Source organism: Vicugna pacos, chromosome 16 (genome assembly GCF_048564905.1).
Source record: "Vicugna pacos chromosome 16, VicPac4, whole genome shotgun sequence".
NCBI classification, from domain to species: domain Eukaryota; kingdom Metazoa; phylum Chordata; class Mammalia; order Artiodactyla; family Camelidae; genus Vicugna; species Vicugna pacos.
Genome location: NC_133002.1, coordinates 53,230,258 through 53,518,615, shown reverse-complemented (window position 1 = coordinate 53,518,615; position 288,358 = coordinate 53,230,258). Strand labels below are relative to the sequence as shown.

Here is a 288,358-nt window from a genome sequence, read left to right as displayed (position 1 = left end):
ACAGTCTCCACTCTGGTTAAAGCAGTCTTCCCATCTTTTTCCTCTTGAAGATGCCAAGTAACTCTAGCCCGCAATGTTTTTTCTGTAATACTATATAGTTTGCACCACATAGTGTAACAATGGAACAGGTATTATTGTCCATTAAATGTTCTCTAATTATTATTATTATTTTTTGGCTTCCGAAGAATTGTTGGTTTCTTGACCTTTTTTTGTTCACCTGCAAAGTTGGGGTATACAATGGAATACTACTCAGCCATAAAATAGAATAAAATAATGCCATTTGCAGCAACATGGATGAACCTGGAGATCATCAGACTAAGTGAAGTAAGTCAGAAAGAGAAACAAAAATACCATATGATATCATTATATGTGGAATCTAAGAAAATTGAGACAACTGAACATATTAACAAAACAGATACAGGGTCATAGACATGGAAAACAAACTTATGGTTACCAGGTGGGGGAAGGGGAAGGGGGTGGGGAAGGATAAACTGGGAAATTGCAAATTCAGGATTTGCAGATACTAACTACTATTTACAAAATAGATAAACAACAAAGTCCAATTGTATAGCACAGGGAACTAGATGCAATAGCTTGTAATAACCTATAAGGAAAAAGAATATGAAAAAAATACATACACACATACATATATATATATATATATATATACACACAACTGAATCACTAAGCTGTGCACCAGAAATTAACACAAAATTGCAAATCTACTATACTTCAATAAAAAATGAAAAAAAAAAGCCTTAACAACTTAGCAGTTTTGCTCTTAATTTTGGATAAAATAGCATAAGAAAGCCATTAAGTAAGGCATTGGTCTTTAGCAAGTGAAAAAGCAAACAAATAGAATCCATTGTTCACCAGCAGGAGGTTAGGATGTAGGTTGATGTTTAGAATAGCAAGCAAGCTGAATTCTCTTTCCCTACATTAAATATTGTCAAAATTCTGGTTTGTCCTCATTTATTTTGTTCAACTAGGCGACTTGTTACATCTCAATCTACGACTCCTATGATCTATGTATTCCCATGTGATTCATTTGTCTAGGAATCTGTTAATGAGATATGGGGATTTGGGTTGCCACCATGACAACCAAGCAGTACGGCTTGTTTGCTATTTCCTAGATACAGAAGCTTGGAAAGGAACATCTTCCCTACAGCTGCTTTATTTAGTACTGAGACCTGGTAACTATGGAAATTTAGATTGAGATGCTGTGGCTAAATTGTTTACAAGGTACATGCAGTCTGAGAAGTAGCTGGCTCAAAGAGACAGTCAAATATGGCAGGGCCAATACATTACTTTGCAGCAGTCTTTTTATTTAAAATGATCTTCTTTATTTTAGTATTCTCTCTGTTACATTATTCTACGAACTATATTCTAGCCGTAACTTTGTCATTCATCTATATGAAGAATTTAATATCTTTTTTTCCTTTTATTAGGTAGATTTTGAGGAGTGATTGGTGACGTTTTTGTGGGGATAATAATGACAACAGTGTTTGCATACTGTTGTACATGTGTTTTCTCATCAGCAGTGTTTTCCACAACATTTACTGCACACCATCACGATGCATCACACCTGGAAATTTGAACTGATATAAGTAAAAGCTCTTAATCTCAGACTACTTACATTGAATTGAAGGCGAGACAATCCATAAGCAAAATGATGTGAACAAGATGGTAGCATCTGTGTAGTTGAGAAGAAAGTGAGATCATTTTGTCTGGGTTGATGAGGGTTTTATGCATTTTGGTCATGTTATCTTGAAGCAAGAATAGAAGTAAAAGCAGACTGAATGACCGAGAACATTGCAAAGATAAGAAACTCAGGAAACAAATGCCTAGAATTGTGGTGGAAATGATGCGTATCCTTCTGAAGTTAAAGCAGGTTGAGGCTACCAGTGAAAAGTACAGTTGGAGAATAGGGGCGAATGTATTATTTCAGCAACACATTTTTACAAGCAGATTTATTTTTTACTTCCATTCACTTACTTGCCCACGAATCCTAGGCCATCAAGAATGCAGTCTTATAAATGTGTTAACTAAAAATGTCTTGGGTATTTCAAAACAGAAAAATATATCAGGTACAGTTTTCACCACTTGCCTTCTTCAGTGTTCTGGTGTAGTTACTAGGACATTCCATCTCCCTTTGCCTAGACCCTCACTGCCAATGGATTCTGCTAAAGCTTTTTGATTTTCCTATTTAATCCGTATTCGATAGGAGAAATAAAACTTGTTTCCTTGATTTTTTTATTTGTAGAACTTAGCAGAGTGACTGTTACGGAGATCTGGTTTAAATTTAAGAAGTAGAAAAGCGAAGTAAAATATATACACGGTGTATACTATACAGGGTAGACAGAATTTTTAAAATAGTCTTTTAATAGTTAAAATTCCCCTAAAAGTAAAAAACTGTACAAAGAAATGTGGCCATACAGAAATCTGTTGTGAGCAAAATCAATTGTGAGCTTTTCTTTCCTTTACAGTAACTTTTTACTACCATTTAGGTCGCTTTGGACAATGAAACTCAAAACACCAGTTTACATTATTAGCAGAAATAACTGCGGTATGGAATCTCCCACAGATGCCATATGTCTCAGGCCATTTGTAAGATTCAGGATCCGCCGTGTCCCAGACTCTCATGAGGACACTTCAAAACCTAAAGCATCCTTGATGTCCAGATGTCCTAGATCGGTGTCTGATGGGGGAACCGGGCAGCATTTACGAAAATGAGGACACTGCAGCCCACGTGCTGCGACGGGAAGGAGAGGGGCTACGTAATGTAGTCCTCGGAGAGGACCGTTCAAAAGCCGGGAAACAGGAAAGAAAGGATTCTTAAAAGTAGATGTGACGCGGGAGGCAGACAGGAGAGGGCAGTGGACCAAGGTCACACGCTAGGAGACTGCAGACAAATCCGAGTCCCTGACTTCAAGCCCCTTGTTTTCTCTTTTGCCTCGAGGCTGGAAGCGTGGCGAGGAGGAGGCCCAAGCCGCAGAGCGCCCTGGGTCTGAGCCACAAACCCACGCTCCCAGGGCTCCAGGGCCAAGCACGCCCACGGGACCGCGCCCCGCTCGCCCCGCCCCCTCAGAGCCCCGCCCCCAGGGGCACTCCCCGCGTCCGCGCGGGGCCGAGCGGCGAGAGCGCGCGCGTCCGCGGATTCCGTACCCTGGGAGCCCCGCCCTCAGGTGCGTCCGGCAGGGGGCGGAGCGTCGCTTCCGGCGCCGCGCCCTCCCCTCGCGGGCGCACTGCCGGCCCGCGGCGCCGGGGGCGCGCGCACTCGGCCGCGCTCCCGTACACATTTCCGAGCTCCGTCATGCGCGTGGTCCCCACAGGCTCTGAGCGTCTCGGCCTGACGGCGCTGCGGCTCCGGCCCTGAGGTGGGGAGGGCACCGAGGGCTGCGGCGTTTGAGGCTCGCCGGGGTGCTGCCACCGCTGCGGGAGTGAGGGGTCGAGCAGGGGAGGCCGGCGGGGCCCGCCGAGGGGCCGGCGAAAGAGGGGCAGCAGGAGCGGTCCGGGGTCGGGGTGTGGGGTGCAGCGGGATTCGGAACGGGGCCAAACTGGCGACCAGGTTGGGGCAGGACAAGGTCCCCGAGGTCGGAGGAAGCGCGGTTGGCGGCGTGTCCTGTCGCGGATGCTGTTGGCCCGTCTCAGGGTGTTGGTGTGTGGATGCCCGGGGCGCCGAGGGGCGTCCGGCCGCGGGACCACGGCCGGGCTGCCTTGGGTTGGACGGGGTCGTTTCCCTCATCAGGGCGTCGTTAGAGAGGGAGAAAACGTTGTAGAAGTAAATTTCCCTCTGAACGGCTGGCTCATTAGCACGGGTTATTCCTTGGGGGCTTCGTGCTGGTCATCATTACCCTGCGTGTTAGTTAAAAGGAGTTTGGGAGAGATGAAAATGCGCAGAGCTCGTGACACGATTTGGGGGGAAATGCTCTGATGCCTAAAACGTCAAGAAAAGCTCTAAGCGTGAAAATATTTCAGCAGATGCGAAAGCTAGGTAGGATGGAAGCATCGATCTCTGTTTAAGGCGATAATAGGTGAAGAAGGGTTTCTTCTATGGTTCTATGGCTAAATAGACATTTTTAAATAAGTAAGTCTGAAAAAAATAAAGATAATCACGTTTACTTTCTATCGAGGACGCGCTGAAGGAACAGAAGGGGAGAAAAAGAGCATATATTGGACTCCCAACCATGAGCCAGGCTCAGTTTTATCTCATTTAATCCTGACAGCATCCTGTTGAAGTTGGAGGGGTTTTATTCTAGTTGGGCAGTGAGGTTAAGTCATATATGAAGGTCCCAACTAGGAACAAGGTAGAGCTGAGAGTCCAACCCAGGGATGCCAGACTCTAAATCCTGGTGCTTTATCCACTATATTTTGTTTCTTCCCAGATAGTGAAATTACGCATTTTCAGGGAAGACTCTATACAACAGAACATTATTAGAGCAGTTAGAGCTTCTGGGGTGTATGGGTTAAAAGTAAACTAATAAGGCGTTAATCCTTGAATATGTGCTGTGTGAGTATTTTCCTTCAAACAAGATTTAGTGTAGGGAAATCTTATATTTAGGGTAAAAGCAAATTTATTGATACATTGCAGGTTTCTTCGAGTGTGTTTTGTTTTCCAGATACTAAACTATGTTCCTCGGGTACCAAAATGAATACAATTTATAATCTCTGACCTTGAGTTTGAGAGGATGATTTTATAAAAGAATTTTGTAGTTTTCTCATAAATCGTAATTTTTTCTAGTGTGTGAATTAATTGGGTTAAAATAATTTTAAGCATAAGTGTTTAGGAACCTGTTATATTTGAGAAAAGGTATTGGATAACTTGTCACATGGGTATTATTGCATTATTTTCCCATTCAGTGAGAAATACTGTCATAAAAATTTAGGTTAAATCATATTGATGATTATTATTTTGTTTTATTATTACACTACCTTCAGCAGATTTTTAAACACTAGAGAAGAGAACATTTATAGTTTATCCCCTAGTAAGTTAAAAGTCTTGATTTTAATAGTGCTTTTATTAGTTGTGAAGCCAGTGATGTAGCAGTGGAGGAGTTTCTTTCACATCACTTGCCAAATACGTTCTTAACCTCTTCTTCCAAAAAATAAATCTTTAAGGTGTCGTCAATGCCAGATTCCATTTAAGCTTTTATCGCTTAGAGTTCTGATGGAGAAAGAGTCTTCAGTTTAGGCTGAAATGGCACATTGTTAAAAGGTCTAAATGTTACTGCAGGCTTAGCTGTAGGTAGGTGGATAGAAGGGATGGTGGGGCATTTTGGAAGTGTCTTCTCATGGCTTCAGTTTTCTCAGTGAAGTAGGAATCAAGCTTATATATGATCTGATGGTGATGCTGTGAGTGGAAGCTTTGGAGGTTTGGGATTAGGAGAGTGAATGGATTAGTGAAATATGTGATTGCCAGGCAATTAAAACAGTTATTCTTAGGTATGAAAAGCACAGACAGGGAAATATGAGTACACAAAATACAGGTGTCTAATCTAACTTTGCATAGGTATTTCACACCCACTTTCCAGCCTGTCTTTAGAGTCATCAAGAGCCTCTTTTGCCTCAGTTCGCTTTTCGGTTTCAAGATGCCTTCTCAGTTCATTGGGCACTTTTCATTCTCTCCATCCTCCAAAAGAAACTTAAATAGATGATTATTCCTTTAGTGATATTAGGTGTTTAAAACATATCTCATCATTATTTAAATCTCTATAACAAATGTAACTTATTCCCCAGCATGCTGTGGAGCAATGGACAGTGACTTTAAAAGAGGTTTAAATATAGTTTTGTACCCTTATTTCTGTGTCATAGTTCTTTAGCAGTTAAGAGTTGGCTTGGTTAAAGAGTCATAAAGGTACTGCATTGATAAGACTTTGAGTTGGAACTTTATCAAGTATTACAGGTTTTCCAAAATGTACAATTTGTTAAAAAATATGCCAGTAGGAGTTTTATTGTACTTCAGTTGTTAACTTCTGCTTTCAAGGATCATCTAATATACGTTGCAAAAGAGAAGGTCTTCCATATGTTGTTTACTCAGAAAGCTGCTTTCTTTTCAGTGTTGTATGGTCCTCTGCATTTCCAGCGCCTGTGTGAGCTCTACCACGAGTGAGTGAACTCCTCGATACTGGCACAGCCAATGTTAAATGTGAGACAGGCCGGGCATCCTTTACTGCCTTTTCCTTTTACCCTTTTGGATGCCGCCACATAAGGCTCCAAGGTTTGGGATAATTAAGGGAAGTCTAGTATAGAAAGAGGAAATTTAGAGGTCTGTGCTAAATGTGGGTTTTCTTATGGTTCAGGAAAAGGCACAGGACAAGTTAAACTCTTTACAGATGTCGCCTTGCTGGCCATACCTCATTTCTATCTTTGTGGTCCTGTTTTCAGCTCTACACTTCCGTCAGAAGAACTCCTTTCATGTCACCTCTGCAGAGGGGAGCAGCCCCACCTTTCTTCCAGTAAGCCTCGTTACCCTACCCTTAGGGGTTGGTCTCAGCTCAGACAGTCTCATTATCTTTGTCTTTGGCCGAGTTCTTCAGTGTAGAAAGTGCTGTCTTCTCACATCCATCCTCCATCTGTTTCCCCCTTCCAAACCCTGCAAGACAGCGGTGGGTGGGGGTGAGCGGAGGGGACTTTGTGATCACCTTACCGGTATGAGTTATTCTTTTCTTTTATCTTCTGTCTTCTCGCCAGAGACAGTGTGGTCTCAACACTTGAAGAAGCAGCACAATATTTTCCTAAGCTCCTGCAGTTTGCAAAGAATCTTTTACAGTAGAGTTAGTCCTTCCTATTATTATGCAGAGCGGTCCTCACTTAATTCATTCCCCATAACCCTTTTCAGATTGCACCCGCTTAGACACTGTGGGGTGTGGGTGCAGAGGATTCACAGTGTCAGTTAACGAAAACCTGATTACAGCTTTGAAGTTACTGTTTAGATGAACATTAAACTAAATGTTAATGAAGAATCAGTGTCAAGGGAATGCTTCACTTTATTTGTCAAACAGCCAAATCAGGTGTTTCATGTCTTGAAGAAAACAAGCTGTCAGTTGAGTTTTCTTTAAGATGTTTTGTTTTAATAACTTGATAGATAGAATTTCAAAGTTATTGAAATTTAACAGTTTTCACATGATTAGACTAGAACTTATGAATATTAGAAACAGTTTGTTCAGGTCACTCATAATACTGATTCATCTGCATGTTTCATTACAGATTTCATATTTTCCATTCATCATTTTCTTCTCTTTGTCCTTTTGCCATCCATTCTGGGGAATTTCCTTGACTCAGTCTTCATTCTAACTCAGTAACTTGCCTTCAGATGCCTTTCACCCTCTCTAGTGAGAATTTTATTTCCATTTGTCGGCTTCATTTCCAAGTCCTCCAGCAGTATTCTCTTAATTGCTTTCATGAATATGAAATTCTCTGATGTCCCTTTGAGAATATTCATTATACTGCTTTTATAGACAGTGCTGATCAACAGGTATAATTACCTGTCAGGTACCAGGCTCCATTTTCAGCTTTATATGTGTTTATTCTTTTGGTCATTCTAACAGCCCAAAGATGTGAGTACTGTCATTACTCCATTTACAGATGAGCACAGAAAAGTTAAGTAACTTGCCCAAGGTCTCCAAGCCGGTACGTTGCGAGGCAGGATTCTTGTTTAGTTGATTTGGCTCCAGAGGTCAGCCCCTTAACCACTCTACACTCAGGAGCTCGTGGTTCCCATCTTTGTTGATTTTGGTGCCTCTCCTTCATGATACGGCGTTTCCATAAATGTTGACCGATCCCATTTTCTTTTAACATGTTTGAAGATGCTGATTGGGTTTACTGTAGACCGTTCCCTTTGAGTGTGTGTGTTGGGGGCAGGGAGAATAGTGCCAGGCTGCTGGAAGTCACGAAGGGTTGGCACTGCGTCTTCAAATAAAAGTACACACCCACCACTACTCCAGACTGAAGTAGGTGAAGAGCTAAGATTGGAATTTCACTTGACAGGTCAGCTCCTCTTAATGAGGTGTTATTTTCATTCCAGATAGAAATCTTTTTAAAGTATCAAAATAAAATGCAGATGTGGTTATCTCCTTTTTATGAATACTGAGTAAACTGTTCACTCAGTTTCTGTTTGCATTGATTTTGATTGTTTTTTAAAGGAGGAGAGGGATGACAGGGGTAGATCACCTCAACCTCAGTTTGAGGAGAGTCTCCAGCCAATGTGTAGAAAGTGCTCCCTGAGAGCCCTGGGCGCAAAGTGGCGAAGGACGTTTTTGGCTAAGGTAAAATGATGACAAAGAACAATTTACCTAGAATAGAGAGAGGTCAGGGGCAAGAGGAAAACAGCATGAAAGCACCTTTCGCTCATGAAGGGTCTTTGTGCTTTGGAAGAACGGACAAGTCTGAGGCTGAGTGGACACTGAAGTGACTTCTTTGCTTAGTCATTGTATGTTGTCTTCTGCAGAAACATTTCCCTGTTACTGTTACTTTAAAACTATTTTAGAAACTTTAAAGTGGTTCTCAACTTTTTTTCTGCTCCTACACACTCATTCCCTTTAGTATCAGTGAAATTCTATATTTAGTAGAGAGTGGAGGCAGGTAAGTTGTAAGCATTTCTCTTTGTTCCTGCCATGCTTCACTTTGAAAATTACTGTTGTCCTTATAAGTATTATAAACATGGAGTTAAGAGCACATTATGCTGTTACATTGGTTGAGTGCCTTTGATTGCAAGAAACAGAATCTGATTCCTGCTTGCTGAAGTGGAAATAAAATATATTGGGTGCACAAGGGCATTTCGCATATTCCAAGGAAGAAAAATCAAGCTTTCAGCACGGTAGGTACCAAATCTTACGGGAAAGCTTAGTCCCAAGAATATATGAATTTTCTTAAATGTTTCCATGAATGTAGCTGGTTCCATGACTCCCAGGTTCTGGGTCTCTTAGTTAAAAAATTCCAAACTGCCAGGAGAAAATTGAATTGATAGCAGCTCAGAGGTAGTGGTGGCGACGGTAGGGGTTTGTGTGTCCGTGGGGATGACGGGTGAGTGGCGGTGCAGGGGTGAGTTCTGCCTTAAAAAGCTCTGACTAGGAGTGGGGTTGCTGCAGAGGTTCCTGGACTTCAGCCAAGGCTATTGAGGACTCAACCTTGAGTTCAGGGAGCAGTTCTCAAAAGAAGGAAAATACTGTGAGTTCATCAGCTACTTTATAAGGGGCCTGTTTTCTGAAAATGAGGAATTAAGCATGCAGCATTCAATTTGAATGAATAATTCATTGGCGCCCACTAAATCAATGTGTTCTGGCAGATAGCTTGAGAATGTTCTTGCTGTTGTATTGGTTAGTGTTTCTATGTTTGTTTTGTAGTTAATCTGATCTCCCTCCCTCCCTCCCTCCTTCTTCCTTTCTTCCATCGGCCTAAAGATGATTACCGATTCTGTACAAAATCTGACGTAACGTTAATGAGGCTGTTGGAAGAATTTATTTTTAATGTATCCTCATTTCTTGACAGCTTTACTTTTGCTGTTTTTAATTTACTTGTTTAATATTTTTACAGTATGTCTCATTGTATAATTGCTCCTCCCCCCCCACTATATAAGGAACACATATTGGTGGGAAATTTGAGAATATAGAAAAAAAGCACAAAGAAAATAAAAGTTGTTTATTCTGCCATTGTAAAATTCAAAATACATCTCTCTTGTCTTTCTTCTGTGCATGTGAAGAGGATGTTTATTTGACTCGAACTTTAGTTATCTATGTTTACTTTTTGAGGGTAAGAAAAGCTACATTTAAAAAGTTGCCTGCTTTTTATCTAGGTGGAGACGGTCAGCCGACTTGGAAAGGATGGTTCTTGTTTTGGAGGGGAGCCACACTAGTGGCTCCCATCAAATAGGTTTCTATAAAACAAGACAACACAGATTGCTCTGGAAGAAGGCTTAGCGGGACCTTTTTTGGTGTCTCCTCCAAGCTCTCAATACCTTTTGGTATGCAAGGAGTCTGGGTTATGGGGGTAAGCAAATTGGAATAGGGACCACGGAGAATACAGCTGAGACTGGCTACTTTGATTTCTGCTTTCATATAACCTCTTTGAAGAACTGAGATAGCTCCAACAGAGGTCCACTCTCAGAAGGGGTTCCAGGGACCCCCCGAGAGTAAACTTACCCTGGTGGGACACCGGACCTGTGATGCAGTGATTTAGATCATACAGTTCAAAAGCAAAATATTGAGGTGAAATCTGTTCCCATCACTCCAGAGTAAAAGCCCCTTACTCATTAAGTACTTTCTCCTCTATTTCCTCTCTCCCCAGCCTCTGGCAGTCTCCAGCCTGCATTCCACTTCTGTGGATTTATATATTCTGGAAATTTTATATGGTTGGAAACATAATATTTGACCTGTTGTGTCTGGCTTCTTTCACTGAACATAGTGTTTGGGAGGTTCATCCACTTTGTATCGTTTGTGGGTACTTCATTCCTCTTCATGGCTCAATAGTATTATTACGTGCATATACCACAATTTGTTTATCCACTCGTCTGCTCATAGACATTTGGGCTGTTTTTGTGTCTTGGCAGTTATGAACAATGCTGCTGTGAGCCTGCATGAATGTGCACTTGTTTGAGCCCCTGTTTGCAGTTCTTTTGGGTATATACCCAGAAGTGGGGTAGTTGGATCATATGGTAATTCTATTATTAGCTTTCCAAGGAACTGCCAAACTGTTTTCTCAGCAGCTGAGCCGTTTCGCAGTCCCACCAGCAGGGTGTGAGCATTCCAGCTTAGCCACGCGGTTTCTCATGAGAAATTTGCTCTCAGACAGATCATTATTCCCCTGTAGGTAATGCACAGTTATTCTCTGACTGCTTTCAAGATTTTTCACTGCTTTTAATTTTTAGCAGTTTGATTATGATGTGTGTGAGTGTGGATTTCCTTCGATTTATCCTGTTTGGGTTTCCATCAAGCTTCCTGAAACTCTTAGGTTTTTCATCTCTGGACAAATTTGCAAAGTTTCCAGCCATTAATTCTTTAAATATTTTTCCTCCACTTAACACTTCTCTCTTTCTGGGACTAATAATTTGAACATTAGACCTTTTGTTATTGCCTCAGAGTTCTCTGAGGCACTGTTAGTTGTTAAAAAAAAAACTTTTTTTCTCTCTGTTCAGATTGAATAGCTCCTACTGATCTTTCAAGTTTACTGACTCTTTTCCTATTACCTCCATCCTGCTTTTGAGCCCATTCTATGGGTTTTATTTATTTGTTACTGTGTCTTTCTGTTCTAAAATTACTATTTGGTGCTACTTTATGTCTTGTTTCTTTGCTGACACTTGATCTTTCATTGTTTTCATGAGTGCTTGCCATTGTTTGCTGGAGCACATTTTAAATAGCTTCTTTAAAGTTTTTGTCAGATAATTTCAAAATCTGTGTCACCTAGGCATTGGCATCTGTTGATGTTCTTTTCTTAATAGAATTGAAATTTTCCACGTGCTTCTTTAACGGAGTAATTTTGGATTGTATGAGACCAATTTTTGTTTTACTCCTACAGAGAGGATTGATGTCTTCTTTTAGTGCACTGTTAACCTGGTTAGGTTCAGGTCTTAGGTTTCCACCCACATTCTTTGAGCTGTGGCTCTAATTTCAGTTTAGTTTTCAGAAGCGCTTGCAGTGCAGTTTGGATCTGTCCTTTGTGTGCCACCCAGTGACCAGTCTGGATCTGGGTGGTGGTCTGTCTGTTAGTTCAGTTCCTCAAGTCTTTGGTACATGGAATAGGATTAGATCTATGGATACCCAGCGTGGGGGTTAGTCCGGGAGTTAATAAATGACTTGATTATGTTGCTTTCCTGAGCTCCCCTTTTTATTTGCTCTTCCTGCTACTTTTCGATTCCCTATGATTCCTCTTTTCCATCTTCCTCTAGTCGCCCCATTAGGTCACACACTTCTGCAACTGCACCCACTGCATTCAGGGCCCTGTGTCAGCAAGTAGAGCAGAAAGCAGTGGGATATGTCCCCACCCTCTTGGAACCAGAGATCCACTTAAAAGAGAGAAAGGCTCCTCTGCCTCAGAGTTTGGCAGCATTAAGCTTTCATTGCTATAGTCTGACACTGCTATCACGGGATTGCTTGGGGACAAGAGCACGAAGAAAAGATTGAGTATTTCCCTATTCTCCTTGAGAAGAAGACCAGGCCCGAGCTAGAGTGTCTTCTAGAGCTCTCTCTGTGCCCCAGTGCCTACTTCCAGAGCATTCAGTATAGAGGATACTGGAAAAGAAAAAGCATTAAGCTCACTGTTGGTTGGTGGTGGTATTTGGGATTCTGGTTCCCCCTTGTTTCACATGCTACTATTTACTTTTCAGAATCTTCAAATTGCTGTTCCATGCATTCTGTCCAGGTAGGAGGGACAGCCTGGAGTATGCTTAACTCCATCTAAACTGAGACTGAAACATCTGTCTGTCTGTCTGTCTGTTTTCGACATTAAAAATGTCATGTGCTTGACTGTGTGGTTACATTTTTTTTTTTAACTTCCCTTATGTAATAGACAAATCCGAAAACATGGCTACTACTGCAATTAGGGAAGTTGGAGTTTGGAGACAGACCAGAACACTCCTGCTTAAGAATTACCTAGTTAAATGCAGGACTAAAAAAAGTAGTGTTCAGGTAAGTTAAATGACTGTTTTGCCATATTGCAGTTTATTTTGCATTAATATGTTTCATCTTTAAGAGATGATTTTTTTTCTGAATGCTTTTTTGTTATATTTTTATATTTTTGGATCCCATTAATTTGCTTGTGAAAGTAAAAACTTGTGTAAGCCTCAGAAAAATACCTAAATTACCTGATGTTTTCAAAATGTTAAAAAAATTTAGTAATGATTTCTAAATTTAATTAACTTCTAATATCAGTACTTAATTTTAAACCCTGAGACATGCATTTCCCAAGTTTTATGAAATGAAAAATAAATTCTACAAATAACTTTATGGAACATGATCCCGCATGTCTCCATGACCTTCCAGCTTTTGGACTCTGGATTGAATTGCCCAGGATGACTAAAATTATGTCACGTATTTGTTCCCACAAGCATACGTTACTTTAAAAGGTAAAAGAAAGTAAGAACTCTAGCTAACCAGTTAATGATGATGTTAAGGGATGGAGAGATACCTTTGATCTCCTGAAGCAAGCAAAACGGCAAGGTGAAACAGTAAACAGTTCCTCTCTATTAAAGTTGACTATTGAATTTAACTGAGTATAGTTTTAGTAGTAGAAATTTAGGTATAATTAAAACATGAGTTCTAATTCAGACTTGAATAAAGACATTTTTATGGTGATCCCTATTACAGGTGTTTGGTAGGTTACTTTAAATAAAGTCATATGTGAGTAAATTTATTACTGTATTTTACATGAGCAACCTGAGAGGTTGAAATATTAGCTTTTATATCATTTAAATTTATTACGGTGACTTGAATTTAAAGTATTTCAATAAAACTGAACGTACAGGAAAAGTGATGTGCTGTTGGGTTAGGTGAGATGCTTAACACCGTATTTTTTTAGGATAGAATTGCTTTTATTTTTTGTACTTAAGAAAGGAAACCCAAATTCTTCATGTTTTTTCTTAGTATTAGTTATATTATTGCATAGAACTCTTTATGATTTTTTGCTGCCATTGTTATACTTTATAATCATCTTGTTTGTTTCCCTTATTTATAGGAGATTCTTTTTCCACTATTTTTTTTATTTTGGTTAATATTAATTAGCATGATGCATCCAAATAAGAAATACGAAGAAGTGCCTGATATGGAACTTAACCCTATGGACAAATCTATTCTCTCTAACGTAATTCTTGGATATACTCCAGTGACTAATATTACAAGAAACATCATGGAAAAGGTTTCCACTGACCACCTTCCTGATGGTATTGTGAGCTTATATACGCATTCTCTTTGAAAGCTGAAAGCCTCTTCAGTGTTTTTCTGCTTGCTTTGTTGAATAAATACCATTCTCAGCATTTAGATACATGGCCCTTCACCAAAATACATTTTTATAAAAATATTGAAATCACTTAATTTTGCTGCCTTATGTTTCTTGTGAAGCTTTATATTCTTGGTAATAGGAAGCATATTTTATGTTTTAATATGTTGTATTTGATTCATAGACCATTTATAAAATAAGTCTATTTGTATAAGACGAAAGATATGAAGGAATATTTCATTTTGATTCTGACTCATATAACAATTAAAAAGCTAGAAATACATGGCAAAGATTATAAAGCAGTAATCTTCTCAGATTTATAGAGATATGTAGTGTAGCCTGGAGGAGTACTTAGCTTTGGAGACCATGACTGTGGCTGTGTACCTACGTCCATTTTTCTCAGTTTGTACTTCTCACAGAGAAATGGACTAGAAGACGGTGTAAGCAATGACTGAGGTATGAATGACCCTAAAGTGGCTATGAGAAAATTTAAGGCAAAAACTGGAGTAATGCTTATACAGTGATGATTGATTGAATGAGATGCTCAATTGTAGAAAATAATAGATTAACATTATTTTCTGTCATATAGGATAGTTGTAATCACTCTGGATACTGTGTCACTGAATAAAAGATGTTTATACAATGAGGAGCTAAATAACTCTTTCCCCATTGGTTTCTTTCTGCCTTATTACTATTTAATATTTTGATCTCATTGGTATGTATTTGTTGGCTTACCACATTAAGCACAAGCAGCATGGGTAGCCATAAGAATTTAGCACGTCAGCTGAAACAACTCATCAGAAATGTTGAGTATGAAACTCATTGGTCATTCTGAGCAGGAGAAAAGTATATGCACCAAAGAAATCCAAGTCGGTGTGTATTAACTTAGATGCCAAACAGCAGAAATATATGTAGATTTTTTAAAGTTTTATCTTACTAACAGCAGAACTGTCTGAAAGTGGGATATACATACATACACACGTGGTAACATGACTCCTTCTTCTGATCAATCTTGGAGTTCCATGTACTCCTTAAGGGTCTGGAAAATCCTGATAGTTAAGATTTAAGTAAAGCTTTACAATTTACAGAGCATTTTCCTGTCTGTAACTACACCTGACAGAGTGAGATCATCCAGATATTGTGATGAGGATGCTAACGTTCAGAGAATTAAATTGCTTACTTGTTCTCACACAGCTAATAAATAATAAAGTTAAGTACTAACCCTATGTTTTTTTCCATTTCATCACATCTTCTGAAGCTTCTGCTTGTAAATACTCCTTAAAGAAAATGTTTAAAAATTAAGATGATTGATGTGAGAGGAGCTGAATGATGATGACAGTATTTTCTCCATATATTTTCTAAGAGAGGAGCAAACAATATTGGGTTTAAATGGAAATCTTTATTCAAAGAAGAGTTGTGTCATAGTTACTAAAATACATATTTAGTTTCTGAGGAGGATTATGGAATTTTCTTCATAAGAAGAAATATTTGAAAGTAAAATATCTATTCATTTATCAACGAGTTATTTGTATGATTTTACTTTGAGATAGTTAAGTGAACTACATATATTGCATATGAAGTATATACTCTATTTTATCTTATTAATAACTTATGTGTTGTATTGACACATAATTTATATAATGAAATGATACCTAAGAAATTATGTTTGTAAAATTGCACTATTTTAATATTCATTACTGTTTAGTTTTTTTCAGAAGAGCCGTATTCATTTTCTAAGACGTAACAGCATCAAACAAAAGTGCTTATAAAATATTACATTCATCAAATATAATGGTAAATTTGGTCTATTGATTATAATAAATATTTAAATTTGTGAGTTAACTATATTGTTATGATATTTTATAGTCATACATACTAAAGAATATGCAAATGAAGGAGAATTGGTAGCATCCAGTCTTTCTCAGTCCAGTGAATTTGTTGGTGTGGTTTTTAAAGACTCCATGTCCTATGAACTCCGTTTTTTTCCTGATACAATTCCAGTATCATCTGTTTATATGGATTCAAGAGGTAAATAGTGCTAAATAATCATTGAAAATCAGTTAAATGCATATTTTTGCTGTTCTCTGTTCATATGCAAAATTTTATGGGGTCCAACATTGGCATTTTTAACTACAGTTTTTCAAATAAGAAAACTCAAGTATAACAGAAAAATACTTAGGTATATCTATCTGCATCTATAAATATAAGTATAATTTATTTAATATCCACTTTAATTTTAGTACATTTGTATGCATTGATTACAATAACAAAACAAAAATTTTTCTTGAATTACATGACTTTCTAAGTCTGTTTCTAAGTTTCTTTTCTCCATATAATTGTTTTCATATATATGGGGTGATACCTGTCTTCAAGATCTCAAGGTCTTCCACCAGTAAACTTTATCAGTTTTATGTTTGAAACATGGAAAACAGTCTTCAATGCCTAAACCTCTGAAAAGATAAATACCAACCACAAACATTTACTGAACAATGTTTAAGTTACTGTGTGAAGTATTTGTGACTTGATTCCAGAAAGCTCTTAGAGCATTTTTCTTTTTTTCTGTGCTCTTAACCTGGACTTGTCCTTGTACCTTTAAAGCTGATAAGTTATTGTAGAATGACTTACACCTCGACACAGAAAGGTGATTTGTTTTAAATAACTATGTTTACTGTTAATTTTTTTCTTTCCATTTATGTTTATTTATCATCCAGTATCCTAACACATGTAACTCTTTACTTTAAAAAATTTCAGGAAAACAGTCAGGAATGTTACTGATTTTGTTTGCCTTTGGAGGGCAATTGCTGCTTTTCTTTGATCCTATATATAGAGATTGATTAATTATATTACTTACTAACTCTCCATATACTGTCTTTAAAAGAAAGCACTTGCATATATGCAGAATCTTATGTCTCATATTTCTTTTTTTCCATAGCTAGCTGTTCAAAATCATGTGAGGCCGCTCAGTATTGGTCCTCAGGGTTCACAGTTTTACAAGCGTCCATAGATGCTGCCATTATACAGGTAAATATGATAAAGGAAGAAAAATAAGTCCAAATCATACTTTAGCATTCACACCTTAAGTCTTTACCATAGGATTTCATTTGACTACTGTCAAATGTACAAAGTACAAAACTTAATGCAACTCCTTTAAGAAAAAAGCTAAGGAAGAAGTCATATTTTCTTATTTAATGTTTTGAAATCCACTTTTATCTGATGGTTTCTAATATGTGATTCAGCATTCCATATATTATATTATTTCGTCTGTGTTGACCATAGATAATATTTATGAAAGATCTGTATTTGGAGAGTTTTCCCCTTGAATAACTTAGTTTAAGGAAAGTGAATGTCTTTATTATCTTAATCATAGTGGTAGATTTTATTTTGTTTAACCAACCTTTATCACTTATTTGCCAAACATTGTTACTAACTTACATGCTAATATTAACTCATTTAATCTTTAACTCCCCTGTTAGACTGGTCCTATTGTTGTTACATATGCGGCTGAAGCACAGGGAGATTGTGTCTTTCCAAAACTCAGTTAGTTAGTGGCAAAGCTAATTCAGACCTTGTGTTTGGGCTCCCAGTCCTGTATTTTAATTCTGTGCTACCGCTAAGATTGTGTATTAATGTTGCAGTTCCATTCTAAAGACATGCTTAGACCTGTTCCAGTGTTTCACATTTTCATAGAAACGGGCAGGAGACCTATCTCTATAGTTGTTAGACTGCTGTGTAGTGAAATGACTGCAAAAATAGTACCTTACTTAACAGGGTTGCTGTAAGAACTAAATAAGATGGTATATATAGAATGGTTCTTATAAATCCTCACAACGTGGTGTAAATGTATTGTAGATACAATATTCAGTAACACAGTTTAAAGTAACAACAGTGGAATACAGGGTATATCACACTGATGGTGCTAAGGTACTTGTTCGTGTTTTGTCCAAAGACCTTAGCCATCCACAGCCCAGACCACACTGGATAAACAGGTAGAGCAGGTCTCATGTTAGCTTGACCATGATGTTAGCTAGAAGTGTATCATATGGCAAAAATAGTTTTATTGTTCTGACTCTGCATGCTGCACATATTGATTGTAAAACGATAGAGAGACATACTACCTGAGAGAACATTTTCAAAAGAGAATCCTTCTTTCATGATACGAGTACTCATTCCTTAATTCCTCAATTTTACAAATGCATATTTTTATTAAGATGCATAGACTTGTCAGCTTAAGATGATAATTGTGCAGTTTTATTTTCTCTGACAAACTGTTTCATCAAAATGTATATGTTTCCTAACTTCAGACTTTAAACTTAATGACATGCTTTCAGAATGAATAAAAGCCATATTCTATGCTGTATCATGATAGTGGGGTCATTCACTCTATTTCAGGTGCGTAGTTTTGTGAGGATTATATTTGCACTAGGTTATTGATTAAATTTGGGGGTATAAATTGTCACATTTTATTAGGAGTTACTATCAGCTAAATTAATTGAATGTATTTACATTTTCTAATTACAGTTGAAGACCAATGTTTCTTTTTGGAATGAGCTGGAGTCAACTAAAGCTGTTATTATGGGAGAAACTGCTGTTATAGAAATAGATACCTTTCCCCGAGGAGTAATTTTAATTTACCTGGTTATAGCATTTTCACCTTTTGGATACTTTCTGGCAATTCATATCGTAGCAGAAAAAGAGAAAAAGTTAAAAGAATTTTTAAAGATAATGGGGCTTCATGACACTGCCTTTTGGTACGTTACTAAAACTTTGTTGTTTGGCAGCATTAATAATTGTATTGAATATACAAATCTTCACAGTTGTAATGTGTTACTCACCTGACTCGATGAGTTGCTGATTCTGTTTTCTCACAGTGATGGCCTTTGTCTTGGAGTTTGAGACTTACCCCAAAGCTTCAGCAATTCATTGGCTTGTTTTAACATAAAGGAGGTGCTGGGATTTGGAAAGATCATGTTGATATTATAAGTTTAAATTCTGTTTCATATTTTGTTTGAATTGATGTGGCATGCTGCATGTATTTCAGTGTATAGAAAATAAGAGATCTTGGAAAGTTAGAAATTTATTGCCTGATACAGTCTTCCTCAAGTATCATAGCCTATACATATGATTAAAAATGTAATTGAAATGACTGAAGTTTGTGTATGAAGCATATGGCCTTTTTTCCCCTCCTGGAAAAAGTTATTTATGTGAATTTTTTATGATAAAAATATACAGATAATTCCTAGAGAAACAAATGAAAAAAGTTCTCACAAATGAGCATATTAGCATTTTTATACAAGGATAATTTTATAGAGGCATGCATTTAAAAAAAAAAAAGGTTTTAATTGAAGTACAGTCAGTTACAGTGTATCCATTTCTGGTGCACAAAGCAATGTCCCAGTCATGCATATACATACATAGAGGTATGCATTTTTATGAATAATTCTGCATACATTTTCCTTACTTTTCCACTATATAGCAAGAACATTTATTTTGATCTGGAGGAAAAGTGAATATTGTGCATGTGAGTTGTTGTTATAGTCCATTTTATTCCATTTAGCTCTATGCAGCAATTAAGTATAACACTTTACATAATGGGGTCATTCTGTGTAACATATCTTCTTTGCTCCTTTTTCTCCTCCTGTCATTTTACTAGTGATTGATTTTTAATATATATTGAGTTGTTAAAGTATTTTGTGAGGAAATAATAGCTGGAAGAATTTAGGCAAATCTGTTTCTTAGTGCTTCAGTTTTGCCTCCATAAAGCAATGGGTTTAATTTTGTTTACAAATCTTTTGGCCCTATTTTAGTGATTTTATGATAGCATACATTAAATTATTTGCTAACTTGAAAAATAAAAACAAAATTAAACTAAAGATTGTAGTAGTTTCATTGAGCTCTGATGTGAGGAGAAATTTTGAGTCCCATAGTGAATCCATTATTTATCTTCTTAATCTCACATTGTGTATGTGTAGTAATTATGTTCTTGACTAGCAAGGTAGCCTTTATTGTTTAAAGTAACAAAAACCATCAGAGGCTTAATTGTTGCATATACCATAAAGAAAATTGTCAGTCATTAAACTAGTATTTTAAGACAATCAGAAGTGCTGTGCATTATTGAACTTTTGGGAGTACTAGATTTAAATTAATTTCTATAAATTTGTAAAGTCTTTTTTTTTTTGACTCTTGGAAAGATAATCACCATTTTATCTCTTTATCAGATTATACTTTTACCTACATACAACTTAACCAATGCTGTATTTTTTTTTTTTACTTCTGAGAGCTTTGATTTTCAGAAATGAATAGATTGACTTAATTTTAAAAGTAAAATGGCTGCAATAAAGCTGAAGTTTTGTTTAAAATGTTTTTTTTTAAATTGTTAAAACCGATGTATTTAACCGTACATGTGTTTGTGTTCTCATTTTAGGCTTTCCTGGGTTCTTCTGTATACAAGCTTGCTTTTTCTTATGTCTCTTCTTATGGCAGTCATTGCAACAGCTTCTTCATTATTCCCTCACAGTAGCTGCTTGGTGATATTTCTACTTTTCTTCCTGTATGGGTTATCATCTGTAAGTATTTTAACTTGAAGTGGGAATGATGAACTGTCAAAATACTTGATTAATATAGCAAAGTCGTAATTTTTGGGTTACTTACAGTCTATTTCCTGTGAAGGACAGCCTGTTACTAAGTTACTGATAACTGAGTTGTGTATTTATACATCTTGTACCTCCATGTTGTTAGGAAAGATGCAAAACAAGCTCAAGTTTAAATCTAACTTGTTTTCGTATGATGTATTTCACTTACAGTTCCCTGAGCTTGTCTTTTCTATCTTCATATAATTGTATGTAATTAAGACTGTCCAGTATTGGACATTTTTGTTTGTTTGTTTTTATGAAATCCTGACTGTTTCAAGTTAATTTATGTTGTAGGGTGATATTGTGTAAAGATGTGTCTTTTTAAGTGTAGCTCTTTGACGTTCATTGCGTATTTTGGTTGGATGCTGATTGTTAATGGCCAGCCTATGTTTTCAGTAGTCTCGGTTTCCATTCTAATCGGCTTACGTGCCCGTGCTGTAACTGTTAAGTATTTTGACTACCACCACTGTTCTTTAACAGGATAATTTACAAATAATTGGTATGCTTCTCTATATAATTGTAACCGGCTTTGTTTCTTATCAACACATTAAAGTTTAAGAGATGGGTTCTGTATTTAAAAGCTTATTGATTTATTGCTTTATTCATCTGTACACATCTAACTGCAGAAGCACATGGTTGTTTATGGTTCCTATAGTGCTGAGGTGATCATGTTTGCCTGTTACATAGATGAAATGCAGTTTTTAATATTTGTCAGCTTAGAATTTTAATATATTGCACTATTTGTATGAAAATTAAATATCTTACCATGGCCTTTAGAAATTAATTGTATTCTAATGAATGTAATTTTCTAATGAAAATAACTTACTCCTTCACAAGCAAAACTTAATTTTGTTTTTAAACCAGTGTATATGAACAGTGTATTAACCTTAATATTTATATTTTATAGGTATTTTTTGCTTTAATGCTGACACCTCTTTTTAAAAAATCAAAACATGTGGGAATAGTTGAATTTTTGGTCACTGTGGCTTTTGGATTTGTTGGCCTTTTGATAGTCCTCATGGAAAGTTTTCCCAAATCATTGGTGTGGCTTTTCAGTCCCTTCTGTCAGTGTACTTTTTTGATTGGTATTGCACAGGTAGGTAATACATTCATCTTACTTTCACTAAATATTTTCTCTCCACTTCCATGCAGCGTGTTATATACCATGAATACTGCCTTTGGTTTGCAAAAAAGTTACTTTAAAATTTCAATAGGAGAAAGGAATGGTGTGTGAATGCTACAGTACATTTTATATAAGTTCTCCACTTTTTGCTTTAGTGTATTTCAATAATCTGTTTGACTGCAGTAACTCAGTTTGTTACAAGTTATAGATTTCAGCATCAGGAAATCTAGATTGCTCTTGACCTATTGTGAGTTTATCTCAGATTATGTGAAGCAGAACAAATTTTTCATGAATGTAGGAGTGAAGCAAATAGACTTGGTGGTTTCTATAGGTCCAGGATTCATGGGATTCTCATTTTAAACAGTATTTAGATTTATAAATTTGATTTTTATTAATCTTTACAGGGCAGTCAGGTTCTAAGGGAACAATTCTTATTAAGAAACTGCTTTATATGTTAAAAGATGAATTTGGTTAATGTGTAAAGAAAAAGGTAATTACTTAATAGAAGAGATTATTCGTGTCAGCCAGATAGACTTCTGATTTGTGAGACGTAAGATAGATTGTTTATGAACACTGAGTTAAACCTATTTTAATTATTTGAGATCTAACAGCTGCTGTTACATGTTTTGGTCGACTGATTCTCCCTCCCTTCACTTAGGAAGGTTGAAATTGTAGATTCATAAGTTTTTGCTGAGTGGGAGGGACTTTCAGTGTCATTTAATTCATCTTCATTTCACAGGTAAGGAGATAGAAATCCAGAGCAGTATAATTATGCTTTGTGCACTTAATGGCAGTAAATGAGGACTCAACCTCTATAGTACCTTTCTTTCTGCTCTGTCACATATACATACTATGAATAATTTAATAATTATGTTAACTAATTATAGTACCTTCTCCCTTGTCAGAGTTGAAAAGGTGCTGACCATAATTTTATCCTCTAATACTTAATTTGTTTGAATTCTCTGCGGGCCATAACCCTTCTTTGTTCACGTTCGTCTTGATGTCATTTGATAAGCATAGTGTTAGAATTACATGCCCCAAGAGGAGGTGCATATTAGTTTTATAAGCATAGCATTAAAAACATGACTGGAAGGGATTGTTGTGATAAACTCCTATTTCGGTCAAGTTTTGATTGCTTTCTTTATGAATTCATGTTACTAATTTGGTAGACTGTTTAACCTGTTAAACAGCCCAATTTACTGACTCTGGATCTAGTAAGTAACTCTAAGAAGTGTTAGCTTTTGCTTATTTTTATCATTTTTTTACGTAATAAAGTTGATGTTTCTGTTTTTCAGGTCATGAATTTAGAAGATTTTAATGAAGGTGCTTTATTTTCTAATCTGACTGAAGGCCCGTACCCTCTGATTATTACACTCATCATGCTGGCACTTAACAGCCTGTTCTACCTCCTCTCGGCTGTCTATCTTGATCAGGTCATTCCAGGTATGCAGGTAGTTACTGGATTTTGTTCTAAAGAGTTTTTTAGGTTATTTTGCACACATAAAGTCAACTTAATTTTAATCTTTTTTTCTAACCACAGTACCCTAAATGATACTCACTGTTCGATTTTAGTGTAATTTTATACAAGTATATTTTGCACCATGTGCCTTAACTGCTAGTGAATGTGAAGAGATGGAGTGAAGAGGGATCAGTTTGTTCTGAAAACCTTAAGCCCCTGACTGACCTTCTTAACTCAATCCTCTGTCAGTCTTTTTGACTGACGTGTTTCGTTATTTTACCCTTTATGGTCCAAAACTATGGAGTAATCTTGTTAACTCCTACCATTCCCCTGACTCTTATTCTGCATCTGCAACAAACTTGTGTAGATTCAAAGTATTATTAAATAAGCAGCACCCTCATTACGTTTCCCCTCGAGTTCCTCATTAATTTAGTCTGTGAGGCACATATGGTGAGACACATATGGCTTTTAAAATTTAAATTAGTTAGATTTAAATAAATTAACAATTCATTTCCTCAGCAGCAGAAGCCACGTTCCAAGTGCTCAGTAGCCACACGTGGTGCAGTCACCATGTTGAACAGCACAGATTAGAACATCTCCATTGCTGCAGAAAGTTATATTGGGCAGCACTAGACTGGTCTAGTCTAGACCATTGCTGTAGCCTTCATCTGATTACCTGCCTCAAGTCTCTCTAAGAACTTCACCATTCCCTTTAATTAAGTTAATCACATACGCGGAAACCTTGCTGGGCATATGCTGGTGAATTAAATAGAAACTCGTTGTGAATGTCCTCCACAATACTGTGATGCATTTAATCTCTTCCTACCAATTTCCCCCTCCTTACTGTGTTTTACATTCTTTCATATGGTCCTGTTTATCTATTTAAACACATCTCCAGTGTATCAATCAGATTTTTTTTTAGCTACTTGTAACAGAGGACCTTTTTAATTGTCTTAAACAAGAAGGAAATCAGCTGTTTTAATTAAAAGGAAGTCCGGAGACTAGATGGACTCTGAGTTGATTAACTTGCTCAACTGTGTCATCTGGGACCCACTTTCTCCAGGTTTTTGCCACTTCTGTCTCAGAGTCTGGTAGACTTGCTCTCCTTGTGGCTACACGGTGTTCTGCTTCTTTGTTCACGTCCAGTGGGAGAGGGAGAGTGAACCTTTTTCCCAGCCAAGCCCTTTGCTTCTGTCTGATTGGTTACATACTTATGACTGGAGCAATAGCAATCACCAGAGCATGCTAGGTACTGATGAGATCGACTAGAATCTCTGTGTAGTTGAGATCAGATCCCCCCGAAACATGTGGTCATCTAGAGGAGGGGTAGATATTAAGGAAGATGTGGGGGTGTTGGTTTCTTGGGGAAAATGTATACATGCTGTGTGGGCAGCCGTCACCTTCTATTGGATCTAAGTCTCCTATATGGGTCCTGTTGCTGTGTGATAAAGTCTTCTCTGTGAACTGTATCCACTTTCCTGACTGCTGCCTGTTTTCAAAGACTGTCTGAGATGATACTCATTCAAGCCTTCAGGATACCCAGATATAAACTTCTCTTCTGAACTCTTATTAGCACTGTGCATGACATGACTTGTGCTGTACGCTGTGGTTTAGCCACTGGCTATGTACGTGTACTCATAAAGATGTAAGTTCCTTTAGCGCAGAAAATGTGCTTTACTTACCTGTATGTTCCATATATGCTCAGCAACTCTGAATCTATTTATGGATTAGAGTTATTTGTCAGTAAAACTTTTATTTTTCACACAATATTAAGTACTCTATGTCTAAACTTTAGATCGGAATTGTCATCGGTGTCATATACTGCCTTTATGATTTAAAAACTAATTTTCAGAAATAATTTGTTAAGCTGTCTTAGTATTTTTTTATTTTTCAGGAGAATTTGGCTTACGGAGATCCTCTTTATATTTTCTGAAGCCATCGTATTGGTCAAAAAGCAAAAGAAATTATAAGGAGTTATCAGAGGGCAATGCTAATGGGAATATTAGTTTTAGTGAAATTATCGAGCCTGTTTCTTCAGAGTTTATAGGAAAAGAAGCCATAAGGTATGATTCGATCTTGGCAGTTTAGGTATAAGAACTGCTGATGGAATGGATGCATTTAAATCTTATCTTTATTTTATTTTATTTATTTATATTTTAAAATCCTACCTTTTAAATAATGTGTATAAGTATAGTATCTTAAGAGATTTGGTGACATTTGATGATTTTTAAAAAACAGTATTAAAGGCTAATTCTTTTTTAAGTTTTTATTTTCTTTGTAACCATTTAGAATAAGGTTGCTAGGTTTGAAATTTTATGGTTCAATAGAAATTTTTAAAAGTAATAAAACCTAGTATTTATACAGTTAAGCTATTTTAAAGTTTCTCCATTAAATAAATTGAAACAAAATAAATATTAACTTTATAATTGTATTCAGGCTACGTTGCCCAAGTTGTACAACATATTAAGTTGTCCTCTTAATTTCATAGACCCTTAGAAATTGTCATAATTAACTTATGTCACATCAGCTTAACTTTTTGAACAAAAGAAATTCTTCAGTATTTCTTACTTGTTCAGTCAAAACCAAATTTAAAAAATAATGAGAAAGAGAAAAGAAATAAAAGTAAAAGAAAAAGTGAAGTATAATGTATGTTTTTTAAATTTAAGAGAAATGTATAAAAAGCAAGGGAGAGTTAGATACTTAAGATGCAACCAGTGGGCTGGTTCTCTGCCTTTTTAGGATTAAATTTTAAACTGATGACCAAAATCATTAATTCCTTTAAAGATTATGTAAAACATTTAAAATGGAATGAGAGAATCACTTCACATTTAGAGATAGTTTGAAATGGGTGCTGAGGTAAAATACCATTTGGTTTTTAATCTCCCCTAACTGATGTAACAAGTATCTGATTAATTATAGACAGAAAGGAGTCTAAATGAAAAGAATTCGATAGATTGCTTGAGTCACATGTTTCAGTTTCTTTTTAGAAGTTGGCTTATCATGAAGAATGAATGAATAACACTTAAAATGGAGAGGAATACTATACTTCTTTCTTGTAAATAAATTTATTATTACTGTCAGGTTTCTTTGGTTTATTGTTTTAATAAGAAGATACTTTATTATTATTTATACTAAATATGAAAGCTTTGATAAAAAATGTACATGGAAACACACACTTACTAATTGCTTTAAAATCTTAAAATGGAAAATGGTGTTTTTCAGAATCAGTGGTATTCAAAAGACGTACAGAAAGAAGGGTGAAAATGTGGAGGCTTTGAGAAGTAAGTAGCTTTCCTGGTGTTCAGTCCATAGTATTAAAGTACAAATGGAAAAACAATTTGCATAGGTTGTGGGAAACTTGAACTCCTTTACCACAATTTTCTGTCTTTCCTTTAGGGATACTTTGTATATGTAATTAATAGTCATAATAAAACTAACAACATTGAGGTAGTAAAAGAAAAATGTGGTATCTATTAAGATGAAAATTAGTCAGTTATTTGAACAAATCTGTGTCCTTTCTCATTTTATTATTATGCTCATGTATACATCTTAGTTACTTTCTTTTTTCTTTTATCCTAACAGTTTCTCATTCTTGGCCCTATTGACATTTGGGGCCTGATAATTCTTTGTTGTGGGGAACTGTCCTGAGAACTATGGGGTGTTCAGCAGCGTGTGAGCCAGCGTGCTTCAGAATTGATAGATTATGTATATACACTTACATACAGAGAGTGAGAGGGCTGAAGGGGAGGGGCAGGAGAGAAGAGGGGAGATTATTTTTAAGGAATTGGTTCATCTGATGGTGAGGCTTGACAAGTCTGAAATCTGTAGGGCAGCTTGGCAGCCTGGAAACTCCAGCAAGAATTGAAGTTTCAGTCTTGAGTCCAAAATTCATAGGGCAGGCTGGAAACTCAGACCGGAAATGCAGTAGTCTTGAGGTAGAATTCCTTCTCTGAGAAACCTAAGTTTTTGCTCTCTAGGCTTTCAGTTGCTTGGATGAGTTTCAACCAGTATTATTGAGGGTAATCACCTTTACTTAAAGTCAGCTGATTGTAAGTTTGTTTATTTGTTTAATGGGGGTACTGGGGATTGAACCCAGAAACTGTATTCAATATCTTGTAATAAACTATAATGGAAAAGAATCTGAAAAAGTGTGTGTGTGTGTGTGTGTGTATGTACACATACACACAGATTTTCATCTAAGCATGGCTTTAGCTGCACTGTGCAAGTCTTGACAGATTGTTTTCATTATTATTCAGTTTTAAATATTTATAATTTCTACTATAATTTTTTCTTTGATGCATAGATTATATGTTTTGATTTTTAACTACTTGGTGATTTATCTATCTTTTTGTTTTAGATTTCTATCTTAATTCCTCAACAGTCAGAGAACATAGTCTTATGATTCACTTTAGGCTTTTGACATTTATTGAAATCTGATGACCCAGTATATGGTCAGTTTTGTACGTGTTCTGTGTGCACTTGTACAAGAGATATATTCTACAGTTGTATGTAGTGTTTCCATATCAGGTTAAGTTGGCTAATTGTGTTTTTGAAATCTTCTGTATGTTTACTGATTTGCTTTTGTGGGATCGCTTTTATCATTTATTCAGAGGGAGAAATTAAAGATAATCTTCGATTATGATTGTGAATTTGTCTGTTTTCTCTCTGTGTATTGTTACTGTTTTCCTTTACGCATTTTTGTTTTATCTAGATGACTTCTGACTTTTCGTTTGTCTCTGTATTTTGTCTAGATGGTTTCTTCTGACTTTTCTTGCCATTTACTAATACCCTCTTTAGCTGGCTCTCATCTGCTGATAAACTGTCTATTGAAATCTTTTTCACTTCTCTTTTCCAGTTTTTATCATTCCACTTGGTTCTTTCATATGGTTTTTCATGCTTTGCCAACATTCTCTTGTGAACATGGCAGCTTAGTTATTGTGCAGTCTTGTCATGTGGTGCCAATATCTACATCTCTTCTAGGTCCCTTTCTGTTGCCTGTCTTTTCTGTTGGTTTTTGGTCTTAGCTTTCTTTCTTCTGCTTGGTTGTTTTTGGCTGAGTAATACAAATTGCTTATGAGTAATTATGGAGATTATTTGATGCTCTGGATGAAGTGACCTTCCTCTGGAGAGGATTTGTTTTTGCTTCTGGCCTGTAGCTCTAGGGATACTCACAGCCCAGATCACCTTCATCAGATCAGGGGCTACGGTTATTTGAAGCTGGGTTTTTAGATCCCTGTCTGCTGTCTCCTTTTAGTTGTTGACACATCCATCCAATGATACTTGTTCATTCTACTTTACTTTTATTTAAATTGAACTCTTCAAGCATTTACTTAGCTTTCCCCATGCTACTGGTTAATTTCTAGTTTTCTACCAGGACATTGGACATGCCAATAAATACCCTTGGGAACAAATTTTAATTTGTCCTTTTATTTTGATTCCCTTGGAAGTTCCCCAAAGTGGGTACCCAGAAAACCACCCCCAAGTATTTTGTGCCTTTTCTGCATCTGTTAGTGTAACAAAAAAAGAAAAAGTTTATTTTGTATTATTTTTCTTACTGTTCAGACCATTTGACTGTAACAAAGAATTATTATTGTGTTATAATATTAAATATTATGTTATTAAGTATGCTGGTAATTTTAAATCTATCTTTAAATGTATTGACTTATTTCAAGATTGCTCAAGTATCATGAACTATCTTATATGGCTCTAGAGGAATAAAAATCACATTGGAGTCTTTCTTCCCTTTTTCTCCTGAACTAGATTTATCATTTGACATATACGAGGGTCAGATTACTGCATTACTTGGCCACAGTGGAACAGGGAAGAGTACACTGATGAATATTCTTTGTGGACTATGCCCACCTTCTGATGGTGAGAGTTTTCTGACTTAAAAAAAATTGTCTTACTTTGTTTTATCAGTGTTAGTAACTAAGGTATCATAATGTAATTATTTATCCTTGAAATATGTACTGATTGGTTTTTGTCAATGATTTGGGATCAACTTCTGTGTCTATAAAGATGTTTTTCTTTCTTTTTTGTTGATTATACACATTTATATGTTCTTCAATAGAAAATAAAAATGATTCAGTTATATTTAATAAAGTAAAAAGGATCTAATTGGTAGCTGTCTTATCAGATATTGTGTGTTTGTGTGTTTATTTTTCATTTGCAAAGAAGGATAAATTGGTAATTAATTTGAAATTAAATGAAACCTATAGACATCTCAGTTGAGAAAACAAAGATTGCTAAGCATACAGTAGTTGAAAGAATGATAAATATCAGTACCATCTCCTAAAATAAAATTTTAAGAGCAATACATCAAACATATGTTATATGTGATTGTCCTATAAGTGAAAATTCAATATGGCAGCTCCATTTTTTTTACAATAACCTAATAGAGTGGCAGTACAGTAAATATTTTACTCTAAGTAACAGCTGAATTTCCATGTATTGAATCTATATCTTTTTAAATGTAGTTTAACTTTCAAAATTAGTTTGATTTTGTTGCTTGTCTCTGTGTCACTCTTTGATGGTAGTTATAATCTCTTACATTCATATAAGAATTTATTATTTCTGATACGATTCTCCATACATTGTTACATTGGTTTAACGGTTCTTAAGTAAAGTAGGATATATTAGTATTCAGTTTAGAGAGGAAAAAAGCTGGAATTTAGATTAAGTGATTTTCTCAAGACCACAGGGCTAGTTAGGGGTAAATATTAAGTTCTTATTTCTCTTCACTTTTGCATAATGCCTGTAAATGAAGAAAAATTGTTACTGGAATATAAGTGTAATTAATGCACTGATGAAAACTATGTTTGGTGTTAAGCTTCTGGTTCCTGGCTCTTTCCACTCTTTTGTAATATGATCTGAAAATGAAGAAAAATGAGATTGGAATATAAGTGAAAGCAAATCACCCAGAGTATGGAAGTGAGGATGTGTTGTATCTTCCAAATTTTTATTAACTCTCATTTTATATGTCTATTACATACAAGTGCCTAAATTATCAGTATATCTTAAAGCATATATACTTTTTGACACTTAATATATTTAATATAAGTTTAAATATATATTTTGCTTTTAGGGTTTGCATCTATATATGGACACAGAGTCTCAGAAATAGATGAAATGTTTGAAGCAAGAAAAATGATTGGCATTTGTCCACAGTTAGATATACACTTTGATGTTTTGACAGTAGAAGAAAATTTATCCATTTTGGCTTCAATCAAAGGAATACCAGCCAATAATGTAATACAAGAAGTATGTTATTTATATAGAGATCTTTACTTTTATTCCCTGTAAATTCATAACCTTTTGCAACAACTTGTGTAATAAAAATATGCTTGAAAATCTAAATATAAAACTTGCTCTGAGCTAGCAAACAAAGTTATTACAAAGAATTAGAACTTGGAAGAAAAGTTTTAATACATGTAAAGTAGTCCTTGTTTCATTTGGAAGATACTAGTTTCTTAATATAGATGTTTTCTTTTTCTTTTTCTTTTCACATTTGCCCCCTTCCCCTGCCCGCCCCCTGCCTTCACACTGACCCCTTCCACACTACCCACTGGTCACACAAGTAAAACAGACCTTTCCATCAGGAATCTTTTTATCTGTTATTTCAAAATTATATATAAATAATGTAAAAATTAAATTTTGTACCAAAAGAACGTTTTAAAAGTTGATGTTAAAATTGGAAAACTTCAAAACTAATATTGGTAAGTACATAAATGGTGTGATTTAAAAATAAACATTATTCCCACTTTCCTTTTATAGGTACAGAAGGTTTTACTGGATTTAGACATGCAGGCTATCAAAGATAATCAAGCTAAGAAACTAAGTGGTGGTCAGAAAAGAAAACTGTCTTTGGGAATTGCTGTTCTTGGGAATCCAAAGGTAAGCAAATGTTAATGTCATTGATGAGAGGATCTTAAATTATGTTGAATGAAAAAGCAGGTTGAAGAAATATACACGTACACACATTATATGAATTTTAAACATACATACAATATGTTGTTATGGATGTAATTATAGTGATATGGTTTTAAAACCAAAGTAAGAAAGATAACACAGCATCTTTGAGATAATGGTCATGTCTAGGAAGGGGAGTGGATATGACAGACTTCAGTTATATCCACAGTGTTTTAATTCTTTGAAAAAGATCTGAAATAAAAATAACTTGTTAAATTTCAGTGGTGGCTATCTTATTCTCTTTAGTTTTCTATATATTTGTAATGGTTATAATAAGCATTTTAAAATAAGAACAAAATCAAAAGGATAGTCCAAGTTTTCCCTATTCCGTTGATTTGGTTTTGTCTGTGTGTTTCGTGGTTTTGTCTGTGTCTGTTTCATGCTGTTCTCTGCCCTGTAGAAGCAGCCAGCCAGCTGATGCGGTGCTCTGCACAGTGCTGGGAAGCTGCCAGGTGCATGCCTGCAGCTGGAGCCCCCTGGATTCCCACCATCCTGCCACATTTCCCCTGCTGCTGTAGCTCGGGGAGGACTTTGGGTTCTGGCTCTGTGTTAACTTACCTTTCTCCCAATCCCCACCACCAAATCTTGAAATTAAAAACAGCCTTAAAATAAATTGCTTTCTCTGAACCAATATAGAACACAATTCTCTAACAAGCAGTCAAATTGTTCAGGTAAAAGCAATGTACTTAATGTTTGGTTTTTTTTTAATTTCTCTGATTGTTATTACACTTATGTCTCATATATTACAGACATTAATCTTTTGAAATTAAACCAAGAGAAGTATTCCTATGCCAAACTTAATTTTTAAAATTGATACGGACTCAAATATGAGTGGAAAATTCAGATCTAATTTATTTCTGATTGGATCTAGTAACTCTGAATGGGGAAGCCTTTCAGGGTCCATGTAAATTTTACGTGTTTTAGTTATCCTGAGGATTCCATGTCCTTCCCCCACCCCTTTCCACACAGATACTGTTGCTAGATGAACCGACAGCTGGAATGGACCCCTGTTCTCGTCATATTGTTTGGAATCTTCTGAAATACAGAAAATCCAGCCGGGTGACGGTGTTTAGTACTCACTTCATGGATGAAGCTGACATTCTTGCTGGTGAGATTTTAACTTTACTTTTGAAGGATAAGGTCATGGGGCCAAATGGGAGATTGGACAGACAAATGCTAAATTCTGAGGAATAAATGATCTGTGTGTTCTTCACAAAAAAAGGTATTACAGTTTTTTTTAAATTACATATTTTTGTGTTGGGGAGTCCCTCTGACCACTCCAGGTCAAGAATTTGCCAGAAAACTCACAGTACTCAGCATAGTCATACTCATGGGTGTGGGTTATTCTAGTGAAACAGAAGGGGTTCAAAGCAGAGTCAGCAAAGGGGAAGCCAGACAAGCTTCCAAGAGTCCTCTCCTGACGGAGTCATGCAGGATGCCCCCAGTTTCTCCAGCAGTGAGTTGTCACCAGGACGTGGGAAACTGTCTGCTAGGGAAGCTCTTCAGAGACTACGTGCCAAGGTTTCTCCTGGGTGCTGGTCACGTAGGCACCCTGTGCCCAGCATGTGTCAAATTCCAGACGCAGAGAAGGAAAGCATGTTGCAAATACTATCTGCGCTGTCCGCACAGTGTAGGTACAGTGAGCCACCCTTGCCTGTTCTGGGAATGGTGAGAACCCTCCTCAGATCGAGGTTTCCAGACACCAGTCAAGAGCCAACCTGGTAAGCAGGCCTTTCCGAGATTAGCGGCTTCACGTCTGCTGTTGTGACTGTTTTCCATACAGCATCAAACATATTCACCCATATAAAGAATCCAGTTTTAAGCCAACACATGACTTTTTTTTAGTAACTGACAAGATCCAAGAGTTTGAGATTCTACAGCAGCCTCTTTCTGTTTACAATATAGTCTAATACGTTGGGCATGTCATTCATTTTTTCGGTAGTATCTTTGTTTTTTTTGTTAAAAAGCTAACATTTTGTTTTTGTTGCCTTCTTGTCATTTTTACATTTGATTATTAAGGAAATTGTGAAAGTTCTTCTGTTAATGAGCCTTACAGTAAGAGCCTGAGCTATTTGGAGCAGTGTTAGGAAAGCAGAGTCAGAGTTAGACTGCCTGGGTGTCACTCCTGGCTTTGTCACTTAGCAGCCATGTGAAACGTGGGCAAACTGTGTATTTTCTCATTGCCTCAGTGCTCTTGTCTAAAAAGCAGGTGATGATCATCTAGTACCTTCCTCAGAAGGCTGTGATAATTTAATGAGTTCATTCACTTAATTCATTGATGTCTCATAGGATAATCCATAAAGAATAAATGCCCATTATTAATGCTGTTACTGACTTAAAAATTGACATGCAAATTTCTTTTTGCAGATAGGAAAGCTGTCATATCACAAGGAATGTTAAAATGTGTTGGCTCTTCAATTTTTCTCAAAAGCAAATGGGGGATTGGCTACCGCCTGAGGTATCGTTCATTCTTTATTGACTTGTTCTTTGTCATATGCCTGGTCTATTGTTTCTATATTTAGGGATTGCCGTAATGTGCTTTGGCTGCTTTTAATGGCCCCAACTTTAACTTAAAGCATTCAGCATTTACGTTTGGTTGCTTACTGAGTAATCATAAAAAATTATGGCTTTCGGTTTTCTCTAGCATGTACATAGACAGATACTGTGCCACAGAATCTCTTTCTTCTCTGGTTAAACAACACATACCTGGAGCTACTTCATTACAACAGACTGACCAACAGCTTGTGTACAGCTTGCCTTTCAAGGACATGGACAAATTTTCAGGTATTCTCTCTTCAGTTTCTTGACTGCTGAACAAGGATCTTGCATTGGGATAGAGTTTTCTTAATTTACTTTGTTGTTTACTTTTCTGTGTAATATCTACATGCACCCAGGTAGTCAGAGTTAATATTCCGTTTCTGCTTTGTTTAGCTGTTGAAAGTCAGAAATACTAGAAGCTAGTGCATTTCTTTTTTATATAGACAGCATGTAAGAAACTGCAACTAATACATTAACCTAAGTAAAGAATTGTGTTGTTGTCAAGAAATGAATTGCTCCCTTTATTTGTAGGCCTCCTGGGAATATGATTATAAATAGACGTATACACACATATATACATACACACACATACACAAACACAGTTATTTGTGTATGTCCTCAAGTTCTTATACAGTTTCATGACTTCATAACGAACTGTATTATTATGTGGTAAACTGTTGGAATTATTTTATTCGTGGCATTGGTCTTCTGCTTTTTGATGAAGAACTCAAACTCAGTCTCCTTTGTCCATTTAGAGATCTCTTAATAACCAAAATGATATTACTGTCATAGATATGTTGTACAGAATTCCCATTGCTTCCCTAGGATTAGGTAGAAATTTTCTGTTAGTTTAATTGGCTTCTTTCAAGAAGAAGGAATGATTAGCTGAAGTACATATGTCAACTTAACATACTCTGCCTGTCATTCTGTCTATAAAATATTTCTTGGTTTTAATTTATAATATGATACATATCAAATAGATGTTATCTCCCTAAACAAATATTCCCTGGGGTCCTTAGCAATTTCTAAGAATGTTAAATGGGTCCTGAAACCAAAAAGTTTGAGAACCGCTGTGCTAGCAGAGTAAATTTAGTCATATCCCATTTTTAGAGGATACTTTAGAATAATTCATGATAGGATGCTTAACTGTGCAACATTCTTTTGTTTTTTTCTTTTAGGTTTATTTTCTGCTCTAGACGCTCATTCCAACTTGGGTATTATTTCTTATGGTGTTTCCATGACGACTTTGGAAGATGTATTCTTAAAGCTGGAAGTTGAAGCAGAAATTGACCAAGCAGGTAAAAACAAAACTAGCAAAACATTTTAGGCAATGAATCAGATAGATGGTGAAGAAGAAAAATAATTATATAAGCATGTGAAATTTATATTTGGAGGAAGAAAGGGTAGGGATAAATAGGTAAATAAACCATTCAGATGTTTACTGTTAGTGATAGGAGTTATGGAGGTAATGTTGGGGTGGTCTTAGACTGTATTTTAGGGAGGACTTTGTTGAGGTGATATTTAAACTGAGATCTGGATGGCAAGAAAAATAAGATTTTATTATGGAGCCTTCCAAATAAAGGGAATTGTTGCTGCAGAGGTGGTGCTTGAGGAGTGAGTTGTATGTTTTTGATGACTGAGAAAAACGCCACCAAGGTCAGGGGTGTAGGCAAGGGCCAGATCATGTTTAGTCTTTGAACATCTGGAAAAGAATTTGATTTTTTTTTCTTATTGTAATGTGAAGCTATCAGAATTTTAAAGGAAAGGAGTAACATGATCTGATACGCATTTTTAAAAAATGCATTCTGGCTTTTGATGAGTGGATTGTGAAGACAGTTTGCAAGCAGGAAGATCAGGGAAGTTTACAGTTAATCTTAGTTTGAACTAAGATGGTTGTGAAAAAAGGGAAGCATGAACAGATTTGGGTTATGTTTGTGGTACTAGTGATGACTTGCTGATGGATTTGTATTAGGGGTTGAGGAAAGGGAGGAATCAAGAATAATTTCTAAGCTTTTGGCTTGAGAACTGGAAATGGAATTGCTGTCTCCTGAGAATGGGGGAACAGCAGCTTTGTGGAAAGAAGGAGTCCAGGCATGGATTTCTGTTCTGTTGTTTGAGGAGTTTGTGAGACATACCAGTGGACGTGTACAGGGACAGTTTGATTAACGCATTGGAGCTCAGTGAAGCTGTTGGGGCTGAAGATATAAATTCTGGAGTTGTTCGTATATAGATGGCAGTGTGGGATTGGATGAGGTATAGAGAGTACAGATAAGCGTAGAGGGTAAGCCCTGAGGCTGAGCAACGAAGGGCCAAGAAGGGCTGACGGAGAAAGCACCATCGTGGTCTTTCTTCACGAAAGGAGATGTGGAAGCTGAGACAAAATGGTATTTTAGGAAAGAAGGCATAGGCAGTTATTTGCTGATTGCTGTGAAGAGTAAGATGACAAGAGAAGATAGCAACATAGAATACAGTGGGGGATTCAGTAGCCTGGAAGCCAGCTGTGACCTTGACAAGAATAATTCCAGTGGTGTGGTCAAGATCTGTGTAATTTCAGGTGAGAATGTGGGTGGTGGAAACTTTTCTTATAATTGACTGTTAGCAGGATGGTCATGGTGATAGGTCAGGAAGGTGGAGGAGATGGGGATGTTTCTCTCAAACGTGGAGGAACAAGAAAAGTCAACTTTATGATGAGGATATAATATCAGATTCAGATATCAGATCAGCCCAAGCATGCATTGCATCCCGTTTGTGAAACTGAGTAAAGGTCCAGGAATAGAAAAGCTAAAGGAAGTTAGAGGTCAGGATGTAGAATGTGTTATCAGTGAGTATGCTTGTAATACTTAAGATGGTGGAAGACAGTTAGATGGAAGAAGATGCTCGTATGGGTGGTGCTAAATATTTTGAAGCATACGAGGTAGTTTCTAGAGATGTTTGGGCAGTGGGAAGGGTGCGCTCTGTTTAGGTATATTGGCTTTTTCCCATAGTACCTTTAAGTCCATTATACAAAATAAATTTGCCTCTAACATGGGTTTGCTTTTAGTATGGCCAGTTTTAATTGTTTTGTTTTTTAAAGGTGAATACATATCAAATTCCATAGACGATAAAGTGATGCTTATTGAGTAATGTGATTGTGATACACAGTATTTTTTATTTTGATTAGTCCTCTGTATCTCAGGGGAAGAGGGGAATTGGACTTGTTTATATTACTAAATCATTCATCAAAACTGTTAAGCTGGTAAGATACCAAGAGAGCGAGATTGTATTTTATTTAAAATATTATTTTATGTATTTTTCTGTTCCACTCTTAAAAAGTTTTACATATTTACTCATTTTTTAAAAAATTTAACATAAGTCTAAGAAGTCCTTCTTCATACTGAAGCCAGATTTCATCTCTTTTAAATTGAATCATTGTTTTGAAAATAACGTATCTTGATTTTTATCCCCATCGAGAAGTTTTGTCTGGCTTTGATCTAATGGAATTAATTATAAAGCATATCTCTTGTATTTATACATATTCCAGTTTATTTTACATAATATAATGTTTGTAAGGTCAGACTACTAAAGTTGTACAGTAGTTTGTTCGCTTTTATTCTTTTACAGTATCTGTTACAGGAATATTTCACAGCCTACTTACTCATTCACCTGTTGATAGCCATTGGGGTTCTTTCCAGTGTATGGCTGTTGGATGGGGTACTAGCTAAGAATATTCTTGTGCATGTGTTTCAGTGAACCTCTGTACATATCTCTGTTGGATTTATACTTTACAGAGAGTTTCCTGGGTCATAAGCTATTGCCAAAGTATATGACAGTTCCCTCTGTCCTACAGCAGTGCTAGGTGTCTGCTGCTTTGAAATTTATATGCTTCAGAAAGGTTTTCATCTTTTTAAGGAATATACCATAATTTTCAATCGTTTTGTTTTGGCAAACAGATTATAGCGTATTTACTCAGCAGCCACCAGAGGAAGAATGGGATTCAAAGTCTTTTGATGAAATGGAGCAGAGCTTGCTTATTCTTTCTGAAACCAAGGCATCCCTAGTGAGCACCATGAGCCTGTGGAAACAGCAGATGTATACAACAGCAAAGTTTCATTGCCTTACCTTGAAACGTGAAAGCAAATCAGCGCGGTCAGTGTAAGTATAATCACTCTTACGCCTGATGAATTTTTGTCAAGGATACAAACTGGTCATGCCATCTTAATCTTTAAAATATAGACATATATAAATAATCTATATAGTTTTGAAAGATTAAAATGTAAAATGTAATTTCACAATGTCAGAGAAAAGAAATTATGCCTAGAGTAATTTCATTGAATACCATTAGAGCCTTACTCTTTTTAAAAACCAACATTTTTGGAATCATCAATAAAATGAGGGAGTGACAAATAATATTCTCTAATTGTGTAGTTTTTGAATTACTGTTATTGTGTTTAAATTTTGTTTTCCATTTATATTTTTCACACTTTTTCCCCCTCTATTACTAATATTTATGACCACTTTTTGTAAACAGCAAGAAGAGTAAGTTTTATTCTTATTTATCAGATGAAGAAACAGAAATATAAAGAAAAGTTTATAGCTAGTAGAATTGGGGTCAAAATGACTTCTTTTCCACTTGGCTTTGCCTCTCTCAGTTAGGCTCCCATGGGCTGCTAGACACTGTATTACTTAGAAATAACATTAAGTACTTTCATATACTGCACTGTCTTGTTAGATCCAAAATGGCAGTAGAAAAAAAACTTAATAATCAAAAATTAGAGTTCTGTTATATATTTGAAATATGCTGAATTCATTTCCTTTTTTGCCCAAGTTTATTTAACGGCAAAGAAATGTCAATCAAATATTTGATTTATTCCTGGGTCAGCATTAGTGAAAGAAAAATATTGATTTAAATCGGCATGTTTCAGTTTATTTAATTGAATACTGCTCTCATGAAATTCTCCCTGAAAAACAGTAAAAGTGTCTTAGCTCTGGCTGTCACAACAAAATAACATAGACCGAGTGGCCTGCATCGTGGAAATTTCTCACTGTTCCCGAGGCTGCGGGTCAGTTAGGGTGCAGCATGGTCTGATTCTGATGAGGGCTCTCTTCCTGGCTGGGCCGCTGTCTTGCTGTGTGCTCACGGAACCTCTTGGTGCACACGAAAGAAGAGAGATGGAGAGCAAGCTCTCTGGGGCCTCTTCTTAGAAGGGCGCCATCCCATCATGAGGTCCCTGCCCTCATGACCCCATCTAACCCTGATTACCTCCCGAAGCCCTCATCTTCAAATATCATCCCTTTGGGGATTAGGACCTCAGCATATAAATTTGGGAGGAGGGTGACAGACATTAAGTCCACTACAAAAAGTATCCTATGGTCAAATACATATTTGACCATCTATGCATTTGGAAAATATTGTATCTTATATTGTCTCTCTTAAAGATTTGTTCATTAGCACATAAGAACACATGAGAGGTTCTGTGGTCAAGAAATGATTCAACTCACAGAGGTTCCAATGAATTTTTTTTTAACCTAAAACCCTTACTAACTTATTAGGAAGTTAGAGTCAATGCTGTATGCTTTTGGCAGTGCTGATTTAGGTCTACTTTCAATAATTTAAGAATTACTGAAAATTATAGGGTTTCTGAAAATTATAAAATGCCAAAGTGTGATCATCTAAGCTCTCTCTACCCACTTGTTTTGACACCTATCACGTATAATGCGAGGTGTTTTGCAGGCTAAGACAGAAGGTTATCTGCCTTCCAGATAGAAGGACATTTTGAATGGGTAATAGAATTATGTGCTGGACCAGCTGCCAATGATGATCCTTATAACTGACTGTGTGTATCTTTGTCTCTAGAAGAGAAGTGGAAATTGAAGTGGTTAGGATGAAATTTTAAAGACACCAGTCATTTGAAGTTTCACTGTATTTTTTATTTTCTTCCTTATATCTAAAATATTTTTGTATTATATATTTTCTAAAATATATGGAGAGTAAATAAGAAGTAGGGCAGGAAATAGTTCTTTCAGGAGAACAGAGATGTAAATGGTGACATATGTCTATTTTTTTAAGTTTTTTTTTTAAGTTATAACTGCATGTTTACACGTGCTATAAAAATTTCAAGGTGGCTCTGGTCTAAAATATAATTTTGTAACTTTTGATTTTATCATTGAATAGTGATTTTCTCTCCAATACTGTCATGAGACCATTTTGGAAAGTAGAAATTCTACTCCCAAGTGCTACTTTTTCAGATTTTTTTCCCTTTTTTTTTAAAGTGAGTACTTTTTAACTATCATGTGAAAGATTTTTTTTTTGTAGATTTACATTTTAATGTACCTTGAGCTATATTATTATTTTTTCCTTTCAGGTTGCTTCTGCTTTTAATTTTTTTTACAGTTCAGATTTTTATGTTTCTGGTGCATCACTCTTTTAAGAATGCCGTGGTTCCCATCAAACTTGTTCCAGACTTATACTTCCTAAGACCTGGAGATAAACCTGATAAATACAGAACAAGTCTGCTTCTTCAAAATTCTACTGGTGAGAGTGTGTGAAGGTCTGTGAATGTGTGTTGGTTGGGGCCTGGGGGTGAGGGGTTGATATAGACCAGAGACTTGGATTTTAGAAATATATGTAAGGTAAAGGCATGGTCTGTCTGCACAAATCTAGATAAAAGTCCTTCTTGTTGTTGAATAATACATTGCAGAAATGAAATTTTGGTTTAAGAGTAGATGACAGTTTAAAAAAATTCTGATTTAAGCTGCTTATCACCATAAAATTTCCTTTTTTTTAAGAGTAGCAAGATTGTTCTCAGAGTGTATTTCATCTAAAAGTTTATGATGAACAAAATAAACTTCAGAAGTTGAAGAACCCTCTTTTTAGCAGAGTTATAGGGGAGGGTATAGCTCAGTGGTAGAGTGCTTGCTTAGCATGCACAAGGCCCTGGGTTCAATCCCCAGGACCTCTTCTAAAAATAAATAAACCTAGTTACCTCCCCTCCTGCCAAAATAAATAATATAATAACAAAGAAAGAGGTACAGCATATATTTATGCAGATACATATCTAAATAGTAGTGTTTAAAGAATTCTTAAAGACTATCTGAAAAATTAGAATTAAGGAAAATTGGCTTAGATACAAATATCTGTAATCAGATACATTAAGTCTGTAATGGATATTTTTGGATTTGCTATTGACTCTTCTTATTACATAATTATCAAATATGAAAAGATTTTAAAACATTTTGCTTTGAGCAAAAGTTCAGAATAAAATTTTTAAAACCTGATATTGGATTTTGAGTTTCAAAATATTAACCTAGATCAAAATTTTACATAAATTAGGTATTCCTACAACATCTCCCATCTGCATAGATGGACTGTAGTCCCAAAGTTCTTGAAGGGAAAATTAAAGCTGCTAACTCTGGCAAATTTACAGTAAAAATAAAAGCGGCCTCATTTGCTTATCTCACTGAAATATGTTGGAAATTTGCATTTCATATAACCCTTTCAGTATTCAAAAATTCTTGGCAGTTTAACATTTCCCAGCACTTCACCTATATTCTAGTATCTTTCCTTTTTGATTCACTGTTAACTGAAAATCTATGCCCAGTGTTAAAATAATAGTCATGCTTAGGGACAATTAGAAATAACTGTTAAAAACATCACATCACTCTTAAATTGTAGCTGTAGTTTATGATGTAACCTTTGTTCTTTTGGAGGAAGAATGTATTTTGTGATAGAAAATACTCTTGGATAGAAAATGTCATGGTTTTCAATTTCTTTCTTTCATTAGAATTTTTGTTTTGCTTTAATATACATTTCATGTTGCTGAATGGTAGTACTACAGGGAGCCTTACACTCTGATACTGTGACGTTTTTGCATGTTTGGAGAATCCTACATGTGTCTCAAGTATTTCTGCTTTGAGTTCACTTTCGCTAATCTGCAGAAATGCTAGTATTTTCAAAATTTTGTCCCGTATGTCATTCTTTAGTATTTCTGGAGTTGTTTACACATATATATGTGTATACATATGTGTGTGTGTATATATATATGTGTGTGTGTGTGTATATACGTGTGTGTGTGTATATATGTGTGTGTGTGTGTGTGTGTGTGTGTGTGTGTGTGTATATATATATATATATATATATATAATATATCTATATCTTATCTTTTCCTGGGCCTTTTTGGCCCTGAAGGCACGTTTCCTTTAGGAGTCACTGGCCTTTGTGTGTATATATTGGGTGAGATCTTGCCCTCCTTGCAGAGCTTTTGGTCTCACAGTTGGTTCAGTTCCTTCCGTTATAATAGAGCTCTCTCTCAAGAGCACAGAGCCACGCTGGCATCTGGAGGTGAGCGATCACTAGATTAGGAGTGAAAAGCATATCACTAAAGGCACCGTTCTTTCTGACGCTCACGTTTGGTGCTGACTCGGAGCCACCCTGCCATACAGCCCAGTTACTGACAGTGTCTTCCTCTGTTGGGTTTTGATTTCTCTCAAAGTCACATTTGACCTTCCCTGAATCCTGGCTTTCGTGGTGATGGGCAAGGTACTATTTCCATTCATCAGGCATGTTGGCATAGATTTAAACCCCTGACAGGATTCAAAGTCTCTCCCTTGGCTCCGGGCACTTTACAAGACTATAAGTGGAGACTTGGCTATATGCTTTAATATTGTAAGGCAGATGACATTTATAAAATCTGTCTGTTCAGAGCATACAGAAATCCTCAAAGGAGCAATGTTACCTAACTCCGCACCCTCGCATCTACGTTTCTGAGCCTTGTTATGTAAAATTACCAGATAGATTTTTATTCTCACTATTTAACCAGATTTCATGTGAGTATTATGGGTAAACTTTCAATGTACTATTAGTAGCAGTAGCAGCTAAAATTTGCACAGTTACTGCGTGCCTGCCACGTTCTGTTCTAAGGCCTGTGTATGTATTGACTTGGATTTGAATGCAGACTGTCTGGTTCCAGAGCCGGTGTTCATAATCATGTCTTAGCTAGTGAAGATAACAATATTTCTTTTTAAAAGAGAGCTCTTTCCAATGTTGTTTGAAGACTGTTTCTCATTTAAACTGATTGTTTATTATTTTCTTATTTGCTAATACCAGACTCAGATATCAGTGATCTTATTAGCTTTTTCACAAACCAGAACATAATGGTGACGATGTTTAATGACAGTGACTATGTGTCCGCCGCTCCCCATAGTGCAGCTTTAAATGTGATGCAGGCAGAAAAGGTAAGAGGAACGTATGTGAATGAATGAATACCCGTTTGAAAGTTAAGAAACATTAAGATATTTCCTCTCAAAGTGATCATTTGCAGATATGACCTCAGTAGTTGGAAATTAAAATTTACTTCTGGAAATAGATAGCTGTGTTGACTTATGATGTATTTTATGCCCTAGTGGAGGACCAATGTGTAAACCTATGAGGAATTTAATTATTTTTGTTATTTTTTTTGTTTCAAATATCAAAATATCCAGATCCCAAACCACGTTGTCTTTATCTCTTACTGGGTATTATTTCTGTGATTTGTTGAATCAGATGTCAGTATCATTAGTGAGAATTACCTTGATTGGTGAGAGCAGCTTGGTACATAGCAATCATTTATGTGTTCATTTGTGTTTCTGTATAGTCTGTAACAACTCTCTCTCTTTTTGAATTGTAGGACTATGTTTTTACAGCTGTTTTCAACAGTACTATGGTTTATTCTTTACCTGTATTGATGAATATCATTAGTAACTACTATCTTTATCATTCCAACGTGACTGAAAGCATCCAGATCTGGAATACCCCATTCTTTCAAGTAAGCAAACTTAAAAGTGTGTGTGTGTGTGTGTGTAAAATAACTACTAAAAGCCAAGTGACAGTCACAGATGAACTCTGTAGAAGTTCAACTCGTGATGTCTCCTAGTCTGAAAACTTGAGCTGGGGATGGTTCACATCCTGGTTTTAGGATTCTTTAGTACGAGTTTACTTCAGGGTCAAGGAGATTATCTTGGTACTGATGTTTTCATAAAGTGTGAGCATTTTTTATGTTAATCACAGAAGAAAAATTTAGATAATTAAAAATGAAATATTGTCCACCTAACATCTAGATATTGGGATTTTTGAACCTTGAGAAGTCACACAGTCATTTTTCCTGTAGGTAGGACTGTTGGGTTATAGATATGAAAGTTCACTTAAGTCTCCAGAAAAATACTCAACATTTTTCTCTCAATCCTTATGTTGTTTTTCATATATTGAAAAACAAGTGGACAAATCTCTTTCTGTAATAGCAGCTTCTATTTTCTGTTGCCGTACTGTTTTTTGGGGGGCAGGGCTGGTAATTAGGTCTAGTTATTTATTTATTTTTTTAGAGGAGGTACTGGGGATTGAACCCAGGACCTTGTGCATTGCTAAGCATGCCCTCTGCCACTTGAGCTATACCCTCCCCTCATACTGTTTTTTAATAGCTTTATCGAGATGTACTTCATACACCATATAATTTACCCATAAAAAGTGTACAGTTCAGTGATTTCCATTGTGCTCCAGTTTTGCGACTGTCACCACAGTTTCATATTTCATCGCTCCTCCCAAGAAATGCTTGTACTTATCAGTTAATCACTCCCTGTTTCCCCTGATGCCCACCCCTAGTCAACCACTAATCTACTTTCTGTCTTTATGGCTATGTAATCTACACCTGAATTTTTTTAGTGTATTTTAATCTTTTGCCATTAAAAAAATATTTTTTTGGAGGGGAGATAATTAGATTTAGTTATTTATTTTTTGGAGGAGGGACTGGGGATTGAACCCAGGACCTTGTGTACGCTGAGCATGCGCTCTACCACTTGAGCTATACCTTCTCCCCAACTCTTGCCATTTTTAAATGGGAAATCACGTCGAAGATTAAATAGACATGGGGACAAAGAACATCAAAGTTGCATTTTAAAAAGATCACTGGCACCAGGGAGGCCAGGGAATTTCTGTGGGGGGAACTGTGGTGGAGAAGAGGAAAGAAAGGTGTAAAGATCAGTAAATAGTTCAGATGAGAGGAGAGGAGCGTCGGAGTTAATGCAGTGACACTAACAACAGAGATAGAGGAAAAAGATGTTAAAAAATGTGTGGCGTGCTTTATCACTGCTGTATTTGTGAGGTGGAGAAAAGAAATCCTCGTGTTTCTTACAGTTTTGGGAAAAGTGGTGCATAGTAGTATCTTTCACCAATTTTGAGAGTATAGACAAAAGAGGGATTTTGGCTTCGTTTTGATGGAATGGAGATAACTGACTTCACTTCTGAGCCTACGGAGTTAGTGGCTGTCCTGGTGGCATTTGCCTGATGGACATGTAGTAGGCATTGGGATGTGTGAATCTGGAGAGATTTGTGGACAGGAGGTAAATACTTGTGAGTCACCGGTGCATAAGTGATGTAGAAATCACTGAAGTTGTAGATGATCCCTTGGGATTTTTGTTGTTGTTATTGTGCAGTGTTTTAATCCTACAGAAAATAAACAACCATGTATCTACTACCCAAATATTTCAAATGTTAGTATCTTGTCATACTTCTTCTTAAAGGTGCAGCTGAAACCTCTAGTGTATCCCTCTTGTTTCTTTCTCTCCTCCATGAAGTAACCACAGTTCAAAATGTATAATTCCCGTACATGTTTTTACGATGCTGCTACATTTGTATGTATCCATAACTCTTACAAAAGATCTTGCAGCTTGTATTTTCCATCACTCATTGACATATATACTCGACCATCTTTTAAAACCAGAGGGAAAGAAATGAGACTTTTTAAAGCTCAATTTTCCTAATAAGATACAGTCTTATCAGTGTTCCACATTTCCCCCTTCCTTTATCAGATTCTGTGTAATTGAATTCAGCTGTAATCTCATTAACCTCCATTTCTTACACTGCTCAGCTTACATATTTGTTGATTCTATCTGGATCTTTCACTTTGCCTGAAACACTGTGCCAGAGTTTCAGGCAAAGTGTCCAGAATCGTATGGCATGAATTAAGAAATTTGCTTCATTGCTAAAAACTCAAAACAAGATGCACTCTTTCTCCACATTATCGTGCGGTAGGGGAACGTGTGTGTGTACCAGGGCCAGTGTGCCTGCTGGAGTGCCTTCCCTGTCCCGTGGGCGTATCTGCTCAAGAACAAGGGTGAGGAAATGGCCTTGTTGAGGGTGGTTCTGGGTAGTTTGCATTTGGGGCACCCGATGTTTACCTGGTTGGGAAGGCATGCTGCCTGTACCTGCATCCAGGGCCTGTGGGAGTTATAGTCTCCTCTGCTGGGAATAAGAAGTTCCTAGTTCCATAGGAAGGTGAGCTTGGGGACAACTTTTCCCAATGGAGAAGAAGAGGGTGCCACGATCCCAGCTGGTTCATAGTTCAGTCCAGGCAACCAATGAAGGCATCAAAGGTCATTCTGAGAGAGTCATGTTCATTGCATAGGACCGCAGGTGGACATGTTAACTGCTCTTCATGTACGTTCTTACTTTTCATTAGATGGGGAAGCTCAGTTTACATGCTCTATTATTCTGTATACTCCTATGAGAAAATAATTTGTTCAGGATCATGTAGCTATTTAGTAAGTGTCAGAGTTGGTTCTGTAGCTTGCTGCATCTTAACCCTGCCACCTGTTTTTGCACGGAGACTGCTGTCTGGGATAGATGTCCTGACGTACTTCTTCAGAGGTTTTGATAGTCTTTCCAAAAGTAATAATTTGACGTAAAGTGATTCCCAGCTCTGTTTGTTCTTCTGTGGGTTGTCTTTCAGGAAATTACAGACATCGTTTTTAGAGTTGAGCTGTATTTTCAAGCAGCTTTACTTGGCGTTATTGTTACCGCAATGCCACCTTACTTTGCCATGGAAAATGCAGAGAATCATAAGGTAATGACTCAGTTAAAAAGTTACCGGTACACTTTGCTTATCTTAGAAAATTAACCTACTTTGTGTGGGTGTAAGACTTACATGCAATTATTATTTCAAGAGTAAGTAAATGGAGTATAAATACGCTTTTTATGGTAATAGTAATAGCTATCACTCATTATTTGGGTGCTTGCCATGTACCTTATTATTATTTTTTTATTGAATTATAGTCAGTTTAGAATGTTGTGTCAGTTTCTGGTGTACAGCACAATTCTTCAGTCACACATATATGCATTTTCATATTCTTTTCCACCATGAGCTACTGCAAGATAGTGAATATATTTCCCAGTGCTATACAGTAGCCGTGTGCTTTAAATGTTATGTCCTTCCATCCTTACAGCACTGTGAGGTGAGTTTTCTGTTACCCACTTGTGGGTCAGGAGATGGAGGATGGAGCGTTCATATGATGTGTTGCCGTAGCTTGGTTTAAGTAGTAGATCTAGGAACTGACTGTGATCCTTAAGTTCTTAGTTGGTACAGTGAACTGCCTCTTTTTTTTTTTTTAACCTTTCAAAGAATGTATTGAATGTATAAGGCACTTAGTTTTTGTCAAATGAAAAAAAAAATTAGGTAGAAAATGATTTTGATCACCAGGGCCTCGGAAAACTGCTGTGTGTGCAGATCCCTGGTGTTTTGTTGTCGTTGCTGTTTGTTTGTTTGTTTGTTGCCTTCTTCTCCTTTCTCTTTGGACGTCCACCAGGCAGGTAGTGATCGTGTCCTCTTTTGGCTGTTCAAAGCCTTTCCCCCTTTCACTCTGCTGAGACTGGCTCCGTCTTACTCCTCCAGTCAAAATTCTCATTCTCTCCATGTCTGTTCTTAGTTCAGTGGTAGCAAATTTATGTAAATTAATTTACACAGGGTGATTATTAATGAGGTTAAGCCTCATAGCAGACAGTTACATCTTTTAATAATTTTCTGTAGTGTGAAACTAATACATGAGTCTCAGGAGAGTTTTTTAAAGTATATTTAATTTTTTGTTGTAAATATATATATAGGAATCTAGAAAATATAGGAAAGTATTAGGAAAATTAAAAGTATCCATAACCCCCCACAACTCAGATTTGAAACTTACTAGCCAGTTGCATTTTTTCTTACTTGTTTCAACTTAAATGCTTTTTAATGCAAATTTTTATTTAGAGATAACTGTAGATTCATATTAGGTTGTAAGAAGTAATACAGCAAGATCGTATGTACCCTGACCCCCTGACTGTACCCTAGTAATAGCATCTTGCAAAACTGTAGTCCAGCATCACAAGCAGGATATTGACATCAACACAGTCAGGGTGCAGAGAAGCACTGGCACCACAAAGCTCCCTCTTGCCGTGTTTTCCAGGCCCACACATCCATCCACCTCACTCCCTCCCTGACCTCTGGCAACAACCGACCTGTTCTCCATTTCTATGATTTTGGTATTTCAAAAATGTGTAAAGGGAATCATAGCATATTGGCTTTTTTCACTCAGCATAATTCCCTGGATATTCGTCTAATTTGTGTTTACCAATAGTTTATTCCTTTTTATTGCTGGGTGGTATTCTGTGGTGCGGATCTGGGTTAGTTTCTAGTTTTGACTGTTACGAATTAAGCTGCTGTGAACATTTGCTACAGGTTTTTCTTTGAACGTAACTTTTCATTTCTCTTGGATAAATGCCCAGGAATACAGTTGCTGCGTCGTATGGTGATTGCATATTTAGTTTTATAAGAAGTCATTGAACTATTTTCCAGAGTGGATAAACCACTTTACATTCCCACCAGCAGTGTATGGATGACAGAAGCATGGGTTATCCAAAATAACTGTATTTTACTTGGTTTACGTTTTTAGACTTATGTTGGAATTTATATTTTTCTTCTAATTCATTGAACACGAAAGCTGTCGATTTTTAAAAATCATTTCTCCTCTTCTTAACTGATCTTTATAGTCCATGCCTCTCTCACCTCCTCTACGACAAGCTCTTTCATATAATACCCTTAATTGTTAGGAGTAGAAGTTTTTATAGGTGACAAAAATCAACTGAATAGATTGTTAGGTATTTGAATTTATGGAAGACTTAAACAATTTTAGATTAAATAATGAAAGCATGAGAGCATGAGGAAATCTATGATCATTTAAGTTTACTGCTGGTACAGATGAAAATGCTGTTCACTTGTGTAGTAGTAACAGCTAACATTTGTGCTACACAAGATTGAGTAAAAGGCTTTCCAATGTATCATCAGCACAAAATTTCACACTTAAGCTGAAAGCCTTGTGTAAATCGGGGTTCTTGGCCATGTACTAGTGTTTTCGTGAAAGGTCAATATTTAAAAGTGAGAATCTTTTTTCTTAAACATATTTTTTCTCTGTTTCCACAGAATTTCAGAAGCAGGTGTATTTTGCACAGCAGTAACCCCCATGACACCTTTACCTTTTAGTTTTGTGTTTGTCAGAAGCACTGCTGTATTCTGATGCTGAAAAAATTTTTTGAGATTGTTGTACTTCAGAAATAGTGAGCCAACATTAAAGGCTGAGTGGAATTTACATTTCGCTGTAAGGTGTTGACTGGGAATGTGATTTTTTTGTTGATGTAAAATGAAGAGTTCTATTGTATTTAATTCCTCTCTGATCTTTGTGCTGAACACTGGAATTTGACACAACACTGTAAAATGATTATGAATCAATAAAAAAAAAAGAGTTCTACAGTAATTTGCTAGAGCTTTCTGTTTGGAAGATGTTTAAAGCTGTAATCAATTTTCCCCTTTTATTTTTAGATCAAAGCTTATACTCAACTTAAACTTTCGGGTCTTTTGCCATCTGCATATTGGATTGGACAAGCTATTGTTGATATCCCCTTATTTTTTGTCATTCTTATTTTGATGCTAGGAAGTTTATTTGCATTTCATTATGGATTATATTTTTATCCTGCAAAGTTCCTTTCTGTGGTAAGTTAATATCCATTATACCCGTGCTATTTGTAATTAAAATGTTAATTTTTAAAACTAAATCTTCAGAAATGTGGTAATTGGCTGAGTAATTTTGATGTTATTTTTTAACAAAAAATAGAATCAGAATCTATTTAACTATTGTATATGATACTTAAAATCAATGCTATTTATACCGCTATAAGGAATTTTTGATATATTTAAAAAATTTTTAAATTTATGTACAATCAGTTACAGTGTGTCAGTTTCTGGTGTACAGCACAATGTCCCAGTCATGCATATACATACATATATTCATTTTCATATTCTTTTTCATTAAAGGTTATTGCAAGATACTTAGTATAGTTAAAAAAATTTTTTTAATCTATTTTTGATATAAGCAATTTTTGGAAACATAAATTTACCATTATAAAGTAGTTCCTTGAAACTAAGGTGGTTTTTCATGTAAACTGCCTACTTGTGTGTAATCAGGCGCACTTAAACACTTCTTTGTCTCCATGCCTGAAAATAATTTCACAAAGAAGAAGCCCCTTTATTCCATAGTTTAAAATATGGCTTTAGGTAAGTAAGGAAGAGTAATTTGCATTCATATTCATTTGTCAGCGAATGATACTTGACCCCTTCCTATGAGTTATATTAGAGAAAAGAAAACAGCTAGGTAGGCTGTGGTTGCTAAAAATAAACTTAGCAGTTTTGCCAGAGATCACAGTGACTTTGCATATTAATGTCTACCTTATAAATTAATAAATGTTTTTCTTAATAATTTATAAAATGCATTAAGCACTGTATGTTAAAGGTTAGCTAATACTTGATTGAGATTGATAAAGTTGTAACCAACTCTGGATAGCATTTTACTTGACATAAAAAAGACCTACAAATAGTGTTTAGTCTAAATAACTTATTCAAGGTTGGGTTAACAGTTTTAAAAGCGTGAGTTTTACTAATTTAGGAGAAATGTGGATGGTAGCTCGTTGAGTAACCGCAATTTCAGTTTTTGGAGTGATTTGTTGAGCAATACAATTTGAAGAATAATTTCTTAATGTTTTAATGTGACTAGTATTTTGCATCATGCATATTGCTAGCTATTCATATTTTTTTAATAAAAATACACATTTCTGTTTTACAGGTTTTTTGCCTCATTGGTTATGTTCCATCAGTTATTCTGTTTACCTATGTGACTTCTTTCACTTTTAAAAAAATTTTAAATACCAAGGAATTTTGGTCATTTATCTATTCCGTGGTAAGTCACATTTTGTATTATTTCATCTCAGGTTTTCAAAGCACGTCCTTTGAAAGCAGTGAGCCCTTTTCATGATTATACTCCAAAATGTTGCTGTGTCTTTTCTAAGTGTGCAGAACTTAAGACAGCTAGCTAGCAGCACCTTTTTGTGTGTATATTTGTCTTCCGTACCATCTGTTCTATGAAGGGATGACACTGAATGCATTTCACAGCTGGCACAGCAAGGATGCCAGCTACAAACATCTGGTACCAGGGCTCTGACACTTTCGGGCTGAGTATCTCCTGTGGCTCCGTGTTTTCTTAGAGGATTAAAAGCATAGTTAATGCTGAGGCACACAGTAAGTTGGTATGAAATTTCTAAACGTCTTTTCCCTTGTCTTCTCATTTTTTTCTTTAGACAGCGTTGGCTTGCATTGCAGTCACCGAAATAACTTACTTTATGGGCTACACGGTCACAGCTGTTCTTCATTACACCTTTTGCATAGCCATTCCAATCTACCCCCTTCTAGGTTGCCTGATTTGTTTCATAAAGGTAGGTCTGTCAGGTGTTTTAATATTTTTTAGAAAACTATAAATAAGTATAGCCTAATCTTTGAGATCTTAGTTCTTATATTGAAACAGTAAAAAAAAAAAATCAAGTTGGCTGCTGCTACTTGATTTAAATATTATTAATGCAGCAATTTGAAATTACTGTGGGGTGTTTTCCAGCATGTCTTTAAACTGCCAATTCTCAAAGGAGAAGGACTGTGTCCACATGTTCTTTCATGCCCAAAACAATGTACATAAATTAGGAATATGATCTGACTGCAGTCAGTATTTATTTTGGGGGCGTTTTCAAGGATTAAACAATGTATTGCACTATAAAGGGATGAGAGAAAACAAGAAAAAAAATGAAGGAACAAATTGTTTTCTTCTGCCTTATTAATTGAAAAAAATTTCTGTGTAATTAGAAAAAAATTTAGTTGATGAATTATTGTCTAAAGATGATCACTGATTAATTCTACTCAGAAACCTCCTTACTCCTCTACCCCCCACACTTTTTGGCTTCAGTTGATAAGTTTAATTTATACCCGCTCTGATAGGAATATTTTGGGGTGGGGAAGATTTTAACCTAACTACAAAACATGGCTATTAATATTAATAACTAGCAAGTTTACAGAGAAGACGTGTTTGCTGAACAAAATACATTAAAAAAATTTTAATCCAAATATTTCTACGTATTGCAGCTGAAAGAAAATCATTTCCTTTGCTCACAAGGCTCCTGACACCCAATGTGTAGGTTTTCCCCTCACATTAAGCAATTCTGATACTAACCAGAGTTAGCACAGACCCCACGGGATAAGGATGCAGTCCGCCAGGGTGTCCCCTGACTTCAGATTCCAGTCACAAGCACTGGGTCCCCAGCTTACCCGCACTTCTTTCTGACTTGGCTACAGATCAAGGGTTCCCGTGAACTGCCTTCTCAGAAGGTTCTGTAGTTTGCCATCATGGCTCCCAGAACTCAGGGAAGCCCTTTATTTACTGTCAGTGGTTTATCATCATGGGTATACAAATAAACAGCCAGCAGAGGAGGTTCACAGGGCGAGGTCTGGAAGGGTCCCCAGTGCAGAGGCCCAGGCCTGTGTCCCCATGCAGTTTGGAAGGCCGCCCTCGCAGCATGTGGGTGCGTCCACGTCCTCCAAGCTGGAAGCACTCGGAATGCTGTGTGAGACTCCATGGAGGTTCCATTACTCAGGCGTGATGAGCTAAGCTGTCTCAGCCCTTCTCCCCTCCCAGGCGGTGAATAAACGGGGCTGAAAGTTCCAGCTCTCCAGTCTGTGGCTGGTCCCTCTGGCCATCTGCCTCCATCCTTCGGGAGTATAAACGTCATTAGTATAAACTCGGCTGAGGTTGAGTGGGGCTTGTCCTAAATAATGACACTCCTGTCACCTCTGTCACTCGGGAAATTCCAAGGGCTTTAGAACTTCTGTGCCAGGAACTGTTGTCAGAGGCCAAATATTATATCGCAGTAACCCAACCACATAAATTTTCAAAAATTTTTGTCTTAGGCTTCTTGGAAGAATAATCAGAAAAGTGAGGACACCTACAACCCATGGGATAGGCTTTTGGTGGCTGTTATATCGGTAAGAAGTAACTGTTAGCATATGACCTTAAGAATAGTTTGGTTCTATCATTTCCACTCTATTTTAGTTTTTATCCTGTTGCATAAAAATGAAGGTGCATAAAAAGTCAAGTGTGTTAGTTAATGCTAGCTTAGCTAATGTGCATTTCATTGGTAAAACCTTTCACTTACTGAATGTGTCCACTTTAATATACTTGGCTTTTGCACATGTCATTAATTCTGCTTAATAATAATTCTGACTTCCATAGAAACAAAAGCAAAGCTTTTTTTAAAAAATTATAGTTTATGAAGCTGACAACAAATGAACTTTACAGAGCTAGAAAAATACATGAAGGATCATTTTACTAAAAATCTACCTTGGTTTGTATTAACATTGATTCTTAACTCATTGTATGACATGCAGAAAAAATTGTGGTGAGTTTTTCTGGTGATAGTAAGGAACCTGATGTATGTGGTTTTGGTTCTGTTGGTATAGAGGAAAAAATAAAAAACCCAAATGACTGTCATGAGCTGTTACATGTTTTTCTTTTAGCCTTACCTGCAGTGTGTGCTGTGGATTTTCCTCTTGCAGTACTATGAGAAAAAATATGGGGGCAGATCACTAAGAAAGGATCCCTTTTTCAGGTCAGTTAATTTTTTATTTATAAATTTATTTTTTATTTGTAGAGTTGTGTAGCCATCATCATAGTCTAATTTTAGATCACTTCCATCACCACAAAAACCTTGTACCAATAGTAGTCACTTCCCTTTCCTCCCTCAGCTGCCCGCTAACCCTGTCTGACCACTAGTCTACTTTCTGTCTCTCTAGATTTGCCTATTTCACACATTCACAAAGTGGAATTATGCGAGATACGGTCTCTTTTTGTCTGGCTTCTTCACTTAACATGGTGTTCTGAAAGTCCATCCATGTTGCAGCATGTAGCAGCATTTCATGACCTTTTTTTGTTTTCTGAGTAACACTGCATTGTGTGGATATACCACACTTGATCTCTTCATCAGCTGATGGGCATTTGAGTTGTTTCTGCTTTTTGGCTATTGTGAGTAATGCTGTGATGCACATTTGTGCGCAAGTATTTGTTTGGACATATGTTTCCATTTCTCTTGGGTGGATACCTAGGAACAGAATTAAAGGGTCCTGTGTTTAACCTTTTGAAGAACTGCCAGACTGTTTTTCAAAGTGGCTGCACCATTTTGCATTCCTGCTAGGAACATGTGAGGGTTCTGTTTTCTGCACGTTCTTGCCAATACATGTTATTGTTTGTCTTTTTGATTTTAGCTCTTTTTCAGGGTGTGAATTGGTGTCTCATTGTAGTTTTGATTTGCATTTCCCTAACGATTCATGATGTTGAGCATCTTTTTGTGTGTGCTTATTGTCCATTTTTATATCTACTTGAGAGAAATGTCAGTTTGAATCCTTTGCCCATTTAAGAAATGGGGTTATCTTTATAGTATTGAGTTACGAGTTCTTAATATGTTCTGGATACAAATCTCTTATCAGATACGATTTGAAAATACTTTCTCTAAGTCTCTGCATATTCTTCTCATAGGATATTTTAAATTTGAAGGGGAATTATTTACTGAAATGTGGCTGTTGGAATTAAATTGGTTCTGAATTTCTGTTTTTCTATTTCTCATATATTTGTTTATTTGCTGAGTATTAACATTCTGTACAAAACTGGAAAGTATTGATAAATGTACGATGGTTATTGGTTAACCACCGGATGCTCCCCACATCCACATCCAGGTGCTCGCCCTTTTCATCTTTGCCCTTGTTCCTGCTGTCACTTGGGAGAGAGTTCAGGATCCACACAGATCACCGTTCCAACACCCTAGCTCCCCTTCCCCCATCTGTTGGTATCAGAGCCGTGCCATCACTGCTCTTCACTTCATCTGGAAAACCTTAAACTCCAGTGTCCAGCTCTACCAGTAACTATTTTTCTAGCTTTCACATCTTGTTTGTCCTGTTGGACTCGTCTCCTGTGGCTTCGTACCCTTGAGTTTTCTCTTTTCTCCTGAATGCATTAGCTAATCCATTTTTACTTTTTCCTCTTTCAGCCTTGCTCACATGATTCATCACTGTCACCCTCTCTCAGCACCCTAAACTTCTGTATCTCTTTGACCTGTCCACTAAGAATCATAATTTTTGGTGAATTTAATTATATGCTAGAGAAAAAATAACATAAAAGTACAGTTTAATGATATTGCACTTCTGTCCCACATAGCCCTGCTTTAACGCTGTTGGTAACCCTGCACGTTTACCTCTCAGCACCTTCCTTTTTCTTTTCTGTTGTTATCCCAAGCCTTCTTTGTATAGCTCAGATTCTCAGATTCACCTCACCTCACCTCATTTCTCACCTCTCAGTAGATGATCTTGCCACCCATCTCAGAAAACAGAAGCACCTAATCATAAATTGTAAAATTTTTACACTTATCCACATGTTCCGTCATTTTTTGCTTTTTCCCAGTCCCAGAGGACAGTGTCCCTCCTGTTATCCACGTCTTCATTTGTTCTGTCTGCTTAAGGGTGTTGCTCAGTCTCTCTTCTCTTTCTGTATCTTTCCCTTTAGGATCTTAATAGAGTATTTTCTCCTTTGGGGAGGGGGTTACCTTTCTCCTATAAAACAAAGGAATAGATCTCAGAACTCAAATTTCATTTAAGCCTGAATTCCTCACTAGCTCTTATCCCAGCTCTCTTTCCTTTCATGGCCAGAAAGCTTCCATCTCCAGTTTCTCACCTCCCTGCCCTCTGGTTTCTGCTCTTACTTACTTACCTCTTGCTTGCTGCTGTTTTCAGTAGATAACTAATGACTTCCACTTTGTCTTGTCAAGTAGACAAGACTCAACTTCTTTAATCTGCAGCCTTTAATATGATTGACTTCTTCCTCTTTAAACTTTTCTCCTCTTTCTCCGCCCCCCCCCCCATAATGTCAACTTCCATTTGCCTCTTTAGCTCTCTTAATAGTACTTCAGAATTTCCTCTGGAAGCACTTTTCCCTCTGCCTACCTTTGTGGTGTCCTGTGGATTCTGACCAGCCCTCTGTATCCATGCTGCCTGGGCAATCTCATGTGCACCCAAGATGTAAGATGTGAATTCTTTGAGAGCAGGGTCTGTGTTTTTGTTTCTATCTTTTTGTCTTTCTGTGAGTTAGTGCTTGATGCATGCTAGTCATAAATAATTGTTGCAAAAATGAATGAATTTAGATAATATCCAGCTGGTATCAGTGAATGAAAAATAGCTCTGTAATTTCCACCTTTAAGACCTGATATATTTCTTCAGTCTTTTCTCGATGTCGTGCTTGGATTTCTTACCATTTTAATCATTTGAAAATATATATTAGGAACCTTTCAAAAAAGTCCAAAAGTAGGAAATTTCCAGAACCAGCAAGCAATGAGAATGAAGATGAGGATGTCAAAGCTGAAAGGCTGAAGGTCAAAGAGTTGATGAGCTGCCACTGTTGTGAGGAGGTAATTTGGTCTTTATTGCTGATTCATATGCCGTGTGCAACGATCAGTTCCTCCTGCACAGAAGTTACTTTGAAAAATATTCTCCTTTCCATGTGAATCAACCTGAGAAAAGTCTGTCTTGAAAAAATATTTTTGTCCACTTGCTTTTGAATCAGCCATTATTTCAGTCATAAATGGATATTTAGTTATATAATACCCCTTATTAGCAAATACAGTTCTTGTGATGTGGACCTGAGGTGTAGATAGCCTGTCATTTACTAATAGGTACCTGATTTACTCTTTTAAAATTTTATTTCCTTTATTAGAAACCAGCCATTATGGTCAACAATTTGCATAAAGAATATGACGACAAGAAAGATTTTCTTCTTACAAGAAGAGTAAAGAAAGTGGCAAATAAATATGTCTCCTTCTGTGTGAAAAAAGGCTGGTATTTAATTTTTTTTTCTTAAATAACTTTTCCAGATGAGCAATTTTCACTTTTTTAGTTTGATTTACATATGATGATTTTTCTTTCAATTCCTTTAGGCGAGATCTTGGGACTGCTGGGTCCAAATGGTGCAGGCAAAAGCACAATTATTAATATTCTGGTTGGTGATCTAGAACCAACTTCAGGCCAGGTATGATATAAGGGTTGGGATATGTTGAATATGATTTATATTTTTAATTAAAACACACTTCCTAGTGACAAATAGAATTTTGATGCTCAAATTTTATGATTTTAATATTTAATTTTTAGGGTATCTTAATTCAAATTATGATCTTTTTGGTTGTCTGTGAGAATAATGTACACAGTGAAATTTCCATACCACACATACAAAACACACACATACAGAATTTCTGCTTTTATGATTATTACAAGTATGGGTGATTTGTCCACTCACTTAATGAAGACCATTGTATTAACTTCAGGGAATATAGGAGCTAGTCTTGACCCTGCCATCAGTTAGTCGTTGACTGTAAGCATACTACTCTCTACTTTGTGGAAACCCCACAGAACTGCTCTGCCCCCTCCTCCTGCTTCTCTCCCCCTTGCTTACTTCACACCAACCACACTGACTCATTGCTTTCCTGGAAAATGCCAGGCACACTTTATGCTTTTCTTTTGCCTTCGATGTTCTTTATGTTGGCTGTTCCTTACCCTATAGAAAACCAAATGACCATATTCACTATTCCCTTGGCTCAAAAATCACCTCTCAGTGGGGCCCCCGATCCTCCTAGTAGAAACTGAGCTTGCCTTCCCACACAGCCCTGCCTTCCTAATCACCCTTCCTGGCCATGTCGCTGAACTCCAGCTTAGCTGCGTATGTCCTTTCTTCATCAGAAAGGAGTGAAAATCTGACCTAGTATCACCCTGACTCTAGGACAGAGTTTGAATTAACCCACGTGCCACTTCCTTTACAATGTAAGTTGAGCAAAAAATAGTTATTTAATATCGATTTATATTTCTGTAGGTATTTCTAGGAGATTATTCTTCAGACCCAACTGAAGACAATGATTCCAGTAAGTGTATGGGATACTGTCCTCAGATAAACCCACTGTGGCCAGATATTACATTACAGGAACATTTTGAAATTTATGGAGCAGTGAAAGGAATGAGTGCAGGTGACATGAAAGAGGTCATAAATCGGTAAGATAATTTTCTTTAGAAACCTTTTGTTACCTGGAGAAAGGCTTACACTCTATAGTTTTAAAATTTCATAACAGGCATTTCCGTGGATCAGAATTTTCATGTAAAATAATCATTAGTTTTTCTTACATTCTTTAGCAAATTTTGACAGCTACGAAAATAAAAAGGAAACATTTTTAATTACAGAATAAATGTATCCATAAATGTCATAAAACTTAACTTTACTTTAGAGTGAACCTTTTAATCAAGATACTTATTTAAAATGAACTTTAACTGAATAACTGTCCTAGAAAAAAAACAATGTCAGCGGTCACAAACAATTGTTTCTGTGTTTATGTATATCACTGTACACTCATGTTATCTGATTTGCAGAATAACAAATGCACTTGATTTAAAAGAACATCTTCAGAAAACTGTAAAGAAACTACCTGCAGGAATCAAGCGAAAGGTACTTTTATTAAACAACAAATACGTGTATATTTTAATGATAGCTTAGTACCTGATACTATCTTGATAGGATTTCTTCTAGGGAGGCCTTATGATTCTCCCCTCCCTCTGTTTTCTTTCCGTCTAGTTGTGTTTTGCACTGAGCATGCTGGGGAATCCCCCTATTACTCTGCTAGACGAACCATCTACGGGTATGGACCCTAAAGCCAAACAGCACATGTGGTACGTATGACCTTGAAGACACTGGAGACACATTGTACTATGTACTTTAGAATAAAAGGAAAATTTTATTTCATTGTAGCTCAAGGTTTTATACTGGTTATATATCTGTATTTAAAATCCTATATAAAATTAAAAAATAATAATTAAAAATTATATTTTGATTTCTAGAGATTTCCCCTTAAATTTTTTATAAACTTTATCATTTTTATGGTGTTAATAATATATTATATATTCCAGAAAAAAATGAGAATACTGTTATCTAAATAGTGTTTAAAATGTTTTTTTCTAAAGTAACATATGTAAGTGGACATATATAATTACCTTTTTCATAATAATGTTTTCTTGAATTTATGTTAAACTCTCTAGGAATTCACAGTGCTAATTAGTTGACCAACTCTTTGAGCCTAGATTTCCAAGTGTAAGGTTTGGTTTAGATGCATGTTAAGGTTTCCCTATAGTTCTATGGCTATTTTTGTTAAAACATGAAAAGACAGCAGTTTTTGGTTGGTTCGTGATTTTTTAACCCATAGAAATATTTGAAACCACAAAATTTCTTCCCTTTGGCAAGCTTTCAAAAATAAGGTAAAATGGGTTAGAAGAGAAAAGTCATAGTTGGGCAGAATAAAATAACTCCAGCAATTGATACTTGATAGATTTAACTTAACCAAATAGTTGGATTTTTAAAAACTTAGGTATTTTCATTAGCATTCAGCTTCTTTTTCCTCTTCTTTTTGTTTTACTTACATTTTGTAGGAGAGCAATTCGAACCGCATTTAAAAACAGGAAGCGGGCTGCCATTCTGACCACTCATTACATGGAGGAGGCCGAGGCTGTCTGTGACCGGGTGGCTGTCATGGTGTCTGGGCAGTTAAGGTAGATGTCGGAGCAGCATGCCACGTAGGAGGCGGGGGGTGGGGGTGGGGTGCAGGTGTGGATTTTGAATGCCATCGTTTCAAAAGCTTAGAGTAATACATATTAATTTAAATATTAAAAAAAATGCTTCCTTGTTTGAATTTTCAGTTAGCTTTCTGTAGAATTACTTGGAAATACGTTAATATTTTCCAAGAATTGGCAAGCTACTTTGCATTTGGAATTGGCCTAGTTTTTAGGCATGGTATTTGCTATTTTAAAAAAATTGTTAGGCATTGTGTTGGATTATAACCCAGAGTATAAATCAACATACTCATATAAATAAATGAATGAATAAATAAATGTGGGAGAAGAGGCAAATCTACTTATAGAAAGATGCCAAATTATGTCTCTCCCAGGGGTAGTCTGGACTTAGTCTTCTTCTAAAGTTTGGAAAGGGGAAGATAGTACCTTTACAGTAGAGAAACGTGACAATTACTCCCTCAGCCAAGCAATGCCACTTGGATATCACGAACCCCCAGTACGTGGTGAGAAAGGTGCTTCAGCTCCATGTTATTCACTTCAAAAACCCGTACCCCAGTCTAATCATGAGAAAAACATCAGACTACCCCAAATTGAGGAACATTATATGAAAACACCTGACCAGTTCTCAGAACTGTCAAAGTCATGAGAAAGAAGGAAAGGATAAGAAACTGTCGCAGAGCAGTGGAGACTGAGGACCCGTGACAGCTCAGTGCAATGAGGTTTTCTGGGTAGATCCTGGAACAGAAGAAGGACATTAGTGGAGAAACCAGTGAAGTCCAAGCAAAGTCAGTTTAAGTCAATAATAATATACTGATGTTGGTCTCTTAATTTTGACAAATGTTTCATTGTTAATATAAGACAACAGTATTGTTGAAATTGGGTGAGGGCACATGGAGACTTTCTGTATTATCTTTTATCTGCAACTTTTATATTAATTTATGAGAATTCCAACACAAGAATTTTATTTAACTCATCTTTAAGTGAGAAATCATCTTTGAAACTGTCAAGTTATTTTATATCTGCTCTTTCTTTTAAAAATTACTACAGATGTATTGGGACAGTTCAACATCTGAAGAGCAAATTTGGGAAAGGATACTTCTTGGAAATTAAATTAAAGGACTGGATAGAAAACCTAGAAGTAGATCGTCTTCAAAGAGAAATTCAGTATATTTTCCCAAATGCAAGCCGTCAGGAAAGGTAAAGATTTTAAAATTTTACTTATATTTCTTTGTAGATCAATAATCATTAAAATTGATTATTGTATTAAAGATTAGGGGAAAATGTCTGTATTATCACCAGTATTGGACTAATGTGTGATAACTGGTGTTTAATATCTAACCTAATGTCATATCTTTCACTGTGTGATACTATTTAAAATTTTTAAAGTTCTTATTTAGTAGTAATGAGTTATTTTATTGTGCATGGAAATATTTTAAGATTTTAGATAATTAATTTTTATCTAAATAGTATCAAAATAAGTTACTGGAGTTTAATTTTGAACTTTTAAAATGTTGAACTTTAGCTTCAGAACCCATAGTAGTTATTTTTAAATTTTCCTATATTTTACCTTTATTTTCAGTTTTTCTTCTATTTTGGCTTATAAAATTCCTAAGGAGGATGTTCAGTCCCTTTCACAATCTTTTTCTAAGCTAGAAGAAGGTAAGTAATATTTGAAAAACATTGTAAGGTGGCTTTTAAATTATGAAAGAATTTTATTAAAAAGTTTAGAAGTTGGGACTCAGTTTTTATTGTAGAAACTGTGGTAAGTAAGAAGATGACCCTTTATTAATTTATCTAAGCCAGAGGCAAATACTGATACCCTAGGGGTTTTGTAGTGTAAACCCTTACTGTCTCCAGCGGACATCACCGCGATTTTTCACATTGCGTCTCTGAGAAAGTTCAGCTTAATTAGCCCTCACTGGTTCAGTCCAGAAGTGGGAGCTTTGAATTGCTTGAATCCTTACTATGAACAATCGCTATTTCCTGCTGCTCTCTTTATGATTAAAGAGAACATCTGAAGTCTTTAGGGAGAGTTAAATTAAAGGAATGAATAGAAAACCAGAAATATGATATTGGAATAGATTGCAAAAGGAACTAAAATAAATATTAAAAAGTATATGGACACATGACCAATATCCAGATTCCGGTTCAAGAAGTCAAGAACAGGCTGTGTTGTAACTGGGGAATGGGAGGTAGAGAGCAGGGATCAAAAGAAACATGAAAGAAAGGAAGAATGTGGAAGAAGAAAGAGGAGGGTTAAAGAGGAGATGGCTGGAAAAGGTGGAATAAGGCAAGTACCATTACATAGCGCTTAGGGCTGCAGAGAACTGTAGGGGCGGGGAGAGGAAGGAAGCGAGAGAGAGGAAGGTGACATGCTTTGGCAGCTTCAGACTGAAATGAATTGATTATAGAGTTGTTTTGTTGTTGTTTTTTTCTTTTTTTAAAAAGATTGTTAGCCACTCAGTAGTTATTGCCATTTTATTATTTAAAATATTAACAAGTAAAATACTGTTTATATTTTAATAGCTAAACATACTTTTGCCATTGAAGAATATAGCTTCTCTCAGGCAACGTTGGAACAGGTACTGTAAAGTTAAATTTACAAAGTTCCTTTGCAGAAGAAAGTGTCTAATATCTAATTGTCTGGGTTTATATTTGAGAGGGAAGGAGATTGTGAGTCAGAAACCAGTTGTTATAGAATATTCCTAAACTCTGTACATTATAAACAACCTGAGGTTCTCCATCATCTGTGTATTTTGATTTCAGTTTCATAGAGAAAATGAGTCATGATGGATGGGATTTCATATTAGCATATCTGAAATTACATTGCTTAAATATTTATAAATTATTTTTATGATGGTGCTACATCTATATATTAATCAAAAGATAATCTACTAATCCTCTAAAATAACATTCATCTTTATATGTGATGAATGGAGATTATTCTGTTTAAATAATATTAATGGCATTATATCTCTTGATACTTTTAAGTGGTTACTGAAATTAGATATGGCCTTGTATCATTTTTGATTTAGTTAAATAAAATGTTTTGAGATAATCGAAGTACAGAATACTGTGTTAATTTATTTACCTTCATTTAGGTTTTTGTAGAACTCGCTAAAGAACAAGAGGAAGAAGACAACAGTTGTGGGACTTTAAACAGCGCACTTTGGTGGGAAAGAACGCAGGAGGATAGAGTAGTATTTTGAATCTGTATTGCTCAGTGGGCTTAACTGAATTTCTTTCTTTTTCACTTTATTTTAACTTTGGTTTAAAAAGCTTATTGTTTGGTAATTGAAGAGCTGTGAAAGCATTGGGATTTTCCCCGGCATCATTAATTGAAATGATGTGGTTGTGTGTTTTACTTCTCTTCAAAAAAAACTTACGTATAATTATTTGAAACTGCATGTTTGTATCTGAAGTATATTGAACTGTAGTCTGTATATAAAATTGAATACCTTCTTTTTCACCTTTCAGAAACAGTGCTTCTGGATTTATGATAGGAAGAAATAGCGATAGAATGATTTTATTTTGAGCCGTCATCTTTATGTTTAAGTTTACACCATCTTGTTACATAAGTATGTAATGTCCCAATCTAAATTAAAAAAAATACAAAATTAATACATAGAACAGAGACATAAAGCAAAAGTGTCTTGCTTTTACTTCTTAATTTCTAAAAGAAACTGAATCACAATTGGCATTCTAAATAAAAAGCTGAAGTCTTATTGCAGATAGAGGTTTACAGGGACATCCACTAGGTGGCACTTATCAGTCATAATAACTGAGACGAGACCTTGTTCTAGTAGGTGGTTTTAAACATAAGTAACTTAAGTATATGAAGTCTTTTGCCTACAGTAAAATTCAGAGGTCTTTCAATTATTGTGGAAGGCTGTGTCTAGGATCTTACTATGTAATAGTCTGAATTTTTGACTGTTTGGGGCTGGAATGACAGACATCTATAGAGTTGCAAAAATTAAACCATACCTTCTCCTCCACCCCTCATGGAAGACATAAATATTTTGTCATCTTCTTTCTAAAGAACATATTTTATTTTGTTCTAGAATAAAATAATTTGTTGGGTAATCATTTTTGGTAAACCTTATTATTTGAATCTCTCTCTTTTAGAGAGTTTTAAATATATCAGTGTGTGGATTTATTTATTAACTCACCTCAGTTCACTTTGGAACGTGGTGGGATATAAATAAACTTTTGGGGGTTAAATTAAGGATTAGAAATAAACCATAGGGGCGAGGGTATAGCTCAGTGGTAGAACGCATGCTTAGCACGCATGAGGTCCTGGGCTCAATCCCCAGTACCTCCTCTAAAAATAAAAAAACCTAATTACCTCCCCATGCAAAAACATTTTTAAATTAAAAATTAAAGAAATAAATCATACGTAATTCTCCTTAATAAGAAACCAGAATTTCACTCTGTGAAGAGTTGAAGTAAGAGTATGGTTAATGTAATCTTAGAAATACTTCCTCGTAGAACCCATGTATGGACTATGGGTATAATATAGTATAAATAATATTAGTTGACATATTTCAGCCAGATGACTCAAAGTATTAACTCTGCGGAAACAAACATGGTAGGAGTGTGATTATTGCATTACAAAGAGTCTTAAAGAACAACAGTCACAACGGAAGGATTTGGTACTGAGTTACTTTGAAGAGCCAAACCCTTTAGTGACATTATTAGCGAACGTAGATAAAACTTAATAAACTTTTCGCTCTACTGTGTATAAGACGTCTGTGATCTTAGGCTCCAGCAGCTGGTGTACGATAGCGTACCTTTCTCAGCCCCAGCACGAGGTACGTGACTGGTACTTCCCTCCGTTGCTTTGACCTCACTGCGCGTTCCTGACAGCGGGTTCTCTACCCGCCATCTGGAGGTCCTCTCACTAATCTAACGAGCTGTCTTACAGTCTCTGCTTGGATTTTGCAATCCACAGCGCAGTTACTTCCCCTTGTATGATTTAGTTGGCACTAGTTTTTAATCTTTTATTATCAAGTCACTTGCCTCGTGATACCAAACTTTCAGATCCTTCACCTGAGACACTCGCTTTGACATCTTTACTAAAATAAAAGTTGTAACTTACACTGAACTTCAGTACTGCGTGATGAGTAAGTCAAGAAACATTTGAATGAAAATCTTTACCTTTGTAGATAATAAGTAGTACATTGCATTTTCTAAGCAAGTCACTGCTAACTGGTGTCATCAATTTAAAGAGAGATCTTTTAGTGTGTGACATTCATATAAATACTGGCGGGCTTCTCTTTCAGGATGTGTTTTTGTAGCTATGCTGACCAGGCATAATCACGTTCCTATCTATTAAGTTCTTTCAGTTACTTTACTATTATGGTGCTCTTGCAAGCATTTTTTTAAAGGCATTTTTTTAAGTTTTTACATACTTGGAGTGAATATATTTTGGTCATGAATTAAATTATTTGTCAGAATGTTCTGTTCTCATTTTTTCACACAATAATAAAGTTTTTCCTATTCAGAAGTATAATTTAACTAATCCTTAGGAAAGCAAAGGTAAGCAGGGTGGGAAGAAAAGGTGACAGGTCAAATAAGAGTTTATCTTTACTGACATTGTACACTTTATGTTTTTGAACATATATTACTTCATTTCAAAATGTCTTAAATTGTGATCTCAAAACTTTTCCCTATACCAATACAAATAAATATAAATACACCTATTAGGAAAAAGTTAGAAAAAGCAGTATCTCCTAGCTTACATTTTCCATCCACAATCAAATTTTACAAGCAAAGCCTGGACCTTACTGAGTGACCGTGGTTAGTGACTAACGCAGTGTTAGGTAGGAACAAGGTCATGAAGAACGTGACGATGAGTGTACTTTACGTTTCCCTCTGTGGGCTCTTCGTTTTTTTTTTTTTCCAGTTTGTTTTCAGTAAAAGGCCATAGCTTTTCTTTAAAAAGCATTTTTTCCTCTAAGTTGGCCCAAACTATATCTTAAATCAATATTTTACTTTAGTCATTAAATTGTCTTTAGAGTAATTTAATTCCGCAAACCGTTTAGAGATCATGGTTCAAGCAATGGGTTCTTTGGATAGAACGGTAACTATCCACTTTGCCCCTGGAAGATCTTACGATCTAGTAGGAAAGATAGGTACTTACATAACTAACTCTAATATAATAACAAATGTGTTGCTAGTGGTACTGTTTATTGGAGCACAGTTCTACTTGGGGTTAAGTGTTGTCGTGCTTTTATTCTTGTTCTGTTCGTTATAGCAGCATTTCCTTTGTACTCTGAATTTGATGAAATACCATGCTGTATTTTTATGTAACACATAAATATGCATTAATTTTTTAAAAATAGAAATGCTTATCCTTAATGTATTTTTAATACTGCTAACATTGATTTTTTCATTTTCTTTCTTGAGAGAACATGTTACCTAAAATGAAAAGAACTTATTCTCAGGTGAATAATTTTTATATCTGCTATTCTTATAAGGTAAAAAGTTTTCTTATTTTTTATTCATAATATGTTATATGTAAGTAATTCTCAATGCTGCCCTTTAAGAAAAATAAATATGATTCTATTATTAGTAACAAGCTTTAAGAACTGAAAAATTAAGACAACTCTTCATTTTGTACACTGAAATGGATACTTTGTTATTGAATGTTGATAAATGAATAATGAGTGGCTCATATTAAAAATGAAGAAGAAACCTGGTACTAAAATTTGTTAGTAACTTATTTTTCGTATCTGTTGGGAGTTTTCAAGTACAGAAGGAACACTGACAGTTACTCATGTTTTAATTCACATTCATATTTTAAACTAGGTGTCTTTGTTGATCTTTTAATCTCTAATCTGTTTTGTGAAAACATAAAGCAATCCCTTTTACTTACATTTTATTACATTTAGCAGATTAAATTATTCCCAGATATTTAATATACTTAGATTTTATCCATTTCCTTAGGATGTCTGAATAAATTGGATTCTCCCAACGCTTAGACAAGATTTGAAATTTAATGAACCGATTTTTCTCAAGCACCTAAGCAACTCTTGCAAATCTAATTAATCAAATTAGATTAAGCAAATAAACTTAATAATTTTAAGCATCTTAAAAACAGACAACGTACACAAAACTACATGATTAGAGGGCTTGCTGCCACGCTTACATAAACGCAGGATTCCCTGAAAGTATCAGTACTGTCAGTTAAAGTAATTATTTATCTCATGTGTACACATATACCTTCCCAAGGTCACACATTTACCAATAAAAGGGCCATCTCAGCTCACCAAAATTTCCCTCTTGGTATCTTGAGACCAAGAGATGGATGCTGGTTAGGTTGCTCACTTAACGACTGGAACCGCTCGAGGGCTGGCTGTACAGTGAGTGCTAAAATAAGCATAAAACCCAGATCTGTCCTCACAGAGGAAGCTGGGCATGCACCCTACCACTGAGCTATAGCCGTCCCCCTAAAATAAACGTGTTCTATCAGAATTTGATAGACTGTTATCTGCGGACTTACTCTGAAAGTCTTTGCACATTGGAAGGTTTCTTTTAGTCCTGCTTTGAGTTAATCTTCCATTATCTTTTGGTTATTTTGTGACCTATCTTCATACATGTCATGTTATTTATCTTGCTATCTCTCATGAGGGTCTCAGTTTGGGACTGTTCATCTTTGGGGAGGGGCACCACTATTTTCAGGCCTTCATTAAGAATATTAGAAATGGTTGCCCGGATGATTGTAACTGTCTATGAAGCTAGTGTGGTGAGCCACCCATCTGTATAGCTTGGCTTACATTTTGAAGTTCAAGGCAAGAAATCTAAGAAATATCCTACTGGCACTATTTGACTGACAGCCATTTAAATCATCAAACATATTGTTACTGCAGGATGCAAACCCAGGGTCTTGTCTCAGTCCTCGTGGATGTCCCCAGGCAGTTGAAAATAAAAAGCCCATCCAGAAGACCACTGAGAAAAAAAAACTGAAGACTGAATTGTATACAAGAAAGCCACTGGAAGTTTCTTGGTCCTTTTAGTCTAATGAAATTAGACTAGTCAAAGGGAAAGTAGACTTGTCTTTCAGTCAAAAAAATTTAAGTAACAGTTTGCAATTCAGAGCTGGGGGAGAATGAATCTCACATTGGAAATGTGACAACACCAGGGAGATTTTTATTCAAAAACGGTTTATCTCAGATTAAGGTCCAATCCTACCAGCTAAAAGCAGCAGGTGCCTGGTAGAGACTGGGCAAAAGGTGAAACCACCAGATGGCAGCAGAGGGCTGTGCGGCAGGGGCACCTTCCCAGTTCCAGAAACGGGCGGAGTAAGGCGGGGTGAAGTAAGGCTGAGTCAACAGTTGGAGCCAGCAAGTCAGCTGGGAAGCTGGAGGCTAAACTCTACGAGCCAAAGGGTCATCCTTGTACTAGTTCATTTGGGAAACAGTAAGGATCCAACAGGGTTCAGGCTGTCAGGACAAAGAACAAGAAACGAGGAGTGAGCCAGAAAAAGTCCCAGTCATTCATCAAATAGAAGAAGGCAGAACAGCCAGAGGTTAGAGAGGACTGGAATTGTGTGACAGCATGGACTTGAGGCTGGATTTTAAATCACCAGTTTTAAATCCCTCCTTTGGTTCCTTTAAGGAGCCTCAAAATCTGAAACTTTTCAGGTTCTCTCCAAAAGGCAGGCAGGGAATCCTCTGTAACCTGAAAGCAAACTTTGTTGATAACGAGGATAACTGGGAGGTGGATGGGCAGAGCTGGTGAAACAAAACCTCCAGGAAATAATTTCTTGGGATATCACTGATGATAAAGATACAGTCACAGTCTGACTTTTACTTCTTCCCTTTACTGTCCTTTCAATAGTGAAACTAGTGGTCCTCACATTCTTGGGAAAACTCAGTTATTTTTTTTCCCCATATAAAGGATTACATAAGAATTTCAATGATAATTTTCAGGTGGGGGAAAGCATCAAGATGAGTCAAAACAAAATATCGGAGTATTTAAAAAGCAGGCTTGATATGTAAGAACAGATTTTAAAATTTAATTGTTAACATTTATTGAGGACTCACTCTGTGCAAGGCCCTGTTCCACTGCCTTACGCACGTTCGTACGCTGGTCATTCCCAGAATCAGACATGCAAATTCTCAGGTGGCCCCAGTTCTACCAAATCAGAAACTCCAGGAGTGGGATCTAGCCATCTCTGTTTAAACAAACAGTCTAGGGGATCCTGATGCATGCTCAAGTTTGAGAACCACTGGCGTTGTCGATTATATTCAATCCTTACAACCACCCTGAGAAATAAGGATGTTTATGTCCATGCTCTCCCCTATAGCTGGAGAATCTGAGGCCAGGGACATTAAATGATTTATCCAGTGACACGGAGCTCCTGAATGGCAGAGCTGGGATTTGAACCCAGGCAGGATGACTTCAGAGCTTATATTCTTGATCTCTTCCTCTCATAGTTACACTTAGCCCTTGTGTGGTATCTGGCTTCTGTCTTAATGATACCTGCTGAATATTGAATTCACTAGGTGAAAACCATGTGCATAACACGTTGATCTCTCTGGGGTGTGCACACACCTCCACACACACGTGTGGTGCCTGTTGCCAAAGGCAACTGGGGGTGGCTGAAGGTTCACTATTTGTCCTGTCTTCCTGCCAAATCAACTGAAGATAATCAGTCAGAAGGGGCTGGTTGTGAAATGCACGGTAAAATGAGAATCAGCATTAGCTAAAGCAGTGATTTCCAAGCTTGAATGTATCTGAATTACCTGCTTTGAGAAGATCCTGATATAAGTGGAACCCGAACTGGGAGTCTGAGAATTGCAAATATTAACTACTATATATAAAATAGATTAAAAAAACAAAATTTCTTCTGTATAACACAGGGAACTAGATTCAGTATTTGGTAGTAACTTATAATGAAAAAGAATATGAAAAGGAATATTTGTATGTATATGTATGACTGAAACATTATGCTGAACATCAGAAATTGACACATTGTAACTGACTATACTTCAATTAAAAATAACAACAACAACAACAACAACAACAACAACAACAACAACAACAACAAACTAACCCCGAATGGTTCTTCAGAGACAGACTTTGGAGTATTCAGCAACTTGCCCTCAGGGGGCTCCTGAAAATTTCCCTGACTTCCATGTTATGGAGTCACTTGGATTATAAAAGACCAATCTGTGAGGAGTCCACAATTAGAGGATTATTTTACTGTGGTAAAGAAGTTTCACATCACTCTGAGGGGTGTGAGTGTGTGTTGCGAAAGTGAGTCTGGTGTATCCTGAACTGCCCCCAGGTTGGACTGAGATTGTCACAGTCTTTGTAGTAAGTCAGCCTCGCAGTGATTAAATTCAACATTTCCTTTTGTTCCTAAATTCCTACCTTGGGCCAAACACTAGGTTAGGAGCTGGGGATATAAAGGTTAACCATACAGAATCTTGACTTTAAAGGGCTTAGAATATATTGGGAGTCACACAGAAATACGTAAGTGTATCAGTTACCTGCTTTTAAATAACAAATTATCCCCAAATGTAGCATCTTAACACACATTAATCAACTCATGGTTTGTGTAGGACAGAAATCTGAGCATAGCTTAACTGTGTACTTTTAAAATTAATCACCAAACAGAAAAAAAGAGGCAATTTGGGGGAAAGTTTAAAAAAATATCAACTACAAAAGAAATATAATTAACACAGTATCATGAAAAAAACAAAAACAGGATATTATAAAAAAGAAGAGTCCAAGGGTTGGGCCACATCAGGAACAAGTCGAGTTAATCCCAGGAATTCTACTTCAGAGAACTGTAAGAACTGTTAGAAAAAATAGAAATCATAAAACCGTCAATATATAGATACATTTATTGTTTACGAAACTTTAAAGATTTACACTTAGAATAAACAAGAGAGTGCAGCAAAGTTCAAATCAACATACAAAAGTCATCCTGCTCCTCTATTCAAGCAACAATTAATTAGAAAATGCTAAAAAAAAAAAAAAAGTCCTATTACGTTAGCAATGGAAACTCTAGCTATGCAGCAATCAGTCTTGCAAAAGACATGGAAGAATTTTATTGAAGGACAGAAAAAGTGACCCAAGTCAAATCAACAGTTTCATCACGTTAGGGCTCAGGAAAATTCAATATGATAAGTGAGTTCTCTTAAATTAGAAAAGCAAAACTGAGATATCGCCGGAGGGGGTTCACGCAGAGGATGCGATCTCTGGTCGGTCCTCTGGCAGCATCCGGGCAACATCCGGGCAACGGGGGCTGCGTACCCCTCCCCCGCCCTCGGGTGTCGGCACCGCCGTCCCTACGGCGGCGCCATTTTACAGGGCGCGGCCTTTAGAGAGACCGTCTGGGCGGAATTAGGGGACCCAGCCCCTTAATGTCTCCGTGTTTAAGATTCTGGCGGCAGGTGCGGAGAGCTCCTTGGCTTGCGGCGCCCAAGACAGCCCCGGACGTGTGTAAGTTCCCCACTTCTAGAACCTTCCACTGCCAGTCAGGCGTGGCCGCCTCTGCCTTCGTGCCCCCGAACCTCCGTGTCCACGCGGGGCTCAGGTGTCACCGGGAACTCGAGTTCGGGAACCGGCAGGTCATTCACTTTATGGCGCTCGCAGACCTGGCGCTTTTTGTTTTACAAACTGAAGGTTCCCGGCGACGCTGCGTCGGGCGCGTCTCCCTGCGCCATTGTCCCCACAGCGTCTGCTCCCCGCGTGTCGCTGCCTCAGGTTTTGGTAATTCTTGACATATGTCCAGCCCTCCGCCAGCAAAAGGATTACGAGTCCCTGAAGGCTCTGCTGACGGTTCGCGTTTTTATTTTATTTTTTATTTTTATTTTGTTTTATTTTATTTTGAGCACTGGTGTAACTGTTAGTGCGCTTGGGCGGCGCGGCTGTGTCTGGGGAGGATCTGCCTGCCTGCTGTCCTCCGGCAAGGAAGCGCGGAGGAGAGACGCGTGGCGGGGACCTGCCGCCAAGTGGTCTCTGAGTTTTCAGTGAAAGGGTAAATTCACCTGCTGAAAGCGGAAGTGCAGAGGTGGGGCTAAGAGCCCGTGGAAGATAAGACTACAGGAGGAGATGAAAAAGAGATCTGTGGAAGGGAACCGTCCTACGGTACTGGTGGGGATGTCACCCGGTGCCGCCAATGTGGAGGACAGTATGGAGGTTCCTTAAAAAAAACAAAACTAGACTTACTGTATGATCCAGCAGTCCCACTCCTGGGCATCTATTCAGGAAAGATGAAAACTCTAATTCGAAAAGACACATACCCCTTCCTCCCTGCCAGTGTTCATAGCAGCGTTATTTACAAAAGCCAAGACATGGAAGCAACTTAAATGTCCATCAGGATGACTGGATAAAGAAACTGTGGTATATTTACAGGATGTAATACTACTTGGCCATAAAAAAGAATGAAATAATGCCATTGCAGCAACGTGGACGGATGTGGAGATCATCATTCTAAACGAAGTAAGTCAGACAAAGGCGAATGTATGATTTCACTTATATGTGGAGTCTAAAAAATAATACAAAGGAATCTATATGCAAAACTGAAACAGACAAAGGAAACAAACTTATGGTTACTACAGGAGAAATGGAGGTGAGAGAGGAATAAATTAGGAATATGAGATTAGCAGATACAAACTAGGTAAAATAAACAACAGGGGTTTACTATGTAACACAGGAAACTATGTTTAGTATTGTAATAACCTATAGTTACTATATAGTGGAAAATAATCAGAAATACATATATATGTATGTTTTATATATATATGTATATATATATGTATATATATATATATATCACTTTGCTGTATACCTGAAACTAAGGTGATATTGTTAATCAACTATACTTAAAAGAAAAAAGAAATATATAAAAATAGATCTGTGGAAAGCATGCTGAGGAGGGCTGGGTTGACAGCATGTAGGATGGTCACCCATATATCCAGGTTGGGAGGATTTTAGCATTGTGACCCTATAGAAGAGCTGCACAGGTTTTTTTTTTTTTTGAACAATAATATAACATTTTTATTAATTTATAATCATTTTACAATGTTGTGTCAAATTCCAGTGTAGAACACAATTTTTCAGTTATACATGAAGATGTATATATTCATTGTCACATTTTTTTCTCTGTGAGCTACCATAATATATTGTGTATATTTCCATGTGCTACAGAGTATAATCTTGTTTATCTATTCTACAATTTTGAAATCCTGTCTATCCCTTCCCACCCTCCATCCCTTTGGCAACCACAAGTTTGTATTCTATGTCTATGAGTCTGTTTCTGTTTTGTATTTATGCTTTGTTTTTGTTTTGTTTTGTTTTGTTTTAGATTCCACATATGAGCGATCTCATAGGGTATTTTTCTTTCTCTTTCTGGCTTACTTCACTTAGAATGACATTCTCCAGGAGCATCCATGTTGCTGCAAATGGCGTTAAGTTGTCAGTTTTTATGGCTGAGTAGTATTCCATTGTATACATGTACCACTTCTTTATCCAGTCATCTGTTGATGGACATTTAGGCTGTCTCCATGTCTTGGCTATCGTAAATAGTGCTGCTATGAACATCGGGGTGCAGGTGTCATCCTGAAGTAGGGTTCCTTCTGGATATATGCCCAGGAGCGGGATTCCTGGGTCATATGATAAGTCTATTCCTATTCTTTTGAGGAATCACCATACTGTTTTCCACAGTGGCTGCACCAGACTGCATTCCCACCAGCAGTGTAGGAGGGTTCCCCGTTCTCTACAGCCTCTCCAGCATTTGTCATTTGTGGATTTTTGAATGATGGCCTTTCTGACTGGAGTGAGGTGATACCTCATTGTAGTTTTAATTTGCATTTCTCTGATAATTAGTGATACTGAGCATTTTTTCATGTGCCTAATGATCATTTGTATGTCTTCCTTGGAGAATTGCTTGTTTAGGTCTTTTGCCAATTTTTGGACTGGGTTGTTTGTTTGTTTCTTATAAAGTCATATGAGCTGCTTATAAGTTCTGGAGATCAAGCCTTTGTTGGTTACATTTGCAAAACTTTTCTCCCATTCCGTAGGTTGTCTTTTTGTTTTACTTCTGGTTTCCTTTGCTGTGCAGAAGCTTGTAAGTTTCATTAGGTCCCATTTGCTTATTCTTGCTTTTACTTCTATTGCTTGAGTAGACTGTTCTAGGATAACATTTTTGAGATGTATGTCAGATACTGTTTTGCCTATATTTTCTTCTAGGAGGTTTATTGTGTCTTGTCTTATGTTTAAGTCTTTGATCCATTTTGAGTTGATTTTTGTGGATGGTGTAAAGGAGTGTTCTAGCTTCATTGCTTTACATGCTGCTTTCCAGTTTTCCCAACACCATTTGCTGAAGAGACTGTCTTTATTCCATTGTATATTCATGCCTCCTTTGTCGAAGATGAGTTGACCAAAAGTTTGTGGGTTCATTTCTGGGCTCTCTATTCTGTTCCATTGGTCTATATGTCTTTTTTTGTACCAATACCATGCTGTCTTGATGACTGTAGCTCTGTAGTATTGTCTGATGTCTGAAAGAGTTATTCCTCCAGCCTCTTTCTTTCTCTTCAGTAATGCTTTGGCAATTCTAGGTCTTTGATGGTTTTTTTTACGATTTGTTCTAGTTCTGTGAAATATGTCCTGGGTAATTGGATAGGGATTGCATTAAATCTGTAGATTGCCTTGGGCAGTGTGACCATTTTAACAATATTGATTCTTCCAATCCAAGAGCTTGGGATATCTTTCCATTTTTTAAAGTCTTCTTTAATTTCCTTCATCAGTGGTTTATCGTTTTCTGTGTATAATTGTGTCACCTCCTTGGTTAGATTTATTCCTAGGTATTTTATTACTTTGGGTGCTACTTTAAAAGGGATTGTTTCTTTACTTTCTTTTTGTGTTGATTCATCATTAGTGTAAAGAAATGCAACTGATTTTGAACGTTAATCTTGTAACCTGCTACCTTGCTGAATTCTTCCATCAGCTCTACTAGTTTTTGTGTGGACCTTTTAGGGTTTTCTATATATAGTAACATGTCATCGGCATATAGTGACACTTTTACCTTTTCTTTTCTAATTTGGATCCCTTTTATTTGTCTCGCTTGTCTGATTGCTGTGGCTAGGACTTCCACGACTGTGTTGAATAGGAGTGGTGATAGTGGGCATCCTTGTCTTGTCCCAGATTTTAGTGGGAAGCTTTTGAGTTTTTCACCATTGAGTACTATGCTGGCTGTAGGTTTGTCATATATAGCTTGTATGACATTGAGATATGTTCCCTCTATACCCACTTTGGTGAGAGTTTTTATCATAAACAGGTGTTGAATTTTATCAGATGCTTTTTCTGCATCGATTGAGATGATCATGTGGTTTTTGTCCTTTCTCTTGTAAATGTGATGGATTACGTTGATTGATTTGCATATGTTGAACCACCCTTGTGATCCTGGGATGAACCCCACTTAGTCATGATGCATAATCTTTTTTATGTGTTGTTGGATTCTATTTGCTAATATTTTGGTGAGGATTTTGGTGTCTATGTTCATCAGTGATACTGACCTATAATTCTCTTTTTTGGTAGTGTCTTTACCTGGTTTTGATATCAGGGTGATGGTGGCTTCATAGAATGAGTTTGGGAATATTCCCTCCTTTTCAATCTTCTGGAAGAGTTTGAGAAGGACTGGTATGAGTTCTTCTTTGTATGTTTGGTAGAATTCCCCGGTGAAGCCGTCTGGTCCTGGACTTTTATTCATAGGGAGGTTTTTTATTGCTATTTTGATTTCATTTCTAGTGATCGGCTTGTTCAAGTGGTCAGTTTCTTCTTGATTCAGTCTTGGTGGACTGTATGTTTCCAGAAACTTGTCCATCTCCTCTAGGTTATCCAGTTTGGTTCCATATAGTTTTTCATAATATTCTTGTATGATATTCTGTATTTCTATTTTATTTGTTGTAATTTCTCCATTTTCCTTTCTTATTTTGCTGATTTGTGCTCTCTCTTTTTTCTTCTTTATGAGTTTGGCCAGAGGTTTGTTGATTTTATTTACTTTTTCAAAAAACCAGCTTTTGGTTTGATTGATTTTTTTCTATGGTTTTTTAATCTCTATTTTATTTATTTCTTCCCTGATCTTTATAAGTTCCTTCCTTCTCCTGCTTTTGGGGTTTTTTGTTCTTCTTTTTCTAGTTCTGTCAGCTGGTGGGTTAAATTGTTTATTTGAGATAGTTCTTCTTTTTTGAGGAAGGCCTGTATCGCTATAAACTTCCCTCTTAGCACTGCCTTTGCATTGTCCCATAAATTTTGTGTGGTTGTGCTTTCATTGTCATTTGTCTCAAGGTATTTTTTAATTTCAGCTTTGATTTCCTCATTGACCCATTGGTTTTTTAATAGCATATTGTTTAATCTCCATGCTTTCCTTTCTTTCTCCTTTGTTTCTCTGTTGTTGATTTCTAGTTTCATGGCACTGTGAGCAGTAAAGATGCTTGAGATAATTTCTATCTTCTTAAAATTGTTGAGGTTTCTTTTGTGCGCAAGTACATGATCAATCCTAGGAAATGTTCCATGTGCACTTGAAAAGAATGTATATCCTATTTTTGGGGGGTGTAATGCTCTGAAAATATCCACCAAATCTAATTTTTCTGTTGTATTATTTAATTTCTCTGTTGCCTTGTTTATTTTCTGCCTGGAAGATCTGTCTAGATGTTAATGTGGTGTTAAAATCTCCAACTATGATTGTATTCCCATCAGTATCCCCCTTTTATCTCTGTTAGTAATTGTTTTATGTACTTAGGTGCTCCTGTATTGGGTGCATATATATTAACGAGTGTGATATCCTCATCTTGTATCCTTCCTTTAATCACTATAAAAGGTCCTTCTTTATCTTTCTTTATGGCCTTTGTTTTAAAGTCTATTTTGTCTGAAATCAGTACTGCAACACCTGCTTTTTTGGCTTTTCCATTTGCATGGGATATCCTTTTCCATCCTTTCACTCTCAATCTATATGTGTCCTTCTCCCTAAAGTGGGTCTCTTGTATGCAGCATATTGAAGGTTCTTGCTTTATTATCCAGTCTGCCACTCTGTGTCTTTTGACTGGAGCATTTAGTGCATTAACATTTACAGTAATTAGTGATAGGTGTGTGTTTATTGCCATTTTGAACTTATCTTTGCAGTTGATTTGGTATTTCCTCTTTGTTTCTTTCTTCTTCCTTTTGTGGTTTGGTAATTTTCCTTTGTATTATCATAGATTTTATTTAGTTTTTGTGACTCCCTTGTAAGTTTTTGGCTTGTGGTTACCCTTTTTTGTAAGTCTATTAGCCCAGTACTATAATTGTTTTTATTAAACTGATAGTAACATGATCTCAAACGCATCCTACCGAGAACAAAAAATTAAAAAAAAAAGAAAAAAACATTCTGTATTTTCCTGCCTCCCCCTCCCACTGTCAATGATTTGTATGTCTTCTTTTATAATTTCGTGTTTATTTGTAATTCATGAGTTATCACCTTTTTAGTTGTGAGTTTCTCATTTCTGTATCATCCTGCTGCTTTTCTATTTAAAGTAGACATTTCAATATTTCTTTTAGCATGGGTTTAGTGTTGGGAACCTCTTGTAGCTTTTCCTTGTCTGTGAAATTCTTTATGTCTCCTTCTATCCTAAAGGATAGCCTTGCTGGATAAAGTATCCTAGGCTGCATCTTTTTTTCATTCAGCACTTTGAATATATCTTGCCACTCCCTTCTGGCCTGTAGTGTTTGTGTAAAGAAATCCGCTGAGAGCCTTATGGGGGTTCCCTTGTAACTCACTCTTTGCTTTTCTCTTGCTGTCTTTAGGATCATTTCTTTATCCTTGACTCTGGCCATCTTGATTATGATATGTCTTGGTGTGGGCCTATTTGGGTTCTTCCTGTTTGGGACCCTCTGAGCTTTCTGTACTTGGTTATCTGATTCCTTCTTTAAGTTTCGGAAGTTTTCAGTCATGATTTCTTCAAAAACCTTTTCAATCCCCTTTGATCCTTCTTCCCCTTCTGGGACCCCTATTATGTGAAGATTGGCATGCTTTATATTATCCCATAGGTCCCTTATGCTATTTTCATTTGTTTTTATTTGTTTATCTTGTAGCTGTTCTGATTGGGTGCTTTCTATTGTCCTGTCTTCTAGGTCACTAATTCGTTCCTCTGCATTATCTAGTCAGCTTTGCACAGCGTTTAGATCATTCCTCATCTCAGCCAATGAGTTTACCAGTTCTACTTGGCTCTTCTTTATGGCTTCAATTTCATTTTTGACATATTTTATATCTCTAAAGACTCTCTCTTTTAGTTCCTTCAATACTTTGATCACTCCTTTTTTGAAATCTTGATCTAGTAGGGTATCGATGACTATTTCATTGGGAATTTCTCTGCTTCTTCATCTTGCTCATACCTCTCTGGCACTGTAGTTTATGGAGTATCCGTTATCTATTGTGGTCCTTAAGGAGTTTATCTATCTAATGCTTATGTAGGAATAAAACTTAGAAAAAAGAAGAGAGAGAGAGAAAGAATTTTAAAAGAAGGGGGAAAAAGGTTTGAAAACAGTGTATAATGAATAATAGAAGAGAAAGTTGAAGCAGAATAGCAATTGGTTGAGACGTCCTTTAAAAACCTTTAAAAAAGGAGAAAAGAGGAAAAGATGTATTTGAAACCTGTGCATGTATAATCAATAACAGGAGATCAAAACCAAGAGAAATAAAAATGAAATGCTGTGGATTTTTCAAAAATAATAATAATTAAAATATTTTTTAAAAAACTTAAAAGGGATTAAAACTGGGGTTTATATAATTGTTTAAGAAGTAAAAATTAAAAGGGTAATAGAAAATAGAACAGGTGAAAACAGATTTAAAAAAAAGAAAAAGAAAAAAGGCGGGAGGGGGTTGGTGTTCTCCTGGAGACTGTGTGCTTTTAATGCGAAGTCTTTCTCTTTTCGTCCTGTTTTGGAAGCTCAGCTTGCTGTTTCCAGAGGCCCTCTGTTGGCGCCCTCGTCTGCGCCGTTCCCATTGCCTGTCGGCAAGGCCGTCGCGCCCCCTCCCAGCAGAGTGTTCCTGCCGGAAAGGCGGCGGCCACCCACCGTCTGCCGGCGCCGGTCGCTCTGCGCTGCTGCGCGCTCAGCCCCGGGTCGGCGCTCCGCAGGCGGGCCCCGGGAAGACAGCGGAACAGCCCTGCCCCTGCTCTGTGCCCAAACTCAGCTCTTGTTTGTTCTGGCGGCATGAACTGTGCTAGGCACCAGGGCTGAAGGATGCTATCTGACTTGGGCTGTAAATAAGTCACTATCTGGCCTTTGAGGCTGCAGAGCCCCCAGGCGCGGATTCAGGTTTTGCCCCCGCCCCCACCTGGGTGCCAAGCGCCGGAGGATATGGCGGCGGTGCCAGAACCCCACCTCTCCTCCCCAAAAACCTTCCAGTGTGTTTTCAGAGATGGCGGTATGCACCCTTCCCCCCAGGGCACATCAGCCGTGCTGTTTCATGGAGGGCCCGGGTCGTTCTGCCCTGTGCACCCACTCATCCACGTCGCGCAGCCCCCTGCAGTTCCCTGGGGCTGCCTCAGTGCAGCCATCCCTGTCCTCTGCCCGGCTCGGGCAGCCTGTCCTGGCCCCCGGCTCCTGGCTCGGGTCTCAGGCTGGGTGTCGCAGGGACCCTCTGTGCCCGTTTAACTTAGTTCTGTCAGACAAGGGCTGCTCTGTACAGATCCAAGCCTCGGAGGCTCCCCCTCTGTCCCGCTGGCCTCTCGGTTGGAGAGGGGAGACCCAGAGAATGAGCGCCAGGCCTCCTTTGCGGCTCCCTCCCCGCGGGACTGGTCCTGCACTGTTTTGCCTTTTCGTCTTTTTTTCCTTTCTCCTACCAGATTTTTGGCATCTTTGTCTCTTGAAGAGGGCAGTGTTCTGTCGGAGTTCCGCAGGTGCTCTTTTTGGCTGAGTCGGTCCGTGGATGTGAGTCTTGGTGTATCTGTGGGAGAGGGTGAGCTAGGAGCGTCCTACTACTCCGCCATCTTGGCCTCTTCCGCTCTGTACAGTTTGTATGTACAGAGGCCTGGTCCAACCCTGTTATAAATGTAGAACAGAGGTCTGTGGATTTTATGTCACCTGTCCAAGGTGCATAGCCAGTGAGTGACAGTTTGGAATGTAGGTCTCAGACCCCTTCCCTGTAACCACCTTACTGTGCCATATTGGAAGTTACAATACAATTTCCCTAAAATTATGGAAATAGACAAATTATCCTTTAGATGTAGTTACTAGGAATGTATGTGTGCATTATGATAACGATCTTAGTAGGTTTTTTCCCAGCCATTAAATATTATCATTAATGTCTGGGATTGGAACCAGGTTAAATATTTGGTGGTTTCCACTTCATGGATTTTTACTTCTAGTAATGACCAGGAAACAAGAAGAGAAATGTGACTAACAACAAGGGAGGGAATGCAATTAAAGTCAAAGAAAATGTTTATTTTCATCTTCTTAATGAAAACGGTAATAGCTTGAATAGTCTGAGTGCTTCTCCATCTCTCTGTCCTTCATTTTCATGTGTGGTGATTAATTTGTGTACACATCCCAAGAAGAGTAATGATTACTGAAAAATTCATGGAAGGAGATTTTTCAGAGTTGAGAAACAGGGGTTGTTTACAATTCTGAGGATGTCCAATATTTGTAGCTAAAGAAAAAAAGCGTTCTGCCCATCTAGTTTGAACTATTAAACTATTAAAATGGATATTAGGTATCATTGTTTTTATTAGTGTAATTTTCACAGTGGCAGTTAAGAATGAGGGGGCCTGGAATCCAGACACCATTCTGGACTTAACCTGTTAACTCTGCCTCTTTTTGAGTATCCGCAAATAATTTCACCTTTAAGTCTCACCTTCCAAATCTGTAAAATGTGTACAAATACAGTATCAACTTCATAGGTTTGCTTTGAGTGTCAGTGAAATAATTCATTTAAACCCTTCACATACTTTTCTAGCACACAGGAATCAGTGCAAAGAACCCTTTAACTGAAGTGCATTTAAGTCTTTGGTAAAGTTTTCTCATAAATTGTTCTGATTTTTGAGACCCTCGTTTTCCTTCTCGCTGTTCAACTTCTTTTTTGTCTTTTTTTTTTTTTTTGGCGTGGCTGTTGAATATTGAATCATTCAAAGTTAATATAGACTTATTTAGGACAAGGGTTTTTTTTTTCTTTCTTCCTTTTTTGACTCTGATCACTTTTTGCATATGCCAGAAAGAGAGAGCAATAAACAAATACCACGTGACAAGCTTAGCCAACCATCCATAGCTGCAACCTCCCTGTGAAGCAACTGGACAAGAAGAAAGACATGGGAAAAAAACAACTTATCAAGAAAAGAATGTGTTTGGCAGGCTTTTTACTCAGACATCATGGCCTGTTTTCAGAAACCAACTGAATGAAAACAGATTTACAAGAGGCAAGCATTTGTGGAAAAGTCCTTGAAGGATTGTTAACTGTTCTTCTGGACAGAAAGAGACCGTGAATCAAAAGTGCTTTTGAGTTCTTCACTCTTACTTTCCTGACAGTAAGTCAAATTTGCTTTTACCTTTCACTCTGCATAAGATAATCAAGGCACAAAAGACATAGTACCAAGGATCTTGACTGACATTGTTGAAATTATTGTATTGTTCTGATATTTCTAAATTATTGTTTTATATTATAGACCTAATGAGTGATGTAATGTTTTAAACTCAAACATAGTATTTTGGTGTGATAGTCAAATGGAAGATAGACTCAAGGTATGTATAAATGTTGTTATTTTTGTGTGTCAGATTTACACTTCCCTTGATGGCCTTTTGAGAACTTGCAGAATTTTACTTTTTGGGACTGTGGAGGCATTAGGACAAGTTGCTTCTCCCTGTGGTTTCCTTTTTCTTTTAAAATGTCTCTGTGGGTTGCTTCCTGAGCTCTCCACGTAGACCTCTATAGCCATAACATAAAAATGGGTATTTTCACTTAGAATCTTTCTCAAGTTGGATTTTAGAGATTATTTTGGTATTTGGTAACTTTACCTGTTCCTTTATCCAAAAAGGGAATCCAGCAAGTTCTCCAAACATTGTAATTTGTATATAACATCATTTATTCGAGTGAATTTAGATAATCAGAGCTGTGATACCAAATTATCATCTCAGAATTTTAAATTAAAAACACAGAAGGATCACTGCTGCACATCAGGATGATCTACACACATCAGTGACTCCATCACACTAGCTAACTAATGTTTTTGGCTTTCATCTGTATGTGTCTTACATACTTACTTCCTAGAAGGGAACTCATGAATTTGAAGAGGAGAAATGAGCTCTTTGGGATTCTAGGAATGACTGAAATGTTACTCAACTTTCTTTCACTCAGTGGTTTCCTTAATGTCATCAAATAAGCATGTGAAAGCATGCCATTCAAAGTATAGACTGCTTATGGTCAAATCTCTGAGTGACAGAAAACTGGAGATGGTTTTATTCCTATTACACCTTTTAAAAAAAATTAAGTAAAGGGTATAAAGTGTGATTTGGATTCTGAACATTACTAACATCTTATTCACTGATTTACTTTGGATTGTTTTAATGTCAGGATTTGGCAGAAGAATGTACTTTTGAGACAAAAGGAAGAAGACCTCCCACACCCAAACCCCCATCGTTCACAACCATAGCGCCTGCAGAGAAAGGCCAGCTGGCACTGTGTTCTACCTTCAGGAATATTTTATCCGCAGAAAAACCTTTTGAATCTATGTTTTTATGTCAAATGTTAGGCATTCAGTGAGTTCATCTGGGACTGTTTTCAAAGTGTGTAGAAGCTTTTTTTGTAACTGGATTTTTTTGGTGGGGGGGGTCTTTTTCTCATCTGGTTATTGCTGTCTATTTACTTTGTCTTCTTTCTCAAGGAACAGGACAAAATGATTAAAAAAGAGATGAGTGTGTGTCAACAAACTCAGGCCCTTCTGCACAAGAATTTTCTTAAAAAATGGAGAATGAAAAAAGAGAGCTTATTGGTATGGTTCACAACATGTATTTTTCCATGTTTAGTGAATGAAAATCCATCCCTTCATATTATGCCATTTTTATTGCTTTTTTATGTTCATCAATTCTATAGGCCAGTTGATTTGGGGTTCTCAATATAATATCTTGAAAATATTGCAGAATAGGATATTATTTATGGAAAAAGGTGAAGTTAACTAAATGGCTCATATTTCAGCTTCTGAAAAACAAAGTTAACTAACACTTTTCTGAGGAGAACCTAGCTATTTTCCAAATAATTAATCCATTTGAATCTTGTGGAGTCATTCTGATTTTTACCCTGGGCCAACTTCAGTATTAGGAAAAAAAGAAAAAGCCACGCAAAATGAAATACATTTTAAATGAGTAAATCAAAGTGATCCAGTGAACTCGCGTCCTTTCCTATTCACCCACAATCCAGATTTGACAGCAGTTAATATCTTGTCATTTTTGCTTCATCTCTATCTCCCCTCAACTCCTCTCTTAAAATACATGACACTTGACTGCTAAATATTTCAGCTAGCATCTACAAAAACTAGGGGCATATTCTCCTTTATAACCACTAATACCCTTTACAAAGTTAGCAATAATTGCATATAGTTATCTAATTTCATATTCAAATTCAATTTCCTAAAATTTCCCACACGTCTCAAGGTTGGTTTGTTCAGTCCAGGAACCAGTGAGACCAAAGCTGTTCTCTTGTTGAACATCCATGTTCTGCACTTTTCATTCTGTCATTTAACTCATTCCTTAACTGTCTATGTTTCCTGTAAACAGAAAGTTAGATCTAAAAATGGGATTAACTTCAGGTTAAACACTTTTGACAAGAATATCTCATGTGATGCTGTGTACTTATAAAAAATCAGTATGAGGGCATATAACCCATAGCGGTCCTACTGTTAGGGGTGCTGTGTTACTTAGGTCAAGATCAATGGACATATTTGATACTATGTCAGAGTTGATTTTTTTTTTTTGAAATGGTGGTTTCTTTAAAGGATGGATGGTAACTGGGAAAGAAAAAAAATGGGAGAGTGAAATGAAACTATGCTCAATGACAGTACTTTCTGTCTTAAGAAGCGTTTGAATGTTTCTCACTGTCCTGGATGACATTATAATTTGACTCATTTTTCTTTTGTATCTGGAGGAATGGACAGAAGCGCTGCTTCTAGGGCTGTCTTTGTGCATATTTTCGGAATTCTTCAGAGCTATTCGTTTTCATGAACAGCCTCCTCATGTTCTGGGACGTGTGGATCAATTTAATGACTCTGATCTAGTGGTGGTCTATACCCCAGTCACTAACATGACACAGAGGATAATGGATAAGATGGCTTTGGCTGCTTTTATGAAAGGTGTGTTGTTCAATGGCAGTGTTTCATTGTAATGTAACCTATGCATGTTTAATTTGAAGTTTGTTTTGCAAATTGATTTTTTTTGCCCAGCCTGTGGGTCAGTGGTTCTCAACTGGGGCAAGGATCCTTATTTCATAAGCGGTGGGGGGTTGGTGTGGAGCTACAAGTAAGTGTATCTTTCAAAGTGAAAAAGATTTAATTGGGGCTTTTTAAACAAAACACATCCTTCTTTCCTGTCATCCTTGAAACCCATGGTATTGTGAGTCATTATTGTTGTGAGTATGTTGTTTGCTCCAAAAAGTAAAGTTGGGGTAGGATAAAATGTTGGACCCTATTCTAGATGGTTCCACTTTTTACCCCTGGCCACTTTGCCCTGTTTCGTGATTCTTCACTGCAGCTTCTGAAGCTCTGATTTCTGCCTGCCTCACTTACCCACGTTGGTCACGTGCTCTGCCTGACCAGTGTTGATTCTACCTGGGTCTGGCTCTCCATGCATCATCCATTTGGTTTCTTTCCTCATCTCTTTTTAAATGAAGAAACATTTACAAAATCCTCAGGGACTAGTCCCTGCAGTGCAAGCTGTCCGGTGCTTTCAGCCCTTAGGGCCTCACGACCCTGCCGAGTCTGTCCTTCTCTTACAGAAACACCCAATTCCAGCTCCTGTGCCGGCCTGTCCTGGTCACAGCTCCTCTCTCACTGCCTCATTCCATGTTCATCTAACTCTGCTGTTTGACATGTTCTGGCCTCCACGGTATTTGTGTAACTTTAGGGAGAATCAGTAAAATTAGCCTTGTCCTCATAAAGTTTCACAGCCTTACTCTGTTTGGAAGGACGAGTGTTTTTGAAGGATACAGCTTCACTGTGAACATGAGTATCTTCTTCTTCATGTAGACATCATCCTGCATGAGATTTAAACACTGTGTTAAAATTAGTAAAAATTTTAAAACTTAATATACGTGAAAGTATAAAAAGTATTCAAAAAGGAGGCCATAGGGTGACTTCTGCAAATGTACTCATTCCTAAATACTATGAGTTTAATTCTTAGCATTCTTGACTCCAGAGAATCTGGGTGGACTGTAACATTACTTCAGAGTTTTGTACTCTGATTCTTTGCATGCAGTTTATTTCTATTGGAGTACTATTTTCAGAAAATAGAAATCAGTTTATGATCATGGCAGGGAAAAGCCTCACCAGATTCTCATTTCTATTGATTATTTTAAATATTTTTTATTTTTAATTTTTAAATTATTTTAATTACCAAAGTAAAAGCCAGCTTAAAAAAAAAAAGCTAAGCAATATAACTTGTAGGAAGCAGAAAAGAGAGCTTTTGCTTTTATCCTGGCCATCTTTCCTTCCCTATCATAGCTTCCATTTAAACTTGTATCTTTCTAAGATACTATATACACAAGCATATACATGATTACTTATTTATACATATGTTTCTGTATGAATATAGGCATATAAATTGTTTTTTCTTTACTAAAATGGGAATTACACTGAAAAATATGCTGCAGATTGATTTGCAGGTGACCCTTGATCAATGCGGAGGGCTGGGGAGCCTGTCCTGCACGAAATCGAAAATTTGAGTGTAATTTATTGTGAGCCCTCTGTATCTATGTTCCCTCAGCTCCTGAGGTTTCTCTGTATTTGTGGTTCCACATCCATGGATTCAGCCAATCCCTGGATAGCATAAGTAATGCAATATTTGCTATTGAAAAAAAATCCTCATATAAGTGGACTCCCTGCAGTTCAAACCTCTGTTGTTCAGGGTAAAGAATATATAATACACATCTTTTCATGTGTTTACATTGAACTTAAAACAATAGAAAAGGCTTTCAGCCTTAACTTAGAGGCGCCTATTTGGGATAGTATATAACCAGTAATTTTATGGGAAATCTAGACAGTTGCAACTTGGTTTTCTGTCCTTCAGTAATAAGTTTCTGTGATTGATTACATTTTTCACCCATGGCAGGAAGAACAGTCATTGGGACTGCCGATGAAGAAGCCATGAACAGAGTGCCTCCAGAACACAGCTCTGAAGTGGTGGGAGTTGTGTTCAGTGATACTTTCTCATATCAGCTGAAGTTCAGTCAGAGATACAGATTCCCAATTATAAAAGAGCACTTTGAACACTCAGGTGACTACATGAGAATTGATTCCAGTTGTTTTTTTTTGCTACTTCATCAACCCCCTGTTGGGAGTGACTGATAGGAACATTCATAAAATCCAGAAAAGAAGTAATACACTTTTTATTCCTGAATTCAATGATCAGTCTTTACTACAGTATAAGTCTTGTTATTTTGGCAGTCACTCAGTAATCTTCTTTCTTCCAGCTTTGCAGAGTGCTTAAAAAATTCTCTAGATTGTGTAATCATGGGCTTTGAGCCGACATTTAGGTATTTTAACTTTAGAGCCAAAGTTAATGTTCTTAATGCCGTTAATTGATTCCATTGCATAATGATGGGCATGTCTTCCTTCCTCTTTAAAGAACACTGTCGGGGTCTGCCTGATGAAGTTTATTGTTCCTTGACAAGTTACTGGAAGAAAGGGTTTGTGGCTTTTCAAACCGCAATTAATGCTGCCATTATAGAAGTAAGTGCCTAACTTCAAAGATCTATTTTAAATATTCCATACTTTTGACCTTACTTTCAGTCGCTATCTCCTCCTGCACCTTGGCCCTACACTCTTAGGAGATAATGCTTTTTATTTTTCTCATTCTCAGAGAAAACAGAAGCTGTCAGATGGGAATATCCCTCAACTTCCCAACACAAACCCTAGAGACTACAGACCTGCTCCTCTCTGTACCCACCCTTTTCCCTCGGTGTCGTCCTAATGTTCTTCCTTAGTTCGTAGGCTGGAAACATTATCCCTTTCAACACTATCGGGAGAGTTGCACAGTGGATTTTCCCCTTCCATGTCCTCTTTCTTCAGCTCCTTCCAATTAGATACTTCCTTTCATATTTAAAATTATTAATTTCTTCATTTATTATCAAGACCTTCTCTCATCCATGTTTTCTCCTCAGACAAATCTTCTAGCTCCTTTCCCTTAATTCTCCACTTCTTGAAAGGGTTGCTTTCACTTTGGTTCAACTTAATATAATTTCTATTCCCGCCACACCACCAAGATGAATTTTTCTAAGGTCAGTAACAGTCCTCATGTTAATTAACAAGGGACGTTTTTCTTTCCTTGTCTTACTTGATCTTTTAACTAAATAGCATAGCACTCTCTTGATTTTCCTTCACATTTCTAGCCATTTCTTCTCAGTCTGCTCACAGAGTCATCCAGCTTTACCCTCCCACGTCTTTAAGTCAGTAGTTTTACAAAGGTCTGTCCTAGGCGTCTTTCTCCATCTGGTATACTTTTCCTAAATGATGGCATCCATTTCCATAACTTAATTACAGTTTACATGCCGGTAATCCCAGGAACCCTGCTTCTGCTTTTTGACCAGCAGACTCTTCCTGTGAAGAGTGAGTTAGCAAGTGTTCTGGGCTCTGGGGGTCTAACTTCCTCTGTTGTAGTTACTCAGCTCTGCTGCTTTAATGTGAAAGCAGCGGTAAACCAATGTGCACGACTGTTCCAGTAAAACTCGAGTTACAAAAGCAGGTGGTAGATGAGGTTTGCTCTACTCTAGTCCCAAGTATCTGACTCTTTACTCTTCTTTGATGCCCCATAAGCAGTTCAAACTTGCATGCTTATATTTTTCTTTAACTGTGACTGAGACTTTAAAAATTTCCCGTATCTCAGCGAACGCCAAAGCCACCCACCTAACTGGGGAATTAGTAGAAGTCATTTCCTTTGCTTCGCCCATTACATCCCATCTCTCATCCAGCCTTGTTAATCCTAAGCTCAAATCTATGTACCTCTCTTCAACGCTGCCAGTAGCGCCCGTCCAGGCCATCATCATCTCTTGACTGAACTATGGGAATAGTTCATTTATCCAGCCTTATCTACTGCCTGTCTGCCTGCCTGCCTGTCTGTCTATCTACCTATCTTAGTTCACCGTATTTTAAACTGATAGAAATATGTAAATACTTCTATAGGAAACTGCAAAGAAACAAAAGGTGTATGGTTTTTTATATATTTCTTCTATAGCATAATATATCTGTTTGTTAACATCCCAATTTAGGTCACAACAAATCATTCTGTGATGGAAGAATTGACATCAACTACTGGAATAAATATGAGAACACTGCCTTTCATCTATAGGAGAAAAAATATAGACAAATGGTTTATTTTTATTTGTGTGGTTTATTTCTCTCCTTTTGTATACATTGCATCATTAAACATTACAGAGGAAAGAAAAAAATGTAAGAAGCTGATGACAGTGATGGGTCTCCGAGGGACAGCATTCTGGTAAGTCAAGTTGCTGCTTTACCTATGCATCACACATTAATAAATAGAGAAACTCATTAGGTTATAAATGAAATTAGCTGCAGTCACGAGTTGCTTTTGCATGCATTCACTTTAATTACCTTACTTGTATTAGATTTTAATAGCAGTAGAAAGTAAGTAAGGATTGTGCTTATGCTTCCCTGAGTTGAAGAAAAACAATGCCTGTATCAGTTAGCAATTGCCAGAAAAAATGCTGCATAGAAGACCACCCCAGAATCCAGTGGTCACAACAACCATCATTTATTCTTTCTCAGTTGTCTGTAGTATGGCTGGAGTGGGGATGGATCTGGCTGGGCTTGGATGCAAGTTGCATTTAGATCTGTCCCACATGTCACCCACCCTCCTTGGCTCAGCAGGCTAGCTGGGCATGTTCTCCTCCTTCAGTCACAGAAGCACAAGTGGACCTGTTCGCTGCACAAGCACATTTGAAGCTCCTGCTCATGTCACAGCTGATCAGATCCCACCAGTCACAGCAAGTCATGTGGACAAACCCCAAGTCAAGGGACAGAGAAGTGTAGTCTGCCCACCATGAAGCCAAAACAAGTCAAATAGCCAAGCCCAAGACCAGCAATACAGGGAATTACACTCCCTTCATGGAAGTGAAGTGTGGGAGAAGGGATGAAAAATTTAAACAGTAAACTAAATTACCACATTTTATTGAAGCCAGTTCATATGGTTAGTCAATAAAGATGTCCTTTGGGTGGTGAGGATTAAAAGAGACAATGTGTTTAAATTACTTAGCACAGATGGTCCCCAGTGCTTCTAAGGTGCATAGTTTAAGTATAAATATACACGAATTAAGATCAGCTCCTAGTGGGGCTAATTTTTAAGAAGAGGATGAAATAGGAAAAAATGATTTAAACAATGATTAAAAACAGATTTTTTTGCTCGATTCTCCCCCTTCATTAGTTTTTAAGATAACTGTTTCCCTAAGTTTCTTCAAAGATGACCAGTTTTTCAAATGCCATTATGAATTCATGGATCTAAACATGTCTAATAGATTTCAATCCACTGTAATAATAATAATAATAATAACAACCACCACCAACTTATTATTATTATTATTATTATTATTATTATTATTATTATTATTATTATAACAACTCCAGTTGTTCTGTCTTTGGCCAAAGGGAGCTGCTTCAGGTTGGTTTCTGAGTTTTATTTTTGATAGGTTCCTTTCTATTTTGTATGACAAGGTGCTCCAGTTTCTTTTAGTTAGAAAAAATATTTCAAGACCATTGTGTGCTAGAAATATTTTTTCCATGGGATTGGTCATTGTTTCTAGCCTTTCAGGAGAGAAAGCGAGAGAATAATGTGTATGCTGCATTTTATATGTAGAATAACATACACACATTAAAGATGTCTCATGAGTTCACGCCGATACTTACAATTCAAATGTAGTACTAAAGGGTTTTTAATTAGCCTCTTCAATATTAGAACTGTATCGTTTTCCTTATGCACTGATAATTCTAGTTCTCCAGGAGAGATACAGGGAAAATTAAAATTAGAATATCCCTAATTATTCATTTGTTTTATCCAGAAATATACATATAACAGTCTAATGACACTAATAATATTACTTCAATATAATAACTGAAAACAGTTTAATTACTTTTTTCCATATGTTCTCTCCAATCCTGCCCAATTTTTTTTAATCATTTTTCTGTATCTATAATGATAGGTACATGTTATACTTTTCTTATTTTTAAACATGATTTAGTCTTAGTGCTATAAGTAATGACAATATTTTCTAATTAAACATTTTTATTTTGAGTAGATTCATATTCAATCATAAGAAATAGAGAGATTCTGTGTACCTTTTACCAAATTTCCCCTAAAGATACCATCTTGTAAAACTGTTGTAATCACAGCCACGTTATTGACACATAAGGTACAGAGCAGTTCCATCACCACGAGGGTCTCCCCTGTTGCATTATTACAGCCACTTTCAGCTCTTTCTTCCCTGTCTCCTATCCCTAACCCTTGGTAACCACTGTATTCCTTCATCATTTCTATAATTTCAGTATTTCAAGAATGCTGTGTAGGTGGAATCATGGAGTACCCAACCCTTTGAGGTTGATTTTTTTCACTCAGCACAATTCCCTGGCAATTCCTCCAGGTTGCTGCATTTATCAATGATTTGTTCCTTTTTATTGCTGAGTACTTTTCAGTGATATGGCTAGCTCTCAGTTTGTTTAACCCTTCAACCTTTGAAGGAGACATGGGGTACTTCCAGTTTTGAGGTATTACAAATAAAGCTGCTATTGTCATTTGCGTCCGGGTATTGATATGAACATAAGTTTTCATTTCTCTGGGATAAATGCCCAGCCGTATGATTGTTGGGCTGTATGGTAATTTGGCTTTGTAGGGAACTACTGAAGTGTTTTCCCGAGTGGACGTTCATTTTTATTCCCACCAGCAATGTATAAATGACAAAAGCGTGGATTATAGAAAATAACTGTGTTTGATTTGATTTATGCCTTTATACTTAACATTGAAATATAGTATATGGTGTTCTTATAAATTCATTGAACATGAAAGTTGTCTGTGTTTTTCTCAGTTCTTTTCTTCACAAATCTTTATATTCCATACTCTCCTTATCTCCATCTATGGCCAGCTGTTTCAAAAATACCTTTAATTATTAGGAGTAGATATTTTCATAGATGAAAGATTTACTCTATCTTCAAAAATCAACTGAATAAGATTATTTGGATTTGTAAAAGATTTTTTAAAAATTTCTAGTTAAGTAATGGGAACTTGAGAGAGTAAGGAAAACTATAATCTTTTCAGTTTACTGTAAGTACACAAGAAAATGCTATTTACTTGTGATAGTAATAACAACTTAGATTGATGTACTACTCAAGAGTATATAAAAGGCTTTCAAATGTATTATCTGTACAAAGTTATAACTCAGGCTGAAAACCCTATATAAATCCAGAGGGTACTTGGCAGTTTTATCAGTGTTTTCATAGAAGGTCAGTTTTTTAACATGAGAGGCATTGTCCTGTTTAAAACATAACTTTCTATCTGTTTCCACAGATTTTCAGAAATAACCAGCCTTGATTACTGTGATGTAGGATCACTGTTGTACACCCCTCACCACATGACACCTTTTGATTTATTTTAGCTTTATGCTACTTAACAGCATAGCTGTATTCTGATTCTTAAAAAACAATATCCTGAGTGGCTGACTTAAAAGCCATTTAAGGATGAAAAAAATGAAAACTTTACTTTTTTACTTAAATTGGAGAGATTTCAGTTAAATGCTCAGAACAATTGTATAAGGAAGTTTAGTGTAAGGGAATTTAAAGGTGAGATTATTATTTTTCCATTAACATTTACATAGTCATCTGACTGAAAGAATCATATGCATATAATTATATGAATTTTAAAATTTAGTCTATAATTGAAAGATAATTATTTTTATAATTGCTAAGCTAACGTCTTCATGTGCATTATTCCATAATCCTCAAAACAGCCATATGAGATAGCTATCATGATTGACCCCATTTTACAGATGAGGTGAGAAAAGATAAGAGACTTGACCCTGATCACAGAGCTAGAGTGCACATAGCCACAATTTTATATTTGACTCTAGTATGTTTGTTTCTGGAATGTGTACTGTGAACTGTTTTGCGTACTGCCTCTCCAAACATTTACGTGTTGAATGTAAATTTTGAATTAACCTTTTGTTTCTACCGTAGGCTCTCCTGGGCATTAATGTATGCTGGCTTCATCTTCATTATGTCCATTTTAATGGTTTTGGTCATAAAATTTGTCCAAATTATAGTCATTCCTGGCTTCATGGTGATATTCACACTTTTTTTCCTATATGGCCTGTCTTTGGTGAGTTGGCAAAACATCAATCTCTCAACTTGTTTCAGGTCTCAGATGTATGAGCAAACAGTAGTTTTTCTTCAGGATGTTGGTAGGGTGCAGCTACTCATGTTGTACCCTGGTTTTTATATGTTTTGAGAAAGTTTTTTGACAATGTGAGAAATAGATGAATATTGCTATTTAAGATGCTCAAAAAAAAATATATATATATACACCAATTGGAATTCTTCTTTCTTTCTTCAGATTGCCCTGGCTTTCCTCCTGAGCGTGTTGATAAAGAAACCATTTCTTTCGAGTTTGGTTGGATTTCTCTTCACTGTGTTTTGGGGAGGTCTGGGGTTCTTTGTGCTGTACAGACAGCTTCCTTTATCGTTGGCGTGGGCTTTAGGTCTGTTTAGCCCTTTTGCCTTTACTGCTGGAATGGCTCAGGTAAGAACACAACCATTTCATGATTTCATTTACTAGATTTTTAGAATTATTGAAGAGTTTGGTACTTCGTAAAACTGAATGATCAACTATCCTGTATTTTAAGAAATTCTTCTTTTGAAAATCCAAATAAAATTTTTTCTTATCAGAGTAATAAACAAAACAGATCATTTTACAATCTTAGGGAACTTAAGTAAGAAAAATAATTGCACATTATATGACCACCCAGAAATACCTGGTTTATGTCCCCACTGAAAGAAGCATTAAAATGTGGAGGTTATGAGTAGTGAATAGGCCAGACGGCATGAATTAGGCTCATCTCTGCCACTTAATACCGGATGACCTTGGGCAAGTCATTTGACTTCCAAGGCCTCACTTTCCTCACCTGCAAAATAAGGATGTCAGTAGAATTAACCTTGTGGGGAGTTGTGAGGACTAACTGTGCTATTATTTATGTGTAATGCTAGAACAGTGCCTGACACAAGCTATGTGAATGTTAGCTACTATCTTCATTATCTTTCTGTGTTTAATTATCTTTATTATGCTTAAAGTTAATCTCATCGGGTCTTCCCTACTTACTTAATGTTCTAACATTTCTGCAACATCTTAATACTTAGCATTTTTGAATTTCCTTTAAATGTCCTTCAAGTTCACTGCCCACTCTTTCTCCTCCTAGAATATGTTATTTTTGATAGCTTGCCCCTTCTCTTAATCCCCTTCTTTAAAACTTCGGATCAATTGATTAGTTAAGTTTCTGTTCTTCAACTGTTTTACTTTCTAATCAAGCATTTCTCACCCTTGTGACAATAATTTTATCTGTAAAAAGCAACACTGCTACTAACAACTTCACCGTGCATTTTTCAGGAAAAGGATATTAGAATATGAATTTTATTTGCTTATGCAGCACCATTAAAAACTTTATTTTTATAGGTTCATCTAACTTTTATTTTGTTGTTTCTGATTTCAGATTTCACACCTGGATTACAACCTGAGTGGTGTTGTTTTTCCTGATCCTTCTGGAGAGTCACACATAATGATAGTGATGTACTTCATTTTGGTATTTGACACTCTTCTCTATTTGATACTAACATTATATTTTGAACGAGTTTTGCCTGGTAAGTAATAGTGTGGTTAAAGTTGAACTGAAAGTAATTCTGTTTCTTTTAAGGTAATGCCTTACTCTTTGTTGACTTTTCATTTTAAGAAGCATTTCTGATTGCAGCAGAAAGGAAAAATATTCAAAGCAATAGAATTTTCCTCATTTTCATCTCACTGTTTCATCTCAGGCTATTTAATGGTCTGAATGGAAATTATTTTGTTAAGACATTTTAATTTTTAAAAACCTGCATTTCTGTTGGTTTTTATCTTTTATAAAGGTAAGGGGTGTGTGTGTGTGTGTGTGTGTTTGTGTTTGCGTGTGTGTGTGTGTGTCAGCTGGGGAGAGGGAATGAAGCCACTGAAACAGTTATTGGAAAATGATGCTAATTTTTAGTGCTGAATTGAACTCACTGATAAGAAGGTTCATTAAGAAATTCTTGCTAATATTTGGCTCTAGTAAATTGTTCTTCTGAATCTCAAGATATGAAGAAGAAAACACAATGTAAAGTTAATGAATGACCTCTTCTCTTCCCTTTTTGTGGAAAGATCCGCCTAACAAGAATGCTTTAAATAGTGTTGTATAAGTTAATAAACTCTACAAACAACTTTTAAATAACTATTATAAAATTCCTGTGTAGTCTGCACATATAATCCCAGGAACTAGTATATATATATATTCCCTTTGTCCATATAAAATTCACAAATTTTACTCATACATCATTCTTTCTCACATGTCAGAATCTGAATGTTTCTATCCTTTCAAACCCAATTTATTCTGATATCTTCCCTTATATGTTTTCTAATTCAGATATTTTGCTTAAAAACATTTATAGTTTCCTTCTAGACTTACTTGTTTCATGTTCTTTATTTCCATTACACTTTTATTTTAGGGTTTTTGTCCCCTATGTCTCTTATTCATTCCATTAACATAACTTTATTGTAAAATTTCGTAATATATCATTTTGAAGTAAGTAATTTCTTATGCATGTAGCAAATTGCCTTCAAAATTATTTTACAAAATTAGTCTTGTGAATAAATGATTTCTCAAAATTAAATGAAATTTCTTCTTTGAGCCAGAAATTAGTATATAACATATTAACCATATAAAAACAAGTTAACATGTATCCTTGGCTTGGCACAGGTCACAGTCAAAAATTCAACATTATGGTGTCTGAATAAATGAAAATATTTACTTTATTATTATTTCTCAAACTTGCAAAATGGAAATTATAATCTCTGATCTCATCTCCTTGTGTACACACTCACTTTCTCATTCACTCATCCTATGGCAAAGGCAGTAAAAACTTCCTTTCCTCTAAAACCTTAGAGTGTCCCCCAGCAAAACTGGGGCCAGGCTCTTCTCCCTCTTCTCATTGTCTTTCTCCTTTAGGAATTTCTTCTTTTCTCTTTTACCCCTTGTTCATTACCCTTTTAGCCTCCCAGTTCCAGGAAGCTAGTAGGTAAAATCAGAGTTCTTTCTAATGAGTAGAAGAAGACATAAGAGTTATACTCCAGAGTTAGTTTTTCCCAGTCACAACTCTGTGCCACATTATATATTCGTTCTTTCCTAAATTTTTGGTTTACTACCTTAAAAATGATTTTTCCCCCAATACGTCCGTTCACAATTTGATTCATATTTTAATAGGTAACACTTCCATATTTTCTTAACAAGTCCTCTACTCGTTCATAATTAACTTGCTTTTCTTTTCCAAATGAAATCAAAATCAAAATCAAATGAATTTATTTCTCAATTTTAATGCCCCCCCCCCATCCCTTTGCTTTTTCACAGTGTAATGTCCCTTTCTGGCTAGTTCTGCTCCGGCTCTTTGTAACTTATTTTCACCTTTGAGCATTTCTGCTCTCTCATATTCTATCTCTAAAACCACAGCACACTATTCTTTTTATTTCCCTTTTCAAAGACACTTGTTTTCTAGCTATACTTTTCCCTTGTATTTTTCTACATGTGTCCAACACCTTTTACTTTCTTATCTCTGCAGGTTCTCTGCTGTTGTGTTTCCTCCTCTTCAGCTCTTCTTTGGGGGTAGTATTTGCTCAGATTTATCCTCTTATGTTATATTAGCTTGCAGTGACAGTTTGTAATATAATATTACATGTGGAAACTCTATTTTAATTACCCTATAGTTTCCGAAAAAACCCATTACATTTCCTCTTCTTGTCACTAGTAATTTCATGTTTTGTGGATATATTAAAGTACCATCTCATTTTGCTTTCTTTGATTCTTTAGATCCACAGCTTCTATTAATTGTTGCTCTAGTCTCATTTCTTGCCATTAAAATATAAGTATTTAAATGTCAAAAAATTTTAATTGATTATACATATATAGCTCATTCTGCCTTGCAATAATACAAACTATTGATGAAAAAGCCTTGTATAATTTTATGAAGTTATTAAAAACTTAAAGGACTGTCTGAATATGGTTGGAAAAAATCTACATAAAATAAAACAAATGAAAACATGGCAGAAATAGTTTGATTTATGTTTCTTTCATTTTTCTAATGGATTTTTTAATATTTCCCATGCATCCCACTTCTGATCTTTTAAATTAATTTTCATCCTTTCCATACCCTTTTCCTATATGACAATAGTCATCCAACCTTATGTCTACATTTCTGTTCTTAGTAACTTAATTTTTCTGCTTTTGTTTTAGTCTTAGAGCTTTGAAAAATGTTGACTTTTGATTTATAGTGATATGCTCATTATTTTCAATGTTCATTTTTATATGTTATCAAAATAATATTTCTTCATATACTGTGGCAGGAATCTACTTAACACAACTTCTCTTTTTAAGTATTCAAGTATTTGGAGTATTCAAGTAAGTATTCATTCTTACTGGGGAGTAAGAATGTTCTTGATGCAATTTCCTACAGCTGCAACTTTATCTTCTTTGATAAACTTTTATTTTTATGAACCAGAGCTGAGAATTTATCAAAGGCCAAAACACTATCTTAAATTTAGCATCCCTGTAATACCTTATTTTTAACATTGTAAACAAAAATTCCCAGTATAACTTAAATTCAAAATTGATATCAACAGAGACAAATATGATCTCACTTACATGTGGTATCTGAAAAGCAAAAATAAAACAAAAACTCCACCCAACTTGTAGAAAAAGAGATCGGACTTGTAGTTACCAGAGGTGTACAGGGGCAGGAGGGGAAATTGGAGGAAAGTGATCAAAAGGTATAAAATTCCAGTTATAGTATAAATAAGTACTAGGAATACAATATACAACATGATGACTGTAGTTAATATTGCTGTATGGTATGTAGAAATGTTGTTAAGAGAATAAATCCTAAGGGTCCTCATCACAAGGAGAAAATTTTTGTTGTGTCTATAGAAGATGGTGGATGTAGCTGAACCTGTTGTAGTAAGCATTTCAAAATATATGTAGATCAAACCATCATACTGTATGCCTTAAACTTAATAGTTATGTATGTCAATTACTTCTCAGTAAAACTTGAAAAAATTAATAAAAATTATTAATGTGTAAAAAAATCAGTATCAGGCTACACGAAGACATATGTCATTCTTTATTGATGCAGTATGATTGATTCAGTATGTAATTGCATCTTGATTAACTAGATGAGGATGGCCACCGGCATTCACCGTTGTTTTTCCTAAAGTCTTCATTTTGGTCCCAACATCAAAATACTCATCATGAAGTCTTTGAGAATGAAATGAATCCTGAGGATTCCTCTGAGGGTTCTTTTGAACCCGTGTCTCCAGAGTTTCACGGAAAAGAAGCCATCAGGTAATTAATGCATCATGTGACTATGTACACATTTCACTAAAAACTAAGTTGCAACAGGGACAACCACAGGTCAAATGTTACAGATAAAGTGTTTCTGAAAGTTCTTTTCTTTCAGGTATTTCTGCCATCATCCTAAAAGACTTCTTCATAATTAGTAGCTTTGTGACTTTTTGCTAAACTTGGTGCTCTCTAAGCCTCATTTTCTTCACTTATAAGAAATGTGTAGTGTAATTCCACAGAATAATGTCTTCTTCTTGAGTAATTTAAAGAATCAGTGAGATAATTAAGCAGATATGTCTGTAACAAAATAGGAACTGGATACATGTTAGTCCTTTATTCATATGGGTTTCATATTCATGTGCAAGTATATAGTAGAAGTTGAATAGATAAATCTGAAACTTTGAAGAAAGATCTAGAGACACAAATTTAAGAATGAAAATCTAGGTGAGAGTGGAAGGAATCAAAGTGGGTAATACCATATGGCGAAGATCTGAGAATAAGAAAAAATAGTTGGTCAGTATAGAATCCAGTTTAACCCATAAAGTATGCTGAAAAGGAATATTAAGGGAACAATGTGGAAACCAAAAGGGAACAGAGCCAAGGACATAGAGAGGGCCTTGCAAGAAGAAAAGAGTGAGCAGTTGTCAAATCAGTGATGAGGTTTACAAAACAGAGACTGAAAAGTGTCCACTGGATTTGGTGGTTAGAATGTCACTGGTGACTTGGTTGAGAATAGGTTCAGTGGCATGGTACAGTTACAAGCTATGTGTCTAAAGTTGGAGATAAAGAAATGGAAACAGTAGAGACTCTTATTTTGATAAATTTGTGGAAGGGAAGAACAATTAAATAATTGCTAGGGAGGATGCAGGTCTGATGGAAAGCCCCTCTCCCCTCCCTTGCTTCTTCCTTCCTTTCCTTCTTTTCTTTCCATTGTAGCTCCCCCTTCATTTGTTAACTTAGAGAAATAGCTGGAATATGTGAAATGCCAAGCTTGATGAAAGTCTAAGCAGGTCTGTGCAAAACTCTTTTGTGGGTGGTGTGGGCTTGTGCTGTTGCCCTCCTTGGATCTCATTAAGATGGAGCCTCTTACCAGTCTCCTATAAACCAGTCCCACTTCCATTCTCCATCTCACTTGGTGTTTCCACTGTCCATCCTAGCACTCACACTAAATTTCTCCATTGTGAAGTTTAGGTTCAATCACGAACTGTAGTATTGGCAGTTACCATAATCTGTGTTATTAGAAATTGTATTTACCTCACAGTTGCTTAATCCTTCTTGCAGAATCAGAAATGTTAAAAAAGAATATAATGGAAAGCCTGAAAAAGTAGAAGCATTGCAAGGTAAAGAGAGAAACTTCATAGTTAAGATGTTTTTAATTTAAAAAAATTTTTTTCCTGAAAATACAAATAGTCATAGTGGAAAATCAGAGAATGAATATTGATAAAAAGGAAAAAAATAGGAGTTTCTACTATGAGGGATAGTTACTAATAATGCATATTTTTCTATATATAAAATATTTTAAAATAGTATTATATTACTTACGCTGGTTTATAATCTTTGATACGAATTTGTCAAACTGAGCTTGAAGTGTCACTGGATTGTTTTTACTTTCATAGAACTTTCATCATCTATTTTGGGCTCTGGTTTGCCTTATTTTTGATTCTCTCACAATATAATTCCATATGTTTTATGTCTTCAGAGAATCTCTTAAAATTTCCGGGATGCTAATGAAACTCTTTGTTATTTCCCAATGAAGTTAGATAATTTTTCAGATATTAGAGAAAACCATGTCAAGTTCTAAGGATGTGTGTATAAAAATGCCTGTGACATGTCCTTGTTTCCAACAGACCTATCTCGAGACCATGCCCACACTTCTATGATACAAAACAGAGTAATGACGGGTGCCCAGGGAAACTACACCATCCTCTGCTCTGAACTACCCTCGTTCCTTCCTAACATGGAATAAGCTACCCCTTTGCCTCTCTACCTGACCCTTATGTCCCCAGGTCTAGGCCCCTCAGAGAGAGTATTTCTTAATAGAAATAGAAACTTTCTTTTGTCCAGGAGGCAAATACTCTATTTGGTTTTTATTCCTTGTAGCTTTGGCGTTATTCTTTAATGTTAAACGTATAGATTCTTTGACATTCAAAGGATTTGGGGTAGGGAGGGAAGTAGAAATTTATACTCCAGTCTTGATCCAGTAGCTTCAGAGAAATTGATGGCTTTGTCTTCATAAATAGATACAATTAGATACATACTTTTATAGAGGACATATCAGAATACTAATGAACTGAAATGCTAAGATATATTTCACTCTTTCAGTTTTTTAAAAGCCCATTTCATCTGAACATAATCCGAAGTCTGATTTTCACATTTTATCTGAAACAGGCATATTTCTTGACATATATGAAGGACAGATCACTGCAATACTTGGACACAGTGGAGCTGGTAAATCAACACTGCTAAACATTCTTAGTGGGTTGTCTGTTTGTACAGAAGGTAAGAAAATAATTTTACAAAACAAGTTGGCTGATAAAACAGATTCCTCAATCTGATTATGTAAAAGAAAAATATTTCTCTAAAGCAGACTTCTTACAAAGTTGAGTAATTTAGAATGGGAAATGTTTATTTCATATCTACATAAATTAGAATGCTTGTATTTGTATTCTTGCATTATTTGACATTCCACATATACATTGCATTGCTTTGGACACTGATTTTTGTGTCAAGACTGATCTGAATTTTTCAATATATTAATTATGTAGTTATCAAATGGAAATTTCTTCAGCAAATATCCTGTATTATTACTCTGCATAGTTCATATCCTGATGTTAAATGCTTTAAAATTCTTGTCTACAGGATCAACCACTATTTACAATACCCAACTCTCTGAAATAACTAAGATGGAAGAAATCAGAAAGGACATTGGATTTTGTCCACAATTCAATATTCAATTTGACTTTCTTACTGTGAGAGAAAACCTCAGGCTATTTGCTAAAATAAAAGGAATTCAACCAAAAGAAGTGGAACAAGAGGTATCTGAACATAGTATAATCGATGGCTTTGGAAATAATTTACTTAATTTGCTCATGACCATAGCTTTGTTTAACTATTGTTTTACTCTTTCATTAGTGAAGCTTAATTAATGAAGGTCTAGAATAAATTCTTTCTAATTATTAGACATTTAAGACTGCTTAAAGTTAAAGTAAAATATTTTCTATTAATTTTTTGATAGGTAAAAAGAGTTATAATGGAATTAGACATAGAAAACTTTCAAGATGTTATTGCTAAAAAATTAAGTGGCGGACAGAAGAGAAAACTAACATTTGGGATTGCCCTTTTAGGAGATCCTCAGGTAAGAGAAAAAATATCTTCGAGATTAATTTTCATCAAAGGATATAAAACTATTATTAAGTCCAAACTCTATTTTAATTGCCAAATGTGAGAGAAAATTTATAATAAAGGACCATGCAAGCCTGTTAGGGATGTGGTGGAGGACTGTATTTGAATTTAGAAATCATATTGGTTTCCATGCTACTTTCTGAAGATACTCAGCTTTGAAGTGGAAGGTACTTTCATATATTTTCTCTTCTGTAGATTTTGCTACTGGACGAACCAACTGCTGGATTGGATCCTTTTTCAAGGCACCGAGTTTGGAGCTTCCTGAAGGAGTGCAAAACAAACCACGTGATCCTTTTTAGTACCCAGTTCATGGATGAGGCTGACATCTTAGCCGGTGATTCTTTGTTTCTTTATTCTAACTAGTTATGTAAGGATTCAACATGAGAGGTATTCTCTCTAACTTGTTTTTAAAAGAAGAGAATCATGTTTGCCATCCATCTGAGTGAGTATATCTGAAAGATACATTTTGCCTCCAAGGAATTCTGATTCCCCCAGTGAGTTCTTAGAACCATGCTTTATCTATCTTGTCTGTAACTTTCTTGAATGTCTACATTAATCACAAGTATATTTTTAAAAATTTGAAGCTCCAACATTACCTTTAATATATATAAAATCACTATATATGTATTTGTATATATAGGATGTACATATTTATTGTTGGAAAAAACTTTTAGCCGGGAAAAATTCTTCTTAAATTTACAACCCTTTGTTGCCTTCTTAGGGGGATCCTTTCTTCACTGAGTGAGGTGTTGGGTATGAAGACTGGAGAATTAGAGAGACAACAGATACTTTTGCCTAGGAAATAGTGGCAGGTAGAGAAGACTAGTTTCAATGAGGCAGGAGAGCCTGTGGAGGAAGAGTCTAGAAAAAAATGAAGTCAGAAGTGGTCTCAGTGAAGGAAGAGAAATTTCTGTTGTTTGACGTGTAGTATAAGACTATTCTAAATGTCCAACATGAAATCTAAGGTAAAACATACTTTACTTCTCATGTCAGTTATCTCCTGTCTCAAAAATGCTATGTCTTCTCCAAACTCAGTGCCTTAAATGAATAAGCGTTTATTTAGTCCTTGAGTTGGAGAGTCGGCTGTTTAGCGTGAGCTCCCCTGGAGAGATTTTTGGGTCTTGACTGGGTTCACTCGCATGTCTAGTGGTTGTGTGGCCATTGGCTCAGGTGACATAAGTAACACCAACCACCATGTAGGTGTGTAATGTCTTCTAGCAGGCTAGCCTGGGCACCTTCTGATGGTAGTGCCTGAGCCTCAAGAGAGCAAGACCCAACACGTAAGCCCATTTCAGGCCACTGCTCGCCAAGGTCTGCCAATCTGCCACTGGCCAAAGCAAGTCACAGGGTGGAAGCTGGTGTCACATGGTGGAGCAGGTCACTTTGCCCATAGTGAAAGAACACTACGAAGTTACATAACAAATTATGTGGCTGAAGGGAGAGCTGAGGAATCGGGCATTCCTTGCAGTGTTTGTACCATTGGGTTAGCAGTGAGGGATACAGTGAATTTCTGAGTTGTGCTTCAGGGTAGGCACGGTGGTGAGAGGTGATGCTACACCCAGGAGCGCAGTTGTGTTGTGTTTGGTTTCATGTTGAAAAAGTCCGTCAGAGATTTGGTCTCCATAGTCAGAATATACCCACATAAGGAATTCACACAATTTAGTCTTTCTTTCTTTCTACTCAGATAGGAAGGTGTTTCTGTCTAATGGGAAGCTGAAATGTGCAGGGTCATCTTTGTTTCTGAAGAGAAAATGGGGTATTGGATATCATTTAAGGTAATGTATTCTGGGTGTCATTTCTAATATGAGTGTGTCAATACTGAAGGGTGAGCCTCATATTGTAATTTCATGTAATCCTATACAGATTTAAGAAAGTCAGCTTAATTTTGGGGGGAAATTGATTTATAATAGACACTATAAATATCTCCCTCATTGACCTTTTCTCTGTTGGTTACATCTTGGTCTTAAGCATGCGAATTTCTAAAGTTTATGTGTCTTTCAATATAACATTTTTTGACTAATATTTATATAAGAAAAATCTGTATTTATGTCCCCCCCAAGCAATTAATCATTTTTAATAAAGCATTTTGCCTAAAAGTCTAAAATCATATTCCAAATCTACTTAATAGTTCAGAACTGATTAATGAAGTTAGCAGGATTTGCTTGTAATATATATGTATTATTTCACCAAAATCTGTCTTTTCATGAGCAGCAGTACTGGAAAAGAATTCAAAAGACTTATGCCTTTTTTTGAAACATTAGTTTACACAGGAATGAAATGTGTAATCTGGACAGAATCACATCCCTCATTACACAGCACATCTCTGATGCCAAGTTAACAGCAGAAAGTAAAGAAAAACTTGTGTACAGTTTGCCCTTGGAAAGAACAAACAAATTTCCAGGTAACTTACTGTGTGATCACATAGAATAAATACAACTATGGTCCATGATTATGCTGATTGCATTTTTCGGCTGTTCTGTCAGTTGTGTTCTGAAGCTCACACACATGAAAATACTTATTCATAGGTACTGTGTCTCCCATTTCCAATGTAATGAAGTGTGTTACCAGATACGGTTTTGATGCAAGGGCAACTAAAATTTCCATGAATGTAGTTCACTGAGAAACCCAGATTTGCCTTCTTTGTCAGCATTAAATGAAGCTTTGAAATATATCTTTTTATTTCTGTTAGAGACACAGATTAAATAAGACCTTATTTTGAAAACACTTGTAGCAGTTCCACAGAGTCTTGGTAAATTACAGTTTTTAATTATAAAAGTAGTATACTCAGTGGAAAAAATTTGGAAAATACAAAGAAGAAAATACAATTTACCCCATACAAAATGAGTTTTTAAATAGACATACAGGTACATATTCATATAATGCTCACATAGCTATAGCAGTTCAAGAGATTTTAAAGTTATAAAACTAAACTGATGTGCAAGATAATAAAATAGATTTGAATAATAAGAATAGAAAATAAGAAGACACCTTATGGGAATGTTTTTCTTAAATTAGTGGTAGATCTAATATGAAAATATTTTTAGATTATGTATCCTGAGTAATCTTTAGAATTTAGTTATTATAGTGGACTCATTATCAATATTAATTGCATTGTTTTATTACTTTCTGCTTTTTAGATCTTTTCAGAGACCTTGAAAAGTCTTCTGACCAGGGTATAATGAATTATGGTATTTCCATGACAACTCTGAATGAAGTATATTTGAACCTGAAAGGCAGATCAGCAATTGATGAGCCAGGTATAAAAATGTGTGTCTAGCAGAAAATTAAGAAAAAGGAAAAAAAAGTGACTATGCATTAATTTATATTTGCAGATCTTTATGTGGAATTCTGCCTAGAATGTATATGAGATATAAATACGGCTGTCCACTTTTAAAAGTATCATAATTATTTTATATCTAACTTAATCAGGCTTGGTGCTAAACAAATCTCTTTATGACATTTTTTCCACCTCCTATGTCAGTTACAGTCTCATTCCTTTGCAATGCCCACTTACCCCTTCTCGTCAGTAGCCGTCTGATAATGTCCTGAATTCTGGTTTTGTCTCTTACTTGCTATGTCCTGCAAGAATGTGCTCTTGCTTAGCTAATCAACCAGTTCTAATTAACATATTGACAGATAATTAAATAAGATGTTATCTTCCCTTACTTTGTAATAATAATAATTTAGAAGCCTAGTATGCATCAGCCATTGTGCTCAGCTGTTGGGTTTTATTATTCTTAGTTCCCATAAATAATTGCATGATGCAGGTGAGAAAACAGATTTAGAGAGGATGAGTGACTAGCCACAACCGACAGCTAGCGTGTGGCACAGGTGGGATTTGAACAGGAGTCTTTCATGGACTTTCTGTTACTTAAAACCACGGTGTCTTGAAAGAGTCACTGAATGTCAGTCATCAGTGACGAACTGGTCCTGTGGAGGAGACAGAGGAGACAGGATGGAAGAGAACTTTTTAGAAACTCATCTATGTGAATTTATCCTTGAGTTTTTGTGTAAGACTTGCTCTGCAAAAATCCTTTAGTGAGGAGTAGCTGTTGTTGGTAGGAAAGAATAAATGCTTCCTAGACAGCATAAACCATCCCTTCAGACTAATTTGCTCACTCATTGGAATTGGATCCATTATATTTGTTTGGAGGAAAAATTTTGAATATCAATGTTATGGATATCAATAGCTTCACTTGTTAGATGTGTCATTTCAAGTATTCTAATATAATTTTTCAAAGTTGCTAAAGAGAAAGTACAAGTGACGTAGCCTCTTATAATAGTTTGTCGCATGGTTCTAGATTTGGGCATTCAGAAACAGGGGGAAATCTGCGTGACCAGAGGCACTGAAATTGAGTCTGAAATGGGACAGGCTCTCTGTTCGCTTCCTGAAATGAAAAAGGCCATCAATTCTGGAACTCTCTGGAGACGGCAGATCTGTGCGATGGCAAGGCTTCGCTTCCTAAAGTTAAGGCGTGAGAGGAAAATTCTTTTGTCCTTGTAAGTTTCAGACTGTTTTAAATCTCTTTAGTCCACATATGCAAAAAAAGGTTCAAATGTGAAAAAGAAGTCTACTAATTTCTTCATTCGTTTAATGAGTCTTTTTGAGTGGCTACAGTACTATCCTACAGTAGGGAATACCATTGACAAGGCCTTGAGACGTAACTGTCTCGTGGGGGAGGAAAGTACCAATTAATAATTACCTGATAAATGTTATTTACTCATTATGTCACAGGTCTTTATCAAAGCCTGTTGTGTGCTAGGTATTGTTCTAGGTGATTTGGTTATATTAGATCTACACCCATGTGGTATTTACCTCTAGTTGGTGGGGGTAGATAAAAAAAATAAGTAGAAAAGCTGAATACATTATATACTAAGTTACACAAAATGGAGTAAGGGGAAGGGGAGGACTGGTGGGAATTGGAGCTCATTATAATTCTAAATAGGGTGATCTGTGTTGCCCCCACTGACATGGTCTCATTTGAGCAGAGTAGAAAACATGAATGGGGATTAGCAAATAAGTGGGGATGAATGGCAGTTTAGAACAAACAGCATCTATTGTATTTGGCAAAAGGGAAGTCATTAAAGGTTTCGGAAGAGAAGGCCTGAGAAGTCAACAACTCTTCTGAGGTGCTTGGTGATGGAGGGAATTCCTGCTGTACTCCTTCTATAGACACTAGCTGAAGGGAGACGGGAGTCAGGAGGAAATTGCACTTTTTTATGAAGGGGAGGTAGAACATGCTTCAGTGATGATGGGAAGAGCCAGTAGAATGAAAGTCACTGAGGATGCAGGAGAGATGAGCCAACTGTGCAGGGTCCCAAGGAGGATGGGAAGGAACAGGGTCCAGAGTGATACTGAGGACTTGCCTTTGATACAAGCAAAGGTGTCACCTGTTAAAGCAGAAAGGAAGAGTGAGACAATGAATGTATCTGTGAATGTGTTTTCTTTTCTTTTGGTGATGATAAGACCAGAGGGGATTTCTACCTGGTGCACTTCATTTTTTTTTTCTCCATGAAATGTGAGACTGAAAGTGTAGGAGAAAGAGGTAGAGCCTGAGGTTTAAAAGAAGGTAGTTATTGCGAAGAGTGAATGCACCTACTTATTAGAGAAACAGAAAGATTGCTTGGAAATGTTTTACTCGTGATTGGTGGAATGAGTTCTAGGATCTATAAATGGTATATGAAATATTGTATCTAGTTTCATTAAAGTGAAAATACATGGAAAATAACAGCTGGTGAAAGTTAAAATTTTACTTGAAATTGTGCACAGTGCAAGCTTGAAGCCGCAGTGTGAAATAGGATTTCTTTCCCTTCAAAACTACCTGGGCATACTCTTTGAGGCCCCTGGTGTTCCATCCATAAAACTGGGTGTCCTGGTTAACCAGCACCCACACAGAGAAACCTTCTGGATCTCACCTTCTCTCTTACTGTTCTGTTACCTTAGAACCTTCTAGTGTAGTGGGAATTATGCAGAAATTTGAGCCCATTTTCAAATTGGTCTCACGTTAGCTTTCATTTTATGTAACTAAATGCCATATCTGTATGTAGAATTTCCATAGGTTGGCCTTTAAAGAGCATGTTTGTGACTTAATCAGAGGGAGGAATGTTTTAGACTCACATTCTCACTTTCTCTTACTTAGGTTAGTGGTGTTTGGAATTGTTTTAATCCCCGTCATTTGCGAGAAGATAATGGTTGTGGTACTTCATCATACTCATCGATGGGAGTTCTCATCCAGTATGTACTTCCTTTCTTCGGAACAGCTCCCACAAACTCCTCTTACCAGTCTGTTGATCATTAATAATACAGGTGAGAAATAGGGCTTAAGTTCATTCTTCATTTTTATTATCAAAGGACTTTGGAGAGCACAAACTTAAGAGGCAAAAAGACCTATCTGGCAAACAGCTTGAGGGACAAAGGTGATGTATGTCCAGCTTGCTTCATTTTCAGATTAAGGAAATTGATGGGCTTGTTTTCAAATCAAGAAAAATAAAAGACATAATGGAAAATATCAAGTTCACTTAATTTCATGCAGGTGTTTTGAGTGAGTCACTAGTACTATAAACATTCTTGCTAGGTTAGAGAGATGTAGCAGGTTACATAATGGGTGGGACTCATTTATGTCACTAGAACAAGCCTGGGTCATGGGGTGTGTATTTTGTATGTACTATATGTAATTACAAACATTGCAGAGTTCTGGCAAGTTTCTAAAACTCAAGAATGGCAAGTTCTATTCCTGTGAGAATTACACATCTCTCAGGAATTAACTCTTCCTAAGAATTACTAAGTAAATGAACAATTTCTGAAAAGAGTCTATTACACTCAAGATGGTAGGCTGGATTCCAGTGTCCCAGCATCAGAATAGGTTTCATCATATTCTCAAAGAGTGAGGGTCTCTACCATGTTATGCTGCGTATTCCTTAACATGAGAAGAAGCCATTCTTATTTTAAAGCTTTGGCATTGATTTTCTCACTCTTGTGCTGCCGTTCTTCACTGGCTACATTAGGATCAAATATTGAAGACCTTGTACAGTCACTGAAGCGTCAGGATATAGTTTTGGAAGTAGATGACTTTAGAAATAGAAATGGCTCAGATGATCCGTCCTACAATGGAGCCATCATAGTGTCTGGTGACCACAAGGTATGTTTGCTTCCTTGTACTGTTTTTCATAAATGGCTTTTTGCAACATTCTAATATTTTAGTCTATAGAGAAGCAACTCAGTCATTCCATAATCAGGGTAACTTGAACACTGTTTTGGCACTAATTGAATAAGGTATGAAGTTTTAATCCTATTAAAGGGCACATTTTATCTTCATTAATTTCTTAAAAGGATCATTTTTTAATTAAGGATTTTATTTGTTATAAAAGCAAAACATGTTTTATAACACATGGATGGACCTTGAGGGCATTATGCTAAGTGAAATAAATCAGACAGAGAAAGAAATACTGTATGGTACCACTTATAAGTAGAATCTTAAAAAAAAGTCATACTCAGAAAGTGGTTGCCAGGGGCTGGTGGGGGAAATAAGGAGAGGCTGGTAAAAGGGTACACACTTTTAGCTACAAGATAAGTAAGTTCTGAGGCTCTAATGTGACATGGTTGATAACTGTAGTTGATAACACTGTGTGTGTAACTGAAATTTACTAAGGGTAGAACTTACATGTTTTATATCTATACACACTAAATATATACATGTGACTTTATTAACTACATGAGAGGAATCCTTTCACAAGGTATGTGTATGTCAATCACCATGATATACACTTTAAATATTTTACAGTTTTGCTTGTCAGTTATACCTCAATAAAGCAGAAAAAAGCAATACTGTTTAGTAGAGAAGTTCAAATATTACTAGAGTATATAGGAGGTAAAATTCTCTCCATAATTTCATTCCTTTATTTTTCCATATTACGTTTATCTTAATAAGTTTGGTAAATATCATCTACACTCTCTTCCTTTATGAAAACACAACTCACTGTATAGAATGATCTCATATTTGTAAATGTATTTTCTAAATTGGAATCAAATTAGATGAGTCCTACAACTTTATCACAAAAAATCTAAATCTTGGACATCTTTCCATGTTAGTGAATGTTTATGTATTTCATTTACAGAATAAGTCACTTGAATTACAAAAACAATACATCCTTGTACTAATTCAAATAGGCAGAGGTGTCAAAGAAAATTTAATAGTCTCCTCACCCTAATTCCACCCTGGTAATTTACAAACTGTGCACTAACTATATTTACTCTTACGAATTTAGATCTCTTATATTTGTATGCTTTTTTTTTAGGATTACAGATTTTCAGTTGCATGTCATACCAAGAGACTGAACTGTTTTCCTGTTCTTATGGGAATTATTAGCAATGCCCTTCTTGGAATTTTTAATTTTACAGAGCTTATTAAAACGGAGAGAAGCATATTTCCTTCTGTAAGTATAGCATTGACTTATCTAAGAGGCAGTACAGCCTGTGGCAGAAAGGGCAAGGGTTCTAGAGTCTACCCCCTGAGTTTGAATCCTGTTTCTGCTGCTCATGGGCAAGTTTCTTAGCCACTTCTTGCTTCCCTATCCTCCCCTCTAAAATGGGGGAAATAATCATACCTTTATTTGATTATTTTGAGAATTAAGTGAACTTGCTAAATGCCTAGGACAGAGCCTGACATACACATTTTTCATTCATTTTACAAAAATTTCTTCAGTGTCTGCCATGTCCTGGTAATACAACATAAACAGAACAGACACAAACCTACCCTGGGGAGCCTACATTTTATAAGAGGGGGAGTAAACATTTCATACATGTCTGGTATTATTCTGAAAGATCAAGAACTTTTCAAGTAATTTAATGTTTAGCTTCATTAACATTTAAAAATTTAATGGGAAAAATTTATATATATAATAAAATTCCTTATCTTAGTAAATCAAATGTAAATTATCATTTCTGATCCTTTATGCAGATCGATATTTCCATTACATTTATTACCACTTGATACACTATCAAGTTGTTTCATTGCTGGCCATACCCTTCTAGATCTAAAATCTTGCCTAATCAGAAATTACACCCAGCTCCCTAAGATACGTAACATGAAAAGAGTCAAGATCTGAAAGGACACGGAAACATTTAAAATGACAGAGAAACATCAACTGTTTAAGAATCATAGTTTGGGCTTTGTTTGATTTGCAATCCAGAATAGTTCTTTACATTTATTAGGTACCCTATACGTATTTTCTGAAGTTCATGAATGAATGAATTTGCTTGGAAACCTAGAACCCCAGAGAAGCCCCAAACCCAAGTCCTTAATCTAATGGAGAGTTCCCTGGGGGAATTTGCTGAGTATGTCATATACTCTGATTAAAGCAAGTGAGGAGGATATACATATGTGTGTACCACAGTAAGATTTATGAGAAGGTATGGTCCAGCCCTAAAATTATGATTATTTAGCAGTTCTACACAGTTTTCTCTATAATTTGTATCTTGGCTGTTTTATGTTTTATATCTTGTGGAGTACAGTGCAGTATTTGATTGTACATGATTTTAATCCATTTCTCACCCTTCAGATAATTCCTGACATAAGTCATCATGATAGATAAAAGGGGAAAATCACAGAAATTGGGTGGACGTTTATGAGTAGACACATAGTGGTCGTGGAGAATACATTTTACTGGAAAATTTCACAGTAAGGAAAGAATATAATGCCAATTCCAGTTTGGGTTTTTTTTTTTGCACATGAAATAGGGCAATTTCTGCACTTTTATTTTAGTTTATTGTTTCTTAGTCTGTTGTTATAGCAGTAATAAAGTTACCCTGTCTGGAAAATAACTTAGATTTATAATAAGACTATAAATCTTAATAATGCCTTAACGATTGTTTAATTTAAACATTTCTAGAAGTCAAGAAATTATTTATGAAGAGTTGATTTGCTCTCCTCTGATTATATCTTACATGTAGAAATAAGAACGTAAGAACAGCTTCAAGACAATTACTATTAGAGTTTTAAAGGCTCTTATTTATAATTCATCTACTTGGAAATAGGGAACTGGGATAACTAAGATAACTTAGTTCAGTGCTTCAGAGACTATAAGTGTAGTTCTCAGCTACATACATATCTGTCTCCATTTAATAATGACTAGATGCAAATATGAGAGAGAAACTGTTCATGCCCTCTAAACACATGCTTATAAAATTAAGATTTTGAATTTCTTTTGAAATCATACAGTTCTTGGGAATGATGTCTGCCATTAAGGGTAACAACACATGTTTACTCTGTGCTTTCTCCTTAAACCAGGTATATGCTTCCATTCCAACTTTTTCACTATTTCCCTAAAAGTACTCTGTGTTTGATTGTATGATTGGTAACAATTTCAATAGTTTACAGATGTGTTCTGGATTTTCAGGATGATGTAATACTGATACTTGGCTCTTTGGATCTTCTTTTGCTGTTACTTGTAAACTGCGCTTCTCCTTACATTGGCATGAGTAGCATCAGTGATTACAAAGTAAGAGGAGAGGGAGAGGGTGTTGGGGAGGAAGAGAGAGGGGAGGAGGGGAAAGAGAGAGAGAGGATTGTATCTAACTTTAGTAACTAGAATTTCACTGTTTTATATACACAGGGTAGCCCTTTAAGAAAAATGTTTGACACATAAATTATAGTATTCTGATCTCATTATACGTTCTATTAAATGGTTAGTCATGATATCAAAGAATTCAGAAAGTTCACTATTGAACATAAAAGGTTACCTTGGCTTTAAAGGGAATCATACTAAATGAGATTTTCAGAGATGAAAATGTGCTACTTTTTGACTGTGTGTAGTTATTTCATAATTCCAAAGGGAATTTGTATTTTTAAATGTAGTATGAAATATAAGATATATCACATTTCCAGACTTTTAACTGCGCCGTTGTAAATTGGGCTTCAGAAACTTATGATATGGCTATTTTAATCTGTCTACACCAAAGGATAAATAAATCAGCTTTACAGACGGGTCAGTCTTTTCCTGTTGAGCCAATGGCCATACCTTTCCATACTGGATGTCAGATACTTAGGAAGATGCTGTTTTCCAGTCACAGAGACATTATTTTCTTTGGTATAGTATTAGTGTCTTAGTTGTCCTGTGACCTGCTTCCCGACACTGGGGCTAGAAGATTACTGAAGCTCAAATTTATTATATAAAATAGCATAGACTAAGCGGGGAGGATATAGCTTGGTGATAGAGTGCGTGCTTAGCATGCACAACGTCCTGGGTTCAATCCTCAGTACCTCTGTTAAAAAATAAATAAACTTAATTACTACCCCCCCCAAAAAAAGCCTTAATTGCAAAAAAAAAAAAAAAAGTAGACTAAAAAAAAGCTTCTGCTACAGTATACTACTTCTAAAATTTACTAAAAATTAATGTTTTCACATAAACAAAGTATCTTTTCTGCCTAAGATCTCAGCCTCTCCTGTATCCTTTCTATTTCTTTATCAGCAAAAAGTTCAGTGTCAGTTATGGATTTCAGGCCTCTGGCCTTCAGCATACTGGTGTGGACAGGCTCTGGTGGATATTCCATTATATTTCATGATTGTTCTTCCAATACATTTAATTTACTGCTTCATGTTTTTGGAATTCACATTTCCATTGGGATTCTTGTTTGCTCTGGTAAGTGATAATTTTTTCCCCCAGGCCACATATAATCATAGAATCAAAACCAAAAAAATTATTTTGATTAACACTTTGTCATTAACAAAAGGCATATGCAAGAAAATTGTCTTTGAAGCTTTATGATCTGATTCTGTCCCTGCCCCCTGTCCCATACATGACCCACAGTCTCTAACCTTGCTGATAATCCTGATGTTTTCAGATGGTTTGCATAGCTGTTTGTGCAGCTTCTTCCATGTTCTTCACATACATCATTTCATTCATCTTTCCCACGGGGAGAAAAAATAAGGGCTTTTGGTCTCTTGGCTTCCTTATGGTAAGTAGCTATATACATACACGCACATTTACATTAAGTTTTCTTAAAGTTCATTTCTACAAATGCAAAGTTAAGTGTACATACTTTACTTAGAAAAGAATGAAACTGCTTCTTTTGCACTTCTGTTATTGTTGGACCATGTTCATGGTTTCAGGTTTTTGTGCCTTTTCTTTTTCATACTTTCCATCTCTTCTTTGAGATTTCTCTTGTACTCTTCTGTTTCTTTGGAAAGAAACAAAATATCTGTAGAAATCCTGGCATGTCATAGCTGAAAGACTAGATCATTTTGATCAATCCCTTCATTTTATAGAGTAGGAAAAAATTAAAAGGATTAGAACTTAACCCAAGCTTCTCAACTCAGTGAGGTTTTTCTTCTAAGTAATTCTTTTTATTAAAAAAAATTGTGATAGGTCCCCATACTGACTAATAAGATAACCAAAGAACATGAAAACATTTTATTAAGTAAATTAATAATTTATTACTTAAGGTATACTCTGCTGTATCTCCTTCTCCATGCCTTGTTGACCTCTTGAACAGATTACCATAGCTTTCTATTTCAAATATTAAAATAGTCTCATTTTGTTAATTAAGATTTGCTTTAAGTATTACATAAAGGCCAGTCAAGTCCAAATGGTAACTTTCATTTCATAAATGATGTAAATCTCTCTTCTCAACCCCATTTCAGGCATGCCCTTAGTTTGAGGACCAGTGGTGAGAAAGAGAGCAAGTCCTATTTTACTGTTTCTTTCAGAAAGCTTCTGGACTTACCTTTCTCCTTTATGTTATGGGGACAGGGTGGAGGGATTAGGGTAAAGAGATCAAGGTCTTACTTCTCTAAGACTATTAGAATTACATTGGCTGGTCATTGTGGGTAATATCCAAAGGTTGGATTTAATGTAGATAGGAATGTCACAACCAGTTGAAGAATTCAATATGGCAGTTGAAATCCTAAAGGCTATTAAGTTGCTTCTGAGCTTCTAAGTCACATCCCTGTATACCTAATCATATCATTTTGAGTCAGTTTTTTTGGTGACTGTTAATACGATGGTTAAATGTCATTAATAAGGTAATACCCTCTTTACCAGTGAAATTAGTCCTTGATCTGTTTTTTCCCTCATGCATCCCAATAAAAAGGTAGATTTGTCAGTTTCACTTTTTAATTAATTTTGCTTTATGTGTTTTGAGACTTTTATTGGATGTTTTTAAGTCTGGAATCATTATGTAGTGACCTTATTTATTCTGCCTATGGTTTTTGGTCATAAAGTTCAATGTGTCAGATATTAATATAGGTTCACCAGTTTTCCTTTATTTAGTGTTTGCCTAGTAAGTTTTTTGCCATTTGTTTACTTTTACCCTTTCAGCATCCTTATGCTTTAATGTATATCTTTTGTGAAGCAAATGTAGATGGATTTTGTTGTTTTTAAATTCAGTCTGTCTCTGCTTTTAATTTAATGAATTTATTGTAGTTGTTAATGAAGTTGAACTGGTTTATATCATTTTACTTCGTACTTTATGTCTGTGATATACATCAAGTGATTTTCCCCTCTCTCTTGCCTTTGATTGAATTGGTTTGTTTTCTTTTTATTCTGTATTTTATCCTCTTCTGGCTTGAAAATCGTAAACCATATTTTATTACTTTGGTGGTTACTCTTTGTATTAGTCTGTTAGGGCTCACATAATGAAGTACCATAAATTGAGTGGCTTAAACAACGGAAACTTATTTTCTACAATTCTGGAGATGGAAGTCTGAGAACAGGGTGTTGCAGAGTTGTTTCTTCTGAGGCCTCTTCTGTGGCTTGTAGATGGCCGTCTTCTCCCAATGCCTTCATGTGGTCTTCTCTGGTGTGTGTGTGTGTACGTGGATGTGTGTGTACAAATTTCCTCTTTATCAGAACAATAGTCACTATAATCATTGGAGTGGGCTTCATTTAATCTTAAATTATCTCTTTAAAATCCTCTCTCCAGATACAGTCACATTCCAAGCTACTGGGGTTAGGACTTCAACATATGAATTTAGGGGGACACAACTCAGCCCATAACTCAGCCGGATTTATTTTTACATGCTAAACTTAACAAAGCCTAAAGTTAGTTTATATCCTAATTACTTCCAACACCATGTTTTGGAGACTTTATTAACCAATAATTGCTGATCCTGGATACATACCATTCTCTGATGTTTTGTTTCTCTCTTTTTTAATCCCACAAATAAACATTATTATTATTTTAAGAACTTAAAAAAAATTGTAGACTTTTAAAAAATCAATTTCATTATTTACCAGTTACACTTGGAGCTTAGTCTCCACTCTCTTTTTTCATCCTGAAGTGTGTTATTTATGTATTCTTTTATGAAGGCCAGTCAGCTATAAACTTTTGCAATTTTTATTACCTTTTTTCACTTTCATTCTTAAAGATAATTTTGCTGCATATGCATTTCTTGGTTGATAGCTATTTTCTCTCATCACGTTGAAAATTCATTGTTTTTTCTTATGTTTTTAGGATTGAGATGTCTGTTGTCAATCCAGGTCATTCCTTTGTTGAGGATCTGTCTTTGTTTTTGAGATCTTTGACTTTAGTGTCCTCAATTTCATTATATTGTTTCTAGATGGGGATTTCTTTATACTTATTTTTTTTCATATGAATTGTGTTGCCTGAATCTGTGAATTAACTTCTTTTATCAGTTCAACAATATTCCAAGATAATATACCTCTTCAAATACTACCTCTCTTATTAAAGAATAAAATATTTATTCTTTGTTCCCTGGACTCCACTGAGGTAGTGTTATATTTAGTTATCCTCAATCTATTCTCCATATCTCAACATTTTTGTAGTTTTGATTTGCATTTCTCTGACAATTAGTGATATTGAGCATTTTTTCATGTGCCTTTTGATCATTTGTATGTCTTCCTTGGAGAGCTGCTTGTTTAGGTCTTCTGCCCATTTTTGGATTGGGTTGTTTATTTTTTTCTTACTGAGTTGTATGAGCTGCTTATATATTCTGGAGATCAAGCCTTTGTCAGTTTCATTTGCAAAAATTTTCTCCCATTCCGTAGGTTGTCTTTTTGTTTTACTTCTGGTTTCCTTTGCTGTGCAGAAGCTTATAAGTTTCATTAGGTCCCATTTGTTTATTGTTGCTTTTATTTCTACTAGGAGAAAATTTTTGAAATGTATGTCAGATAATGTTTTGCCTATGTTTTCCTCTAGGAGGTTTATTGTATCTTGTCTTATGTTTAAGTCTTTAATCCATTTTGAGTTGATTTTTGTGGATGGTGTAAGGGAGTGTTCTAGCTTCATTGTTCTACATGCTGCTGTCCAGTTTTCCCAACACCACAGATTCTTGTCCTTGCTGAGTCTGGGAAATGCTTCAAGCTTTTCTTCCAATTCACTTACTTTTTATTCAGCTGTGTCTAAGTTATCTTTAATCTTTGGCTGATTTTTAAAAACTTCAATTTTATTTTCCAAAACTATTTGGTTCTTTTTCAGATATGCCCAGTTGTTCCTCACAGTGTTTTATTACTAGCTTGTGTTTTTTAATTCTACATTTAATTTTTCTTATATCTTTAATTGAAAATAATGTTTGTATTTGTTATTTGACAATTCTATTATCTATGAAGTCTCCAGATATCTTTAATCTATTGTTTTTCTTCCTCCTGATTCACACTTACTGTGGCTTGTTGCCTTACATGTTTTACTTTTTTTTCTTAATTGGGAGCTCATATTTGGTTGACTTTTAAGTATGGAAGTCCCTGATCCTAAATTGGGGATGGTTTCATCCTCTAGGAATTTTCAGTTACTTTTGTGAGAAGTGGAGTGTAGAACCCACCTAGGATTGCATAAACCATTTCAGAGTATCATGTCTTAGTATGTGATTTGCAAGGAACATGTGTGACGAGGGCTTTATTTTATCCCCCTGTAGCTGTTTGCAGAGAAGGATCTTAAGGAGGGCCTGATGCTTAGCCTCTTGATCCCTGAGCTGGAATGCTTATTCGTGCCAGTGCTTTTTAATTGTCCAAGTCAGGTCTCAGGCTTTGTTTTTGCCCTTGAAGAATTCTCTCACTTCTTCTCTAGGACTAGCAGTGCCTTTAAAGGACATGTGTTAATAACCCAAATTTAACTGTATGATGTGGGTGAGGTCTTTCAGGGTATCTGTTCCTGCAGACTTCTGCATATAAAAGTCCACAACTTGTAACACTGCAGTTTTTTTTAAGCAGTGAATGTAACATCTAGTTTATAGCAAATGGAAGAGTAAATCCTAGAATGGGGAAGTATAAACAGGAAGTATTTTACTATTTCTTAACTGAAGTATTGTTGCCATTATTGCTTATCAGAAAGAAGTGTTAAAGGAAAGATTCTTTTCATTTTTCTGATGGATTAGACAATATAGATGGGCTAATTTGTGCAGTGAGATAATAAAAAGAAAGAATTAAAGGAAGGAAGTAAAATGATCAAAGATAAGTTCTTTCACTGCATTGTTAGATTTAGAAAGTTTAGCTTCAGGTTTCTATGAGACTGAAGATACAGTGCCACATATTTTGCTAGAGCAATACCTTTAATAATCATAAATGGTATGGCCAGTAAACATTTGATGAGATTCTGATCAAGGTTATAGAATAAACTGATGAACCCTCAGATTATTTCCATTTATACTGCCTTTTCCTTGAGAAAGTATTTCTTGTGCTTGCAGAGTAAACACTGTTTATATGCTTGTTAAATTCTCTTATCAGTTTCATATATTTAAGTTCTTGGTACCTAACACATTATATGTTAACTGACTGACTTGATGTGTGGACAGTTGACTCATGGAATATCTTCTTACAAAAGTATACAGAGGTTAGGAGTTTAGGCTCTGGAGTCAGACAGCCCCGGGTTTGGCTTCTAGATCTGGCATTGAATAGCTGTAAGACATTGGGCAAGTTATTCAGGTTTTTTAGGTGCAGTTATCTGAACCTCAGAGAATATGTATAGTAACAATAGTACTTTATAGGCTTAGGATTGTATTTTTCAAAGAGCATTAACTACCATAGTGCTGGTAAATTGCTCATCAAAGTACTTGGTAAATACTATATGCTCAATAGAAGTTTCTATTCCCTTCTTTCTTTCTTTATTTCTGTAACTACAGTAATGGTAGCTACAAACCATTTAACAAGGTGTTAATTGTATTCTGGTGCTGAAAGCATACGAGGATTTATATGTTTACAAAGTATATAATGTTTCATTCCCTTTTATTGTTTTGCCTATCCATACTAGGTTGTACAAAATCTTTTAGTTGCATATGTCAGGCCTTAATTGTAATCCTGTGTTTCAGCTGTAATGATAGTCTGATGCTTCCTAAAGATGAAGTCCTCACAACATTATTGTATATAAGGGGAAAATTGGAAATAGGGCTATCTTCCTAGGAAAAGAGATTACTCATAGAAAATGTCTTAAAATACTAAATATGACTTAACAAGTTATATCTCTGGATTTATTTCTTCTAGATCTCAATATTTATAGCCATCATCTTGGAGTCAACTTCTACTGGAAATACCACTTTAATTATATGCATGATTTTAATGCCTTCACATACTTCACTTTTCTTTTTTGTATATTTGATACAGGTAAGCAATATTGCATACTGTATTACTGACCTTGACCGTGTAGCCCATGAATAAAATCTTTGCCCAATGTTGGTACATTTACAAAATTTAGAAATTACTCAATTGCTGGTAAGTTCTGAAAGTAAGACTTAAAAACTGTATAAAGTTGAAAGTTGTCAAATTCACTGAGCCCTGTATTCATAACCAGAGGGAAGCAGGTAAATCCATTTAGAAATGCAGCAGGAAGCCTAACCTTGGTTTCTGAATTCCGAGAGGGGTTTGTGAAAAACAACTAGAAACAACTTTTTTCCACTGTTATAAAACACTCTTTGTGCATGAAGTAGAAGTTTTCCATTTCAATTTTGATAAATATCTGAAATTATTGTGCTTAAAAAAATGAAATGGGAAACTTCTACCTTTTCTAAAAATATAGAACTGCCTGGAAGATATGACATGTTGTGCTCTTTGAACGTGCACCACTAAGTCAGTAAATTGCTTTTGGAATGTATGATTGGTAAAGGAAGGCATGTTGCTGTTAGCACTTTTGAGAGAATGCAAGCACTGCTGAGAATTTTGGTGAAGTGTTGACAAATCTCACCTACTTTACATTTCTATACTTGGTTACACTAAAAAGAAAGTTGTAAATCTCTAATGCATAGAATCAGAAAGCAGAGTGTTGGAGATTATAATCAAGGAAGGGTGTCAGCTCACAACAGACTTTAGTATCAGAGAACAAAGCTTATCCCAATTTATGGACTATGCCCTAGTGTCCCATGGAACATCAAGTACAATGTAGGCATATTTAATGTAAAAAGTTTATACTCGTAAAGCAGAGAAACTTTCATGTAACTCTTGTTTTTCTTCCACAGTTGTCCTTTATGTATAAGAGAAGCTCCGAAAGTCAGAACTTTGGAAATACTGTTGCTGATTATTTTGTCCTCTTAGCAATCTTAATAGTAAGAAAAAATTTCTATATGAATATACAGTGCATAGGATTTATAACCATGTGGTATATTTGATCTTATTCAAAGAATGGGAAATTTAAATATCTCCAAAATAGCTGCTCTTATTGTATATTACTGTCAAATATAATAGTAGTAAAACCTAAAGGTATTTTTCTGTATAGAGTAATTGACAATATAATATATACCAGAAATTTTAAAGACTTGATTGCTATTTTTATTGCTGTTATTATACATTGTTTATATGGTATGTTTCCAAAGACAGTTTGAGATAGTTTATAAGAAACAGCAGGATGCTATATGACTAAAAATCATTTAAATATAGATAAAAATGAGCTAATTTGAATAGTGAGGAAGAAAGGGAAAAATTAAGTGGAATTTTATACTGGAAAAAGATACTGAAACAAAGTATAAATCTTATTTCTCTGCAAGAAGGTAACTGAGGCAGAAGGGGAAAATGCAATGGATTATACATCTTTTGTTTTCTCTTAATGACAGAAAAGTAGTTAATCAAATAAGAAAATTGCCTAAATTTAAAAAAATTCATAAATGTATAAAATCATGTACATTTTCACAGAGGAATGTATGTCCTTCCTGTTTTGTCAACTGCAGAGATGTTCCATATAGTCATTTTTTCTGACCATTAATAAATATTAAAATTATACAGTTGTTTGATTGGGACATATATTCAATAAAATGTAAAACTCTGGCCAACACAGCAAACAAAGCCAGGAACCTCCAAGCCTGGAGACAACAGACATTTATTATTCACTCACATGAAGTGTAGTGTGGGTTGTGGGGCCGTCCTCTATTCTGTAGTTGCACCATCTGAAACTTTTCATCTCCAGTGTTACCTCTGCAGAGGAAGAAAAGGTTAGAGCAGTGCATGGAACATTAACGGTTAGGCACAAAAGTGGCTCGCATGGCTTCCTACCATATATGCTTCATGTGTCTGTATCTACTTGTTTTTTAGTCAATTACATGTGATCGTAAACATAACTGCAGTTATTTTTCAGATACACGTTTTTCTTTCAGCTTTTTCAAATTATAATTAAAAAAAATAACATAAAGCTTACTATCACAACGATTTTTAAATATCTAGTTCAATTGTGTTAAGTATATTCACATTGTTGTGAAATAGATCTCCAAAAATTTTTCATCTTGAAAATCTGAGAGTCAATACCTATTAAACAACTACTCCCCTTTTCCCCTTTCCCCAAGCCCCTTGTAACACCATTCAATTTACCATTTCTATAAATTTGAGTATTTTAAATACACATATAAGTGGAAACATAAAGCATTTGTCTTTTTATGACTGCCTTATTTTACTTAATTTAATATCCTCAAGATTCATCCATGTTGAAGCGTGTGACAAAATTTCATTCCATTTAAAGGCTGAATTATATTCTGTTGTATGTATATTATCACGTTTTGTTTATTGATTCATCTGTCCATGGACATTTGGGTTGCTCCCACCTCTTGGCTATTGTGAATAGTTCTACTATGAACATGGGTGTGCAGATACCTATTTAAGACCCTGCTTTCAATTCTTTTGGATATATATACCTAGAAGCAGGATTGCTGAATCAAATGGCAATTCTGTTTTTAATTTTTTGAGTAACCTCCATATATTTTTTCATAGTGGTAGCACCATTTTACATTTCTACCAACAGTGCAGAAAAATTCCAGTTTCTCCATATCCTTGTCAATGCTTATTATTTTCTAATTTTTTGACAGGAACCATCCTAATAGGTGTGATGTGGTATCTAATGGTGGCTTTGATTTACATTTCTCTAATGATTAGTTTATGTTGAGTATCTTTTCACATGCTCCTTGACCATTTTTATATCATCTTTGAAAAAATGTTTATTTAAGTCCTTTGCTCATTTTTTAGATTGGGTTATTTGGTTTTGCTGTTGTTGAATTGTGGGAGTTCTTTATATATTCTGGGTATTAAGGCCTTATCAGACGTGTAATTTGCAAACATTTCTGCCATTCTGTAGGTTGCTTTTCACTCTGTTGATTGTGTCTTTTAATGCATGAAAATTTTTTAAGTTCAGTGTAGTCTCATTTCTCAATTTCTACTTTTGTTGCACATGCTTTTGCTGTCATAGCCAAGAAATCATTGCCAAGTGCAATATCATGAAGCTTTTCCCTTATTTTTTTCTGGGAGTTTTATATTTTTCAATCTTACATTTAGATCTTTAATCCATTTTAAGTTAATTTTTGCACAGGGTGTAAGATAAGGCTCCAATTTTATTCTTTTGCATGTGGATACCCAGTTTTCCTAACTCCATTAATGTCATTATGACATAGAGTCCATAGTTAATGTTAGAATTCATTTTTGGTGTTGTACATTCTATGGTTGTTTTAATTTTACATTTTTTAAACATTTTTTTATTGAGTTATAGTCATTTTACAATGTTGTGTCAAATTCCAGTGTAGAACACAATTTTTCAGTTACACATGAACATATATATATTCATTATAAAATTTTTCCTCTGTGAGCTACCATAATATCTTGTGTATATTTCCCTGTGCTATACAGTATAATCTTGTTTATCTGTTCTACAATTTTGAAATCCTGTCTATCCCTTCCCACCCTCCATCCCTTTGGCAACCACAAGTTTGTATTTTATGTCTATGAGTCTGTTTCTGTTTTGTATTTATGCTTTGTTTGTTTGTTTTTAGATTCCACATATGAGTGATCTCATATGGTATTTTTCTTTCTCTTTCTGGCTTACTTCACTTAGAATGACATTCTCCAGGAGCATCCATGTTGCTGCAAATGGCGTTATGTTGTCAGTTTTTATGGCTGAGTAGTATTCCATGGTATAAATACACCACCTCTTCTTTATCCAGTCATCTGTTGATGGACATTTAGGCTGTCTCCATGTCTTGGCTATTGTAAATAGTGCTGCTGTGAACATCGGGGTGCAGGTGTCATCCTGAAGTAGGGTTCCTTCTGGATATATGCCCAGGAGCGGGATTCCTGGGTCATATGGTAAGTCTATTCCTATTTTTTGAGGAATCTCCATACTGTTTACCACAGTGGCTGCACCAGACTGCATTCCCACCAGCAGTGTAGAAGAGTTCCCCATTCTCCACAGCCTCTCCAGCATTTGTCATTTGTGGATTTTTGAATGATGGCCTTTCTGACTGGAGTGAGGTGATACCTCATTGTAGTTTTGATTTGCATTTCTCTGATAATTAGTGATACTGAGCATTTTTTCATGTGCCTAATGATCATTTGTATGTCTTCCTTGGAGAATTGCTTGTTTAGGTCTTTTGCCAATTTTTGGACTGGGTTGTTTGGTTGTTTCTTATAAAGTCATATGAGCTGCTTATAAGTTCTGGAGATCAAGCCTTTGTTGGTTTCATTTGCAAAACCTTACTCCCATTCCGTAGGTTGTCTTTTTGTTTTACTTCTGGTTTCCTTTGCTGTGCAGAAGCTTGTAAGTTTCATTAGGTCCCATTTGCTTATTCTTGCTTTTACTTCTATTGCTTGAGTAGACTGTTCTAGGATAACATTTTTGAGATGTATGTCAGATACTGTTTTGCCTATATTTTCTTCTAGGAGGTTTATTGTGTCTTGTCTTATGTTTAAGTCTTTGATCCATTTTGAGTTGATTTTTGTGGATGGTGTAAAGGAGTGTTCTAGCTTCATTGCTTTACATGCTGCTTTCCAGTTTTCCCAACACCATTTGCTGAAGAGACTGTCTTTATTCCATTGTATATTCTTGCCTCCTTTGTCGAAGATGAGTTGACCAAAAGTTTGTGGGTTCATTTCTGGGCTCTCTATTCTGTTCCATTGGTCTATATGTCATTTTTGGACCAATACCATGCTGTCTTGATGACTGTAGCTCTATAGTATTGTCTGATGTCTGGAAGAGTTATTCCTCCAGCCTCTTTCTTTCTCTTCAGTAATGCTTTAGCAATTCTAGGTCTTTGATGGTTTTTATTACGATTTGTTCTAGTTCTGTGAAATATGTCCTGGGTAATTGGATAGGGATTGCATTAAATCTGTAGATTGCCTTGGGCAGTGTGACCATTTTAACAATATTGATTCTTCCAATCCAAGAGCATGGGATATCTTTCCATTTTTTAAAGTCTTCTTTAATTTCCTTCATCAGTGGTTTATCGTTTTCTGTGTATAATTGTGTCACCTCCTTGGTTAGATTTATTCCTAGGTATTTTATTACTTTGGGTGCTATTTTAAAAGGGATTGTTTCTTTACTTTCCTTTTCTGTTGATTCATCGTTAGTGTAAAGAAATGCAACTGATTTTTCAACGTTAATCTTGTAACCTGCTACCTTGCTGAATTCTTCCATCAGCTCTACTAGTTTTTGTGTGGACCTTTTAGGGTTTTCTATATATAGTAACATGTCATCGGCATATAGTGACACTTTTACCTCTTCTTTTCCAATTTGGATCCCTTTTATTTGTCTCTGTTGTCTGATTGCTGTGGCTAGGACTTCCACGACTGTGTTGAATAGGAGTGGTGATAGTGGGCATCCTTGTCTTGTCGCAGATTTTAGTGGGAAGCTTTTGAGTTTTTCACCATTGAGTACTATGCTGGCTGTAGGTTTGTGATATATAGCTTTTATGACATTGAGATATGTTCCGTCTATACCCACTTTGGTGAGAGTTTTTATCATAAACAGGTGTTGAATTTTATCAGATGCTTTTTCTGCATCGATTGAGATGATCATGTGGTTTTTGTCCTTTCTCTTGTTGATGTGATGTATTACATTGATTGATTTGCATATGTTGAACCACCCTTGTGATCCTGGGATGAACCCCACTTAGTCATGATGCATAATCTTTTTTATGTGTTGTTGGATTCTATTTGCTAGTATTTTGGTGAGGATTTTGGTGTCTATGTTCATCAGTGATACTGGCCTATAATTCTCTTTTTTGGTAGTGTCTTTGCCTGGTTTTGATATCAGAGTGATGGTGGCTTCATAGAATGAGTTTGGGAGTATTCCCTCCTTTTCAATCTTCTGGAAGAGTTTGAGAAGGACTGGTATGAGTTCTTCTTTGTATGTTTGGTAGAATTCCCCGGTGAAGCCGTCTGGTCCTGGACTTTTATTCATAGGGAGGTTTTTTATTGCTATTTTGATTTCATTTCTAGTGATCGGTTTGTTCAAGTGGTCAGTTTCTTCTTGATTCAGTCTTGGTGGAGTTATGTTTCCAGAAACTTGTCCATCTCCTCTAGGTTATCCAGTTTGGTTCCATATAGTTTTTCATAATATTCTTGTATGATATTCTGTATTTCTATTTTATTTGTTGTAATTTCTCCATTTTCCTTTCTTATTTTGCTGATTTGAGCTCTCTCTTTTTTCTTCTTTATGAGTTTGGCCAGAGGTTTGTTGATTTTATTTACTTTTTCAAAAAACCAGCTTTTGGTTTGATTGATTTTTTTCTATGGTTTTTTAATCTCTATTTTATTTATTTCTTCCCTTATCTTTATAAGTTCCTTCCTTCTCCTGCTTTTGGGGTTTTTTGTTCTTCTTTTCCTAGTTCTCTCAGCTGGTGGGTTAAATTGTTTATTTGAGATAGTTCTTCTTTTTTGAGGAAGGCCTGTATCGCTATAAACTTCCCTCTTAGCACTGCCTTTGCGGTGTCCCATAAATTTTGTGTGGTTGTGCTTTCGTTGTCATTTGTCTCAAGGTATTTTTTAATTTCAGCTTTGATTTCCTCATTGACCCATTGGTTTTTTAATAGCATATTGTTTAATCTCCATGCTTTCCTTTCTTTCTCCTTTGTTTCTCTGTTGTTGATTTCTAGTTTCATGGCACTGTGAGCAGTAAAGATGCTTGAGATAATTTCTATCTTCTTAAAATTGTTGAGGTTTCTTTTGTGCACAAGTACATGATCAATCCTAGGAAATGTTCCATGTGCACTTGAAAAGAATGTATATCCTATTTTTGGGGGGTGTAATGCTCTGAAAATATCCACCAAATCTAATTTTTCTGTTGTATTATTTAATTTCTCTGTTGCCTTGTTTATTTTCTGTCTGGAAGATCTGTCTAGATGTTAATGTGGTGTTAAAATCTCCAACTATGATTGTATTCCCATCAGTATCCCCCTTTATCTCTGTTAGTAATTGTTTTTTGTACTTAGGTGCTCCTGTATTGGGTGCTATATATATTAACGAGTGTGATATCCTCATCTTGTATCCTTCCTTTAATCACTATAAAAGGTCCTTCTTTATCTTTCTTTATGGCCTTTGTTTTAAAGTCTATTTTGTCTGAAATCAGTACTGCAACACCTGCTTTTTTGGCTTTTCCATTTGCATGGGATATCCTTTTCCATCCTTTCACTCTCAATCTATATGTGTCCTTCTCCCTAAAGTGGGTCTCTTGTATGCAGCATATTGAAGGTTCTTGCTTTATTATCCAGTCTGCCACTCTGTGTCTTTTGACTGGAGCATTTAGTGCATTAACATTTACAGTAATTAATGATAGGTGTGTGTTTATTGCCATTTTGAACTTATCTTTGCAGTTGATTTGGTATTTCCTCTTTGTTTCTTTCTTCTTCCTTTTGTGGTTTGGTAATTTTCCTTTGTATTATCATAGATTTTATTTAGTTTTTGTGACTCCCTTGTAAGTTTTTGGCTTGTGGTTACCCTTTTTTGTAAGTCTATTAGCCCAGTACTATAATTGTTTTTATTAAACTGATAGTAACATGATCTCAAACGCATCCTACCGAGAACAAAAAATTAAAAAAAAAAGAAAAAAACATTCTGTATTTTCCTGCCTCCCCCTCCCACTGTCAATGATTTGTATGTCTTCTTTTATAATTTTGTGTTTATTTGTAATTCATGAGTTATCACCTTTCCAGTTATGAGTTTCTATTTTCTGTAGCATCCTGCTGCTTTTCTATTTAGAGTAGACATTACAGTATTCCTTTTAGCATGGGTTTAGTGTTGGGAACCTCTTTTAGTTTTTGCTCGTCTGTGAAATTCTTTATGTCTCCTTCTATCCTAAAGGATAGCCTTGCTGGATAAAGTATCCTAGGCTGCATCTTTTTTTCATTCAGCACTTTGAATATATCTTGCCACTCCCTTCTGGCCTGTAGTGTTTGTGTAAAGAAATCCTCTGAGAGCCTTATGGGGGTTCCCTTGTAACTCACTCTTTGCTTTTCTCTTGCTATCTTTAGGATCATTTCTTTATCCTTGACTCTGGCCATCTTGATTATAATATGTCTTGGTGTGGGTCCGTTTGAGTTCTTCCTGTTTGGAATCCTTTGAACTTCCTGTACTTGGTTATCTGATTCCTTCTTTAAGTTTCGGAAGTTTTCAGTCATGATTTCTTCAAAAACCTTTTCAATCCCCTTTGATCTTCCTTCCCCTTCTGGGACCCCTATTATGCGAAGATTGGCATGCTTTATATTATCCCATAGGTCCCTTATGCTATTTTCATTTGTTTTTATTTGTTTATCTTGCAGTTGTTGTGATTGGGTGCTTTCTATTGGCCTGTCTTCTAGGTCACTAATTTGTTCCTCTGCATTATCTAGTCTTCTTTGCACAGCCTTTAGATCCATTCTCATCTCAGCCAATGAGTTTACCAGTTCTACTTGGCTCTTCTTTATGGCTTCGATTTCATTTTTGACATATTTTATATCTCTAAAGACTCTCTCTTTTAGTTCCTTCAATACTTTGATCATTCCTTTTTTGAAATCTTGATCTAGTAGGCTATTGATGTCTATTTCATTTATTGTTCTTTCAGGGGATTTCTCTTGTTCTTTTAATTGGGAATAGTTTCTCTGCTTCTTCATCTTGCTCATCTCTCTCTGGCACTGTGACTTAAGTATCAGTTATATGTTGTGGTCCTTAAAGGAGTCTATTTATTTATCTATTTAATGCCTATGTAGAAATAAAATTTAAAAATAAAAAGAGAGAGGGAGAAAGAGAATTTTTAAAAAGGGAGAAAAAAAGGTTTGTAAACTGTATTATCAGTTATAGAGGTGCAATTTGAGTCAGACTAGCATTCGAGTTAACAGGCCTTTTTAAAAAACCCTTTTAAAAAAAGAAAAAAGATAAAAATAATGATATTTGAAACCTATTCATAGTCAATAACAGGAGATCAAACCCCAAAGAAATGATATTGAAATCAGGTGGATTTTTTAAAAAAATAATAATATAACTACTTTAAAACAAAAATTTAAAAGGAATTAGAACTAGAAGCATATACAATTGTTTAGAAAGAAAAATTTAAAAAGGAATTAAAACTAGAAGCATATGCAATTGTTTAGAAAGTAGAAATTAAAAAGAGAATAAAAAATAGGACTGATAAAGATATGATAAAGATAGAATTCTGAAAAAGGGGAGGAGAAAAAGGTTTGAAAACAGTATATAATGAATAATTGAAGAGCAAGTTGAATCAGAATAGCAATCAGGTTGAGACGTCTCTTAAAAACCTTTAAAAAAGGAGAAAAGAGGAAAAAAATATTTAATACCTGTGTATAATGTATAACAGGAGATCAAAACCAAGAGAGAGAAAAATGACATGATGTGGATTTTTTTAAATAATAATAATATTATTTTAAAAGAAAAATTTAAAAGGGATTAAAACTGGGAGGATATATAATTGTTTAAAAACCAAAAATTAAAAAGATAATAGAAAATACGACAGGTAAAAACAGATAAGAAAAAAAAAGGGGAAGGGGTGTTCTCCTGGAGACTGTGTGCTCTTAATGAGAAGTCTTTCTGTCTTTGCCCTGTTTCACGAGCTCAGCTTGCTGTTTCCAGAGGCCCTCCGTTGGCGCGCTCGTCTGTGCTGTTCTCAGTGCCTGTCGACAAGCAAATCGCGCCCCCTCCCAGCACAGCGTTCCTGCTGGAAGGGAGGGGGACCACCAGCTGTCTCCTGGCACCGGTCACTCCGTCTTTCTTTTTTTCCTTTCTCCTACCAGATTTTTGGCGTCTTTGTCTTTTGAAGAGGACGGTGTTCTGTCGGAGTTCCGCAGGTGCTCTGGTTGGCCGAGTGGGTCCGTGGATGTGAGTCTTGGTCTATCTGTGCGAGAGGGTGAGCCACGAGCATCCTACTACTCTGCCATCTTGGCCTCATCCGTTCATTTATTTCTTTCTGTTTTTGTTTCCCTTGCCTGAAGAGACATATCCAAAATGTATTTCTAAGACTGCAGTCAAAGACCATACTATGTTTTCCTCTAGAAATTTATGGTTTCAGGTCTTACATTTAAGTATTTAATCCATTTTGACTTTATTTTTTGCATATGGTGTGAAGTAGTAGTCCAGTTTAATTTTTTTACATGTAGCTGTCCAATTTTCTCAAAACCGTTTATTGAAGTGGCTGTCTTTTCCACAGTGTATATTCTTGCCTCCTTTTTCATAGATTAATTGACCATATAATTGTGGGTTTATTTCTGGGCTATTGATCTTGTGTGCCATTGATCTATGTGTCTGTTTTTGTGCCAGTATCATACTGTTTTGATTACTTTAGCTTTGTATTATAGTCTGAAGTCAGGGAGCATGATGCCTCTAGCTTTGTGTTTTTTTAAAGACTATTTTAGCTATTCAGGGTCTTTTGTATCTCCATACAAACTTTAGAAATTATTTGTTCTAGTTCTGTGAAAAATGTCATGGGCATTTTGATAGGGATTGTATTGAATCTGTAGATTGTTATCATTTTAACAATATTGTTTCTTCCAATCCATAAACGTATTATGTGTTTGTGTCATCTTCAGTTTCTTTCATCAGTGTCTTATAGTTTTCCGACTATAGGTCTGTTACTCTCATAGGTAGGTTTATTCTTAGGTATTTTGTTCTTTTTTATGCAGTGGTAAGTGGAGTTTTTTCTTTAATTTCTCTTTCTGATAGTTTGTTTTTAGTGTATAGAAATGCAACATATATATGTATATTAATTTTGTATCTTGCAGCTTCATTGAATTCATTGATGAGCTCTAGTAGTTTTTTGGGGTTCTTTTGGGTATCTTTAGGATTTTCTATGTAGAGTATCATGCCATCTGCAAAGGCGACAGTTTTATTTCTTCCTGCCAATTTGGACTTCTTTTATTTCTTTTTCTTGTCTGATTTTTGCTGTGGCTAGCACTTTGAATACCATGTTGAATAAAAGTGATGAGAGTGGGCATCTTTGTCTTGTTTCTGAATTTAACAAGAAGGCTTTCAGCTTTTTGCTTGAGCATGATTTTAGCTGTGGATTTGTCATATATGACCTTAATTATGTTGAAGTATGTTCTCTCTATGCCTACTTCCTGGAGAGTTTTTAATCATAAATGGATATTGAATTTTACCACAAGCTTTTTCTGCATCTATTGATTTTATCATTTGGTTTTTATTCTTCAATTTGTTAATGTGGTGTATCACACTGACTGATTTGCAGATATAAAAAAATCCTTGCATCCCTGGGCTAAATCCCACTTGGTCATAGTGTATAATCCTTTTTAATGTATTGTTGGATTCACTTTGCTAATATTTTGTTGAGGATTTTTGCATCCATGTTCATCAGTAATATTGACCTGTTATTTTCTTTTTTTGTAGTATCTTTGTCTGGTTTGGTATCAAGGTAATGGTGGCCTCATAGAATGAATTTGGGAGTGTTCTCTCCTCATCAGTGTTCTGAATAGTTTGAAAAGGGTATGTTTAAGTTCTTTTTTGTTTGTCTGGGGAGGAGGTATTTAGGTTTATTTACTTATTAGTGTTATTTTTTTAATGGAGGTAGTGGGGATTGAACCCAGGACCTCATGCATGCTATGCATGTGCTCTGCCACTGAGCTATAACCTCCCTCCATCCCCCTTATAAGTTCTTCTTTATATGTTTGGTAGAAATCACTTGTGAAGCCATCTGGTCCTGGACATTTTTGTTTGTAGGGAGATTTTTTTGTTCCCTTAATCTACAGATTCTGTTTTGCTTCTAGTTATCAGTTTGTTTATGATCTTGACTCAGAGCTTGGCAGGTATACCTTTCTAGAAATTTGTCCATTTCTTCTAGGGTTTTCAGTTTGCTGGCATATAACTGTAGTAGTCTGTGATTTTTTTATATCTCTGTGGTATCAGTTGTTATTTCTCCTCTTTCATTTTTTATTTTGTTTTTTGGGTCCTCTCTTCTTGGTGAGACTAGCTCAAGGTTTATCAGTTTTGTTTATCTTTTAAAAAAAACCAAGCTCTTGGTTTTTCGTTGATCTTTTCTACTGATTTTTTGGTCTCTATTTTATTTATTTACTCTCTGAGTTTTATTATTTTCTTTCTTCTGCTGACTCTGAGCTTTGTTTGTTCTTTTTATAATTTTAGCTAGTAGATTCAGTTGTTGATTTGAGATTTTTCTTGTTTCTTGAGGAAGGTCTGTATCCCTATGAACTTCCCTCTTAGAACTGCTTTTGCTGCATTCCATATATTTTGTAAGATTTTGTTTGTCTTGAGGTATTTCTTGATTTCTTCTTTGATTTCATCATTGGCCCATTTGTTTTTTAGTAGTATGTTGTTTGGTCTCCAAATGTTTGTTCTTTTCCTGTTTTTCTTTCTGTAGTTGATTTCTAGTTTCATGCCCCTGTGGTTGGAAAAGATGCTTAGTATAATTTTTATCCTGTTAAATTTGCTTAGGCTTGTTCTGTGACAAATTAGGTGGTCTATCCTGGAGAATGTTCCATGTGCACTTGAAAATAATGCATATTCTGCTTTTTTTGGATGTAGTGTCTTGTTGAGTTCAATTAAGTCCAACTGGTCTGTTGTGCCATTTAGGATCTCTACTGCCTTAATGATTTTCTGTCTGGATGATCTGCCCATTGATGTCAGTGGGTATTAAAGTCTTCTGCTATTATTGTATTATTGCCAGTTTCTCTCTTTATGTCTGTTTGTGTTTGTTTTATGTATTTAGGTGCTCCTATATTAGGTATGTGTATGCTAATGAGTATAATACTCTCTTCTTCTGTTGATTGCTTTATCATTATATAATGCCCTTCTTTGTCTTTCTTTATGGCTTTTGTCTTAAAGTTTGTTTTGTCTGATATGAGTACTATTACTACTGCTTTCTTGTCATTTCCATTTACTTGAAATACCTTTTTCTATGCCTTGACTTTCAGGCTGTATGTGTCTTTAATGTGAAGTGAGTCTCCTGTAGGTGGCTTATTGCAAATTCTTGTTTCTTTATCTATCAGCCACTGGATGTCTTTTGATTGTAGCATTTAGTTCACTGACATTTAAAGTAATTATTCATAGGTATGAACCTATTGCCATTTTAAGCCTTATTTTCTAGTTGTTTTTGTGGTTCTTCTATGTTTGAGTTTCTTTCTTGTTTTGGGGGGGGTTTTTTTTTTGGTTTTTGTGAATCTTTTGTATGATTTTAATTTGTGGTTACCACGGGTTCATATATGTTAACCCATAACAGTATCTACTTGGTTTAAACTGATAGTCTTTCAAGTTCAGTCACATTCTGAAAGTTCTGCATTTTTATACTCCGCTCCGTCACATTTTGTGATTTTAATGTCCCAGTTTACATCTTTGTGTTCATCCGTTTATTGTTTATTATAAGCATAATCATTTTTATAATTTTTTTCTTCTTCAATCTATATATGGCTAATTTAAGTGATTTTCAGCCCTTACTATATATTTGCCTTTCCTGTTGTGATTTTCCCTTTCCCTTTTCTTGCTTTTTTCCACTTAGAGAAGACCTTTCAATATTTCTCTTAGGGTAGACTTAGTAGTGCTGAATTCTTTTAGTTTCTGCTTGTCTAATAAATTCTTTATCTCTCCTTCTATTCGAAATGATAACCTTACTGGTAGAGTACCTAGGTTACAGGCTTTTCCCTTTCAGGACTTTGAATATATCTTGCCACTCCCTTCTGGCCTGCAAAGTTTCTTCAGAGAAATCAACTGATAGCCTTATGGTTCCCTTGTAAATGTCTCTTTGTTTTTCTCTTGCTGCTTTTAGACTTCTCTCTTTATCTTTTAACTCTTACCATTTCAATTATGATATGTCTTGGTGTGGGTCTGTTAGGGTTCCTTTTGTTTGGGACCCTCTGTGCTTCCTGTACCTGGATATCTGTTTCCTTCTTCAGGTTGGGGAAGTTTTCAGTCATAATTTCTTCAAATACATTTTTAATTGCCTTCTCTCTCTCTTCTCCTTCTGGAACCCCTATTATGTGTAGGTTGGTAAATTTTATATTATCCGATAGATCTTGTATGTTGTTTCATTTTTTTCATTTGTTTTTCTGTCTGCTGTCTATGATTGTCTTATTTCCATTATCTTGTCTTCCAGATCATTTACTTGCTTTCTGTATCATTTAGATGGCTATTCACTACTTCTAGATTGTTTTTTTTAATCTCAGAAATTGAATTATCTATTTTTGATTGCTTCATCTTTATAGTTTCTAGTTCCTTGTTAACAGAGAACTTTGTTTCTATAGATAATCTTCCTTAATTCAGTTAACATGTTTATTACCGTTTTGAATTCAGGGTCTGAATTCAGACTACACACTGTAATCTGTGTGTGTCCAGTGTCTTTGGTGTTAGAGCTGGTTTTGATATGGACACCAGTCACATCTTTTTCAGGGTGTGCTGACCACTGTCACCTTTGTAGGGGGTGTGGTTGGTGTTGGAGGGTCTAAAGTCTGTTCAGGGTGTGAGCAGGACTTCCTCTTTGTTCTGTGGCTGTTGCCACCCTATCAGGGGTGGGATCTGCTCCCCAATTTTTGGAGTAGAAGCCCTGATGGTCAGGCTCAATCAGACTCTGTTCCTCATGAGTATGTTTCCTGCCCTAAAGAGAATGATTACAGAAACAAGTGAGACTCATACACTCAAATTGGACTGATGTGCTGCTTCTGTATGCATGTACAGCTTCACTGAAATGCAGCCCGAGGTTGTGTCCTTTCCCCTGTTGTGTTTGTCCCCATATCTAGTGCAAGGCAGTAGTTTGGGGTAGGTGGGGCCAGAGCATCCCCTAGGCTGGTGCTGGGAGTTGGGGTGTTGTGGTTGCAGGAGTTGAGGTGGCAGAGATATGGGCTGCCTCTATGGCATTCTTCCAGGACCTGTCTGTCCACATCCAGGACTAAGCTGTGGCATGGAGTGAGTGGGGCCAGAGTGCTTACTGGTATGGGAGATAAAAGCCAGTGTGCTCCTGTGGTGCCGCCCAAGGGAGTGCTGACAGTGGCTGCCACCACCCCACCCAGATCCCACCCCAGGCTTCTCCATGTAGGTAGACTGTTTTCCCAGGGTCCAGCTGGTACAGATCTCGTGCCAAGCTGTGATATGGAGTGATTTGGGCTGAGATTTTTACTCCGTTTGGATTAAGGAGTGTAGCAAGGTGAAAGCTGCAAGTGCAAAGCCCTCTCTGTCCTGATTGTGGGCAAGCCAGCACCCATATACTCTTCATGAGTAGATTCTAGGCTTTGCCAGCCTTTCGGTCTGTCCCACTGGTTCTCCCAACTGCTAAGGGGGCCTGTCTCCTCTGTGTAGGACCCTGGATGCCCAGTCTGCGGCTCAACCCGCTTGCTCCCTAGGGCGAGGAACCATCCATGCTAACCTTCTCTTCATTTCAGATCCCTATTAGGGGTAGAGGTCCTGACCTTATGCCTTTTTCTATCCTACTCAGCTATGTGGAAATCCTTCTTGCAGCTTTTGTTGTATAGGAGTTCTTTTTTCAGTTTCTAGTTAGATTTCCATGAGAATTATTCCACATGTGTATGCATTTTTGATGTATTTGTTGGGGGAGATGAGTTCAACATCCTCCTACTCTGTCATCTTGAACTCTCTCATTTTTTTCTTTATGAGTCTGGCTAAAGATTTATCAATTTTATTTATCTTTTCAAAGAACCAGGTCTTAGTTTCATTGGTCTTTTCTATTTTTTGTTTTGGTCTCTGTTTCATTTATTTCTACTCTGATCTTTATGATTTTTTCCTTCTATTAACTTTGGATTTCATTTGTTTTTCTTTTCCTAGTTCCTTTGGGTGTAAGGTTAGGTTGTTAGCTTGAGACTTCTCTTGTTTTCTTAGGTAAGCTTGTATCACTTGTAACAAAGTTCCCTTTTAGAACTGCTCTTTCTGTGTCCCATAGATTTCAGATTGTTGTGCTTTTAAAAAATTTTTTTATTGAAGTGTAGTTGATTTACAATTTGAGTTTCAGGTTTATAGCAAAATGATTCAGTTGTACATATGCATACCTTTTTTTCTTTTTTTGGATTCTTTTCCATTATGTTATTTCAAAAAATCGAATATAGTTCCCTGTGCTATAGAATAGGTCATTGTTGTTTGTCTATTTTATATGTAGTAATGTGTGTCTGTTAATCCCCTAATTTATCCCTCCTCACCCTTTCCACTTTGGTAACTATAGTTTGTTTTCTATGTCTGTGAGTCTGTTTTTGGTTTGTGAACAGAATTTGTATCATTTTTTTTTTAGATTCCACAAATAAGTGATATTACATGATATTTGTCTTTCTCTGTCTGACTTACTTCACTAAATATGATAATGTCTAGGTCCATCCATGTTGCTTCAAATGGCATAATTTCATTCTTTTTTATGGCTGAGTAACATTCCATTGTGTATGTATATAGATATATAGATATATACATCTCACATCTTTATCCAATCATCTATTGATGGACATTTAAGTTGTTTCCATGAGATCATTGTGCTTTTCTTTTCATTGTCTCCAGATATTATTTTATTTCCTTTTTGATTTCTTCAATGACCCTTCTTCATTGCTTGTTTAGTAGCATTTTGTTTAGCCTCTGCATGTTTGTGTTTTTTGCAGTTTTTTTCTGTTATAGTTGATTTCTAGTCTCATAACGTTGCGTTTGGAAAAGATGCTTGATATGATTTCCATTTTCTTAAATTTACCAAGGCTTGTTTTTTGACCAGGCATGTTCTCTGTTTTGGGGAATGTTCCATGTGCATTTGAAAATAAATATTCTGCTGCTTTGGGATGGAACTGGCTATGTGTATCTGTTAAGCCCATCTGTTTTAATGTGTCATTTAAGACCAGTGTTTCCTTTCTGATTTTATGCCTGGATGATCTGCATTGATGTGTAACATTACAGTCCCTGACTATTATTGTATTACCATTAATTCTCCCTTTTTGTCTGTTAATATTTACTTTATGTATTTAAGTGCTTCTATGTTGGGTGCATGGATATTTGCAATTGATATCTCTTCTTGTTTGATCCCTTTATCATCATGTAATGTCCTTCTTTGTCTCTAACTACAGTCTTTGTTTTAAAGTCTTTTTTGAGTAAGTAGTGCTACCCAAGCTTTCTTTTCATTTCCATTTGTATGGAATACCTTTTTCCAGTCCCTTACTTTCAGTCTGTGTGTGTCCTTAGAGCTGAAGTAAGTCTCTTGTAGGCAACATATATAGAGGTTGGTTTGAGTAAACTTCTCCATGTGAGAAGTATTTCATAAGGTTTTTTTCAATTTTATAGGAAAATTATCAAATGTTCAGTGATAGAAGGCATATATTGCTCACGGAGTTTGAGTCCCATGATGATACTAATTCTAACAATTTTTCTTTGCCTTTAGCCATTTCTTCAGAGCATCATTTTCCTTTTTGTTATAAGGTGTCTGGAAATGAAGTACGGAAAAGAAACAATGAGGAAAGATCCAGTTTTCAGGTTGGGTGAACATTAACATCTGAATATAATCCAAATATTTAATGTTTAAGTCAGGACATTGAACATTAGTTTATTTGAATGCATTTACTATCCAACTCTTAGCTAGGTTCATTAGGCAGTGTTATTCTGGGAAAAAAAAACCACAGAAAGAAAACAAAAAATCAGGATTAAATTGAATGCAGTTTCTAAGTCATGGATCTTAACTGATTTTAGGCAAGTTGAGTATTTATCTTGTGCGTCTGTATATGCAGTGGTTAAGCATCAAAGCTTGTTTTTCTCCAGCTTATTGTAAGTATAGGCTTCTGAGTAGAAAACAGAATGATGAAAAATGGTTTCGCAGGGAAATGTTTTGACAAGGCAAGTGAAGCCAATTATGGTGATCATTTATGATGTAATGTAATGATTATCTGAATGGCAACAGGCTAAGAAGACTGATAAGTCTATATTTGAGAGAACCTGGAGAGCTGGTAGACAGATGAGATAAAAGATTTTAAAGAGAAGAAGTAGTCAGAGTATTTCATCGGATGCGGCTACATGAGCAGATTATTACTATCAAGGGAATGGTGTAGGTAATAAATTAATCATCTGTATTCTTTTAAAGCAGAGAACAGTAGTAATTGAGGATACATTCTCTTGGTATTTGTACAGTTAGATTTCATTTTAATGTTATTTTATTTGCTCTGTAGAATCTCTCCAAGAAGAAAGGAAAGTCATCCAAATCCAGAAGAGCCAGAAGAAGAAGATGAAGATGTTCAAGCTGAAAGAAGAAAAACAGAAAATGCACTCGCTCCTTCAAACTTGGATGAGGTGAAAACAAGCGACCAAACCCCTGATGATTTCTGAAGCTGGGGTAGCCTGTCCTGTAGAGTGAATAAGCTTGGTTTTCAGGGTGGAAATTTGCTTTTGCTTCTGTAGAACTTCCATTTGTAGGTCATATTCAGATCATTCTCTTTTGAAGTATTTGTCCTATCATCACTCTTTTAAGTTTCTCTTCTTCCATTTTTTGTGGGTTTTATTCTTCATTCATCAGTGCAACTCGAGAACTCTTGATATTTTTAGCAACTTTAACAAAATCCCACATCTTTTTCAAGAGTTTCAATTTCATTTTGCAATATATTGAAATTGTAATGTCAAGATCTGTAAATAGCATATGAAAAAGAGCAAGTGAATTTACATTGTATGAAAATCAATAAGAAATGGACTAGAAATGGAATTAATGCAAAAGGCAAGGTTAGCATAACACAAAGGGGATATATTTGATTAGGAATTAGTTTTATAGGGAGTTGATAAAGAAGTCTTTGTTTATAAACATACATTTGAGTATTTTATTTAAAAAGGGGGGCTGAATTATTATTGACAAAAATGTGGTTCAGGTCATACCCTGGGAAATGAAAGGTAGAACATGAGCACACAAAATATCTGACATTTAACAGGAAAATCATGCTTTCTTGTATTTTCCAGAAACCAGTAATAATGGCAAGCTGTTTACACAAGAAATATAAAGAGAAAAAGAAAAGTTGCTTTTCAAAAAGAAAGAAGACAGTAGCCATTCGGAATGTTTCCTTCTGTGTTAACAAAGGTTTGGATAATGTTTCCTCTATTAGAATATTCCTTATTCTCTAGTTTTAGGACTGTGAAAGGAATAATTTTCCATTCTTTGAGTCTGCTCATATCTCTTAATAAATGTGTAATTATAAAAATATCTGATGTCATCAGAGAAACGTTTTTATTTTAAAATCCTGTCTCAAATCAAATGGTAGGAAAACCAATCTTGGATCAGGAAGATCAAATTCTTGTGTAAATCCAAAGTCTTTCCATTAATGCTGTAATATAGAAAATTATGAAGGTGATGTTTGAAAATGTTACTTTGTTTCAAAAAAAATGTGATTTTAGGTTAGTGTACCTTTAAAGTACAAATATTGATAGTGAGCATTTTTCCAGGTGAAGTCTTGGGATTGCTGGGACATAATGGAGCTGGGAAAAGTACTTCTATTAAAATGATAACTGGAGAGACAGAACCAACCGCAGGAGTGGTAAGTGCATGTGAGAGAGCCAAACTCATGGCCAGAGGAAATTCCTTTTAAATATCAGTAGCCTCTTTATATTATTTCTATCAGCAAATCAAATGATTTAAAAAAAAAAGAAAAAATAGACGAAAGAATTTATAAAATGTCTCTTGCATGCTGAAAAAGATTGTAATTTTAAAGGGCCACTTTTATCTCCTTTAGAAGTAGGAGGAGAATGAGGGTGAAACCAGATGTGGATCTGACATTCATTGTTCTGTGCAGGTGATTTTCCATGGCAGCAGTACATCTCTGAAGCAGCAAGATGACATCCTCAAGTTTTTGGGGTACTGTCCACAGGAGAATGCCTTGTGGCCAGATCTTACGGTGAAAGAACACCTGGAGTTATTCGCAGCAGTGAAAGGACTGGGCAAAGAGGATGCGGCTCTTCATATTTCAGGGTACAGAGAGAAGCTTCCTTCACACTGTAGCTGTAGGAGGGAGGAATATAGAACTTACTCATTAAATATGGAAAGAATAGTATAAACAATGTCTTTCAGTTTCATGCAAATAAAATGATTGAAAACCTGAATAAGCCAAATCATAAGCCAGTTAGTATTTGTGACAGTGTTCATGATGCTTAATATACTGTTTACAGATCAGCAGTGCTAGGGTTCTCTAACGTGTTTTAGGTGGGGACATGTTCCTCGTGCATAATCAGAGTTGTTTCCTTCAGGTTGGTGGATGCACTCAAGCTGCAGGAGCAGCTGAAGCTCCCCGTGAAGGCTTTACCCGAGGAAGTAAAGAGAAAGGTAGGGGTGGGGCTGGGTGCTCCTCTGGGCACCCCCAGGTCGGTTTCAGACGCAGTTCCTCTCCTTACAGCTGTGCTTCGCGCTGAGCCTCCTGGGAAACCCATCGGTGGTGCTTCTGGACGAGCCGTCCACGGGGATGGACCCCGAGGGGCAGCTGCAGATGTGGTAAGAAGTCGTATCAAGTGTCAGAGTCAATTGTATAAGTCTAGAGTGATTGCTCATTTATTTTTTACATTTGCCCCATTAACCTTTGAGTCTTATACCCTCTATTATTTAATTCAGTGAAGCTCAATGTGGTGCTCAAAAGTCCTCAAAGAAGGAAAAATAAACGTTTTAAGAATCAATTGGACTTTTGAATGTATTAGGTTGAATTTTCTTTCTCTTACTACTCTTCCTCCTGACTCTTTCTTCTATTTTATTTTTCAGTTATTGAAAATCCTACAGTGTGGTGTTTCTCTATACTTAAACTTTTTTAAACAAGCATTATTTTACTCACTCTTTCCTAATCTTCTACTTTTGATTCTGTGAAACCTATTGATGTGGTAATATAACTACATAGCATACAATTTTTCTTCTTTCTCTCTAGAGCAAAGATTTCTTTTTCTTGTAACCTAATCTAAGGTTTTCTGTTTAGGCTTCATACTCATTCTCATAAATCTATTTTCCCAAATTACTTTCTAAGTGCAAACAATCCCTTATTTTATCTTTAGGCAGGCAATTCGGGCCATTGTTAGAAACACGGAGAGAGGTGCCCTTCTGGCCACCCATTACATGGCAGAGGCCGAGGCCGTGTGTGACCGCGTGGCCATCCTGGTGTCTGGAAGGCTGAGGTGAGTGTCTATCGAGAGCCAGCACTTGACCCCCAAGTTCTTGAAGAGAGAGCTTCTGTTCATTCTGAACAGCTGATGCCTTTCAGCTCCCTGATCTATGATCGAACATCTTCCTCTGCCTCTGTACTTGTGGAAGAAATTAAGAAGATATGTATTTTTTCTTTCATTAGTTCTTTCTCGTCCCTGAACTAGGTGTATTGGCTCTATTCAACATCTGAAAAGCAAGTTTGGTAAAGATTATTTACTAGAAGTAAAAGTGAAGGAACCCACTCAGATGGAGCTTCTTCACACACACATTCTGAAGGTTTTTCCACAGGCTGCCCGGCAGGAAAGGTAAAGGACATTTTTGGCTTGAGTGACAGGTATAAGAACGTTCCAGCATACATCACTTAGTGTTGTTCATGTCTGGACAGGAAGAGAAAGCCTCAGCTGCTTGTTTATTACAAAACAAATTGTTTGGGGGTCACGAGGAAGTACAAAAGAAAGACAGCAATTGAAAAGTTATTTTCAGTGAGTCTTTCATACTGAGAAAATGTGGATAGATTGTGTGTATGTATGTAAATGGTGGAATGACTTAGAAGTTAGGAAAAAAAGTACAGACAAACTTAACCATTGATTTAATGATTTTTTTAAACAGACAGTGGAATTTCTATATGAATTTATAGCATTTTACCAAATATAAAATTACACCAAGAGCTCAAACAGACTCAGATGCTTCAGAAAGATGAACTCTTTCCTAAATAAATTCATTATAAATCATTTGATCCTCCCTATGGTTCTTTTAAAATTATATGAAGTCAGTTATGAGTTAAAAGCAAGGATAACCAAACCCATGTGAATAGCAGAATGAGGTTGAATTTAATTGGAAGATACATAAAGTTTTCTCATATACTTCTTCTACTCAGTAAATAGACAAGGTTCTTATGGTACTTGCGGTCTTTTTGAGGCAAGGATATTAAACAATTGAAGATCCAAATGAATGAAGAAGTGACATTAGGTAGGACTTTAAGACTGAGCAGGATTTGGCCAGTTGAAGAATGGGATGAGTCACTCTTGTGAGAAAACATCATGTGTAAAGAACTTAAGTCAAGAATAAACTCTATACATGCAAAGGATGGAAAGAAAGCTCACAGAGTTGATATAAAGATGCATCCAAGTGAAGATGCCATTATACAAAGATGTGGGCCTATGGCTCAGAAGAAAAGAGACGAGTCATTGAGAGGTATAGTCTGTCAGTAAACAAAGTGGAACATCTTAAACATATAGATACAAGGCCATTAGGCCATTAAGCTAGGAGAATGGATGAGGTCAAAAAGAGGGACGGAAAGGGGAGAGGGTCTAGGATGGACCCCACGAACCCTCAGTACTGAGAGTAGATTGAGGAAGAAAAGCCAGTGGGGGAAACTGCCATCACCACAGCAACAGCCATAACAACAAATACAAAATAGTGAAGCATGTCTGGAACAGCCCTGTCCAAGAGAGTTTCTGTGGTGAGGGAAATGTCCTGTATATGTGCTGTCCAGTATAGCAGCCAATACCTGCATGTAGCTACTGAGCACTTCAAATTTTGAATTTTACTTACTTTAGCTAATTTAAATTTAAATAGCCACGTGTACCTAGTAGCTAACATATAAAACAGAGCAGTTCTAGAAAGTTAAAAGGAAAATCATAAAAGTGTGATTGTCTCAGAAGCTGAGAGAGAGTGTCTTAAGGAGGATGTGTGCATTTTTATTTAATGCTTTTGAGTAGTCTAGAAAATAAGGACTGAAGAATGTTTATTGAATTGTGCAGATGGAGGTCCTGGATGAACTTATTTAGGGGCGGCTAGAGGTCAGGGAATAACTTTTTTTAAACAGGCGACAGTTCAACCAGTTTTAATTTTTATAAGAGAAGTTGAAAGTTAAATGCAGAGAAGAAAATTTGATAAAACACTTCCAGGGAGCATTGAAAGATTGGCTTTCAAGAGTAAGAAATATAACATAAAAGGTATCACAGGCTGATTGTGAAAGAGTATCGGAGCTATTTTTAAGAATTTATCTTTAAATTTATCAGAAAGAATTTATCTTGATCATTAAATTAGGAGCAACTAGATTTTTGTTGGTATCAAATTTTTCTGAATAAAGATAAATTACTTGGCTCATATTCATGCTTTATCAAATTACGCTACCTTTTTATTGAAGAAGACGTCAAAAAGTTCTTCGATTGTTTTAGTTACCACTTCCTTCTCAGTCTTACACTGAAACACAGTAAATCTCACTCTTCACTCACCCTAGGTTTTCCTCCGTGATGGCGTATAAATTGCCTGTGAAAGATGTTCGCCCTTTATCGCAGGCCTTTTCCAAATTAGAGGCAGGTAAGTTTAGATGCTCTTAGGACTTTATGTATTGTGTACGTTTTTTATAACTTCAAGCAGAAAAGTTATATAACTAGTCAAACCTTGGACAGTTTCCTAGAATAGGCTTAAGAATCCTGAAGGGAAGGAATCGGTGGCCTTAGGCTTGGGTTTGCTCCCCCTGATTCTCCCTCTGCTCACAAGGAAGCCCAGATAAATAAAATAAGTCAGAATGTTCTGTCCTGGTTCCAGTGCATATTACTGAAGGACAACTTTCTGCATGATATCCCAAAGAACAGCAAGTTGAGCTTCTAATATCTCCATATTCATCAAAGTCAGAGGCACGAGGAGCAAGAATATGGAGCCAATGATTGAATCTAACTGCGCCGACACTCTCTCTTACCCCACTGATCTGGTTGTTTATACTAGTGACATGACTACATTGGAAAATACACAGGGATGAAATGTGGCAAGTCAGGATTGGAGAGGGGTTTCTGAACTAGTTCCAGAGACACTGACCAGAGCTCACACTGGGTATTTATGAGGCTATGACGTGAAAGAAACATGGGATTCATTGAAAAGGAACCAGCATAGAGTATACTCGTCGCCATGGACTCATAAAGTAATACTCCACAGTTGATTTGGAGTCCAAAATATGCATATGCAAAGAATCAAAAGGCTAAATACTGAAACAGGACACAAGGAACCACTTAAAGAGGTTTACAGGTAATTTGTACATTAATGCATTGCTATTTTTTTTAAGTAATCACAGTTTTTTTACTTTTCCAACATGTGTTTTTCCACATTTTGCAGAAAATAGAATGTATTCAGGCAATTGCTCTGAAACAAATGTCAAAAAAGTAAGAATCATATAAAGCACATTGTTGCAGAATATTCTGTGCCCTCCGTGGAAACATGATATTTTGTTTGAAATGACTAGATTCTGTAGAAAATCCATTTTCTCCAGGGTCCCCAATGCAGAATCCCTCTAGGCGTTGTGCCATCCTTTCCAATATGTTTAGTAAAGAACTTTATGTGGAGAGAAGATGGTGGAGGAAAGACAGCCTCTTCAGCAAGTGATGTTAGGAAAGCTGGACAGCTGCGTGTAAACCATTGAAGTTAGAGCACTCCCTCACACCATACACAAAAATAAACTCAAAATGCCTTAAAGACTTAAACATAAGACACTACAAACCTCCTAGAAGAAAACACTGGCGAAACATCCTCTGACATGAATCTTAGCAATGTTCTCCTAGGCATTCTACCAAGGCAATAGAAATAAAAGCAAAAATAAACAAATGGAACCTAATTAAACTTACAAGCTTTTACACAGCAGAGGAAACTATGAAACAAAGGAAGCACAGCCTACAGAGAAAATGTTTGCAAATGATGGGACTGACAACGGCTTAATTTCCAGAATAAACAAACAGCTATACAACTCAATAACAAACAAAAAACCCTAGTCAAAAAAATGGAACAAGATTACACTGTATAGCACAGGGAAATATACACAAAATGTTATGATAACTCACAGAGAAAAAAATGTGACAATGAGTGTGTGTATGTCCATGAATGACTGAAAAATTGTGCTGAACACTGGAATTTGACACAACATTGTAAAGTGATTATAAATCAATAAAAAATGTTAAAAAATGGACAGAAAACTTAAACATTTCTCCAGTGAAGACATGCAAATGGTCAATAGGCACATGAAAAAATGCTCAGTATCGCTAACTTTAGAGTATCATCTCACACCAGTCAGAATGGCCATCATTCAAAAGTCCACAAACAATAAATGCTGGAGAGGGTGTGGAGAGAAGGGAGCCCTCCTACGCTGGGAGGAGGGAGTGTAGTTCGGTGCAGCCGTTGCTCTCTTTGGATTAGCCATATTGGCCCTCTTCTTTAATTTATCCTTCAAGGAAATGTAATTACTTGGCCTGTATAGTATCTCATGCATTTGAAGTTGCTGCTTATGTTGCATGCTTTGAAAATACTTTCGGTGAAAAATTTGTAAGCCACTGAAGTCAGTCCCTTTAAATGCAGTGAAACAGACCTTTGACGTGGAAGAATACAGTCTCTCTCAGGCTACCTTGGAACAGGTGAGTTTTCTTCAAACCCGTTAGCGTCGTCTGGGTAGCCTTTGTGTGAGCTCTGTGTGCATCTGTCTTTCAGAAGTACCCTGACATTTTCATTTCCTTATTTATTTCCTCCTACTTAGGTGTTCTTAGAACTCTCCAAAGAGCAGGAGCTGGGAAATTTTGATGATGAAGTTGATACAACAGTTAGATGGAAACTCCTCCCGAAGGAAGAGCCTTAAAGCCCTGAACCTCCTAACACTAGATTTTAGGTCTTACTACATTATTAGTTTCCATAATTCTAGAAGACTCTTTCATATTACTGCAGTTAATGAAACAAAACATTCAGTAGTTTAAGCATTCAATAATGATTTAAGGTTTTAAATGTTTTTTAAAATTTTAGAATGGAGGGAAGAGGCAAGGATAGGGAAAGGTAGCAGACAAAATTAACGTAACCAGACATACAGGAATCATTAATATAGGCCTATTTTGTGCTTAATATTAATTCAGAAATCACAGAATGTTAGACTAGTATTTTGTTGCTATCAATAAGGCTGACCTCTGAGCTCATTTTACAAATAAAACATTGTATGCTTTTTAAAACCTAAACTTTAAATATATCAGCTTTTTAAATCATTTTTACATAAATCATTTTTAAATCATTACTAAGTACCAACAATGTGACATGAACTGTCAGAAGATCTAGTAAGTTGATAGATGAAATTATGTGGTATAACATTTAGATATAATTATATATTCTGATTATAAAATAAACATATGCTCATTTTACGGTATAAAAATTATGTGGATGAAGGTAACAGTAATCACCACAGTAAAACACCACAGTAAATATTTGGGCCTACCTGTATGTAACGTGCTTTTAAAGAGTACTTTTCCGAAGTTAATACCCCAGTGAGCATAGGAATTTTTTATATTTTTTCACTTAACATTTCATGAACATTTCTCATGTCATTATAAACCTTTTGTGTTCTGTAATGGCTCCGTCACATTCCTTTGATGTGCTATCATGGGTTTTATTTAACCTTTTACTGTTATCTGACATTTTGGTTACATGCACATATATCTCTTATAAATAAAGCTGCAGTGGACTTCTCTTAAGTCTTCTTTGTTATAGTCTTAGGGCAAGTAGCTCACATATCAACTATTGGCCGTTTGCTGTATGAGATTTTGGTAACTTTGTTGTCTGATCCATAGAAAAATTCAGTGTCCATCATAAGCTTCTGAAACTCCCCCGAGAACTTTTAATCTCAGACTCATTCCTGACCCGGACTTCGCTTATTTGCTGAACTTATTATCTGCTCTGCGGTCAGTTCCTTTATCTCTGCCTTGGCATTGATTTAAGGTAAAGCTTGGCTCCTTACCTTGATTCTTACAAACAACTATTTCCACAGGTAATTTGTAAAAGAAGCAAGTCCTCCTAACTTGTAGGAATGCTTAAAATGTGAATAAAAATTGGACATATATTTCAAGCTGAATATTGTTTCATATACATTACACATTTTCTCACGAATAGAGTATGCCCTTGAAGATACAAAGAACTAAGACATCCTTAGTAGCCCTTGAAATACTGGACAAAGTTATATATAAGAACGTCAATGAACAGAAACAAAAATAAAACATCTAGCATTTGCAATTAACTCCACATTAATACAAATCAATTGATGTAGGTGGGGGCAGAGGTGGCATGGGAGAATATTAGGGGGCGAGTTTGCTTCATATTTGTGATGGATTATCACAATTGGTCAAAAAGAAGAGCTCAGCAGAAAGTAATACCTTCTACTTTCTGCAGATGTTCTCATTCCTGTCAAACAGAGATTGGCCGTGACCAAAAAATATGCAGCAAGGTTCTGTGATTTTTTTCTGATGCAGCTGTTGGCCAGTGGACACTCAGCTATCAGATAAAAGCCCCTTCCTCTAAGAGATTTCTCTAGCTGCTTTGAGTAGGGCATCCTAGACTTTAACTTTGTAAACTTCCTATTGCTATAAATTAAAGTCATTCAACTCTGCCCAGTTTCATTCCTTCTACCCTTAAAACTGCTGCTTTTCAGCTTTTGCCCATAGCCACAAAGAAGTCATAGTATGTCTACCAAGAAAACACAATTTTAGAATAGGTAGAACATTTCCAGTGCTTTCAGCCGTTATGTCGTAACTAATTTCAAAATCTCCACATTCTTGGTGATTTCATATTTCACAAATCTCAATTCCTGGTAGTAATTTCTCTGTTCCTGGAGTTTCTCTGGTTGCAAGAAACAGATTCACACATGCTAACTCAGGTAAGGAGGGTTTGTTGTGATCCAAAGCATATCCAAGGGTAAAAACAGGATTGGAAGAGCCAGCTTGAAAGTCCTTGTGGATTCAAGGCCGCCTCAGGAATGTCCGTGGGCCAGAGGTGGTGAAACGTCACTGGAGTGTTCTCAGCCCACGCCAGAGACGCGGCTCCTCGCTGTGCTCGTTGCCATGTGCGGTCTGTCTTCTTCCCCCAGGTACGTGGCTCCAGCACCCAGTGCTCAGTCGGCCTTTTCTCAACCTCCCCCTTCTGCTTGCTCAGAGTTTTTGTTTACATCAACATTAACTTACCGAATGGCCTCCATTATCCCTTCGGCCTTATTGCCTCTCTCTGTGCATACTTTCAGCTTCCTCTGTATTTCCCAGTTCAATTTCCAGAGAGCCAGAGTTTGTGATTTGCTTTGCCTCTATTGGAACTAAGATTTTTTTTTAACAACCAACAACACGTGGGTTAAATGTGCTGTGGTCTTGGGTCCATGATACAAATTATGGTCAGCCTTATATTAAGAACAGCCCTGGCCTCATCCCTCAGGAGAGCAGTTTCCCATGAGGGAGCTATGAAGCTGGTAAGAACCATCCTTATCATATTCAGTAAAACCCATATAGAGTTTAACTCTCACATACAGTTTATTTCCTTTTACACAGACCCTCCTCCCATGGCAAATACCTGAAATTCTGGGTAAAATATGACAAAAACCACTTTAATACCATCAGAGCAATAAGCTTCAGCTTGTATTACCTGTGGCCTAGCGTCATAATGAACCTGGGTCTCAACCCCTACACGTGAGACTGGGATTTTTGTGGCTACGTGAGGATCTGAAAGCGGTTTATAGTCAATGAGAAGTGAAGACTTAGAACAATGATTGTAGTGTAAAGCCAGCTTCTACAAAAAAAAACTACCCACCCTGGGACAGAGGACTTGATGTACAGTGCCCACCATCTGGAGAAGCTGTTCCAGACAAGAGATGGAAAAAAAAAAAAACGCTGAGCTATGCTTATGTGACAGCGCCACAAGAATTTATACTATCCATGTGGTCCAGGAAACCCAACTGACAAAGTCAGTCTGTACCATCAAATAGACAAGAGATAACAAGTGGTGAGGATGTGGAGAAAGGGAACACATGTGCACTGCTGATGGGAATGTAACCTGGTGTAGCCACTAGGGAAACAGTACGGAGATTCCTCAAAAAGTTAAAAACAGAACAATCATACGATCCCCACCAGTGGGTGTATTCCGAAGGGATTGATAACAGGCTATTGGAAAGATACCTGCCCTCCCATGTTCATTGCAGCATTATTCACAGTAGCCAAGGTGTGGAAACCACCTCTAAGTGTCCTTTCGCAGATGAATGGATAAAGAAGATCACAGTTGCGCGCGTGTGCGTGCACATACATGCACACACACGAATATTATTCAACCACAAGAAAGCAGGGAATTCTGCCATTTGTTACAGTATAAATGGAACTTGAGGATATACTAAGCAAAGTAAGTCAGAGAAAGACAACTGTATGAGCTCACTTATTATATAGAATCTAAAAAATTCAAACTCATAGATAACAGAGCAGTGGTTTCCAGGGGCAAGGGGTGTGGTGGGAGAAATGGGGAGATACTGGTCCAAGGGTATAAACTTTCAGTTATAAGATGAATAGTTCTGGGGATCTAATGTTCAGCACAATGATTATAATGTTGTTAACATTATCGTATTATATACCTGAAAGTTGCTAAGAGTAAATTCTAAATGTTCTCAGCACAGAAAAGAAATGGTAATTATGTGATGTGATGGAGGTGTTAGCTAATCATTTTGCAATATAGAAATGTGTCAAATCAACACTTCACATACCTTAAACTTATACAATGTTGTATGTCAAATACATCTCAATAATGCTGGGTGGGGGGGAAGCCTAACAGTGACCTGTGGAACATCTAGGAGGAACAGTAGGTCAAGCAAACAGCATCTATGCAAGCTGTGGCTTGTCCAGAAGTGGCAGGAGAAGCCACTGACATAGAAGCCACCCTGAAAGGAGAGCCAGAGGCAGCAGGAGCTGATGGGTTGGCTGGAGGCAGAGCTCTCAGGTAGTTACTGACTTCCACATGTTTGCAACGTGCAGCGTTTGAAGCAGAGCAGTGCAAAATGCTCATGGGATGAATATAGAAGCGAGTGCCCTGGGACATCTGGCAGGATGGCTCCGGATTACATTTTTAAAATACCAATAGTTACAAATAAAATGAATGGGCATTTATTACCCAGAAATTCTCATTGTCTCATTCCTTTCGATTTTTTTAATTTGCTGTAAAATATATGTATAACATAAAATTGGCTTGAAATAAACTAGACACAAGTATTGTAGGAATAGAAACACTTAATTAAATGTCTAGAATAGGCAAATTCATGGAAGTGGAAAGAATGTCAGAAGTCAAAAGGGGCTACTGGAGGGCTGAATGGGCAGTTATTGCTTAATAGTTACAGATTTCCTGTTTTGGATAATGAAACAGTTTTGGAACTAGATAGTGATGATGGTTGCACAATACTGGGAATGTAATTAATGTCACTGAATTGTACACTTAAAATGATTAATTACAATGGCAATGTTAATCCACTTTTTAAAAATATATAATTTAAAATAATTATGACATTATACAAGACTGCTGTAAAAAGTCACACAGTGTATATCAGTCTAAAATTTGAAAATGTTTTTGCTTAGCTAATACATTTTTCTGTCATATACACACAGGATAATAGCATATCTACTGTTCTGTAATTGTTTTATTTAACAACATAGTATGAACATCACATCTTCCCAGTTGATTATGTATTTGTGTCATTGTTTGTAATGTCTGTTGTGTTATTTCAGTGTTTGGATGTACCAAAAACTTTTAGTTGAAAATTGATTGAAAGATACATAGGTTCTTTCTAAACTTTCCTGTTATAAACAGTGGCGCAACTAAGAATGTTGCATGCAGATCTTTGGCGATCCTCTATTTAATCACTTGGAGTATATTCCGAGAAAGCCTGGCTCAAAGGTTCTGTGTGTGCGTACGCTTTCAACACAATCTCCTAGGAGTTTCATCTGTACAGTGCAACCAGTTCCCTGACTTCACATGAAAGTCGCCTCCTCTAAAGCAGAGATCTCCCAAGAAAGGACGGAATTAGAAGCTGCAGGCAATTATGACGAGTCAAGTGCCCATTTATATAATACCCTAACTCTGTCTACTAAAGTGAAAAAAAAAAACCCAAACCAAAAAAGATAGCAGAAATACACATCTAGACTGGAACTCAGAAAGGCCCTAGACTCTTACTATACCCCTCAAATAACTTTGTTGCGCCCCAAACAATTGTTTGCTAAACTAAAGGAAAATGCCAGGAGTCAGCAAATAACCACCTTGCCGATGCACGAACAACGTGGTCAGTGGAAAGTGAAGCAGAACTTGAAAACCCCTATTCTGTTCTCCCTCCTCAGTGGGGAGAGTCCTGACAGCATGATCAAACTAGGGGAAAGCCTGTTGTATCACCGAAGAGATGGGAAGATGAGGAAGAAAATGTTTAGCTAAATGTTCATTCTGCCCAGGACCACTGTGTTGTGCTTTTCCTTCATCAGAGCCAACTTGAGGGTCATATGGAGTAAAAAAAATTTTAGGAAGGACTTTGGTTATTCAGCTAAAGCCATCCCCAGGATGAGGTTACAATTTAAGTGAAGAGCGCCTTCATTTTGAGGAATCTTATGTTTACTCATTGTAAGAGAGAAAGGCAGGGGAAGGCAAAGAGAAGGGTTAGCTTACCAACCCCCCAAAAAAGGGAAGAAAAGAAAAATGAAAAGGAAAAAAAATTTTTTTTTTAAGTAGCATTAGCCTTTGCTCCCAGCCTTTATGAGAGGCATAAAGAACAGACTCCTTAGATCTGGAACAATTATGCTCTCATATTAATGACAAGATTGATAGTATTCTTCTTTAAAAAAGTCTGTTAGTAAGAAACTGTGGCCAAGAACTTACCTTGAAGACTATATGAAATAAAATAGGAAATGAGATTGTTTTAGCAAATGAACTGCTAAATAAATTGGAATTGGAAGTTCAGTATTAAAAATTAACAGTTTACTCAAGGAACACTGACTCTGGAAGACAATTATAAAGATATGGAACATCTCAGGGAAAACAATCCTCCCTTTGCCTCAAGTAAGAGTAACCTAAATGTTCATTAAGGGAAGAGAAACTTGACCCAGATGAAGTAAAACTGAGGAATCTGCACTGTCACAAAGAAGTTCCCCAAAGAACAAAGGAATATTGTACTAAAGAAAAGCCACATGTCACTTCTAACAAGTTCAGCGGTATTCCTGCATATATGAAATCTTGCTTAACCTGTTGTCAAATTAATGATGCTGTTAAAGAGAAACAATCCCCTTTAAAATAGCACCCAAAGTAATAAAATATTTGGGAATAAATCTAACCAAGGAGGTGACACAATTATACGCAGAAAACGATAAACCACTGATGAAGGAAATTAAATAAGACTTTACAAAATGGAAAGATATCCCATGATCTTGGATTGGAAGAATCAATATTGTTAAAATGGTCACACTGCCCAAGGCAATCTACAGATTTAATGCAATCCCTCCCTATCCAATTACCCAGGACATATTTCACAGAACTAGAACAAATCATAATAAAATTTATATGGAACCATCAAAGACCTAGAATTGCTAAAGCATTACTGAAGAGAAAGAAAGAGGCTGGAGGAATAACTCACCCAGACATCAGACAATACTATAGAGCTACAGTCATCAAGACAGCATGATATTTATACCAAAACAGACATATAGACCAATGGAACAGAATAGAGAGCCCAGAAATGAACCCACAAACTTTTGGTCAACTCATCTTCAACAAAGGAGGCAAGAATATACAATGGAATAAAGACAGTCTCTTCAGCAAATGGTGTTGGGAAAACTGGACAGCAGCATGTAAAACAATGAAGCTAGAACACACCCTTACACCATATACAAAAATCAACTCAAAATGGATTAAAGACTTAAACATAAGACAAGATACAATAAGCCTCCTAGAGGAAAACATAGGCAAAACATTATCTGACATACATTTCAAAAATTTTCTCCTAGAAGAAATAAAAGCAAGAATAAACAAATGGGACCTAATGAAACTTACAAGCTTCTGCAGAGCAAAGGAAACCAGAAATAAAACAAGAAGAAAACCTATGGAATGGGAGAAAATTTTTGCAAGTGAAACCGACAAAGGCTTGATCTCCAAAATATATAAGCAGCTCATACGAGTCAATAAGAAAAAAATAAACAACCCAATCCAAAAATGGGCAGAAGACCTAAACAAGCAACTCTCCAAGGAAGACATACAAATGATCAAAAGGCACATGAAAAAATGCTCAATATCACTAATTATCAGAGAAATGCAAATCAAAACTACAATGAGGTATCACCTCACACCAGTCAGAATGGCTGTCATTCAAAAATCCAAAAATGACAAATGCTGGAGAGGCTGTGGAGAAAGGGGAACCCTCCTACACTGCTGGTGGGAATGCAGTTTGGTGCAGCCACTATGGAAAACAGTGTGGAGATTCCTCAAAAGACTAGGAATAGACTTACCATATGACCCAGGAATCCCACTCCTGGGCTTGTACCCAGAAGGAAATCTACTTCAGGATGACACCTGCACCCCAATGTTCATAGCAGCACTATTTACAATAGCCAAAACATGGAAACAGCCTAAATGTCCATCAGCAGGTGACTGGACAAAGAAGAGGTGGTATATTTATACAATGGAATACTACTCAGCCATAAAAACCGACAACATAATGCCATTTGCAGCAACATGGATGCTCCTGGAGAATGTCATTCTAAGTGAAGTAAGCCAGAAAGAGAAAGAAAAATACCATATGAGATCGCTCATATGTGGAATCTAAAAAACAAAAACAAACAAACAAACAAAAACAAAGCATAAATACAGGACAGAAATAGACTCATGGACAGAGAATACAGACTTGTGGTTACCGGGGGGGGGGGGGGGCGGGGTAGAGGGTGGGAAGGGATAGACTGGGATTTCAAAATTGTAGAATAGATAAACACTGTATAGCACAGGGAAATATACACAAAATGTTATGATAAATCACAGAGAAAAAAATGTGACAATGATTGTGTTTGTGTCCATGAATGACTGAAAAATTGTGCTGAACACTGGAATTTGACACAACACTGTAAAATGATTATGAATCAATAAAAAATGTAAAAAAAAATAATGCTGTTAAAGAAATCAACAAGGCAGTAGTTGGTAAACATAAGAGCCCGTATTAACCAAAAAAGTCTATGAGTTCTGTGGCCAGAAATCTCTACCATGTATTTATTGATAAAGAAATAAAGGATACCAAAGGTCATTATTTTATAGTGGAAGTTGATGTAAAGGCGTTCACAGCTTTGAAGATTAACAAGAGGGCTCATGTGATACTGAATGTTTTATGACACTGACAGAGGCTATCAGAGATCTGAGAGGGGAACACTTACCAATTATGTTACAACCTAAGGCGCTCGTGAACTTTTGAACTGATCATCAGGTTTAGAGACTGTTCCTATAATCTCCTTATGTGTGTGTGTGTGTATTTTTTTTAGCTTTTTCTTTTTGTCTTATTTCTTATAAAATAAACCATTTTGATGAAGCAGATATATTTTAAAATTTACTTCATTTGATCAAATATTGAACCACCTACCCTATGAGCCTCTGTGCATAATGCAACTAAAAAATGTTTATGTCTACTTTTTTGTGTTTAGTGGACAGCACTGCAGACTTAATAAGATGAGTACCGATATAGTACTGGAAGGAAGGCATCAAGAAGATGAGAAGGATACCCAGGCCCTTTGGAATTAAAAAGGTCATTAGAGTTTAACTTCTATCAATCGCCTTTCAGTCTTCAGGCCAACTTCTTAGAAGTTGGATCTGGAGGCAGCTTGTCCATCTGATTATTCCGTTTTTCCTTATGTCATTAGGGAAGAGCTTGCCTGAAAGGCATTCAGTATAAGACAGACTGCAAACTTCAACCTGAAGTGAAGTTGTAATGAAAGTCCTGAGACAGAAATGATAACGTGTGAGCAGGTTGATAGTAGCCACATGAAATGAGTGGCTGGATTGTTAGAACTTGGCTATGTTTGTCTTCTGGGCCTGGGGAGACTGGTCTGCCTATGCTGCATCATCTGCTTGACAGGTTTATCCCTGTAGCAGAGAAAAAAATGTGTCTCACCAGGCCCTGTGGCCTGGTTAACACCATCACTGTGATAACCACACAGTACATTATGGACACTGTGTACAAGGGGGAAAAAAGTAACATTGACCTGATCAGTTGTCAAGAGCATATGCAACATCTAACCATCATGCTGGGCAATCTAGATCTCTGTAATACGGGCCATTCTTGGGAAAAATCACTGGTCTGTTGAGGAGAAATTGAACCTTAGTAGACCAACCAGCAAAGTTCTCTAAAGAAAGTAACACAATTAATTACAGAAACAGGGACGATCTTAAACATAGTATTTAGATTTCTGTCTTAGTCGCCTTTGGAAGTGCTTGCTGAACTCACAACTGTGTCCCCTTTTCCGGGGACAGCTTTGTCTCCATTTGGTAGGCTCACGGGATGGGCCTGTAGCAGCTGCGTCTGCCTCATGTGACTCCAAACTAAGGATACAACAGATTGGAGCAGGAGTGGTGCCAAATCCAGACAGGATCTTTTGAACTCTGTCCCAGAAGTGTGAGTGAGTACCAACATGCTGGCAGCTGGGGTAGCTCTACAGAGAGATCTACAGACTCTTGGTGTTGAAATTTTGTCCTAGGGTAGTGCTGGTATAATCCTGATATTGGATCCTAGTCACTCTGGCCACAAATGGAGGTCTGTACACGTCCTTTGTAAAGCAGATGGGCAAAATACAGAGGCTGTAAGAGAAAAACATGCAAAAGGAGAAGAAATAGATGGCTAAAATTCCTGCTGCAGCTAAAATTCCAGAAAACTTGTGGTTAGCTCTAATAAGCTGCCAAACTGCTAAGTTCCAGTTGACTTGAAAGTTTCTTTATTTAGACAATGAGTCATGACCACATACTTTGTTTTACTTCAGTAAAACTTAGATATAATCACAGATTAGCCAACCCATCCAAAGTTCACCATCTTTCTGAGCACAGGGATAACACTCTACCATCTACTTGAAAGCATTACCTAGGATCTGGTGGACCAAATCAAGTTGGCCAGAAAGAAGAGGCATCAACTATCTCCACTTAGCAGTCCTCAGCCCATCAGGGGAGAGGCTTATTTCAGCCAGTAGCCACTTCCGCGTATACACATCAGTACTTGACCCACTTAAGCTTCATCATAATTGCCTGACAATATGCCAATCTTGGTTAAACCTGTATGAGGGAGATGAATGTTGATAAAAGATACACATGAACAAAATCACTGGTCTCACTTTAAACGAATGACCATTGCCTTCAAGTGGCACCATAGTTCTGCCTGCCAACTCCACTCCATCCCCCTCTTCACTCTTTCACTGAATTGGATAACTAATTAAATGACTTAGTCCTATATATTGCTTCTGAGACTCTAACATCTCTTACCCCTTCTTTCGCTCTCAGTAGAAGACCTTTCTTTCCACTTGACTGTAAAAATGGAAGCATTTAGAAGAGAATGTCTTCACAAGTTTTCACCACCTCAGCAACCAGCCAGGCTTCACTGTACCCATACACTCTGGCTATCTCCTTGTTAGTGTGAATAAATAGCATTCCTCTCCATGAGGCCAGCATCCACACTGTGTGCCTGATCCCATCATCAGCTCCTCCCCCCTTGGTTAAGAACATACTTTGTCAAATGCTCACCCCCACGAGGGCTCATAAGTGCTGCTGCTTAAGTGAAGTGGGAGAGTCATAGAATAGTAATTCGGATAACTTTGGGCCCCCACAAGAAACAGAGGAAAACAATGGCATAGTACACATGTAAAAACCCTACCATTATCACTCCTATGCCACGTCTGTGTTTTTAACTAGCAATTAAAGCTCCATAAAATCATAGAAATCTCTTAAGTTTCCATCATCAGAGACTGAAGAAATGTGTAGGTTGATGGGAAGTTCTGCTTCCTCTTCCACAAAATTATTTACAGTCAATGAATACTTAGTTTTGGCAACTTATTTGCCAAACCCTTCTGGTACTCGGCCCTGTCTGAGTTCAATTTACTTTTTTAAAACTACTGTTTTATTTATTTATTTTTTTACTGAAGTACATCCTTTAGTGTTCTTTCGGCCTGGCTGTATAAGATAATTCTTTCTGGAGTTATCTCTATTTCATGCACATTTAGCTGGGTATAGAATTTTCTCTCAGCTCTTCGAGGGCATTATATCATGGTTTTCTGACATCTTTTGCCTGTTGATCCTGGATTGACCATCTGGCTTTTCTATTTTATTGTTTTCTTTTAATATTTCCCTTTCTTCTCTCTCTTTCTTTCCCATCTCCTGGCAGGTCACTGTGAAACAGTCGTTGGAACTAAAATAGTTTGTTTTTAACTCTGCACAGGACACACTGATTTTTCTAATCCAAGGAGTTATGTCTTTAATTCTGCAAAAATCTCCTGCATTTTGAATATTCCTCTTACTTATTTCTTTTCTTTTCCTGATTATAATGTACCTGTTAGGTATGTGCTGGACACCCTTATTCTGTCTTTCATGTCTTTAATTCCCTTCATTATTTTTCCAACATGTTCTATCTTTGCACTAAATTTTGTATGATTTCTTCAGAGGTATTTCTGGTTTATTAATTTTCTCTTCAGCTGTGTCTAATCTGCTATAAAACCTATCCATTAAGTTTTTAATCTTAACTGTTATTAATCTCTTTAAATGTCTATAAATTCAAGTGGGTTATTTTCTTTTTAGTCTTCCTTTTCACCATCTATTTTAACTAACATATTCTTTAACATTTTAGTTATATATTTTACAATTTCTGTCATAATTTTTATTATCGTCAATTCTTGAGATTGCTAATCTCATTTTTTGGTCTGCTAATTCTCCTTCATGATAGACTTTTAATTATGAGCTTAGCTTCCAGAAGGTATGTTTATTTTTAACTGTGTTGCCTTGTACACTGAATTCTGGACATATTGCTACAGAATTGTTTATATCTTCTCCACGAGGCTCCGGGATAATAATAGTAGGAAGAAGAGGAGGAGAATGGGTATTAGCAACAACAAGGAACATTCTTTGAGCTTTTATAATTTTCCACACATTGTTTTTTTCATTCATTTGTTCTGTTTTTTAGCTTCCACATGTAAGTGATACCATGTAATATTTGTCTTTCTCTGTCTGACTTATTTCCCTAAGCATAATATCCTCCAGGTCAATCCATGTTGTTGAAAATGGCAAAATTTCATTCTTTTTATGGCTGAGTAGTATTCCATTGTGTGTTATACACAAACACACACACACACACCCCACATCTTCTTTATGCAATCACCTGTTGTTGGACACTTAGGTTGCTTCCATATCTATTGTAAATCATGCTGTTGTGACCATTTGATTGCATGTATCTTTTTGAATTCATGTTTCATTTTCTTCAGTTATATAGCCAGGAGTGGAATTTCTGGATCAGGCATTGTTCTATAAACTTTATTTTATTTTTTAAACATTTTTTATTGATTTATAATCATTTTACAATGTTGTGTCAAATTCCAGTGTTCAGCACAATTTTTCAGTCATTCATGGACATATACACACTCATTGTCACATTTTTTTTTCTGTGAGTTATCATAACATTTTGTGTATATTTCCCTGTGCTATACAGTGTAATCTTGTTCATCTATTCTGCAATTTTGAAATCCCAGTCTATCCTTCCCACCCTCCACCCCCCTGGTAACCACAAGTCTGTATTCTCTGTCTGTGAGTCTATTTCTGTCCTGTATTTATGCTTTGTTTTTGTTTGTTTGTTTGTTTTTGTTTTTGCTTTTTAGATTCCACATATGAGCGATCTCTTTCTGGCTTACTTCACTTAGAATGACATTCTCCAGGAGCATCCATGTTGCTGCAAATGGCATTATGTTGTTGGTTTTTATGGCTGAGTAGTATTCCATTGTATAAATATACCACCTCTTCTTTATCCAGTCACCTGCTGATGGACATTTAGGCTGTTTCCATGTTTTGGCTATTGTAAATAGTGCTGCTATGAACATTGGGTTGCAGGTGTCATCCTGAAGTAGATTTCCTTCTGGATACAAGCCCAGGAGTGGGATTCCTGGGTCATATGGTAAGTCTATTCCTAGTCTTTTGAGCAATCTCCACATCTATAAACTTTATTTTAATGAACCTGATACCCCCAATAACTATATATGTAATATTAGCAGTATAACAGTGTACTATAACACATACATACACACAGACACACCTGTTATCTCCATTTTTACTGATTAAAAAACTGAGGGGCGGGGAGGTTAAATAGATTATGCAAGGTCACAAAACTATAGCAGAGCCAGAATTAGAACCTCAATTTGGTTCCAGAGCGCATAATGCTAAGTGCTATGACATTTCTTAGACACATTGCTGTGTGGGGAGAATAAATTCAGATTCCTCTCCTGTGTCCTGTACCTGCCTTGTGCTATGTATAGTTGGGATTTTCATTTTCTGTGGAGAATTTTTTTTTCAAGCCAGAGGTTGGGCAAAGACCACGTATTCTTAATTTTCCTTGGGGTAGTAGGTAGAGTTTTTCTAGTCTCTATTTCCAGCACTGAATAGTACTGTGGCACTTCTGGATTCATGCACAGATATGAAGTTTGGCTTTATACCTCGCCAAGGATCAAATCCAGGTCACGGGTATTGAAACACCTCTTTGGACTGCTGTATTTCTAACATAGCATTCACAATTTTGACTTTAATTTCCATTTTTATTTTTAACACCTGGGAACGTGCTTTCATTTCTCTTTATCTCTTGTATTGATTGTTTTTTTTTCCTGGTGTACAGCATAATGTTTCAGTCATACATATACATACATACATTCATTTTCATAATTTTTCATTATAGATTACTATTAGGTATTGAATATAGTTTCCTGTGCTGTACAGTGTAAACTTGTTGTTTACCTATTGTATATACAGTAGTTAATATTTGCAAAACTTGAACTCCCAATTTATCCCTTCCCATCTCTTTTCCTATCAGTAACCATAAGTTTGTTTTCTACATCTGTGAGTCTGTTTCTGTTTTGTGACTAAGTTCATTTGTGTGATTCTTTATTGTTTTCATCTTCCTCTTTAAGTTCGGTTTTGCAGCTAAACATCTGTGTTAGATACATTTTACCCACTGTTCTGATGTGCTTCTAGCTGGAGGTTGGCCATTTACTCACCACATTAGGTCATATTTGTGGGGAAATCCTCTTGTTTCCTCATGTTTAAACAAGAAAAATGACCAAATCAGAATAAAGTACGGAAGAGGAATACAAAGAAGATGCAAGGAATAACAGTAAGAAGTAGAACTAGTAAGATATGTTTAATCTAATTAATTATTGATATTGTAGTTGTGACTCTTAATGTAATTGTAGGAAAGGCAGAGTGAAAATTATTCCTAAAATACAGTATACAGGGTCTAAAACAACTGTGAGAATAAAATTAATAAAAACCTGAATCGTATTTCAGGTGATTTAAAAGAAACTTAGAACTTTTGTTTAGATCATTGACCTTTCATTAATACAAAATTTTAACAATGTTTATGACCTTCCACCCTGCTCCATAAGACACTTAGGACATCTTTATTACTTTTTATTTTTTTTCCAATTTTAATGTAAAGACATGTCCTATTTCACTGTTGACTGTTTTAAAAAACAGAACTAATTACCAAAGAGAGAACTGTATATACAAAATATCATGGTGTTAAAGTTTTTTCTCTTTAATTATACTCTTTTCTTCAGAACATGTCTCAGCTTTATGATTATTAACATGTGTGTATTGGGAGCCATGTCAAATATTTGAGATTTCCCAATTCATGGACTTTGGTTTCTTGTTTAGTGATTTACTTTGGCAGGTCACGAAAAATTCGTAACTCTTTACAGAGATAGATGATGCAGTGGGAATTGAATACATTTCAGTTTTTTCCCTAGTGTTCCCATATAAAAATTGACTTGAATCTTTTTCAACGTTTTTTTAGTCCTTATAATTCGCTTACTTTTATTTTGTTCAAATGCCTTATGAAATCCTGCATCCACAATGCATGGAGCAGGAGAAAGGAATTTTTTCATAATTCTTTACTTGTCCAATTTAGGTGTTTCTCCGAGGCAGACTATTGATTACTTAGCTTTTGTTAGGCCAAAAAAGTTCAGCTCCAGCACATTCTAGAGTGTGTCTAAGTTACTCAGATATCTCAATGGCAGTTGTGTTTAGGCATTTGCAGTGGAAAAAAATACATAGTTAAAGATTTCTCGTGCAAATTTAACTGCTTTGTTTGGTTAGTTACTCATTTATTGCCCTTTCCCCATCTTGGTCTCATCATGTCTGAAGGGCTAGTTCCATTTTCCTTGTTTACTATTTCCCCTCTTATCCCTGGAGTTGAAAGGCCAAGTGAACAAACACAGGGTTTGTTTTATTCCCAATCAGCCACGGAGCAGTCATTTTCCTGCAGAATAATTGGCTCAGGGAAGAAAAGACAGAAAACAAAACAAGTTCATCATGTGCAGCTTGGTCTGGCTACGCCCCTTCTCAGAAACTAGCCTGGGTAAGAACTGTTGAGAGTAAGTGTTCTTTTAAGGAATAAATTAGGAAGTGGTAATAAAGAAATTTTAATTTGTTGCCTTATACAAAAGAATTGTGCTTTGACAGTGTTTCCAGAGTGCTTTTCCCCCCTCATTTTCCTAACAGTAAGTAAAGCTCTGTTTTGTTGTGCTATGCCAAATATGTGGGTGGACACTGCTAAGATCAATCTATTTTTCAGATGTTTCCAAATACTTTTATGTTTTGTATTGAAGACCTAATGACAAAATGTTTCTGCTTTTTCCCAACCAACTTTTATTGTGTAGATACAACAACAGAATATCGGAAAATAGTAAAATTTGCTTCTGTACTAGCTGAGGGAGAATTGTCTGAAGATTTTGATATTCAAATCTAAAAGAATTTAATTTTGCGATGATAAAAACTGAAAAAATTGTCTGTTTATTTGCAAACATTTGGGCAAAATTACTTTCCCATGTGATCTTTCTTTCTTTCTTTCTTTCTTTCTTTCTTTCTTTCTCTCTATTTGCAGTTTGTTTCCTCAGTTATTCAGGGACTTCTGAATTCAGAAAACTCATATAAATTGCTTCATTCTTTCTGTGTATTAGAATCAAGTTTCAAGTCGTTTGAGTCTGGATTGTTATCCTATGGCCTAACTTTTTTGATAAAAGTTGTTCAATTCAATCTGGAAGGTACATATCAAAAGAAAATACTTCATTGAGATTGCTTCTAATGGACATAATTGATTACTTAGATAAAATTAAGTGATCAGAATTTTTATGTTAATTTGATTTGCTCTGGGATTTCTATTTAAGTGTAAAGAACAAAAATTATTATTAACTATATGAGATATAATTCAATTACTCTATTTATGTAGTTGAATTCCTCTTATAAAATGTCAAAAATGAGAAATATATTACAGGTTCTGTAATTATATCTTTCCCATTGTAAAACTCTTATTGTAAAACTGTGATAATAGTTCACTCTACTTCCCCAGCATTACTTATCTCCCAGATAGCTCACAGTGAGTATATCTGATGTAAAATTTTACAATCATGATTACTAAAATAATATTTTAAATCCATTTTTTGCAGTTCTCTTTGTATTTCTTTTTCAAAGTTGAAGTATAGTCATTTTATAATGTTCATGTACAGTCAGTTTATGGTGTACAGCATATTACGGTCATACACATACATACATATATTTATTTTCATATTTTTTTCATTAGAGGTTACTACAAGGTATTGAATATAGTTCCCTGTGCTCTACAGTATAAACTTGTTGTTTATCTATTGTATATAGTAGTTAGTATCTGTAAATCTTGAACTCCCAATCTTTCCTCAAAATATGATCAGGTTTTTTCTTATTGCTAGCTTATGCTCCCACATGTTTACTTTGTCTTTGTTTAACTAACAGGCTAAATGCATATGAAGCAGAAAACTGTGTATCAACAAACTCAAGCACTTTTGTGCAAGAATTTTCTTAAGAAATGGAGGATGAAAAGAGAGAGCTCATTGGTATGTTCAAAAGTTTGCCTCTTTCCATAGTTAGCAGTATGTTTTTATTTCATTGCCTAATGATTCTCTTATTTTATATTTTAAGTAGAAGACTGCATTTATTGATTTTGAATTTGTCTCTAGCTATGCTTGTTGAATTGAGAGATTCACAGCAATCTTTGAAAAAATAATGTAGAATTGCAAAGACAAAGTAGTACTCATATTTTTGTAAAAAGGAGAGTAACTGAAAATTTAATTATATGGTATGTTGTAGCAACTATTAAAGCTACTATCATGGGCAGTGGAGTCAAGAACTATTAAAAATAGTGTCTGGCAGAAATAGAGGAATTTTAATTTGGGAAATTTATTATCAAGGCCATACATTTTTTGCACAGAGATTATTTCCAAGAATAATGACCAAGCAACACCACTGATTGTCAGCTTGTATTAAAGCCACTAGTCTCAATGGCTTAACATAGAACAGCCATTTATTTTTCATTCTTCACTGTCTAAGTAAGGTTGGCGGTAAAAGTGACGTGGATTGGGTAGGTGGAGGAATCTTCTCCATATAGTCATTGAGGAACCCAGGCTCCTTCATGTAGAGACTATGTCATCTCACTAGACTTTGGGGACAATCTTTGGATCCTCTGCATCCAGCCAGATCAGGAAGTAGAAAGACTGAGATAGAGAGAATATGGAAGGTTTCACAGGGTTCCTTTAGCCAGGCCTGGAAACGGTGCATATCATTTCTCCCCACATCCCATTAGCCAGAACACAAGCATTTGGTCCCAGTTAATTTCTGGAGGCTCAGAATGTAGTCTAGCATTGTGCCAAGCAGGAATATATTACTAATATTTGTGAACCACTAGACCTCTACCATTCAGTGCCTTCTCATTTTCTTAGACTTCCAATACAAAGATATAATCACTGACAAAAATGTTGCTATTTGCCACCATGAGCTCTATCTGGGATACTCTATGTCTTATAGACCCTGGAGTCAGATGCCCATGCATACAGAGATTCTCAGACTGTTAGTTTCTTTTACGGCTTCTGCAGTAGTTCATGATTTAGTACAAAAGGTTAGTTATAATATTAGAGAATGACATATGCGACAACTATCTCAGTGTGTATCTTTCATTGGCTTCCTTTGCTCTGAAGAGTAGAGAGCACAGAGAAGCCAACCATACGGCAAAACTGGAATTTGTCTTTAATAGTTCTTTGGTGTTGACTGAGCTCTTTAAGGGAATACAACCTAACTTTGTTCTCTTTTTCTATAGGAATGGGGGTTCCCAATACTTGTAGGACTTTATATGGGCACATTTTTATTTTTCAAAGAAAATGTGCATTTTCCTGAAATACCTTCCCAGGATCTGGGAAGGGTAGATAAATTTAATAGCTCTTCTATGAACCTTATATATACACCGATCTCTAATATAACCCAGCAGATTATGAATAAAACGGCATTTGCTCCCTTTTTGAGAGGTAGGTGTGCTAATGGCAAAAAAGTATTAGTGATTGTATTTTATATATTTTTGATAAAATGTATACATGTTTAATTTGAAGTTATAGCTAGCCATTGTGCTGATTATCTAGGCATTAACATAGCATACAAATTTAGTTAGCTTTTTCTTTCTCTCATGACAATTAGCCTTTTAAGCCCTTTTAGCTTGATGGGGTTCCAACTTAGGGAAGCCTACATTTCTATTGAAGTTTAACTAAAACAATATTTATAATTTCAGATTTGCAGCATATTGTCTAGGAATATGCCACTGGTGGCTGTGGGCATTTTTAACAGGGAAATATAATGATTAAGATTTACAACACAGGAAAACCATATAAATAAAAGAAAGTAGGTCATGGTTATAAAAACAATAATTTCAGAGCTATGAAAAGTAAGGATAGATAATCTAAGATTTTCTGTCTGCATATCATATAATTTATAAACATTTTTAAAGGTCTTCATTCTAAATGAGGCCTTTAACTGATAAAACCAAAATATATATTTCCCTCATGGACAGGTTGGGTGCAGTCTAACTATTTACTCTTTAATCCTTGATTTCTAACAGGTAAAATTGTGGCTGTTAAAAATAGTCACTTTGTGATCTTGGTTCCTGCATAAGATAAATTCCATATGAAGTGCCTTTGCTTTAATAAATCTAAAATCTGGAGTCCTCTGACTGCAAAATAACTACTACAATTACCTCTATTTTTATACCCTAATTCTCTTAACAGATTTATCATGGCATATTTTTTTATACCTAAAACTTGCCTTAATACTTGTCGTTATTAAAATAAAACACTCAATTCTCATGAATGTCTCCTGATTTTAAATCTGAAACAAAAAAAGTTCCTTTTTTTTCCCTTTTGGGATAAGTTTAGTTTAAAGGGAAAGCAATTTTAGTTTAATTCTAATGGAATATATGTGATGACAAAGTTGGATGTTGTATTCTGTTTTGGTGAAATGCTAACAGTCCTCTGTGTCTATTTTTTACCTTGCAATTCTCAGGAAGAAGAATCACTGGGGTACCAAATCAAAAATACATGGATAAAATGCTTCTAGACGATTTCCCATATGCAGTGGGAGTCATCTTTAATGACACTTTCTCTTATAAGTTAGAATTTTATCAGGGATATGGCCTTACAATTTTGAAGGAAGATCTTTACCCAGGTGACTTTCCATATGAAATATCATTATGGCATTTTTCATGTTCTTAACATAAGGAGTAGGTTGGGATGGGCAACAGAGATACTTTTGATGGCATGAGAAAATAAACATTTCATTGCTGAACTTATTCCAAGGTCAATCATATCTTCCCACTAAAGGATGCTCTTAAACAACCATTGTGCCATCCAACAGATATACAGTGAATTCACAAGTGCATTTTCAAAGGATGCAGGGTTGATGAAGACAGATAGGTCCCAGCCTCAAGTGAGATTCTAGTTTAGCAGGAAAGGCAACCAGTGAACAAATAGTTAATGACCAATGCAAGGAAAAGTGCTTGGGGTCTTAGACGAGGGGTTTCTAATGAACTGTGGGATTAGAGAAGTCCTGCCTGGAGAAGTGGTATTTGAATGAACACTGGAAGGGATAGCATGTGTGAGGTACAGAGGGCATTGCATTTCAGATAGCAGAAGGGCCAGTGTGGGGGACCCTGAGGTGAAGAGGGGCATCTGTTAGCAGATATGGAAGAAGAGCTGTACGGTATAGCAGAACAGAGCATACAGAAAGGAACATGCTGGAAGAATGAGGTTGAAGTTACTCAAGGGCTAGATCCTGCGATGTCTTGAAAACCCAAGGCAATGGAGAGCCATCAAGGTACTTTAATCATGGCAGAGACATGGTTAGATTTCTAAGCCTAAGGGAGCACTCTAGATATAGCCCAGAGAATGGATTGCAGAGGAGTCAGGCAGTGAAAAGTACTAGTGAGCTGATGGTGGCTTAAACCAGAGGGGAGATGCTTTTAATTATGATGGCAAGGGAAGACCTTTGTGATGAGTTTATTTGTGAAAAGAGATCAGGATGGAGGGAAGGAGAAAGCCATAGATCCATCTGGAGGAAGAGCATTTGAACACGAAGAAAGTGCTAGTACTCTAGTGTGTTTGGTGTTTTGAGGCACAGCAAGGAGTCCAGTGTAGTACAAGCAGAGTGTTTGCTTTCATCTTCTTTTATTTTCTAAGACTTTCTATGCATGCCATGTTTTCCACAAATAAAATTGTTGTATTAAGAACTTTCATTTGCCTCTTTTTTTCTGTGTGGTTGAAGTTCTTCCTGGTGGAGCATCCTCTAGATATTTTTCTCTTGGATTCTTGTGTCTTATTTTCCAGTTGCCTTCATCCCATAATATTGATTATGCTTTTCTTTGTGCTTATAGCTCAGTGTGGGGATATAGCTAATGAATTTTCATGTTCACTGGCCAAATACTGGGCTACCGGATTCCTGACTTTGCAAACTGCGATTAATGCTGCTATTATACAAGTAAGAAAAGTTCTAATAATTAATGTGAACTAATTCCAGAGGCATCAAGGTTTTGACAAAAGATAGTGTCTACTCAGGTTTTATTATGTTTACATAATGAAGTAGGCATCCAAATGCTGAAATTGAAATTTAGGCAAAGGAGCACATTACTTTTTAAAAAAAAAACTTAAAAATTTTAAGTAATTATAGAATGTCAGAAAGTTACAAAAACAATGTACAGGGAGGTCCATGTGCCCTTCATCTAGTTTTTCGTAAAACTAACATCTTGCACAACAACAGAACAGGATTAAAACCGGGGAATGAACTTTGGTATGATCTTCAGAGCTTATTCAGATTTCACCAGTTTCTATAATTTAATGATTTTGTTTGTTTGAACCTTTCTTTAGATCACAACAGATCACTATGTGATGGAGGAGTTGATGTCAGTTACTGCTATAAATATGAAGACATTACCCTTTATTTTTAAAGAGAACCTTCACAATGAGATGTTTATTTTCTATTGCTTGGTTTACTTCTCCCCATTTATATATTTTTTATCACTCAATGTTACAAAAGAGAGAAAAAAGTATAAGGATTTGATGAAAATGATGGGTCTACAAGATTCAGCATTCTGGTGAGTGACTGATTCAAGTAGTGCAAACGAATAAACAGAGAAATTCAAAAGCAGTAAAAAAAGTGTTTCTGTTTCAGAACATCATGATTTAAACTTGCTGTGATGACTACTTTGTTGTTATTCTGACTTTTTGATTCAGTCTTTGTTAAACTTTGCTATGCAAAATAGCAACTATAATTTGTTGCGCATTTTTTCTGCACCATAAGTGTGTTAAGCTAATGCTGTGATAGAGGTACCATTAAAATCACAGAGAATAAGAGTGACCTAATGTCAAATGGATGCTGTGTGCTAGAGTGGGGACTCCACTCCAGGTCCCTTGATTGCAGCTCTCCTGCTTGGTCTGCCCATAGTTATCACTTGATTTCTCCATACTTCCTCATATTGAAAAAGTATGATCCTGTATTAGCTAGCTTACGTTCAGAGATTTGATCACCAGGGATATATTTTTTGGAGCAACTAAATACCATATGTTGGAGTTCACATAGCCTATATAATGTGACCAGCATGTGCAATACATAGGCTGGCATATAGGAAAGACTTAATAAGAGCATTTTATATTGATATATTTATATCATATCTTGCCCCATTCCACAAATGATTTAAATTTAAAGTGATTTTGAAATAAACATATATTTAAATATTTACTATGTATGTATATATGTATCTGTGTATATTTGTATTATAATAAAAACAAATAATTGAGGAGTAGAAACAAAGATTTAGCAAACTAATAAATGGGTAAGATTAACAGATAGATATGCAAATCATATAAGCTCTAAGTTTCCAAGAGGCAGAGAATTCTTGTACTGTCTAGGAAAAGAAAAGAAAAATAGTCTGTTTGTTTTACCTGGAAAGAAAACTAGCATTTTTCTAATGTTGAATCCTGGAAGATATTTCTCCATATACTCTCCATGTCAAGACACTTGTCTTTATGGATGTGGTACTATCTGGAATGGACGAGGAACTATTTATTAAACAATCCATTGCAAGACACATGTTCCCCGAAATAAAATTATGGTCTAGGAAATTTACAATTTTCTATAAAGTATATTTTATTAACAGAGAGAGTTTTAATTCTAATATGCCTGAATTGTGAAATAGAAAAAGAGGAACTGAGTCTTGAGATTAAGAAAAAAAAAACAGTGGAGCCTTGGGAATTACAAAGAAATGGATAAAGTTTGTCAGGAGGGAAGAGAGGAACTACGTAAAAACAACCAAGGCTTGTTCTGTGGAACAGTGTCCCTGCAGTCAGTCACTTCAGACCATGTAGGCACAAGCCACCTCTAGATAAAAATCAGAAAGGCACTGGACATTTAGATATGTGTTCATTCTCAGGATAAATGCTTCTTAGTATGCATTAACCTGAAATTTAGCAAAATGAATATAAGTCATTAAAACTAAAAAGGAAAAGAATTCTGAAATGTTCTTGTAAGAGCAGAGTGTCTGCTGGAAATACGTTTTTTGGCACCTCCCCCCCTTTTTTTCACTAATGCAATAAATGTGAAATGTAATCAGTATTTATTCAAGTGTGGTGTCTGAATTGCTGTCTTTTGATCCTGAAGGTTCTCATGGTTTTATCTTCCCCATCACACCCCCAGCTCCCGGCAGTGAGTTCCTTTTTCTAGGTAATAGTTGAATTTCCTTCGTTTGTAGTTCCACTATCCTATGGTTTTCCAGTTCTGACGTATGGTAGTTCCCTTTTGCGCCCAGGAAGTGAATTCTGCAGAGTGTGGTATTATTTTCCAAAAACACAGATGTTCTAAGAATCTGAATAGTTGTAATTACATAAAAATTTAAAAAGTCAGATAAGCAATAATTAAACATGTTCTATGGAAACATATTGATGCAAGTTCCTAGTTTTAATACTTCTGCTGTTTTCTTCAGCTGTTGAATTCTAATTCGGCAGTTTTATGCAGAGGAAACAGCTCTGGACTGAGCGAAAAGCTGCAGCTGCTGCATTAGCTTTGTTGGTGGTGTACTTTGTTGACTCTGAGTAGGCCCATTGCCTAGTAATAGGAACTGCAGTTTACTCATCTGTAAAATGAGAAGCTGGGCTAAAACACCCCTACGCTTGTTAGATCTAAGATTGACTGGTATTTCTAATAACCACCTCATAAAAATGTGAACTCTAGCACATTTAAAGCAGAACAGTGTGAGCACTTACAGGTGTACCATAGTGCAGCCCAGTTTAAATAAAGAAATCATGACTAGGAATAGCAAGAATGGAATGGGCTCAGTGCAGTTATGGGATTTTAATTCTCTACTGCTAGGAAGAGTGGAGGTGCTTCTGGCTGAGATCCTCAAGAGTGGTCAAATTATTACCTGCCCCCAGTCCACAGGTATTTGATTGATCAGCAGCTGTTAAGTTTCTTCTAATTCTGTAATTAGAACACTTAGGTAATATGTAATACATAGTTAAGCTGAACATGCAAAATGCTTATCCCCTTTAATTCAGCAATTTCACCCTAGAGAAATTTTCTTATACTCTCCCCTCAAAAACAGAAGTACAAGAATATTCTTAGCAACGTTGCATTAGAAATAAAAATTGGAAACCACCTAATTGTCCATGGGCAGGAGAACACTGTTTTATTCATACAATGAAATATTATACAGCAGTGTATAATATTGTATATGTTGCTGATAAAGGCAATTTGCAGAAGAATATATACAAGAGTATACTGTTTATGCAATGTTCATATTGTTTGTATGATGTATGAATACAGAGCTGATACCTAGCCATGGCACCAGCACAGCCATGCCAGTGTAATATTAGTAACATTTTAGTTGTTTATCTAGGTAGCAGGTACAAAGATAATCACTGAATTATACTTTAGGTAGTGTTTTATGTTTTAAATGTTCTATGAGGAAAGTTAAAATAACTGAAATAATTTTTGTCTTTGTTTAGGCTCTCCTGGGGTTTACTGTATGCAGGCTTCATCTTCATTACTTCCGTAGTCATTGCACTCACCATAACATCCACCCAAATTATAGTCATGACGGGCTTCATGGTTATATTTGCTCTGTTTTTCATATATGGCTTATCTTTGGTAAGTTCATGCATTTATTGCCATTCTCTCCGCTTTAGGTCTTAGTCATGTGTTGCAAAAAGTAATGTCTCAGAAGGCTGCTACAACAGCTTCTTTCCTGTGGTGTGTGTGTTTGCTTGAGAAAGTCTTTATGAGAAAATGATGTAATTTAAATAAAATTGGACTTCTTTTTGCATAAAGGTCTGAATTAATGAAATAATGCATCAAAAAGAAACAAACTATTTTAACGCTAAAAATATCCAAGGCTTTTCTAGATGATTCATATGGATGTTTTTAAGGGCTGGACTCATCTTTTTTCCCCAAAGGTTCCTGGTCACGTGGTAGCTTTTCACATCTCTTTTCCCTCTAACATCGCATTTTGCTCTGACTTCCCATGTCACCCACCGCTTCCTTCTCTGACCAAGACCCTCTGATTTCTCCCACTTTGCAGAGTGTTTTCTGCTCTTTGGCAATACATTAATTTAGTTTCTGTCAGTCCTTCCAAGCCTGCATTTCTATCGTTCCTCAGCTCTCCCTGCAGTTTTTCCCCCACTCTTTCCTCAACAACAAAAGCCCACCATATGAGTAGGGTAAATAAGGATTCTCTTTACAACGAGGTGGAGAGAAGACTGAGCGTAATCATACCTTAATATTGTTCATCATTGTCTCCCTTATAAATATTTATGTTATGGTATTAAGATCCTTATTTTATCACACTACCAGTGACTCTCAGAGAACTCAATCTGTGTAACAGCTAGATGTCATCTCTCTCTTTCAGATAGCTTTGGCATTCCTGATGAGTGTGTTGTTAAAGAAAACTGTCCTCACCAGTTTGGTCGTGTTTCTCCTCACTCTCTTCTGGGGAGGTGTGGGAATCACTGCATTTTATGAAGAACTTCCTTCACCTTGGGAGTGGATTTTCAGTATTTGTAGCCCCTTTGCCTTCACTGCTGGAATTAAGCAGGTAAGATCATAGTTAATTGGTTTATTATTGAGCTTTTAAAAGAACTAGACACTTTATGATCTTCATAATCAATACTTTTAAATTAAGAGCTTTTATTCTGAACAATTCTACTCCGAAGCTAGATTTGAAAATGTTATTGTTACACTGTAGAAAAATTGTCATCTCACAAAGAAACTTGAAGAGGAAAATCTTCTAGATTTTCCTGTCTCAGATGTATTTTCATTTTGAAGTACTTTATTTTTTTTCCCATATGAAAATATCTACCTTTCTTTTTCATCACATAATGAAAACATTCTGCTAGTTCATTAAAAATGGTTACATAACCGCTTCTCGAACCGTCAAATATGAAAAACTTTCAAGACATAATTTCACAATTTAACAAATAACTTTAAGTGAGTTGAAGTACTCACGACTAGATCAAGAAATAGAATGTGGACACAACCCCAGAAGTATTTCAAAACACTCCTTCCTCCTAAATGGTAAAAGTTTTATAATCACCTCCTTGCTTTTAATTATCACTTACGTATGTGTTCCTAAATATAATTTAGAGTATCTTCATCTTCATAGTTACTTTCAAATATTTTTCCTTATTGATTGCATTTCTTTACTTTTGCACCAGCAGTGTTTCAGAGTTTCATTTGCTCCAAATCTTCACCAGTATTTTGTATTGTTAGGCTTTGAAATTGTAGCCATCCTGGTGGTTATGGCATGCTATGCCATTGTGGTGTTAATTTGCATTTTCCTGTTTACTGATGAAGTTGAATACCTTTTCATATGCTTAATGGCTTTTTTGGGGGGGTTATTTATTTATTTTTCATCTTTTTCATTTTTAACATTTTTTTAATTTAATTACATTTTACAGTGTTGTGTCAAATTCCAGTGTAGAGCACAATTTTTCAGTTATACATGAATATACATATATTCATTGTCACATTTTTTTTCGCTGTGAGCTACCACAAAGTCTTCTATATATTTCCTTGTGCTCTACAGTATAATCTTGTTTATCTATTCTGCATATGCCTGTCACTATCTACAAATTTTGAAATCCCAGTCTGTCCCTTCCCACCCCCTGCCCCCTTGGCAACCACAAGTTTGTATTCTGTCCATGAGTCTGTTTCTGTTTTGTATTTGTGTTCTTTTTTTTTTTTTTTTGGATTCCACATATGAGTGATCTCATATGGTATTTTTCTCTCTCTTTCTGGCTCACTTCACTTAGAATGACATTCTCTAGGAAGATCCATGTTGCTGCAAATGGCAGCTTAACAGCTTTTTAGATTTTCTGTTTTATAAATTGCCTATCCAAGTCCGGATTCCCCACTTTTAAAATGAGTTTTCTATCTTTTCCTTATGACTTTGTACTCACACATGCTGGATGTGAGGCATTTTTCAGTTATTTGCTGCTGTCATTTTTACTCTTGGTGCCCTAATGGTGCTTTCAATGACCAGAGGCTCTTATTGATAAAGTCCATTTTGTTAAGCTTTTATGTAGAGTGCTTTGTATTTTTAAGAAAGCATCGTATACCCCACGATTATAAAGATAGTCTCCTGTGTTTTATTCTGAAAACTGGATTGATTCAGCTTTTATATTTAGATATAAAATCCATTTCAAAATAACTTTTGTGTATCTATAGGTAGAGGCAGTATTAATTTCTCTACATATTCAGTTGCTTCAGTTCCATTTATTGAAAACCATCCTTTCCCCAAGTGAATTCCAGTATTTCCTGTGTCACAACTGAACCAATCATGTACTGACGCGTCTGTCTATCCTGGCACTGTTGCCACACTGGTTTTGTTTTGCCTTATAATATGTCTTGATATCTGGCACAAACAAGTTTACCACTTTTTCTTTTGTAAGAGAGTCTTTTCTATTCTAGGTTCTTTGAGATCATGTAAATTTTAGAATTCACTTAAGTTATATACGTACACGGTACACGGGCTCAAAGCTGTTGAGATTTTTGGTGCAGTTGAATTTGTCAGTCAGTTTGTGCGAAAACTGACACCTTTTTTTGGTCAGAACATAATTTATTTTCACATACATTTTCCTTTAATAACCGTTTTAGTTTTCTGTATAGTATCCTGCGCATTTTTGTTTGATTTATCCCAGAGTTTTTGATACTTTTGATGCCATTAAAAGTAGCATTTATGTTTAAATTCCTATTTGTAAATGTTGCTAATGTAGAGAGGTGCAGCTGATTTCTGTACATTGGTGTTGAATCCAGTATTCTTGCTATATTTTTTTTTTGTTAAATCTAGTCTTTTTCTGGGCTTTTTTTGTGGGATTTCCTTATGTATAATGTTGTTGTTTAAAATTAATGATGATTTATTTTTTCCTTTTGTAGTCCTTAGGTCATTTATTTATTTTGCTTGCCTTACTGCACAGATCAGAACCTTTGGGACTATGTTGAATAGAAATGCAGACTAAAAAAGTTCAACATTTCACAATTAAGCATGATTTTTGGTGTTGATCTGCCTACACTAAATTCACCAGATTAAGGAAGACCTCTTATCTTCTTAGTTTGTAGAGACTTTCTTTGTTATAAGTGTGCACTGCATTTTATCAAATGCTTTTTCTACATCTATTAGATTAATTACATTATTTCTGCTTCAGTCTGCTTTGAGTTGAATTACATTGATTGATCTTCGTATATCGACCCAGCTTTGAATTCCTGGAATAAACTCAACGTTGTCATGAATTGTTAACATTTTAACATAAATTGAAAAATTGTGGAGTGTCTAGGGTGAGGAACTGGACTTGGGAGCTGGGTTTCCAGTATTCTGATTACAGCTTTGTGACTCCTATGTAATTTTGACTTCATCTAGTTAAGCTACTCAACTTCTCTGTGCCTCTGTTTCATCATGTGTAAATACAGATTGAAAACAGTAAGTCCTACCTCATAGGGTTATGATGAAGATTAAGCGAAATCATACAAAAATCACTTAGAACACTGCCTAGAACATGGTAGCTCTTATTACGTGGCAAAACTATAAACAGAAATCTTTACTTACAGTGAAAACTAGGAAGAGATAAGTTCTCTTATCATTATCCTAATAAGAAACTTCGAAGAATCCTTCATATTCTTTCCAAAATTTGTATTCCTTTGTTGCATGAAGTAGATATTTTGCAGTATTGCAATGGCGTTATGAAAGAACCAAAGGAATTATAATTTAAATTCCTATTATTAAAACATTGTATTTTTAAAAAAGCAGATTTTCTTCTAATATTCCTTTGATGGCTGTAAAATAGAAATAGTTTCACTAATAGCTTCATAACGAAGGCTTCTTGGAAAAGCTGCTTAATAAAATGATCATTTTTGCTGCTACATTGAATTATTTTTATTTATTTAATTTAAATACTTATTACTATTTTTGTCTGAATCTTAGATTATCCGCCTGGATTATAATATGTATGGTATGATTTTTCCTGATGCTTCAGGAGGCTCGTATATAATGATAGCAACTTTTTCCATATTGGCTTTTGATGCTTTTTTCTACTTGGTGTTGGCGTTATACTTGGACAAAATCTTACCCTGTAAGTAGTAATGAGTTTTCCTCTCACCTCCACAAATACTGATCACATTGAAGATTTTTTTCCCTTAAGGTTATATAAATATATTTTAAGAAATGAAGAATGAAATATTTCCCATCACAGGTTGAATGAGTTCTTTATCTCTACTTAGTAGTTTTAATGGCCTGAAGGAGTTATTACATAAAAATAATTGTTCTCCTGAACAATTATTATAAACACATTATAAACATACAATAATGTATGTAATATAGTATTAATACAATACAATATTACATACAATAATGTATGTAATATAGTATTAAATAATGTTACTCTTTTCAAGGATCCCTGAAAGTGTTTTCAAAGGGTGATATTTAGGATTTGTATCAGAACAAGTGGAAATAAATTAGTTCTTAAGATGGTTTTGGTTAGTGTAGAGCCATTGTGCAGTGGAAGTGCTTCCTAATAAGTATTTTTACGAGAATGGGGGTAGATTGTAAACTAAACACAGCTAGATAGGACCTAAGATAGGAAATAACCAGTGTTTTCCTCACTGCTCCTGTTTATGGGAGGACCATTTGAGATGTCTGTCATTTAAGGAGCTAGCAAATGAAAATTGGAGAGGATGATTTCAGCATTAAACTGTTCATCTAGTGCTCATATTTACAAAGTATATTGCCCATTTAGATTTTATGTATCTTGAAAACAACCAAAAGTTTCAGAAAAGCCTAGATTTCCTGCACACATATTGGAATCAGAATGCCTTTTTTTCCTTGCACAGTCTCATTTATCTTATTTTTTATGTTCCTTCTACTTTGACTGTATTTGTCTGACTTGTATTTCCCATATATTTATTTGTATGTATTTCTGTCTTTTTATCACTTTTGGTTAATATCCAAAGACCTTTAATAACAAATATGATTTCATTTCTTAAAATCTGGAGAATGACCATATATTCATCCTAAACAAATTAATTTCTTCATGTACTTTTTATTCAGGTACCATATAGATTTCAGTATGATGTTCAATCATATTGCTGTGGTCATGTCATTTCTTAAGTTCACAAACATATTTAAAATTATTTTTACGTGCCATATTAAGTCTTCCCCCTCCAATATTTGATTTAATTCATTATTCCAAATACCTTTTAGAACAGTTTTATTCCAACCTTTGATTTATACTTCATCAAATTTTCTATTATATTGTTTAACTTTAGTAATAATATGTTATTTCTTTTTCATTTTCCTTGTTTTCTTCACTCTCAAGTTTTCTTCTCAATAATAGGAAGTTAGAAAGCAAATATATTTTCTATGATGCTTGGGAGTCCAAGATATTCTACACTGTTCTGAGCAAGGCTTCTTTGCAATTATTGTTTTTTGTTACTGAACAAATATCGTATTGCCTCTTGGTTAATTAGATGGAAATGAGCGCCGTTACTCTCCATTATTTTTCCTGAGCTCGTCATCTTGTTTCCAACACCAAAGGACTAGTAACAAAATCATCGAGAAAGAAATAGATCCTGAGCACCCTTCTGACGATTATTTTGAACCAGTTCCTCCAGAATTCCAAGGGAGAGAAGCCATCAGGTAACCGCATGTGTACTAATACATGGGTGCGAGGTGAACGGATTACTAACCAAGACCAGAGTGAACCTGAAGCAGAATATTGAAAAAGAAGTTTGTTTTTGTGAGCATCACTTTGAAGTCTTTCACTATCATCACCATCAGCATCTCCTACTGATACTTGAAAGGGAAATTCCCTTTGCTCAGCTCGATAGAATGCTACTGCATCACTCTCTGTCTTGTCTCCCGCTTGTTTCTGTCTCTTGTCCACCACCTCTCTTTTATTACTGCTCTTTTCTTTCTCTGAATCCCTTCCTCCATGGTTTTGTCTGGCTTATATGGTATAAGTGGAAGAGGCAGGAAGTTTGGAATCAGAATTTCTTAGCAGTTAATACCATCCTTCCCTCTCATTTGTTGTGTAATCTTGAACAAGTGAAGAAGTTTCTCTGAGTCTCAGTGTCCTCTGTGAAACAAGAGTAACATCTACTTTGTAGAGTTGTTTGTAACAGACTTATATGAGGAGCTTTAAAAATCTCTCGGCTCTCACACCCTACCTCCAGTGATTCTAATTCAAGGACTGTGGGCTTGAACCCCAGTACCTGTGGATTGTAAAGAGCTCTGTAGATTTTCCTAATGTGTATTCAAGTTGAAGAATTAGAGAGTTTTAAACATTAAGCATTTATGTAGCAGATATTCACTTAGTGCTTACTATGTACTGGACACTCATTTAATTCTCACAAAAAGCTTACAAGGCAGATACTTCTATTTTCCCATTTTACAGATGAGAAAAGTGAAGTCCTGAGACGTTGTCTCTTGCCCAGTGTCACATACTCGTAAAAGAGGAACTGATACTGGAATCCAGTCTGGTTTCAGGATCTATACTCTTACTGAGAAGCTGTCAGGAGGCAAAGGAAGGTGAATAAAATGAAACTGTAGCTATGAAGTGCTATGAAGTAAAATATTTCCCTGTAAGACGAAGAGCATAGGGTGAACTTATGTACCTAAGCAGCAGACTTCTAATTCTGCCCTATTGTCTGTTAAGCTACAGCCCCTCCCAACCCCAGCTCCATAGAAAGCTTCTACCCAAAAGAGCAAAGCCAAGTGATGAATAATCCCCCCAAATTCAGTGTCATCATTCCCTCTTTACCAGTTGAGAACACAAAATATAAAAATTGTATTACTATTCGAATTATAATAAGTTTCAGATTCAGTCTCCTAAGAAAGTCTTAAGGTTACTTATATAGTTCAAAAAATGCTTATTCTTTGACTTCTGTGAAGGAGAGAAAAGTGAAATGTCCTCACCGACCTGCCCCGGTCGCCCTTACCCTGCAGCCCTGCCAAAGCTATGTTGCATTGATTCTGGGCACCTCTTTTGCTTCGTCTGGATTCTTCACTAATGTGGAGGTCTGGGGCCACTGACAAGCCAGGAAAGGAAAGTCGTGATCATACATAGTCAAGACATCTATAATCTGTCTGAGTCTGCTTCCTGCTTTGTCCTGTGTCTGCTTCCTTTGAAATTCCAGTGCATTCAGGTTTGGTAATCATTGATTTAGAGGTGTGTGTGTGTGTGTGTGTGAGAGAGAGAGAGAGAGAGAGAGAGAGATATTGGGATGAAGCAATACAGCATACCTTTAGATGGTGAGCCTAAAGCTCAGGGAAGAGAGTGAGGTCAATGTTGGGTTGGTGTTGAAACCATGAGAATCAATGAAATAACCCACTGACAGAGTCTAGAATGAGAAGACCTATAATATACATAGAGAAAGCCCCATGGAACACCAAGATCATGGCTGGTGAACGAAGAGGACTCTACAAGGAAACAGAGAAAGAGCATTTTGAAAAGTAGGAAGAAAAAGGCAATAAACTTGAATGTTATCTTGAAAATAGACACTTTCAACAAAGACAGAGTCCTCAATAGTGACCCACAATCCAATAAATAAGGATGGAAAAGTATTTGTTGCGTTTGGTAATTAGGAGGACACTAATGATTTCAGTATGAAGAGATTTGCTAGGATAGTGGTTTCAGAAGCCAGAGTGACCGAGGAAGAAGTGAGATGTGAGGAAGTTTTGATGGCAAATTTACACTTTTATTTTGAAAAAATTTTTAAGGTAAGGGGAAGAGAGAAATTTGATTGTATCTAAAGCAGAGTTAGAACTCAAACAGAAGGTCTCAGAGAGGAAACTATGGAAAATGCAGGTGACAGAGGTCTGGTTAATGAGCAAGACTAAAAGGGATGGGAGATGATGGTTAAAGAGTGCAGATGAATGAGCTCATCCTGTACAGAGCAAAACAGCAGATGTTCGAAGACTGGAGTAAGAAAGTGAGGGTAACAATACAGCATCCTACTTGTCTAAGCAAAACACTAGTAATTTAATAGTAACTTTCTAAAGAGACTCGTAGTTTTCTCCCTCAGGGGAAGTGATTGATCACAAGAAAGTCTTGGTCCTTTTGAGTAGACTGTTATGCCAGCCCTTATTTCACGTGAAGTTGACTGCACCTGTCACTTTAAATAGGGCTGTTCATGATCTGTACTGTTTTTACTTTTCTGTTGGTTAACTAAGCACCTTTTTATTTCAGAATCAGAAATGTTAAAAAAGAGTATAAAGGAAAGACTGGAAAAGTGGAAGTATTGAAAGGTAAGGAAAAATATTTCATAGTTTAATTGACTTCTCTGTAACAAAAATGGGGGAAAATTCAATGTGAAAAATTAGAGAAAGCCAAACAGAAAAATATATAAACAATCTAGCCCCACCACCTGAAAATTGATGATGATTAAGAACTGGATATAAAATCCTTCCAATGTGTCATGGATCTATTAATCTAGAAAAATGGAATTATACAATGAAAAATGCCATTTCACTTCATTTTAAAAGATGAATTTGGTATATAAACAATATTTTATTTGCACAATGAGGAAAGAACATCTAGACTTAAAATTGACCATTTTTTTATGCTAGCCAGGGAATTTACATAGTTTATAGGTACTGGTGAGGTTGTCTAAAAACAAGGTGAGTAACACCATTGACCACGAATTAAATTTCACAGGTCAATATCCTATGACAAATGCGGTTCATAATTTTTAGTGAACCAACATATTTTATACTAAACATTTAAGCAAGCATCAAACTTAGTGGTTACATTTCATAAAAAACAGCTTGCTTTTATGAATAATGATTTTTAGGAGGAATGTGAATTATTTTTAGAAGAGACAAAAACCTTAAAGTTCACAAACAAAGAGCCATAGACCCTCCCAGAAATTGAGGGTTCTTGACCAATTTACTTATATTGTATTTATTTTCTAATAAATGTAGCAAACCTTAACTTAATCTTACTTATTATTCCTTTGAGATTATATCTTTGAGAATTTAATGTACTTATGTAAGCAAGTTTATTCTTAACAGATACCATCTAGATCTAGATTTAGTTTTAGCCAAAGATATGTGAAAATATTTTTAAATATATCATTTCAATTTCTAGAGCACATTATGAACTACTTTTGCACTCATCCATGTCTGTGAACAGTTTCAACTTCTGCAAGGATTTCTTCTATTTTTAAAAGTAGTAGGACTTAAAAAAAATTAAAACATCAAGGATCAATATATTAAAAAAATATAGGAAACAACCAATTGGAGATGTTCTTTAGGAAGCAGTGGTGGGACTTTTACCCTCTCATCCTTATGTCCAGAAAACTGGTTCCTGTGGCAACTTGGAACACCTTAGGAAATATGCTTTTGAAGTCCTTTGCCTACAGCCTGTTTTTCGATGGCTAAATAGCATTCCATTGTATGGATACCATGATTTACTTAACTAACACACTAGTGTATGAAATTTAATTTGTCTCCAACTTTTTCACTATCTTAAAAGATGCTATAATGAACATTCTTGCTCAATCTTTGTAAGGATCATCAATTATTTCCTAAACAAAAATTTCTAGAAGCAGAATTATTCAAATTGGGCATTTTTTTAAAGATTCTGTTTCATACATGAAATCATTCTCCTCCGAAGTTATGAAAATTCATCCTCCCAAGAGCAGTAGTTGACCACAACATCAATAACAGTATTAATAGCAACACACATTTAAAGTTTATTGAGTACTTACTGAGTGTATGCTGGGAACCATGCTAAGTGATGTACATAGACTTTCTTCCCTTTAATCTTATGAAATCCATAACATGCCTCCCATTTCACACATGAGGAAACTGAGACTTGTATTTCTTTTTTCAGTTAATATGTGTCAGTTCCAGGATAGCTAGCATTACTTTTCTCTTATCCTTGAAAACACCTTTTTTCCCATTTAAAAACAACAGGCATGAAATTTGTTAATGTCTTGTGTAGTTGTCCCAATACTGTTTATTAATTAACTCACCTTTTTGATGAATTTGAAAAGTTGTTTCATTAATCTTTATTTCTTGTCGTTAGTCCATTTTAGGTTTCTGTTCTATTGGTCAGTGTATCCTGGAACAGTAATATTTTAATTATTATGTTTGCTCTACTGGTGTTATTGTATTACTAATATTTTAATTATTATAGTTCTCTAGTATACTTCAGTATCTTATAGCCAAGGCTGATTTCCTTATTGTTTAATTTTTCTTAATTATTTGAGTTTATTCTTCCAATGATCTTTAGAATCTTTCAGTCAAATTGTAAGCGAGGGTTTTAATGGTTTGGATTACAACAGAAAGAATTTTCTCTTTATTTATAATTATTATTACTAGCACATTTCATATCTGAGTAAACCGAACCTTACAGAGTTTCGTTTATTCAGGATCATCCAGATAGAAAATAGATTAACTGAAATTTCAGCCCAGCTATTAATTAATTTCAATAATGTTTGAAAGTAAGTTGCTTAATGGAACTATCTTTTCGATATAATGTACTATAAGATTCTTATGAATTTCATCTTACTTTGTTTAACAACTTTCCATAACAAAGTTTGATTTTCACTTGGTGGTAAGGCAAAAAAGCAAAAAATAATACTTCAAAAGATTCACAGCTAAATGATTTTTCTATGACATATAAATGCAAAAAGTTTATAACTCAAGAATAGAAAAATGGGCACAGGGAAAAATATAAATTTTTGACGACTATATTTTAGAAGGTAATTAATGCCATGAAAAGTACTTATGATTTAATATTTAAAAAGGCTGGCTAGAAAAAAATAGAGGATGATCAAAGTTTGTAAAGATATATTTACAAATTCATATATGCAAATACATATGCACTAGATACTAGTGTATTACAATGTTAATGTTTGGAATTATGATTGATTTTTATCTTCTTAAGTGATTGAATTTATATCTCAAATATTCTACAATAAGCATGTTATTTTAGCAAACAGGAAAATATTGAATTTTACATTTTGTAAACTATTGAGATGCTTGAGAACACACATTTAAATTGTCTTGTTCTGTTTTTAGAACCAGCCCTGTCTAATGCCTTCTTATTTACAATGTTAATATTTTATTCTGAAAACAGGCTTGTTCTTTGACATATATGAAGGTCAAATCACAGCAATTCTGGGTCGCAGTGGAGCTGGCAAATCTTCATTGCTAAACATCCTTAATGGATTGTCTGTTCCAACAGAAGGTGAGCAAAAAGAAATCCCCCAAAGGCAAGATGTCTGATAATCAAATGAGGTCATGTGAATGCCTTTCTCATTTTAGGATTTAAATTTAACTGCTTAAGAGAAAATAATGTTTGTTTATCTACAGTTGTTTATCAGAACTACATGATTTTGTATGTATTTTATATTTCCCAGTTTTTCATGAAATTCATTATCTTTATTCCATTGCTGTGTGATACTCCAGGGAAAATATACACTATTCTGAGCATATGCTTATGTTACAAGTAATTAGTAGTTGCTAATAAATTATAAGGTCATCATTTTAGATATTTCTGAATACATGCCAATATTTGCCTGAATAAGATCTCCAAACACTAATAAAATGTATTATCTCACCAATGTTCAATTATTTTTAACTTCTATTCTTAGGGTCAGTGACCATCTATAATAAAAATCCCTCTGAAATGCAAGACTTGGAGGAAATCCAAATGATAACTGGTGTTTGTCCTCAACGCAATGTTCAATTTGACACACTCACTGTGAAGGAAAACCTCAGGCTGTTTGCTAAAATAAAAGGGATTCAGCCACAGGAAGTGGAACAAGAGGTAGATGGCCATGCTCAAATTGATCAAAACTGCCAACCATTTGCCAAGTTAAATCATGACCACAGAATTCCTGCCAGTGATTTACTGCCCTGTTATGAATAAAATTTAGACAATGTGGCCCTTTAAAAAAATATATATGTATATGTATGTGTGTGTGTATATATATATGTGTGTGTGTGTATATATATATGTGTATATATATATATATATAACTTTAATGGATGGTTAATCATCTTGGATTTTAAGCTTTGTATATTTTCTTGTCTAGGTTCAAAGAATTTTATTGGAATTGGACATACAGAACATTCAGGATAGTCTTGCTGTACAATTAAGTGAAGGTCAGAAAAGGAAGCTGACCCTTGGGATTGCCATTTTAGGAGATCCTCAGGTAAGTGTGGAGGAATGCAGACTGAGTATCAGTAACAAGTCATGCTCTTTTGTGTGTGTGTGTGTGGTAAAGACATTTTATTGTATACACAGATGATGAAACTACATTTTACTTTATTTATTTACTTGGAGTATAATTGACCCACAACACAATGTTAGTTCCAGGTGTGGAACATAGTGATTCAGTATTTCTGTACATTACAAATGATCACCACAATGTGTCTAGTTACCATCTGTTACCATGCAAACTTCTTAAAATATTATTGACTATATTCTCTATGCTGTATGTTGCATCCTCATGACTCATTTATTTTGTAACTGGAGGTTTATACCTCTTAATCTCCCTCACCTATTTCACTCATCCACCCTCCTCCCTTCTGCTAACCACTTGTTTGTTCTCTGTGTCAATGAGTATGTTTCTGTTTTGTTTTATTTGTTCTGTTTGTTTTATTGCTTAGATTCCACATATAAAAGAGATCATATAGTATTTGTCTTTCTCTGACTTATTTCACTTAGCATAATACCCTCTAGGTCCATCATGTTTTCGCAAATGGCAAGATTTAATTCTTTTTTTATGGCCAAGTAATATTCCATTGTATATGTATCTCACATCTTCTTTATGCATTCCTATATTGATGGACACTTAGGTTGCTTCCATATCTTGGCTGTTATAAATAATACTGCAATGAACATAGGGGTGCATATATCTTTTTGAATTAGTGTTCTTGGTTTTTTGAGGGGGTAAATGTCCAGAAGTGGAATTGCTAGATCATATGGTAATTCTATTTTTAAATTTTTAGGGAAACTCCATACTGTTTTCCATAGTAGCTGTACCAATTTACATTCCCACCAACAGTGCAAGAGTGTTTGCTTTTTTCCACATCCTCACCAATGCTTGTTATTTGTTGCCCTTTGGATAACAGCCATTCCGACAGATATGAGATGATATATCATTGTGGTTTTGATGTGCATTTCCCTGATGATTGGTGATGTTGAGTATCTTTTCATGTATCTGTTGGCCATCAGTATGTCTTTGGAGGAATGTCTTTTCAAGTCCCCTGACCATTTTGTAACTTTTTTTTTTGAATGTTGAGTTGTATGAGCTCTTTGTATATTTTGGATACTAACCCCTAATCAGTCATATCATTTGACAATATCTTCTCCCATTCAGTAGTCAAACTTTTTGTTTCATTGATAATTTCCTTCCCTCTGCAAAAGCTTTGTAGTTTGATGTAGTCCCATTTGTTTATTTTTGCTTTTGTTTCCCTTGCCTGAGGAGACATATCCAAAAAATATTGCTAAGACTAAGATCAAAGAAGTCGGGCTCTTCTTTTACCACTGGTAGTAGTGGAGTTTTCATTGTAGTGGATCAAGAGAGAACCTACTATGTTTAGCCATGAATATAAGTATATTGGACATAAGTTGTTGGATAGTCATTATTATTTTTTGATTTTTATTGTTTTTTATATTATATTGTGGAAATAATTAACATGGAAGAGACACACACTTTATATATCTTCATCCTCTGTAGATTTTACTGTTAGATGAACCAACTGCAGGATTGGATCCCTTTTCAAGACATCGAGTATGGAGCTTCCTCAAAGAGCACAAAGCAGACCGCGTGATCCTCTTGAGTACACATTTCATAGATGAAGCTGATGTTCTGGCTGGTAATTGTTGGTTTTCTCCAACATGACAGTAAAGACCTTGGGAAATATTTATTCCCAGGCCAAGATGCCTGCTCTCATCACCTTGGTGTCTCTATTCCATAGGAATCTGAGGGATGACAGGCATCTAATCCCACCGTAGAATCCCTCAGCAACTTTACATGTGCGAGGCTGTGACCGCTAATGAGAAAAGTGATATTTTTCAGATCAGCTTAATTTCAACATCCAGATCTTCTTTCACATATATTTGGTTGAAAATATCCATTCATTCTTTACCATAAAGAGTAGGAAATATGCCTGTGTAATTTATGGTTTTTTTAAGAAGTGTTGAGGGCCACTGAAGAAGACTGGAATGCATAAGCTTATTTTAAATGCATCTATTTTAATGCATGTTTCCAATTTTTAAATGCACCTTAGATGTAGTTATGCCACAGAACCCTTCTCCTTTGGAAATCAGAGCTGTGCTCCTCCACCCATACTTTCTAGAGTTGGGAGAAGTGACTCCTATCCTTTTCTCTCTCTTACTTCTTGTTACTCAGATAGAAAAGTGATCATGTCCAGCGGGAGACTGAAGTGTGCAGGCTCCTCCGTCTTTTTGAAGAGAAGATGGGGTCTTGGATATCACTTAAGGTAAAGACTTCAAGGGAAGATTGGATATGTAGATGTATTTCTGATACTGGTATAGCAAAAAGGGAGACCATTCTGAGAGAGAATTGGCCTCGTGCTCCATCCCTGCTGAACTGGATTAAACAGTGTTTCCCAAAAGCTTTTTTTCCCCACATTCTTGCCTCCTGTATCTTCGCTGACCAACGGTGGGCAGAATCCCAAAGGGGGAAGCCTAGGCTGACTGGTCACAGCAGGGCTTCTTCCGGACCACTTTCCAGGTTGCCGCTCTGTGCAGCCTCAACCTCCACCTTTCCCCACCCTCAATTCTCCTCAGCTGATCCGTAGAATCCTGCAGTGTGTTCTCATTCTTTCCTAGGGCACAAGGTCCAATGCTTTCAGAAGCTAGTATCAACCAAGTAAATCTGGTGGCAGAGAGAGGACTGTGTCTAACAAGAAAGTATGTCCAGGCTAAAAAAATTAAAAAGCAAAACAAAACCTGATGGCCAAACAAAACATATATGAAGGGCAAAGTTCCCTATTAGACACTAATTTTCTGTTATCTACACAATTATTTTCCCTAAGAAATCTCTTCTGCCTAATGTTCTTACCTCCCTCTGTTTATCTTCATGCTTAATATGCAGTTTTAATTACATTACATATTTGTAGTTTTGAGTTTATACACCTTTTCCGTTTAGATCAAAAGATTTTTCAAACCGATGGCATTGTTATTGTTATTTACTCATTTTGTTTGTTCCCTAAATCCAAGTAAGGTAGTACTCAAAAGCTAGAAATCCAATAAAAGCTCTTTTTTTCTGGTAGCAGTAGAGAAAATACAAATGAATTGTCTTTTCTTTTACATATTAGTTTGTACAGAAATGAAACATGTGATCCAGAAAAAATAACATCCTTCATTAATCATCACATCCCTGATGCTAAACTGAAGACAGAAAGCAAAGAAAAGCTTGTGTATACTTTGCCTGTGGAAAGGACAAATAAGTTTCCAGGTAACAAATATGAATACAATGGAGTGAAATTTGGGAACAAGTGTTCACATTATTATTACAGTTTCCATTGTTTAATGGATTTGGATCTTGTTTTGGGTTGGGTTTCTTAAGAAGCTGAACTTGAGACGAAGTATTTAGTGGAACTGATTTGTTTGGTAATTGATGCTTAGAAGCACCATAAGGAATGGGGACGTGAGAGAGGGAAGGGGAGGAAGCCAGGGAAGTTTGCATTTTCAGGCAGGTTATTGTAATAAGCCATTGAGATATGAAGCCGCCGAGAGAAATAAATGAATGAGGGGCTCAGAGTTCTGTCACCAGAGGGGTGAGAAAGCCAGGGTATTTAATCACCACTCCTTATTCGTCACTGGTTAAGAGGTGCTTCCAGGAGTATTAGTTTTCTGACCCTTCTGGCCCACCATGTGCCCACCATGAACTTAGCATGCTGCACAGCCCAGGGGAAACAATGCCTCCAGGCAGGTGTTCTTAATAAGCAGACTGGCTGTGTTTAGGTGAGTGCAGAAGAGGTGGGGGTGGAGCATCACGGCCGCTGCTACAGGTTCCCTTTTCTATTTTAATTTAATGGTGTATGTAATTATTTTGCAGAGAAAAACATAGCTTATTTATTCTACCCAAGTATTTACAATGGGTTCCCAGTCTGCTGGGTAGCACCACCCAACTAGGATTTCTGTGATTAAGTAATTCTATAATCACTAGCTCTTGGCACAGTACTTACCCATCAATCAGGCCCTGTTCTGACAGCTTCATATATGTCAGCTCCTTTAGCCCTCACAACGGTTCGGTGAGGACGGTGCTGTGATTCTCCTTGTCTTACAAGGGAGGAAATGTGTCCCAGTCTTTTCTGATTTAAAGAGTTTCTTTTTGCTTAAAAATTTACTTTCATTAAAGGTTTAACTCTCTGCAGGCCTGATTAAACAGGCTCATGTGGATGATTCACTCTCATTAGACAAGCACTCAGGAATTCAGATTTAGTCTCAACCTGCAAACAGGGTGGCTTTCTGTCGTCCTTGGAGTAGCATGGAAGATGGTGTCCTCAGGTCCTCAGGCTGTACTATGTTCTTCTGTTCTTGGACTAACGTCCAATGAGGTGCAACTAGCTTGCCTTCTTTTTCAGTTGGGGAAGAGGAATAGTAAGTTATATGCTGATATCACCACTAGAATATGTCACTTAGCCAGAGTCCCTGGTGTTGATGCGTGAGCCGTGGCAGCCTCAGATGCAGACTCCAGGCCTCTGCCAGTCCAGTGGCATACTTATGTCCTTGCTAGAACATCCCAGAGCCCCTGCACGTGATGTGCAGGCCGTGGGGAAATACAGTGCCTCTCCAACCTCAGGCTTCATCTAGTTCCTCTCAGTAGTGTTGCTGGCCTATCCGGCAACCATTTGTAGAAAGTGGTAGGTGAGAGTCTTCTCAAAGAAGCTTACGTCCTCATCCAAGTACCCACCATGAAAGAGATACATAATAAATGTTTATTGGGAACCTATTGTATAAAAGGCACTGCTTAATGTGCTAGGGATTAAATAAGACATATATGGCCCTACCCTCAAGAAGCCTACATTCCGTTGGGTGGAGAGAAGTGGACATACACAATAACCCAAATGACATTACAACTGTATAATAAAATAATAAACATACGGGTTTGACTGGTGTTAGGCTGGGGTTTATATGGAGTAGTCACTGAAAACTACAAGAGGAAAATGTTTGAAGCATTCCAAGCAGAGAGGGAAACGGGATGTCTGGACTGCAGTGAGGGAGCAGGCAGAGTGGCAAGTGGGGATGGGTAAGGTTGTGGGGATAGAGACTTGCACATATGGAGCTTTGGAAGCTGTGGTGTGGTCGTTGAACTTTATTTTAAGTGCATTGAGAAACCACTGAAAGTCATCAATGGGGGCTTGATGTGATGTGACGTATATTTTCATTCTCTGGGTATAAAAGATCACACCAGATATAGAGGACATGAATGGACACTAGGAGACCAGCCATGTGACCATTTCAGAGGTGTAGGTAGAAGATGATGGTGATTGGGTTACTATGGTACCAGCTGAAAGATGGTTGAAAATGGGTAGATTTGAAACATACTTGGAGATAAAGCCAAAAAGAATCTGGCTAATGGCCAGTCTGTGGCGCACAAGGAAAGTGAAAAATCAAGGACGACCTGCAGCATTTTGACTTGAATTACTAGGTGGAAGGTGGTGTCATTTATTGTGAAATGATGGGAGGGACAATTGGGTAGAATGGCGAAAGAGGAATTAATGCTCTGTTTTGGAAATGTTTACTCTGAGATGCTTTTAGACTTCCAAGTGGAGATGTCAAATGGCCAAGTATATAGTTGGTTATAGGACACTGGAAATCAGAGAACGAAGTGAGAATTTAATTTGGGAATCATTGGCATATAGATGGATTTAATGAAAAGGGATTGGATTACAGTGTATGGAAAGAGAAGTGATCTAGGACTGAATCCTCAGGAGAGAGTAGAGTCAGAGTGTGGTGGAAATCAGAAGCCCCCTGTGAAGCTGAAGGAAAAGCAAGAGAATGTGTTCTCAAGGGAGAAAATGTTTCTTGAAGGAGGGAAGAGTCAACAGCTTTGAATAAAAACACCCCCCTCACCATACCTGGCCATTACATTTAAAAACCTGGACTCACTGATGACGTTGAAAAGAGTAGCTTCTGTGGAGGGATAAGGGTAGCATTAGGATTTGTGTAGGGTAAGTGTGCATCAGATGTGACTAATGAAAGACAGCACAGTAGACAAATCTTTGAAGCCATCTGTGTGTAGGGGGGCATGTGGGGAGTAGGTTGTTTTGTTTTGTTTTGTTTTGTTTGCTGTTGCTTGTCTTTGTTCAGTGGGCAACCTCACAGCACTTTTGCATTTGGGGTGACCCAGTTCAGGTAGGAGAAATTGATGATGCAGGAGAGAAAGAGGAGATTATTTGGGGAAGTCCTTGAGATGCCCAAAAGAAATGGAATTCAGGACACAAGTCAAAGAGGTCGTCTTTGGTGGGAGCAGCTACAAATCATACAGAAGGAAAATCAGGAGACATATATGCTAATTTATGATGTGGAGGTGAGAAGACGATGCTCCTTCTGATTGCTCATCTTTCATCAGAGACTTTGCAGGCAGTTCATGAGCAGGGAATAGAAGACAGCGTGTAGACAGTGTGAGGACGGAGGGAGAAGCCTGACACACTCATTTCAAGGAGGGAGAACATTCTACTAAAATTTTGTTTTTGCCTACTGTGATATTCCAAAGACATACATTTTCTGAACAATAGTCGGCATCATCTTTTAAATAAATTTTAATCTACTCGGTTTAGTTATAGATGTGGTATTTCAAATGTATCTATTCCCTTCTGTTGCCTTAGACCTGTTCAGTGATCTTGATAAGGGTTCTGGCCAGGGTGTGATGAGTTATGACGTTTCCATGTCAACTCTGAATGAAGTCTTTATGAAACTTGAAGGAAAATCAACTACCGAACAAGGTAAATCTCTTTGTATAATTCATAGAAGATCAATTTCCACATGATTATGTATCAGCTTAGTATTTATAATGTCTTATGCATGATTCACACTAAGGAACGGGACAAATTCCAGATTTGACTCTGCCGTTTGGGAGGGGCTGTCATTGTTTCCTCACATTATTACTAGGACTGAACACAGATCCCTTCTTGGAATATCCCAAATTTCTGTTAGGAAACTGTTTTCTTCCTATTTCAGTAGTTTTCTCCTGTCCCCAGATGCTCACTGCTTCTTGGATATTTTGAGGATGTGAAAGGCTCTCAGTCAGGGTCATGAGGTCTGACCAGATATTTCTGCTAAGGGTTAAAAAATGCCCTTAGCTTGTTCAAATACAAAATTCCACTAAAGGCTTAATGGGGAGAAGGGTTAGCAAATCTCCCAAGATGTATTTTAATGGGCAATAAGAATGAGTTGTCAACAATGGAGTGTCTGTTTGATCAATGTGTAGCTACTGCATTATCTTTTCCTAATAACCTTTCCAGCAAATGCTTTGGACACCATTTTACATGTTAGAAATTCAGACCTGAGAGCACTTAAGTGATTTGTCCCAAATCATGCTGCTTGTAAGTCATATATTTGGGAATCAGGTACAGATCTTCTGGTTCCAGAGCTGGCACTCTTTCACCGATAGGTCTGAATTATTGATAGCTTAATAGTAGGCATTTAGGCATCAGTGACTGGCTCTTCCTTTGGAAAAGATTTCTTGAAATCCCTCAGAATATTGTTACATATGGAACCTTCCATGCCTCTTCAAAGACTGGGCATAATGAGATCACCCTTTCCTGAGTTATTCTTTTGGTGTGAATTCAGTATATTTTACCATTGAGTTTATTGAATGTGGCCATCATAAACATAATTCTTATATTCTTTGCTTTGTAACCACAAACATTCTAAAGCAATTTTTAATATTACTAAGAAGAGGAAGCTATGATGCCCAGGGATAACATTCACATTGTGTGTGCATGCAGATTTTGAACAGGCAGAGATGATAAGGGACACAGGAAGCCAACATGAAATGGAGCCAGCGTGCTTTTCTCTCCCTGAAACGCAGAAGGCTGTGAGTGGCATGCGTCTCTGGAGGATGCAGTTCTGTGCAATTGCACGGCTCCGTTTCTTAAAGTTAAAACATGGAAAGAAAGCACTTTTGACCCTGTGAGTATCAGAGCACTGTGGTTTGTTAGATAATGAGTGTCAAGAGAGGGTTAAACTAGAAGTAAATTTAAAACTAGAACACAATACCCAACCAACACTCCTGCCAGAGGACGGATAAAGGCAGTGCTTGATTTTCCCAGCAATGGGAATACCATACATTGGACTTTGTAAGCCTTACTCAGAGGTCTGTTTAATATTCACAGATTGATAGCCTGGTGCTTATATAGCAATGCCTCTCAGCACTGTGTGGCGTACTAAGGTATGACTTGCAAAATTCTAGCACCTACAGATGGAACTCGACAAATATTACTCGACAAATATTTGTGCAATGTCTGGCTGAATGAGTAACATTGTTATAGATTCACACGGTAATTTTTCTTTGTTGGTAGACTGTTCGTATTTGGGATTGCAATGCTCCCTTTGATTGCGGAAAGGATACATTATGCTGTATTAAGTCAGAAGACTTCTTGGGAGTTTAAACCTGAATTGTATTTCCTCTCTCCTGGACAACTTCCCCAAGACCTTCGTACCAGCTTATTGATCATCAATAATACTGGTAAACAGAAAAACAAACACTTAAATCTGGAAATAATTTATTTTTATGTTTAAATAACATTTGTTGGGAGGGAGGCAAATTATAAGATATGAAAATGTGTGTATTTAAACCTCATTTATAGAAAACTGCTTATGAGGAACAATGCATATTTGCTGTGACCTGGGTGGGCATGGTGGGACAACTAGAAGGAGCCTGAGTCACTGTGTAACCTGGTAGAGTAGAGCTGCGCATCTCCCTGATTATCCTAAGGTCTTATGTGAGAGGGACGTAGACTACTGTATTTACTGAACCTCCCCATTTTTAGATCTCTTTGTTACAGCAGCCCAACCTAGTGCATATGTATTGTGCTCACTGATTGATATATAAAGATGGCATTTTTATACCCTAAGTCCCTCCAACAAGATCTGGGAAGATTCCTTTTAAGACCGTTTGGAACCCATGATCTTGTTATCCTAAATGATGGGTAACTGGTTTTGCCTAACTGTTCATTTAATTGTGAAAAAGAAGCTTTTATGTTTCTCTCTAAGATGTCAAAAAGTATGTTCAGAGTACAAGTCTTCCCTTGATGACTTCCCCCTGCATGTTCCAATTTTTATATCCATTTGTGACTCAGAGTTCTAGGTGTCACATCTTTAAACCAAGGTGGTCTTTTTGTTTCTGATTCTTGATCTCTTTGTTTTCTGTTTGAGTTTCAGAAAATAAATTTTATTCACTCTGCTACCCTAAAACTGAAAGTCTTGCTAATTGTATAGTGGATTTCCAAGATCTAGAATTGCTTACCTTTCAGTCTTTCATCTCATGTATGTGTTTTCCTCTCCAGTCACTCTGAGATAACATACTTGTGATTACTATTTTTTTCTTCTCTGTACTTAGCTGTTAGCTGTTTTGTGATTTAAGTTTGGAGCTTCTATGCCATCTTGTTCCTCTTTTCTCAATATCTGTTGAATCTGGGTTAAATATTCATCTTTAAATTGGAGAATCCCTGTTTGCCTAGGTGAATGTGGGTCACCATTAAGGTAAAGTGACTGCAGTGGGATGTGTGGCTGCCCCAGAATGCCTCCCAATTCAAAATTTAAATGAGCAAAAGATGAGAGTCCTCCCTTTTCCTTCTCATTCCACCCTGTCCTTTTAATTGTCTGGAGTTACCTTAGGTCTTGCCCTGATGTTTTCCCCAGATAATGTCTCTTAGAAAGTAAATTTGGGGACCTCTATCCTGGGGGACCACTGCGGCTGCTGCCTCCTCTGTGGGGAACATGAGAAGCGGCATGTGGTCACCTTGTTCAAGGCGTGGTTAACCAGTCAGTGAACCTGACCGTGGCTTCAGAGCCCGCTTTGCCGCCTGAATTTGCACACTCTGAGTCTAGATCTCCTGGAAGTTGGTTTACCTCGTAGCTGTTTGCTCCTGGGCGCCCTAGGCTGCAGGTCTTTCTCAGCTCTTTTTTCTCTGTCAAACCAGCCTCAGCTGCTTGCTTCTTTAAGGGCATATCAAAAACTGTGGTTGGATAGTATTCCTCTTCACTTCCTACTTCCTAAGAGCAAAAATATATCAACGTAGCATATATGTCAATATGTAAAATAGACGTAAAATAGATGTGTGAGTTATACATACACATACATATATTTATTTTTCTATTATTTCGAATAAGGGAGAGGGAAGCGTTATTATCGGACATTTTAGGCTGCCCAATCTAAAGTAATTCTCATACAATTACTATATTTCCACAAATTATTGAGTTCAAGTGTATTTTTTTAACCACAAATCAGAAAATAGTGTTATCTTGTTTTAATGGTCACATGTTAACTTGCATTAAATATAATTATAAAGTTATCACAGCATAAGATTTGATAAATAAAAGATGATAAAATGGGTTCTCTTTCATGGGCCAGTATTATTTTGATGCCCAAAGAGTCATGCCTTTACATTAATATTCTATAAATATTGACTTTAAATTGTGTTTGTGATTTATTTTTTTAAATTGGTCTTCTGTTATTGATTTAATACCAGAATCAGACATTGAAGATTTTATACAATCACTGAAGCATCAAAATATCCTTTTGGAAATAGATGACTTTGAAAATAGAAATGGCACTGATGACCCATCTTACAATGGAGCTATCATAGTTTCTGGTAAACAAAAAGTACGCTTGCTACTTGCCTCTTGTTTTTGCTTTTATGAAAAAAGTAATTAAGTGCAACATTTTAACAGTTTTAAAAACTGCAGAAAGTCAACCCAGCTAGTATACAACAACCTGACTCCAAAACATTCGGGGTTATTATTGAATAAACTGTGAAGTTTAAATAATAACTCCTTGGAAAACATTTTGTATCTTAACTTTTGAATTAGATGATTTTTTTTTACATTTTAAAAGTAGCTAAATGTAGTTGCATTATTCAGACTCAGTAAAATATTAGACCTTATAACTACCAACCAATGCAGTTATGAATTTAAGAAATCCTATTTAATGACTAATTACCCAAATAATATTTTGACATAGAGAGAAAATACATTAAATATTATAATAACCACATGAAGCCTCTGAGAAAAATGTGTTCTCAGTTTATCATTTAATATGTTTCAATTTGGATAGAAGAGTACAAGCAATAGAGATCCTGTGAGGAACGAAACTATTGAAAATACATCCCAACCTTAAGGAAGACTCTGAGTTCTGTGTCCCCGTGGAAGGCTGGAAGCCAGATTAAGTGACGCTTCCTCTTTATTTCTTGCTACAAGGGAAATAAAAACAAAAACTAAAGCCTTTGACGATGGACAGTGAGTTCAGTTCTACCTGAAGTTAGTATGTCGTGAAAAACGTCATCTCTGTGAAGACTGTAGGAAACCACGTTGCTTGGCATTGCTTCCCCTGTCACTTATCTAACGTATTTATTACATGAGTTACTGGTAATATTTAAACAGTATTGAGCCTCTTGATGGACACGGGAACATTGTCATCAACGTGAAGACCATTATCTTAGAAAGTGTGAAAATGCTTCATTATCAGTGTAACCATGAATATTTTATGAATTTTATGCTTATCTCCTACTCATAAAATCAAGGTTCCTTTGCTGGCTCACCGTAAACTTACACAGTGTCCCCTTGGCACGACCACATTCAAGTTCTGTTAGTTGAAATTTCTTCATCAACAAAATGAGGACGAAGTGATCTAAAATTAGCAATACTAATAAAAACTCATATTGCTGACTGTGCTGTTCACCGTGCTAGGGTGTAATAGATGTGATCACATTTAAAGTGTAACAGCCCATTTATCATCCTCTTTCACAGAAGTGGAAGCTGTAGCTCAGAAAGGCCAGTTAAAGGTGGTCACACATCAGGAATACGGCACTGTTAAGATTTTACATACAAAACCTTTTTCTTTGTTCTCTAATGATTTAGAATTAACATTATTTTATTTGTCTTTGTTTTGTATGAAGGCTTATAGATTTTCAGTTGTGTGCAATACCAAGAGACTGCACTGTTTTCCTATTCTTATGAATGTTATCAGCAATGGGCTACTTCGAATGTTTAATCATACACAATGTATTCGAACCGAGAGAAGCTCATTTCCTTTTGTAAGTATTGGATTTACTCATTCTGAACAATTAGGAATTTGACAAGCAACCTGTTTCCCCTCTTTAGCCTTTAAATACTTAATAATTGATTGTTCATCCTTAAAGTTATTATTTTGTCCTAACATTATAAACAGACTATATGTAACAAAAGATGATTTTTGACTTGTTATTACCAGAGAAGTCCCATGGAGGAATATTTTTTATTATGTCATAGTCTTCCTAGGGAATCTTCTGAAAAAATACATCCTTGATTGCTGAAGTGTATTGGAGAGAAAGAGAGAGAGAGAGAGTGTGTGTATGTGTGTGTGTCTGTCTGTCTGTACACTGAATTGGAAATCAGGAGCACTTATCACCCAGCTTGAGGACCTACAAATCCAATATAATTTGTTGGTGGACCCCTCATTGACTGAATGGTAGTAGACATACTGAAGTGAAGAAGAATTTGCCAGTCCTCGGGCTGTCTGCCTTCTGATTAACTGCTCCACTCACCCCCAGTTTCTTTACATTACGTCTGTGATACCCACAGGCTGGATTTTCAGGATCTTTGTCAGCTGGCTGTAAGATGGATCTAGACAACAGGAAGCAGTGATAGGAACCAGCCCCCAGCAATCACCTTTCTCCTTGCTGTTTCTATGAATTTGACTACTTTTGTTACTTCATCTAAGTGGGATCATATACTTGTATCTGTCTTTTGGTGATGAGCTTACTTCCCTTAGAATGATGTCCTCACAGTTCATGCATGTTGTAGCATGTGGCAGGATTTCCTTCCTTTTTAAGGGTGAGTAATATTCCATTGCTTGTGAATACCACATTTTCTTTCTGTTTGTCCACGGACATTTGGTTGCTTCCATCTCCTGGCTGTTGTGAATAGTACTGCTGTGAACCTGTGTGTGCAGGTACCTCTCTGAGACCGTGCTTTCAGTTCTTTTTGAGGTGGGTCCTGAGTTGTTTTTCACTTCTCTTTCTCCCTAGGAGTTGAAGCCTCGTGCTAGATGATCAGAAATGATTTTGCCGCCCACCTCCATGCGTAGCTGTTGATGAACTATCTGTACACTTTTCTTTTGACTTTTCAGTATTTCAAGAAGCACATTTGTTTATGATGATTAGTATTTGTTTCATTTAAAAAATATTTCCTAGTTTAAATTATTTTAATTAATTAATTAGATATATTTCATTGAGTAATTAATTTGTTTAAAGCTAACTTTGATTTGTGACATTAGATAAGGTTCATGTGTGTGACATTATGTTTTCCCTTCTATATACCCTACAAAATAAAGCGCCTTTTATGTTTGCAGATTTATGCACCGTTCTGGACTGGGCTGCCAGAGGGCTCCTTTTTCTTGTTTTTTGTTGTGTGCAGCCTGTCTCCTTACATCGCCATGCACAGTGTGAGTGATTACAAAGTAAGTAGAGGGGAAGGGGCCCTCAGTGATTGCGTTTTAAATGCTATGTGTTTCCTCACAGGAAAACATTTTATGATATACTTGAAATAGATGATGTAGTTAAGCATTATCTCTATCAAGTCAGAAAATTTACTTCTCAAAACACAAAATACTTTTTACTCCAAAATTACAGGGAAAGTTCAGTAATCTTGCAGGGACTCAAATTAATCTAAACCTTCAAAGGGGAGTATTACAAAACTTTCGACTACATTATTTCCTAACTACAGGGAAGAACATTGAGGACAATATTTAAGACTTGAATACTTTCTACAGTGGAGAATAAAATTTGGGGGGTTATATTTGTATTGGGTTATGCCTATTATCCCGGCAAAACAGTTACATTAGATTTAAATAAGTCATCCCTCAGCATTCTGAGTCAGTTAACTCTCCTAGAGCATATTCGCATAACGGAGAATTTATTGTCCTTCAAATCACAAAATAACATTTTTTTGAAGGAGATTAATGCCTTGATCATTATGAGGCCTACTTTTCTATTCATTCTTCATGAGTTAAAGTAGTGTTATGACTCAAATCTGTCAAATGAAACAGTACTCATTTTCAAATATACCTAATTAACAGCATATACCTAATTAAAATTATTAAAAGATTTAAAAATATTAGAATATGAGATTATACTTATATTTAAAAATCTTCCAACGTGTTTATTTTGGATTTGGATTTCAATCAAATCTATGTGTATCTTGTGTTTTCTCATCAGAGGAGATCTAAGTCCCAGCTGTGGATTTCCGGCCTCCACGCTTCTGCTTACTGGTGTGGGCAGGCACTGGTGGATGTCAACCTCTACAATTTTATTCTCCTTTCAATGTATTTAACTTTCTACGTAGTAAACCTGCTGCCCATTTATCTCACAAGTCGAATTGTGTTTGCTTTCGTAAGTAACACATTACGTAGACAGCATCTTATAAAGTAATTCATAATAAGTTTTAGTATTTATATTTTATATAATCATGATGTCTTCATCTTCATTTTGTCATTAACCAACACAAAAAGCCATGCAAAGTGCATGTGTAATGAGAAACATAAAAAATATTTATAATCTTGCCCTCAGTTAATACTTCTTTTTTTGACTATGTCATTTATTTGTATTATCTTCAGGCTGTGATTACATTTGGCTATGCAGCTTCTCTTGTCTTCCTGACGTATGTGATATCATTTATCCTTCGTGAGAGGAGAAAAAATAGTGGCCTTTGGTCATTTTGCTTCTATATTGTAAGTACTTACGCAAACACATAGAGTTCTTTTTTAAACTTTAAATGTACCGTTAAAAATAGTCACATTTACTTTGTGCAGTGGGGAAAATTAATACCTTAAAATTCCACACTAGAAAGGAGAGGGAATGTAACATGTTGTTGAGTCAATGAAGTTCCTGGAGAATTCGTGTATAACCCTTGACTAGAATCTATGGAGAACCTTACAGAAGACCTGGAATTCACGATGCTATTATTGAGTTACTGGACCTTTCAGAATATAGGGCTCCTGGTAATTCTAGAACAAAACACGGCTTTATAACATTTGACAGTACAGTGCATTCCTGTGGTCTTTAAGAAGGCCACTTTTAACATCAGATGCTCATCATTTAAGAGATCAAAGATGTTTTCATACTTGTGCCAAAAGACTTGTTAGTAAATATAAATGAAAGATTACTGAAAGCCCAAGATTACTGAAAACTCGGACAGAAATCATTCCCAAGGCTCAGGAGACCCAGAGTGTCGAATCTCAGCACGTCAGGTGCCTATTAGCTGATACCCCAACTGGTGGCTGAATGTCTGTCTTGCAAACACAGCTCGCACCTGTTGGAGCGGGAGTCCTGAAACATGAGAGGACCCCAGCCAAATTCCATCTGCTAAGAAAATATGTTTAACATCATCCATTGACTTCCATAAGAAATCAGCCTTGGGCTGCTCTGGTCACCGAGATTTTTCCCTTCTCAGTGGACAGTATTCTGATTTGGCTTCTCTAGATTGTATTTCTCTGTATTCAGCAGGTAGTGTCTATTATTATTCCTCTTAGCCACCATCAGCACAACCCATTCCAAGCACAGAAGTTAGAGAAAAAAACTATAGAGTTACCTTACTTGGAAGACTGGCTTTGAGGCAATCACAAAGATTTGGTGCACCAAAAGTCTTTCCATTCATGCTTTGCATTGGGAACTTTTTTTGGTTAGGTCAAAAGACTTACTCCTTTTGCCCAATGTAAATTCACATCCTGGGTCCGCAGTACAGATGTCAGTCTGATTAATCATTGATTTCTTTTCAGTCAGTACTTTCGTGCGTGTCTAGCAAAGGTGAACAAAGAATTCGTGTCCACACTTTGTGTCTTCTAGTAGTTTCAACTCTGAACAAAGTCTTTCTCAGAGCTGATGGTCAAGCAATGTCAGGGTTATTGGCCACTATGGCTGTTGACAGTTCTGTGACTGTCCGCCTGACCGAGGCTCGAAATATCCCATGAGTGACCTCAGAGACACTCTTTAAGCTTATTGGTCTTCAGTCCTAAGTCATGGTTCCTTTTTCTTAATGTCTTTTCCCACTCTTTATGTTGGCTCTCCTTAAACAGAAACCATTCCAGACTGAGATAAATGCATGTCTGGATGAATGCATGTTTGCTGTGTGTCAAGTGAGAAGTCAGCGCCTGGTTTACCGTGTACTCACAGTTCATCCTGGCTTGTGCAGACTTGACAGTCTCTCAGATGAGGGCAGCTCAACATCAGCAGCAGACCGCACCTCAGCCCCTGATCCTTCAGCTTTCAGTGAGAAGCAGAAGAGGGGTGGAGCTCTTCTCAGGGATGCAGGCTCTGGAGTGGTGTTTCGGATTGGAAAAAATGCAGACAGAATTGTTTCAGCCAAGTTCTAGGATTTCAGTGTATCAGTTCCACAGGATATGACAGACCTTCCAGAACTTGATACACCAGAACCTGCTAGAGCAATAGCTTTCATCTCTTGGCATAGAGAGAGGAGACCACTGCTTTCCTAATCTTTACGTAACAGAGCTTGAAAGTCTAATGAGGGCAAAGTTCCTTTAATACATGGGAGAAGGCAGAATCAAATCTGCTTATCTTATTGTGAATTCCTCAACTGCAAGTGAATAAATGAAGAAATTTGACTTTGTTATTTCTAAGGAAAGTCATGATAATACAGACACTTTTACTGTGAGGTTTGTGGATTAATGTGATGATTAAGATGTTCTCTCTGTGATATTAACAAACTATAGCAAGAAAAGCACCACAGCAGAGAACTGAACATTTGACTCTGAAACGCTGCATTTTTCAAATGGAAATTTATCTACAAATGATTGGATACTGTTTTATCCTTTGTTGCCAACTATTTTTTGAATTATTACCAATTAAAATAAGACAAAGTAGTATTGCAGAAGCAAGCTAAATTTTGTAAAATAAAAACATCTTTGTTCAAAATGTAAAAAAATACCTCATAGTGTTACAGTACAATACTCGTTTATAATTTCTGATTATTTTCCCTTTTTCTTTCTCATCCTTATCTATTTCAAATTAACTTGTCTATTTTATTTTTACACTATTGAAAAGAAGCTGCATGCTTATGGAATACTGGAATGTCAGATTTGAAAACAAGTCAAGATTATCTAGTATAATTTACCTCATTTTACGGAGGGGAAAAAAAATAAGTAACCTGTTTAAAGTCATGCAAAAATTAGTGACAGACTCAGGAATAAAATTAAGGTTTCAGGAAGTCTATTTGGTCGTTTTAGCTTTCACATTAATCTCCAGAATTTTTTATCCAAGAATTTTCTGTTGAGGTGCTGAAGATCACTTATGTTCTCATTAACAAAAGTTCCTCCCTTCCCTTCTCCCTTTGAAAGGGGTATTTCTGCATATGGGAAAATTCTCATGTATATAATGAGAAACACCTACACATCTTAAATATTTTATCAAATACCAATGACCTGAATATGTATGGCATATAATATATTTCACCTTGCCTTGTAGAGCGCGGTCATCGTGTTTAGCATCCTGGCTGAATTTGGCTCACTGCCTATCTGGATTGTTGGCATGATATTAGTGCCCTCAATGACCTTGGGCGGATTTGTAGTTTTCTTGGAAGAGGTAAGAAATGTTATCAATTGTGTCATTAACTTTGAATATGCAGCCTATTAAAGTACTGTGCCTCAATCTATAAGGACAAAAGCGGACAGGTGTTTCCTAGGGCTTGGGTGGGTGTGAGGAGTGACAAGAAATGCTTCTGAGGTGTCTCTTTGGGGTTGATGGAAATGTCAAGTGAATTGTGGTGATGCTCTCACAACTCTGTAAATTTACTGAAAATCCTTGAATTAAACACTTAAGATAAGTGAATTTTATGGCATGAAAATGTAACCTCAGTAAAGCTATTTAAAAAGCTTTGCTGTATGCACTTTACAAAACATGAACATTGTCGAATGCTATTCAAAAGTAATGCCAGAATGAAAAACATTGCCTAATTTAATGGGTCTTCATTATCCATTGAGAGGATATTCTGATATACAATAACATTCATTCATTCAAAAATATATATTAAACGTTATTCTGTGTTAGATGCTGTACCAGTAACTGGGGACACATGATGAGCAAGGTAGCGCAGGCCTTCCTTTCACAGAGCTTAGTGGAGACAAGACAGGCCAGCTTCAGGCAAGTCAATGCAAGGGGCCTAAAGGTTACAAAGGAGAAGGGGAAAATGCCAAGGGTAAGGTTCAAAGCTTAGCTGATGCACTCTGGAGTGTCAGAGAATTCTTCTGGGGAAGCAGTGTTTAAACAGAAACCTGAAGAATAAGTAAGAATTTATGAGTGGGAAAGTGGGGCAGGAGGGAAGCATGTTCTGTAGAGGGAAGCAAAGGCATTGATGCAGGAAAGTCTGGGAGGCATTAAAGAAACTTTCCAACTGCTTCAGTTGGAGAGAAGTGGATGATGAGATGACCAGAACAGCTCAGTTGGGACATACATTTTTTGGCCCTGCCTCATCCTGGTTGAAATGGCTTTAAGGAAAGTAGAGAGGGCTTCCCAGTCATTTGTGCTCTTAGGGACCAAGGAAGTCAGCTGCAAAAATTCTTTTCCCTTCATTGAGCAATGCCTGGAATTCCTGGTTAGAAATTCATTCCTTTGCCTAAAACATTCCTCTCCTAAAATGTAAGTAGACTTGTATGGTGAAATACACTAACCTAACTGTATCAAGCATTATTTAGGAGGAATGAGTTATTTTTTAATACACTGATTGATGAAGAAAGAACACCATGATGGGGCTAATTAATGTGGTGGGAAACATTAACCATTGGGATAGGAAGACTCATCAGGGGCATTTTGACAAATATGGTGGACCCCTAGAATCTTCCACAGTGCAGGCACCTCTCTCTGTCGTGCTTTTGTAAACTTGGCAAACATTAAACCAAAATATTATAGAAAAATAAAAGAAAGAAGAAAACAGACATAGATTCCCTTCTCATTGAGAGGCATTTGGGGTTGAGTAGGGTACCCTCTTTCGTCTGCAGGGAATAGCTTGTCACCATTGCACATAGGGGAGTCAAGCTTAATGAGAGAAGTGTTCAGTTGTGTGAAATTCCATATTATGTAAATGCAGATTGGAAAATTGATGAATTTCCCTCTAGCCTTTTTTTTTTGTCTTTGCAGAGAGCTCACAAAAGCGAAATAAATTATCCAGACCCAAATTATGATCTGAATGCAGCTGATCTTCTAGTATGCCTAATAGTAAGACTGCCTCTCTACCTCATCAGCTACTTTTGTTGATAGTTATCATTTATAGTAATAACTGTGTGATCTTGTCTGTGTGCCAACTTTGAAAATGTTTTTAACGTAGTCTTAGATAAAGCAATTACATTTAAACATGATTCTAAATCCTAGTTACTTTTTACATGCCTGAATGGATTTTGTAAGTCCAGAATTCAATATAAAAATTATTTTTAATGTTTATTTATCCTGTCTATTGCCCCTCCAAATTTGAGAGAGCTTATTAAAAAAGAAAAAAAAACATGCAATATAACTTAAACCTTTGCATTAGAGATAAAAGGCAAAAGTCAAAAAATAAGAATGAGAGGGGAAAATGATTATACTGGTATATTTAGGCTGAAGAAAGCTATTGTCTTTGAATACATTTCAGTACTTTTCTAGGCATAGAGCAAAAGTGGACAGAAGTCCTTGCCCTCATGGGGCTTATAAAGAGACAGCATAACATATGCTGTGTCAGATGTGTGGTCAGGAAAGGACTGACTTCAAAAGCAAAGACCTGAAAGAGGCAAGGAAGCAAGCTGTAGGAATACTGTGAGGAGGAACTTTCTAGTAGGAGGGGCAAGAGTGACCCTGGCTTGTTCCAGGGTCAGCCAGGAGGCCAGTGTGGCCACTGTGGTTGTCATGGAGCAACCAAAGGGGAGAGTGCTATGAGAGGAGGTCACAGAAGTAAGAGGGTTGATTAAGTGCGGGGTGGACAGAGGGGTGACAGAGCATTCTGCGTCACTTTAAGGACTTTGACTTTACTTTGAGTAATCAAGGAGTCATTGGAGGGTTTTAAGCAAAGTGATATGATCAGACTTATGCTTTTAAAAAATAGCTCTATTTACTGTGTTGAGAATGGATGTTCGGGGCAAGGGAAGAAGAGCGAAACCAGGTAGCAAGGTGTTGTCATGTTACGATGAGCAACTACAGTGACCTGGGCGGGGTGGCAGCAGCATAAGCAGGGGTGAGAAGTAGCTGCTTCTGGGCAGTTTTGAAGGTAGGAACAGATAGACTTTGCTGACAGACTGGGTGTAGATCATATAAGAGGAAGATAGGAGGCAGGTTCCACAAAGCTGGATTGTCACTGTAGAGCTGGATTCCTCCCCTCATTTGTAAGGATGATTCACATCTATTTTATCTGAACACAAAAGACCACAAATTTGATTCAAATGTTTAAATAATATTTGTGAACTTAGGCCTAAATGTAACTGTTTTTCTTTTTTCCTAGCCTTACTTTCAGGCTTTGCTGTTCATTTTTGTTCTAAGATGCTTGGAAATAAAGTGTGGAAATAAAATAATGCAAAAGGATCCTGTTTTCAGGTTGGGATAAAACTTAATTTCACACTTTATATCATATTTTAATATTCATAGATAGTGGCTGCACTATCAATCCGTTAATAAGAATTTATATGTATGGTGTAAACAGCATGACGATTTTCATGATGGTCAGTGGATTTCTGGCTTAACTGCCAATAATAGGACACCCAGGCAGAGTTCTGCCACAAATCAACTGAAGGAAGCTCTTAGTCTCTCAAAAATTTAATGAGTACTCAAATATGCCATTCTCCCATTCAAGAGGATTGTGCATGCTTAAACCGAGGAGATGGGGTGGAATTGGTTCAGCAAAATAGTTGAGAGTTTACAAGTTCTAGAAAGGGTAAACAGTAAAAGATGTTGGATGTGATTAACATTGTCTCAGAGTTAACAGAGAAACTGTCGGTGACCTGATTTTTAACGAAGCAGCAGTGCTTGCTGACACATTTGAAAAGGTCAAAGATGCTCATTAGGAGAATGGCAACAATATCGAGAAAGGGATTTGGCTACTGGGATGGAAGTTCTTGGCAAGAGCAGAGGCAGTACTCATACAGCCATCACCATCCCGTTTACTGACAGTAAGGACCGAGGTAGAGTCACAGAGAAGCTGGTTTTTGATACGTCTTTGACGCCCAGAAAAACCACACATTGGACATTTCATTTTCTCTGCAGAATTTCCCCGAAAAGTAGAGATGCTCGACCAAATCCAGAAGAACCTGTAGATGAAGATGAAGACGTTCAAACAGAAAGAATAAGAACAGCCACTGCCCTGACCACTTCAATAGAGGAGGTAGGAAAGCAAGTGACAAAATGGGTGTTAATGGAACTATTTAAGAACTGTGAAGAATAGAGGTTGATGGGCTGGTTGTTGTTTTGAAAGTTTACAGTTTGGGGCATTATGTGATTCTTATACATGCAGGCACTTCTTTGGAGCTCTCTGGAAGCTCAAGGGAGAGCACAAATCATAATGGTTTTATTTTTTTGAGAAAAATGGGCTTGGATAAGCAGAGCTATAATTTCAAAACCTTAAATTTCATGAGTTGAAGAATTTATGTGAGATTTGTTTTTAAAATGACAAGTGGAGATTAAGATTTCAAGGCTTATTCTTTCATTTGACTTTGCTGTTGTGGTGTTTCCATGAGCTTAGAAACTGCTGGGAAGACAAGGAGTCGGCTTCCATGAAACTATGCTATTTTCTGAGTCCATTTAGAAGCAAAAAATATTGTCGACATCGCTGAATGCATGTTACATTTGAAACAAGCAATGTGGGTTACCCTCAACTCAAAATATGGTTTAGTTCATGAGGGCAAGAAATGTTCCAGTAGGGAGAACAGAGAAACGTAAACTCTCTGAAGTTCAAGAGGAAAATTATGCTGTCATCTATTCCAGAAACCAGTCATCATTGCTAGCTGTCTGCACAAAGAATATGCAGGCCAGAAGAAGAGTTGCTGTTCAAAGAGGAAGAAGAAAACAGCAGTGAGAAATATCTCCTTCTGTGTTAAAAAAGGTTTGAAAGAATCACTTTTTTATTCACCATTATTTTTTAGAAATGCCCACGAAACATCTATGTTATAGGCACTGTTGTACTTGCTGAAGCAGTCATTCATTCATTCAACATACATTTTTTGAGCGTGCCAGGGACTGTTTTAGGATCTGGAAATATTACGTAAAAAGTAGACAAGTTACTGATCTCATGGACTTTACATCCTAAGAGGGGTCAATAAACAAAAATAACTTATGAAGAGAAGTTTCAGATGTCACATTGACAAGTTCTGTGTGGAGCATTCAAATACGTGAAGTGACATGAGTGACTTGGGGCTGCATTCACTTAGGATTAGGAAAGACTTTTCTTGAGCAGTGACATTTAAGCCAAGATTTGGGTGATAAGTTGCTGGCTCTGTGAGGTTAAAGAGATAAGAGAACCCCAGGCAGAGGAAATAGCGAGGGCAGGGACTGAGACATAAGGAGGTCTTTGGGATGATTAAGGCACAAACAGAGAGGTCAGCGGGCATCTATGAATGGAAGGGATGAAGTCAAAGAGATGAGCAAGGCCAGATAGGGTACTGCGTTGTGGAATACAAAAGAGTTTACATTTTATACCAAGTTAGTGGAATGCCACCGGAGGGTTTTTGGAGGGTTTTTAGAGACTTTTTGTTACCATTTAATTTCTATTTTGAAAAAAAATTACACCCTGGCTATTGTTTGCTCATGAATTTGGGTGCTGGACAAGCTAAGAGGCTTTTATTCAGTTCAGATGAATGATTATGGTGACTCAGACATAGGTGGTGGAATTTGGGGTGGAAAAAATGTCCCTGACTCCCCAAGCTCAGGAATCACTTATGCACTCAGCACATTAACCATCTGCTGTTAAAAAAAATCAGTGAGAAAGTAATCTGGAAAAAAATAAGACCCATGTATTGATAACAAATCCCCAAGCTCTTTCAAAAATATTTTATGTAATTATAGGAGTTGCAGAACATGTTTTGGAGACATGGATTACATATACGTTATAAATTTCAAAATGGTACTGATGGGGTGCGCCTGTATCTCAGAAGGTTATTGAAGGAACAGGTTTATATTATTATTTTACTTCCAACACTGATAGTTGGTGATTCTTTTTCAGGTGAAATTTTGGGATTACTAGGACCTAATGGTGCTGGTAAAAGTTCATCAATTAGAATGGTATCTGGGATCATGAAGCCCACAGCTGGAGAGGTAGTGAAAATGAAGAAATGGTGTCTATTCCCAAAATAGAAGTATCCTAATATATATAGTTTGTATCTTTATGACTTATTTTTAGTAGTTAAAAAGTTTTCTATAATAAATGTGTGAAGTAATTTCTGTAATATTTCTTTGATGCTCAAAAATTAAGAATTTACTAGCTGTATGTCAGGTCTTGAGTAATCACGTGGTTAGGGAAAAGGCTACTCATTTCTAAAACCAGCTTACTTTCTTAGGTGGAACTGACAGGATATGATTCAGTTTTGGATCTTCGGGGGGACGGCAGGGTCAAGTTCCTGGGGTACTGCCCTCAGGAGAACGTGCTGTGGCCCACGCTGACAGCGAGGGAACATCTGGAGGTGTTCGCTGCCGTGAAAGGGCTGAGGAAAGCGGACGCCACCGTTACTATTTCACGGTACAGCGTGGTCATGGGATTCCTTTGTGCCAAGAGTCAGGGAGGCTGTACCATCAATGACGAATTCACTCGTCGAGAGTGGAGAGTAGAAATGACATCTCCACTTTTTCAGGGAGTGTCAGTGGTAGAGCAGAGATGGAGGACAGGAGCTGTTTCCTGCATCTCTGACTGAGGATCTTTAAAAAAAATAATTGCATGAAATCGTTGACAGTGTTAAATAGATGAGTAATCATGCGTAATCACCCATTTCACTTTCAAACTCAGATTTCTAGACATTTTAAAAAACTTTTTATGAGGTAAAAAATCTTTTGTGTTCCAAAATAAACTGTTTTTTTCTTTAATCACTAGAGTTTTTAGAATAATGCTCTTACTCTTGTGTGTGGTTACCTTTCCTTCAAATCCTCTCTTGGTCACATGGTCTCATCCTATTTTCCATCAGATTGGTGGAAGCTTTCAAACTGCATGAACAGCTGAATGTTCCAGTGCAGAAATTAATGGCAGGAGCCACTAGAAAGGTATGTGTGGTGTGTGGGGTTACTCTGAGGTCTGATGGGTGATGGCAGCAAATGGGGCGTTTCTCTGCATTCCAGTTGTGCTTTGTGCTGAGCATCCTGGGAAATCCACCCATCCTGCTTCTGGATGAACCGTCTACCGGCGTGGATCCAACAGAGCAGCAGCAAATGTGGTGAGAATTATAACCCTCAGTGCCAGGAGTACAAGCCATATGTAAAGGTAGCATTTTTAAACTGATCTTGGAAAATCGAATCCACTGGTTCCTAATCCTGGAGATAATCCAGATTATTAGGAAAACAAATATTTAACAAGTAGATTCTCTAATATTGCATCATGTTCGTGTGGTATTCACATTGGAAAAAACTCTCTAAGTATTTTGTTGGAGTTTCAGGTCTTGCAATTTGGAGTGTATTTTAATTTTGCCTTTTAATTACTGAAATGTTGATAGCTGTTTCCTTTGAAACAATTAACTTGCTGATATATTTTTCTCATTTCCTTTTTCCCTGTTTTTACCTAATCTGTCAAATTTACCAATCTAGTTTTTTTTTGTTTGTTTGTTTTAAAATTCTTTTTACTTTCCTATCTAGGATTTTCCATTTAGAATTATAAAATTGTCTTAATTCAGTTTCATAATTGTGACCATCCAATATATTCTGAACTTTTTAAAAAGAACTTTGTTATGGAAATTTTATACAAATGAAAAGAGAATAATTTATGAACCTATTAAACCAATAATTATTTATGTAAGGCCAGTCTTTCTTCATCTTTTCCTTCCCCCACTTCCTCTCCCTATTTGCTAATTACTTTGAACCAAATACTAGGTAGTGTATCCTTTACTTATGAACATTCCAGTTAGTTTTTCCAAAAGATATGAAGTTTTCTTTTTTTAAACTTAACCAGAACACCATTAGCATACCTAAAAATATTGTAAATTTTCTTTATGTTATCAAAAACTTACTTGGTACTCACATTTCCCTGTTTTTTTTTAAATTAGGATTTAAATATAATTCATAAACTATGTTTTGTCTGTAAGATTTCCCCTCCACTTCTTTTTTTTCCCTACTCTTTAAAAAATGGTGTTAATTTGGGGGCTCACTTCAGGCAGACGATCCAGACAGCCATTAAAAACACGGAGAGGGGTGCCCTCCTGACTACCCATCACATGGCAGAGGCCGAGGCCATCTGTGACCGCGTGGCCATCCTGGTGTCTGGAAGGCTGAGGTGGGTGTCTTTCCAGAGCCTGAACTTGACCTTCAAAACAAGATTCCCTATGAAGAGGGCAAAATCATTATGAGCAGCTAGAGCACTTCATCTCCCTCGGGACACCTCTTTTCCTACTTCTGAAATTTAAGAATAACATGAAAAAATTTAAGAGGCAAGATTTTTCCCAACATGTCTTCCTTTCTTTCCTTCGTAGATTCATCGGCTCCATCCAACACCTGAAAAACAAACTTGGCAAAGATTACATTCTTGAACTAAAAGTGAAGGAAACTTCTCAGGCGGCTTTGGTCCACACTGAGATTCTGAGGCTTTTCCCACAGGCTGCAACGCAGGAAAGGTGAAAAGGGCTTTTGATTGTGGAGAATGAGGTTGGCCCTATGCACTCAGTGGCTCCTCTTCTGCTCTGTGAGGACTTCAGGGCGATTTGACTTCACAGTCAAGTTAGGGACCTTGAGAACTGATTTGTTGAGTCTTCCAGCTTATAAGGTATTTGGGAGCTATGCAGAAAGCTATGTTCCCACAGGGAGGCCTGGGGACACCCTGCGTGGGTCTCCTTGGCTGTCCAGGGTTGGTCCCCAGCTCTGGAGGAGGACTTGGGAAAACTGGAGTAAGGAACTTCTGACGACTTGGATCGACACAGGACTGCAGCTGGGGCCATGCTGCCTTCCCTAGACGTCCCTATGAATATTTAAAAGATACAAACATTGGCAATTTTAAAGATGTAACTCTTTAGGGTAAATCTACCTCATTGGAAACAAACAGCAATTGAGATAATCCAGGAGTGTCCCTTTAACAGTTTTCATGCCTCAAAACAAAGACTAGAAAGGTGCATGTGTGTGCATATATGTCTGCGTGTGTTGTGTATGTCTGTGTGTTATTAAGGGGAGGGCAGGGAGGTGGAGCAGGAACTGAATCTGAAGTTTCTTGGAGGGATAAGCACACCAAAGAAGCAGGACATGACAATAGCTGTTTTCCTTTTAGCACAGTACAGGTGTGACGGAATTATCTGAGGTACATATATATGTCAGGCATATAACTCAGTCCTATTCCTAGACTAATTTGAACTAATCAAAGGGACTCATTCAGAATATCTGTGCTCAACAAGAAAAAGTTTTGCCTAAAGTGAGCATAAATGTAATTAAACTGGATCATTTCTAGGAGAATGATCTCTAGCAGCCAGCCACCAAAGCCACTGAAAGAATTGTCCTTAATAAATCAGCTATTTCGTATTTAAGCTGTGGATTAATTTTTCGTTACTTTTATCTTAAAAAAGGAAATTACTGTTAATATCGTTTATTTTAATGGTCATTTTTCCCCTTGAAACTCAAGGTCAAGTATGACATTTCTCTCTTTCCAGGTATTCCTCCTTCTTGGCCTATAAACTGCCCATGGAGGATGCTCACCCTCTTTCTCAGGCCTTTCACAAATTAGAGGCGGGTAAGAATGACCATTTTTAAATAAAACTTTTGAAGAATTAATCCAGAATTAGATAGGGTTTTTTTTTGTATTTAACTTTTTTTTTTCATTTTTAAACTGAGGTATAGTTGATTTGCAATATTGTATTAGTTTCAGGTGTACAACATAGTGATTCAAAATTTTTATAGATTATGCTTCATTTAAGGTTATTATAAAATGTTGGCTGTATTTCCTATGCTGTACAACAGCTTATTTATTTTATACATAGTAGTTTGTACCTCTTCAGCCCCTGCCCTTCTGCTGCCCTTCCCTGCTCCCCTCTCCCCACTGGTAACCACTAGTTTGTTCTCCATATCTGTGAGTCTTTCTCTGTTTTCTTATATTTATTTGCTTGTTTTATTTTTTAAAGTCTACATATAAGTGATAACATACAGCATTTGTCTTCCTCTGTCTGACTTATTTTATTAGGAATAATACCCTCCAGGTTCATCCATGTTGTTGCATATGGCAAAATTTTCATTCTTTTTATGGCTGAGTAGTATTCCATTGTATGTATGTGTGTGTATATATATACATACACCACATCTTTATCCATTGATCTGTTGATAGACACTTATGCTTCAATTATCTCTGCTATCATAAATAATGCTGCTATGAACAATGGGATGCATATATCTCTTTGAATTAGTGTTTTCATTTTCTTCAGCTATATACCCAGGAGTAGAATTGCTGTATCATACAGTAGTTTTATTTTTAGAGTTCTGAGGAACCTCAAAAACTGTTTTGCCTGGTAGCTACACCAATGTACATTGCTACCAATAGTGTACAAGGTTTCCCTTCTCTTCACCTCCTCTCCAGCATTTGTTACTTGTGGTCTTTTTGATGATGGCCATTCTGACAGGTGTGAGTTCATAGCTCACTGTGATTTTGATTTGCATTTCTCTGATGAATAGCGATGGTGAGCATCTTTTCATGTGCCTGTTGGTCATCTGTATGTTTTCTTTGGAAAAATGCCTATTCAAGTCTTCTGCCTACTTTTCAGTCGAGTTGTTTTTTGGATGTTTCTCTGTAGTAACTATCATCATTTACTTTATTATATATTTAAGTGCTTATTTATTTAATGCCCATATTCCTCCACACTATAATGCAAACTACATGAAGGCAGGAATTTGGGGTTTGGCCTGATTTCTCTCCTGCTCTTTCCTTGACACCTAAGGGTGGCTCACACACAGAAAATTCTCTTTGTACAAATGGTGGACGGTGGAAGCATGAATTTGTAAATCTGATGACCAGTCTCATGCAGATTTCCTGGTAGAGAGCTGGCATGGAAGATGAGCTGGCTGAAGTATAGTCACACAAAACTAGTGTGTCCTTTTAAAGGGAATGGGATGGAATTGAAATCTCCCTCATGTGGAGGACTACATCGATCACTTATGCAGTTCCTCAAGGAACTGACATATCTCCCCAAGACACATATACTAAGTAGTAAAACACATATTATCAAAAAGTTATATGAGAAAATTCTAATATGAAGGTGAATTTAGTATGTATTTATATTAACACTATGACTTTTCATTATTTCATTCTTTCACCAAGCTTTTGTCTCCTCAGCTCTAAATTCTATTTATGTTAATTATTTGAATTGTTATCTTGGATGACTTTGGAAAAAAATCTAAGTAAATTGTAAGCACCTACTACTAGTCTGTTTTTTCCAGTGAAACGTAACTTTAACCTGGAAGAATACAACCTCTCTCACTGCACATTGGAAAAGGTGAGTCAGCCAGTATGGTTTTGTATCATCCCTGTAAATTTCACATGAAAGTAACTACATTTCTCCTGTTTATATGGAAGACAATCAGCACCTTGATAATCCTTTTTCCTTTTTATTTGTCTCCTGTTTAGGTATTCTTGGAGCTTTCTAAGGAGCAAGAGCCGGGAGATTTTGATAGAGAGGTGGATACAACAGTGAGATGGAAACTCCTCCCTCATTCAGAGGACCCTTAGCACTTCAAGCCTGATACTTCTTTGCGGATGTCGTATAAGCCTGTGTCATGTGCAATAATTAGCAGAATTGTAATTAGAAAATTATGAACACCAATATTAGTATATTTGTATATTTAATCAACAAATGAATAAATTTAAAAATTATGCTTCCCCTCAAATTTAGAGGTGATGGACGATCTGTGATAAAGGCAGTAGCACAAAGTACTAGCAAATATACCTGAGGAGCCAGGCATAGGGGGTTGTGAAAATAAAACCGCAAAGTTGAAGTTTTTTTAAATACGACTTTTTAAGAAATATGACATTATTAAACTTCGCTGCTCACCTGTGTGAGGGATGTATTCAACAGCTATAGCTGCATGATTGTTGCACAACAGTTTGTGATTCATTGGATACATGAGTTTGCTTTAATACACAAATACAATCCAAGGGTCTTCCTCTGAAACCTTTTCAGAAATTGTTTTAAAACTCGTGGGATTAGGAGTCCCTTGTATTCACAAGTGAACAAGCACGTGCGTTGGAAAAGCACTTCAAATATACCTTTTGAAAACAGTGGGAGCCACAGCAGTATTTGTTCAGATTTTTAAAAGTTTGAGTACGTTGTATGAAGTTCTTATGTTTGTGGTGGGCTCTGATTTCCCTCATCGTCTGATCAATAGTTCTTTCGTATTTTTACTGCTGCTTTGAGATTGTTTCTCTCTTACGTAGCTTATGTACACACACGTGCAGATATCTTTTGTATTATTCAATTTAAAAAATCTGTGCCAGCTTTACGTAGTATTTCATTTTCTCCTTAAACAATAGCTATTTTGTTTTGAATATCACCAGTTAAAGTTTTCAAAGCCAAGCAGTATTCTTGCTGCTTTTTGAGGGTGAGACGTTACATACCTTCCAAAACAAATTGTTGTGCTCAGAGAAGAAAATTTCTATAATAGAAAAAAAAGAAATTGAATAAAATGAGTAAGAGTCATCGCCCTTCCTCTATACTGTCCTCCCAAAGTCAACTACTTCCTTTCTTTCTGTAGTTTCTTCCTTTCTTTTCTTTGCTCATTTTTTACATAGAATCGTGATCGCACATATAATTTTCTGATTAAATAATATGCATAGTTACTGATATGACAATGGTTTTAATTTACTTTTAAATTTATGGTGAGGTTGCAGCTTTATATGTTTGCATTTTATTTTGTTTTAATTATTTGTACTCTGTTCATTTATCTTTGTATTTTAACTGTTTCTTAGCCACTTTATAAGCTTTTTATATAGTGAAATATTTTATGTATTTTACATATATCATAATTATATCTGGAGCATTGCATTTCCAAATCTATGATAAATGATCTATAGTTAATTGTTTACTCAGGAGCCCTTAGTGGCTTATAAAAGTAATTCCATATCATAATTAGAGTTGAATTTAATTATTTCTAAAACTCAAGCAATAAATAATACTGTTTTGCTCAACTGTATAACATCACAACATATATAAACATTTTACATAACAAATGATGAAATTTTTGCTTGTATTCTTTATAAATTACATGTTTTCTTAATTATTATAGACATATGTTTTACAAAGTACCAAATAACCAGTATCAAATATAGTACTATGAAGTCTTTAAAAGATTAATCTGGACATAGTTTGCTAAAACTATCATAATATAGTTGTTTTTGAAACTATTAACTTGTGTTTTTATTAGGATTGTGTTCAAGAGCAGGTGAATCACTACGAAAAGAGAAGGTGATCAGAATAAAACAGAGGAAGGGATGCTTTACAAAGGGTGGAAAGTCTGTACCATCTCTAAATCTGTTGTCAGCAGATCTCGTGCAGCTTTTGTTCTCTATTTTCCTGACATACCCTTTTCAGGGGAGGCTGACCTGAAAAGGTCGACTGTGGTTGGCATCACAGTTCCGTTGTTTGACGGTTGGCTTCCAGTTGGCTTGACTAGTCTAATAGGAAGTAGCAACAAGAGATGGGAGCATGAAAGAGAGAGACCAGAGGCTTTCTCGCCTCCTACCCCTGTTTTAGTGTCGGATCTCAAGCAGTAGATGTAGCTTACAGTCTTTGCCCCCCCAGTTGCAGCCTCCTACTTCTGCCCCCTCATGACACAGCTGGCCTCAGCAGTGTCTCCCACTTAGCCCACACTCAGCCTCAAGCTGTCCATCAGAATTACCATTTCAGTGCTTGCTCCTGCCAGCTTATGGCTCTAGCGGCTTCTCCAGGTAAGCAGATCTTGGCTGTCATTCTCTGTATTCACTTGTGTAAAAGAATAAGAAATGTATACCTTGGTCGCTGCCCCTGGTTTCTGCTAATGTTTGTTTTTTGGCTCGGAGCTTCTAAAATCCTTGTAATTTCCTTAGCAATAGGATTGTCTGACCCAGAGCTCATAAATTCCCTGGAATTTCCCAGGTGATAAGAGCATCCTTTATTCTAATGAGGCAACTATTGGTGGGCTCCTGGATGAGGGCTGGGCGCCAGAAAGACCGAACTATGATTAAAAACTTGGTACTTTCAGCCTCATCTCCCATTCTTTGAAGAGGGGAGAGGGGTTAGAAATTGAATTAACAATTGATCGTGGCTCCCTGATAAAGCCTCCATAAAAACCGCCCCAGTACTGAGTTCGGAAAGTGTCTGGGTTGGTAAACACATGTGCCAGGAGGGTGATGCACCCCCCAGCTCCACAGGGACCCAAGTTCCTGTGCTCGGGACCCGTCCACACCTCATCCTGTGTCCCTTCCTATGGTTATTTACCTGAATCCTTTATCATATCCTTTTTATATAATAAACCTATAAACATAAGTGTTCCCTTGAGCTCCATGAGCTGTCCTAGCAAATTGGGGAACCCAAGGAGGGGAGTAATGGGAAGCCAAATTTGTAGCCGTTGATCAGAATCACAGGTGACCACCTGGGGACTTGCGATTAGCGTCTGTTGTGGAAGTCGTTTTGTGGGACTGAGCCCATAACTTGTGGGATCTGATACTAGCTCCAGGTAGATAGTGTTAGAACTAAATTATTTGGATTAAATCCTCTAATACCCAGCTATGGACTGCATCACAATTCCCTTCTTTGTTGGCCATAAGTGAAGTAGGGTTGCAAAAGGAAACACTATTTTTCCTGGACATTTGGTGTCAGTGAAGTGGAATTCGCTAGGACTGCACTGGCTCATGAAAACATACGGGTTGGGAGAGAAAGTATGAAAGGGCAAAGGATGGGGAGTCTTTGATCCCCAATGGCTCCCTAGTCACTGAGGTATAAAACTGCAACGGTGCTACCATCAGTCACTAAGGGTAACAGTTACTAGCGGAGGGAGAGATGCGAGCAGACACAATTCTTCCCAAGGAGTTGGTTCATTGGTTATGTAAGGAAACAAAACATACGCATGCTGAACATACAATCTGTGCAAGTTACTATTATCTGTAATAGTGAAGGTGGGAGAAACTGCTGTCAGATTTGGGTCAGTCTTAGCTTTGGCTACTAACCTCAGAGCTGCCTGCAAAGGGGAAAATTATGCCAAGAAAGTACCTCTGAGGCCTCTGGTCTCCAAAAAGGAAGTCAGTGTGGTGGAGGGAAAACCAAGAAATTGCTGAGGCCAGGGCTGTAGTGTGAAGGAGTTGTCTCATTTTATGGATTGGTACCATCAGCTTCCTGAAGAACCTTTACTAAAATGGATTATGAGAGTGGCTAATTTGGGGGCTGTGTCTTTGGTTTTGAGTGCTGCAGAGGGGAAGAGCTTGGCTGGGTCTTACAGGACCTGTTGAACAGTCACAGATGGCTCTATGTGATCCAGACACACAGAAGGTTATTCTTGAGGGAATGGCCAGCCTGGTGGACTGGATAAAAGCCACCATAAAATGTATTTATTCTGAAGAGGGTAACTGCCCAACTCCCCTAGAAATGCCTAGTGGAACACCTCGGATGAAGCAGTGGATATGCTTCGAATGCAAGTGGCATTGGCTTTATGGTGACTGGGACATTCATCCATTAAATATGCTCATTAGCAGGTTATGGTAAATGCTGTAATTAAAGGGGTCCCTTTTACATGGGCACCCCATGTGACATTACTCTGCAAAAATCTAATGAGTCTGAGAAGCTTTATCAGATTTGCAGTCTCATTTCGCCATATAGATCTTACTGATACCAAGGTTACTAAAGTAATTAAAAAGAAAATAAGAGACTGAGAGGAGAGTCAAGGAACTTGACCTAGAAAGGGGGACGTTCTAGATGGTTACTGAGAAATGGGGTGAACGTGGTGGACATCGGTGGTAAGGAAACAAAGGTGTTGATGCAGTACTGTTGAAGGTTGGGTGGATCAATGGGACACCCTGCTGGTCCCCGACATGAGCAGGGCCCAAACAAGTCGACTTCATTTACCCAAGTTTGGAGGAATTTTAAAAAACAGAAGGCAAACATGACGATAAGATACTCTGCCCAGAATCACCGGGAATATTGGTTAAGCAGATTAATCAAGGTAAAGATTGAAGGAGAGGACAGAGTCTTCTGGTCCTACCTGGTGGGAACCCAAGGTCATATGTACATGTGTGAGTAACATGACCAGGGAGGGGTTGGGAGAGAGACTTTCCTGGGACTCCTTGACACAGGAGCCCAGTGCACCGTAATTTGAAACCTGTTGGTGAAATCTTAATGGCTGCTAAATTTAGATTGGGAGGATGTGGAGATGCAAAGGCTGATGGGATTGAGTGAAAGTGTAGGTGAAAATTGGGATTTTTGAGCAACGTTTATGTGAGGTGGTCAAGTCTCCTTTACTGAGTGTATTATTGGGATGGGCACCATTGGGATGGGTATTACATCTAACTGGGGATTGGTTCCTCTACTGAACATTGTAAACAGAAAGCATGGAAGTGCACCCTCAGGCTTGTCTTAATTGGACGCACTAAATGAGAACCAATAGAACATGAGTAGGTAATTGAAACAATATAGAATAGTTTGGTAGGCAAAAGGGGATGACCACTTTAATTAATGACATGTTGGAAGCTGGAGTGCTGGTACCAATGACTTCCCCGCCCAAGAGCCCTGTGTAGCCCACGGCAAAGGCTTGTAGCTCATGGAGGCTAACAAGAGATGACTGCGGTTTGGATCAAGTTGTTTGGCCGTAACTCAGCAGTTCTGGACACGGCTTCAACCGTGCGAAGAAGCAGAGCCGGCTAAATGAGACTGGGACGTAGCAACTCTTTCTGCAGACACATTCTTCTCCATCTCAGTCTTGGAAGAGGGCCAAGCGTCGTTCATTTTCACACGGGGAAGATCTCAGTTTGTTTACTGTGCTGTCATGGGTTATCTTAACTCCTCAACTTACTGTCATCATTTGGTCAGAAGGGATTTGGGCTTGATATGGGTTTCCAGTGCAGTAAGACACCATATTGATGACGTTATGATTGAATTGAATATATTGGTGACTCACATAACCGAGGCTGGGCTAATAAATCTAGTGAAAGTCCAAGGACCAGCCCTAATGGTAACATTCTTAAGAATAACGTGGGCAGGAGCCATCCGGGATATTCTACAAGAGACTAAAATTAAACTGCTGTTGCTCCCCCCTAGGCCCAAACCGGAAGCACTGTGTTTGGTTGGTTTATTTGGATTTGGGAGAACACTATTCCACCTCTGGGAATATCGCTAGCTGCCATGCACGAGGCTACCTAAAGAAAGCCATATTTGTGTGGAGAGGCAAACAAAAGCAGGTCATGTTTGAGTTTTAAAAAGCTGTAAGGCTCTTAACACCTTTGGGTCCTTGTGATTGCAGATTTCAGGGCTGTGATGGTTCCCAGAAACATCATCCATGTTCAGTTTGCTTACCTTTTCCTTGTTGTTAGGAAGGGAATGAGGACTTCCAAGCGCTTTCCATGTCACAGGTAAAGGAACTGAATTCTACATTTTATTGATTTCTAATGAATTAAAATTTAAGTTTAAATACCCACGGGCGGCTAGTGGCTGTGCATATTGGACAGTGCACTTCTAAAGTTAGTACTTCTGTCCTCATCCTGAACTGTAAGATTTACAGGGAACTTAGCTCTGATCATGCCTCTCTTTTCTCCAGTATAATTGCTGTGTGATATTTTAATCCCACATTGTGTTTAACACCCTCCCGCCATGCACAAATTAGTCATTGTCATCATTACCTTGCACCGTTAATATTTATTTAGTTTACCAATGTATTTATTTGTCTCCAACATCCAACTACTTCCTTTTGGGCTCAATTTCTTTCTTCTTGAAGGAGATCCATTATCAGATATATTATCCATTATCAGAGATATCTATAATGGAGAAATCCTAAATTTTATTTAAAAATGGGACTATTTTATCATCACACATGATTTATTTTAGCCAGTTTATCAATCACACATGATTTTTAGCCAGTTTATCAATCAGCCTTTGCCAAACCACCCCAAAACTTACTTGCTTAAATTAGCACTCTTTTTTTCACTTTGTTTTCTTGTCTTATTTCTGGTATCTGGATATTTATTTTTCTTTGAATTTGATCTCTATTTTTGTTATATTTTTTCCATCCTTTTTTAAATGAGAGGGAGGAAAACACATCAGCAGGAGTTCAACTGTTGTCTTTAAAATCACACTATGTGATATTTTAGTGCAAATGATCGACTGAACTGGCCCAATATTTTCTTCATCTTTTTTAGATTTTACACTAGGTAAACCAGAAAACTTGCAAAAGAGACACCTGGGGGTGGGTTTAGAAGAGTAATGATTGTATGTTATAAATGATGCTTTCAGATGATGGAATAAATGCATTTTTGTTTGAAGCTCTCATTGAATATGCAAAAAAGCTGAGCTTCTTATGTAATAATCAGTAATAATTTCTGTGAGAAAAAAAGCTCATGCAAAATTTAAGCTATATGGATTTAATCAAATATCTGAAAAACAAATATAGGAAATATTAATAGCCCAAAATATTGTGGGACGAGGCTTGAATTTCCTAGTCTCTAATAGAGAAGGAGCTGAAATTTCTCAGGTGCCATTCAGGCATTCTGCACTGGGGTTGACATCTGCCATCACATTTTGCATACTGCCCTGAGATACTCGCCTGCTTTCAACCAAAGTTGAGAAGAATTCAGTGTCAATATTGCCTCATTCTTTCAAACCCGATAAGCCGTGTACAGCGTTTGTTAAATCTACCTAGAGCTTGTAACGATGTACTTATGATGGGTGGTGATGCCCTGAGAGCCCCAAGTTTACCAGTTAGGCTTATATAAAGTAAGAAAAGAGGGAGAAACTTGTGTAAGTCCAGTGACTTTATTTTCTAAATTCAAAATTAGTGAATATAAGTAACAACATTAAAACATTTAGTTATGCATTTGGCAAACTGCACTTTGTTAAAAGAATGAAATAGCAAAAACATCACAAAATTCAACAATAAGATGTCAATTCATGCACTTTCTGCATCGATGTTTTAGTCACTGAGTTACCAGTGCTAATGCTGGAGTCCTGAGTTTGAATAACTCAGTCTGTTGGATAACTGTTCTTTCTTGCTTGCTCATTTTAAGCATTTTTTTGGTAAGTCTTTGGGTAATTCATGATTTATCAGTTTCTGTAGTCATTGATGCCTTTCTTGACCTACTAGTGATTTTAGTCAGCAAATAGATGACTTTTAAAAATGTTATTTTGAGACATCATTTCAAAGGCAAACTCCATGATTTTTTTTTTCTTTGATTTAAGGAGCTCTACCTCCTTCAGCAGGGCTCTCAGCATGACTGGAGAACCCCTAACACATTCTAAGGTAAACCCGTTCCATTCTCCTGAGAGCAATTTCAGGACTCCTAGCACCGTCCTCAGTTGCCAAGCACATCTTAGAATTTCACAGAATTTCACAGAAACAATATCTTAACTCTCAAGGGAGGAAATCCTCACTGGATGTTGTCATATTTAAAAATTCTTTCAGTTCTCAGTTTCACCTCCTTTTTTTCTTGCGACAGAGAAACTCTCCCTTCTCCTTTTCAAGTTTCTTCTCATCTTGGCTCTGATGCAATCCTGAAAAGGCAACATTCCATCTATTACTTGATTTCTTCTGTATTTTTGGTATTTCCTTTTTTCCTTCCCCTTCCAAATACTATCTTAAAAAAAAACCCAAAAAACAGAAAAACCCTACCCTTGACCAAAACAACTCATTTTGGCTACCAGCCAACAAAGACTTTTCTTTCATAATCAAGTTTCTGGAAATAATAAATGCTAGTTTTTGTTTATTTTTGCTTCACTACCTTACATTCAACATTATATCTTTTAAACTCAGAGTAAACGTATTGAGCAACTTTCATGTCCCAGGCTCTGAGATGTGTACAGCAGCAAGGATTCTGTGGTTCTCTTCAGAAGCTTACAATCTAGGATGGAAGAGAGATGAGTATAATTAGTTTAAAATACGGTGAGGTACACACTACAATGGTGGTAACCATGGTGTGCTACAGGAGCACCGGTGAGGGGCACCTAACCCACATAGGAGCTCTCCTCGGGGAAGGAGACATCAGACCTGAGACCTGCTGGACAGGTGAGAATTAGGCAGATCGATGTAGTCATCATGGGATGACCAGCTGAGCGGAGGGTCTCATTCCTGGAGAAACAGTAGAGGTAAATGAGAAGGCAGTGTATACATTTTTTTAAAAAGTCATCATGTTGAAGTATGCCTGTATTTGGGGGAAAGGTTAAGGCAAAGGAAGGCGAAGGAGAAGCAAGGACCAGATGATGAAAAGTCTTGTGCATTTCTGCAGCGAAATGGCGACACCGTGAAGGTAACAATGGGAGTAGCGTTATAGAAACTGTACAGCGGAAATGTTGTTTACTTGTGGTGTGAAATGGATTGTTTTCCAGTTCCAAGATGGTAGAGAGGCAAAAGGTAAGACAAGGACAATAGATCTCGAATACCTAATAAATTTTCAGGTAAAAAAAAAAAATAGACTAGGAGGGAGGCAATTTTTTGACCAATGTATTAGCTGAAAATTTCCCAGATCTTAAAAAGAAGACACATTTTTCATTTTTTAAATTGAAGTATAGTTGATTTTACATTATGTTGGTTTCAGATGCACAACATAGTGACTCAGTATTTTTATAGAGTATATTTCATTGAAAGTTATAAAATTTTGACTCGATTCCTGGTGCTGTACAATATATCCTTGTAGCTTATTTATTTTAGACATAGTAGTTTGTACCTCTTCATCGCCTACCCCTATTTTGCCCCTTCCCACTCCCCTCTCCCCACTGGTAACCACTAGTTTGTTCTTTATAGTTGTGAGTCTGTTTCTGCTTTGTTATATTCACTCATTTGTTTTATTTTTTAGATTCCACATATAGTGAGAACATACAGTGTCTTTCTCTGACTTACTGCACTAAGCACAATACCCTCTAGCTTCTTCCACATTGTTGCAAATGGCAGCATTGTGTTCTGTTTTATAACTGAGCAGTATTCCATTGTGTGTGTCTGTATATATGTGTGTGTATGTATATATATATATATATATATATATATATATCTTCTTGGCCCATTCATCTGTTGATGGACACTTGAGTTGCTTCCATATCTTTGCTACTGTAAATAATGAACATCAGAGTGCATGTATCTTTTCAAATTAGTGTTTCCATTTTCTTCAGATATATACCTAGTTCTATTTTTATTTTGCTCTTAGGGACCTTCCACAGTGAAGACACAAATTATTTGAATGCAAGTGACCACAAAGTGCCATGTAGGGCAAAAAAATAAAACTGTAAACCAAAACAAAACTTACACAGAGGCACAGTGTCATGAAATCTCATACACTTGTGGCTAAAGAGACAATCCTAACATACTCTAGCAAGAAAAACAAAATGCCTCAAGTTAATGAGATCAAAGTTATGTAAGCATTCTCAGCTGCAGAACTAGATGTGAGAAGGCAGCAACATATTTTTAAGTGAATGATTTAAGTTATTTTCTCTCTAGGTCAAAAGCAAACACATAAACAAAAAACCTAGAATGGCAGAGTACCAGAAATACAGGTGGAAAAAAATGGACAGATTTATTAGTCAAATAATCTACAAATGGCCAAAAATTAAACTGAAATGTGCTTGGCATCACAGATAATCCAAGAAATGTATGTTAAGTAATCAAAGTGGTAGTATTTTTCATCCATTAGATTAATACCTATAATTTCCAGTTTGGGAAAGGCGCTGGAGAATATAATCTCTAGCATTTACTGAGTGTTCACTCTACCCTACCCCCAAATCCCAAATTTTTAAATTCTATGTGACCCCATTGGATACTATTGTATTATTTGTCTCTTACAGGTGGGGAAACTGAGGGTTCTCGAGTAAATCATTTGCCCACTGTTGCACAGCTAGCAAGGAGGAGAGCTAAGGTTTCAAGGTCATATATGCTGAAGGACTTATCATGGAAGGGGTGGGAAGGAGGCACGTATGTCCATAGCAGACCATGGAGGGAAGACAGGGAGAGATACAGGCTGCCTTTTTTGCATTGCCAGCATAAGGCAGGTTCAACTACACTTCCCAGCATTTAAAGGCGAGCACCAGGACAATGAAATACCAGAAAGGTCTCACTCAGCACGCTCCAGACGAGAAGAGGAAGAAAGAGCAAGGGGAACCTAAAACAAGGAACAGAGGAAAAACAATCAGTGGAGAAATGGAGAAATGGAAAACCACAAGAAAGCCTAGAGACCACACAATCAGATGACTGGTGAAATGGACTGGCTACCCTAGGGACTTATATCCCCTTGTGGAAAGTAAAAGATTTGCAGAAGAGATGAAAAGAAAAATAAAGTATACTGTTTCAGGAGACTCTGTTGTTTGAGATAACAGACTGGAGATGTGTTTTAACCCAGATTCTGTTACTTACCAGCTGTTTGAATTTGGGCAAGTTATTTAAACTCAGAGTCTCACTTTTCTCATCTGTAAAGTGGGGATGATCATAATAATGCCTACCTCATGAGATTATCGTGCAGGTTAAATGCGTTAATATTTTTTGTGTGCCGTCCATATAAGAAGTGTCCTATTTGGTTGCTCAGTAAGTACATCATGCTATAAAATCAGTGCCATTCCACTTGTGAAATCCTAATAGGACTTTCTTTTTTTTTTTTAATTGGCAAGCTGAGACTAAAGCTTGTTTAGAAGAGTGAAGACATGACTTGATCAAAAAAATGTTGAAAAGGAAGTTGAACGAGGGTAGGCTTGCTCGGTTACAATGCTGCAGAGATTACCATGCAGTAAAGGAAGAAGCCAGTATATTGAAAGAAAAGAATACAGTCCAGAAGCCAGCTCTCTCCTAGATACAAAGTTCTTCCAGGAAACAGTTACTGAAAAAAAAATTTCCTGAATCTCTGTGTACAAAATGCTAGTAGCGTTATTAAATATGTAATCTTGTATCTCCTACAGCAGACAGCAGACATACAGGAACAACGGTCTTTTTTTCTTTTTTAAAGCTTGACTATCTCATGCATTATTGAATTCCATCTGCCTCTATTTTATTAGCTGAGCAATTTCTGGGCCCATATAATTAGCCAAAAAGTAAGCATGATTGAATAAATATTGAGGGAACGAGAAGTAGGGGAGGAAGTTTCATGCAATTACCCTGGCCAGTGGGACACAGGTGAGTCTGTTTGATGTGAGAATTGCATGCGTAGCACAGTATTTCCCTTCAGCCGTGTTTTCAGGGAGTAATGATAATGCAGAGGAATGTAACAGACTGACAGCAAGCAGAAAGAGGGTGGTCCTTTTCACCTTTCTCCTTCAGCCAAAGACGAACTCCATGAAATACAAGAAGATTTGGAATTGCCTTGTCTTTGACTTACCTGAAATGTTCACACACACAAGAAAGATAGAATGGCAGCTCTTATCTGTTAAAAAAATATTTCTTGAACAATATGGAAAACAGGACATACTAAAAACCAGTGTTGGCTTGTAGAGAAGGTGCTTTGCTTTCTGGGACTTGCAGAAATCACAAGCCTATCTAGGTCTTGGGAATGCAGATACGTGTCTGTGACATTGCTCTAAGGATTCTCCTGTTTTCCACTTCAAGAAAGATGCTGCAGGTATCTTGCATGCAGTTCAACAAGATGCAGATGAAAATTCGAAGTTCATTTTGCTACCCTTAAAAAAAATACGCTGCTTCATTGCCGTCTTTCTATATCCAGGTTTTAAGAACTAAATTTCAGTGGAAGGTTTTGAGTTACTTTCTGAACTGTTTGTATGTACAGCTATCATTAAAAAACATTTTTTTTTTCTTCTCTACTTCTCTCTGCTCTGCTCTGAACTGTTTCTTTAAGAGATTGTGTTGGGGGTCAACTCTCCCAAGCGGGCCTTGTTTGAAAAAGCTAATTGAGAAAGACTATGTTCCCTTTGATTTGATAGTTCCTAATGTTTTTCTGTGTTCAGCCAGCCATCTGCAACTATGAACTCCCTGCTGAGGAACTGGCGGGGAGACAAAGAAACGGAAAACTGTAGAGAAGTCGCCATGTGACGTGAGCAAAGATTTTTTGGCAGCCTGGCTGACTTAAGGCCGTAATCCTTTTCGGAAATCATTCTAAACAGAACTGTTAACAATAAACATGAAGTTAAAAGCATGATATAGTAGTGACCCAAAAGGAACGTGAGTTCTTCTCCAGGACACGCAGAGAGACACGTGGATGAGCTGTTCCCAGATTCTTGCTCCAGCCTTCCTCAGAGTAAGTTAACCTCTAAAACTGTGGTTGTTTTGCATATGAAAATACAATGTGCAACTTCAAATAGGGAATGCCAAACACTTGGATGGAAACTATTAAATGCGGTAAGTCGTTAGTCATTTTGATTTTTCAAATCATCTGAGTCTTTATTATTGCATGGCTAAATAACCAGTTGGAGAACTAAGATTTTTTTCATTTTTACCCCATGACAAGCATGTTTGGACAAATAGCATATGTTATCTAATATACTATTGGATGAATTGAAAGGAATGTAACCTTATGTTGCCTCTTTGCAAGTATGAGCTGTTTCCCACGTTATTAAAATTGCTTATTCTTTTTTGTTGATTTTCAGTTTTTCTGCCAGAGGGTTTATAAACATTGGAGGATGCTCAGTTTTCTGAGTTTTAAGTTGATTTAACAGGCTTGAGAATATTTTTATCAAAAAATCTTAAGGTAATATTTTGATTGAGCTTCTTTGTCATACTAACTATTTAAGAATTTTGATCTAAGTTGTTGTGCAATGTATCTATGCTCTGAATCTTGGGAATTCTGCCTGGGAAGTGACTGGTTTTCATAGCCAAGTTATTATTTCTAGATCACATGACCTATACCATTCAGAGCCATTTAAGCTAACTAGATATTTTATGCAACTACAGTGAATAGTTTGGTTTTTTTTTCCCTAATCTTTTTTTTTTTCCTGATCAGGATGTGCAGTGGAAAAAAAATCAGTCTTAGCAGCCAGAAGCAGCCAGCCACAATCATGGCAAACAGCGCATGTTCATCGTCCTTCAGTCGTAAGCATGGCCCAGCGCCTGAGCTCATCCACAGAGAGGAGAAAGAACAGGCCCCAGGCAACATGTTTAGCCCTTTCGGATGCCATGGTTTGCCTCAGCAGTGATTTCCTAGTTGGAGATGCTTCAGTTCGGTTTTGGTTGGGGTCTCCAGCTGTCCCTGTCGGCTCTGACGGCATTATTATCAGGAGCTCATCCACAAGGCTTCCGAATCCTGACATCCATTCTTAGGCACTTTTTACACGTGGGTGTGGTCCATGAAAGAGGCACACCACACAAGGAAGCACCAGCAACTATTTTTGTCCCAAAGCCCTTGTCCTAGACCTAGGCTGACTATAGGGTCTCCTTCCTGTCTTGTCCTTAGTCCTCAGGCTCTCACACTCGTCTTTTACTGCTTGGGTTCGCTTTCTATTGCTGCCCTAACAAATGACCACACACTTCACGGCTTAAAACAGATTTATCAGTTCACAGTTTGGGACCTGAGTCTCACTGGACTAAACTCAGGACGTTGGTAGGGCTGTGTTGCTTCCTGGAGGATGTAGGGGAGAGCTCTGCCTTCTGTTCTTTCACGGCTTCCAGAGGCCATGTACATTCCTCCGCTCACACCCTTCCTTCTCCATCTTCAAAGCTAGCAACGGGTTGAGTCCTTTTAACATGGTCTTGTCTGACCTCCACTTCTGCCTCCCTTTTCCACAGTTAAGGGCCCTTGTGATTACACTGGGTCTGCCCACACAATAGAAGATTACTTCCCTGATTTAAAGTCCATTGGTTAGCAACCTTATGACCACCTGCTGCCTTAATTCTCCTCTGCCCTGTAATGTCATGTATCCACAAGGTTCAGAATCATTGCCGAAACTGAGCCTCCATACCTTGCTTATGGAATTGAGACCCGGGCACAGAGTTTTGGATGAAGTCAAAGAGGAAGTTTTATTTCTTTGCCAGGCAAAGGAGGTCACAGTGGGCTAACACCTCTAAGACCGCAAGCCTGCTGAGGAGGAAAGGTAGGGGGGTTTATGGTAAAAGTTTAAGAGTTCAAGGGGCAGTGCTGGTTTCCACAGAGATCACATACAGGGTAACAAATGGTTGCAAAGTCGTCCTTGTTTTTGCAGATGCAATGGTCCCCTTCCTTCTGTTGGGTATGATGTTTCCCCCTGGCTTTGGGACTCTCCTAATATTCTTGAGTCTGGGACGAAGGGAGCTGAGGGAGGGTGTCTGTGGAAAAGTGCTCCAGAGAAAATCTTGTGCAGTTTAAAGTCAGGTTGATATATGCTTCTAGCATTTCAGTCAGCCTGAGGCCTGGGACCTCTTGCTGCAGGCTGGGACCTCAAACAACAGAATACAAAGAAACCACAAGTGGCTAAGAAAGAACTGCGGACATTAGTGAGTTACAGATAAGGTGATACACAAACCATCCAACTGCCTTTTCTGAGGTGTCGGGAGCTAAGGCAGGGCACTGAACAGGACCCCTACACATGGCACCGCCAAGGAGTTGGGCCGACCACCCAAGCCCCACTCTTCTCCAGCCCACCCTGGACGGCAAGAGCATGCGAAAAGCCATTTAAACTATTATACAATTAAGCAGTTACAAATACTGTATTGTCACCTATGACAATAGGGTCCTGCTCCATTATAGGATTAGAACAGGACCATTTTTTTGCCTACCATGCTCCTCTTCGATTATTCCTGCCCTCTCAGACTGAGATAGCAGCCGCACAGTATTCCCTGAAATAAAACGTGGTCAGACGCTCCCTCCGGCAGTGCCCCCTGCCCGCTGAGTAGGTGGTTTTCCCATTTGAGCTCCCCACAAACGCCAGCATGGGCCAGCCCATCTATGACTTTGTTCTCGCCCCATGGGTAAGATAAGGATTTTAGGCGATGAACCAAGTAGCCAGAAGTAACCTCATTGGTAAAATGATGAAAGAGACAATAGCAACCTATGATTTCCATCCCTCTTCAATAGGAGCCCGTCTCTGGCAGGGCCTCCAAATCCAGGCATCCGGGAATGCACAGAGCTTCAGCGGTTCTCTGTTTGTCAGGCCCTTTTTCACTGTTGCTTTTCCTGGAGGAGGGAGAGGGGGTCAGTCGGGGGATGTCTAACATGGCTGTAGGGTGAAGAAAACACTGTTTAGGCTACTTTTTTTCCCTATGCATTTTGGTCTCTTAGATTCCACTGTTTCCATCTAACCCGTACTATCATCTACGGGTTAAATTTTTTGTTTTCCCTCGTTCTTGCAAATAGTCTTTCCAGCAGACCTGCCTTCTCTGTCTGCCCAAAACTAGATGAGATGCTTGGCTGTCTTTCCCCCTATCATGGGCCTGTTTTTCTTGGGAATTCACTTCAACAAGGGTTCCTTCCATATACTGTTTTTCTGCCAGTGCCATGAGAAATAGGATTTTAATTTTGTTAGGGTTATGGTTGTTTTTACCATTGGTGTGAAGGTGTTTCACCTTCTATATCTTAGCCTTGGAACTGGAGAAAACAGAAGTATAGTATCCATGCAGATTTCCTTCCCCCTGAACCTGCCTGATCTTCCATAATGCAGAATCAGACCCCACGGGTCTGTCCAGACCTTTAACACTACAGGTCATTTTAAGCAAAGAAATATTGTGTAGTTTTCAGTGCTCTCAATAATTGTAGATTAAATTAATTTCCTTGGTTAATTCTAGATTAATATGCACACTTTAGTCAGGAGAGTTGAAAAACTTCTTTGTGTATTTTCCTTAATTGGAGCAAATTTTAATGATTTGGCTGACTTTTTTGGAGTGGGGTAATGTGTATGTGTTTGAGGTTAAATGATATTCTAGTTCTACCACAAATGGGTGTTTCTTCAGTGTTCTTGTTTATTTTTGTCCATTTTGGTAAAATTTTCAAAGGAGATTGGGGAAATCAACTTTTTTGCATATACTTTTAAGGTAGGCTAATTTTTTTTTCCATTATATACTATTATTTACTCCCTTCCTTCTGAACTACCCCACCCCCACAGTCAACTTGATTCTTAGAGACTTTTCTCTTAATACTTTAACTTCAAAAATACAATGTTTGTCATTATACTTAGTACCTGGAAAGCCTTTATGGTAAATAGACGTCTTCTCATTACCCTGAAAAATTAATTTCCATTGTACTTTTTACAGTGAATTTTCTTGAAATCTATGTTCACATACTTCAAAATGTATTTTCCATAATGCATTTTTCTTGCAACTGTATTTTCTTCTTTTCCGTTATCTCTTTACCAAATACTTTACTTTTGATCTTTTTCCCCAAGATTTCATGTATTTTTTTCCCTCTCTCACTGTTTTCAAATGCATTTTAATTTTCTTTTAAAATTTGGGAGGATTACAAATTTTTGTCTCTGTATTATGGAAGATTTTATGTTTTTACTGACTTCAGTGGGAATCTTAAGTGTTGTTTGCTTTTCATTTCTATTTCATTTCATTTTTTCTTCTGAAATTTTATTATAGTCATTAAATGGAAGATTTAAAACCTTTCCTTCTGTATATATAATAAAATTTTCTCTTAAAAATTATATATTTTCTCTGTCTCTTGAAGGTAATCTAACTTTCCTTATGGTCTAGCATCTGGGGACTCCTGATAACAACTGCACAAAGTGGAGCCAGTGAGTAAAGAGCCTGAGTGGATCCCTCCTAGGTCTCCTCCCTGCCTGGCTGGATGCCGGGAGAATCTCTGCTCTTACTCTGAAGGGAGAATTGATCCCTTGACATGCTGATTAACAGTGAGATCTCCAGAACTTGGCTTTCTGGGTTAAATCCCTGGTTGTGCCAGCATTAGCAGTGTTTGGGGAGTCACTTTGCCCTTCTATGACTCAATTTCCTCATCTGTAAAATGGGGAGAAATATCCCAAAGGTTTATTGGGGGGATTAAACTAGCTAATTTTTATAAAACCCTTAGAACTACCTGGAACATAGAAAAGTGCCATTAAATATAGTTAGTATGATTTTCTTTTTAATATCCTGTATTCAAACTAATTCTAATCTCTCCTTGTTTCAGGCATAATGAACAACATGAAATGCTCTAAAATTTCAAGAGATTTTCTACCTACTTGCCTTTGAGTTTTGTTACTGTTGGGTTTAGTGTGTGTGTGTGTGTGTGTGCGTGTGCGTGTGCGTGTGCGTGTGTGTGTTTTAATGATGGTTGGCTTGGGACTTTTCTGGACTTCATGTATAAAAGGTTGATAAAGATGGAATTAATCGTACTGTGATTTCATGGCACACAGAATGATTGATTCAAACAAAGCTCCTATCTTGTTTAGGTTATTTATTTTCTTGAATTTACAATTCCCACTTCACACTCCACCTCCATTCCCTCTTCGGGTCACCTTTTCATTGTACTTGACGGAAAACCTTTAGTCCCTGGATGTTCTTGAAAACTCTGTATTGCAGGTAGTGTTAGTTCATACAAATGACATGGTGGTATCACTCTCAATGTTTCTTACTGTTTTTTAAAATTGGCACTATGTTTTTAAGATCTCTTCATGTTGTTGAGTATATTCCAATCCATTGCTTCTGAATCCTATACAGTATTCTACAGACTGTATCCATTAAAATTTGTTTGACAGCTCCATGCTGCAATAGCCTACATCATGATGAGCATCCTTGTACAGGCCCCCTCGTGGACCGGAGCAGGAATTTCCTTGGCGCACATACCCAGGAGCAGAACTGACTAACGGCAGGATGCTGCTAAGTAGTAATGAACTGGTAATGAATCACCAGAATAGTGACGTCTTCTCCCACTAGCAGTACATAAAGCTCCTTTATCCCCTTAGAAAACTGAACAATGCCAAGTTGTGGGACAACACTTGACTCTGGTAAGGTCTCTACTTTTTGTCAGACCAATGAGGGAACCAGTATGAATTACATGTATCTGATAATTGTTTTGATTTTTATTTCTTTCAGTGCTGAGCTTGAATGTCTCTTCACGTGTTTTCCAGCTTTTTGGCTTCCTTCTCTGCTACGCATGCAGTTGGAAACGGCTGTGGTGATGTTTCTTTTTGGTTGGATTGAAAAATGTTTTCTATTCCAGACCTTCACGTTTACTTCCTTTACCTTCTCCTTTCAAAATAAACAGGTCCTAACGAGTAAGAGGCACCTCAGCGTGGCTCAGCAAACGCGGGCGCTTCTCCGCAAGAATTTTCTTAAAAAATGGAGGATGAAAAGAGAGGCCCTGTTGGTACGGTTTGGAGCGTATGTCTTCTCATATCTACAAAAAGAAAAAGTATTTTCTTGGGTAGCGCACATACTTTATCTTCATTGTTGAATGTTTCCTTTATATTCTATTTCTAATTAGCAGGCTGGATTTTTTTTTTCAAATTCTGGATTTTGCTATTATTTCAAATAAGATTCTTTTAAAGTATATCATGATTATATGTCTTACTGGAAGCATTTTGAAAAAAAATTCATATTCAGAAATTCCCTGAAAAATAAAGCCACGTCTTTATGCTGCAGAGATAACAAGTAACATCTGAACTCACTTGAATCTCATAAAGGAGTAAGTACAGAAAGTCAGGAGTCAAGTCAAAGGGAGGCAGAATTTCATCCAGAATTTAAAAAAAAAAAACACTCAAAAGACAACAGGCAGCACTTCCACACCATCATACTATGGACAGAGATGATGTCAGTTTGAAAGAAATAACGAGCACATATGCAAACAGGAAAGGACAATGGCTTTGAACTTTTGCTTCTATTAAGATGGTGCTTTTCTTCTCATGATCAGAATGGTTACATGTGATTTGTGTAGAAACTTTAGTAAATTCAGAAAAATGTAATAAGTAAGTTAAGATCACTTATAAAATACCGATAATTCAGTGGTATTGGTGTTTACTTCTAATCTTTTATCTCTTTTCAATACAAATATTTTATCTGCCAGTTTATCTATCTAGATCGATATAGTTGTAAAAATAGACTAACTATAGATATAGCTAAAATAAGATCATCTGGAGAATAAGATTTATACCTGTTTTAAAGGCCATGTGTTTAGAAGTATAACTGGACAAAGTGTGTTCTTCCCGCTAGACTTTGAGTGCATTCTGTTGCATTTCCAGTTCCAGAGCGTTGCCACAATGACAAAGGCTTTTAACATTCCTTTTGTGAAGCAATATTTTGGAAGTATCTTCTTCAGCATAGAAGATAAACATACGACCTTGCTCCTGTTTGTGGAAGCTGCGTATCTGTTTCATGCCACCTAACGCTTCTTTATCATTATCACTCAGGTTTCAATATAACTGTATATCCCTGGGCCGTTCATGATGCAATCCAGCCTTTAACACTTGCATTAGAGTATGATACAGTTAGGTTCTTAATTATAATTGGAATTAGTACTACAGCTCTGTCCTGATGGACAATGGCCATATTTCAAAAAGTGCAGGATAAAGAACGAAAAACTGAGAGGGAGGGAAAAACAGAATCCAAGCAGCATAACAGAATTAAAAGGTTTATATTGTTTGTGGGTGATTGAGCTGTGGTTGGACAGCTACTGATTTGCTTTGTTTTTCTCCCATGATGTGCAGGAATGGTTTTTCTCACTTCTTCTAGAGCTGTTTGCATACCTGTTTTCCTCCAATTTACACCAAGTTAATGACTTTCATCAACCGCCTGCAGTGGATCTGGGACATGTAGATGATTTTAATGATTCTAATTACGTTATTGGATTTGCACCTGAATCCAAGACAACCCAGGAGATAATGAACAAAGTGGCTTCCGCGCCATTTATGAAAGGTATGTTTTCTAGAAGCTCATGGTAACTTCCTTATTTGCAAAACACACAAATTCGTTTTGAGATTTCCTTGATAAACTGTGTTAAATGTTCAAGTCTCTAGATTTAATCACCAACGTTGATACATGTTCCTTTTGAATATCAGGATTTTCTTGCTCTATTTATTAGTCTCCTATTTAGGAAATTTTACATTAAAAGGGTTATCCTCACTACAGTCCATGTCAGAATGAGATAGTCCAGGGTTTTTCAAATGTACGTTTGTGAGAAGATTCTGGGAAGCCTGGACAGTGGTGAGAGCGTGGTTTTTAATCTCTTCAAATACACATATGAAAACTGAGAGAGAATTTAGACAGCAAAACCAAGAAACCTTGGGCAATACTTACAACGAAACGAAGTGACAAGGTGTTTCCTTGAACCATAAAATGTCAGGGGGTGGGGAGAGAGCAAAGGGGAGCGACAGGCTGTCTGATGGACCAGGGGAGAGAACAAGAGCCCAGCAGCCCCTGCAAAGCAGAGCGGTCCAACCTGAGAACGAGAGCTAAAGACACCTTCAGTAGTTGTACTGGTTGTGCAGTATTGGGATGTTATTCCAAGGCTGTTACACATGTAACGTGGGAAACGCTGAATAAGGAAGTATGGAATAATCGAGCTCTTTTACCCCTGTATTCTTGAAACACAGACAGAAGAAGGAAGAAAGGCGACGAAGAGATCTGGGACAGGAACTTGACAGGGTGAGGGATCCTGTCGTTCCAGGTAGCTAGGAAGCCACTGAGAATGGTTACGTGATGTCAGAAGGAGTCAGCAGCCAGCGTGAAGAGACTCCCACTGGTCAGTTGGCTTACGCTGAGCCCCAGCGAGACTAAGTGCAGTGATTTGAAACCCACTCAACATAGATTTAAATCCATGCTTTCATAATGATATTGGAAAAAAAAGTTTGCCTTTGAAGGAGGATAGGAAGCCAGTTCTTATGTGACAATGTCTAAATAAAGGGGAAATACCAGCATTTATGCCCTGTGAACTGCACTGTTGGATAGCCAAGGGGATGATGGAGAGTACTGCTTGATAAATACTTTCTACTAATAAATGAAAAAGAAATGATGCAAAGAGAACACGACCATTTTGAAATTTCCCACTAAATTAATGGAGCCAGGCACTGAGCATCCATGGCAGCTAGTATCTCAGAGAGAGTCAATCTGAAACAAAGGCTCTCTGATGAACCCACACACCACCACCCACAGTCTTGCCCAGAGGACTAGACCTGAGTTTGATTCAGCCTCTGAACGCAGCTGCCAGGCTGCAGGAGATGCAGAGGACAAAGGAGCATGTTGAATGGCACCAGGAGCCTCAATTCAGCAGAATCCAGACTGTGAGAAATTGTATGGGTTAAAAGGCCTGGGTTTGGTCAGTAACAGTCAGCCAGCCATTCATTTATCTGATATATTTTAGGACAGGCAAAGTCGTTTGAGCAAACAGTCTCCAAGTGTCACAATTTTATGCTGCTTTTGGAAGTTTGGTTATGTTGACACCATCATCAAATGGAAATGTAATTATAGTGTATACTTATAACATATATTTCCACTTTAGATGGGCCTGTGTGTACATGGATTTAAATGTATGCGTTGACATTGCTATTATTCCGACTTCCTTGTGCTTCAAATTACCAGTTAACAAATTCATTTGGAAAGGCACAATCTATTTGTGATAAAAGTGACTGCCACACAACACTTCTGACTTTATCTGGGACATTAAAATCCCCCTACTGACCCCCTCTAAGTGTGAATCTCTTATTTAGGACCAGCACTGCCTATAGTAAAGAAATAACTTAAGCATCAAATAGCTTTAACATAGTTGAATACGACATGCCGTCTTTGGCGCACGTGGAAATCTTACTCGTGGCAGGAAGAACTATCATGGGGTGGCCTGATGAAAAAAGCACGGACGAGCTGGATTTAACCTATTCTACAGACGCAGTGAGAGTCATCTTTAATGATACCTTCTCGTATCATTTGAAGTTCCTCTGGGGAGATAGAATCCCCAAGATGAACGAACAACAGAGACCATTCAGGTAACTTCTTAGAAAAAAAATTTTTTTTGCGATTATGTTATTAGCCACAAGGAAACATGTGTGATAAGAGAAGTTTATGCAAACACACACAAGATAAACTCTGAATCTGTGAATATACATGAGATTCATTCTTATTTAGTGAAGCCTCTGTTCTTAAGTAGATTTTTATTAAATTATATTTGCTGTTATTCCTGTGTTACTTCTAAGTAAAAACCTAAAGAAAAGGCTCTGGCTCAGTGCTTCCCAATCATCAAAAATAAGTAAATGAAATAAAAATAGTGCTTTCTTGACACAAACAACAAAAGAGAAGAGCTCAACAAAGCATTCTTGACTAACGGAGAGAATTATCAGACTTAATGAGAAATTACTGAGCACTGCTCTTAAGAACATTAATAAAGCAGCTCCGGTGTATCTCCCTGGGTAAACTCTACAAACCTGCCCTGAGAACTCTTACCATCCACTACATTGTTGTGGACCTGAAATGTATTTTGGAGCATCTGAAATTTTGGTTTCTCCTGTAACCGAGACTGTCCCATCTCATTCTCACGGGTGTCTTCTTCTTTCCCTAAAGCTCATTGTCAAGTAATGGATGAGACAATCACGTGTGAAAGTTCAGTGTTCTGGGAGAAGGGCTTTGTAGCTTTTCAAGCCACTATTAATGCTGCTATCATGGAAGTGAGTATTGAATTAAAGGAAACTAATTGCATTGTAAATTCAGTCTTCATGGATGGTAATAGAATGGGTTGTCCTAGTCTATCATTTAATCAATTTATCCACTTAATTAATTTGGCACAATATACTGAACAAGTGCTCTATGTAAACCTTATGCTAAGCACTGAGGATCAGGAAATGAGTAGAACACGCACAGGCACTTTTCTCCAGGGATATTGGGTCGTCAGGGGATAAGATTATGAATAAATAGTTACAGTAAGAGTTTAGGTTCTATCCTGGAATTGTAAATGATGTGCCAGGCAAACAGCGAGGCAGAAAGTACTCTGGTGAGAAATGTCAGAGAAGACTTACCAGTTGAAGTGACATTTCTGTTGTGACTTCAAGCATGAGTAGGATTTTGTTTCAGTGCAGGTGGTAAGTAGGGTTGTCCTAAGGAATGAAGACAAAAGCCAGAGTGTTTCAGGAACTATAAGGGCACAGATCACGATGGGCATATATGGTTGAATGTGGGATGCATGTAATTTCTTACAATTGAGGGAAAATGTGTGAGGTTATAATTAGCTTAATGATAACAGTCTGTTCATTGATGTCTTCCTTTAGATCGCAACAAATCATTCAGTGATGGAAAAACTGATGTCAGTTACTGGCATAAATATGAAGATATTACCCTTCGTTGCCCAAGCAGGAGTGATGATGGATTTTTTCATTTTCTTCTGCATTATTTCTTTTTCTGCATTTATATATTATTTATCAGTCAATGTTACACTAGAAAGATGATACATGAAGTCACTGATGATGATGATGGGGCTTCAAGAGTCGGCATTCTGGTAAATCACGTGGCTGTGATTCATCATGCAACATAAATAAACAGAGCAAGTTAGCTGGCTGGGCTCCCTAGACCTACAGAGCATCATATTTAAACTTGATGCTTTCATAGAGTAGCACATTATAAATGAGTGGAAGAGATGGACCTATGGGCTTGGTGAATGAAACTTTTCTTACTTTCTTTAAATTAAAGAAAGCCTGATGCTGTAGATTATTGGAACCCAGGTCACTAACCAATACAAATGAAGACTCTTAGTCATCTGGGTACCATATCTGGGTGAACCTTCATATATGACAGCTTGAGGTTTTGTATGTCCAATGAAATATGTGTTTCAGATATTTCGTTAGAAAGGGTGAGTGGTTTTGCCCCCACACTGAGTGAGTCATCACTTTTATGACACCAAAGAAAAAGAGTGTGTTTCGCTTTTTAAGCACAGATCTTTCCTTGGCAGAGGAATAGCGGGATGGTAGTAACACAAGCCTGGGAGGAAGGAAGCCATGGGTCATCTCCAGCTGAGCGTTTAGTACCTACTACCTTGACCAAGTTACTTCATCTCTTTTTAACCTTAGTTTTCTTTCCTGTGAAACACTGGTGATGATACCTGTTTCACCGGTCATGCAGATCAAAGAAGGGAATGTACTTAAGGTGTGTTATATTGAGCTTAACAAAAATTAAACACTTGACATTAAATAGCAGTTGATAGAACTTTAGGAAGTATGACACCTGAGAGGGCAGTAAATGCAAGTTAAAAAGCCAAGGATTGAATCCCCAGTTAGTGATAAAAAATTTTTAATGAGTTCAGCCAAGGGATGTTTTTGAGGCTTACATAATAGTGAAAGAGTGAGTTCTGGAGTCAGAAAGCAATGGCTTGAATTTGCCTTTTACACACTGTGATAATATTCTCAGTGTTAAACAAGATATATAGATAGAACAACTCTAGATATATGCCCAATAGCCTTTAAAAATGTTAGACGCGATTAAGGTGAGTAGGAAGACCCCACATTTTTCATATTGCCATTGGTGTAAACCAAATTTATTTATTTTCCCTTCAGGGGTGTTCACTAAATTGAGTATGAAAGTGGAGAAAATGGATTGCTGGTTTGGTTTGGTCTAGAGTGGGAGGTTTTTTTTTTTTGGTGTCTCTTTTTGTATTGAAATTGCCTAAGTCAATACTGAAGGACATTTTGGTCACTGTATTTAAAAAAATAATGGAAATATACAAAGGGTCAGAGAAAAGTAGCTAACATGATACTTGAAAAAAATGAACCAAATATATCCAATGAGGAAGGGTTTTTAAAAAAATCAGGACTTCCCCCCCGTAAGAAAAAGTTGTGACTCATAAAAAAGAATGAAATGGTGCCATTTGCAGCAACATGGGTGGACCTAGAGATTATCATACTAAGTGAAGAGAAAGACAAATATCATATGATAGCACTTACATGTGGAACTAAAAGAACAATACAAACGATCTTATTAACAAAACAGAAACAGACTCACAGACATAGAAAATAAACTTATGGTTACCAAAGGGGAAAGGGGCAGGTGGGATAAATTAGGATAAATAAATACATAAATTAGGATAAATTAGAATAAATTAGGGATTAACAGATACATATTACCACATATAAAATAAACAACAAGGACCTACTGTACAGCACAGGGAACTATATTCAGTGTCTTATAATAACCTATTGTGGACAATCTGAAAAAATATATATGTGTAACTGAATCACCTTACTGTACACCCGAAACACTGTAAATCAACCATTCTTCAATTTAAAAAAAAAGAAAGAAAAGGCAGTGACACTCTGTACAGCATATGAGTGAAATTACAGAGATGTTGAGAGGTCAAAGAGAGATGAACAATGTGAGGTGAGCGGAAGTGTGTTGTGCAAAGGGAATCATTACAATCCGGTGAGACTTCCCAACACATGATGACATTTTCTACTTTAAACAGAAGAAAACTTAGTGTTCATTTTGGACCCATTATGAACAAGTTGCCATATTGAATTTATAAAATACAACATTTCATTTCATTCTCTTATTATTTTTCAGTAGGAGATAAGGAAGTTTAAAGTTTAAGGTTTTTAAGTAACTACCTCTCAGGATCATAATCATTACAATGTAGCAGAGAAAGCCTGAACCCTGATGTGGACGATGGGAGGGTTTATTCTCTTTCCCTTATGAAGAACTTTCTTCCTGATTCTTTGGTTCCCTTATGAAGAACTTTCTTCCTGATTCTTTGGAACTGATGGCAAGAAGAACTTATCTCACATCCACCTATGTATCTGTATCTATCTATGCCCTATGTCTCTGTGCGTTTCTGTATCTATAATCTATCATCTGTGTCAACAGCAAAATACAGATTCCTTTTTTTTTTAACAAAGTAAGAATGGCTTTTTAAGTTTAAAAAATTAGAACAGTAATATTTTTACGGCACACAAAAATGAATATGAAATTCAAATTTCAGTGTCTACAAGTACACTTTTGCTGGAACACAGCCGTACTCATGTAAATGTTGTCTCTGACGGTTTTTGTGTTCCGAAGGCAGCGCAGAGTCGTCGCAACAGAGACTATGGTCTGAAAAGCCTAAAATATTTACTCTCTGGCTCTTCAGAGAAAAAGTTCACTGATTCCTGCTTCATCATCTATTTTTCCTGTCCATGTTGTCTGTATGATTACCGAAAGAGGAAGTCCAGAACTGACAAATCAATCGTCATAAATGCCTTCCCTGAAAACATCTCCCAGTTGCTCTCATTATATTATCCACTTTATTTCTTCTTTTCAAATTAGCTTCCTATTTTCCCTGTTGACTTATTTATTGCCTACCGTCCTTTGTAGAATATGACCTTCAGGGGCAGAGAAGTTTTCCGATTTATTAGCTGTTGAATTCCCTTTACTCTTGATATATGGTAAGCTTCACAAATCATTGGCTGGAAAAAAAAAATGAATGAATCAAGTGGTGGAGTAACAGCCCTTTGAACTGATGCTTTGTTTCTGTGCCAGGCTCTCCTGGGGTTTGATGTACTCTGGCTTCACCTTCATTACGGCCACTTTGATGGCTCTGATTGTCATCCTAACTGGCTTCGTGGTGGTCTTCACCCTCTTCCTCCTCTATGGCATGTCTTTGGTGAGTTGGTGAAAGTAATCTCTCTCTCTCTCTCTCTCTCTCTCGGGATCGTTTCTCAGAGAAATTACAAGTCATGTCTCACTGATTCTGCTCACCCTCTTCTCTTCTGTTTGCAGTATTTGAGTATTTGCATGAGACAGTATCTAAAGGTTGGGGGAAAGATGAAATATACTTTTGTGTTATGAAATTCTTTTTTATCACGACACTGATCATTCTCAGAGGATTATATACTACCTGAAGTCTTTCTCTCCTCTCAGATAACGTAAGCTTTCCTGATGAGCGTGTTGGTGAAGAAACCTTCCCTTACCGGGCTGGCTGTCTTTCTTCTTACTGTCTTTTGGGGGAGTCTGGGATTCACTGCTCTGTACAGACACCTTCCTGCATTTTTGGAATGGACCTTATGTCTTCTTAGCCCTTTTGCTTTCACTGCTGGAACGGCCCAGGTAAGAGTTGATGTAACTATTTCATCTTTTACAAAACATTTAAAATGGATTCCCTCTTCATAATTCATGCTACACGTGCTAAACATTAAAATTCCCATCCACTTGAAGAGACAGGAGAGGGTTCGCTTTTTCTCTCTCAGCATAATTAGGGTTTTTTTTTTTTTTAGGTCTGATATAGACTGATACTCCGTCATCGGTGTGGATCAGTTTTTACTTTTATTGGGCTTCCCCAATGCACATTTATCGAATTTAATGCTCAGGAAACATGACCCCTTGTCTTGTCACAAGTATTTGAAAACCAGGAATTCCCTAGAAATAAATTTTTATTCTTTGATTGGCCAATTCTATATGAAACTGAACCTCGTCTCAGAAAAAGTAAGTTATGATGTCATAATTATCAAATGCAAAGTGAAAGGTTATGTCACACATAAACTCACTGTATCTTAACTACACTAGGAAGTTACTCTTGTCTTCGGCCCAAGTGCAGAGGTACTTGCATCCCTCCGTGTTTTCACTTTCAGATGTGTCCCCATCTAGAATGCCCTCCTCCTCCCCATCGTAAGCCTGATGAAATCCTATAGGCAGCCCACCTCCAATACCACCTCCCTTGAGTTTTCACCTCTGCCTAGAGGACCTGCCTGCTGCTGCCTGTGGGAACCCTTACCCAGCACCTGCCTTCTCCACCTTCCCAAAGTGCTTTGCAGCTACGTGGTTTCACTGCTGTATCTGCCAACAGATTAGAGCTCTGTAAAGACCAGAATTGTGTCTCATTTATCTTTTCAATCCCAGTGCCTAGCAGAAATAAGACAATGATCATTCTTAATGCTCTATTTATCTTTTTTAAAGTCCATGCATGTATCTCTTTTTTTTTTTTCAGCTTATACATTTGGACTATGACGGGAACTCTAACATCCCTCTGGATTCTTCAAACAACCAGTACCTAATAATAGCAACTCTTTTCATGCTGGTTTTTGATGCTTTTCTCTATTTGGCATTGACATTATATTTTGACAAAATTTTGCCCAGTAAGTAGTAACATGATTGTGATTCAACACAATTTCATTCGCTGTATTTCTTAAATAACTGTCTGCAACATATTAAATATAAATTATCAAGAATTTTTTTCCCCAAAATTTCTAAAATGAACCTAGTGGTATTCTGTACTCTGTTTATAGAATTACTTTCTAAGATCTTTTTCTACTGTAACGATTTAGGTGGCTTCTTTTTAAAAGGAGACACTTGCAAGAGATTAAGGATAATTATAATGTTAGTGGTTGTTTTAGAACTAGTTAAAGAATGCTCATGCTTGATACTGGATCTTAGAAATTTCTAAATGCCTCCCCAATGTGTCGCACTGATGTACCATCCTATCTATGGTGACTATAACCCTTAAAGTGGTGACTGACCCAGTGTTTAATTGCCTCCTGTTCGTGTAGCTGAATATGGACGTCGACATTCGCCTTGGTTTTTCCTGAAATCCTCTTTCTGGTTTCAACACCAAAGGGCTGATCACGCGGCCCTTGAGAATGAGACATATGTAGATTCTTCAACTAGCGACTCCTTTGAACCAGTGTCTCCAGAATTCCATGGGAAAGAAGCCATTAGGTAATAAAAATATTACATGGTGTTGCAAATGGAGAACAAGTCAGAGACCATAGATCTATTAGGCAAAACCCAGATGTGACTAAGATTTCTTTCCATGCCTCTTTGTACCCACCGGGGTCCCAGACTGCTACACTTGTGAAAGGCAACATCATTCTTTATCAATATATTTATTTAATGGAGGGACTGGGGACTGAACCCAGGACTTTGTGCATGCTAAGCATGCACTGTACCGCTGAGCTATATATCCTTCTGCCTGCTTTTATAAAGCCTGCAGCACCCAGTATTTCTCGCGGGTCCCCCATCCAAATACTAACCAGGCCTGACCCTGCTTAGCTTCCCAGGTCCCGCGCCTTCAGGGTGGTATGGCCACAGACTCTACCACAGCACTCATTCTTATTCGCACTTTGTTTTCTCGCGTTGTCAGCTTTTACGTTTATATCTTATGATGTATCAACAACTGTCAATAAAGAGATCGTCTTCGTATTTCCATTTTCTTCACTGTCTCTTCTTTCTCTTCTCCGTGCTTTTCTCTGCCCTTTCCCTTTATGGCAGACACTCATCTGTCACAATGATCGCGGATGCTGCCTCTGGTGAGACCCCCTTCCTTCCCCCCGCCAGGCCCCCGGACCCGTGTGTCGGGAAGGAGCCCCCGGATTTCCCGACAGCCTCAATGACTTGATTAGTCAGTTCTCTTTCCACCTCTACAATTGGCTCAAAACATTTTCCTATTTTTTTTTCAGAATAAGAAATCCTAGGAAAGAATATGGAAGAGGTAAGCAGGAAAAAGTAGAAGCTTTGAAAGGTAATGAAATAACATCGTATTTGACGTAGCGGTTTGATGTAGGGGTTGTGCCTCACTGTTGTCCTGCCTTGGTAGGGGTTAAGAACAGACGCCCCAGATATCATGGCTCGCCTTTATGTGAACGCATTATGTTTTCTCCCAAGTAAATTTAAAGATCTTATAGCGATTTGGGGAAGTTGGCTGCACCATGGATATCTTAATGCGTTTGACAGACAGAGGATAGCCTGATATTGTTTATTTTCAACTCATCATACTTTCTAATCCTAATGTGTGTTCATTATAGTCAACCTATCTTTAATGACAAAACTGCTTTTATCCAAAAAAAACCTGTTAGTCGCATAATAATAGATCATGGCAATCCTAGCCTATAAAAATGTGTATCATAGAAGATGCAATTTTAAAAGGAAGAATTGGGGGGGGGGTGGATTTTATTTTGTATATTGCTAACCAAATGGACACATGCTATAAGAACTTATAAAAATTTCAGAGAATGTACCAGTTACTATAGAGGCTCTGAGTGTAAATTTTTTGAAACAATGCCAGGTCTGGTATTTGACATATATGAAGGCCAGATCACTGCCCTCCTTGGTCATGGTGGAGCTGGGAAAACCACCCTGTTAAATGCGATCAATGGACTGTCGGCCCCAACATGAGGTGAGAAGACAGTCATCCGACGGCAAGCACGTGGGCAAATGAATTAACTGTGCTTTTCATGAGCTAATTAATTTCACTGACTACTAGTCACACTCGGGCATTTAGTAGGAAAGTTTTAGAAGTTTTAAACTATTGTTTTACAGATTTATGTTTTATTTATTTAGGAAAATCTTTGTGGCTGAAGTATCTCATGATAAGTAGCTTTATGCTTTCTAATGGTTATTCCAAATCGGTCAGATATATTGTGAACATTAAATTTTTAACCTGTCCAGAGTGTATGGTATTCCTGATAGGGAAAATATGTCTAATGATTGACGCACACTGTTTTCCACTTTAAATATCTTAAATGAAGCATGGGACGTCACCTTGATGCTGACCCTCTACCTTCTAGGTTCGGTCACCATCTATAATCACTCACTTTCAGAAATGGCTGAGCCAGGAACGATCAGCAGGCTCACTGGAGTTTGTCCACAATCCAACGTGCAGTTTGGCTTTCTCACCGCGAGAGAAAATCTTAGGTTCTTTGCTTAAGTAAAAGGGATTCAGCCACATGAAGTGGAGCAAGAGGTAGATAAACATGTTAGATGTCATACAACCACGAAAATGAAGTTGTTTAGCTAGAATATTCTAAATGAATCGGTGTGACTTCTCCATGATTCATCCTCTAAAGGTCAAAAAAAAAAATCCTTTGTGATGAACAGCAAAATGATAGCATTTTTAAGAGAAACATTCTAGGTTTTGGACTAAATATCCTTTACTTTGTTAGGTTCAACGAGTTTTACGGGACTTAGAGAAGGAAAATATTCAAGACATTCTGGCTCAACATTTAAGCGGTGGACAAAAAAGAAAACTAACTTTGGGGATTGCATTTTTAGGAGATCCTCAGGTAAGCTGAACTCAAGTTACTGGCGAAATCAGATCGAGGACTGTGAAACGACTATATTTGATCACAGTTAATTTGCAAGTGATAGTTACAGTGAAAAACAGTTACAATGAAAAATTAAGTACAAAAATATTTCTCCCCCAAAATTGTACAAGTACAGTTGACTCTCAAACAATGCAGGGTTTGAGGGCTCTGACCCACCACGCAGTCAGAAATCCTGGTACAGCTTTAGAGTGAGCCCTCTGCATACGTGGTTCCTCTGTATTCATGGTTCCTTATCTGCAGATTCAGCCAGCCTGGGCTTGTGGATTACTGTAGTATGTAGCGACAAAAATCCACCTCTAAGTGGACCCGTGCAGTTCAAAGCCTTGTTGTTCAAGAGTCCACTATATAGTTGGTTTTTTTTTTTTAAAGAACTTTGCATGAAAAGAGGAAACACTTTTACGTGCTTTCCTACTGTGCAGGTTTTGCTTTTGGACGAACCAACTGCTGGATCAGATCCTCTTTCAAGACACCATGTGTGGAACCTCCTGAAAGAGAAGAAATCAGACAGAGTAATTCTCTTCAGTACCCAGTTCATGGATGAGTCTGACATCCTGGCTGGTGATTCTTGGTTTTCTCGCATGTATTTTAGTGACAAATTAGGGACACATATGGAATTGTATGGATGTGTCCCAGCACGGCTGCCATGCATGTGACCGCCATGAGCCAAGGCATGAGGATTGTTCTCCCATCCATCGGGATGCCTGCATCCCCAAGTACATTGTCCCATGAGAGTGTTCTGCAAAGCAGCTCACTGGTTGTAAAATATATAGCATCCTATCTAAGATACACTATGTTTTATGCAGTATGAATGCCAGTTGGCTTGAAATTTCCTTTCAATGCAAGATAATTTTCTAAATAGACTAAAGAATAAACTAGCATACCATTTTTAGTTACTGGATGACAAAGAAAGTGGCTTACCTTGACCAGAACTAGAATGCATCTCTTTTAGTGGTTCAGGCTTCTAAAATACATTATTTACTGATGGATTTATTCTCTTATAAATAGTGAAAGGGTAACCCTTTAATACGATTTTTTTGGTTTTTCCTGCTTAGATAGGAAGGTGTTTATATCCAGTGGAAGGCTGAAGTGTGCAGGTTCTTCTCTATTCCTGAAGAAGAAATGGGGCATCGGCTACCATTTAAGGTATAACCATCATTGTTGGGGACATGTTGGAACACACTGGGAATGTTGGGGACACGTGATATCAGTGTCAGTGTGTTAGTGTAGGCAACACAGTAAGTTCATTTCAAGAGGGCTGTGTTGGAACTACACCACAACTGTTCTCTTTCTTAGCTAGAAAAGGGTATGTGGGACTGTAAACACTGACAATATAAGAATGATTAAGCTAAGTTTAAATTAAATGCTTGGAAACTATTTTCACAACACATTATTTGCTAAGAGAAACTTAATGATATTCCGGTCCTCTCTCTTACCCTATTCCTAATATTTATTTTTTGTTGATCCTGGCAATTTCGATTGCCTCCAGTCTATTCTCCCTGACTTCCTTTTCTTCCTTATTTTTTGTCTCCTTTTCTTTCTGATAATAATTATTATCACTATTAAGTAACGTCTGTCACTTATTAGATGTTAGCTGTATGGAAGGTACTTGATAAGCTATTTACATATGAGATACTCATATAATCATACTTAATCCTCCAAATAACTGTAGAAAGATGGTATTATTATGTTCCTTTGACGTGTCAGGGAGTTTTAATAATCCATCCAATCTCACCTCATTTATGAGTGGTAGAATATTTGGACCAAGATTTCAGATGTGATATAAATTGCTCCTTATACTTCCCACTAAAGTATTAATATTTCTTAAAAAGTGATTCAGGTCACTTCATGCACAGTGGTGAAATGGGTCCCCTCCTTATTTCCTCCACATGTTTACCCTGACCTAATCTACCGTTCCATCATGATTGCTCGGTACAACCTAGCTGAATAAGTACACACAACTAACACGAACCGCTCATTCTTCCCTGGGTATGTTCCATAGTTGAGTGTCCTGTCTCTGCTTGAGGAGGACATCTGTTTGACATGTCTTTCTCCAACCCATTTTACCCATTGTCAAATCCCAGCCATTCCTGAAAGTCTTTTTGAATGATCTTTTCCTTAATAATAAGCATCCTCTTTTCTGGGGCCCTGAAAACACTATTTTAAATTGTTGCCTTGAGCAACTTAATAAACTTTGATCCTCAGTAACTTCATTTATAAAATAGAGTCAGTAAGACCTACTTTGCCATTGAGGCTAAAAATGATGAATGAATGAGTATCTGACCAGCCAAGGGCTTAACTGATTTGATTCAACTTCTCTCTGCCCTACTTCTTCTCTAATAAGCTGCTTTATATTACTGTTATGTTCCCAGCTCCTTAGGGAAGGTGCTACATTCTCCCTATTTGGTATCCTGGGTGGTGATTCACACAGGGCCTTGTAAACACAGAATAGTTTTATCTACAACTGATGTTTTTAGGTTTGTCTCATCAGTGTGAATTGTGAAGCCCTCATCATTCTATAGCCTCAGTAAATTTCAATGGACGTGACTAATAATGAGGTTTCTAACATCCAGTGTTTTCATGAAGAACTTGATATGTTCTCAGCCAGAAGACAGACCAGCTTTGAATAAATTTTGGACAGAAAAATATGCTAAAATTAGCTAATGTATTCTGAGGGTTTACCCAGCTCAAGGCCCCGTGTGCAACTTCATACATACTTTATTTTATTCTCTTTTCAAAGTTCTTTGAGAGCTGAGTATTCTTTCATGTCACAAGTTAGAAAACGGGTGCTCATAGACATGAAGCCTGAGTTCTGGAACGTGGATCAGCAGGACAGGGTGGTGACTGGACCAAATTAGCTTTTGTTTTTATCATGGTCAAACCCTCATTTTTGCAGAACTCAGACTTTATGACAAAGGGAGAATTCACCATTGAGTTTTTGAATAGACAGAGACAAAATTGGGCATTCCCCTCCACCTGACCCCAGCCACGATGGAGCCAAATATCTCTCTTCTCCAAATAACAATCCTTGAGTCAACTTACCTGTCTCTAATAATCCTATAATGATCTGCGTGTTGTGTAGACTAGACAGCTTGGACTAAATTAATACTTTGTCTTGCTTCTTCTATTAGATTATGCTTTTTTGCCTCATTGATATTAAGTGACAAACACACGCTATGGTTGTTTGTAGAGATAGCGTTGGATGAAAATAGCTTTAACTTACTCTTCTTACATGTCAGTTTGCATCTGAATGAAATGTGCGATCCAGACAGTATAACATCGCTTGTTAAACAGCACATCCCTGATGCCAAATTAGCAGCACAAAATGAAGAAAAGCTGGTATATATTTTGCCTTTGGAAAGGACAAACAAATTTCCAGGTAACAGAATGCAGAGACCACAGGATGATTTATAATGCTGTTACTAACAGTGGTGTTTAGAATGATGGCTAACATTTTAGTGCTTGCTAAGTGCACGGCACTGTACATTAATTTATTTAATATCCCCAAGTTCACTTCCAATTTTAGCCCGTGACATTATCCCCACATCACTTATGAGTAAACTGAGGCACGAAGACACTAAATATGTTTCAAGTTGCAACACGTGCAATTAAAAGATACAGGGCAGCATCAAACTAAAATTTGGGCTGTTTGGGGAATTTGTTTCAAGAATGAATGAGAATGTGTTCCTGGCAAGAAAAGGTCTGTGAAAACAGTGGCAGAGTACTGAATGGGAGCGAAGGGAATGGCACACAATATGTAGATGGTTTTATAAACACTGTGACATAACGTTATGATCTAAGAATTCCATCGTAACTGTAATCGACCTGTATGCTGCCAAACATTCACAGATCCACAACTTTGCTGCAAACACAAAAACCTGGAGGATCGCTGCCTTCAGTGCTTTCCTATCTGATTTCCCAATATGCTGTTTCGTTCTCCAAGGGTTCTGAGCTAGATCGCGTTAAAAAAAAAAGTGTAACCCGTAAAAATGTGTTTACTTTATTGAGTTCTGGGAATTTGCCAACTCTTACTGGAGCGTACTGATGCCATTGCTCACGGTTGGGCTAGGAAGCCTGCCACACTCACGGCCGATGAAGACACACAGCCCCGGGCGACAGAACACAGTAGCTGAAAGCTCAGATGCTAGAACCAGCCTGGCTGGATTCAAGTCCCAGCTGTGCTGTTACTAGCTCCGTAACCCCTAACAGGTGGTGTCACTTTTCTGCACCTCAGTTTCCTCATCTGTGAAAAGGGGCTCATACTAGAACTAACTTTATAGGATTTTAATAAACATATGATTTAATATATTTTAAATTATTATGAAAATATTAAATATGAATAAAGCACCTGGAATCCCACTTGACACATAGTAGCTGTGGTATTTTGTCAAGTCCATGGCCCCCTCAAGTTCGGTGTGTGCTACCAAGAAAGAAACCTAGAGAAACAATGCTGGCATTTAAAATGTGACCGACTAGGATTTATGATGCGTGCTCACTTCAGATACGTTAAAAGATGATGAAATGTACTCATCTTAGAGCCAGTGACATAGTGATAGACTTAGATGCGCACACAATGTCTTTGATACATGTATCGTTTACAGAGACGGAAAACTTCATGAAGCCCACAGGGCCAAGTATTACCTGGTTATTAAATGCATTTCAGAAGGGGAGTGCACAACTTAGACTAAGAGTGAAAAAGAACCAGCACGTAGGTGGGTTTAAGAACTCATTAGAAATCATGACTACATGTCTGTTTTTCTTTACCTAACACACTGTTGAGACAGAAACCTTTAATCTCTCCCAATATTGGAATTAGTTTGTTCTTTATTCTGCTCTCAGTTTTCCTGAACTGTCCAAGGATTATTCCCAATATCTTAAAGAAAAAAAATCTCTCCAAATGACCCTCCAAAATCCCTCATAAAGACTTACCCTCTTTCAAGGATCTTGTGCAATTTTTATACCACAGTCAGAAGCTGGAAGAGAAGCGCGAGAGAGAGAACTCAAGGTTACATAGTTTGCCCTTTCCTTCAATTTCTATATATTGATACCAGGAAAAGATTCTGCAGCACCTAATTATTTTGATAAACTTTAGGGGTTGTTTGTTTGTTTGTTTGTTTGTATTCGTTACTATATTGCCTAGCACTTATCCCTAATGTGAAAGCACAAATCTTTATTTTCTGGAAAAGATTCCTTAATTAATTAGGGTTTAGAATTAAACATTTCCTGTCTTAGTTCAGGCCATTGTTAACAGTTGCCAGCAGACTGGGTAGCTCACAGAAAGCAAGACACTTACTTCTCACAGTGCTGGTGGCTGGGAAGTCTAAGTTCAGGGTGAGGGCGCCAGCACAGGGGGTTCTGGTGAGGGGTCTTTTTAGGGTTGCAGACGGCTGACTTCCTGCATCCTCATGTGGCAGAGAGCAGAGAGCAAAAGCGAGACTTCTTGTGTGACTCTTAGGAAGGCGGGGGTCCCATTCATGAAGGCACCGCTCCTATGGCCTCATCCAATCCTAATTCTCTCCTAAAGGCCCCACCTCCTGATAGCACCACATTGCGGAGCAGAGTCTCCTCAGGTGTGATTTGGGGAGACAAGCATTCCATCCATCCATAACACTTCCCATGATCTAACAAGCATTTAAAAACACATTAAATAAAATATAATACATTTTTCTAGGCATGAAAAAATAAACGTTTAGACTTTTATACTCAAGAAGGTATGGAAGCTAGCACACTGCGTAGTTTATTTTAGACATAAGGGACTGTCTATATCATAGTTTTGTTTCTGATGAATGCATTTGGCCGATCACAAGAGTTTCCTATTTTTTAAAAATATAGTTGTTGTCAATCTCATTACAAATTATATTATTTTGATGCATTTTTATGCCTGCTTTTAGACCTCTACAGGGATCTTGATAGACGTTCAAACCAGGGCATTGAGAATTACAGTGTTTCCATGACAACACTGAATGAAGTGTTCTTAAAATTAGAAGGAAAATCAGGTGTCGATGAACCAGGTAATAAAATATGTTTTAACTTGAACTTTACCTTTCTGTGCTGTTATCCTAAAAGTATTCTTGGAATGATGACATTATGAGCTTTTCGAGGTGCTATAATTCAATATGGTCTTGAGGAAACTTACAGCAGATAGGAAATAGGTTTCTAACTTCTTTCCCTCTTCTCTCAATGCTGGTCCCCCACCTTGAATTCCTTAATTTGTACCAGGGTTTTTACTAAGCATGTGGAATACAGCAGTGTATGAGATGAGGTCCTCATGGAGCAGACAACAAATATGCAATATAATATTCTTTGAGTATAAGTGCAACAGAGAAAAGAAAATTAGAACTGCAGGTTGTATGTCACTGTTGCCGTTGAAGGCTTTGCTGTCAGTCTAATTGCCATTCCTTGGAAAGTATTCTGCCTTTTTTCTCTAATGGCTCTAAGATGTATCCTTGTTCCTGGTTTACTATCAACCTACTATGTTTACCCTTTCCTGTGCCCTTTTCCTTTTTCTTTTCTTTCTTTCTTTTTTTTTTTCATTGATAAAGTGGGGGATCTTTTTGGTCCTTCTTTCCCTCTGTCGTCCACTTTTGAAGTTACACACTTAATATCTTTTTGTAGTGATTATACTCAATTTTTAATAAATATATAAAAATAGAAATAAAAAGAAAGCTATAGAGCTTTCTAAAAGTCTAGAGTTGGTCAGTTTCTCTAGGCTCCTCTTCCAAAAGAGGTAACTTTTGTCTAATTTTCAAACATGGGTGTATTAAAAATTTTGTCTCTACCAATTTCATGTTCTTTGGAGGAGAAGCAAAGTATTGACTTTTCCATCTTGGTCAAAAATACTAAATAGTTTGTCTCTTGCAATAAATAGATTTTTTCGAGGCTAAATATGGGTTTCTGTTCATTAAGTTCCCTAGGATTGAGTCCTTTAAAGCTTTAGACACAGAGCTGTTCTTTCCAGAAAATACAATATTCTCTTTTATCCTTATTTTTTCTTCTTGTATTATAACTTTTTTTTTCTTCTCTGTTCCTTTTTCTTTAGTAGTTGCTTTAGTAAAGCCCTGAATTAGAGTCCTTGATCCTTCCTTAAGGCTCTCTCCTTCCATTCGGTGAAAAGATGCCCATGGGGAAATCTGGATAATGCACATCTAAAATGGTGCTTCACAAGTTCCTGGTTTTGTGTTTTATAGATATTGGAATTTGGGGACAGTTACAAAGTGATAGGACAAAAGACGCAGGAAGCCTTGTTGAGCTGGAACAAGTTTTGTCTTCCTTCAATGAAACAAAGAGTGCAGTCAGCGGCATGGCCCTCTAGAGGCAGCAGCTCTGGGCAATGGCAAAAGTTCGCTTGCTGAAATTAAAGAAAGAAAGAAGAACTCTGTTGACCATGTGAGTACGTGAGTGTTTCAGGTATGTTTGATCAGTGCACTCAAAATAAATTCAAGGAAAAAAAACTGAGATAAAATAGATTTCAGCAACCACATATGATCTTTTTAATACAGAAACCAAATTTTAATTGCTTTGGTGGATATGTTAAATTAAATTAGATACAGTTTGGGATTTTTCTTTTAATTTTGCACAGAATCTGCAGGTTAGAAGCAAAGGGTTGAAGTAGTTTTTCAGAAGCATGGAAATTAGCACCCGGGTCCTATCCCAAAGACTTTCCTTTTTCCCCAGAGTAGCTCTGTGCCAGGCCATGTCGTAGCCAAGAATTCACGTCACTATCTGAAACTTACGATATGGGTCCCACATCCTCTACAGCGTCAGGCTCTTTGTTGAGTAATACCTCCCTCTATAAGCCTTCTCTCTACCCAGGGTATTTATTCATTAAAAAAAAACATGTGAGTACCCCTGCCTGATACTCTGTGTTAAATGTTTGTAACACTTACCAAAATAAACCAGACATGAGATTCGGCTTTGGAGGGTGACTAGAAGTACCCTAAAAAAGTCAATAAATAAAATAAAACAAAATAAAATTAAATTAAAAAAAGAAGTGCAGTAAAAAAGCATAATAAAATTTATACAATATTGTCAACTGTAGCATTCAGTACAAGAGAAATCATGTCCAAAAGGGCATAATAAAAAATAATTTTACAAGAGGGAGGATTTGAATTTGGTGTAGGAAAATGGGGCATTTAAGTAAGGAAAGAAAGGGGGATGGAAAATCCGGCAGAGAGAGCAGTTTTGGGCGTGGAATTACGTGAGGAGACTGAAGAATTGTTATTAATTTGAGTTAATTGCAACATAGGGTGTACAACAGAGTAAAGATAATTTTGATAATGTATTAAGTAGAGCTAAAGAGTTTGGACTTTATAAAAAAGTAAGGAACTAATGAGGTTTTAGTTTTTATTTTGAACAGGCCATTGACATAATTAGAACAGAATGCCAAGAAACTTAATTGGGCCACAGTGCAAAATGGTTTGGAAATAGTAGACATTGGAGACAAGGGAAACAGACATTTAGGACAATGTGAAAGAGGTCAGGATGGGAATAATTAAGGTCCAAGCTTGTAAGGGAGAGAAGTTTTGGAGGCAGGCAATAATGATGATACAAGGAGAAATTTTCAACCATTTGCTAAAGGGATGTAAGGGAGGGAAATGAGTAGGAAATGCTTGAGCTTCAGAGCTCGAGTGAATGAGAAAAAGTAATTTATAGAAATTGGGAACAGGAGAGGCTAAGGTTCAGGCTGTAGTGAGTCTGGGTGTTAGTGATACGCCAGGTTGCAGCGGTCCAGAAAAGGAAGAAATGCAAGACTGAAACAGAACAAAAAAGCAAGCACTGGAGAGAGAGATTTAAGAGTCATTCTCGGCCGACTTCATGAGCTTTAAAGACATGTTCAAAGGTGGGGAGGGAGAAAGGCATTTAGAGAGACAGGGAGACCAAGGTTAGATATATAGGAACCATCTCATTTTAGAAAGAAGAAAAAGGTAGGGGGGATGCATGTTCCTGTGTTTGGTTAGTGTTTATAATTTATTCCTATGATCACATCCATTATCTGCTCAAACTTAAAACCCTAGTCAAGTTGCTATAGGTAAATATTTTCTTCTACATTTTTCTCCATGTAGATTGTTGCTTTTTGGCATTAGCTTTTGCCCTCAGCTTTTGGAACATCTGTTCTATGAGTTATATCAAAAATGTTATTCTTGGGGACTGTCTCCTAACATGTACTTCCTCTCACCGGAGCAACCACCTCAAGCACCTCTGACCCACTTACTGGTCATCAATAAAACAGGTGAACACGGGGATGTGATGCAACGTTTAAACGCTGGTTCATATTGCGAGATTTACCAGACAACAGAAACCACGAGGGAAAAATAAATTCTGTACGTTTTAGAAAGTGTATATGAGGCCAAAAAGGAAATTAATTTCAAAATGAACAATACGAGGTTGGAGAGTTTGTTTTAGAAACACATTTTGCAAGTTTAGTTAAAGACTAAAGCTTATTGCACAAAACGGCAAAAGGGAATTTGGAAAGGCATTTACTGACTCATCTTCGAGATCTTTCTATAACATTTTCTAAGGACTGCACAGTCTTGAGCCCTGGGGAAAAAAAAACCTGTTCCAAATTTCTAAGACAATAGAAGATTACTATGGTCAAGGATTAAAATGTTAATTTTAAATAGTGTTTTTACAGGAACAGAAGTGAAAAGTCAATGCGATAGCTCTAGGCAAAGTAAGTTTGTCATATCCTTGATATCAGAATGGATTTAAGTCCCATAACATCAATTCCACCTTTTAAAGGAAATCCTTAGAGAGTCCTTATTATGGTGTGCTTTGAGTGACATGTTTAGTGGTTCTAAAAAAAGTGTAGTGGTTCTAAAAAAAAATTATTTGACCATTGTTTTACTTCATTTATGCTTCTTTTGATCTTTACCTTCCTGGTAGGATCAAGCATCGATGACTTCATACATTCCCTGAGGCAACAGAACATAGCTTTGGAAGTGGACGCCTTTGGAACTAGAAGTGGCCCAGACGAGCCATCATACGATGGTGCTATCACTGTGACAGGGTACGTCAGGCTCTGATTGCTGCATCTCACAAAGATGGAGTACAAACGTGCAACGTGAATAACACACATCAACTGACATGAAAGGCCAATTGGGCACGAGCAATTGGGATACTTCTTATTTTTAGTGGAGATGCTGGGCTACGATTCTTTGCCTGCAGCCTCCAGTGTATGATGAAATGCTGTGTGATTTTTATTCCTCATTAAGTTGTATACACTGCTATAATTAACAATGAATTTAAATCTCATTTAAATACAATTACTGGAATGGCCCAATAATTAATTTAAATCTTATTCTCAATTGGATTTCAACTCATGACATTTTGATGAATCTTCCAAACAGAAATCTGACTAATACCCAAACTTCAGCTCCAGTTACCAAAAAAAAAAAAAAAATTGCTCTTAATTTTTTTACAGTAGATTTTCGCATTGTTTTTATGGGCAAAAAAAGCTCAATTCTTACCAGCTAGCCTTTACCCAAATAGGTCAAATCTTCAGATAAATATTTATGCCCAAGTGTCTGATTATTTTTAAATGCCTTAGTTTCCCACGACTAGAAGTGCGATTCAAAAATCAACATCACTGGATCACTGGGAGCTTGTTAGAAATGCAGACTCTCAGGCCCCGCGCCAGGCTACTAAATTAGAATCTGCACTTCGGTAAGATTAGCATGCTCATTAAAGTTTGAGAAGGACTGCCTTGTTGGGCAGTATTTCACATACAGATTTAAGTTTCCAGCTTCCCTACAGAGAAGGTTACTGAATTTATCATAGTGATCTTTTCATAATGTATGCAAATGTCGGATCGTTGTGCAGTACACCTGAAACTAACATAAAATTGTACGTACATCAACATTTTTATTTCAATAAAAAAATTTTAATGAATAAATTTCTGACTTCTCTTGAAAAATCCCTCCATATGCCAATTCTGACTGTCTTCAGTTTGAACTCAGAAACAGTTGCTTCAGATTCAGGATTTACTTTTCAATTTGCTACAGCTCCATCCTGCTCCATTTATTTATACTACCTGCCTGGACCCTGTGGGAGTTGGGTAGAGATCCCTATAGCCGACAAATGGAAAAAGACGAGAAGAGAGTGTTCCATGTATAAATCACAGCCGTTAAGTGTCACAAAGTTGGACTGTTTGCAGCTTGTCAGAGTTAATTCTCAGGAATAATTTCCATGCCAAAAATAAAGTCAGATGTTACCTTTGATCCAGCTAGTCCTTGATACGTTTTAATCAGGTTAGTTTCCAGGATACTGAGAAAAATAATTCTAAAAGAATAGCATTCTTAATGTCAATAAACATTAAAATAATTTGGTTAGAAACAATTCACCTGATTGATTTATTTATTGGGGAGAGATAATTTAGATTGATTGATTGTTTGACTTAATAGAGGTACTGGGGATTGAACCCAGCACCTCGTACATGCTAAGCATGTGCTCTATCACTGAGCTATATCCTCCCCTCCACTTGATTTATCTATGATATTTCATGCAATATAGATAATAATTTACTTACGTTTTATTTGGAGGAGAAATAATCATGTGTATATATATATATAGAGAGAGAGAGAGAGACATTTTTTTACCATGTGCTTTTCCCCCTGTTTTACTGAGATATAATTGACATACTGCACTGTATAAGTTTAAGGTGTACAGTAAAATGATTTGACTTTCATATATCAGAAAGTGATTTTAAAATCTCATTTGAAAAGAGATTTTACATGCAACACTACTATTGCAAGCTCAGTATTTGTGAAAGCATATACTTTATTACAACAGCTGCCTGGCTTCTGCTTCCCAAGTATCTGCACATTCTTTATTTGTAAAATGAACGTGTCACAGTTTGAAATAAAGCTTACTGCCATCTTAGAGTGAGGTTGCATTTATGGAGTTTTACAGTTTTGCTGCTATAAATCCTGTAAGGGGCTTTGTTTTGTGAGAGCTTAGGCATAAATAGCCACGCAGCTAACACCGTGGTTGGGAGAGACTCAAACACTAGATGTCGCCGTATATTGGGAATTAATCAAATAATACAATGGATGGTGATACTAATCACATTCAATGCGTTAGCCTTACTGTGTTGTCAGTTTGAATGAGCTTTTATTAGGTTTTGTGTTTGCTGCCTAAGAACTTAGAATACATGTTTGTTATATTTTAGGATCGCAGATTTTCCATAGCGTGTAACACCAAAAGGCTGAACTGCTTTCTTGTCCTCTTGGACATTATTAGCAACGGGCTACTTGGAATTTTTAATTCTTCAGAACACATTGAGACTGACAGAAGCACATATTTTGAAGTAAGTATAAGATGATCTCACTTATCCTGAGCCACAAGAAGTTTTCAAGAAAATACCTGAAATGCTGAAATAGCATGTTAGTTTTTATGAACTTATTCTTGAATAAGTCTTATGTACATATAAGTTACTACATATATGTTAATATATGTACACATATAGGTATACACACATATACAGTGTTTAGCAGTGATTACATAACATTTTAACCTTGCCTAGATGACCTAGGGCCTATGGAACATCAGGAAATACAGTTAACTGGGGAAAAGAAATGAGGGCTTTTGGTCTTAGATCTGTTACCATCTGTGGCCCTTGGTAGTAGGACCTAGTTCAAACAGCCAGCATCTTAAATGTCAGACCATGTGGTCTTCTAACAACTCGACTTTTGTAGGCCTTGGTTCACCAATCCACAAGAAAATACAGATGGAAACGTTCTCACAAAGATTTCTTAAAAAGGACATGAGGCATTGTGAGCGTCAGGGGTAGCTGCCGAGTTACCATGAGGACAAGGGACGAGCACAGAGAGACACCTGGGCGCTCAGTAAACCGCTCTTACCGTCATCATTGAGGTTAATACTGCTTCCTCTTGGGAATTCGGCAAGTTTCCATGAAAGAATGTTCAGCTTTGACTAGGTCAGGGGACTGGCTGGATTAGAACTAGAAGACGTTCTTGTTTAAAATATAATTTGCAGCCTGGCTCAGAGCCTCTGAGTCAGAGTCTCCACAGTGGGGAGGAAGGTGTGCAAATCTACATCTTCAAGTCATCCTTTTCCTCTCGCTGTGTTGAATCTCCCTTTGCCTTCTTTAAATGACACCTTGGGCATACCCAATAGCTTCCTGATCATTTTTTTGTTATTAAGAGTTATTCCAGTGCCATCCGAAACTTCAGTTTCCTGTCCAACTCAAACACCGCTGGGTCAACTGTGGCCTAAGGGATGTGGACCAGGGTGGGTGGGTGGGTGGTGGTGTGATTTTCTTTAATGGTGAGATAACAGGTCACAAATCAAATCAAGGCTTCTAGCAACCCCCAAGAGGCCCTCCTTAAGCTGTACAGGGTTTTGAATTCTTTTTACTTCAGTGCTTTTATGTGGAACGTGCGCTGACCGTTCTTCTCCAAGCCCCATCACTTTTACTTCCGAACATCCACCTACTCGTTAATTTATGTCTGCCAGGACTTTGAAGGCATTTGAATTTGCTCCTAATGCATTATGTTGAGCTAGAGGAGTGAATCTTCATAAACGTGGAGCTGATCTGATTTGGCATCGGTTTCTGAGGGTAGCAGAATTAGCTCCTCCATCGGCAGTCCTCAAACTCTATTGTCTATGAAAACATCAGCCGAAACGTTGTCCTCACACAGCTGGAGCGCAGGAGTTTCACGCTTACTTCACAGGTTATTAGCCGTGGGACCTTAGCCAAGTCATACGACTTGGTGGAGTCTGCTTCTTCATGCATAAGTCAGGGTACGTGTCCAAGTGTCCAAGCTGCCGTAGCGCATGTTTGAAAACGAACGTGGGGAAGAAGTTGCAAATAAGCCCTTAAGAAGTGCTTTGGGTGGTTTGACAGATTCACTCTTTTGAACGATTTAGTTTAGAAAATACAAATGAAGCCTGGGCCCAGTTGCCATCAGCTCACAAGTTCTGCCTGATTTCAGGAGCACACGTCCTACATATGAGTCCGGTTACCCGAGCAGCGCCGCCTTCTGGATCCCGCTGACAGCCTGTTTCACCCCTTACATTGCCATGAGCCGTGTCGGCGACTATAAAGTAAGAAGAGTTAACAGCAAAGTCCTGATGTGTTCTTAATACCCAGAGAACCTTTCCCTGTCTTATACACGTACATTTACATGTAGGAGCTGCACCTCATTTATGTGCTTGAAACAACGAATAGCCAACCATTTTAATAAAAGGCTGGCAAATACTCAGAAAATGCTATTTTTCTTAATCAAATGAGAGACCTCAGGAAGGGTGGCTTAGGAAGTGTTATCACCTAACAGGGAACGGCAGCTTCTATCTGGCATTTCACTTGGCGTTTAATTTGCAGCCACTTACCCACCAGCGTGGTCACATCCGCTCGGGGATGGTTTCCACTTTCCAGGTGGTGGTACAGTTACCCAGTTAGACAGTTCACCATAGTACTTTGGCTTATTGTTCAAAAAGACTGTCCCTTTAAAGCTTCATTTTTGTAAGGACTTTATAAAAATTTGAGAAGCCCATCGTGGTCTTTCTGCCTCTCCATGGTATTCTGTGCCACTGAAAGGCCCTTTGTGTGTCCCCATGTCCTTAGCACCATCGCTGGTGCTCTCTTTGTGCTGTTAAGCCTTGTGAACGTTCAGGGGATGGTGGTGGACTTGAATTAATTTTAATTTATTCTGCTCTTAAACTCTCCTTATCTTTAGCAATTTCTCCCATGAGAAAACAAAATAAAATGCCAAGTATAAGCGCACTACTTATGTTCAGCATAAAACTTAAGAATCTTACAGGAAATTGTAAACCTACTGAAACTTTGTGCAACTTGCAAGTCTTCACAGTGTCAGAGGGAGCAATAGCTTTGAAAAGAAAAGAACAAATATCTTCTCACTGAGGCAATGCCCAGTCTGCTGGAATGCTATGTTGGTAAATTTTCCCTTTAAGACAATGAAGTAATCATAGAGTTTGCAGCATTATTAATGCTCCCGAAATAGGAATGTGGCAAGTGACAGTGTCATTTGCTCACTCAGCATAACACGTAAAAGACGTAGGGAAAATTAATGATTTTGTGACTGCATATTTGCAATTTCTCAAGCCTCAATAGTTTGGGACCTTTTAATAATTCTTCTACTTCTTTATCAGAAAAAAGCTCACTCCTGGCTACGGATTTCAGGCCTCTGCCCTTCCGCGTACTGGTTTGGGCAGGCACTGGTGGATGTCCCGCTGTTCTTCTTGATCCTCCTCCTGATGCAGATCGTGGATTACAATTTTAGCCCAGAGGAGGTTCTGTTTGTAATTCAAAGCCTGTTGAACGTTCAGGTAAGTGGCCAAAGTTATCAAACGGTTTCCTTAGACCACTTCTCATGAATGCAATAACGTTATTCATCTTAAGCCAAAGAACTTCACGGTTACCTTTGTTATAGCATCATTTTGAAAAGTTGAGGTTTAAGAATGAATATATATCTAGAGAGCATTTACCTTGCACAACTTTAATGTTTCTATTTTCAGAGCCTGTATAGTATTGGATACGTCTCATCTCTTATTTTCTTGACATATGTGATTTCATTCGTTTTTCGCAGTGGGAGAACAAACAGTGGCATTTGGTCCTTCTTCTTCTTAATTGTAAGTATACGTACAGTGCATATTAAACTATTTTCAATGATTCTAAGAACACATATTTTAATCTTTGTACTCAGTGCAGTGGTAAATTAATATTGCTCTTAGACTGTTAGACTTTAGAGAAGCTACGTTGTGTTTTTGTTTCAGATCACCATCTTCCCCATGGTTGCTACCGAACTAAATGAATATGGATTTCTAGGGCTGCTTCTCTGTACCATGTTAATACCACCCTTCACATTGATTGGTTCCCTGTTTACTTTTTCTGAGGTAAGTCATTTCACTCCCGTCCTTGGGTCATGAAATGTGTTGCCTTTGCAGAAAGCCATGGGATGTGTTAAATGTATGTAGAGTCCTTGGCCGTACAGTGTCTACAGTGTGCCTTCAGAAAGCCGGTTCACTCACCACAGGCCAGGGTCGCGTTCTGAACCCACAGGAAGCCCTGCCGGGGTCCATGAAGGTCAAAGGCAACTCCACCGTGGCGGAATCTTACACTTCTCATAATAACCTTCACTCCTGGGAATAAATGACCCTATTGGGAGGCTGAAGAGATGCCCTTTTTCTGTTAATTTTGGACAGTGGAGAAGTGGTGGGTTGGTGGCTTGGAAGTTCGCCAACTCCAAATTATAGAGTAAGGAACCTGAAAGAATAAGATGTAGGGGCAGAGAGAGCATAGATCAGGGAGCCTGATGTTGATCTTGGATATGATACGGTTCTTTGAAGTGGGTGACTGCAGCACTTAGAAGAACAAGACCATCTGAAATAAAGTCAGGATCCTGGCAAATCATCTGGTATGGAAAAAAAAATCATCATTTTTAGACAGTGGACAGCTGTGATGGCTAAAAATTTATGACACTGACTTAAAGTTGCTCAGGAAAAGTGTCTCGGGAAATATAGCTCAAGAAACAAAATTGGCCCTTTACCCCTTATTCACTAAAGGGTTGGGGGATGTTTCAAACCCTATCTAAGGAAAACCATGCCCTTAACCAACACACAGAGGCTTTAAAGTCTGGACCACTATCTTAATACCGATCACCTGACACAGAGCGCAAAGCCCAGACCCTCAACGGCATGAGCAACACGTAAGTGTGTGCACGTGGAGCTCCAAGGGAAGGGCTTCATCTTCGGGGTGAGGGACTGTCATGATTATTCTCAAGGCACGGAACAGTGTAATGGTTCTAGGGCTCTTGGGGAGGAAAAGAGGGAGGGAGCACAGATGTGGAGAGAGAGGCAGGTCACTGGGGGAGAGAGTTTGTCTTAAGACAATTCTTGCCCGTGGCTTCAATGGGTCCCGCCAGCAGCACCCAGGATCATGCTAGCAGGCAAATCCCGCCAAGTCCCAGTGCTTCAGCTAAACGCAGCTGAGCCCACAGCCAGACACAGGTGAAGAGGTCACTGAGTGACCTTGGAAGCAAGGAAGACACACAGCAAAGTCAGACATGGACTTTCCCCTGATGCAGAAGGGAGAACCACATAGAGTGCTGGCTGGCAAGGTCATTTAATGGACATTAATTTATCTAAGAGGAGATTCAGAAACAGATAAAGGTTCATCTAAACACACTCTTTCCCTCATTTTACAGATTTCTCCTGACTCTGTGGATTATTTGGGAGCTTCAGAACAGCAGATTGTATTTCTGGCATTGCTAATAGTAAGAAGACATTTCCATTTAAATGTTCTTGCATGAGGGGGCACATTTGTATGCTCTGCATTAAATTTAAATTTTTAATTAGGCGCTTAAAAATTCTTCACTTTAGGCTCCGGAAGCAACACTACACACACACACACACACACACATACACATACACACACACACACACACACACACACACATAAGCTTTAAAATCTGGACCACTGTCTTAATACTGATCAACTGATACTGAATAAACTGATACTGAAAAGCTCAAACTCTGCATGGTATCAACTTTTTACTACTGTTGCTGTCATGGTTTCTCTTAAGAGCAGTGATGCTACGAGGAGAGTTTCCTAGAATATTAAATACATTGTCTTTCAATCTTGTAAAAACATTATCAAATCCTTAAAAACTTCGTATATGATCAAACTCCTTAAATCACTTCCAATATGGAAATTGTTGTTTTTATGGTGATGCTAATTTTGACTGTCCTTTTTTCCCCCTAGCCTTACCTTCACTTTTTCATTTTCCTCTTTGTTCTACGATGTCTGGAAATGAACTTTAGGAAGAAATTAATGAGAAAGGATCCTGTGTTCAGGTTAAGAAAATTCCAATAGAATTTCATGTTTTATTTGAGTAGTCATTGTTTAAAGACATTTTAATAGCCCTAATAAATTGAGTAAAAAGCACTGTGTAGGGTTGTTTTTAAGGGACTGTGTAGTGTACAAAATTATAATTGATAGTACTTTAATGAGCTTACAGTCTAGTGAAGAAGCCACATTAGCACATATAAGACCCCGAAAAATTAAGGCAGACGGTAATTTCACTGACATACTAGAAGAGAGTGATAGACAAGAGGTAGAATCTTTATAACAGTCGGTAGGTAGAGGTAAGCACTTGGAAAGGTATAGCCAATCCAGGGAGGAGGAGTCGTCTGGGCAGAAGAACATGCTGAAATAAATGCCTTCTTGTAGATGTGAGAAGGCAGCTGGGAGGAACCTGGAGGCTTGTGTTGAAGGATGATGGACAATGAAATTGCAAGCTAGATATTGGAAGGTCTTGGAATAGGGAAGTTTTTCCCATTATGCAAGTTACCTCATGGGAAACAGAGACAAGCATGATTTGAAAACCTTGCCTAACTCACAGAATGTGAATCAGGCTCAAGCCCAGAGTGGGCAGGTAGAGCAGGAGAGTGACAGGACGACTGCCCTGTTTCAGGGAATCTGCTGGCAGCAGTCATTTGGGCTGGCGTGAGGGAGATGGGCAGGAATCAGAGGTAATCAGTGGTGAGGATGGTGAAGGAAAGAGATCAACTGCAATCAGGAAAGAGGGATTCTGACCCATATTCCCAAGAAATGACTGTGTCCATTTACTAGGGATTACATGTCCTGGCTTTTCTAGGACACATCTCTGATTCTGAATGTTTGGATCCATTGTTGTCACAAAGCCTTCAGAATTCCAAAATATCTGTGTCAAAACTACACCTCCTAGGTTCCTTTTACATGCAACTCTGCTCCAAAATCCTTTGCCAGAGAGTATGTACTGTTTTATTACTTTAAAAAGAAGTCACAGCCGATAGGGAGAATTAAGCTTAGGCAAAAAGCCAGGATCCTGTAAAAGCAGCATCATTTGAATCATTGGTGGAAACGAGGCTGTTAGAAAGGCAAGTGGTCATTCATGGACATATACACACTCATTGTCACATTTTTTGAATGACTGAAAAATTGTGCTGAACACTGGAATTTGACATAGCATTGTAAAATGATTATAAATCAATAAAAAAAAAAGAAAGGCAAGTGGTGCAGAGTGGAAAAACGGGGAGTATGCTGTGCTCACAGTTACTCAGTCTGCTCAAGTAATTGATGGCAGTTTATTGAAAATTCTTTATTTTGCTACAAGCTTTTCAACTGGAAACCTGTCGGTCTCACGCTGTTTTGATTTTAGAATTTCACCGAGAAGCAGCAGTGTTCTTCCAAACCCAGAAAAACCTGAAGGAGAGGATGACGGTGTTCAGATGGAAAGAATGAGAACAGCAAATGCTGTGACTGCCCCAGACTCGGACGAGGTAGAACTGCTAACAACGTGCATCACGTAATTTTATGTCAGAGGAAGAAGTGGGCTACTTTGCAGCCTTACTTTTTCAAAAGCACTCAAGTGCTTCAAGGTTCTTTCGTTCTTACCCATTTAGCTCATTATTTGACCTCTGTGAATATGCAGTGCCCACAGAGATAAGAGAACTAAGGAAACACACACACTAACTTGTTCATTTATTTTTCAGTCATAGTTTTTGGCAAGTAAATATAATCATTACAAAACCTAAGTAAGACTTTGTGAGTTTTATAAACTGATTAAGCTTATGGCAAGCAGTTCACATCCGAGGGGGGTGTGTGTGTCTTAACAGTCCTGGTGGTCACGTAGATGCCTCTATTCCACTTTTCTGGGGAAGAGCAAGCTCCAACGACACGACATAGTTCAGATGCCCTTTCCCTGCAGGAATATAGACTGGGAGAGTTCGCTTGGAAATGGCAGTTCCTGGGGGAAGGACTGGTCGGCTTCGTGGCAATGAACAGGGGATGATGTGGTCATAGGGAGTATGGAGCACTTGCTCGTTGCAAGGTGAGAATGAAGCCCCCCTGGTCCTGACTTCTGTCTTTACAGAACCCAGTCATCATTGCCAGCTGTCTGCGGAAGGAATACACAGGCAGAAGGAAAACCTGCTTTGCCAAGAGGAAGAAAAAAGTAGCCACGAGAAACGTCTCTTTCTGTGTAAAGGAAGGTTGGAAATGGTAGTTCTGTTAGCACAGCTGTCTTTTTTTTTTTCCTTTTTAATTGAAGGGTAGTTGATTTGCAATGTTGTGTTAATTTCTGATGTACAGCCTAGTGATTTAGTTATACATGTGTATATATTCCTTTTCATATTCTTTTTCATTATAGGCATTACAAGGTATTGAATATAGTTCCCTGTGCTGTAATGTAGGACCTTGTTGTTTATCTATTTTATATGTAATAGTTAGTGCCTACGAATCTCAAACTCCCAATTTACCCCTCCCCACAATGTTTCCCCCTGGTAACTGTAAGTTTGTTTTCAATGTCTGTAACACAGCAAACTTGAACTCTGAGGATGAGATCCTTTGAGGGGATTAAGACTACTGAAAACCATGAGTGGAGGCCAACTCATCAACAGGCTGAGGCTGGTCCATCCTGTTTAAAAGACTCAGTTACAATAGTAATGTTTTTTCTCTGCACAGGGAGACAGTTATGTCTGTTCTGTTCAAACAAACAAAAACCAGAAAAGGATAAGAATAAGAATGACCCAAACAGAGGCAGTCTTTCTGTTAAAAAGGATGGATTTTTAAGTAATATAACTAATTTCCCAGCAGGGGATATTACCTACAAGTGAATTCAGTGGGATTCTTCATTCTATCCAATAGCATGTTTTGGGGAGGGATGGTTAAGTGCCACAAAACAGAATTTGTTTCAAATTCCAGCTCAACCTCTTATGGGCTGCATGACCTTGGGCAAGTCATTTATCGTCTTTTATGCCTCAGTTTCCTTGCCTGCAAAATGAAGCTAGGGGTGTGTGTGTGTGTGTGTGTGTGTGTGTGTGTGTGTGTGTGTGTGTGAAGAATAAGTGAAATGATGTACACAGTGCATTTGACAACAATCTTGACACATGGGGAGCCTTCAGATACCATTTGTTTTGTTTTATTGTAATTATTTGCAGTTAAATTCTGAGCACACCTGTTTCTTTCAGGTGAAGTTATAGGGCTCTTAGGACACAATGGAGCAGGTAAAAGTACAGCTATCAAGATGATAACCGGAGACACAAAACCAACCGCGGGGCAGGTCAGTAAAACACAGAACCGTGGTCACTAATGCTGCCTCGAGCAAGCATTTTACAGTGAATACTGATGACAGTCTTAATACACAGATGATCCTTTTTTATTAACCAATGTGATTTATGCATTGAATGAAGAGGATTAATTAAAAATTTCTCTCCTTGAGTCCAAAAATAGTTAGGTGATAAAAAGGGTTACATGTTATCTATACTCTGCCTTTTACTGAATGATAAATAGAGACATTAACGGGAAATATTTTGGTAAGTAAAGCTAAACATTAGTTTTATTTTCAGTCCAAGATGTTTGGGACTTTTTTGTTTTTTGACTTACATATCCTGAGAACTTGTTGAATTGAATTGCCAAGACCCAGGATTTATTCAGAAAACAGAGATCATAGTTTAGAGGAAACTGTCTAAATTCCAAAGCAAAAACGAGAATAGCCTATGAATACCACGTGCCAAGTTGTGTGAAACGATGGACAGTGGACCAAAGTTCAAAACCTTTGAAGGGGAGACGCCCCTGACACCTGACGGAGGGTTAAGGCCAGAGGGAGTGCTCACAAAGAAAGCTTGCGCAGGGGTGCCGGTCGCTACAGAGATCCCAAAGTTACCATTCTTACATTTCCACTGTCGCCTCACACCGCAGCCAGAGCCGTCCCTAAGAAATGCACATGAGGTTGTGTCACTGTCCTGCTTATAACCCTTCCGTGTGAATTGATCCCAGACCTTTACCTGTAAGATCTGGGCTCTCTTGAGCACCTTTTCTCCAACGCCAACTGCTCACACTGGCTCACACTGGCTCACACTGGCCTTTGGTTGTCTTCCCAGCGTAGCACCTTTAGGTTTGCTTTTCTGGTGGGTGGAGTGCTCTTCCTTCGGCTCGTCATGTGTTTGGTTATCTCCTTCTCATCACCTTAAAACTCACCTCCCCAAAAGCCCTTTCCCTGATTACGCCGGGAGCTAAACTGGACCCTCCCTTTTAGCACATTTCTTTCCTCGAAAGCATTCAGCAGGGGCTGTAACTCATTCACATATGTGTTTACTTGTTTATTTTCCATTTCTCTGTCTAGACTGAAGGCTCTGTGAGGCCAGGTGAGCCAGGTCTCTCCTCCTTTGTACTGGGGAGAGACACTATAGCATCGAGGTCAAGGGCTTGGATTCTGAAGGTGGATCCCAGTTTCAACTCCAGGGTTTGCCTTGTGTGACCTTCTGCAAATTTCTAAATCTGTGCATGGGTTTGTTTTCTCATATGTGAAACACGGGTGATCAAACCAATACTTGAGTCACAGAGGGTTTTTCTAAAGTTAAAGTAATTCAAAACATAAAATGTTAAGCCCTGGTACACATTACCTGTCATTATTAATATACAGCATGGTATCTGGCTCATAAAAATAAGAAATGCTATCGTTTGTTTCTTGGTTCCTGTGTGCCAGACTAGTGCTCAGAGCTTTTCATTTATTACCTTAGTGCAGGATTTCTCACGCTTGGCACTGGGGTCATTTTGGACCAGATGACTTTACTGTGAAGAACTGTTCTGGTCATTGCAGGATATTAGCAGCTCCCCTGTCCTTGACCCACTGGATCCCAGCAGCACCCCAGTCATGACAATCAGAAATGTCTCCAGACATGGCCAAATATCCCCCGGGATTGCCCCAACTGAGAAAAACTGCCTCATGTCATCCTCATAACAAACGTGTAAAACAGATGTTACAACCGTTTTAACACTGGAAAAACAGAATCTTCAGCAAATACCTGTTCCTCTGCATGTTTAGATCAGTAAATGAAGTCAAGCCCTGGGCAACTGAATAAGCAGCCCTGAATTCAGTCATGGTGATGGACTTAGTAATAAAGTCTAAACTTTAATGGAAGGGTACAGCAGTGTAGATTATCTGCCGTTTGAGTTTTTCATCATCTTTTCCCCACAGTGAAGTGATTACGTATGTACTTTTGCACTCTTGGCAGCCCATGTACGTCAGGGGGCATCACTGAAATGCACAGTGCACACACACACGCAGGCTTGGACTGAATGTGAGAGGGGACTTTCCTCTGCAGGTGCTACTGAAAGGGCGCGGCGGAGGGGACGCCCTGGGGTTTCTGGGCCATGTCCCCAGGAGAACGCGCGGTGGCCCAGCCTGACGGTGCAGGAGCACCTGGAGGTGTTCGCCGCCGTGAAAGGGCTGAGGAAGGCGGACGCCGCGGCTGCCATCACACGGTACACGGGGGAGACACACCTGTTCTCCACCAGGGGGATGATGCCTTAACACAAAATAAGGGAGGGAGATTCTAAGTGATGTTTGTGGGAGACAATTTGATCATCAAGAGCCCAATTCAGTGTCTTCTCTCACCTTAAACCTGGAGAGAAAAGGGTTATGGATTATTCTTTTTTTTGATTGATGTATAGTTGACTTACATTATTGTGTTTATTTCAGGTGTACAGCAAAGTGATTCAGTTACGTGTATATATTTTTTTCAGACTCTTTTCCATGATAGGTTATTACAAGATATTGAATATAGTTCCCTGTGCTATACAGTAAATCCTTGTTGCTTATCTATTTCATGTATAGTGGTCTGCATTTGTTAATCCTATACTCCTAATTTATCCCTCCCCTCTCCTTCCCCTTTGAAAACCATAAATTTGTTTTCTATGTCTGTGAATCTGTTTGTTTTGTATATAGATTCATTTGTATAATTTTTTAGATTCTGCATATAAGTGACATAATATTTGTCTTTTTTGTCTGACTTACTAAGCATAACATTCTCTAGGTCCATCCATGTTGCTGCAAATGGCAATATTTTGTTCTTTTTTATGGCTGAGTAGTATTCCACTATATCTATATCTATATCTATATCATGTCTTTTTATTTATTTATTTATTTTTGTTTTTTAAACTTTTTTATTGATTTATAATCATTTTACAATGTTGTGTCAAATTCCAGTGTACAGCACAATTTTTTAGTTATATGTGAACATACATATATTCATTGTCACATTTTTTTTTCTCTGTGAGCTACCATAAGATCTTGCATACATTTCCCTGTGCTATACAGTGCAATCTTGTTTATCTATTCTACATTTTGAAGTGAGTCATCTTTTGATTGGCACTTTGGTTGTTTCCGTGTCTTAGCGGTTATAAATAGTGCTGCTATGAACACTGGGGTGCATATATCTTTTTGAATTAGAGTTTTTGTCTTTTCTGGGTATGTGCTCAGGAATATGACTGCTGGATCTTGTGGTAGGTCTATTTTTAGCTTTTTAAGGAACCCTCATAATGTTTGGTTATGGATTCTCCTTAATGCGGAAAGAAGCCACTGAAAATATGAATTTGGCTGCCATACAAAGTTCACGAAGTATCCTAGATACTTCCAATTTTACGATCACTCCGAAAACTCTTTTAAAAATGTCTCTGCTGGAGTGTTGGTTCTGATTCGCCTTTTCTCCCACGCACTCCCCGCTGTGCGGAGGCAGTGTGGAGAGAGTGACTCACTCTGTCTCCTTCAGGTTGGTGGATGCGCTCAAGCTGCAGGAGCAGCTGAAGCTCCCCGTGAAGGCTTTATCCGAGGGAGGAAAGCGAAAGGTAGGGGCGGGGCGGGGTGCTCCTCTGCGCACCCCCAGGTCGGTGCCAGACGCGGTTCCTCTCCTTCCAGCTGTGCTTCGCGCTGAGCCTCCTGGGAAACCCGTCGGTGGTGCTTCTGGACGAGCCGTCCACGGGGACGGACCCCGAGGGGCAGCTGCAGATGTGGTGAGGGCATATCAGGAGTACCCCCAAGTGAATGTATAGCCCTGTAAGACCTGAACTTCACAATCGTTGTTTATAACCGATCCAATAGTGAGAGTCTGTGAATTTTTTTGTGCCGAAGGAGGTTTTTTCCTCTTTGACTCACAGTTTATAAATATACCTAGGCAACGATTGTGCAGTCATCATTTGAAAGTCTGAAATTTTACACTAAAAAAAATCCTTGATGCAATAAAATTCTTTTTTAAATTGTTTATAAAGTGAAAACATCCACATTATCAGAAAAAGCAATTATTAAGAGAAAAAAAAAATCTAACGTCATGTCATAGACAATTTTTATTAAGAAGAAAAAGATAATTCTAACAACTCAGTACTCACTCTAAGAATTTCCAAGTCTGCAAGGCCCGTTTTTATATTCAATCAACTTAATCTATTATTAAATTTTAAATTTTGGCAGCACCACCAGATACACAATTCTTATGGAGGGAAAATAAATTCCAATATATTCTTATTTTTGCCATGCAAAATGTCCATTTAATTTTATTTTTTGAAACATTTTTAATCAAAGCATAGTTGATTTACAATATTATATTAGTTTCAGATGTACAACATAGTGATTCAGAAGTTTTTTAGATTATACTCAATGTGTTCTTTTAATTACTTTAGGAATATCCTGAAATCTGTCGCTTTGTATTTTAGGGAATATGTCATTACTCTCATGCTTTTAAATAAGCTCTCCTCATTTTCTGTCTTCCCACTGCCTTTCATAAATATTCTTGAAATTCAGCATTTTTCTAAACAACCTTGTACCCAGTCATTCTCTACCTTCAGCTCAGGCTATGCTCTGAATTAGGTACCCTGTTAGCTTGGTCGTTTCCATGCATGTTGGCCCTTCAAAGATCTTTTCTTTGTCTGATCTGAATTGACTGTTTTATATGAGCCAATGGAAGCTCCTTTAAAATGTGCTCTCATGTTGCCTGGAGCATTTCCACTAGCTAACATTTCCCTTGACCTCATGTTAGGCAGGCGACCCGGGCCACCATTAGGAACACGGAGAGGGGCGCCCTCCTGACCACCCATTACATGGCAGAGGCTGAGGCTGTGTGTGACCGCGTGGCCATCATGGTGTCTGGGAGGCTGAGGTGGGTGCCCGTCCCAGCCCACACTTGGTCCCCAGGTGTGCTCTGCACAAGCGGCCTCTCCCTGCACACAGTTATCTCTGTGAGAGGCCGCAGGGCTTGGCTGCCCCTGGCCTCCCGGCCCCAGATCACCTACAACAGGGTTCTCTCTCCATTTTCTTGCTGGGCTTCCTCCTCCTCTTACCTCTAGATGTATCGGCTCCATCCAACATCTGAAGAGCAAATTTGGCAAAGATTATCTGCTAGAGATGAAGGTGAAGACCCTGGCCCAGGTGGAGTCTCTGCACGGCGAAATTCTGAGGGTTTTCCCCCACGCTGCTCGGCAGGAGAGGTGAACACAGGACTTGTTCTGTTTCAACTTGGTCTCTGTTTTGTTTTTCTCTGAAGGCCGTGAGAGAGAAAAGCTTCATAGGCTCATTCTTTGTTTTTTTACCTCTGTGGTGATTATGAATACTTTAATGACTGGAGAAAGGCCCAGTTCCAAGGGATAGTACAGAGGGGGACTAAGAAAACCAAGTACTGATTTGAAAGCTGATCCTCGTAAGAAAATTAGCATTTCTGGCAGCTCTATAACGTGCCAGGTACTAACATGTACAGGTACCGAGGCCATCTCAGTGGTTTTTCTTCCTAAAGGGTAAAAACACTCCCATTAAACAAGATCACCTGTGTGAAGCCTGTGCCCAGTAGCAGGCGTCAAAGCTCAGGGAATGGCATCTCTGAGCATTTTAATTATGATCCGCAGTGGCCCTTGAAGCCCAGGTGGGTTAGATGATGCCAAGGAACTAGTGGGGGAGCCAGAAGGTGAACCTGACTCTCCTCGCTTGAATGCTCCCCTCTTCTCACTGAGAGAAGAGGGTGATACACAACCCTGCTTCTTCCCTTCTCGGGGCGTCGGTGTTGTCAGCTTCCTCCCTGTCGTCCCCCGTGCCTCCCGACAGTAAAGCTTCTTCTAATGGTTCCACATGAGTAAATTTACTTCCTGCTGATCAAAGACCATTCACACTACGGCTGCCCCCAGCGCTGTCAAGATGCGTACGCCTGCACGCGTTGTGGACGAGGTCCACTCCCCTTCAGACCTGCATCCGTTAGTGACTGTGCTTTTGGAACCTGGAGTTCAGCCTCGCTCTCCTTTCCTCGCAGGTTCTCCTCCCTCATGGTCTACAGGCTGCCTCTCGAGGATGTGCGACCTTTAGCGCAGGCTTTCTTCAAATTAGAAGCAGGTGAGAGTAACCGTTGAGAGGTGAGACTCTAGTAGACAGATGTTTGCAAATCTTGCATAAAGCAGTGTAATAAACACATGAAGGTAAAATTGTGCTATTATACTTAAATAAATATCAAGACTTTTAACCCAGTTGTTCTCAGTTGGCAGTTTCTGGGGATTCAGGCAGACCTCGGAGATATTACAGGTTCGGTTCCAGATCAACGCAGTAGTACAGTGGACACCCCAATAAAGTAGGTTGCACTCATCTTGGGGTTCCCCAGGGCATATAAAAGTGGTGTTTACACCATACTGTAGGCTATTAAGTGTGCAATAGCATTATGTCTAAAAAAACAACGTGCATACCATAATTTAAAATATTTTCTCTCTAAAAAAATGCTAGCCATCGTCTGAGCTGTCAGCGAGTCGTCATGTTTTTGCAGTAGTAACATTAAAGATCTCTGATCACAGATCACCATGACATAAATATAATAATGAAAAATTTGAAATATTTTGTGAATTACCAAAATGTGACACAGAGACACGAAGGGAGCAAATGCTGTTGGAAAAATGGCACCGATAGATTTGCTCGATGCAAGGCTGCCACCAAACTTCAATTTGTTTAAAAAAAAAAAAAAGACAAGACAAGATAAAAAAATGTATCTGGGAAGCGCAATAATGAAACGCAGTAAAACGACGTCAGCCTGTACTTCTGGCTCTCACGACTCGGGGTACAGCTGGTGCTTGGGAGGTCTTCTCGAGGCCAGGGAAGGGGCTGAACATCCTGCGGCGCACAAGTCAGCCCCTCCCGCAGCAAAGCAAGGTCCGGCCAGGATGTCATCAGCGCCAAGACTGAGAAACCCCAGCCTAACTGAGTGAGACTAGAAGGGAGGACAAGACCACTGGCATCTGGGGCCAGAGCGTCCGCAGCTCAGACAGACAGACATACACGCGCTTTTTGTCTCTTTAATGCTTCCATCGCCTTTCAGATGCTGATAAGGAGGGCCCCCTCTGTGGAGCTGGGCCAGGCCAGGCCTCTTCTCTATGCTCGCGGAATTTGATCTTTGCTTCCTGCGTGGGTCTGTCGTGGGCTCAGTGTTTGCCTGACACACCAGTGTATGAAATCTGATAAAAAGCTGAACACCGCCCCCCTCTTCTTGATCTTGCCCTTCTTGCAAGTGACCTGTCTTTACAGGCCCCAGCATTCTAGTTTTTCTGTTTTGTTTTTTTTTTTAAAGAAACAAGCTTTTGGTTGTATATTTATTTTTTAAATGGGAGTACTGGGGATTGAACCCAGGACCTCCTACGTGCAGGTAGGTGCTCTACCGCGGAGCTATCCGCCACCCCCATCAGCGTTCTATTCTAGTTCTTAAAGAGAGTCTTCTCCTTGAGACAAGGCTCCGATCATCCCAGGCAGGTTTTCTTTTCACTTTGGTCACCTTTGTTCTATGGTCTCTGTGGTTATTCTCCACACTGACCATTTTGGCCAAGTGACCAGTTTTGCATCATTCAGTGGGAAGGATTCCCACAACCGGCTGGCTCTGGGCAACAAGAAGGTTTTATAACTAGTTAAGATCAGGGAGGGAGATGTTCCAGGATGGCTGCCTCCCTGGAATACAACGGAGCCTTTTCTTAAGAGCCTTCTCACATTTCTGCTTTCAAAACTGTTCCCTCCCACCTCAGATTCCTTCTGTTGTGCTTAACGTGCTAAAACTGAAATTCTCATTTTGGGGGGAATAAAAGAAGTTTTTGTGACAGTTTCCTGCTCCATTGTGTGAAGAGTACACAAAGTACAAAATAGGGGATCTAGGCTAGCTTTTTTTCCTCCAAATGTTAATTCAGACACAGTCACATTCTCAGCTGCAACACATTTACTGAATGAGCTCGGCCCAGGATCAGACAAGCAAAATGCCTGCCTGGTGACTATTTCCTTGTCTTGATACCTAGACCCATTCTTCCAGACCATCAGATCACTTTCGGGTAATGCAGACTCCAGCAAAACATGAGCCTCACATGCTCGTTCCAGGTCAGACTTGCCTCAGATTTGAAGACCTGAAACTGGGAAGGCGGGATGTTTAGCTTTCTCTCTCTTCTTACCCTATTCCCTCCTCTGCCCATAAGCTGATGTTCTGGGCCTCTCTAGGGTGGAGTTTAAGGAGAAGGGACGAGATTATACAGCAGCAAAGCTTGATCTGATCATTAGAGCCGGAATACGGCAGCAGGGCCTCCTGTGTGGAGATGAGCAGTTCTCTCCTTTGTGGAGTGCTTTTGTGGGTTCCTTGAAGGCTCCTCTCCCTCCCATCTGTAATCTCTGACTGCAGCTTCCTGGGAAGAGGGGGTGATGCCTCCTTTACTTGGCCTCTTGTGAACACCTTGCGGACGCCGGGCTCCTGCTCAGAACCCCTTTGTCCTTCCAGGAGTTACTCTTGGGGTGCCTCCCTTCAAAGTCCATCAGAAATTTGCAGCATCTTTGCGTCTCCAAATTCTGAAAGTCGTCAGCTACCCACAGTATTTCTTCTTCACGTGTTCCCAGAAGTGAATCAAGGACAAACCCCCCATGTCCCCATACTGCAGGCCAGTCCCACCACACCCTCTGTCCGTGGAGAGGAGGGCAGAAATACCACAGCCACGCACAGATGTCCAAAGAAGCCTTGCTTTCCAGCCCCATCTTCCCGTTCATTATTCTCTTACGTGTTTGCACAGTTGGAGGCTCGGTCACAGTCCACACTGGTAGCAGACTGTAAACTCAAAACCAGGATAATCCCATGCAGTTTTGTTGATAAAGGGACCCTTTGGCAAGGTGCAAGGAACAGTGCAATTATCCGAGGCTGGAAATGGCAGAAGTGTTTCCATTCTTAGGTCCGAAGGGACCGAGAGAGAAAACAAGGACTGAAACTTGGGAGCAGAGTCGTGCAGAATTTGTCACCTTGCGGGAAGCAGTGACCTTGAATCAAGGGACACATTTGGTGTCAGGGAGGAAGAGAAGGAATAAAGGCCTTCATCTCTTCTCTCCTCTGTCCCTCCTCCTGGGCTTTCCACTGGTGGAGTCCCCCAGCAGGAGCCTCTTAAGTCAGCCTCTGGGGCAGAGGGCAGGGTGGGGCAGAGGGAAGGTGTAGACAGGGGGGCACGTGGTAGGTGCTCAGAACGCAGGGACCCGTCCTTTGGCTTGTCCTGCACAGCTGGTCTGGAACCTCCCGTGTTGTCTTCCAGGCTCTTGGAGCCTCTGACCAATCTCCCAGACAGTGGGAGAGTGTTTCCATCCTGTTGTGGGACCGTGTGGTGAATTTGCTTTCCCATGTTCAATCCAGGAATATTTGTTACCTTGCCTTTTATATTTAAAATCTGTTTGTATGGACTTTTTCGTCCATGACTCGGTGAAACTCTGTGAATGAAAACTATATGCGCTCCTAATGCACGGCCATCCTTCTGCCAGGAAGCGGAGCTTCAACCTGGAGGAGTACAGCCTCTCGCAGTCCACCCTGGAGCAGGTGCATCTGCTTTAGGGATTTTACGGCCTCCGTGGAATGTGTGTGTAGTATGTGTGTACGCTCACTCTGCACTCCCTTGGAGCCACGGGGCCAGTGTGACCCCCTTCTCTTTATTTTTTCCCTCCATTGCAGGTGTTTCTGGAGCTCTCCAAGGAGCAGGAGCTGGACAGTTTTGATGAGGAAGTTGATCTCTCAGTAAAGTGGAAGCTCCTGCAGGAAGAGCCTTAAAGCCCAAATACTCGATCTTTAAGATAGTATTTTATAGCATTAATGTGTCTTATCTCAGATGTGGCTTCAAAATGCTTTAGAAACTCAAGCCATCATTTTTCTCAATAATATTACATATAACGGGACTAAAGAGCAAGGCCCGTGAGGGTGGTGACGCTCAGCCGGCCGTGCAGCCCCTCAGCAGCCGCTGAACCCCATGCTTCACACGGCAGCAAATTTTAAAACACATTGATTATGGAATTGTTTATATTTCTGAGGATGATACAGAGATTGTTTCATTTTCTTTCTCTGAACTTCAAAATACTAACTATTTTCTCGTCTTTCTGAGCAGGTAAGTACGCAGTGAGACAATGCCGATGGTTGTAGGGGAAAGGGAGTCAAATGATTAATTATAGCAGCATGGTGTTGCTTTTCGTGATTCACTTCCTTATCACCTGATCTTAATTTACTGATTTTTTCCTTTTCTGTCACTTTTCAAATTTTAGGTTGTAGAGTCCATGTTCTCTCTTGTGACGATGCAGGAGGTTTGAAACCTGTAAAAGTCATTGTAGTAAGATTTGAATGATCAAGCTGGTACAAGTTTTAAAATACATATAGTACATACAATTTCAAAATTTATTTTATGTTTTCTTATAATGCAAAGGTCTATCCTTATGCAGAACACTAAAACTTCATAGATGTTACTTTCCTGTATCTGTATATGTTATGACCTATCCAACCAGTGATCTTATAAACACTTCAAAGTCAGTGCACTGTTCTTGTACATTCTTATTTAGGTGAGCTTTTAATGTTGTCGTTGCTACTGTTATTGTTGCTAGCTGTCACGCACTGAATTGTGTTCCCCACAAATTCATGCACTGAAACCCTCATCTCCAGCGTGGCTGTATTTGGAGTAGGGCCTTTAAGGAGGTAATAAGTTTGAATGGGGTCATAAGATGGGGCTTAATCTGATAGCACTTGTGTCTTTACAAGAAGAGGAAGAGACACCTCATCTCTCTGCACACTCACAGGGAAAAGGTCATGCTGAGAGCACATCGAGAAGGTGGCTGTCTGCAAGACAGGAAGACAGACCTCACCAGCAGCTAAATTTCCTGGCACCACGATCATGGACTGTTAGCCTCCAGAACTGTGAGAAAATAAATTTCTGTAGTTTCAGCCTTCTCATTCCCAATGATCCTTTCCTTGATTTCATTTCCATCATGGCTCCTCCCTTCACCAAAGAATTATTTGGCCCCAAGTGTCAATAGTGTTGAGGTTGAGAAGCCTTGAGATAGAGGTAAGCACTGTGCAAAAAATAAATAATAATAATGTGGTCAGATAACAGAAATGGTGGAAGGAAACACTGGGGACATTAATCAGAAAAGACTTACTCTGGCCGATGACAAACTGAGAGTCAAGGGCAAGAAGAAAGCAGTGATGTTGAGAACAGGGGAGAGATGGACAGGCCAAGCGAAGAGCACAGACAATGGTCTCAAGTCAGGAACAGGTCTGAGTGCCTAGAGGTGACGTTGGAGCAATGCGGAGGGCTCGGTGAAATGAGGAAGTTGACGTGGACTTGAAGTGCAACGGAAAGTCTTTGAAGGGTGCTGAGAAGGAGAATTACATTATCAGATACACATTTTAAAAAAGACAACACTTTCCTCTGAGTGGAGAATAGATTGTATGGTATCAAGAGTGGGTACAGGGAATTAATTAATCAATTATTGCAATAATACGAATTGAGAGATGACAGAGGCTTGGTGTAGGTTGGTGGAGAGGTATGGAGACTGAATGGACTGGGCTATACCTGAGAACTAACATTGTTGGGTAAGACTTGCTGGTGGTTTGGGTGTGGGGGGATGCTGGGAGGGGGAGGAAAGAACAGTCCAGGAGATTTCCTGTATTTTATCTTGAGCAAGTAGAAGTTGGTGCTATTTCCTGAGGTAAAGAAAGTAGGAAAGGAGGATGTGATGATATAGGAAGCAGAGATTTAAGCAGTTGCTTTTCAAAATGGTCAAAACCTGATTAGATTACTCGAGTCAACATAACCATTCAGAAGGTCCAGAACTCCTGAACAGAGGAAAAAAGGATTCTGTCTGACTAAGCTCTTTACCTTCTTACTTTTCAAAGGTAGTGTTTTATATTTAGAAATCAGCCGTTTTCTTTTGAGGCACAGAAGAGAGCGTTTTACAAACCTTACATTCCCTCTGGAGACCCCTCCTTATGTGATGCTCCAGAAATACAGCTGACACTTCTCTGCCAAGGAATCGGCTGCAGGTCAGTAAAAAAGCAGTTTCTCCAAGAGTGATCACATGAATCCAGTGCTGTCAGGCCAAGAGAATTGCTATCACAGTCTCCCTCTAGAAAGCAGTCTTAAAGGGAATTTTCAAGGCAGGCAAACAGCTCAACCATAATGCAGAGATGTTATAGACAAGGAATGTGAACCGTTTTCCTGGAAATAATGAGACCTAGGCATAAACTGGGTTTCTAGATTACTGTCTCAAAAGTAAGTTCATCTTTTTCTTTTGTTTTGTTTGTATTATACAAAAACAAATGATTCCCATATGCTAAATGCCAAACATCTCTGGAGACATTATTCTTATAATAATTAATTTAATGTTTATGAATAGCTGCTGATTTATATTCCACAGAAAAGGAGGGCTAATCATTGGGTTAATAACCTTTTTATTAAAAAAATTGCAACTACTTTATCATATGAGGACAAAAATCTTGACTATGTGAATAAGCTGGAAATTTGCTAATGGATTGATCTTTACGAACTTAAGTAACTCTTGTGAATGAATTTGCAAGTCTGAGTATGTGTGTGTGTGTGTGTGTGTGTGTGTGTGTGTGTGTGTGTGTATAGAGGGAGAGAGAGAGAAAAGCAGGTAGACAGACAAATAGCTATGCATACATGAGTATATGTATCTGATTTTATTGAGTGACAGTTTGGAGGTATTTTGGGTACAATTACTCTAACTGTAAGATTTTTTTCACCAGTAACATTTAGAAAAATGTTTTTACTGTCTCTATCTCACTCTCAGATATATATATATATATATAGAGAGAGAGAGAGAGAGAGCGAATTTTTTTAATTGAAGTACAGTCAATTACAATGTGTAAATTTCTGGTGTACAGCACAACGTCCCAGTCATGCATATATATATACATATATATATATATATTTTCATATTTTTTTCCATTAAAGGTTATTATAAGATAGTGAACCTAGTTCCCTGTGCTATAGAAAAGAAACCTTTAAAATTTATTTTTATATACAGTGGCTAACATTTGTAAATCTCAAACTCCCAAATTTAAACCTTCTCACCCTCTTTCCCTAGTAACTGTAAGATTGTTTATTAAGTCTATGAGTCTTTTTTCTGTTTTGCAGATGAGTTCATAGTGTCCTTTTTTTTTTCTCTTAGATTCCACATGTAAGTGATATCATATGGTACTTTTCTTTCTCTTTCTGGCTTACTTCACTTAAAATGACGATCTCTGGATCCATCCATGTTGCTGCAAATGGCATTATTTTATTCTTTTTCATGGCAGAGTAGTATTCCATTGTATAAATATATCGCAACTTTATCCATAGACTTATATCTTTAAAAAGATGCTTTCCTGTATCTTTTACTCTTTGGATATAACATGTTAAGTCTGCTTCTGTCTACTTGCCTCTCAGCCTCATTAAGCAGCCGCACGTACATTCTTCCTCTGGCAATGCGCTCTGAGGCTGTCTTGGCTAGCATGCCTCCTGTTGGGACTGGTCCCTGCACCTCTTACCTGAGCTTTGTCTCTAGGAGATACTTCAACCCAAAGCATCATCTTGCTTCATGAGTGGGATGAAGCCTTCTGACAGGGGACCCCCATTTCTTATCTCCATGCAATATTCCATGACAACTGTTTGGACCATTCTTAGCCAACAGAGTGTAAAAGGAGCGGATCACATCTCAAATGTCAGGACCTAAGAGCCAAATGAGACCAGCTAGGATGGAGCTGCTGGCTTTGTGTGTTAAAGTCTTGATCCATTTCAGGAAGCCATGCCCCTGGCGTGCTTTCCAGAAAACTAATGTTCCCTGTAAAAATAACTTTTATTCTGGTAATTCAGACTGAGAAATCTATTTTCTTATGCAATGAAGACCTTTCGTAAATACTTAAGTTCTCACAGTTTTCGAGAGACCCAGAAAATCCTATTGGTATGGGATTTTAGACTGAGGCTATGGAAAAGATGTGATACTCACCAATGCCCTGAAGTGTCTCCTGAGTGAGATTTTGGCTTTCTGTTTGTGACATTGTGATTTATAATAAGATGCACATATTTAGCTTCTATTCCCTTTCTGGCACGGAGCTGTTAAACCCCTTGGAATTCACTAAATGATGAAAGTGGTAATGTGTCTTTTTTTATGTTAATGAAGTGACTTCAAGATGGGGGGCTGGTTGGCAAGAAAATCAATCAAGTGATTAAAGGGTTGGAACTTTTAAGACCATCCTCGGAGGAGGGGAATAGGGCTGGAGGGTGAATCATTACCAATGGCCAATGGTTGCATCAGTCCTGCCTACATAATGAAGCCTCCATTAAGCCACAAGAGGTTGGAGTTCAGAGAGATTCCAGGTTAGTGATGGAGGTTTGTTCACGGAACATGGCCTGCCTTGGAGCAGGCATGGAAGCTCTGAGCCCCTTCCCACACACCTTGCCCTATGCACGTCTTCCACCCAACTGTTCCTGAATTAGATCCTTTTATGATAAACTGGTGATGTGTAAGTAAAATGTTCCTCTGAGTTCACTGAGCCACTCTAGCAAATTGAACAAATCAGAGGAATAAGAGGGTCGTGGGAACCTCTGATTTATAGGCAGTTGGTTAGAAGCACAGGTAACAACCTGGGCTTGAAACTGGCATCTGAATTGGGGGGAGGCCGAGTCTTGTAGGACTGAACCCTTAACCTGTGGAATCTGACTCCATCTCTGAATAGACAGTGTCAGAACTGAGATAAGTGGTGGGACACCCAGCTGGTACCCAGAGAATTGCTCCGTGGTGTGGGGGGACCCCTCCCCCCAAACAATTGGAATTGGTGACCAGACCAGCCGTTTACAGCTGCAACGAAACGTGTGTGTAAATTCTCCCCTTGTGATGGTTAATTTTATGTGTCAGGCTGGCTAGGCTGTGGTGCTCAGCTATTTGGTCAAACACCAACCTGGATCAAGGTGATTTTTCAGTCCAGTGAGGGTGATTTTCAGATGTGATTAACATGGAAATCAGTGGACTTTAAGTAAAGCAGATTAGCTTCCATCTGTGGATGGGCTTCACTCAGTCAAGGCCTTGAAAACACAGACTGAAGAGCCCCAAAGAATAAGGAATTCTCCTCAGACGTGCGTAGAACTACTGCCTGAATTTCCAGCCTGCCAGCCTGCTGTACAGATTCAGGAATGGTCAGCCCCCACAGTCGTGCAAGTCAGTTACTTATTTCTCTCTCTACGTCCCCTCCTTAGCTACCTAGCTATCAGTTAGCTGTCTATTTCTCCTATTGGTCTGTTTCCGTGGAGAACCCCAACTAATATACCCATCACATTATAGAAATCCCCACCCTCCCAGACATTCCTTTTGCTATAGGTTATAAGTACGAAGGCTGTGATTTGCAGCTTTGACCAGATGAGGGGGCTGGTCCACTGCTATACTTCTGCTTCTGCTTGCTAAGAGCTTAAAAATATTCGAAGTTCTTCTCTGCATCTCTCTTATCGTCCTCACCATTGCTATCTGCCTTCTGCCCGTTTAGCCACACACAAACCACATGTGCATATGCACACACATAGACACACATAAACAACAAAAAGCAGAAGTAGCCTTTGTATCACATTCTTGGAAATTGCAACTGTTGCTCTATCACCTAGGAGCAGGGGGAGTGGGCCTGCCAAATGCCGAGGGCATCCACAACTCCACGGGCACCTCTGTTCACAACACCCCCTTTTACAGTAATCCCTAAGTCTCCACTTCAAGTTCTACCACCACCCAGTAGGCTGTCAACGCCTGGGGAAATCTTACCCTCCCAGGACATCATACGGCAGTATTTCTCAAATGATCCATGGTAAAGGATCTTTTCATTTCTAATCTACAGATCAGTATATATTTTTTAAATACAAAAACACATACTGTGAGGTTGCAGAAATGTTAAACTGCTATAAAAGCTTCTAAAGTATACACTCACTTTAAAAATTTTTTTTTTTTAATTTTTACTATATTGTCTCCGGCCAGAAACCACCCACACCTTCAGCAGCCTTGCCTACGTGCACAACATACAGGGGCTGAGGATGGTGTCCATGGCAACAAACACGCCTCATCAGGGAAGATTGTGCAGGATGATATATAACCTGGTCTGGCTCATATTCTGCTATGTCAGCATCCCCCGTCTTGCTAATAATCAAGCGTCCAAAATATTAAATACCATTTCTCCCCGTCCCCAGCTTCTCCCATGCAACCATGCCCACTTCTCTTCAGTATATGTGTTCAAGTCCCGCTGTAATCACTCACTCTATAATCTGCACCGTTTTGACCCTCCTAGATGATCAATGAAAGGAAGTCAACAAAAACAGGTCAACAGGTCCTGGGTTTTCACCAGCTAGAGCCTATCCGAATCTCAGTGTCGGAGGAGGCGCTTCCCATCCCCTCCAGCACATCCCCGCCTTTCCATGGTAACCAGTGACATCCGTTCATGCAGCTAATGAACTTGTGATTGTAAGAAAGAATCTCCTCTTGCGTATTATAAACAGAGAAGGTGGGACTAGCATTTTATAGAGCGGTGACAAGGATGATCGTGGTTGGAAATTCCACAGAGTTAAGGTATGTTGAAGTTTCTTTCTTGTAAGCCAAGCTGATTGGGAGTAAATGACGTCAGGCTTTGATATGTAACGACAAAGCAATGTCCAAGCTGTAAGGATTAAACACTGAAGGATTAAGATGATTTGTTACTGAAATGTTTCTAAGATGTTTCTTGTCAAACTGTTTCTAAAACGTTGAGATTTGGGAGAGGCAGAATCTCCATACCACTATCCATAGGGGCTGCACCAATTTACATTCCCACCAACGATGCACTAGGGTTCCCTTTCCTCCACATCCTCACCAACACTTGTTATTTGTTGTCTTTTGGATAATAGCCATTCTGACAGGTGGGAGGTAATATCTCATTGTGGTTTTGATTTGCATTTCCCTTAAGAGTATTTATCTGAAGAAAACAAAAACACGAATTAGAAAAGATACATGCACCGCTATGTTCATTGCAGCATTGTTTATAATCATCCAGACACGGAAGCAACCTAAGTGCCTGTCAATAGATAAGTGGATAAAGAAGATGTGGTAAATATATATACAATGCAATGTTAGCCTTAAAAATAATGAAATCTTGTCATTTGTAACAACATGGATGGACCTGGAGGGTATTATGCTAAGTGAAATAGGTCAGAGAGAAAGAAAAATACTGTATGATTATACTTATGTGTAGAATCTCAAAAACAAAACCAATGAACAAGCATAACAAAATAGAAATAGTTATGATACAGAGAACAAACAGGTAGATGGGGGAGGGGAGGGAAGGGGAAGAAGAAAGGCATAGGTGAGGGAGATAAAAGAGATACAAACTTCCAGCTGCAAAATAAATGAATCATGGATATGAAACGCACAGTGTGGAGAATATAGTCACTAAATACATAATATCTTTGGTGACTTATCGTAACTAGATTTACGGTATCATTTTGAAATGTATAGAAATATGAAATCACTATATCGTGCAATGGGAACTACCGTAGTGGTGTAGGTCAATGATACGTCAGAAACAAACGAACAAGCTCAGAAAAAGAGATCACGTTTGTGGTTATCTGAGGTCGGGGTGGGGGAGGGGAGGAAGAATTGGATGGAGGCAGTCAAAAGGTACAAACTTCCAGCTATAAGATAAATTAGTACTAGGGATGTGATGTACAACAGATCAGTGTGATTAGCACTGCTGTATGTTACATAGAAAGTCGTTAATAGAGTAAGCTCTAAGCGTTCTTACCACAAGGAAAAACGTTTAAAAAATATGTCTTTAATTTTGTATCTATGTGAGATGATAATGTTCACTAAACTTATTGTGATCATCATTTCATGATGTCTAAGTCAAATCATTATGCTGTACACCTTAAACTTACACAGTGCCGTATGTCAATTTTTTCTCAGTGAAACTGGGGGAAGAATGGATTTGGAAGGTGTGGAAGGCATATTAGGACAAGCGAGGCTGCAGTAACAAGTCAACCCCAATGAGTGAAAGGGCTCAAACCAAAGAGAAGATTATTCTTCCTCACAAGAGTCCTAGGTGACTCTTTCTGATCAGTGGTTGCCTTTCCTCCGGGGGCGATTTTGAGAACTAGACCCCCATCTCCAGGCTCTGTCATCAACTCTGGCGTCCAGGGAAAGGGGGTCTGTTAGGCACACCCAGTTCTTTAAAGCTTCCTCATATTGCCCCCACCTCACGTTCCCTTATCAAGGCCACATCTGAGTGCAAAGAAGCTGAGAAATGAACCCTGGATATGTGCTCGGGAAAGAAAAGAGAGGGGAAAAACAATCAACAATAATGAAGTGCCCTTGAGTGATGAGCTAACATTGTCAACCACAGAGGGAAAAGTCCCCGAGGCGCTAGGGTCATTTTTAAAGAAAAGAATAAGGGAATCATGTACCAAGATTTCTCAGAAAGCTCTGTAATTAAGGCAGTATGGAAGGGATATACAAAGAAGTCAGTGGGGAGAAGAGAAAGTCAGAAAACGAGGCTGAAGCACAAAAAGTCCACGAGGAAAGAAAGAACTATTAAGTAAACCCTGCTGTGACATTTAGCTTGGCAAACGTAAAAGGAAAATTTAGATCCCTGTCTTGTGCCTTACACAAAAATGAAATACAGGAGAGTGGAATAAATAATGTGACAGATAAAATGTTAGAAGTGTTAGAGGGAAATATAGAAGAATGTATTTTGGCTTCCAGAAAGGAAAGTGTTTCAAAAATGGGGGACATACATACACATACACATACAAAATCACAGAGTGAAAAATTACAATGTTTCATTATAACAAAATTAAAACTTCAATACAACAAAGGAAATGATTAAGTTAGGATGAAAACAATTAAAGAGTCAGGAAATGTCTAAAGAAAGGTGTTCCAAATAAAACAGAAAAAGGAATATCCAGAATAAATAAACGGGTGGAGGAACTCAGGAAAAGTAGATCTCTTCTGGCTACAAAGCATCATTGTTCAAACCTAAAGCTTTCCTAGCGTTCCCTTTTTAACTTGTGAATCAGATAAATTGCGCTTGCTAATGCTGGCCAGGTGAAGGCTGGACTTTGCCGCGTTCTCTGAGGTGAAGGTGAAAGTGTTGCACATTTGTCATTCGGGAGAATGTTTCAGATGTTGAACAACCAATATCCCTTGCTCCAAGATTTGTGAGAATTAGGAGTCCCTGACATTTAATTAACCACTTGCTATAAGAGTTTTTATGGGAAATAGAGGGCATTTATTTGATCATTTGAAAGAGACATCGTTTTTGAGACATAACGGAAGAAGCCATCACAGGGCAGTCTCCCCTATCACTAACACCTTGCGTTTGTGGGATACACTTATTACAACTGATTAACCAATATGATTCATTATTATTAGCCAAAGACTGTAGTTTATATTAGGGCTCAGTCTGTGTTTTGACAAATGAGCAATATCATATATCCACCATCGCAGTCTCATACAGGAGAGTTTCACTGACCTAAAGATGCCCTGGGCTCCATCTGATCAGCCCTCTCCTTTCCCCCGAGCCCCTGGCAACCGTTGTTCATTTCACTGTCTTTACAGTTTGACCTTTCCCAGAATGTCATAGAGTTGGGATCATACAGCATAACGCCTTTTCAGACTGGTCAGTCATAGTTTGCAATCAGCTGAAACGAGGATTTGACTTACAGAGATTTATAGTGTCAAGCTGACGAAATTACCGTGGATGGGAATCACGCGTATAACTATGGACAGTAAATATTTGTCTTATTATCAATTTTCTGGAGTTAGCTCTTCAGGCTCTGAGACCAGGGGAAATGAATGAATTACTTTATTCTTTACATTGTTCTTCTTTAAAATAGGAGAAATAATAGTATCTATTCCATAGGTAGTTTCCTTTTCATTCCCAAAATGTCTTTCTTCTCCTCCTCTGCTTGCCTCTTACACTGAACAGACTACCCCGTTCCCCCAATTATTGAGTGAGGCCAATCAGTAAATTTCCACTATGATGTGTTTTAAAAACTTAACTCTCTAGTATTTCTTCTCTTGAGAAATATGGATCAGCCCAATTTTTCTACTGTCTTTTCCCTAAACATACCAGTGCTTTTTCATAACATTTTCATTCTCAGGCCACCATCTTCTAAAACATTTTACTTTTTCCTATTCCCAATATCTAATTCCCAGTTCTATTTAAGGATTGACTGCCCAAATGTTGCCTCTCGCCTCCGTGCTCACTTTTCATCTGGAACATGCCTCTACCGTACCAATCACTATATTACAGTTTTTCACACACCCCTGTTTTCCAATAGAAAACTCTGAAGTAGGCAGACATTAACTTTGTATTTTCTGGGATCTCTTGGAAGGTAATGATTACAGTCTATGCTAGAATTAAGTTTAAATTTTTAAAGTAATTAATTCCCTTTAATTCATTGGTTTGTTTTTCAACCTCAGCTCTTAGAATGGATCATGATGTGAATTCTAAGGCAGACTTAAGGCGTGGCTCAAATCTAATCATAGCTTTTTCAGGTTGGTTTTGATAGTTTATCTGGCATTGGCACTTAATTTTGAAAAATTTTTACCAAGTAAGTGGTAGCATGATTAAAACTTAATGCCATGTTTGTGGCTGCATTCTTTTAAAAATATCTCCTATACATGCATTATCTATCTTTTAAGAACTACTTGTACATCAACAGGAAGGCGAAGAGCCCAGTAGTCTCCACAAAAATAAACAGTTCTTCATTTCTTCCCTTGCAACTTACCTGCTCAGGACTGAACTCTGCATTGTGTGAATAGAATCAACAGCTTTTTAGAGGAATTAAGTTAATGATTACTGCGTCCTCCTCCTCCCCGTCCCTCCTCTTCCTCCTTCTCCTTCTGCTGCTTATAAATGTAATTCCTTAAATGCTTCCTGGTTTCGTCCCTAATCATAGAAATTTGTAGTTGCTGAAAGCTCAGTGGTTCAAAACTCTGGCTGTGGATCAGAGCCACCCGGGGGGGCCTCAGAGACGGGCCAGGCCCAGCTCCATGGACACCTTCTGTCTGGACTAGTTGGGAGTGGCACTAGGGCATCTGTATTTTTCAAAAAGCTCCCAAGGTGGCTGTGATGTCATGCATAATCACATAGAAAGGGCATTAAGTCCTATGTTTACAGTTTTACCTGTTGCCATTTATTCATCTGTCCCTAGAATATAAACTCCTCAAAGGCACACGTCTTTTCCTGGGTTGTTGGCCGGAACGCCTCAAGGAACTTGAGAGAGCCTGGGCATGCTAGGTATGTGGTAAGTGCTTGTGAGCTGTGTGCTGCATCACTTGTCTGCCACGCCTTCTGTGTTCAAGCGCAAAGGCTGCGTCTTTCACAGCTGCATTTCCCATGCAAGACAAAGTAGCCACATCCTGTCACCTAGAAGGCCATGAGCAGACATTTGGACAAAGGGGGAGGTGAACTGGTGACCGCAAAGCAGCAGCGGGATTCCTTTCTGGACTTGATTATTGACCACGTTGATTTGGAAGAATCATTTATGAGTAATGATTATAATGATTATCTCTGCTTTTCTGAAGTTTCAGGAAAAAGAAATTTCACTTTATAATCTTTGCTACTATGTTTATTATACAATGTGAATAGTTTAAATACAAATGTACACATATATGTTTGTATTTGTGTGTAACTAATGGTTATATTGTATGTCTGTAGGTTTGCATTTTCTTTTTTCCAGCACAGATAAAACTATTACAAAGTATGTATAAAGGGAAAAAAAAATTACTTATCCAGAGCCAATGTTCTGTGCAATGTTTGTCCAATGTGTCCAATCTGGACAAGCTTCTTTAAGAAATATTTTTAAATGGTTTTCTTATGTTTTACTTATAAGTCTTTGTCTTTATTGCTAAATTGCAAATGCATTTGCTTTTGTGTTTGAATTTCACCGTCTTTATCCATTTTTCCTCATCTCAAGCAATCTGCAAATATGAATTATTCCCTTTTTCTTCTCAGAAGACGCTTCTTGTGCTTTTCCCCCCAAATTTGCTTATTTGATTTTTTTCTAGTGCTCCAACAAGCAGAATCCTGCCTAGAGTCACTCCATTGTTATTCTGCAACCCAACCTCCTAAACATTTTTTTCAAAGGAACAGTCACAAGCTGCATTTATCCAATTCACTGACTCTTCGCTCCTGGCGCCACAGAATGGAAACACCACGTGGTCAGGAACTCTAGTTACTTTGTTCTCCTTTCTGGACAAAGCTCTTTGCGCAATGTCTGTGACACAGGAGCAATAAAAAAACAAAGTGGTGGGAATGAAAGCAAGTTCTGAAAAATTAAGGTGCTTGGTCCTGCTGATAATGAGGAAATTGATTGCAAGATCTCAACTGCAAAGGCAAGTTCGGGCAAGTCAGGGGTGTTTCATTTCTCAACACAGGTCGATGCACTGCTTTGCACACACCTGGTTTTGGGTATTCCTGCTCTGAATGGTTTCCTCTTTGCTAGATTATCACTGAACCTAATATAAAGAGAACGACGTCATGCCAATACTCAGAGGTTGCAGGCTCTGAGGGGACTTTCCTCTGCAGGTGCTACTGAAAGGGCGCGGCGGAGGGGACGCCCTGGGGTTCCTGGGCTACTTTCCCCAGGAGAACGCGCTGTGGCCCAGCCTGACGGTGCAGGAGCACCTGGAGGTGTTCGCCGCCGTGAAAGGGCTGAGGAAAGCAGATGCCATGGCCGCCGTCACACGGTACACGGGGGAGACACATCTGTTCTCCCCTGAGGGGATGGGGAGACGGATGGGAGGGCCGGCCTTCATGGAAGCTCAGGGCGGGGGCTCTGAACGCAGACCCGGGCCACAATGGGTAGATTTCCAACTAGAAACTAATTTCCTGGATTTCAAAGTGTTTTGTTTTGTTTTTTCCTCTCATATTGAATATGGGGGGAAAAACCATTGGTAAAAATTTATCAAAAATACTAAAATTTAAACTATCATAGGGCAGCTATCTGATATCCTGAAATGTGCCTACATTTTCTTTTTAAAAGAAAGGCTGTTTTTTCAGGGGATCAGCCAGTGTGAGATGGCTGGGTGTCATTTTCAGAACCGCATTTCTGAGCTCTGGTCCCCACGCGTGTCCCGCCTGGCCCTTCTCCCATCAACATTCCTTGTTATCCAGAAGCCTGTAACACTCTGTCTCCTTCAGGTTGGTGGATGCGCTCAAGCTGCAGGAGCAGCTGAAGCTCCCCGTGAAGGCTTTATCCGAGGGAGGAAAGCGAAAGGTAGGGGCGGGGCGGGGTGCTCCTCTGCGCACCCCCAGGTCGGTGCCAGACGCGGTTCCTCTCCTTCCAGCTGTGCTTCGCGCTGAGCCTCCTGGGAAACCCGTCGGTGGTGCTTCTGGACGAGCCGTCCACGGGGAGGGACCCCGAGGGGCAGCTGCAGATGTGGTGAGGGGCGCTCCCCGGTCACGGCCCGCGCAGAGGCCCTGCGGGAAATCTGTGAATTTTGTTAGTATTGTTGAACAAACAAAAACTGTCCCTTAAAACGGTTTTAAATGTAGCAAACACCATCCATATCATTAAGCACTAACTAATAATTTCCGAAATAGCATGTTGTCTCACATTTTATTTCCAGATCTCATTGAGTGGGTGGGGAAAAGCTTTCAGAGTTCAGCATTCACTTGGTTCTTCATCTGCTATGTTTTCTGTTAGTGCGAGAATCCAGTGGCTCTGATATTTAGCTTGCGGATCTAGTTTTTGAAGCATCTGAAGTCTGGGGTTCCTGGACACTGTGGTCTGTACGTTTGCTGTGCGTTCCTTTTCTTCCTGGGAGTCCCGACAGCTGTATGGCTCTGCTGGGTCTGTTCACCTTCCTTCTGCCTTCTCATAAACAATCCTTTGTTGCTCAGAATTTTTCTCTTATGTAATCGTCTACTAGGTTTTTCCCACGTCCTTCCTCCAATCTCAGTATTTCATTTTCCTCCTGAATCTGATCTGTCTGTCCTCATCCTTGCTTTATCTTGCCCTCTTGCTTTATTGAGACTTGCTGCCTCAGCTCTTCTGCCATTTGGAATATCCTTCCCACCATTTTCAGATTAATCACAGGACTTCCACTGGTTGCCAGTATTCTCTTGCCAGTGTTGGCAGGTGATTCAGGCCCCCTTAGAAACAGACTGAGGCTCCGCCTGACCGCCCACTACACAGCAGAGACTGAGGCTCCATGCCACCACAGGGCAATCGTGGTATCTGGAAGGCGAGCGCCCATCCAGAGCCAACGCCTGACCACTGCAGCTTGGGGCAGAAGAAAGCAAGTTTTGCTCTTGGAGGAGTCAGATCCTGGGGAGGAGCTGAGGCTGCTGCTTCCTGATTTATCCATGGTAGGACCACGGTGTCTGCAGCACTAGCTAAGTCGCAACAGGAGCGTTTTCTTAAATACGCTTCTCTTCGTTGCCTTGTTCACTTACCATTCCTGCTCCAGATGCATGGGTTCCATCTAACACTTGAAGAGAAAATTTGGCAAGGATTACCTGCTGCAGATGAAGATGAAGACCCCCACGCAAGAGGAGACCCTTCACTTCACGCTGAAATTCTAAGGCTTTTCCCCCAGGCTGCTTGGTGGGAAAGGTAAAGACGTCTGCTGGTTTTGACTGGGTATCAAATGTCGGCTTTTTTCCTGACAGCTGTTTTGCCTTGTAGACACTGAAGGTCACTTTTACCCCTCCAAAAAACCTAAAACAAAGATTATTTGTAGGTTTCTTGGAAAACACAGTAACAAACCAGAGACAAGAGACCTGCTTTAGACGCTGCCACGCAAGTGCCGTGTCTCTACCGTAGGCCCCGTCCTGTCCTAGCCTTCCGTTATTTTGTCCAGCCTTCACAGAGACCTTGAAAAGCAGACGCTGTTATTACTTTGCCTAAAACAAAGTAAAACAAAAAATTGTCCAAGGGATACGATACTTGGATATTAACAGTGTCTTTATTAATGGGAAATTGACACAGAAACAAGTTGGGTCATGTGGCAAATCTGATGGGCAACAGGGCTAGAATGTATTGCTTACTTTCATTCTAAACCCATGCATTTATTCCAAGTTTATCTAACAACTCAGGGGTGGCACCAGCTTTGAAAAAGTAACATAGATATTTTATACCTTGAATCTGCTGCAGAACACAGATGATTAGGAGTTAGAGGGGAAAAAAGCAGAAAAGTGAGAAATACAATTTAAATAACAAGAAGGGAAATATTTTTTTTCAGTGGATTATAAAAAAAGTAACCCGTGCATCGCACTGCTAAATTTTAATGCATCACAAGGGCGTAATCATAAGGAGCAGCATGGGTGGAAGTGACGTGCAAGAAATGAAATCTTATGAAATGGAATCTAATTCATGCTGATTATTTGTGAACAGTACGTAGGTAAATATTTACCTGAACAGCAGAGGGTGAACACTGAGCCCTCCTGCAGGAAACGTGGCACTGAATTCCTGAAGATTTTTTCTTTCCTCTCAGAGACCCATTTATTTATCCCACATTAAAGCTTTTTGGATGGGGTGAGGGGAGTGG

At 37.5% G+C, this 288,358-nt stretch overlaps 4 protein-coding genes and 2 pseudogenes across 8 annotated transcripts; all 6 read left to right on the top strand.

Moving 5' to 3' along the window:
* The first annotated feature begins 3,253 nt into the window (after positions 1-3,253).
* Positions 3,254-63,540, top strand: ABCA5 (ATP binding cassette subfamily A member 5). 3 transcript variants are annotated; one of them, XM_072939482.1, is made up of 39 exons: positions 3,254-3,377; positions 12,499-12,617; positions 13,663-13,867; positions 15,790-15,951; positions 16,856-16,944; positions 18,442-18,671; positions 20,345-20,486; positions 21,460-21,648; positions 22,971-23,118; positions 25,029-25,197; positions 26,357-26,415; positions 28,895-29,005; positions 30,219-30,382; positions 30,908-31,027; positions 32,072-32,210; positions 33,470-33,560; positions 33,747-33,886; positions 34,819-34,938; positions 37,570-37,771; positions 39,982-40,151; positions 42,723-42,850; positions 43,282-43,419; positions 46,375-46,488; positions 49,270-49,440; positions 50,567-50,680; positions 51,078-51,212; positions 52,729-52,803; positions 53,335-53,426; positions 56,141-56,267; positions 56,573-56,690; positions 56,793-56,884; positions 57,719-57,894; positions 58,267-58,342; positions 58,469-58,563; positions 59,317-59,436; positions 60,505-60,654; positions 61,037-61,116; positions 61,984-62,039; positions 62,559-63,540. In XM_072939482.1, exons 2-39 carry the CDS (start codon positions 12,513-12,515, stop codon positions 62,664-62,666), a joined length of 4,920 nt encoding a protein of 1,639 aa, XP_072795583.1. In that variant the 5' UTR covers positions 3,254-3,377; positions 12,499-12,512; the 3' UTR covers positions 62,667-63,540. The 3 variants fall into 3 exon arrangements, with proteins under 3 accessions (XP_072795583.1, XP_072795582.1, XP_006199406.3); XM_072939481.1 differs by having other exon boundaries at positions 30,219-30,394; XM_006199344.4 differs by lacking the exon at positions 3,254-3,377 and adding an exon at positions 12,316-12,351 and having other exon boundaries at positions 30,219-30,394.
* A 15,094-nt stretch (positions 63,541-78,634) lies between these two features.
* On the top strand, positions 78,635-145,323 carry ABCA10 (ATP binding cassette subfamily A member 10). The gene is made up of 40 exons (XM_072939488.1): positions 78,635-79,380; positions 80,660-80,969; positions 82,323-82,430; positions 83,579-83,783; positions 85,756-85,920; positions 86,272-86,375; positions 87,911-88,137; positions 91,881-92,022; positions 92,257-92,442; positions 93,407-93,554; positions 97,141-97,309; positions 98,591-98,649; positions 99,698-99,808; positions 100,169-100,344; positions 100,545-100,664; positions 100,907-101,045; positions 102,396-102,486; positions 102,973-103,112; positions 103,849-103,968; positions 105,013-105,211; positions 106,852-107,018; positions 107,717-107,850; positions 109,007-109,144; positions 111,107-111,208; positions 112,178-112,348; positions 112,551-112,664; positions 118,139-118,258; positions 119,107-119,193; positions 135,690-135,781; positions 136,468-136,588; positions 137,243-137,360; positions 137,723-137,814; positions 138,070-138,245; positions 138,521-138,596; positions 138,667-138,761; positions 139,307-139,426; positions 139,619-139,759; positions 141,700-141,779; positions 143,802-143,857; positions 143,977-145,323. The coding sequence occupies exons 3-40, from the start codon at positions 82,335-82,337 to the stop codon at positions 144,073-144,075; spliced, it is 4,896 nt and encodes a 1,631-aa protein (XP_072795589.1). The 5' UTR covers positions 78,635-79,380; positions 80,660-80,969; positions 82,323-82,334; the 3' UTR covers positions 144,076-145,323.
* A 671-nt stretch (positions 145,324-145,994) lies between these two features.
* On the top strand, positions 145,995-152,505 carry LOC102544632 (SKA complex subunit 1-like; annotated as a pseudogene).
* A 454-nt stretch (positions 152,506-152,959) lies between these two features.
* Positions 152,960-212,050, top strand: ABCA6 (ATP binding cassette subfamily A member 6). Of its 3 annotated transcripts, XM_072939486.1 has the most exons (42): positions 152,960-153,024; positions 153,750-153,895; positions 157,121-157,413; positions 159,747-159,864; positions 161,274-161,374; positions 162,631-162,835; positions 163,860-164,021; positions 165,226-165,329; positions 165,716-165,942; positions 168,848-168,989; positions 169,747-169,932; positions 173,314-173,461; positions 174,855-175,023; positions 177,575-177,633; positions 180,473-180,583; positions 180,990-181,165; positions 181,434-181,553; positions 183,084-183,222; positions 183,759-183,849; positions 184,690-184,829; positions 188,209-188,325; positions 189,331-189,514; positions 189,904-190,070; positions 192,076-192,209; positions 193,501-193,638; positions 194,934-195,041; positions 195,799-195,972; positions 196,197-196,310; positions 199,060-199,176; positions 200,728-200,805; positions 202,055-202,146; positions 202,813-202,930; positions 203,530-203,647; positions 204,764-204,855; positions 205,098-205,276; positions 205,716-205,791; positions 205,867-205,961; positions 206,891-207,010; positions 207,207-207,347; positions 208,368-208,447; positions 210,142-210,197; positions 210,329-212,050. In XM_072939486.1, the coding sequence occupies exons 5-42, from the start codon at positions 161,279-161,281 to the stop codon at positions 210,428-210,430; spliced, it is 4,875 nt and encodes a 1,624-aa protein (XP_072795587.1). In that variant the 5' UTR covers positions 152,960-153,024; positions 153,750-153,895; positions 157,121-157,413; positions 159,747-159,864; positions 161,274-161,278; the 3' UTR covers positions 210,431-212,050. The 3 variants fall into 3 exon arrangements, with proteins under 3 accessions (XP_072795587.1, XP_072795588.1, XP_072795586.1); XM_072939487.1 differs by lacking the exons at positions 152,960-153,024; positions 153,750-153,895; positions 157,121-157,413 and having other exon boundaries at positions 159,859-159,880; XM_072939485.1 differs by lacking the exons at positions 152,960-153,024; positions 153,750-153,895; positions 157,121-157,413; positions 159,747-159,864 and adding an exon at positions 159,871-160,006.
* On the top strand, positions 196,355-198,120 carry LOC116283735 (protein transport protein Sec24A-like; annotated as a pseudogene).
* A 10,792-nt stretch (positions 212,051-222,842) lies between the features above and the next one.
* On the top strand, positions 222,843-273,735 carry LOC102544098 (ATP-binding cassette sub-family A member 9). Its single transcript, XM_072939480.1, is given in 44 exon segments — positions 222,843-223,090; positions 223,793-229,063; positions 230,400-230,607; positions 232,505-232,653; positions 232,655-232,670; positions 233,242-233,345; positions 233,943-234,169; positions 237,175-237,298; positions 237,556-237,741; positions 238,619-238,766; positions 239,178-239,346; positions 240,087-240,148; positions 240,692-240,802; positions 241,194-241,369; positions 241,569-241,688; positions 242,150-242,288; positions 242,783-242,873; positions 244,967-245,106; positions 247,619-247,738; positions 248,915-249,113; positions 250,790-250,956; positions 251,610-251,733; positions 253,268-253,277; positions 253,894-254,031; positions 255,680-255,694; positions 255,696-255,791; positions 256,857-257,033; positions 257,223-257,336; positions 257,481-257,600; positions 258,911-258,979; positions 259,468-259,559; positions 260,906-261,026; positions 261,620-261,737; positions 262,716-262,807; positions 264,852-264,897; positions 264,900-265,011; positions 266,298-266,373; positions 266,444-266,538; positions 267,555-267,674; positions 267,862-268,002; positions 268,812-268,887; positions 270,712-270,716; positions 272,303-272,357; positions 272,490-273,735. Coding segments are annotated over 43 exon segments (5,157 nt in total). The 5' UTR covers positions 222,843-223,090; positions 223,793-228,670; the 3' UTR covers positions 272,586-273,735.
* Positions 273,736-288,358: the final 14,623 nt, after the last annotated feature.

Bases quoted from the DNA above. Each gene is read 5' to 3' on its own strand.
- ABCA5 (XM_072939481.1), top strand. From the start codon at position 12,513: ATGGCTACTACTGCAATTAGGGAAGTTGGAGTTTGGAGACAGACCAGA. The intron at 37,772-39,981 runs GTAAGTATAATC...TTTTCCTTTCAG, and splicing joins AGCAAATCAGCGCGGTCAGT to GTTGCTTCTGCTTTTAATTT. The intron at 56,885-57,718 runs GTATGATATAAG...ATATTTCTGTAG, and splicing joins TAGAACCAACTTCAGGCCAG to GTATTTCTAGGAGATTATTC.
- ABCA10 (XM_072939488.1), top strand. From the start codon at position 82,335: ATGATTAAAAAAGAGATGAGTGTGTGTCAACAAACTCAGGCCCTTCTG. The intron at 83,784-85,755 runs GTGTGTTGTTCA...CACCCATGGCAG, and splicing joins TTTGGCTGCTTTTATGAAAG to GAAGAACAGTCATTGGGACT. The intron at 138,246-138,520 runs GTACAGAGAGAA...TGTTTCCTTCAG, and splicing joins GCGGCTCTTCATATTTCAGG to GTTGGTGGATGCACTCAAGC.
- ABCA6 (XM_072939486.1), top strand. From the start codon at position 161,279: ATGCATATGAAGCAGAAAACTGTGTATCAACAAACTCAAGCACTTTTG. The intron at 175,024-177,574 runs GTAACCGCATGT...TTTTTATTTCAG, and splicing joins CAAGGGAGAGAAGCCATCAG to AATCAGAAATGTTAAAAAAG. The intron at 184,830-188,208 runs GTAACAAATATG...CTGTTGCCTTAG, and splicing joins AAGGACAAATAAGTTTCCAG to ACCTGTTCAGTGATCTTGAT.